A 288,358-nucleotide genomic window follows, 5' to 3' on the forward strand; every position below is an offset into this window, starting at 1 on the left:
TGCATCAACAAGATCACTAAATAACTACTGCTTATCTTAGAAAAATAAAATATTTTTAAAAAGAAGATATTGTCCATATATACAATGGAATATTATACCTCTATCAGAAAGGATGAATACCCAATTTTTGTATCAACATGGACGGGACTGGAAGAGATTATGCTGAGTGAAATAAGTCAGGCAGAGAGTCAATTATGATATGGTTTCACTTACTTGTGGAGCATAAGGAATAACATGGAGGACATTAGGAGAAGGAAAGGAAAATTGAGTTGGGAGAAATCAGAGTGGGAGATGAACCATGAGAGACTATGGAATCTGAGAAACAAACTGAGGGTTTTGGAGGGGTTTTAGGTGAGCCTGGTGGTGGGTATTAAGGAGGGCACATATTGCATGGAGCACTGGGTATGGTGCATAAACAATGAATCTTGGAACACTGAAAAAATTAAATCAAATTAAACGCAAAAAAAAAAAAAAAAACTGTGGATAACACTACGGGTAATACTCTTTTCCAAGTTTTCAACATAATGTTTGTTAATCAATGAGTTTTCTAGAAGCTTTGATGAGTAAAATGGTGTCCCGTGTCTCCTATACTCTAAAGACATGGAGGTAAGCACCCAGCTGGCAAAGTATGGATTACATGCCTGCTCACCGAATGTACCCAGGGCAAGTAAAAGCATTTTTGGTATTATAGGAAGAGGGGAAAACTGGGAAGCATTTCACATTGAGGCCACTTATGATAGTAATGCCCCACAAGGAATTCTGGGTTCTATAAAAAGAAACACTGGGAAACCAAAGAACAAACAAATATGCATTTTTTTTTATTTTTATTTTTTTTTTTTTAGTTTGGAAAAACAATCTTTTCATTGAATGTGCCTAGATTTGGAGTAGAGGAGAATCCCAGGTTGGAGTCAGAGCCCAGGGGCTTTATCTTGGACAGTGTCAACCACCGAGCGAGATGTCTTGGCCCACCCCCAAGAGGGAGGTCTGGCCACCACTAAAACTTTGAATGCATATTCTCTCAGCCTTTCTTTAACAGTCACAAAGTGACTAGCCATTGGTTGTTACTGATGTAATATGCTCTGGCATATTGTAGCCAGATTTAATAGATTACAATCTTCCTGTTGAACCTGAGGATAAAAAGTTTGGACTGCACTGAAATACTCTTTATAAATAATTCATCATGGCCCTTTTGTTCATTGTTTCCAGACTTTGCTTATAAAATAGCTCTGTTTGGAATTTCACAATCATATTAGTATATTAAAATCTCTGTATAATTCTACATTTTTTTTTAAAAAGCTTGTTTTACCTTGTTTAATCCAAATTTCTTTATCCATAGAACAACTATTTTATTTTTATTTTACTGTACTTTTCCACAAAACATATATAATTTTAAAAGAGTTTTTAGCAGGGTACACATATCAGAATTGTTTGTGGAAATTTTTTCTAAAAATACATGTGTATGGTTCCCAACTCCAGTTGGGGAAGGGATAAAAGAAGGAAGTAAAGGATATCTATATTTTTTCAAATCACTGGAACTGACAATCACCCTGAGTTGGAAACTTTAGAGGAAGACAAGAGTCTGGTAAAACTCAGCATGAACCAGGGTCCCACCCCTGATTCATGGGAAACATTAGCAAAACCATATTCTTGCCTTTATAGATTGGAAGTTCTACCCAACTAATAATCTGTATATTACAGCAGTTTGTATTTGAAGGCATTCCAAAAGAATAGCTATTTACCAGATAAGACACACCACAAAGGAAAGAACTCTGCAGTAAAATATAGCAAAATTGTGTTTCTGTTTCTCATTTAAAAGATGATTCCTTAGACATATAAGGTGACCTACTCAGGGTGTTCCTCTCCAGATTGAGGAAGACTAAGGAGAATTCTTGGGATTTCGTGAACTCATCAGTGTGGCTCGTGGAGAATGCTGTGGGTCTTGGAGTCTTGCCATTCCAGAATCATATTTCTTTCTTGAGCTGTAGCTCTTTGAAGCACTGGGTTTTATCACTTTCTGGTTTTGATTGCTGCTGTGGACTTCTTTGGCCTCGTTTTTCCTTATTCATTATTTCAGTATAATTGGAATGGGGAGATTCTACAGGGGAGCTTCATTCCACTGTCTGATCCAGAAAATTCCTCTTAATTGTTGCTTACAAAATCATTTATGTTATTTATAAATAAAATTATTTGTAGGTATTACTTAACTTTATGTTAGCTAGTTCTTCCTAATTCAGTGGCTTTCCTCAAACCTACTTGCAAAACTTTTACACAGCTCTGAATTAGAGGCTGTAGAGCTCGCATTTTGAGAGAGAAAAAACGTGAAACCAGAAATGTGACTTTCCTTTTTAAAAGAAGTCAGCCCTAATCGAAGGAAAATTGGGAAGCCTACTTCTGAGGAAATTTTCTTTTTCATGGCAGCACTGTATCATCCATATTTTCTCTTTGCTGGTGGGAGAAGCTACATGATACAGAACACTTTGGACCCAGGGAGCTAAACAAATAGCAATATTCCACCTATGCTCTAATGTATTTGAAATTTTGTTCTGCTGTGTCTTTAAAGACCTGTTTTTAGACATCTGTTCTGAAAAATTCTAGATGCTTTTATGAATGCTAAGAATCACAAAATACATTTATGTGATTGTGGTCATTTCCAAACTAATAACAAAAGTATAACTTTTAAATTTTAGTTTTCTCCCCCAAATCTATATCGTTTCCACAAGTACCATAAACACTATGATGTTAGTTCCCACATTTGAGCAGCAGCAGTCTATCTCTGCTCTGACATATTTAAAACAAAAATTGTTTTTAAAGCCACAAATTCTGTAACACAACTCAAAGTTTTGTTTATTCTTCAACAAGGTCAACTTTTAGGAAAAAATGGGCTATTAAACTATTAATTTTAATTATTTTCTCCTCCCTTTCCTTTTCTTATCTTCTTGTCTATTAATTATTTTCTTCTCCCCTCCCATTTATCTTATCTTTTTGTCTCTTTATTTATGCTCTTTCCCTTTAATACCTATAATTTTCTGCTTCTTTTTTGGAGTAGTCAGGTCACTCTGTACCCTACCAAGGATGCCAAATAGCATATAAAACATTTTTTACTTCCAAGGTAAGTAATTTTGAGCACAATGCTACAAATTGTGTCCTTTTTTCCGTTCTCCTATTGTATTTCTACTGGTCCTCTGTAAGTTTCTTTCTGTGTACTTATCCTCAGGTAAGAATAAAGACTAGGTCCTTGACCCTGCTTATTCCCTAGTTGTGTGCTGGTCAAAATGCCAACTAAGACTTACTGAGGATGAACAGGTTAACACTGCGCAGTTTCTAATCCAGGCTCCCAGTGCCTTGGAAGATTTCATGTAGTACAACTAAACTTAGGGGAGATCTTCAAATCCTCTTCCTTGGATGCCTGATATTCCTAACAAATTCTGTATGTTTGTAATCCATAGCATCCACTAAAACTAGGAATCTTCCTGTTTCTACCCCAACCACCTTGGTTTGGAACGTCTCAGGAAACAATGATGAACATTCTCCCCGTGCTTCCAAACCCAAGAGATCTGATTCCACTCATGTCCACACAGCTTAACTATCAGAATGGAGAAATTAAGCCATCTCGGTCAACATGACTTAAATATTTTTTTCAGGACATTATTAAGGAAAATAGGAATATAAAATCAGTAAATAATTTCACTGATTGCTGCGGTAAATTCCAGAAAGCCACTTTATTTTAAAAAGAAAAAAAAATCTAGGAAAACATCTTGCTTATTAAGATTTACTCAAGACCCCCACTTCATTGTATTATGTCATAAACTTTACCCAATTTTAATATATTCCTCACCAAAAAGACCAGCTTTAAGCAACTTGAATCTGGACACTAACACATAGAAATATCCTGCATTGATCTCTCTCTTCTAAGACCTTTCTCTCTCTCTTTTTTTAAGATTTTATCTATTTGTTTTATTTGAGATAGAAAGAGAGAGAGTGGGGTAAGGGGCAGAGAGAGAGAGAGAATCTCAAGCAGACTCCATGCTGACCATTGATCCCAACATGGGACTCCTTCTCATGACCCTGAGATCATGACCTGAGCTGAAACCAAGATCTGGACTTGCTGAACCACTGAGCCACCTAAGTGCCCCATCTTCTGAGACATTTCTAAGACAATAATGGTAGTGTTCTCCCTCATTACAATAGGTTTGGTGAGTATAGTTTTGATCAGCAAATCTTCTGGCAGTCTTCTGTAGAGGGGCCGTCTTCTGAGGTTATTTGTCCTCTTAATGAGTTTGAATATTTTTTAGTAGGGAGAAAAAATGGGATTAGAACAGTATCATTCTCCTCCAAAAGCATGAGTAGTGGAATTGCTTGCCCATTTTTCTAGCTGATTTATCACCTGGACCTAACTCTGAGCCTAGTGAAAAAGGGAGATGTCTTCCATTATTTGAGGTATGTGATGGTAGTTTTGCTACATTAGATAAAATACAGCTAGGATAAATCTGTAGTTGAATTGTTATCAATCCAGACATTGGCAACCTTAATGTCATGGGATTTCTCCAAGTATCTGCAGCAGGTTGTCTCCAAGGGTTACATTTGGTCTCTGTTTTCATTTTTACTCCTTTTTTTATTTTTAAAATTATTTTAGAGGAAGTTGGAAGATATTCCATGAAGGAAGGACATTTAGACAGATGTCATTTTAAGGCATAAATTTGTGCTCCTTTTCAAAGCAAAATATCTGTGTTTATCATTTAAATTGGCCATTCATTTGTTTTTTCTTCTTTTCACTAAACTAGTATTTATGGAGTGTCTACCTGGGCCAACCATTATGAAAGGCATTGAAGATTTGTCTTCCCTACTCTCAAGAATAATCTATTAGGATAGTCCTATAAAAGGTAGCTTTTATATACCTATTATTTATGTGAACATACATTTTCTCCTTGAGAAAAAGTATTGCATAATGAAAAGTGGGGTTGAATGTTAGAAAGAAACAGAAGGTATAAAAAAAATTCCCAACTATTTAAACTAATAAAGGGGCTCTTGACTCAAAATTTTGAAAAGGCCACATTTCCAACAGATTTATTTTATCATGTTTCCTCTAGAATAGTCTTATAAATGGTCACTTATATAAATACTTGAGAAAAGTTGCAATTTGTTCCAGGCTAGAAATGGATACTGACTTCACTCCTCCTCCTCCCCATGCACCTCCATGTAGGAAGGCAGCCCATTAAAAAAATAGAGAGAACTGGTGTTTTTTAAATTTATTTGTTGATTCTGTCTGTTGGAAATTATTTTCAAATTAATTCAGTAATCATATCCTGAAATCCACTTGCACAAGGCCTATATTATGAGTACTACTGAAGTTAGAGTGACTTATGTGTTAGCTTTCCCATTGATGTAATTTATCTTTGTCCAGTTTTCAGAGTTGGTATTAGTAGTTTAAATCCACTATTAACTAACAGCCACTTAATAAGGGAACGCCATATTGGGCAGGTTTTTGACTCAGATTAATACTAAAAAAGCAAAATTTATGAAGATACAGTGAATTATCTCTCCAGTGTTTGACAATCCTTTGTGTTGATTTTTCTAGACAACCCCTCTTTCAAATATTTTGCCTGTCATCACATAAGAACAATTCCAAATAGTTAATTTCAGGTCAGAAATTATAGCCCAAGTTCCTATATTACCTAATTTCTAGGGAGTAGGACCCACCACACAGAATTCTATCTCCCATACTACTGATTGCCTGAAATTCCACAAAAAGTTTTACAATTAATTTTATTCAGTGATTTGTTTTGGTATGTATAGTCCTGGTATTGTTAACACAATTTTTCATCTTTTCCTGAGTGTGTGTGTGTGTGTTTTAAGATTTTATTTGTCAGACACAGAGAGACAGAGGTAGACAGAGGGCAAAGCAGGCTCCCTGTGAAGCAAGGAGCCTGATGTGGGACACGATCCCAGGAACATGGGATCATGATCTAAGCCAAAAGAAGACGTTTAACGGACTGAGCCACCCAGTCATCCCTGAGTGCAAGTTTTTAAAAGATAAAGTAGGAAGAACATATAAGAGTGTTGGGTACATATAGAGTATGGAAATTAGCATTAAAAAATACTAGTGAAAATGGGCTAATGCACAGATACAGAGATTAAAATATAAAAACACATTTTGTCTCCTCAGAATCTGCCTAGATGTGACTCCACATGCAATGGCTTTTCTGCTCATGAAAATAAAAGTTACATGTCTGCTATATTCTCAGTTTGAACTCTCTCTCATAGTTCTTCCCACTATATACATAAATAGTTATTAAAAGAAGAATATTGTTGGGGTGCCTGGGTGGCTCAGTCAGTTAAGTGTCTGTTTTCAACTCAGGTCATGATCCTGGAGTCCTGGACTGATCCCTGTGTTGGGCTCCCTGCTCAGTGGGGGATTGGGGAGTCTGCTTCTTCCTCTCCCTCCGCCCCTCCACCCCACTCATGTTCTATCACTCTGTCTCTCAAATAAATAAAGTCTTTTATTTATTTTTTTAATTTCTTTTCAGTGTTTCAGAATTCATTGTTTATGCACCACACCTAGTGCTCCATGCAATATGTGCCCTCCATAATACTCACCACCAGGCTCACCCAACCTCCCACTCCCTGACCCTCCAAAACCCTCAGTTTGTTTCTCAGAGTCCACAGTCTCTCGTGGTTCATCTCCCCCTCCAATTTCCCCCAAGTCATTTCTCCTCTCCATCTCCCCATGTCCTCCATATTATTCCTTATGCTCCACAAATAAGCAAAACCATGTGATAATTGACTCTCTCTGCTTGACTTATTTCACTCAGCATAATCTCTTCCAGTCCCGTCCATGTTGATACAAAAGTTGGGTATTCATCCTTTCTGATGGAGGCATAATACTCCATAGTCTATATGGAACACATCTTTCTTATCCATTCATCCATTGAAGGGACTTTCCACAGTGTGGCAACAGTGGCCATTGCTGCTATAAACATTGGGGTACAGATGGCCCTTCTTTTCACTACATTTATATCTTTGGGGTAAATACCCAGTAATGCAATAAAAAGAAGAAGAAGAATATTGTCTAGTTGTTCTCCTTTCCCTGAATATAGAGGAGAAATAAGGATTTTCATGGTAATCCAATACCAAGTGATTTTGATGAAGGGAAGGTATTTTTCTATCCCCGGAAATTTGTCAAATTCTATTCCAGTTTTAGGGATGTTTACTGAGCCCAAATTGTACAAGTGAAATCCCCAGTCTTTGTATCCAGCATCAAAACCCCTCTAGCCTAGCCAGCTTTAAGATCATCTTTGTATTAAGGTTCAGAACAGAATTTATTCAGATTAAGCCTGAGGAGTTCTTAACAACAAACCTCTGAAATTTGACCTTGAGCTGAATCTGGAATTCCCAGTCCATTTCAGTGTAAAACTATTCTCTGAAATACAGAAACAGAGGATTTTAATACTTCATCTGTTCGTGTCATCTCTGTGTGTGTGTCAACAGAAGACAGAATTTCTTTTTTTTAAGATTTTATTTATTGATTTGATTGATTGATTGATTGATTGAAGAGAGAATGAGAGAGAGTGAGTGGGAAAGAGAATTTGAACCAGACTCCACACTGAGGGCAGAGCCCAAATAGGGGGCTCAGTTGCATGACTGCAAGACCACGAACTTAGCCAAAACCAAGAGTCAGCCCTTAACGGACTGAGCCACCCAGGTGCCCCTGAGAAGGCAGAATTTCTTAAGAGGCATCATTAAGAAACTAGAGGGGAGGTTACAAAATTTCCATTGACAAAGGCTCTGTGTGAGATTAAGTAGGTGAGAGTCTGTCTGGAGGTAACAAATGGCTTTCAAATTGTCCCCTCCGAGTCAAGACATTTCATGACCTAGCAAGTGCAGTTTTCTTGCACAAGAGTCATGCGGAGATAATTGTGCTGCTCAGGGTTGTAAACACTTCCATTAAGAATCTTGTGTTTGGAGATATCTGGGTGGTTCAGTGGTTTAAGCCTCTGTCTTCAGCTCAGGTCATGATCTCAGGGTCCTGGGATAAAGCCCAGTGTCGGGCTCTCTGCTCAGCAGGGAGCCTGCTTCCACCTCTCTCTCTGCCTGCCTCTCTGCCTACTTGTGATCTCTTTCTGCCAAATAAATAAATAAAATCTTAAAAAAAAAAAAAACACTTCAGCTCTTATGAAAAATAAAAGAATTTTGTGTTTGTGCTTTTATCTAATGTAACTGTAAACACTTTAATGGACAAAGGAGAAGAAAGCTAATACACCTCCCACTATCCTGAAGAGTGACAAATGATTCAGAGGACAAAGAAAGGAAGGAAGCAGGAAACAAAGGAAGTAACTGACCAGGAAAGAAAGAGGAACTGAATAATGAGCAAGGAACTGGTAAATAAATACTACAAAACGAATGTCCAAAGGCTGATGTGATATGCAAATCCTATTAATTTCTGTATTTCACAGAAATGTGGCTATAGGATGACAAAGGGCAGGAAGGAACCAGAATCTGAGAAGAAGGCACAGATTTAATGCAGAAGCAGGAAGAGAGAATATAAGATATTGGTCTCTAAAATCTTTCAACATACAGAACCAGGCTTTCAGTATGCAGCTGTTGGTGTAAGCCAGTTTGAAACCTCTCAAAATAAGAAATTCCTGGAAGCAGAGGGAGGAGGTTGGTAATGAAAGAGGTAGAGGAATTTTATTAACCATAGAAAAGGCTTTCTACAACTCGGAACTCCCTTTGAGTTAAGCTTGCATGCCAAGAATTTACCCATGCCAATGGCTTTTCAAAGAAGCCTGAAAGTGAAATAAAAACACCTGTCATGACTGTGGGTGAACCCTTCTGGACAGTTTGGCCAGAAGAGATCCCCTTGCTCTGTGGTGGAGAGTGCAATCAGGTACACGTGGTAACTACTGAGTAATCCATTGTGTAGAAGTCTTGGTCTATATGTACCCTTTTTCCAAAAACTGAGGCTGGCCTGGCACCTAAAGCATACTATTAAATTCTGTAGCCCACAGCCTTTCTCTATCTTTAAAAGCGTGTGAACGTGTTTCCTATTTATATGAAATAGGAAATCCCCTCTTGGGGAAGGCTAACCTCAATGAACTGTGCAGCATCAGCTCCCAACCATGCCTCATTACCTCCAACCGCACTGTGCTTTCCACAAAGGGATGGTCCATGCATGAGATCTACAGAGTGCCCTGATGAAGCCTACCAAAACAGCTACCAGACTTCCCAGGGAAAACTCAAAAAGGAGACAGAATTAATCTCTTTTTACTACTTCCATGAGGTAACAGCTGCTGCAGTCTCTTAGGGGCCAAAGTGATATGGCCCCATGGACCTGAGCAGCTTCCATTATTCCAGACAATTGTCCCTCCTTACTCTAAAATCACCATGAAGTTCAAATCAACTGGCAGCAAGTCCATAAGTTAGTTAATCAGTTTTCCCAGCCTTGGGTAGCCTCACTGAAAAAAAAATGTTTATTGGTTTTATACATTCCATATTCCATGCATGCTTTCACTTGATAAAAAGGTTCTACAGTTCTATCAATTAGTATTTTTAATTACAAGCAACAGAGACCCACTACCTTATAGTTGTTGAAATCTTGTGCAAAGTACCTTAAAGCATTATGTCACTTGATATTTACCACAAAGAGATGCTATTACAATTCCGTAAGTACTATAACTTTAGAGATAAGCAAACTGAGGACTTCAAGAAACTAAATTACATGTGAAAGGTCAAAAATTTAACATGGAATAAAGCTTTCATTTGAAAGCCAGTAAAGCATATGATCTTAAGTACTTAGCCATTTTGAGGAAAAGAGCCCCTGAAGAGAGAGAGAACTGCCTATGGATCATCCAACACTTCTAGTTGGAATTTGGATAAGCAGATCTGTTTCTCAGAGAAGAGCTCAAGGAGGTAAGTATTAGGTAACTAGAATGATATCTTTGAATACTGTCATAAGCCACTTAGGAATTTTAAACCAAAACCTAGACTCTGTTTCTTTCTCTGTCATTAATTCATTGTGCGACTCATAGGTAAAATAAGAGCACATATATATATATATATATATATATATACAACACATATTATTTTTCAAGGACCTTCTCTTTGACAATTTATACTTGTAAGATTTATCAAAAATTTTTGCATTTCAAAAGTGAAAGAGATTTAATTTTCTTCAGAGAAAAATCAGAGAGAAACATAATCAAGCTTTAAGAATTCTTAGTTTTCTTAGTGAGTCACCAACATGGATTTATGCTATGCAAGGGATGGAAGTGAGAAAATCAACAGGAAGCATGAACCTTCTCTATCCCACATAAGTTCTGTTCCCAATTCAAACACATCTATTTAGTAATTTAGGAAGGTGACTACATACTATGATGTTTCATATTGTCTATAAGTGTCTATGATTCAGTCTGTCTCCTAGACAGTTTCAGAAAAAGTCACCATGTATAAGCTTGTCAGTGAGGTAAGAGGGAAAACTAGAAATAATTTTTAAAAAATTGGAAGAATCTGAAACAAAATAAGAGTTGGATACACTATCTCTTTTCAGCCATTAAAAAAGTGATTCTATGGTTCTTATGGTACATAAGATTTATTGAAGTAAAACTTGCATACTACAAAATCTATCCATTATAGCTATAGAGGTCATTGATTTTTATTTTTGGTGGATTTATAGAGTTTGTAACATTTCATCAACCTATAAATTTCCCTTAGACCATTTTCAGTAAATCCCTACCACTGGCCCCACACAACTGCTTTGGTTTCGCCTTTTCTAGAAATATCATATAAGTAGAATTATACAGTACCTAGTCTTTATGTCTGGTTTCTTCCTCTTAACATGATTTTTCGAGGTCTATGCCTGTTAAAACATACAAGTAATAATTTGTTCCTATCTGGTCACTGGCTAGCTCTGTTTCAATTTCCTATCACTCTGGAGAACCCACCACAGAGAGTGAAAGACTAGATGATGTGCAATTCCTCAGAAATATTATACTTGCTTCTCACATCATGTACACATCTTTGCACATGAAGTTGTCTCTTCTTGGTATACTTATCTCTGCCTTTACCCCATCTTCACATTGCAAACTCAACTCCAGGAAGCTTCCTCTGTATCCCCAGAACTGCTTACCTGTCCTTGCCTTGTGCTTCCAGGGCTTTTTCCTATATCTTACAATGACAATCTCCATGCTCTGTTGTAGTTTCTCTTAGTTTTGTGACTTTCCCACTCAAGTTTGAATTTGTTTAAGGCATTATCGGTATTACAGCAGAAGTACAGACTGCTTGGATTTGAATGTTGAGTGTGCCTCTTCCTAACTCCATGATCTGGGGGAGTGTTTTGAACACTTTGTGCCTCAATTTCCTCATCAGCACAATGGGAGAAATAATAGTGTCTGCCCCACAGGACTATCAGGGAAATGAAATTAGTTAATACATCTAAAACACTGTGAAAGTTGGTCTTCCTTTTCTTCTTCTCCCCCCCATGTTCCTCTTCCTCCTCTTCTTCTCCCTCTCATTCTCCCCCTCCTCCTCCTCCTTCTTCTTCTTCCTTTCTTCTTCTATCATCATCATCTGTATATACCTAGTTCCCAGCTAAGCACAGAGCATATGGGATATGTTGTTCATGGAAGAAATTAATAAACTAACAATCTTTCTAGAAGGAATAGCTAAAATAAGACAATATATTTTCATTCTCTCCCATCCCAGAGACTACAAAGACAGAAGTGCCTAGAGCCAATGAAATCTTGAAGGGTACCCATGATTAGTGGGGGTGATATAGGGTCACAAGGGTAAAGGAAGAGACTACTTCAAAGTAAAGAAGATTAAGTTTGGCATATTTTGGAGATGTCAAGGAAACAGAAAACTGAAGGCAATTTGGACGTTGGCACTGGTATATTTGAGAGTGGGCTTTTACTGAAAAAGTTCCACTTCTGGAAGTGAAGCTGTTAAATGAGTGGTGAGGAAATCAGGACATAGGTAACAGAACAGCTCAAGAGATCTGACACTGCATGGAAGGGTTGAAGAAGGTTGAGAAGAGAAAGAGAAGTCTTATGGGTTGAGTTTCCTAACCATACCAGTTCACTAGTTTTCCCTTTTGAGGGGATAAATGTTGCCTTTATGAGAGGAAAGAATTGCTTGTCACCTTGTGGCCAACTTCTCTATTTGCTAATCACCAGTGTCTTGCCAAGAATAAAAAAAGGTGACAAATCCCATGGGGAATGTCTGATTTTTTTTTTTTTTTTTTTTTTGCATTGCTCCATTTACTTGAAGAAACCCATTGTTCCACTATTCTTGCCACATTTTAAAAGTGAAGAGATAGTTGGGGAGACAGAAAAGCAAGGATGTCACCCACTTGCTAAAACTTGTAAGGAATGTATTAAATGTTTGAGTCAGAGATATTAATCAAGACATTAGTCAGTTTTACATAGCTCATCATAAGACATTGTAAGTTCAAAAATTCCAAGTAAACTTATCTCATTATTAAAGTAAATATTGAATTTTTAACTTAAAAATAATATTTTTCTGAGGGTACCTGAATGGCTCAGTCAGTTAAGTGTCCAGCTCTTAGTTTCAGCTCAAGTCATGATCTCATGGGTATGAGATTGAGCCCCACATTGTGCTCCATGCTCAGTGGGGAGTCTGCTTGAAGATTCTCTCCCGCTGCCCCTACCCCCATTCACACTTGCACTCTCTCTCTAAAAAAGTAAATCTTTTTAAAAAAATGATATTTTTCTCCTAATTAAAAAATTAAATTAAACTTCAGATAGAAATTATAAAAATTGGGGTACCTGGGTGGCTCAGTGGGTTAAGCCTCTGGCTTCGGCTCAGGTCATGATCTCAGAGTCCTGGGATGGAGCCCCACATCAGGCTCTCTGCTCAGCGGGGAGCCTGCTTCCCCCTCTCTCTGACTGCTTGGATCTCTCTCTCTGTCAAATAAATAAATAAATAAAAATCTTTTAGAAAAAGAAATTATAAAAATTATAAAGTACAAAAATCAAAAATTAAAAATTTATTCTAGTTCTATCACCTAGAAAAAAGTACTATTGACACTTTAACATATTTCCAACCAATATTTTTCCTACACATATGTATGCATACACACCAGAAATTTACAAGATTTATAACATAATCTATATAAATTTTCTATCTTGCCATATCTTAATCATATCATGTATATCTTTCCATATCCTTGAAAATTCCTTGAAAACACAATTTATAGTACTTACATAATATTCCATCTATTTTATATGATAATCTTATTTTTATGGGACATTTATGGGGAGCTTTATTCAAGTTATTTGCCACTACAAATAATGCTACAAAAAATACCCCTGTTTATCAGCATTTGACTCAAAGTCTGATGATTATTAGGAACGAATTCCTAGAATGATTACAATGTTAAAATCTTGTTTTTATATGGTTTGACCATGTAGCCTTGTTGTTTTTCTTAATCATTTCAATAAATATCCTTGTAAGAAGGATATTAACCCTTTCGTCACATTAATTTGTCTTTTGATTTTGACAGTATTTTATATACCTACATAGTCAAAAGTTTCTATGGTTAAACTTTGTTCATCTGAATGTTAAAGTAGTTTCAAGATTTGACAATTCCTCATGGTTTTTATTCTTAGAAAGATTTCCCCTAATCTAAATCAGATGAATTTTATTTGTATTTTTCTTTTAAAACATGGTTTTATATTTTATATTAACTCTTTAATCCATCTGAGTTTACTTTGGTATATACAATGAAATAAAATTTTACCGTTATATTTTCCAAATATTATCCAATCATCATAGCAGAATTTTATCAATTTATAACCCAACAGTACTTGGCAGTACTGATTTGTGAGACCACTTTTCTGGGTAATACATAAATTCTTCTGTTATCTAAATTCTACTTTCAAATTTTTTATTCTGATCATTGACGTGTTTATTGATTTTGGTACTAGTAAAGTAACATGTTGCTAACTAGATTTAGAGTATGTTTGGTACCTCATAGGACATTAATGGCATTTTATTATTTTAAGTATAGAGCTTCCTATGCTTTTACTTTCCCAGGGGCAGAATCTATCCCCATACTGAACTTTCAAAACATATGTAGGAAATGCAAGTCTTTGATTCCAGGTGCCACTGAACTTTAAAAAGCAACCTCTTGGTTCCTGGTAAACGTTCTTTCTCTGGTGACAGAGTTGTGATGGGCCCTAATAGGGGTGGTTAAAAAACAAATCCCCCTGAACTAGAAAAATATCATGTTGAGAATACTGCTTCCCAGCCTATATATTGAAACAATGTAAATGACTAATTTTCAAAAGGAGGACCCCTAAGTTTTCAATAAAATTAAACCAAACATTTTTCTCCTTAGTTTTTCAATCCTTCCATCATAAAACTTAACTGAATAAGAAAACTCTTTCTCTTCATCAAAGAGCTAATAAATATATTTTATTTATTAACTGGACCTGTTAAAATAATAAGCTGAATTGTGTTCATACTATTATTTTTAACTGGATTAATCAAGATTCCTTCTTTAGCATAAAGAATAGAAAACAGTGATTCCAATTCATTTTGCAAGTCAATACTCACAAATGAAATCTTTGTTTGGCAGGGAAAATTGTATTTAAGAGTCAGTTCCTTCCTGGAAAGAAGTAAGAACACAGTGGTGATTCACTGAAAATGTACAGCTCTCTTGGGTTGGTGATGATCCAAAGAAGAGGCCTCAAGTGCTTTCTTAAAAAGAAAGAAAAACTACACCCACAGCCATTTTGTCAAAGATGCATTTCCTGAACCACAACATAGTACTAACAAATGTTCTTCTAAATATCAGAAACCTCCATGTTTAGACCTTGCCAGGTCACTTCCTCAATATCATTGGCTAGTGCACAGTCTTTAAAATTTCTTTTTCCTTAAATTAATCCAGTCTAAACATAACCGTGCATGTGCAATCTAAATGTCAGCATTCTCCACCAACTTGTTAAAATGCTTTCTTGTAAGGAAACCAGGAATTCATATTCCAAAGAGATTGTTTCCATTGAAAAACATTAACATTGCTTAATTCTGAAAATAACCCTGTGTTTGATAGGAGGAAACAAAGATTTTGGCTTTTTTGAGAGGTTTGCAGCATTTCTTTTAAAGGTACTCTAATAAGCAATCCTGAGACTTACATATTATAAAATAAAAAAACTGATTGTATTTAATTGAATTCCTTAAGTTTCCCTTAATTGTATTTGAAAAGAATTGGGAAAAAACTATTTCTGTTTTATAAAACAAAACAAAACAAAACAAAACAAAAACAATTGCAGAAGATAAAATTCTTTCTCATGAACTCATTTGCAATTCTTCTTATATCATGAGAGACTGGGAAGCCTTATTTAATATTTCATTGTGTCCAAGATTCATGCCTTAAGTAAACCAGTCCACAATTTCAAAAAACTAAGGTCACCAATCCAAAACTTCTGAGAAATCAATAATGATTTGAAATTTGTTTGGATTGACTTTGGCTTAATAATAAACTCTCCAGGGGCTCCTAGGTGGCTCAGTGGGTTAGGCCACTGCCTTCGGCTTGGGTCATGATCTCAGGGTCCTGGGATCGAGTCCCGCGTCGGGCTCTCTGCTCAGCAGGAAGCCTGCTTCCATCTCTCTCTCTCTCTGCCTGCCTCTCCATCTGCTTGTGATCTCTCTCTATCAAATAAATAAATAAAATCTTTAAAAAATAATAATAATAATAATAATAAACTCTCCAGGGGGCACCTGGGTGGCTCAGTGGGTTAAAGCCTCTGCCTTTGGCTCAGGTCATGGTCTCAGGGTCCTGGGATAGAGCCCCACATTGGGCTCCCTGCTCAGCAGGGAACCTGCTTCGTCCTCTCTCTCTCTCTCACTCTCTCGCTCTCTCTCTCTGCCTACTTGTGATCTCTATCTGTCAAACAAATAAATAAAAAAATCTTAAAAAAAAATAAGCTCTCCAATAATTTCTTATCAAATAGCATTCAGGCTGAAGGCTTACAGAAAAACTCATAAGAGATTTATAATGACCTGGGAAAATGTCAGTATTGTATAGGATAGGACAGCTACAGTGCTGATTAATCAAATCCTAAAATTTGAAAACCACCAGTAAGAAAGAAATATTAATGGGTATCTGGTGCCCAAAACCTAAAGTAACAAAGGAACAACATAGGTACAGGCAACAACAGATGTAGTATATAGGTATGTTGGAGCTGGGAGGAGAGTGGGGAAAAAGAAGAGTATGCTAACCAATATTTTTTAAAACTAAAAATTTTCATAAGTCTACAATAAAGGTGAATGTTTTCATAGGGCACTCAGTGCTTGTTTGATCCCATAATTAGTCTTTTCAACAATTCTGTTAGATACTACTAACCTCAAAGCAAGTCCTTTAGCATCTATTCTCTGAGAAGTTATCTGCTACATACCAACTCTGTGGGGGGCAAGAAACAAAACAGATATACTCCAGTATTTAGCAGGCCATGGCTTAAAATCAATACAACATTTTTTTCTACTGATCCTTCTTACTTGAGCATTGTGCTGACTTTTGCACAGCCATAGATATTGAAATAAATTGTTAAAAATTCACTTCCTAGGTTGTATCTTCAAATTAAAAACCTAATGTATTTAAAGAAGTTCTATCTCCTAAATTCACTTTCATAATTAATGACCCAAAATCAAGAGAGCACACTCTTGAACTACATTAAGTAGGTCTGCATTTATTCTGACTGCCTGCCAGAAGATAGAGTAACTCTTCTCCTGAGGTATAAGATACTATCACCCAAACTTCTATAGTATTTATAATGGTACCTTCAACCAAAAATTACCACTGCTACCAAGAAATGGAATCAAGAGAATAAACTAAGAAAAGTTACAAGTGATCCAGATTTTTTGTTGTCAGGCGTAGACTTTAAAATTGTGACTATTATCTCTCAGAAAATAGATAATAATGGAGACTTTAATCACAAAAATGAAATCTATAAGGAAAAACTAAAATAGAAACTCTAGAACTTAAAAATAACTAAGTTAGGAACACAGTAAATGAGTTTAAAGTAAATGAGTATAAAGAAATAGTGAAAGATACAGTGAAGAGAAATAAATGAACTAGAAGACAGATCAGTAGACTATTTACCAAATTAAACACAAAAACAATAGAAAATATAGAATTTAATATGAAATGTAAAGATCTTAGTGAATATGTCTACATATGTATCATCTGAGCCCCTGAGTGGTAAGAGTGAGAGAAGGGACAGGAATAATCTTTAAATAGCAATGATTTTTATACAAACTGACTAGGAAAGAAAGATAGAAAATTGAAATTCTTAAAAACATAAAGGAAAAAGTGACATTACTATATACATTCAGAAAAAAAATTATAATGGAATCGTATGAACGACTGTGCACCAACAAATTAGATAACTTAGATGAGATGGAAGACTTTCTAGAAATAAGCACCAAAACTGACAGAATAAATAGAAAACCTAAATAGACCTATAATTAATAAGAAATTCAATTATTAGTTTTAAAACTCTCCAGAAAGAAAATCCCCAATCTTAATAGCATTTTTGGTAAATGCTACCAAACATTAAAAGAAGAATTAATACCAATCCTTCACAAACATTCATAAAACAGGAGGAACAATTCCTAACTCATATGAGGACAGTGTATTACCCTGATGCCAAAACCAGACAAAGATATAACGGAAAAAAAAAATAACTACAGACATGGGGAGATGTAGAGGAGAAGGGAGTTCAAGGTATTGGAGGGGGAGATGAACCATGAGAGACTATGGACTCTGAAAAACAATCTGAGGGTTTTGAAGGGGCGGGGGGGTGGGAGGTTGGGGGAGCCTGGTGGTGGGTATTATGGAGGGCACGTATTGCATGGAGCACTGGGTGTGGTGTATAAACAATGAATTCTGTTATACTGAAAAGAAATTAATAAAAAAATAATAATTACTACATACCAAATAGTTCTTATGGATATATATGGAAAAATCCTCACAAACTGAATCCAGAAAATTATGAAAAGGATTATACACTATAATCAAGTGGGAATTAATCCAGGAATTCAAGGTTGGTTTAATACTCAAAATCCAATTACAGTAATGCATCATATCTGTAGAATAAAATATAAAACCAATATGACCATTTCAATAGGCCCAGAAAAAGCATTTGACAAAATCCAACACCTTTCATGACAACAACACTCAACACACTAGGAATAGAAGAAAAATTCCTCAATCTGAAAAAGGCTTCTATAAAAACCTGCAACTAGTACTTAATAGTGAAAGTACTTATAGTATAATAGTGAAATTAAGTACTCATAGTACTTAATAGTGAAAGACTGAATAATTTCCCCATAAGATAAAAAACAAATCAAGGTATTAGATGTCACCACTCCTATTCAACATTGTACTAGAGGTTCTAACCAGGATAATGAGACAAGAAAAAGAAAGTCACTCAAATTGAAATGGAGAAAAATACACTACATGACATTATGTAAGAAAACTTCAAATATGTCACTAAGAGATAATGAGTGAAAATTTTCCAAAAGTTATTACAAATATAAGCCATAGATTCAAGAAGTGCAAGAAATCCCAAGCAAAATATATGCAGAGAAAACTACACCAAAGCAGTTTTCAGCATAACACAAAAACAAAACCAAAAAACTCATAATAACTATACAAAAGAGACATTTTAAATCAAGGAGAACATTAAGACTGATATCATCCCTCTGAACAGAAAGAATACAAACCATGAGAAGATGCAATCACAGCTTCAGAATGCCAAAAGAAAAAACTGGCTAGAATTCTATACTCAGTAAAAACAACTTTTTTTTTTTTAAGATTTTATTTCTTTATTTGACAGAGAGAGATTACAAGTAGGCAGAGAGGCAGGTAGAGAGAGAAGGAGGAGGAAGCAGGCTCCCCGCTGAGCAGAGAGCGCCATGCGGGACTCGATCCCAGGACCCCGAGATCATGACCTGAGCCGAAGGCAGCGGCTTAACCCACTGAGCCAACCAGGCGCCCTAAAAACAACTTTTTTAAAATGAAGATGAAAAGAGAATGCTTCCAGATAAGCAAAAATAGAAAAAAAATTATTTGCTACAAGTCTAAGAAAAAATAATTGTAGAGTTCTTTAGACAAAAAGAAAATGATCCCAAAGAAAAACATAGCAATGCAGTAAGGAATGGGGAGGCATGGGACGTAAGGTATATTTGTACTCATTGGTCATATTTACTAAAGCCAAACATATACATAACCTATGAACTAGCAATTTCATTCCTAAGTGGAATGCCCCTCAGAAATGTACACTGATGTGCACCAAAAATGTATAAAATGTGAACAGTAGCACTATCAAAAACAGGCATATACTGGGGAAAAAAATTCAAGTGTCCATCAACGGGAGAACAGATAAAGAAATTGTGGGATATCCATATGATGGATACCATTCCATACACAATAACATGGATAAATCTTGAAAACATAAAAAAGTACATAACTATATGTCTCCATTTGCATAAACCTCCAAAACAAATCAAGCCAATCAATGCTACCACGTATCAGAATAAGTTAGCTCATTGGAAGTGAGCAAAAAGGGGCTGTAATAGTCAACGTCTTGCTACAGGTAGTGGTTATAAGGGTATGTGTACTTTGTGAAAATTCTTCCAGCTATACTCTGGAAACTTGTGCACTTTTATTTACGCATGTTTTGTGTCAACCAAAAGTTTATTTTAAAAAACACCAGGATGGCACTTTTTTGCCGTAATCGATTACTCACTTCAGAATTTTACAAATAGAAGCTTGCCAATGATCCTTAAAAACGCTTTAAGTGTTTTTCCTGTTAACTCCTTGGAATCAAGCTTGCATGTGGCCTTCGGATAGCCTAAAACCATTATTAGATCTTGACCTCTATTCCGCATGCCTATTTGGCATTAAAAGGCCCAGTAAATAAAAAGATAAAAGGCCCAGTAAACTCTTCTTCTGCTGTGATCAGTTTTGGCCCTCCTCAAGGTATTCATATTTCAGAATGACCTGAAGTGTGATTTTCCTTAAATGTTTAATATAGAATCAATTACTCTTGATTATACCCTCTTTGCACGAGACAAGAAATACCATCTTTCTGATTAAAATTGTGAAATCCAGCTATGTACTTATGTAGATTGTCTTTAGAAAGAAGTAGGATGTCATGGGTGCCTGGGTGGCTCAGTCGGTTAAGCTGCTGCCTTCCGCTCAGGTCATGATCCCGGGGTCCTGGCATCGAGTCCCACATTGGGCTCCCTGCTCAGCAGAGAGCCTGCTTCTCTCTCTCTCTCCTTTTGCTGCTGTTCTACCTACTTGTGCTCTCTATCTCTCTGTCAAATAAATAAAATCTTTAAAAAAAAAAAAGAAAGAAAAAAAGATGTAGGATGTCAATGGCTATCACTAAGATTCACTGCACATGGCTGTGGCAGCTATTCAAGCCAAAATAAGTTATTGCTCACTCTGCAGGATTTGTGTTCCATCTGCAATAGACAGGGTGGTTCCCCTGCACCCCAGGGCTCTGCGTGTAAGCGCAGGCCCTAAGATCTCATTGTACGAACCCATTATTTTGGTCTTCCTTTCAGAATTACTTTGCCCACACCCAAGTTTGCAGTGGGAAGGAATACAAGTGGGGCTGGGAGGGCAGAAAAAGAGACGTCCATGGTTTGTCGGACGATCTTCGAAGTTCAGATGTGTTGTACATGCAGGAACCAGGGGCCATGTTGAAGCCATTGGTTCTGCCTCAGATAATCCCCCTCCTTTTGTGGTTGGGTGTGATATGTCTCATCATCTTCAAGCTTGTTTGTTTTGGCTGCAGAAAACAAGTTCACACTCTAGCAAGAGAGTAAGTAAGTGAAAGAAAAAAAAAATTTCCTTTTCCAATGTCAGGAGAGAGCCAAATGCTTGGCTGCATTTACTTGACATTTTCTGGCTGAGGCTCCATCTTCCAGCCCAAGCTGTGTAAGTAGAATCCGAAGCTGATAAGACTGCCACAGAGGGGACACCATGCTTTGAGTGTCCATGGGTCTTTTAGGCCCACCTCCATGGGTCCTCTAGGCCTCCCTCCACTCCTGAAATCTGGGTAAAATAACAAGACCAGCCACAAGAGTTTTTCATAAGACGTCACTGTTACATGGCTAAACACAGATGAAAACTTTCAGTTTGAAAAACTCTGGGAATCAAACATTCGGTATTATTTAACCAAACTGCCATGCCAAAAATGGGACATTAAACGTGATTTTCATTTAATAAGCCATTGATCTGCTAATTATAGCCCCTTACTCTGGCTACTCCCACCTTAGCATATTTGCACCAGACATCCTCTCTGCCTGACACACTCTCCCCAGATGCCCACACAGGCATAATGGTCTCTCCATGCCCTTGCTTTTCACCCTCTATAAGGTCTTATTCAAAGTTTCCACTCCCACCCTATCCTATACTCCTGATTCCTCCTTATCCTGTATGCTTTTATCTTTTCTTATAGCACTTGTTACCTCAATAAAATAATTTGTTTATTTATGTCTATTGTTTGTGGCTGTTCCCTCCCTCTCAAACTGTGAACCCTGTGAGAGCAGGGACTGTTCTTTTATTGAATACTTTATCCTAAGAACCAGAGCAGGGCCTAGATCATAGTAGCTGTGCAATAAATATTTCTGAATCAATTAATAACTGAAATATGAGCATTTCCTCTGAACTCAGAAGCTTGACAGTTGCTAGAGTAATAGAACCCAGATGTCAAAAACATTGTCCTCACTTTGTGGATTGACTCACATGGACTCTATGGCAAGTAGACTTAGCTTTGCAGGCTCCTGGACCCAAGCCCCAGACAAGGCACAGAAATTTTGAGAAAATGGTAGGTACTAGTGTTTGTTTGATGCCTTATAATGTGCAAAACACTTTCACAAACATCTTCTCATGAGATCCTCACAGGAGGAACCCTTTGAAGACGATTTTATTATCCATATTTTTTAGATGAAGAAATAAGAATCACGTCTTCTAATTTTTTTCCACAGTCTCCTTGTGACTAAGTAACAGAGTCAGGACATGAAAATGGGCCTTCATCCGTTCTTTTTTTTTTTTTTTTTTTTTAAGATTTTATTTATTTTATTTATTTATTTGACAGAGACCACAAGTAGACAGAGAGGCAGGTAGAGAGAGGAAGGTAAGCAGGCTCCCTGCTGAGCAGAGAGCCCGATGCGGGTGGGACTTGATCCCAGAACCCTGAGATCATGACCTGAGCCGAAGTTAGAGGCTTTAACCCACTGAGCCACCCAGGTGCCCCATCAGCTCTTGATTGATATTTTTATCATCCTTAGCTTCTCCTATAATAATAAACATCATGAATAAATGACCACAGATACATACTTTTAAAAAAAGTTATAAAAGAAATCACACAGAGTTTGGTAAAGGACAGGCAGGCACTTACGAAAAATTACATCATGAGGGGTCTCAATAAACTGAGCCTATGATAAAACTATATGACATAACTCCAGTCACCTTTCATGTCATACACCAGTGAAAGATAATGTCAATATATCTGTCAGACACATAAGGTCCCTTATGGTAAATCTGATATCTGTAATATATTTTTTTTATTTTTTTAAAGATTTTATTTATTTAAAAAAGAGAATGAGTGAGAGAGAGAAGGAATGCACCTGAACCAGGGAGGGGTAGAGAAGTAGACTCCTCGCTGACGTGGGACTTGATCCCAGGACTCGGGGATGACCTGAGCCAAAGGCAGATGCTTAACCATCTGAGCCACCCAGACACCTTGTAATATATTTTTTAAAAGCAGGTAATTTCTAGCAACCATGAGTTCTGGAAAATACCCAGAATTTAGCTGCTATAGATCATTTAAATTGGGGGGGGGATATTTTTATACATATAATAAATAATAGCTTTCATTATGCCACCATTTTACAAAAGGAAAAATTCCAGGACTGATCATCTAGGCATTGACCTGAGATTATTGAATCTAAGCAAAAAGTCATTTTTTGAAGTAACAACAGGCGAGGCCTCATCTATAAATTCAAAACATCTTTTATATTAATTCAATTCACACATATTTATTGAGTACTTCATAAAGGACAACCATGTATAGAAGAGAGAGAAAACAAAGATAAGCATTACGGTAGTGTCTGTTTTCAAGGAGCCTCAAATCTCCAGGGAGAGTAAAATAATGGCATGTGTAATTATGAAATAGAGCATCACACATTGGTGTCATAGAAAGAGATGAAGTGCTTTGAGGATTCCAAAATTAAAGAGATATTCCCTGGCTGCAATATTTAGAAAAGCTGAAAGGGACTGGACTTAGTCTCCTGCCTAAAATTAACAAAAATCCAAACAGTATTTGCAACAAGTGTTCTCATAGACCCTATCAGGCAACAAAGGAAGGTAATTCCTGAGAGACTGAAAACAAGCAAGGCAAGCCACCTGCTGAGCTGCCTTCCTTGAGAGATTCCAGGCAGCCACGCAGGCAGAGGGGACCCAAATAGAGCCCACTGGATTCCTGAGCTGAACAGATGGGATTGAAAATCCAATAGACCAAGGTGACTAGAATTTGCAGGACAGGGTGCAGACCATGAGAGAGCGGCACAAATTAAAAAACCCAAAAATCTAGAGAGAGGTCTCCCTTGAGTATTTCACAGAGTACTGACCTGCACATGCTTGTGAAGAAACCACCCTAGGCCACGGAAAGAGCCACTAAGAGTTACACGGAAAAAAGGCCTGTGTTCACGCACCACTGAGAGTAGTACCAGGCAGACGGAAAAACTACACAATTCATGGGGCCTGGGGTAGAGTGATCAGAAGGGTCTTGCCTTAGTGGTGGTGAATAATTAGCTCTAGACGGCCCCAGCTAACAAATCCAAAGAGCAAGAATAAAAGAATCCAACTGTTTCCAAGTATTTTAACTGCATCCCAGAACAAAGTTAATAACATTTACAGGCATACCAAAACATCCAATACCCAGGAAGGTAAAATTTCAAAATATTCTGAACCGAAAGAAAAGCCAGACCCCACCCCCTCCAGAAAAGCACATGCGGTATGATTCCATATATATAAAACTCAAGAATGAGAAAACTCATCCATAGTGACAGATCAGATCAGTGGTTTCTTGGAAGCACAGGGGGTGTGGGAGAGGCAGGTAGGAGAGAGCAAAAGGGAAATATTCTAAGGTGGCACAAAGAAATCTTTGGGATGATGGATATCTTCATTATTGTTATCGTAGTGATGGTTTCTCAGGTATAGACATGTGTCAAACCTTTTAAATTGTACATTTACATATCTAGAGTTTATTTTATATCAATTATAACTCAATAATGCTTTTTAAAATTATTTTCAATTAGCCAACATGTAGTATCCATTAGGTTTTGATGTAGTATTAACGATTCATCAATTGTGTCTAACACCCAGTGATTATGGCAACACGTGCCATCCCTTATACACACTTCACTAAAAAGTCCTTCCCTCCTTGGGTCCTATAGTCATGTGACTTCACAAGAGAAAGGCATATAATTTTATTTAATGGAACACAAAATATATTAAGAAAAATGGCAAAGGACAAGTGGGAAAGAAAAAGTTATAGGGAGGGTGCCTGGGTGGCTCAGTGGGTTAAAGCCTCTGCCTTCGGCTCAGGTCATGATCCCAGGGTCCAGGGTCCTGGGATCGAGCCCCGCATCGGGCTGTCTGCTCCGCGGAGAGCCTGCTTCCTCCTCTCTCTCTCTCTGCCTGCCTCTCTGCCTACTTGTGATCTCTGTCTGTCAAATAAAAATAAAATCTTTAAAGAAAAAGTTATAGGGAGATCCTTAAATGGTATAATTGGGTAAAAATGAGTAGCCTATGGAGTGCCTGGGTGGCTTAGGTTAAACATTTGACTCTTGATTTCAGCCCAGGTAATGATCTCAGGGTTATGATCTCCGGGTTGTGAGATCTCAGGGTCGCTGAACACAGATCCTGCTTAAGACTGTCTCTCTCCTTTTCCCTCACTTGCACTCATTATTTCCCTAAAGAAGAAGAAGAAGAACCTTCAAAGGGTTTTGTTTCTTGCTTTTTGCTTTTTTTTTTCCCCCAAAAGATTATATGATCAGAGTTACACTTGATGAAACTAAATTTGCTAAATCTGGTCAGTGGCATTTCAACAAGATATATAGAAGATTCCAAAAGATTATTTCATTAACTATCATAATACCTTCATTAATGAAATGAAAGTTAAACCAGAAACCAAAATGGAGGTACTATTGACAGAAATTATCCCAAGGAGTTGATTGGGGAACAGGTAGTATTAATTGGTTTATATTCATAATACTTGCACTCGTTTAGTGGTGATTTAGATGTGCACCAGCATGGTTTACCTTAGCATAGCCTAAATAGGAATTCACTGGTAGAACTGAAGAAAACACTGTTTCTAATTTCTCAGAAAGAGAATTTACTCCCAAACCATTGTTTCATATAAAATGTTCTGTACATGCATTTTTTAGGATCACCCAAGAGCTTTGTTACTCTGGATTCTCATTCTTTTCTATCCATTCCTCTTTCTAAAATCATAGCTGTCAAATATGCATGAAGTGGCTATTGAGAAGTTTAGCCTCACTGGGAGATTAAAAGGACTAAAGTACTTTCTGAGCAAAGAGATCTTATATCCTGCCAGAAGGAATCACATCCAAATCAACAGATGTCATCGATTTTTTTAATGTAAATATAGTGCTCCAAATTTTGTAACTAATTTGGAAGACAAGACAAGAATGAAGACTATGTTTGAGAAAAACTACAGTGAGAGAGACCACTGCATTGATGTATTACCCAGAAAATTCTGGGAGAAAAAAAGACTAATTCAGAGTCCATATAGCTTAATAAATGAAACCACTAACATTCTTGGAATTAATTATGTGAACGCTCCACTCTCTCAAAAAATTCACTCTGGAACATAGTAACACACAATAAGGAGTTACATACCGTATAGCAAGGTCCTAGTTTCAGCTCTGAGTCCTTAATAATGGATCAAACACATTAGTTAGAGACAGTTAACCTTAATCGGTGGCAAACCTTAATCAGTGGATCCCCAGTTCCCATCTTCACCCTAACCCCCATCTCACAACAACTGCTACCCTTTACTCTAGGATAAAGAAGTGTAGTTTTTAAAGGAATTGAACTTAAGATCTGAGATGTTCTGGACTCAGGAACATAGGCAGAAAGAAGGATTGGAATGAGGTGCTTGACTGAACACAAGGGTACTAAATGAAAATGTTACACACTAAATGGTGAAATGAAACCTGCCTTTACCTTCACAGATCCAGAATGCCACCTTTCAATCTTATACTGTCTCTGAACTTCTACCAGATTGGAGAATCTACTCTTCGCTAGAGAAAGTTAATGTAGTGGGGGGGGGGGAGCTGGATATGTAGGTTGAAACCCGAAACCTGGATGGTTGCCCATTTGCTTTACAAAGAGTCCTTCCTGCCAATGAAATGAACTATGTACAAGGGGTTTAAAAGTGATCCTTAACTCAATTTTAAGTGTGAATGAATAGCCAGAGATTACCAAGAGATATTTGAGTAAAGCCTCTTACAAGAGAAATCATGTGAGGAAATCAGAAGAAAGCAAGTCTGTGGAAATAGTAGAAGAAAATAAAATAGAGAGAAAAGAAAATAATTACATTATACGCCCTCAGGGATAGGGGCATATTCTATGCATGAAACTAAAATAAGATATTATTTTTAAGGAGCTTTTAGAAACTTAAAAAAAAATCTTAGAAATTAAAAATATGGTAGCAAAAGTAAGAATTATGAGTGCAAATAAAAGATAAGATAAGATAAATCTTCTGGGGTGTCTGGATGGCTCAGTCATTTAAGTGTGTGCCTTTGGCTCAGGTCATCATCCCAGAGCCCTGGGATCAAGCCCAGCATCATCCCCTTTTCAGCGGGGAGCCTGCTTCTCACTTTACCCTCTGCTCCTGCTTTCTCTTTCTCTCTCTCTCTCCCTCTCAAATAAATAAAATCTTTTTTTTAAAAAAATAAAGAAATCTTCCTAAAATAAAGAGGTGGACAAAATGGGAAAGAAGATACTGAGAAGAATCTAGAATAGCAAACTCTATTAGGATTTCCAAAACAGATGGAAAAAAATAAGAGATTTTCAGAACTGAAAAGCACAAGGCTCCCAACTGAACACATTCAGGACAAAGATTATAGTTATGTAACTATTCTATGACACCTCACCATGGATGTTTAGGGGGAAAGAGAAAATCCTAAAATTTCCAGTAAAAAGAAAAAAATCACAAGCAAAGAACTAAGAATAGGTATATCACTGGAGTTCTCAACAACAATGATAAAAATAAGAAAATAATGGAACAATATCTTTAAAATTCTTGTGAAAATTATTTTTTACTTAGAAGTTTATGTCTCAGCAAGCTATCAATATAAAGTAAGGATAAAATGGAAACAATTTCAGACATTCATGGTCTCTATTTCCTGTGTATCCCGTCTCAGGAAGCTATTGGACAATGTGCATCACCAAAAGTGGGAGAGTCAAGAAAAAGATATGTGCAGAAAATGAGAGTCCAATATAGAAACAAAGTACAGAGAATTCCTGAAGCTTCTGCAAAAGGGCATCCCAGGATGACAGCTAACATCCTGTATGCTAAATCTATTTTAGAGCAGGAGTATAGAACGCACTGGTACTCTCCAGGGGGAAAAAAAATAGAAATTGCAGACTACCTGACCAATTTGACCATGTAGGAAAACGTGAAGAAAGGTCATCTACAAGGCAGTTAGAAAATGTGGAAAGACTCAGTCTTAGATTCAAAGAAAGAGCAAATGAAAAAACAAAAAGAAAGACAGTTATTAACCCCAGGAAATGCAAATGACAGAAAATGAGAACATAGTCATACACGTTAATTGGCTGTGCAGTAAACAACATTTACTATCATAATCAATGAAAATACTTAATAAAAATTGTGATATTACTATACTGGAAAAAATGAGATGCAACAGAGTCAAAATCTTTATAAATACCACAGTAAGAAGTCAATAGACAATGTCTAAAAATGCCTAATCAAGAGAAAGTATTACACATATATAGTATGTAGAATTATGATGTAATTTCTTGAAGAAGCAATTAAAAGAATTAAAAGTAGCCATCTTTCGGAAATATAATAGGCTAAAAAAATCACTAAGGGTCTCCTTTTTTTAAATATAAGCTTTCTACACTGTTTAAATGGTTACCTTTGAGTATAAGAAAAAGTGAAGCCTTTGTTTCTGAAATCTACTTCTGTAAATGGCAGTAATTTTCCCTTCATATTGCATAACTATATAGATTAATACATAATTTCTTAATTTCCTTTTAAATTTTTGCCAAATAAACTCTGAAGTCTAGGTTTTCTCAATGGTCACAGAAGTCTAGCTTGTAAATTCAAAATTTTCCTTAAATGCTTTTTTTTCAGTTTTTAAATTAACATATAATGTATGATTTGTTTCAGGGGTACAGATCTGTGAATCATCAGGCTTACACATTTCACAGCACTTACCATAGCACATACCCTCCCCAATGTCCATCTTCCAGCTCCCCTATCCCTGGCCCCCCACCCCCACACATAGCAGCCCTCAGTTTATTTCCTGAGATTAAGAGCCTTTTATGTTTTATCTCCCTCTCTGGTTTTGTCCCAGTTTTTGCACAAGTATAGATTCTAATCTTTCATCAACTTCTCATTGAAATGTTTACATTTTTGCTGAGTGAAATGTATTATATTTGAAGTTACCCAGAAAACTCCATTGAACAATTTCTATGATTACATAGATCATTAAAGCATCAATAGCAAGACTTATTTAAAGTAGACAAAGTTCAATAATTAAGAAATTGCGCTATATTTAGGGACTAACTTTTCTTCATTCCACAAAGTATTTTCCATTAAGTCAGATGATCAAAAACAAACAGCAAAAACCAAGGCAGGAAAATTTTAAGTTAAAAATTCCAAAGAGATGTGAATACCAGTGCCTGACATTCTGCACTTCTTTTTCCCCAGCAGCATAAACCAAGACCTAAATGGTGTATAAGATCCTGGTAAACTCATCAGCATTTCTGATGTAAGCTATTACATTCTAAGACAAAAAGCAAACTGTAAATAGAGGAGATCTTATAAAGACTCAAACCCAACTTGAATTGGCTCTGTCTTTGTACAAAGATGATCTTCCCTGAGTCTAACTATCTGGCAGAAGTTGTAACTAATCCTCTCAGGAATAAGATAATAGTCTTCATAATTATTCCTCTGTTGCTCACATAAACACATCAGGTATTAAATTAAAACCTACCAGGAATACCTGAAAAGGGGACCAAGAAAGAAGATAAGTAGAAATCAAGCCAAAAATTAAGTATGTGTTAGATTATCAGACACTGACTTTAAAATAACTGTGATTAATTTGTTGGGGAGTAAATGATGAAATAGAAAACGTTGCCTTTAAATGAGAACTATAAAAAATGATCTGATGAAAATTCTCTAACCCAATGGCAAATTGCAAACACACTTAATTCCATCAGTTGGTTTCAGAGCAGATGGTTTTGAGCTGAGGAGAAATGGGAGATAGAGCAATTCAGGAGGAACTACGCAAACCAGCTCATAAAGAGGAAAAGAGGAGAGAAAATACATACATACATACGTGTGTGCTGTGTGACATGGTGAAAAAGCCTAGCATGTACACACTCTCCCCTATATACATAAGGGGGAAAAGAGTGAGTAGGGCAAACGCTATATTTGAAGAGATGATAGCTAGTTTTCCAAAGTTGATGAAAGTCGCTAAGCAGCAGCATAAAAAATCCCATAAATTCAAAGCAGAAAACAAAGTAAACAATGTCGAGGAACATTATAGTAAAACTGCTAGAAAAGGATCATCTTAAAAGCAGTCAGCTCAGTTAGAGGAGAAGAGACTCTTGATATCACTGTCGTTGGGTGTGGAGATTACATACATGCAGACATACATAAACTTAAAAAAAAATACAGCCATAGACTCTATCAGAAATAAACAGGGGCACCTGGGTGGCTCCGTGGGTTGAGCATTTGAATCTTGGTTTCAGCTCAGGTCATGATCTCTGGGTTGTGAGATTGAGGCCCACATGGGCTCAGACCTCAGTGCAGAGTCTGCTGGAGACTTTCTCATTCTCCCTCTCCCTCCCCTCTCCCTGCTCAGAATGCTCTCTCTCCAGATAGATAGACAGATAGATAGATAGATGGATGGATGATAGAATCTTTAAAAACAAACAAACAAAATCATCACCTTCAAAGCAGCAGTAAAACTTAAACAGACCCCTAGACAGCAATGATGGAAGCCAGATGATAATAATGGAACCGTGACTTTCAAGAGCTCAATGAAACTAGCTGCCAGATTTAAATCCAACACGTTTTGGAAGCTGCCCTATTGAATACTAACTAAACTAAGCTAGAAAAGGAAAGAAACCCTTGCAGGTAAAGGGAAAATAATTTACACCAGATGTATGGCAATTGAGAAAGAAAGAAATCTAAATCAATATGACAATATAAAATGATAATGGTAATGTTGTGTGGGGTTTAAACTCTATGTAGAATGAAAACGACAATAGCAGATAAGAATAATAAAAGGTGGCAAGCGGCCAGTGAAGTTCTAAGATCTAAACACTGTACAAAACTGGTAACAGTACTCATTCATATGAGACTTCAATAATTCAAGGAAACATGTTTTAACTCTAGGCTAACGACTGAAAGAATATTTAACTGCAAAGCCACTTAAAAGGAAATAGGAAATTTAAAATCAACCTGATTTAATAAACAATACACTTCATCAGTAAAAGAAGAAATTATAGTAGAAATTACAAAACACAACTAAATGATAGACACCAGAGTTAAACTTGGTGAGATACAGCTAAAGCCATGCTTAGAGAAAACTTCGTAATTTCTAATGCATAGATTAGCAAAGGAAGAAATGCAAATATGACTAACCTCACAGTTAATTGGGTTAGAGTTAAAAGAAGGAAAATAAACCTGAAAAAAGGTAGAAGGAAGGAAATAAAAAAGTAAGAGGAGAAATTAACGAAATGGATAATAAAATACAATAAAGAAAAATCTCCTAGAGATTGATTCTTCCATTGACTGACTATTGAATAATAAGAGATATTATGAATGACTTTGTGCCAATAAATTTGAACATTTAGCTGAAGTAGAGAAACAAGTGGAAAAACTGCTACCCAAAATTTATACAAAAAGAAAAAAAAAAATTGAGGGATGCCAGGGTGGCTCAGTCAGTTAAGTGAATGCTTTGGCTCAGGTCATGATCTCAGGGTCCTGTGATTAAGTCCACATCCAGCTCCTTGCTCAGCAGCTCCTTGCTCATCCCTCTCCCTTTGCCTGCCAATTCCCCTGCTTGTGCTCTTTCTCTCTCTCCCAAATAAATGAATAAAATCTTAAAAAAAAAAAAAAGAAATAGAAAAGATGAGCATTCATGTATCTATGAAAAAATCTGTAATTAAAAGATTTCCCACAAAGAAAATTCCCTGCTCCCACAAAGCACTTAGTGACAGCCAGGGATCAAGTGGATCCCTCAAGCAGTGACTCTCCAAGGAGCTTAGAAAAGCACAGAAAATGAAACTGATAGCAATCACATAAAATAACTTGGAGGTAAACAGAAAAAATAGTCAAAAATAAAAGTGCTTTCTGAATATGTCCTTGTATCATTGCATTTGAGAAAACATTTTTTCCTTAGATTGAATACAGAAAAAAAGTACTTTTAAAATCTTTTCTACTTCTCATCTACTGTACAAATGACCCCCTCCCCCCACCTTTTTTTTTTTTTTCTTTTTTGAGATCAGGCTTGTAGCTACCAAAACTACCATGCTTGCAGAATTTATTTTTTAACCTTTTCAAGTGTAAGGTTTTAAAAAATATTACAATAGCACATCAGATACAGCAGTGAGAGCACCATTTGCACAAATGTTTATGTTTCTAAGGAAGCATGAGAACAAGGAGAAATGTTCATATGAAAGTCAATAAGTTATATTCAACAATCTCCAGATGGATTTGCAAAAAGTAGGTCCATTTGTGTAAATTGGTCCTACAGACCTCCAGCTACCATTTTGTGAAAAGGTATGGTAAATACAGAAGCTAATTACGTCTCTGACTGAAATGAAGGAAGTCACAGTTTCTCAATATTTTCCATTCTGCCAGGCTCCATTCTCAATAGCAAGCGTGCATTTTACATTGGCAGTCACATGCTCCCTCTGGAAGTGCTGCAAACCTTACTTACAGTAAAGAACTTCGGATTAAATAGAAGCCACTCACTCTGACATGCCGTTAGTGTCTGGGAAATTAGATTCTCCTATTTTGTTTTGTTTAAGACTTTATTTATTGATTTGTCAGAGGGAGAGAGAACACAAGCACAGGCAGTAGCATCAGAGGGAGAAGCAGACTCCCCACTGAGCAGGGAGCCCAATGGGGAACTCAAATGCAGAAACCGAGATTATGACCAAGCCGAAGGCAGACCCTTAATGGACTGAGCCACCCAGGCATCCCCACATGCCCCTGTTCTTAAATTCTTGAGATTTTGTGTATTTACATATTCTTTTTGGCTAAAATACTGTTTGTTACATTTCTATAACCACACTTCTTTAAAAAATCTTTCCATTAGGGTTGCGGACTTAGGTCTTTTGTGAATTGAATATCAATAAAACTGCAACTGAGCAATAACTTCCATTATATTTATTTTAGATAATGCGAAGTTGATTAACATTTCATTGACAGCCTCACTTAAAAATTACTTTGATTTTTGTTTTTTCTAAAAGTTGTAGGATGATATATTATCATGAGAAGTCTCTGGAATTCTCTTTAAGAGAGATAGGCACCATCCCTCTGATGTACCTGATGGTTAAAAATGTCGAGTCACAAAAAAGCCAAATGGAAACTGGCATCGACATCACAAAAGTAATCAAATTAGGGAGTTGTTATCGTGTTCCCTTTATGCTTTATAAATATCTTGCTTGGGGCACCTGGGTGGCTCAGTGGGTTAAAAATATCTTGCTTGATTTTTTTTAAAATGTGATTTTTACCTACTACCTTTCTGAAATATACATAGTATACCAAGTATTTCCAGTGGCCATCATAATTAAATAGTCAAAGAAAAGCATTCATTTATCAAGTCTGAATGGTGATAAAATTTTATAACAGGTATTGTGACAATGGAGTGACAAAAGATACCCTAAAATCAGAACTATATCCAGCCCTGAGAATCAAAAGAGTAATAAAAAATGACAAGACTAAATAAAAAAAATTTACATAGTATTATGTTATCAACAAAGTATTTTTAATTACTTATATAAGAAACTGTTTTGACCAAAGTTCCATGCAGTGGTGTTAAATAAGCCTCTGTATAACTACTACCATTTTTTATAATATTGCATATTAAGATAGATTCTATTACTGTTTAATGATCTAAGACTAACACTATATATAACCTAGCATGTAATCTGTTTAGAAACCAACAAATACTTGTCTGGTGATCAATAGGAATTATAGAGAAAATAGAAATCTCTCTCTCCTTTCTAGGAGTTGCATTAATTTATGGGAGACTCAAAGTAAACACTACTGAAAACAACACCAAAAAGAGACGAAAGGTAAAATGTAAAAATAAGACCTAGTCTACATTTGCAATTTCATCTTCTGATTGATACTCCCAGCTATCTACCTGCACATCTAAATCATGCTCTTTCCTCCAGCTCACACGTTCCACGTTCTGGTGCCTTAGCAAGTTCTGTTTCCGCTTCCCAAGATGCCTTACCCATCTCCATTTGCTCTTCACCTCAAAAGCTAGCTCCCTACCACAGTCTTTACTGGCCCTTCCCCTACAGCTCCCCTAGCACCGGCACGCATCACGGTACCATCTGCTGTCTTCACATGCTTTGCATTTCTCTGCTGACAATGCTTTCAGGCAGCAGCCACCGTGTATCTCAACACCACCAGCCTCTGGCACTGGGAGCAAAAATACAAACCTGCACCCAACCACACTCAAACTCGGCATAATGTGAAAAATCGGTTTGGGCTGCCTCTGCATTAAATACTGTGATCCCCATGCCTTCCAGACGCAAGTTGGAGCTGAGCAGGTCATAAGATGACTGGGAACTGAAAAGGACACCTTGCTGGAGTAGAAGGCAAGGGGCATGTGTGGCCTTCTGCTCCAAGGACAGGCAGTACCTTCTCAAAACCAATGAGGGCTTTGCCGTGGGACCATATTGAAGACTCAGGTCATGGCAAACTTACCCAAGAATGGGTTTTAATGATAAACCCTGTTTTCAAGAATTCAGAACGACTCACTAATTTTTTTCTCTGTCTGTCTCAGTTCCACTGGCTCACAGAACAGTTTTTAGCAAAAACTTCTTGCTCTGTATTTTAGAATAGTCTTCGTTGCTTTAAACATTTGAATTTGTAGTGATTTTCTTTTAATTCAATAACATATATTAGATTATTTTTTTAAGTTCACTACCACTCACATTTCTCAAACAATCTTCAAATAACAGCAAATAGATATACTGAGATGGAATTAAGAGGTAGACAATGGTTTGAGTATTTTCTATTCTACAAAAATTTGTAACTGTTTGGGCCATTTCCCTTTCTACAAAAACATGGATTCTAACCTTGCTGAAGTTCATAGTGACATATCTCTAAGTGGGAACTTATAGAAGAGAACTAAATGAGTCTTCAAGCACTTTTCAAGTCCCGTGACTTGATTTTTAAAATAATTTTGTCATTTGATCTTCTCCTAACCACCTAGGAAAGAGGTCACCCCAATAATCAAACTAGGAAGAAATGAAGTATGACTTTAATAAGTATATATTGTTATTCTACTCCTTATGAATATATTTTGTGCTGTTTAATGTCAGTTTAAAGATCATATGCTTAGTTGTTTGCTATAATTTATAATTATAAAATTTTATTTTTAGTTGAACTTGTGAATTATTCACTTACATGAACAAACAAAGGTGATCATTTCCAATTTGTTTGGTAATTTTTAGGGCTGCAAATGGAACTCATTTCTTCACATTAGCAACTTGGGACTCATATCAAATAAACTTGAAACCCCTCCAGATGTTAAATAAAAAATACGAACCAACATACATTTGTTATGCTGTTAGAATTTCTAGCATAAAACGGTACCATTTTCAAAGATCGACATGCTCGTTAAGAAAACAACATTTGCATAAACAACATATCCAGAGTTCAGTAGGACATCTGTCCATGAACTCAATGAAACAGATGCTAAGTGTCTGGGATTTCAGAAGGGAGACCACCATGGCTGAAGCTATAAGGAAGACTATGGGGAAAAGAACAGGTGATTTGACCAGGGTCTTAGGTAAGTTGTAAAATTTAAGAAGGAAAAAGCGAATGAGTGGCACAGTGTTTAAGGAAAGGAATACATGTGTGAACAACGTGGTGTATACAAATCACTGTGAGTCTCAAAAAACTCAGGGTTTTCAAAATTTATTGAGCTATAAACTCTTCTGACATGGAACATAATTAACTTTTTGTGTAAGATTTTTGGGAATAGTGTCCTATCTAACATAAGGTGAATGTCCTTAAGTGTAGACCTACTTTCCACCCTTAGAGTCTGCAGTAGCATTACCAACAGAGGAAACAATTTGTGATTATTATTAACAACAATGACTAGTACATACTGAGCACCATATTTTTAATTATCCTGGTGCCAGAATAGTATAAAGCACACTATTATTATGACTCCTTTTTCCACTCAAGGAAACAGAGTCTCAGGAAAGTGACATTTTCAGATTCATAGACCTCCTAAGTAGAGGAGCTCAGATTCATGTCACGTTCTACGGGCTTGATCACATTCACATTGATTGACCACAGTCACTGATCTTGGAGTCTCACCTTCAACTCCCAGCTGGCTTATCAAGAACTTTCTTCCAAAAACCACAAAAAGCGGTTTGGTTGACTACAATTTTATCCATCTCCTTACAGGAATAAGGCACTTAAGAAATCACATTCCAATGCATATTCTGTAGTTTTTTGGTGAGTTCACAGTTGGCTTTAGGTCAGCCTTCACAGATCCCATGAGCCCTTAGTTACTCAGTCTATCTTGGAACTTAAGAAGTGTGTATATTTCAGAGCCAAGCATATTATATTCTTTCCATTTCTTTTTCATTATTTTTATTTTATTGATAATGTTCTGTACCACACCATGAAGAATCTCTTTTCTGGGAAACTGTAAATACTGATGGGCAAGAATGTCAGGGACAGTTCTCAAAGCATGGTCCACCATGGTCCCATGTGTCCCTTAGATCCCCCCCTTCCCATCTGTATTAGGATTAGTGCACACCTAGAGATGGGCATTTATAAACCTTTAGAGCAACTTAACAGAGTAGTCGAGTTTAAATTTAATCTTAAATTTGGGGGATTATGCTTTTGTTTTTATCTTTTTTTTTAGTTGTTTTATTGACTTTTACAAAGATACCAGTCTGCAGAGATGAGGGAAAAGCTAGTCTTCTGCCACAAATAGTTTGAGAACCACCAAAGTAGGAGGTGTGAAATGACTTTAGAAAGCAAATTCTTGCCCTGCCAGACATCTCACCCCAATATTATTCCCTAGAATGCCAGTTTCAGATCTTCTTTCTGAAATTAACTACAAAAATATCCATGTTAACTCTCAAATTCTGAACTGAAAATGGGATGTAAAAAGAAAGTAAATTTTTTTCTATGTTGTCCCTTTTCCTCTTTGCACTTCCAGTAGCTTACCTACATAATTTCTACAAAGCTATGTATATTATAATTATAGCGAGTAACATTAAACACCAAGACAGCTTAGAAAACTTTGTTTTTGATGTTAAACTTTTCACCTTAAAATGTTGATGTCACGAAGGGATGCATGACTTTCCACAAAATGGCCTTTAATGCTGCTGTCAATAATAATATGGAGAGTTGATTGAATGATAGAACTGCCAGAATGACAGAAGCAGTGTGGCATTTATTATCCTTCATATCTTACACTGATGCAGAAGGAAGGGACAGAAGAAGAATGTCAATGGCAGGTGGTGAAAGAGGGCTCTGTGAGAAGAGTAACGACGCGTCATGTTACCCACAGCTACCATCCAACAACATGCATAACAAGAACCTTGAGCCAGAGCCAGAAGATGAAACCAGTCTAGAGAAAGTAGAGCAAGAAGTAGTCATCAAGAACATTACATCACCTATCCCGGGGCGGGGGGCGGTGGGGGGAATGCAATAAGGTGTCCAGAGAAATTCCTGCAGAGTTACCTATTTACAGTGATTGTTCATTATTCTATTTCGATTGAGAAGTCAATGCCCCTCAAGAACAAAAAGATTGTGGGTCAAAATGGCTTCTCCTTTATTGTTGTAGAAAGAGATCAGAAAACTGAAAGAATTGCAAGGAGATCATTGGTTGCATTTTAGTATTAAAAAATGGAAACTGTTTTTTGTTGTTTGATTTTAAAATCTGCTCAATTTTTTTAAAATTTATTTTATTTTCAGCATAACAGTATTCATTATTTTTTCACCACACCCAGTGCTCCATGCAAGCCGTGCCCTCTATAATACCCACCACCTGGTACCCCGACCTCCCACCCCCCGCCCCTTCAAAACCCTCAGATTGTTTTTCAGAGTCCATAATCTCTCATGGACAATTTTTATTAGCCTGCAAGCAACATGGCTACTTCATTGCAGGAAAGGGCGCGCGTGCACGTGTGTGTGTGTGTGTACCTGTACACATAATATACATCTTTACACAGAATCCTGTGTATCATTTTTGTCTCTACTTTTCCTATTAGTTTATATGATGATTATATGTTACTCTGAGGTTTCATACCACATTCTAAAAATAGCATTGTTTTCCTCCCAGTCTAAAACAAAGGTCACAATAGATATCCAATTAAAAAATACTATCTAAACAATTCAAATTATGAAGGACTTACAGTTACATTGTATTCACCGGCCAAGAAAAATAAATATATATTTAACCTACATAATAGTTTTCCTTCCTATAGAGTTTTACATTATATTACTCATTCTAGGAGGTGGTTTTGCTTTGAGTTCCCCTGTTCTCTGACAGCTGTGTTTATACAGAGGATGCCTTTGCCAAATCATTTGTTGCCTTTTGCTGTTTAATGTTGCTTTCTTCTTACATAGCATGTTCTGAATTAGTCTTATTCATTCCTTTGCTTCTCCGTGTAGTCTGATTTCCCTCCCATTTCTGCTCTTTTGTTTTTGCCATTCTGGCAAGATTTCAAGGTTTGTAAAACAAACAACAACTGCAGTTTAACTCTATGTCACCGTGCTCTTTCTTTAAGTAAAGCATGTCTGCTCCATGCAAGGAGATGTGGATTGGGACATTTGAACCCTGTTGGTGCGTCTATCAGCACAACCATCTTGGCTCACGTCCATTCAATCTACCTGCAGCCTCCTAACCAAAAGTTTCTCTGGAGCACTTGCCTATTACGTCCGTTTGCTGTGGAGAAACCAGTGCTCACTGACTCTTCGCTTCCACTTCAAGTCTGAATTTCTCTGTCCTATCATATCACCTAGAACAGTCTTCTCCCCCTACCCCCACCACAAGCCCAGCACTCTGTTTACCCCATTGTCCACTGTGGGTTTTCCACTTCAGGCGAGCCTGTCTTGCAGTTCAGCAAATTTGGCAGCAGTGCTCTTGCCTCTGGGACATTATGTTGTTCTCCTGCTCTGGAATGTTCTTTGACTTCCTTATAGTTCAAGAACTGTCCTCCCCTTGAGAATCTTTTGTACTGCCTTAACACTTCATTTTTTCCTTGTTTACATATTCTCTTCATCATCAGTCATTTCAAGTACATTGCCATATCTCCTTAATTAAACTTTAACCCATCAATTTAGTAAAAGGAATTTAGAAAAAGGAAAAAGAAAGATTGCATGGTGCTCATACAATTTGATTTTTGCTGATGGAAATATAAATCACAACAATCTCAAAGGAAAGTAATTCAATGATGACTATTCAAAATGTAAAACCACCTTCAACAACCCCACTTCTGGGTGTCACCTGAAAAGAATAAAGTTCCAACCTAGAAAGATGCATGTACAAGAATATTCACTGTTGCTCTGCTTTCTGTGACAAAATCTGTAAACATCCTCAATAACTACAGTAAGAGATTGATCAAATAAACTATAGTATATTCATACTATAGTATGTACAGTCAATTACATTAAAATATTTTGACCTTAAAAAATACTGTCTAAAAAACAAAAAGAAAATATAGGACAGCCACTTTGGAAAATTGTGGAGATTCCTAAGAAATTAAAAATAGAGCTGTCCTGGGATGCCTGGGTGGCTCAGTTGGTTAAGCAGCTGCCTTCAGCTCAGGTCATGATCCCGGCATCCTGGGATCAAGTCCCGCATTGGGCTCCTTGCTCGGCAGGGAGCCTGCTTCTCCCTCTGTCTCTGCCTGCCATTCTGTCTGCCTGTGTTCGCTCTCTCTCCCTCTCTCTCTCTGACAAATAAATAAAATCTTAAAAAAAAAAAATAGAGCTGTCCCATGACCCTGCAATTGCAATACTGGGGATTTACCCCAAAGATACAGATGTAATGAAAAGAAGGGCCATCTGTACCCCAATGTTCATAGCAGCAATGGCCACAGTCACCAAACTGTGTAAAGAACCAAGATGCCCTTCAACGGACGAATGGATAAAGAAGATGTGGTCCATATATACAATAGAGTATTATGCCTCCATCAGAAAGGATGAATACCCAACTTTTGTACCAACTTGGACAGGAGTGGAGGAGATTATGCTGAGTGAAATAAGTCAAGCAAAGAGAGTCCGTTATCATATGGTTTCACTTATTCGTGGAGCATAAGGAATAACACAGAGGACACTGGGAGATGGGGAGGAGAAATGAGTTGGGGGAAATCGGAGGGAGAGACAAACCATGGGAGACTGTGGACTCTGAGAAACAAACTGAGGGTTTTGGAGGGGAGAGGGGGGTTGGGTGAGCCTGGTGGTGGGTATTAAGGAGGGCACGTATTGCATGGAGCACTGGGTGTGGTGCATAAACAGTGAATCTTGGAACACTGAAAAAATAAAAATAAAATCAACTAAATGAAAAAAAAAGAAAATCCAGTATGTTGCTAAGTAAAAAAAACAAGTTAGAGAGCATCGTATATAAACAATGGCTGCATTTTTTAAAAATATAAAAAGTAGAAAAACATTCACTTAGTTAACACTGGTTACTTGGTTTAGAAGGTAGAAGATTGAAAGGAAAGAGGGAAAAAAGACTAAATGAAATGGAAAAATGCATGTGATGGTCACTCATTCTGCTTACTGATAACCGGTTCTCCTCACCCTTTGTACACATGGAGCTCTGAACTTCCTAGTATGCTTTCTTTTCCCCCCAGAAGTACAACTCAGTGATTCATCAGTTGCATATAACACCTAGTGCTCATTACATCACGTGCCCTCCTTAATTCCCATTACCCAGTTACCCCCAACCTCCACCAACCTCCCCTCCAGCAACCCTCAGGGTGTTCCCTATAGTTAAAAGTCTCTTACAGTTTGCCTCCCTTTCTGTTTTGTCTTATTTTATTTTTCTCTCCCTTCTCCTGTGTTTTATTTCTTAAATTTGTTTTGTTTTGTTTCTTAAATTCCACATATGAGTGAGATCATATGTGTTTGCCTTTCTCTGACTGACTTACTTCACTAAGCCTAGTACTCTCTAGGTCTATCCACATCATTGCAAATGGCAATATTTCATTCTTTTTGATGGCTAAATAATATTCCTGTGTGTGTGTGCATGAGTGACATCCCCTTCATCCATTCATCTATTGATGGACATCTTAGCTCTTTCCATAGTTTGGCCATTGTGGACATTGCTGCTATAAACACTGGGATGCAGGTGCCTCTTCAAATCACTATGTTTGTATCCTTTGGATAAATACCTAGTAGTGTAATTTCTGGGTCCTAGGGTAGTTCTATTTTTACCTTTTTGAGGAACCTCCATACCGTTTTGCAGAGTGGTTGTACCAGTTTGCATTCCCACCAACAGTGTAAGAGGGTTCCCCATTCTCCCTAATCTCACCAACATCTGTTGTTTCCTGAGTTGTTAATTTAGCCATTCTGACTTGTGCGAGGTGAAATCTCACTGTGGTTTTGATTTGTGTTTCTCTAATGCTGAATGATGCTGAGCATTTCTCACGTGTCTGTCGGCCATTTGGATATCTTCTTTGAAGGAATGTCTCTTTACATCTTTTGCCCATTTCTTCACTGGATTTTTTTGGTTTTCAGGTGTGAATTTCATAATATTCTTGAGCCTGCGTGTGACCAGGTGACTAACTTTGACCAGTAATTTATGAGCAGAAATAATAATGTGTTGTATTCTGGGACAGAGCACTCAAATGCCAAATAGAAACCTCAAGAGTTTCCTGGTCATTTCTACAATGATTATGTAAACGCAGTTGACACAAAGCCTCCATCCCTGGCTTCCTGACTCACTGCAGAAGGAGAAATCTAAGACTCCCCCTAACTCATGTTGGACATGAGGCATACACATAACTTTTCCTGCACTAAGCTACTGAAATTTTGTAGTTATTTGTTACTACAGCATAACCTTAATCTATCCATATTGGTAAAATAAGAGAATATTACATGCTTTTCTATATTTTTATGTCTTTCAGGCACATAGTTTTAAAAATTCTAGTAGTACTAAAAAGCCATAAAAAAAGAAAACTTGGCTAATCCTTATCAAAACCAGGTTCATTCTCCTAGAAGCAACTAATTTCATGCTTGCAACAAATCTTACAGACTTCAACTCTATAACACTAAGTAATGTGCTTCTGCTACTGTTCCTTGACTTACTGACTTACTGATTTTAAACATTTCCTATTTTGATAAGTCAGGATTCTGCTCTCTTACCCTGCAACCCCTACTCCCAACACCACCACCAATAATAAACTAACTGCACCTTTCCCTATTTTCCTGATATGATTATATCAAATTTTTCACTAAAATAATAATCAGTGTTTACATTAATAGAACTATGTGGATAACTGTTAACAGGAATAACTCAGAATTCCTTTGGTATCTATCCTGAAAATCCTTTGTCTCATGGTTTCTGGTTCCCCTACATCTATTTATTACAACCTTCAGTACTTCTTTAAGAAAGAATTCAGGTCAGATGATTTTTTGAAAACTTGAACAATCCACTACTATAATTTCCATAATTTCCAGAGAGGATATAACTTACACTCATAATTTTGGAAGTATTGCTTCATTATTTTCTAGCTCACAGTTTCTTTGAGCAGTTTATGCCATTCTTAGCCTCAATGGGAAAGATGGCATTTTTATCACTTAGATTTTTTTAGAATCTTCTCTCTACTTCATAATAAATCCTGTTGTGGGTCTTTTTATTTTTTAATTTTATTCTGGACATTTGACAGGCCCTCTAATCTGAAAATTTGTGTCCTTACATGGACTATTTAAATTTCTTCCAATTTTCTGGTTCTCCATTCATAATTTCTCTTAAGTGAATGTTGTCTTCTAAGGACCTCTTAGAACCTAGATTAAACTTCAATTTTTTCATACCTTTTATCTTGTCTTTCGATGTGTCATTCTGCTTTGTTAGACATTTCTTCAATATTGCCTTCTGTTTACTCATAAGGTCTTGGTTTTTTGTTTTTTCTGCTTCTCAATATTACTTTTCACAGCATCCTATTCTAATACTAGTGATGCAGTGATTTTTATCTCTTTGAGGATTTTAAACTCCAGGTTGCTGGTGTTTGTTTTGTTTTGTTTTGTCTTTCCTATTCTTTTCTTTGCATTTATTTCCTTTTTCTGTTCATTTATTATGGTTTCTTTTCAATGAAAGAGACTTTTATTGAATATTTCTTGATGATCCTTGATATCAATTCATATTTAAGAGCGAGGTTAACCAAGGATAACCAGACATTCTCTATACTGGGGGAGGTGAAGGGAAGGGAATATGAGGGATAGAGGGAGGGAGTTTTCAAGGGGTGGGCTTCCTCGTAGGGTAAGTAGGCAACAGGATGGATTTCTTAGAAATTTCTCCAAATTTCAGAATGCCGGGGTCCTTTCAGTTTCTTCAGAGAAAGATTCTCCCAATGGCAGCCTGGGAAGTAAACATCTGGGAACCAGCATTCTGGGAGATAGTCAGCTGGGGCCAGTGTGGCTCACCATCTAGTATAGCCTTCACTTGATTCCCTTTTCCAGTCCAGCAGCTTACTCCTGGCCCTTATCTCCCTAGATCAAGGCCAAACTGGCATAATCAAAGAAGCAAATCTTCAGGCTTTGGTATTGGTAGAGAAGGGTTCAGCAGTGTTCCAGGATGGAACAAAGATCTTGGAGTTTGCTTCCTATACAAACTTGCATAGAGCCCTCCTGGTTTCAGCCCCATGACTTTGCAGCACTTGGTACCATCATCTTCTGACCCACTGCTAAATTCTGCAGGAGAAACTCAGCTTGCTTTCCTCATTATCCTTCCCATAGACATTTTCAGCTGCAATTTGCCTTCAAATCTGTTACAGAGCCTCTAATCTCCAGCTTCCAAAGACTTGTCATTTCTCACCTGTTGTTATCCCCTCCCTCTCTCTCTCTCTCTTCATCCTCTTGATCTTCTCTCTGTTTTATTCCCTTACCATTCCTTTAGTAGAATTTAGAAGGAGAGCCGATACAAACACTTGTGTTACTTCTGCTCTCTTTATCCAGAAGACAAATATAAAATTTTAAATAAAATGATTAAAAGGAAAATTCCAAATTCTCTGAGGACAGGACTCTCACTCCAGCGACCCACAACACCTTTTGCAGCAAGGGAGTTACTCAGTAAGTCTTCTTTTATATTGAGAGGAGCTCACAGGTTAAATATTCATGGAACGTGTACTGGTATTTCAAACCTGAGAACAAAGGATTTCTCACTTACTGTGATAGGGCCTCTTTTCCAGAGGCATTTACAGTAAACTGGACCAGCTCTTTCTGCCACTCATTTTTCTACTTGTTTTCATTTAGGATAAAAAAAGAACATTTTGTTTAGTCTTTTTCTTCTGCAGACATGTGTATGGGTGGGAAATGGAAAAGGGGTTTGGTTACCATTACTCACGTGGGTTTAAGCGGCCTGGGAATCCACGCACATGGCCTGCCAAACCACAGCCTATGACCCACGGAGCACAATGCTGACCTTTTTCCATGTATCCAATACCAGATAAGTGTATGATATGTTAAAGATGTTCAAGCTAAACTGTTCTAAAGAACAGCAGTGGAAGGACAAGGGCACATTTTTTCAAAATCTGTTGTTTGCCCCTCTCACCACAGGCTTGGCTCCTTCAGAGCCTGACATGGAGGGACTCCACTGATGGAAGAAAGCTGAGTTCGTTGTACTTTTCCCTTCTCACAGCCCTCAGATTTAGATATCAGAGATGCCTGAACCCCTCGTTTACATCAACAGATTCAGTTACTTCTAGAGAAGCATATCCAGATGATGTCTAACACATAGATCTCTCCTCCATATGCCGGTTTCACCACAAAATCATGGATAGATGATCCTCGTTTTAGAGTAATATTCACTAGGGGTTTTGCTATTTACAAGACGTGCAATCTATATTGTGTAATTCCTCATTTAAGAGATGGTAAACAATAATCTTTTCAAGAAAATGTGTAACAAAAGCCTATAAAAGAAGTGTTATTGAGCTTATAATGAAAATTCCAGAAAGAAGCAAAGATTCAACTGTTTCTGCCTCAGCCCCAATCCCACCCCATCTTACATCACCACTGAGGAGTAGCAAAAGGAAAGGAAAGAAAAGGAAAGAAAAAAAAATTAAGTTTCTATGCTTGCAGGTAACTATTTTCTGCTTGCTAACAATAATCTTAAAGAATATGGAGAATGACTAAGCCATTTGCTATTAAATGTTTTAACCAGGTTTTGTAAAGATCAAGTGGGAGGGGGAGGATTCTTTTTTTTCATAAAATATTTTTAACTCCATTGCATTAGGGAAAAGAGAAGCATTGGCCTTTGATTGCAATATCTACTTTGTGCCAGGTACTATGTTGTTTGTTTATGTAGATTATCTCATTTATTCTTAATAACAACCCAGTAGGACAGGTACTACTGTGCTTATTTTACAGGAGAGAAAACTAAGACCCAGTTTTCAGGGTTACTCAGCTGATACAAGCTCTAGCCAGGATTTGAACCCAAGTCTTGTTGAGTTTGAATTATCTGGGACATAGCATGGTATGTGGTGAAAAGCACAGATTCTAGGATAAGACTGCCTGTGTTTGAATCCTTATCATATGCATCCCTTCCAAATGACCTTAGGTGAGTGGTTTCTGTACTCTGAGCTTTAGTTTTCTCATCAATTAAAGGGAGATGATCAAATTAATAATCTCAGAAGAACATTATGGAAATTAATGAAGACCCGCAAAGTCCTTAAGAACAGTGCTTTGCAAATAGTAAGTTTTCATTATATATATATATATACTTATTTATTATTATTGCAATATCTTAACCTCTGTGAAAATATTTTTCTTAATATTTATTTTTTAATTTTTATTTATTTTTCTAAATTTCTTTTCAGTGTTCCAGAACTCATTGTTTACGCACCACACCCAGTGTTCCATGCAATACACACGCTCCTTAATACCCACCATCAGCTCACCCAAACCCTTAGCCCCCCTCCCTTCCAAAACCCTCAGTTTGTTTCTCAGAGTCCACAGTCTCTCATGGTTCGTCACCCCCTCCAATTTCCCCCAACTTATTTCTCCTCTCCATCTCCTCATGTCCTCCATGTTATTCCTTATGCTCCACAAATAAGTGAAACCATGTAATAATTGACTCTCTCTGCTTGACTTATTTCATTCAGCATAATCTCTTCTAGTCCCATCCATGTTGATACAAAAGTTGGGTATTCATCCTTTCTGATGGAGGCATAATACTCCATAGTATATATGGACTATATCTTCTTTAACCATTTGTCTGTTGAAGGATGCCTTGGCTGTTCCCACAATTAGGCAACTGTGGCCATTGCTGCTGCGAACGGCAGATGGATACAGATGGTCCTTCTTTTCATTACATCTGTATCTTTGGGGTAAATACCCAGTATTGCAATTTCATAGGGTCATAGGGTAGTTCTATATTTAATTTCTTAAGGAATCTCCACAGTTTTCCAAAGTGGCTGCACCAACTTGCATTCCCACCAACAGTGTAAGAGCCTTCCCCTTTCTCCACATTCTCTCCAACACTTGTTGTTTATTGTCTTGTTAATTTTGGCCATTCTAGCTGGTGGAAGGTGGTATCTCAATATGGTTTTGATTTGAAACTCCCTTAATCTAGTGATGATGAACATTTCTTTATGTGTCTGTTAGCCATCTGTATGTCTTCTTTAGAGACGGGTCTGTTCATGTCTTCTGCCCATTTTTTGACATGATTATCTGTTTTGTGTGTGTTGAGTTTGAGGAGTTCTTTATAGATTTTGGATATCAGCCCTTTTTCTGTATTGTCATTTGCAAATATCTTCTCCCATTCCGTGGGTTGCCTCTTTGTTTTGTTGATTGTTTCCATTGCTATGCAGAAGATTTTGATCTTGATGAAGTCCCAAAAGTTCATTTTTGCTTTTGTTTCCTTTGCCTTTGGAGACATGTCTTGAAAGAAGTTGCTGTGGCTGATGTCGAAGAGGTTACTGCCTATGTTGTCCTCTAGGATTCTGATGGATTCCTGCCTCACGTTGAGGTCTTTTATCCATTTTGAGTTTATCTTTGTGTATGGTGTAAGAGAATGGTGGAGTTTCATTCTTCTACATATAGCTGTCCAATTTTCCCAACACCATTTATTGAAGAGACTGTCTTTTTTCCACTGTATATTTTTTCCTGCTTTGTCAAAGATTATGTGACCATAAAGTTGAGGGTCCATATCCGGGCTCTCTACTCTGTTCCACTGGTTATTATTTCTTATAGCAAAAAAAGAACTAAGAAATTTCATAAATAATAGAATCGGTAAAAGGACATTTTCACGTCCCAACATTTTACTTCATACATAATAGGAATTTAATTTGCCCGGGCATCCAACCAAACTGGAAGTTACAAATAAACTTAGTCATTTTGTTCACTTATACATCCCAAAGGACTTCCAATATCTCTTTCCTAAAATTTCAAGTGTTTTTATTGGATCTTCACACACATATTTTGATATTTTAATACTTGAGGCATAAGAAGTAGTTAGGAAGCAGAGTTGGCTAACATTATCGGTAGAAAGCACTTTTGGTTATCCATATTAAGGAAAAAAAAAAGCTAAATTCTTAAGTGTTGAATCTTAGACTCAAGGAAGACTATGGCAGACAAAATAGCGCAGTGAAGTTATGCTCATGTTCTCAGATCGTCCTTTTTGCTTAGTGTTTGACACATTCAAAATGTTTTCACACATATATTTCAGGAGATCGTTATATTTCTGACATCACTATCTATTATCTGTTTGAATACTTCCAGTGAAGGGGAGCTCATTGCTTTGGGGAGGGGATAATTGAAGAAATTAATATTTGAAATTTGCCATATCAAGTTCAAGTCCACAGAAGATTTTAAAGAAGATAAGTGTTATGAATTTTGCCTCTCTCTGTGGGTGCTGGCTTCCTTAGAATTGACAGAATGACTAACCATTTATAGACTTCATGCTGCTTTTGCAATCCATAGAATGAACCTGTTCATAAAGCTCTCAGCATCCCATAACCATTCAGCACACTATATCCTGCAGTCTGCAGGTTAATTAGAATGCAGAGAATGAGACAATGCAATAGGTGACATGAAATCTGGGAAAAAAGAAAGAGAGAAAAAGTAAGAGCTAGTTTTTAAAGGATTTTGTGCCAACAAAAAAATGTGCTTACATTTGTTTTTATTTCTCTTATAAGATTAAAGTAAATAAGTTGTATTGTTACAAAACATCAGACCAGGTATGTTCTGTTCCTTTGTTAAATGGTTTATGTTTTAGGAAAACTAGACAAAACAAAATACCACTCAGTTGTTCTTTTATTTTTATAAAAATCTTTTTTGAAGTTTAGAAGAAATAAAAATAATGTGTATGGTATATGCTTATTGATACACTATGTGTGTGAGTCCAGAAATGGATGTCGACCTGGAGGAAGATAAATGTGGATCCAGGATAGAAATAATTTAGACAGCAAGTGGAAGTGAATTAGAAAGAGTCAGGGAGAAGCGCCTGGGTGTCTCATTCTTTTCAGCTTCTGACCCTTGATTTAGGCTCAGGTCATGATCTCAGGGTTGTGGAGCCAAGCCCCAAATAGGGCTCTGTGTCGATGGGAAGTCTGCTTGAGATTCTCCCCTCTACCCTCCCCCTGCACTTGCTCTCTCTCTCTCTCTCTCTCTCTCTCAAATAAATCTGGAAGGAAGGAAAGAAGGCAGGCAGGCAGGCAGGAAGGAAGGAAGGAAGGAGTAGGGATGGTGAATCCTCAAAAAAAGTATTATTGAAGCCAAATTTGTAAATGGGTCCAATATTAAACTAAAATATTATTTGCTGGAGTATCACATCTCCCAAAACAGTACCTCTGAAGAAACCCAAGCCTCAGAAAGATCCCCATGCTCTCTTGCAGTAATATATTCCAGATGCAAATGGACAACAAGCTCCAGAATTATGCTTTGTGGGGAAAAGCAGGGAAGACACCAGGCAGGTGGTCTGTTGAGCGAATGTCCCTCATTCAAATAGTTAAAAATTTGAAAATCATCATTGAAGCAATTAAATGCTAATCAGTTTAATCTAAAGTACGTGTAGCAAACCCTTTGTTACAAACATGCATAAACAAACTTTGATAATATAGACTAACTCGCTTCATAAATTAGGCATGAATGTTTCTAAGGGGAAAATTTCCCAGACTGATATCCAAAATGAATTCTTATTTATCACAAAGCTGTTATATACAACAGCTAAAGATAACCAGTCTTTAATGTACAAATTAAACAGAATTCTAAAGCCCACTCACTTCTTTGTAGTGTATAATTTTAAAATCAATAAGTATGATATTAGTGTATGTGTGCATACACATACACACGTATGTTTGTTAGTGTCCCACCTTGTTCTAAAACAGAAGTGACATTATACATAGTTGTATAGAAATATAGAAATAGAGCAAAAATTGGAAATAAATAAGAAAAAAAAATAGACTCACAAATGAAGCAAATACAAAAATTTATGTCACAAATTCCTATGCACTAGTACAAATGGATAAGAAAAAGCCCTCGACAACTTCCAGCAGACAATACAGTAGCCTCATATGTATAGCACTTCGTGTAGATGATCTCACTATTAACACCATGCCTACAATGCAGGTGAAGTAACCCTCTACTCAAATGAACATGCTAACATGCAAGACATCATGGAACATAAAGCATTAAGCCCCACAGAATATAAAGTATGTCATGAACAACCCTCGGGTTTTTCCTGAAATAGTGCTTTAGGAACCAAATGGAATATATGCAAGAACACAATGATTTGTTGAATCCCTGCCATATTCTGGGCATTTTCTCTAAATAATATATCACTGGTGATCAAGAGCCTCATTTGGACTATGAAATAACTAAAGAACTGAGAAATGAAAGAACTATTACCAGATTGCACATGTAGGAAGAGCTAGCGCTGGGGCAGATATCCCAGCCTTTGGGCCCAGTGCCAACTGTTCTTTCCACTGCTGGGTCAGCTCTGAAATCATCACCTTAATGACTGGTTTTTTGGACTCGGGGATGTTATGAAGTACAAGCAATTCAAAATATAAATTCAAAAGGGGCTATAAATTAAGTATAAATTCCATTTAGTATTGTTTTCATTATGCAGATAAAATGGGTTATTTATTCTAACTTATTTTACATGTTCGATTTAATTTTCTCATCTAATTGTTTCAGTATATTTAGTAAATGTTTGACTCACAGGCTTGAAATAAATGTTTATAATAAAAATAATAATAACTGTAGTTTAGAGTCCTTGCCAATTATGACATTCATAATTATATGGTCCTGAATATTATAGATCAGTTTACATGGATCTTAGCATGACTCTAAGGTTAGATTTTGTACATTTCATACAAAGTTTTGATATTCAGTTAAAAAAACAATTAAAGTGAGGTTCTTCTCTGATGTATTCAGTCTCCTGATGCCCGTTTGCCTGACAACAAAGGAAATATGAATTTCAAAAGTAAAGATTTTGTAATTGACATCAAAATAACTCCAAAACTAAAACATATTTCCTCTACCTTAGTAACCAAAGCCATTCAACATACAATAAACAAGCAGTCATTAACAAATATTATTATGGGCAAAATAACTAAAAAGAAGTTAAGGAAGGTTTAGGTTTTGTTGATAGGTTTTTTAAGTTCTTTCAGTAAAAAAGTTAATGAATAATCAAATGAGTCAAAAATGTAAATAAATATATTGAGGCAGATTAATGTAAATAGCATGTCAGAAACATAGAACAGACTATTCTAAGAGAAAATAATTGCTATGCAAACTACAAAGGCAAAGTCTTGATCGGATAAAAATAAGAAAATGATATATTATCAAAGAATCTGCATTTCATAATGAAGAGAAGTTAAGTTGTTAGATCAATTAATTCTGCTCTACAATCACTTTAAAATAAATAATTAATATTCTGCTAAAAATTAAACTGCAAGTTTTGGGTCCTTGATTTGGTCTACTCTCTCTCACATCTTTTTTTTTTTTAAAAGATTTTATTTATTTATTTGGCAGATAGAGATTACAAGTAGGCAGAGAGGCAGGCAGAGAGAGAAGAGGAAGCAGGCTCCCTGCTGAGCAGAGAGCCTAATGTGGGGCTTGATCCCAGGACCCCGGGACCATGATCTGAGCCGAAGGCAGAGGCTTTAACCCACTGAGCCACCCAGGCACCCCAACTCTCTCTCACATCTTAAATGGTCCTCAAATATCACTCCTTATGGAGTAATCATAAAAATTAGGATAAAACATTTCCCCTTGACAAATACTTTTAAACACCCATCCTTCACCAAACAAGCAAAACTACATTTAAAAATTAAGTATGAGACATAGTTCTGTTGGCCATGGAACTTTCCATCAAACCACTTCCTGGTGGATGGGGGCCATTTAGACAGAGTGTCCCAAAACACCCACCCCCAGCGTAAGGCAAGCACTCAGAGAAATCATCAAGGGCCAGCACTAAAATGAAATAGAGGCTATCTTACCCCAAAGCCCTTATTGTAGAGTTGAGGAAACTGGAGCAAAGTATTTAAGTGACTCGCTGTAGCTTATGTAATTACCAAGCACAGAACCTGAACTTAAACCGTGGCCCGGTCTTCTTCCCATTCTGACCTTCTGAGTTCTGGTTCAGCAGAAAGAGCTCTCGACTACAAATCACAAAAGTTGCTTACTGTACTTTGATCATCTGGAATCTAGACTGTAATTCTAGAGAAAAGGTAAACACCCCAGTGCTCATAGTCATGGAGACCATACTCGTTTTTCTATTCCTGCTGTAAGAAATTGCCACAGACGTAGTAGCTGAACGTAATCTATTATATATAGTTCTGTAGGTTAGAAGTCCAACACAGGTCTCACTGGGCTAAAATCAAGATGTAAACAGACTGCATTACTTTCAGGAAGCTCTAGGAGAGATCTATTTCCTTGACTTTTCCAGCTGGAAAGACTATGTCCGTTTCTTGGTTTGTGGTCCATTTCTCCACTTCTAGTGCCTGTGACATTGCTTCTCTCTGACCATTCTTCCAAGGTGACATCTTACCCTCGTTCTGACCATAGCATGGAAAGATTCTCTGCTTCTAAGGATTTGTGTAATTAAATTGGACCCATCTGGATAGTCCAGGATTATCTCCCTTGGAAAGAAGAGAAAATTTGTTATTAATCCATCTCCAGAGAGAATTTTAATTTTAAATTAGAAGTCTTCAGTGAGACTCTAGCATCTAGAACCCAGTGCTTACCATCACTTATGGAATTTAAGGTATAAAATCTGAGCTGGGTAGGAGAAAGGGAGGACAGGATGCAGGGAGGAGGATGAGGGGGACAAGAAGAGCAACAAGAAAACCCTCCAGCATGTCTGTAAGTATCCTTAGATCCTACTCTATATCCATAAGATGATCATATAAGTTCTCCAGTCCCCTTCCAGCTATTTTACTGAAAGGAAAAGCATTTATTGTCTATTACTGTTAGAGAACAGAAGATACTCTGAGTAGAAGTTTCTAGATCCCAGAGAAGGGGCTCCCACACTGGGTAACTGAAGCATACAGGAATTTCCATTTCTTATTCCAGTGGGTCTCTTCTCTGAGATGGTACCAATATAAAAAGTAAAGGGACACTTTTTATCTCTGTCAAATGACCGTGTATTTCGATGCCAAAATTGACTGAGGGTCCCTAGATCTACAGTCTAAGAAACCTCTACTCCTGGACCTCCATAATTGCTCCCCTTGACATTTCTCTCTGTACTCTCTAGAACTTACAGAAACCAAATATCTATGCCCACTTGAAATTAAACAAAATTAGTAGGTTCCAAGAATGTGAAAACCTAAGGGAAACTCACAGATAGTGCAATTCAATCCTCTTTCTCCTCTCCCATTTTGCAGGTAAACAATCTGTGACCCAGAAATTTAAAGTTCGTTCTAAGGGCTCCTCTGTTGTTGGCAAGAGGGCCAGGGCTTGAGTAGAAGGGACCAGTGTTCTTTCTAAAGCATGCTGCTGTTATCAGTCCAACTTCAAATCTTTGGGATTGTGTAAAATAATGATTTATCTTTGTTTCAGTGAAGACTTTTTTAGCTGCAAGAAACAGAAATTGCTCCTATTAAGTCAGGTTGAAAGGATAAGGGGCTCTCACAAACACAGGGGATCAAAGACACGTCCAGGCACCAAGAGAACTTGGGAATAAGGACCTAAAAGTCTCATGCTGCCTTAGGGGGCCAATAGTCCCTCCAACTCTAAGCCTCTCTAATACATCTCTACATCTCCTTCCCTCACTTGCTCATACTCTGGTTAAACACAATGTATCCACTCCAGTGCTTCCCCTGTGATCTCCTCAGTTCCAACTGTCTGCTTCCTTATGTGTTTCTTTTTTCTAAGTTTTACAAAATGAAATTCGATAAGATAAGGTAGAGTTGTGGGCACAATTCTTTGCTCTAGGAACACACAGGTCAAGTGTTTGATTTTTGGTCCAATCAATGACTACATCTGAATTAGATCTTTGCCTGCTTGATGAGTGATGAGTTGAGTTACAGAGGAAAAATGAATATAATAGGAATATTGACATATGTTTGGAACAACTTTTACTTGACACGTTTTCCCCTTTTAGATATGGAGAACAAATCTTCTTTAAAGATTAGCTTTGGGGGACACCTGGGTAATACAGCCAATTAAATGTCCAACTCTTGGTTTTGGTTTAGGTTATGATCTCATGGATAGTGAGATTGAGCCCCTGACCCCCCAAACTCCCCCCCATTCCCACAGGCCCCATATTCAGCAGGGAATCTACTTGGGATTCTCTCTCTCTCCTTCTCCCCCTGTCCCTCCCCCTGTGCTCTCGCCTTCTCTCAAATAAATAAAAATAACTCTTTATAAAAAGATAAAGATTAGCTTTTGCATTTGCCCAAGTTTACATCTGTATGCTGAAAGATTGAGTAGGGTTGACTCAAAACAACCTGGCAAGACCAGACTCCTGGTCAAATACTGGGAACCAATGGGTTTTATCTGGCCTTCAGAGCCAGAGAAGAAATGAGGGTGCCCTGAGAAGGTTAAAATTTAGCACCCCTTGAAAGCATTTATATATACATTCCTTTTAAACCTTTGTTTTATCCAATGAGAATTGGAGTTTTCTACTAATAAGAAATATATATTCTCTGCTTATGTTCAAAATAAGGATTCGTTACATGCGTTTACTTCATGTGCTTCTGAGCCAGATGGGATCTTGGGAAGCATACGAAAGGGTTTAACTTTAGATAATAAAACAAGTCAGTCATCTTGGGAAACAGCCTTATGTCATACATTATTTGGTTTCAGACCAGTAGCTAAATTCAGAAGAAGGAAATTCTCTTGTCTCTTGGCGAAGTGGCTTGGAATTGTCCCCTGAAGTTTGCGCAGATTCTTGACAGAGATGGAAAGGCATTGGGGGAAAGTATTGAAATTTCTTCTAGGGCACTGTCTCTATCCACAGGATCAAAGACAACTGATATTTCTTTCATCTGTTATACATGTTATTGGAAACCTGAGTTAACTGGTGCCATGTTTTTAATGTATTTTAGTGACTTTGTAAAAAAATCTCTTAATCAGGGCGCCTGGGTGGCTCAGTGGGTTAAGCTGCTGCCTTTGGCTCAGGTCATGATCTCAGGGTCCTGAGATCGAGTCCCGCATCAGGCTCTCTGCTCAGCAGGGAGCCTGCTTCCTCCTCTCTCTCTGCCTGTCTCTCTGCCTACTTGTGATCTCTGTCGAATAAAGAAATAAAATCTTAAAAAAAAAAATCTCTTAATCTAAATTTTGTTCATTGCTGATGATGTGAGCCTATGAAATCTCTAAGTTTCCTAACCATAATCAGATCCAAATACTTTCCTTAAATAGGATTTGATAAAAGACTATAAATATAAGACATACTTTTCATTAAATACTTGTCTACAAAAAACAGCCTTGGTGCTCCAATTCATGGACACTAGTAATTTTCTTTTTTTTTTTAAGGGTTTTGTTTATTTATTAGACAGAGATCACAAGTAGGTAGAGAGGCAGGTGGGGCGGGGGGGGGGGGGAGCAGGCTCCCTGCTGAGCAGAGAGCCCAATGCGGGCTCGATCCCAGGACCCTGGAATCATGACCTGAGCCGAAGGCAGAGGCCTTAACCCACTGAGCCACCCAGGCACCCCAGACACCAGTAATTTTCAAACAATAAATACTCTCTCCCAAGAAAATGGGAACGATTGTCTTGAGCTGGTTTTTGCCTTGAACAAATCTATAAAGAATCACTTAAGGACTCCAGACAGCAGTTTAAGTTCTCAGCCTCATAAAACAACTATTTTAATTAAATACAGAGATTCTCCATGAACTTCAATCCTTAATTATTTAGGCCCTTTTTTAAAGGCATTAAAATGGTCTTAATAAAGATGCTGACAAACTCACGACCATGGAGAGCAGAAATTCATTTTCAATGAAAGTGATGGTTACTGTTGCTAATATAATAGCTGGGAAGGTCTGGACACTTCCCTCACGTTGTTTAAATTAATCCATAAAGCTCTACATGTGTGGTTTGTTCCACACACATGCCCTGAAAATATGTGACTGCAAAAGGCAACAAAGGGAATAGAAATGATGTCACCAAAATGGCGATATAAGTAGTTTCTGATTTCACTCTCCTTCATAAGAACTAACAACTTTTCAAGAACAAAATGCCACTGAGAGAATCCTAGAATATGGGGTGAGTCTAAAGTACCCCTACACCACGGAGATTACAGCAGACTGTATAAGAAGGATAAAAGAAATGGCTATAGGTTGACCACATTGCTCACCCACAAAATAGTTCAACACCACACAAAGAGGTCTCCCCTGAGTCTCTGATTCCTCCAGTGAAAAAAGAGAACCTGGGGAGGACATCCAGCCCCCACAGCATTATGAGTTACTTTGCTGGAGCTCCTACTGTGATCTCACACCCCAGGGATTGCATAGGAATCTGCAGGGCTCAACCACTGGGAATCTGATTGACAGAGGAGCAGAAGGGAATTCTCACAACCAGCACAAGGATTTTGGCAGACTGAGCTCACTCTTGCAGTGCCCAAGTACTAACCCCAACCTCAGCTTTATTCATCGGCAGAACCAGAGCAGGTATTTACTCTGACCATGGACCTTGACCAATCTGTTGCTAATCTGCCTGATTCAGATTCTTAGATGAGGAACTTTGCTGGCCCTAGACCCCTGTTGCCCTATGCTCAGGCAAGGAGCTGAATCAGCCCCATCCACTGTGAAGAGTGTCTTCTGGCCCCATCTGAGCAGAGGAGTTGGCAACAATTCCCAGAAGCTCTGTGATTAAGCAATGCTCAAACCAAGAGGTAAGTGAACAGAGTTGGTGGCCCCCAGGGCAAAGCCAGTGTGAGGCATGGAGTATCTCCATGCTACACACAGAGAGGGGAATTCATTCCTAGCCAAAGTTGAAGAGAGCGCCCAACTCCTTCCAAACAAAGAAATGGGGAAATTAAGAGTAACATGGAGTGGGCCCTCCCCCTCCAGTCCAAGCAAGAGAGCTATAACATAACCCCACATATTGCAGGATCTAATTTTACATATAAATTTATAAATATATATATAAACACAGAAGATATGTGTAGACCTTCAATAGAAAGACAGAAAACCCTGAATTCCCAAAAGAGAAGTTTTGACAAATTTTACTTCATTAAAATGTAAAACATTTCTGTGAAAAAGATTGCACCTTCTCACTGGAAGAAAATATTTGTAACCCTCATAACTATCCACCCATAAATATTTATAAACAAAGAGCCCCTCAAATTGCCAATTAGAAAGGTGAAAGAGTAAGTAACTGAACACAGAAGAGAACATGAGAGTAGCTCATGAGCACATAAAAAGTGCTTAAGTTCACTGGTAGTATTGAAATTGTAAAGAAAAAAAGAAATGATGACAAGAGGCCATTTATATTCACCTAAGGAGCAAAAATTAGGAGTTGATAATCCTCAGTACTAGGTGGGGTTCTCACATAGTGGTGATGGGAATATGAGTTGCTGTATTGATGGAGAGTGATTTGACCAATCTAGAAAAACGACACATGTGTGTAACTTTTTTTTTTAAGATTTTATTTATTTATTTGACAGAGAGAGAGAGAGAGATCACAAGTAGGCAGAGGCAGGCAGAGAGGGGGGGAAGCAGGCTCCCCGCTGAGCAGAGAGCCCGATGCAGGGCTCGATCCCAGGACCCTGAGATCATGACCTGAGCTGAAGGCAGCGGCTTAAACCACTGAGCCACCCAGGCGCCCCTGTGTGTAACTTTTTATCCAGAAGTTCCATATCTGAACTTTTCTCCACAGAAGTAAAATGACCAATATGTAAAGGTGAATGTTCCTTAATGCTTTCAGCAGCATTGTTTGTACCAGTAAAAGCTACTAACCTGCCTCCCTATCAGTAGAAGAGTCGGATAAACTCATCACATCAAACTAGACAATTTATGGGATACTCTACAACTATTGGGAAGAAAACACTTAACCAATAGATAGTGAACTGAAAAGATATTTATTATATTCTTTTCACATAAAAAAGAGAACCAAGGGGCACCTGGGTGGCTCAGTGGGTTAAGCCTCTGCCTTTGGTTCAGGTCATGATCTCTGGGTTCTGGGGTTGAGCCCCACATCAGGCTATCTGCTCAGTGGGAGCCTGCTTCCCCCTCTCTCTCTGCCTGCCTCTCTGCCTACTTATGATCTCTGCCTGTCAAATAAATAAATAAAATCTTAAAAAAAAAAAGAAAGAAAAGAGTACCAAGTGATGGGTGTAGTACAATATAAAAATGAAAAAATTCTTCATGTCTGAGTATATTTGTACCTAAGCAGAAGAAAACACAGAACATACCAAATTTCATTAATTTCAAAAAGAAGGGAGAGAGGAACCGTAGATCAGAAAGGGAAAGGAGATGACTAATATTTGACTTGCTACATTATTATGTTATGAATTTAAAAATACAAATATATCCCAAAAGCAATGTAAGTGCCATTGTTTGTTGATAATATATTTTTTTAATCTAAAACTTCTCCTGTACCCTTGCCTACATATGTCCCTACCATTGTCATCTGGCCTCTCAAACCAAGTCACTCATGAAAAAAACAGACAAAGACTTTGTGTGATTCAAAGCATTTTACCTACTAAAACATTGCCCAAGTGTGGCCTGACAGAAGCTCTCTAATAATTAGTAATAAAGAGGAAATTTCAACCTAATTTTCCCAGTATTTAACAAAGAGAGGGAAAAAATGTGATACAGACTCTTGTATCCTAGCTCTCAAAAAAAAAAAAAAAAAAAAAAAAATCCATGATCTGAGTTTTATATTCATTGCAAAAACTGGGGCCTAGGAGGAAGGTTTCTCAAACCAGTACATATAGTCAGAGTTAAGCAGCCCTCCCCAAACTTACAAAACAGAATCTTGAAGCAACAAGTGTTACCTGCTTGTATTCAATTAACCTTGCAGATACACAAAACTAATTTGCCTTCTGGAAATACAAGTTTTTTTATTGCCCACAGGAATTTTCTGATGAGTTGATTTCAATCTATGGGAGCCAAGCTAAGCTTGATGGCATGACATCAGAGAAATAAAAAAGATTTAAGATTTGTTGTAATGATCCTTCTGTATCAGTCTAGATACTAGCTGGAAAAAGATGGTATGCTCTAATAAAGAAAATAAGAAAATTTTAAGGAAGGACACCTTACAGAGATATGCACAGGTATAAGGAAACCACAAGATCCTCAGGGCTAGTAATTCCAGTTAACCCTCCTGTGCCTGAAGAAGGAGAGGAGGCAGTGGTTACCAAGAGAGAGTTACAAGGGGAAGACCAGTCTCCAGGAGCTGTGACTCTCAGGGAAGGACATACTCAGAGAGTTGAGAACCTATAAAGAGGGGTCCCTCCCCACTAGCTAAATCCAACTCAAAACCAGAGGACAAGAGAGGCTATAAATGTAACCCCCTGAGTTCAGCCTATTGTCCATAAAGCAGGGTGGAGAATGGGGGGGAGTTGGCCCCGAAGAGACAAAGGAAGATAACCCAGAACAGCATCTGCCTTACTAGTCAATGTCAGGCTGATAATGCTTTAAGGAAGCACATGGTATCTTTTGGCACAGTCTATGGAACAGAAACATCTCATTCGGATGGCAAACTATATGGCACAAATATGCCTCTGACAGTGAGTTCAAGGACAGGGATTCATTGGCAGTTAAGGAATGTATCTTTCCCAAGAACAAAAAGATCAGTAAGTTTAGGGGAGGAGTCAAGATGGCCAAGAAGTAGCAGACTGAGACTACTTCAGCTAGCAGGAGATCAGCTAGATAGCTTATCTAAAGATTGCAAACACCTACAAATCCAATGGGAGATCGAAGAGAAGAAGAACAGCAATTCCAGAAACAGAAAATCAACCACTTTCTGAAAGGTAGGACTGTCGGAGAAGTGAATCCAAAGCGACAGGATGATAGACCCCGGGGGGAGGGGCCGGCTCCCGGCAAGCAGCGGAGCAATGGAGCACAAGATCAGGACTTTTAAAAGTCTGTTCTGCTGATGGACATTGCTCCAGAGGCTAAACCGGGGTGAAGCCCACACAGGGTCAGAGTGGCCTCAGGTCCCGCAGGGTCACAGAAGGATCGGGGGTGTCTGAGTGTTGCAGAGCTTACAAGTATTAGAATGGGGAAGCCAGCTACAGAGGCAGAGCCGACAGTAAGCTCACAGCTCAGGGGTACCTTGAACCGGCCACAGGCTCAGTGAGCTCAGAGTGCAGCCGGAGGCCAGGGAGACAGAAGTAAATGGGCGATGTTCTCTGAGGGCACACTGAGGAGTGGGGCCCTGAGCTCTCGGCTCCTCTGGGCCGTAGACTGGGAGACCGCCATTTTTCATTCCCATCCTCCAGAACTCTACGGAAAGCGCTTAGGGAGCAAAAGCTCCAGAAAGCAAACCCAAGTGGATTACTCAACCTGGGCCCTGGTAAGGGCGGTGCAATTCTGCCTGGGGCAAAGACACTTAAGAATCACTACAACAGGCCCCTCCCCCAGAACATCAACAAGAAATCCAGCCAGGACCAAGTTTACCTACCAAGGAGTGCAGTTTCAATACCAAGGAGAGCAGCAGAATTCCAGAGGAGGAGAAAGCAAAGCACAGAACTCATAGCTTTTTCCCCATGATTCTTTAGTCTTGCAGTTAATTTAATTTTTTTCTTTTTCAATTTTTTTCTCTCTTCTTCTGCTAATTTTTTTCACTTTCACCCTTTTCTTTTTTTTAACGTTTTTTAACTAGTTTATCTATTATATATATTTTTTCTCTTTTTCATATTTTTTCTTTATTCGTTTACAATTTTAATTTTTTTTTTCTTTCTAAACCTCTTTTTATCCCCTTTCTCCTCCCTCACGATTTGGGATCTCTTCTGATTTGGTTAAAGCATATTTTCCTGGGGTCTTTGCCACCCTTTTAGTATTTTACTTGCTCCTTAATATACTCTTATCTGGACAAAATGACAATGCGGAAAAATTCACCACAAAAAAAGGAACAAGAGGCAGTACTGAAGGCTAGGGACCTAATCAATACAGACATTGGTAATATGTAAGATCTAGAGTTCAGAATGACGATTCTCAAGGTTCTAGCTGGGCTTGAAAAAGGCATGGAAGATATTAGAGAAACCCTCTCAGGAGATATAAAAGCCCTTTCTGGAGAAATAAAAGAACTAAAATCTAACCAAGTTGAAATCAAAGAAGCTATTAATGAGGTGCAATAAAAAAATGGAGGCTCTGATTGCTAGGAAAAATGAGGCAGAAGAAAGAATTAGTGATATAGAAGACCAAATGACAGAGAATAAAGAAGCTGAGCAAAAGAAGAACAAACAGCTACTGGACCACGAGGGCAGAATTCGAGAGATAAGTGACACCATAAGATGATACAACATTAGAATAATTGGGATTCCAGAAGAAGAAGAAAGAGAGAGGGGAGCAGAAGGTATATTGGAGAGAATTTCCCCAATATTGCAAAGGGAACAAGCATCAAAATCCAGGAGGTGCAGAAAAACCCCCTCAAAATCAATAAGAATAAGTCCACACCCCATCACCTAATAGTAAAATTTACAAGTCTTAGAGACAAAGAGAAAATCCTGAAAGCAGCCCGGAAAAAGAAGTCTGTAACATACAATGGTAAAAATATTAGATTGGCGGCAGACTTATCCACAGAGACCTGGCAGGCCAGAAAGAGCTGGCAGGATATATTCAGAGCACTAAAGGAGAAAAACATGCAACCAGGAACACTATATCCAGCTAGGCTATCACTGAAAATAGAAGGAGAGATAAAAAGCTTCCAGGACAAACAAAAACTGAAAGAATTTGCAAATACCAAACAGCTCTACAGGAAATATTGAAAGGGGTCCTCTAAACAAAGAGAGAGCCTAAAAGTAGTAGATCAGAAAGAAACAGAGACAATATGCAGTAATATTCACTTACAGGCAAATCAATGACACTAAATTCATATCTCTCAATAGTTACCCTGAATGTTAATGGGCTAAATGCCCCAATCAAAAGACACAGGGTATCAGAATGGATGAAAAAACAAAACCCATCAATATGCTGCCTAAAAGAAACTCATTTTAGACCCAAAGACACCTCCAGATTTAAAGTGAGGGGGTGGAAAGTGACTTACCATGCTAATGAACATCAAAAGAAAGTTGGGTTGGCAATTGTTATGTCAGATAAATTAGATTTTAAGCCAAAGACTATAATAAGAGATGAAGAAGGACACTATATCATATTCAAAGGGTCTGTCCAACAAGATCTAACAATTTTAAATATCTGTGCCCCTAACATGGGAGCAGCCAACTATATAAACCAATTAATAACAAAATCAAAGAAACATATCGACAATAATATAATACTAGTAGAGGACTTTAACATTTCCCTCACTGAAATGGACAGATACTCCAAGCAAAAGATCAACAAGGAAATAAAGGCCTTAAATGACACACTGGACAAGATGGACATCACAGATATATTCAGAACATTCCATCCCAAAGCAAGAGAATACACATTCTTCTCTAGTGCACATGGAACATTCTCCAGAATAGATCACATCCTCAGTCCTAAATCAGATCTCAACCGGTATCAAAAGATTGGTATCATTCCCTGCATATTATCAGACCACAATGCTCTGAAGCTAGAACTCAACCACAAGAGAAAATTTGGAAAGAACCCAAATACATGGAGACTAAACAGCATCCTTCTAAAAAATGAGTGGGTCAACCAGGAAATTAAAGGAGAATTGAAAAAATTCATGGAAACAAATGATAATGAAAACACAATGGTTCAAAATCTGTGGGACACAGCAAAGACAGTCTTGAGAGGAAAATATATAGCAATACAAGCCTTTCTCAAGAAACAAGGAAGGTCTCAGGTACACAACCTAAACCTACACCTAAAGGAGCTAGAGAAAGAACAAGAAAGAAACCCTAAACCCAGCAGGAGGAGAGAAATCATAAAGATCAGATAAGAAATCAATGAAATAGAAATCAAAAAACAATAGAACAAATCAATGAAACTAGGAGCTGGTTCCTTGAAAGAATTAAGAAGATTGATAAACCCCTGGCCAGGCTTATCAAAAAGAAAAGAGAAAGGATCCAAATAAATAAAATCATGAATGAAAGAGGAGACATCACAACTAACACCAAAGAAATACAGACAATTATAAGAACATACTATGAGCAACTCTATGCCAACAGATTTGACAATCTGGAAGAAATGGAAGCATTCCTAGAGACATATAAACTACCACAACTAAACCAGGAAGAAATAGAAAACCTAACAGACCCATAACCAGTAAGGAGATTGAAACAGTCATCAAAAATCTCCAAACAAACAAAAGCCCAGAGCCAGACAGCTTCCTGGGGGAATTCTACCAAACATTTAAAGAAGAACTAATTCCTATTCTCCAGAAACTGTTCCAAAAAATAGAAATGGAAGGAAAACTTCCAAACTCATTTTATGAGGCCAGCATCACCTTGATCCCAAAACCAGACAAGGATCCCATCAAAAAAGAGAGCTATAGACCAATATCCTTGATGAACACAGATGCGAAAATTCTCACCAAACTACTAGTCAATAGGATTCAACAGTACATTAAAAGGATTATTCACCACGACCAAGTGGGATTTATACCAGGGCTGCAAAGTTGGTTCAACATCTGCAAATCAATCAATGTGATACAACACATTAATAAAAGAAAGAACAAGAACCATATGATACTCTCAATAGATGCTGAAAAATAATTTGACAAAGTGCACCATCCCTTCCTGATCAAAACTCTTCAAAGTGTAGGGATAGAGGGTACATACCTCAATATTATCAAAGCCATCTCTGAAAAACCCACCACAAATATCATTCTCAATGGAGAAAAACTGAAAGCTTTTCCGCTAAGGTAAGGAACATGGCAGGGATGTCCATTATCACCCCTGCTATTCAACATAGTACTAGAAGTCCTAGCCTCAGCAGTCAGACAACAAAAGGAAATTAAAGGCATCCAAATCAGCAAAGAAGAAGACAAACTATCATTCTTCATAGACGATATAATACTATATGTAGAAAACCCAAAGACTCCACTCCAAAACTGCTAGAACTTGTACAGGAATTCAGTAAAGTGTCAGGATATAAAATCAATGCACAGAAATCAGTTGCATTTCTCTACACCAACAACAAGACAAAAGAAATAGAAATTAAGGAGTCAATCCCATTTACAATTGCACCCAAAACTATAAGATACCTAGGAATAAACCTAACCAAAGAAGCTAAGAATCTATACTCAGAAAACTATAAAGTACTCATGAAAGAAATTGAGGAAGACACAAAGAAATGGAAAAATATTCCATGCTCCTGGATTGGAAGAGTAAATATTGTGAAAATGTCTATGCTACCTAAAGCAATCTAAACATTTAATGCAATTCCTAGCAAAATACCATCCATTTTCTTCAAAGAAATGGAACAAATAATCCTAAAATTTATATGGAACCAGAAAAGACCTCGAATAGCCAAAGGAATATTGAAAAAGAAAGCCAAAGTTGGTGGCATCACAATTCTGGACTTCAAGCTCTATTACAAAGCTGTCATCAGCAAGACAGCATGGTACTGGCACAAAAACAGACACATAGATCAATGGAACAAAATAGAAAGCCCATAAACAAACCCTCAACTCTATGGTCAACTAATCTTTGACAAAGCAGGAAAAAATGTCCAATGGAAAAAAGACAGCCTCTTCAATAAATGGTGTTGGGAAAATTGGACAGCCACATGCAGAAAAATGAAATTGGACCATTTCCTTACACCACACAAAAAAACAGACTCAAAATGGATGATGGACCTCAATGTGAGAAAGGAATCCATCAAAATCCTTGAGGAGAACATATCTTCCTAGGAACATTGCCAAAGGCAAGGGAAGCAAGGGCAAAAATGAACTATGGGGATTTTTATTAAGATCAAAAGCTTTTGCACAGCAAAGGAAACAGTTAACAAAACCAAAAGACTAACTGACAGAATGGGAGAAGATATTTGCAAATGACATATCAGATAAAGGGCTAGTGTCCAAAATCTATAAAGAACTTATCAAACTCAACACCCAAAGAACAATTAATCCAATCAAGAAATGGGCAGAAGACATGAACACATTTCTGCAATGAAGACATCCAGAAGGCCAACAGACACATGAGAAAGTGCTCTACATCACTCAGCATCAGGGAAATACAAATCAAAACCACAATGAGATATCACCTCACACCATTCAGAATGGCTAAAATTAACAAGTCAGGAAATGACAGATGCTGGAGAGGATGTGGAGAAAGGGGAACCCTCCTACACTGTCGGTGGGAATGCAAGCTGGTGCAACCACTCTGGAAGACAGCATGGAGGTTCCTCAAAATGTTGAAAATAGAACTACCCTATGACCCAGCAATTGCAGTACTGGATATTTACCCTAAAGACACAAACGTAGTGATCCGAAAGGGCACGTACACCCGAATGTTTATAGCAGCAATGTCTACAATAGCCAAACCATGGAAAGAACCTAGATGTCCATCAACAGATGAATTAATAAAGAAGATGTGGTATATATACACAATGGAATACTATGCAGCCATCAAAAGAAATGAAATCTTGCCATTTGCAATGACGTAGATGGAACTAGAGGGTATTATGCTTAGTGAAATAAATCAATCAGAGAAAGACAACTATCATATGATCTCCCTGATATGAGGAAGTGGAGATGCAACATGGGGGGTTAAGGGGGTAGGAGAAGAATAAATGAAACAAGATGGGATTGGGAGAGAGAGAAACTATAAGTGACTCCAAATCTCACAAAACAAACTGAGGATTGCTGGGGGGAGGGGGGTTGAGAGAAGGGGGTGGGGTTATGGATATTGGGGAGGGTATCTGCTCTGGTGAGTGCTGTGAAGTGTGTAAACCTGGCGATTCACAGACCTGTATCCTTGGGGGTAAAAATATATTATATGTTTATAAAAAATTTAAAAAGATAAAATAAAATAAATATAACACACACAACACTAAAAAGAAAAAAAAAATCAGTAAGTTTAGACTTGGCTTCTCCTAATCTGTTTGGAGGACCCAAATATACTACAAACATATGTATCCTTAGGGTCAATGTAGACCTGTAATCCCATCTTCTTAGCTGCTTTCATTACAACACCTGATAAAAGAGACAATTAAGTGGGAAGGGACACATAATAAGGAAAATGGAAGTTCTTAAGATTATAATAGGCCAGGTGAACAGATTGTGATCATGATTTGTTTCCAGCAGGTCAAGGTTGTGTTGCTGACTGCAGGTGAGCAAGAGTGTTGTGCTGGTCTTTACTCGTGCCAGTAATCACTCCATGTGCCTAAACACGCAATCGGCCAATGGTCAGCACTGTAAGAAAGGCCTAGACTTCCTGGCCTCTCATCAGAGTATTTCAGGAGTAGTATCACCTGACAACAGGACTTGTGGCTGTGAGATGACACGTCACTATGAGATTTCAACAGATGGTAAGTTCAGGTGCTAACCTAAGACTGTCCACGCGTCACTACCTCTATAATGAAAAGTATGCCTGAATGTCTTTTATATCGTCTACTTGCTGGGGTCTACATCTTCAGATAGGTGACAGATGAAAATAAATAGATTGATATATAGATAGATTCTTAACTCCATTCCTACATTTTCTTCAATTTAGAAAAATAAAACTTGGTTTATTTTATATTCTAAGTAGATCAAACTTTCATCTAAGAATTTCGGAGAAAAGTGGGCACTGTACACTCACCAAAAAAGTATTTTGGTAATCAGTTACTTCATTTAAAAAAAGGTGGCGGGGGGGCATTCAGAGAAGGATTTATTGCTGAGATTTCCCCAAGCACCACTCCTGCTTATTATGAAAGGATCTCCTGGCTTCCATAGCCCAGTGTGTAAAAGAAAGGAGGGTGGTGGAGAACTTGAAACCCAGATAGTTTCACTGGAGAAATTTTAAGGAAGAAATAATACCAGTTCTGCACAATCTCTTCCAGAAAATAACAGAGAAAACTTAACTCATTTCGTTAATATGCCAGCATTGCCCTGATACCAAAACTGATAGAAATAGTAAAGAAAACCAGCAACCAAAACTATGAACTTCGTGAACATAGATCAAGGGTCAACAAACTGCAGTCTGTGAGCCAGCTGTCAGTAAATACAATTGTATTGAAACATAGCCGCATTTATCCATTTGCTATGGCAGAGCCCAACCATTGAAGATGCAATGGAACATATGCGGTCCACAATCAACAACACTGATGCTATAGTCCTTTACAAAGTTTGCCAGCACCTGACATAGATGAAAAATTCCTTAACAAAGCAACCACAAAGTTGAGTCAACTAATACGTAAAAGCATAAACCACATAGTGATCAAGTCCACACAGGGGGAGATGAGGTAGGGGTGGATGCTAGAGCTGGGTGAGGAGGCATCTATGCATGGAGACAGGGGCTGCAGCCCAAGCAGACAAAGACAGTGACTGTTCAGACCTGCGGGACCCTGCAGTGGGCTGCGGGGACCAAAGGACAATGAGGAGAGCATCCTTGTTGTAAGCAACAATGGCAATGAGAGAACAGTAACCTACACAGGGGATGGAAACAATATGTAAACATACGGTGAATTATCTTCTGGTACCAAAAGGTAACTAAAAATCCTAAAAGAAAGTCTTAAAAAAATTATAAGGCTATGTCAAACGGTAATAGGTACCAACTTGAAGAGCTCCTCACTGGCCAAATTGTGGACGATGGAAGCATCAGAATAAATTGTGATGTTAAATTATAACCTATTGAATAAAAATAAGTATCAGTGAGTCCATACATACATACACATTTACACACAAATACATAAATAAACTGTTCTTTAGAGTTAAAAGACCAACTAATAAGTGTAGCAGGAACAACTGAATTATAAAAAATTACCATTTGGCAGCCATCGTAGTAATAATTAATTCATCCAAGACACATCAATGGATATTCAGACTAGAGGCATCGATATGCTGGAGTTAATCGTTAAATCTTCAGGAATTCTGTGAATCAGTTAAAATCATTAAAATTGAAGTTATATGAATGTGCAATTAAATAAATTACATTTATTCAGAGGTAAGAAGGATTCAAACCTCACCACTTGGGCTCAAAAGCCTCTTCCCAAGCTGCTGCAGTACTGAGCACACACGTATCTGCACTGGCCCTGACACCCTGGAACGCATGACTACTGCCCAGTTCCCCTCCCTGCACCGATACCCCCTTCTCCTTGCTCACCCCAGCCCACTCCCCTATTCCTATGAGGATGCTGACCTCATTTTCTTTTTTAGAGGTAAAATTGTCACCTGCAGTTATAACTAAACTTGTATTTTAAAAAAGTTAATATTGTCACACACACACACACACACACACACACACACACGCTTTCCTCCCAAGAGTTCCAGCAAATGTTCTGGGGCTGACTCTGATTGGCTCAGTTTGGGTCATACAGCCAGTCAGTAACCAATCACCACAGTAGCAAAGAGGCGAGGAATGGGATGGAACGTGCAGACTGTAGAGGCCAGGGCCAGGTGGTGAGCCCTGGTACCAAGTTGCTGCGTCAGCTCCTCTGTCACTACATGGACTGGAGATGACATCAAAGTTGATTCTCTGAAGGAAAACCAAGGTGCTAGAACCCGCAGAAGGAAAAATGGAAACAAAGCAAGTCAGAAAATCCTGCAAGTACCCACATATTCAGGAAACAAAGGGAAGAGGACCCATCAGGCAAGAGAGAGCAACCATCCAGATAACAGAAATAGAACATGCTCATATCATGGGAAACAAGGGAAGAGAGTTTCAAGAAAGAGGGGGATGCCAAAAGTGTCTTATATAGCAAACATCAAAGAGAATAGTATAAAAAGAAAAAAAACCCTTTGTATACAGTGATCTTCAGTGGCCTTGGAAGAGCCACTTGAGATGAGTCATGGGCATGCCGTCCATGTTCCATGGAATTATGGCTGAAGTTGATGGCGAGAAGATGAAAGCAACAGGCAAAGATGTTTCTCAAGAAGTTTGGCAGTGTATGGAAGGAATGAGATAAAGTGTCTAAGGCGTGATTTTCTTAAGAGGGGAAACTGAATATATTTATAGGTAGACAGGAAGGAACTCATAAATTGTGCTGCACTTAAGAACTCGAATTCTTGAAATTTATTCGGATAAAGCACTTAGATAGCTAATTGGCTACCAGCTGACCTGTCTTCCAAATGAGGTTACTTTGGTATTTTCTAAGAGATTATCCTATGCTATAAACTAAGAATTTGTGAAGGGAAGAGGGTGTCTTACTTCGTAGGTTTATCAAAAGAGGCTGACACAGTGCCTCTGAATAAATTAATTAATAATAAAAAACATATTTTAAGTGTGCTCTGTCGAAATAGAGGACTCAAGATTGACAGATTGCACTTGGAGAGCCTCAAATTTCAAATCTTCACTATCAAGCAAACAGAAGCAGGCAAAACAAAACAAAATCTGCCAAAGCTGTGAAAATCCCACAGAGGGACATGTCCAAATAGTTTAGTCTTTATACTGGAACACCATATGTTTATAAGATAGTCCTTCAATTCCCAGGAGGATACTTGCTCAATCATTTATTCAAAACATATTTGAGTGCCTACTAATAGTAACACATGTCTGTAAGATGGGTTTCCATTAGTGTGGATTAAGAAGCTCTTTTGTTTAATTGCTTTTCAGATAGCTTCTCTGATTATGAGTATAGTCTAAAAATATCAACCACTGGGACAGTAATCCAGTTTGGAAATCTTAATACATTCTCAAATGAGAACACACTGTGCCTCAGGCAGAAACTGGATCTTCTTGTCTCCTATTCTCTCCCTGTTCCTTCCTTGACGATAAGATTGGTTTAGAAGGATGATTACCCATGTGAACGGTGAACATAGCTGAATGCTCAAGAGCGTTCTCACAGTCTCCACCTACATAATCTTATAGAAAAACAAGAATGAGGAATGAGTGAAGAAAAGTCCCTTAATAACAATGTGATACCTCTGTTGGGATCTGTAGGTTTTGAGTTTCCATTTAGTCAGAATTGGCTAGGAAATTTAAATGTGTTCTCAGTCAGCAAAGGGCACAAAAACAGAAGCATGAAGAGGAGATGTTGCTCGTGTGGTCAACTGACTCTACACAAACAAATACATTGACAAGTTACCTAACAGAAACTTTATAAGCAAATTTAGGTGCCCCTTTAAAATCAGCAAAGTAGCCATCCCCTAGACAAGAAAGGAACTCTAAAAAACCAGTCTCATTCTCTCCCCTCTGGCTCATGTCTGCCTCTGTTTCCCAAAGACTGGAGGAAAGAATTCCACAGTGACACTAGGACACAGCTATGCTTGGGAGAAAGCCAGGGTTGGATAAATGAGCACTTATGATCCTGTCACACTTGGAGTAAATATCTCCCTCATCATCCCTGGACAGCACCTTCATGCTCATCCTTAAGACAGATGTTAAGTTTCTCAGACTGACTGCAAAACCCTATCTCCACCATCTTGTTCCTGTTTCCCTATCTGAACCCAGCCCTGTGCCTTCCCAGCCTTCTCTTCCCTCCTTCAAGGTCCTTCACAGATTTTTACAAGGGACTCCATCTGCCAGGAATGCCTTTCCTCTAGGAAACTCAAATCGCTTAGTTATGTTGCAGTGTTCTTATAGGAAAAAAAAAAAAAACAGTAAAATCCCAAAGGTAGTAATTCTTTGGTATATCTTGCCACCAAGAAAATGAGCCTAAGTTTAAAAGTTTTACTCTTGGTCTTCTTTAGGGAAGTCTAAACTCTACCATCAGTAACTATTTTGAACTGATAAATCATTAGAATTCTGGTGAAAACATCAATAACACCAATGAAACACCAAAAGAAATATTCAACATCATATATATATGTTGATATATTTATATATCATGATATATGATGAAATATTCAACATCATATGTATATGTTGAATATATATATATATATATATGATGCATACAATGTGACTTTCAGCCTTACTGCATTTGTCTATATTTTATATTATTATATTTGAAGATACTGTTGCTCACAGCTGAAATGCTGAAGGACTTATCAATGTCAATGGGTGTCATCAAAATTTTTAAGTGAAAAGCCCTTTGACAATCATAAAGTTCATCATTTAAAAGATCGTTGGAAACTATAAATTGAGCTTTTGAGGCACTTGGGTATTAAAGAAGTTCATTTCATTCAGCATAGGAATAACCAGAAATTATTTTTAGTCTACAGTTTTATAAAGCTATTTATTCTACTGTTTAATGGAAACAATCACAGAAAGTTTCTTATAACCCATGATAATTATCAAGAGAGAATAATATTTTAACCACACCCACAAGAAGTTAGAGAATTGGCCCACCAATTTTTTAAAAATTTTTTATTTGGCCCACCAATTTCTTCCTTTATGTTTTATCCATCAGCCATGGGGGCTTCTACGCTAACAATCAAGCTTTCTATTGCTTTTCCCAAGATATTTTCTTGGTGTTTGGAGGGAGAGGGAACAAGAGCTATGGATAAAGGAAGAAGGAAAAATAAGATGACCACAGAATTAAATGCTGAGAATAATAATAGTATACATGCCAGAAGATGACATATAATAGAATGAGATATTTAGGTCTTGCTCTGATATGCCAAAGCTGAATTGATTCAAGCTGTGCTTGAAATAAGTTTTCCTTGGAACCTAATGTGCAGAAAATGCTGGTTAAGAAAAAAAAAATCCCAAATAAAATCAAACATAACTGATGAAACCTGGAAGAACTTCAAAAAGAAATACATATAGCATTTGTGTAATAGGGAGCATTCCTTATCTTTGGAAGCTGAAGAGACTCATTCCTAGAGAAGCTATTCCAGTTACAGACATCAGTTAAATAATTGTTCTCACTTTTTTGAGAATGCCTGCGCTCATCTCAGGTGACCCTTTTCCTATCTCATGGTGAATGGACAACAATGAACAAAATCAAATGGTGGATCTTATTCCATTTGTTCATATTTTCAAAATTTACCAAATTATAGCAGAAAACAACCCTTGAGCCTTCTTATAAATGTGTTCATCCAGTGTTTATATGAATATCATATTTATTAAAGAATTTATTTATTTGACAGAGAGAGAGAAATTACAAGTAGGCAAAGAGGCAGGCTCCCTGCTGAGCAGAGAACATGATGCAGGGCTCCATCCCAGGACCCTGAGATCATGACCTGACCTGAAGGCAGAGGCTTAACGCACTGAGCCACCCAGGCACCCCAGAATATCATATTCTTATGATTCATCATTTTCAGCATCTTTTGGAGATTTTACTTCCAAATTAAATATTCAATGAAAAGTTCTTCAAGTATAATGGGGATGGTTTTCCTTTCTTTTGCAATTAGTCAACAAGCTAATATATTACAGCCATCATTCCTCTTTCCATTGTTGATCAAAATTTAACTCTCCACCTCTCTCTGTGTGTCTCTTTCCAAATACATTCTTTCTCTCCACAATGTCTTCATTTGTTTTTCTCTGCTTACTCCCCCCCCCCATACTCTCTCATTCATCCCCACATTTGACATTTGGCAGCTACCCTTCTGGAAAAGTACGAATAGCACTCTCAAGGCCTCCAGGAAAGCAGAACACTGTAAGGCTAATGAATAAATCTGGTTGTATTGAAAATTTGTCTGCATTTCAATAAAACTGAAAGTAATCATTATTTTTAAACCTTCCATTTTTGTGCTTTCTGGGGACCAGGAATGGAAAGGTAAGACTTAAAAAAGAGTTCCTTAAGAGCATGCAAGTCGAATGTGACAAAGTCTGAGAACTGAAGGAAGACTCTGGACCCAGGGTGCTCCTGGAGCCTTCTAAAACCGGAGTCCATAAGGACTCAGGGACCTTCAGGCTGGAATCCTCAGCATGTGGTGCTAAGCAATGACAGCAACCTGCTGATATCTTGCCAACGAGTTAATTCGCCTGAATTACAGCATTTGGGAATCAAGGAAAAGGCTGCCTTTTCCTACATGAACTCCTTAAAATTCCAGGTCTCCCCAGCTTGCCGCGCCAATGTATCAGTTTTCCTTATCTAAAGGAAATCCAGTCTTATGTTATGCGTGGTTTGAGACTGAATTTTCTGTTAGTATTCCTCCTTTACAAAGATAAAATTTCCCCACAGCGCCTGACTTCAGCCTGTTTGTTCTGGTGTCTGTTTCCACTACCTAAAAACAACGAGAACTGTCAGCTAATCCATTCTGCTACTTTCCCTTTCAGCCATTTATGTTGTGTTTGGTTTCGGGTCAGAGGATACTTTCCTGCTCTTTTTACACGAGGCGAAATAGAAGCTCAGAAAAGTACAGCCTTGTCCCCAAGGAACATTGAGTCAGTTCACAACCAACCTACTTCTAATTCAATCAGTGTTCTTTTCTTAAATTTTGACACCTTGTGTATCACTCAGAGTCTCAGGAAAAGAAATTTCTCCAGAAGGGTGCAAAGGACAAGGCTTTAATAAAGAGAAGGTTTATGAAGGTGTGAGAAAGTTAAGAAAATACACTAAGAATGGTGAAGCACCCAGAAACTAGCAATGGAACTTGCAAATGGGAAGGCATTACCACCCCCAGCAGTGGAGAGACCTGGGGAGAAGACATCAGTGTTATTGTCAGAGCCCAAGGAGACTTGGAGATGAGGAGAGGAAGGCTCCCAGCAGGAGGTACAGTGGGGTAGGATATAGCTACTGCCAGACATGGGACATCAAGGTAAGTGGTCTCCCCCTTCCTGTGATTTCCCAGTGGTGCTCAGCCAGGAAGAGAGCCCAAGTGGTTTCTTCCTAAGACATTAGCTTCCAGAGGCCATGAGCACAGAGTAAATCTAGGGGTTAGGGCTGAAGGGTGAGAAAAAGGAGAATAACCAGCACACTTTATGTAAGCATATTTGTGAATTAATGACTCTATTTTGGAAGGGATAATTGATTCATACCACTAGAGATATGAATCATTCCCATTAAAAAAGTCAGCTTAATACTTAACTTGATTTCATCCTTGCACAATCTCACTTATAAAAAGAGCATATGATCTCAAACACTCCTAAAAACTTTAAGACTCTTGTTTTCTGGCCAGTCGTCTAGCATCGGTAATTCAAGCTGATAAGCCATGTGCTTTCTGAAGTGCAAGCCTCCCTCGGAGAGTCTATGTGGACCACACGAAACATTCTATTGCTTTTTCCCCACAAGAGGCTCTGTAGGAAAACCTGGAGGGAGATCTGAACGTGTGATCCACACGACACATCCCCGTTGGTGAACTGACACTTTCCCTCAGCACTCAGAGTCAAATGCAGCCCTCGCTGCACTGTTCCAAGTACTAAAATCATCCTCATATCTCATCAAAAAGGAATATCCTTCGTTCCTGACTTCTTTGCATCCTGCTGGTCTAGAGCACTATTTATCAATACTCTCTATCCCATGCTATCCTGTGTCTCTAACAGCGCTTTCTCATTTCTCTCCTGCGTATTTCCCCTAACCAAAAGCACTAAGGTGCTTCCTTGTCTGTAATTTGTGTTACTAGCAGAATAAGGATCTCAAAGGTTCACGTCCAAATACCCATGAACTCTCAGATTCTGATATGATCTTCAACCATTCCCAGGAAAAATATTCCCTCCAGTAACTGAAAATCATGAAACTAGATTTCTTGGGCCAAGCAGGGGAAAGCATTCAGACTGAAGATATCTGGATTATATTTGATTACCCGATTTTCTCAAGTATTTCCAACAGCCCGGACAGAGGAGTTTCCTCCCCCCTGGCTTTCTATGAACTGATCTAGGCTGAGCCTGGTAGAGCTATTGGCCCCAAAAGTCTTCACAGTCTTTCTTGGCCAGTCCCACCCATACCTATGGGACGCTTCCCTGTGGAATTCATGACTACCAAAATGTGACAACTGAAATATAGCTCTTGGCTGAACTACGATTTTAATAAGACAGACTTCTGATTCTTCCAATGTCCTTTTTCTCAGCATTTTGCAATTTCATTCACCTTCTTTCCGTGATATCTGATGCCACCAGAGGTTCTTTCCCATTTCCCTCATTAAACCTTTTATACAAAATCGATTTGCCCTAGCATATAAATCACTAATAAAATTTCAAGTGTTGCCCACAGCACCTGCCCCACATACACACACATAGGAGCAAGCCAAGCTCCTATGGAGACTATTATGGATCCCAAAAGAAAAAAAATGTTTGACATCAGATTCCCTAAGTTTCTGAACATGACTCAGCCCTGACCCAAATATTGGTTACCATCCTAAAATTCTGAGATCCTTCTGTACCTCTATCAGATCCAGATGCCACCTCCTTCTTTTTTTTTTTCAAATAGAACAGCTTTATTGAGATACCATTAACCTATTAATGTGTTCAGTTCTGTGGTTTTTAATATAGTTAATAATACTATCTTTGCGTATGGTATGGTATGTTTTTTGGTATATGCTTTAAAAAGTTGCATCATGTTACATTCTTATCATCCAGTGTGTGATGGTTCTAATTTCTCCACATGCCTCCTAACATTTGTTATTATCACTTTTTAATTATAAATATCTTAATGAGGATGAAATGGTGTCCCACTGTGGTTTTGATTTGCATTCCCTGATGAGTAATAATGTTGAGCACCATTTCATTTACTAAATGTCGATTTTTATACCTTCTTCAGTAAAATGTCCATTGAGATTTTATGCCCATTTTTATGGGTTTATACATCTTTTCATTACTTAGATGTAAGAGTTCTTTCTATATACATCTATAAGTCACTTATCAAATATATGATCTGCAAATATTTTCTCCAGTACTGTGGGTTGTCTTCTTGCTTTCTTGATATATCCTTTAACTCACAAAGATTTAATTTTGATGAACCCCAACATATCTATTTATTTTGTTGCTTTTGTCCACTTCTAAGAAGATTTTATCTAAAGCAGCAACAAAGTGGTATAGTCCTATATTTAACTTCAAAAATGTTTATAATTTTACCACTTACATTTAGTCCCATGATCTATTTTGAGTTAATTTTTATGTATGGTGTAAGAAAGGAAAATTATTTGCAGTGGGCATCCAGGAGGCTCGACACAATTTATTGAAAAGACTGCCCTTCTGCACTGAATTGTCCAGGTACCCTTGTTGAAAATCAATTCAACATAAATATAAGACTCTTATTATCATTCTATTTTTCTATTTGTCTACTTTATGCCTGACCAGCCTGTCTTGAATATTATAGCTTAGCAATAAGTTTTGAAATCAGGAAGTTTTGGTTCTCCAACATTATGATTCTTTTTCAAGATTGTTTTAGCTGTTCTAGATTCCTTGAATTTTCATATTAATTTTAGGATCATCTTGTCAATTTCTGCAAAGAAGCCACCTGAAATTTTGGTAAAGGTTGTGTTGAATTTGTAAATAAATCTGAAAAGAATTCCCATCTTAACAATATTAAGTTATCAAATCCATGAATATGGGATGTCTCTGTACTTAATTAGGACCTATTTAATTTCTCTCAACATTTTCTTTTGTTTTCAGAGTATGTTTTGTTTTTCTTTTGTCAAACTTATTCCCATTTCATTCTTTTTGGATGCTGTTATAAATAGATTTTTTTCATCTTAAATTTCAGATTGTTCATTATTAATATACAGAAACTCAGCTGATTATTGCATATTGATCCTGTATCTTGCATACTTACTCATCTCATTTACCAGTTCTCATAGTTATTAGTAGATTTCTTAAGATTCTTTATATATAACATCATCATCTGCAAATAAGTAAAATTTCACTTCTTCCTTTCTAATTTAGAAATCTTTTATTTTTTTTTTCATTCCTAAATTCCTTGCCTAGAATCTCTAAAATAATGTGAATGAAAATGGCAAGAGTGATCATCTTTGTTTTGTTCCTGATCTTAGGGTACAGATAAATTCAGTCTACCAACATTAAGTTTGATTTTAGCACTGAGGTTTTTTAGTAAATTCCTTTGCCAAATTGAGGAAGTTTACTTCTATTCCAAGTTTATTGAATGTTTTTATCCTGAAGTAGTACTGGATTTTGTCAGATGCCTTTTCTGGGTCTATGGAAGTGATTGTGTGGCTTTGGGTTCTTTATTCTGTTGATGTGGTGTATTACATCAATTGATTTTCAACTGTTAAACCATAAACTGCATTCCTGGGATAAATCCTACTTGGTCATGGCATATAATTCTTTTTGTATGCTACTGAATTTGGTTTGCTGGTATTTTGCTATTATTTTGTTGGAGATTTTGGCTTTTATATTCATAAAAGATATTGGTTTTGTAAAAAATCATAAAAGACAGTGTTTTGTTTTCCACTGATATCTTTGTCTGGTTTTGTTATCAGCATAAAACCAGAATCATATAGTGAGTCAGGAATGTTCTCTTCTATTTTCTGGAAGAATTTGGTAAAGTTGTTATTGATTTTTTCCCTTTTTTTAAAAATATAATTTTTTCATTTTTTTCTTAACATATAATGTATTATTAGCCCAGGGATACAGGTCTGTGAATCACCAGGTTTACACACTTCACAGCACTCACCATAGCACATACCTTCCTCAGTGTCCATAACCCCACCACCCTCTCCATAACCCCATCCCCTGGCAACCCTCAGTTTGTTTTGTGAGAGTAAGAAGAGTCTCTTATGGTTTGTCTCCCTCCTGATCCCATCTTGTTTCATTTATTCTTTTCCTACCCCCCAAACCCCTCACGTTGACTCTCCACATCCTCATATCAAGGAGATCATATGATAGTTGTCTTTCTCTGATTGACTTATTTCACTCAGCATAATACCATCTAGTGCATCCACAATGTCACAAATGGCAAGATTTCATTTCTTTTGATGGCTGCATAGTATTCCAGTGTGTGTGTGTGTGTGTGTGTGTGTCTGTATCACATCTTCTTTATTCATTCATCTGTTGATGGACATCTAGGTTCTGTTCATAGTTTGGCTATTGTGGACATTGCTGCTATAAACATTCGGGTGGAGGTGCCCCTTTGGATCACTACATTTGTATCTTTAGGGTAAATACCCAGGAGTGCAATTGCTGGGTCATAGGAGAGTTCTATTTTCAACTTTTTGAGGAACCTCCATGCTGCTTTCTAGAGTGGTTGCACCAGTTTGGATTCCCCTCTCTCCACATCCTCACCAGCATCTGTCATTTCCTGACTTGTTTATTTTAGCCATTCTGAGTAGTGTGAGGTGGTATCTCATTGTGGTTTTGATTTGTACTTCCCTGATGCCAAGTGATGTGGAGCACTTTCTCATGTGTCTCTTGGCCATCTGGATGTCTTCTTCACAGAAATGTCTGTTCATGTCCTCTGCCCATTTCTTGATTGGATTATTTGTTCTTTGGGTGTTGAGTTTGATAAGTTCTTTATAGATTTTGGACACTAGCCCTTTATCTGATATTTCATTTGCAAATACCTGCTCCCATTCTGTCAGTTGTCTTTGGTTTTGTTAACTGTTTCCTTTACTGTGCAAAAGCTTTTGATCTTGATGAAGTCCCAATAGTTCCTTTTTGCACTTGCTTCCCTTGCCTTTGGCGATGTTCCTAGGAAGAAGTTACTGCAGCTGAAGTTGAAGAGGTTGCTGCCTGTGTTCACCTCAAGGATTTTGATGGATTCCTTTCTCACATTAAGGTCCTTCATCCATTTTGAGTCTATTTTCATGCGTGGTATAAGGAAATGGTCCAGTTTCATTTTTCTGCATGTGGCTGTCCAATTTTCCCAACAGCATTTGTTGAAGAGGTTGTCTTTTTTCCATTGGACATTTTTTCCTGCTTTGTCAAAGATTAGCTGACCATAGAGTTGAAGGTCTATTTCTGGGCTCTCTATTCTGTTCCACTGATCTATGTGTCTGTTTTTGTACCAGTACCATACTGTCTTGATGGTGACAGCTTTGTAATAGAGTTTGAAGTCTGGAATTGTGATGCCACCACCTTTGGATTTCTTTTTCAATATTCCTCTGGCTATTTGAGATCTTTTCTGGTTCCATATAAATTTTAGGGTTATTTGTTCCATTTCTTTGGAAAAATAATGGCTGGTATTATGATAGGAATTGTATTAAATGTGTAGGTTGCTTTAGATAGCATAGACATTTTCACAATATTTGTTCTTCCAATCCAGAAGCATAGAACATTTTTCCATTTCTTTGTGTCTTCCTCAATTTCTTTCATGAGTACTTTATAGTTTTCTGAGATTCTTTGCCTCTTTGGCTAGGTTTATTCCTAGGTATCTGATGGTTTGGGGGGGCAATTGTAAGTGGGATTGACTCCTTAATTTTGCTTTCTTCTGTCCTGTTGTTGGTGTAAAGAAATGCAAGTGATTTCTGTGCATTGATTTTATATCCTGACACTTTACTGAATTCCTAACAAGTTCTAGCAGATTTAGAGTGAAGTCTTTTGGGTTTTCCACATATAGTATCATATCATCTGCAAAGAGTGATAGTTTGACTTCTTCTTTGCCAATTTGGATGCCTTTAATTTCTTTTTGTTGTCTGATTGCTGAGACTCGGACTTCTAGTATTATGCAGTGGTGAGAGTGGGCGTCCCTGCCGTGTTCCTGACCTTAACAGTAAAGCTTAACAGTAAAGCTCTCAGTTTTTCTCCATTGAGAATGATACTCGCGGTGGGTTTTTCATAGATGGCTTTGATGATATTGAGGTATGTACCCTTTATGCCTATACTTTGAAGAGTTTTGATCAGGAAAGGATGCTGTACTTTGTCAAATGCTTTTTCAGCATCTATTGAGAGTATCATATGGTTCTTGTTCTTTCTTTTATTAATGTATTGTATCACATTGATTTGCAGATGTTGAACCAACCTTGCAGCCCTGGAATAAATCCCACTTGATCGTGGTGAATAATCTTTTTAATGTACTGTTGGATCCTATTGGCTAGTATTTTGGTGAGAATTTTCACATCTGTGTTCAGCAAGGATATTGGTCTGTAATTCTCCTTTTTGATGAGATCTTTGTCTGGTTTTGGGATCAAGGTAATGCTGGCCTCATAAAATGAGTTTGGAAGTTTTCCTTCCATTTCTATTTTTTGGAACAGTTTCAGGAGAATAGGAATGAATTCTCCTTTAAATGTTTGGTAGAATTCCCCTGGGAAGCCATCTGGCCCTGGGCTCTTGTTTGTTGGGAGATTTTTGATGACTGCTTCAATCTCCTTACTGGTTATGGGTCTGTTCAGGTTTTCTATTTCTTCCTGGTTCAGTTGTGGTAGTTTATATGTCTCTAGGAATGCACCCATTTCTTCCAGATTGTCAAATTTGCTGGCGTATAGTTGCTCATAATAGGTTCTTATAATTTTTTGTATTTCTTTGGTGTTTGTTGTAATCACTCCTCTTTCATTCATGATTTTATTTATTTAGGTCCTTTCTCTTCTTTTAGATAAGCCTGGCCAGGGGTTTATCAATCTTACTAATTCTTTCAACAAACCAGCTCCTAGTTTCATTGATTTGTTCTATTGTTTTGTCTGTCTCTATTTCATTGATTTCTGCTCTGATCTTTATTATTTCTTTTCTTCTGCTGGGTTTAGGCTTTGTTTGTTGGTCTTTCTCCAGCTTTAGGTGCAGGGTTAGGTTATGTATTTGAGACCTTTCTTGTTTCTTGAGAAAGGCTTGTATTGCTATATATTTTCCTCTCAGGACTGCCTTTGCTGTGTCCCACAGATTTTTGAACCATTGTGTTTTCATTATCACTTGTTTCCATGAATTTTTTCAATTCTTTTTTAATTTCCTGGTTGACCCACTCATTGTTTACAAGGATGCTCTTTAGTCTCCATGTATTTGGGTTCTTCCAAATTTTCTCTTGTGATTGGGTTCTAGCTTCAGAGCATTGTGGTCTGATAATATGCAGGGAATGATACCAATCTTTTGATACCGGTTGAGACCTGATTTAGGACTGAGGATGTGATCTATTCTGGAGAATGTTCCATGTGAACTAGAGAAGAATGTGTATTCTCTTGCTTTGGGATGGAATGTTCTGAATATATCTGTGATGTCCATCTGGTCCAGTGTGTCATTTAAGGCCTTTATTTCCTTGTTGATCTTTTGCTTGGAGGATCTGTCCATTTCAGTGAGGGAAGTGTTAAAGTCCTCTACTATTATTATATTATTGTTGATATGTTTCTTTGATTTTGTTATTAATTGGCTTATATAGTTGGCTGCTCCCATGTTAGGGACATAGATATTCAAAATTGTTAGATCTTCTTGTTGGACAGACACTTTGAGTATGACATACTGTCCTTCTTCATCTCCTATTATAGTCTTTGGCTATATAAATAAATAAATCTAATAATCTAAATAATTTAATCTAATAATCTAATTAGTTTAATCTAATAATCTAAATAATCTAAATAAAATCTAATTTATCTGACATAACAATTGCCAACCCAACTTTCTTTTGATGTTCATTAGCATGGTAAGTCACTTTCCACCCCCTCACTTTAAATCTGGAGGTGTCTTTGGGTCTAAAATGAGTTTCTTGTAGACAGCATATTGATGGATTTTGGTTTTTTATCCATTCTTATAATGGGGCATTTGATTGGGGCATTTAGGCTGTGTCTTTTGATTAGGGCATTTAGCCCATTTACATTCAGAGTAACTATTGAGAGATATGAATTTAGTGTCATTGAATTGCCTGTAAGTGACTGTTACTGTATATTGTCTCTGTTCCTTTCTGATCTACTACTTTTAAGGTCTTTCCTTGCTTAGAAGACCCCTTTCAATATTTCCTGTAGAGCTGGTTTGGTGTTTGCAAATTCTTTCCGTTTTTGTTTGTCCTGGAAGCTTTTTATCTCTCCTTCTGTTTTCAATGATAGCCTAGCTGGATATAGTATTCCTGGTTGCATGTTTTTCTCATTTAGTGCTCTGAATATATCATGCCAGTTTTTTCTGGCCTTCCAGGTCTCTGTGGATAAGTCTGCTGCCAGTCTAATATTTTTACCATTGTATGTTACAGACTTCCTGTCCCAGGCAGCTTTCAGGATTTTCTCTTTGTCCCTCAGATTTGTAAATTTTACTATTAGATGACGGGCTATGGACCTATTCTTATTGATTTGGAGGGGGTTTCTCTGCACCTCCTGGAGTTTGATGCTTGCTTCCTTTGCCATATTGGGGAAATTCTCTACAATAATTCTCTCCAATACACCTTCTGGTCCCCTCTCTCTTTCTTCTTCTTCTGGAATCCAAGTATTCTAATGTTGTTTTATCTTATGGTGTCACTTATCTCTCGAATTCTCCCCTCATGGTCCAGTATTTGTTTGTCTCTCTTTTGCCCAGCTGCTTTATTCTCTGTCATTTGGTCTTCTATATCACTAATTCTCTCTTCTGCCTCCTTTATCCTAGCAGTAAGAGCCTCCATTTTTTATTGCACCTCATTAATAGCTTTTTTTATTTCAACTTGGTTAGGTTTTAGTTCTTTCATTTCTCCAGAATGCGCTTTTATTTCTCCAAACAGGGTTTCTCTAATGTCTTCCATGCCTTTTTGAGCCCTGCTAGCACCTTGAGAATAGTCATTCTGAACTCTAGATCTGACATGTCTATAATTGATTAGGTCCCTAGTCTTCAGTACCACCTCTTGTTCTTTTTCCTGCGGTGAGTTTTTCTGCCTTGTCATTTTATCCGGATAAGAATATATGAAGGAAAGAATAAAATGCTAAAAGGGTGGCAAAGAACCCATGAAAATGTGCTTAATCAAATCAGAAGAGACCCCAAATTGTGGGAGGATGAAAAGGAGTAAAAAGAAGTTCAGAAAAAAAATTTTTTAAAGAAAAAAAATAAAGGGAGAAATATAAAAAAGAAAATATATATATTAGACTGGTGAATAGAACAGAGTTACCCACTTAATTTTGGGAGTATTTTGGTCTCTTAGAAGAAACTACCTCCCCAAATTTTAAAGAATGAAAAAAATACACACACACACACACACACACACACATGCACACACACAAAATAATAGTAAACACAATGAAGGGATGGAATATGAATATAAAGATGAATAATTTTTAAAAAAATTTCTGAAAAAGGAATTGATAAGATAAATTGGTTGGGAGAATAAAGAAAAAGGAAGTGGACAGAATTTGCTCAGGCTGGAGAGTAGAACAAAACCCTGTGCTAGATTTAAGGTATATTTTTATCTATTAGAAAAAGTTGTATCTCAAATTATTTTAGAAGAAAAAACCCTATGTGTATACAAAAAATGAAGTTATATACAATGAAGGATAAAATATGACTATAATAATAAAGGTTCAAAAAAAGATTTTTATGAAAGATATTGTTAAGATAAACTACTTAAAAATGTAAAAGAGGAAAGAGTAAAAGTTTAAAAAAATTAGTATAAGAAAAAAATAAAATTAAAAAAAATTAATTGACTTTGCAAGACTAAGGAATCATGGGGAGAATACCATGAATTCCATGCTTTGCTTTCTCCTCCTCTGGAATTCTGCTGTGTTCTCCTTGGTAAGTGAACTTGGTCTTGGCTGGATTTCTTGCTGATCTTCTAGGGGAGGGGCCTTCGTAATGATTCTCAAGTGTCTTTGCCCAAGGCGGAATTGCGCCACACTTTTCAGGGGCCAGGCTAAGTAATCTGCTTGGGTTCACTTTTGGGAATTTTTGTTCCCTGAACTCTTTCTGTAGAGTTCTGGAGGACAGGAATGAAAATGACAGCCTCCCAATCTCCGGCCTGGAGGAGCCGAGAGCTCGGGGCCCCACTCCTCAGTGCACCCTTGGAGAAAAGCGCTCAATCACTCCCATCTCCCTGGCCTCCAGCCACGCTCCAAGTTCACCCAACCTGTGACCAAGTGTCTCTGTCTCTGGCACACAGCCCTGCCTGTCTCCAAACCCAGAAGATCCCTGTGCTCTTCCATGGGTGTCTCCCCAGATCTTGTGGGGTCCCAACTCACAAAGTGCTGGCCTGACTGTGCCACAGATCACAGTTTAAGGTAACGCCAAATTGAGAGCTCACTCCTCAGCTCTGTCTCTGTAACCAGCTTCCCCGCTCTAATACCTGCGAGCTCTGCAACATTCAGACACCCCCAATCCTTCTGTGACCCGGCAGGACCTGAAGCCAGCTGTCCCCATGTGGGTTTCAACCCGGCTTAGCCTCTGAAGCGATGTCCCCCAGTGAAGCAGACTTAAAAGTTTTGATTTTGTGTTCCATTACTCTGCCACTTGCTGGAAGTCCGCCCCTCCCCCCCACAGTCTATCTTCCCATGGCTTTGGATTCACTTCTCCGCAGGTCCTACCTTTCAGAAAGTGGTCAATTTTCTGTTTCTAGAATTGCTGCTCTTCTTCTCTTAGATCTCCTGTTGGATTTATAGGTGTTTGGAATGGTCTGATAAATATCTAGCTGATCTCCTGCTACCTGATGTCATCTCAGCCTGCTACTCCTCTGCCATCTTGACTCCTCCTGTTATTGATTTTTCTTTAAATGTTTGGTAGTGTTTAGCAGTGAGGACATCTGTGCATGAGACTTCTTTGGGGGTAGTTTTTGATTATTAACTCAATCTCTTCACTTTCTATAGATATTCATATTCTTTCTTGAGTCAGCTTGGATAGCTTGCACACTTCTTGAAATTTAACCATTTCCTCTAAATTAATTTGTTGGCATGCAGTTTTCCATAATATTTCTCTATAATTCTTTTAATTTCTAAAAGCTAGAAGTAATATCCCTCTTTCATTCCTGATTTCTCCAATTTGAGTCTTTTTTTTTTTTTTTGGATCAGTCAAGCTAAAGATTTGTCAGTTTTGTTTATCTTCTCAAAGAATCGAGTTTTGGTTTTGTTGATTTTCTCTCCTGCTTTTTTTTTATTCATTATTTTTAAAAATAGATTTTATTTATTTATTTTAGAGAGGGAGAGAGAGAGTATGTGCATGCTGAGAGAAGGGCAGAGGGAGAGAGAAAAACCCAGGCAGACTACACATTGAGGACAGAGCCCAGCACGGGTTTCGTTTCCACAATCCTAAGCTCAGGACCTGAGTCAAAATTAAGAGTCAAAACTTTGGGTGCCTGGGTGGCTTTTTTGTTAGGTGTCTGCCTTTGGCTCAGGTCATGATCTCAGGGTACAGGGACTGAGTCCCACATCAGTGAAACTTCTTTTTCACCAGCATTATTAGATTCCTGGAATATCTGTACCCCCTGTTTATGCATATCTGCTTTATCTCCAGAGATTCTTTAACACCACTAATGAATAAATTGTTCTTTACAATATACAATGTGTTACCAGAGCTTTAAAAACTGACTGCCAATAGTGTAGGTCAAAGTAATATGTATACACTCATGTTCTCCACCATTACTTAATATGAATTTAGTTCACAGATTGTTGGAAAATAATTTCAACAAACTGAGAGTATATCACAATGATCCAGAGTTTGTGCTCTGAATTAGAGATTCCTGAATTCCAGTCCCAAATTTGTTGTTTACTAGGTCTATGACCCTGAGTATATTACTTAATATCTTCAAACTTTGTCCATATATATATTATATAATAAGCTGTATATAATAGTAGATTGTGATAACAATAATTGCTAAAAATGTTCTTGAACATTCACCATGTGGCATGAGCTGATTTAAGTGCTTTCCATGTATTAGCTCTTTTAATGACTATTGTATGTTTGGTACCATAGTGACATATGGTAAAACAATAAATGTTTGGTATTATTAATAATGTTAGTGAATTAACTTAAATGTTGACTACTCATTAAAAATCAGAACTAAAACAAAGATCTATCAATTTCTATCACAGTAAAGATACCTTAGCCCTTATGGAATGTAATCTTTCTACATACTACTTGTTTTCTACTATGTTGTAGGAACAATGAGGCCACATTTTACAAAATATATTTGAATTAGCATCATGCTTAAGAGTGATAAAGGGGAAGGCTTCTGTTCTTTTTTGACTTAGCACAAGTATAACCTTCTTCAAGAAGATTCCCTCCTACTAATCCCCCACTGCCCCTCACCCACCCTGCCAATCTGATTCAGCTGTTATCATCTTATCACACTCAATTTTAATAATTTCTTCATTAGATTTCACTGAAGAAGTAGTATACAAGTGCCTAGTCATTTTCAGTGCACTAGTGACCAAAGATCTAATGAGAAGTTGGGCCAACTTTTTAGGAAGTTTCTCCTATCCACAAGTTCCAGGAAGAGACTTTGGATTTCACATGGAAAGTACTCAGTGGTTAGGGCCGCCTGCCCACCAGACTCAAAACCCCAAACAAAGCCCATATGAAGCTTCTGTGTCCAGGATGTCTGAGTGACTCCCTCGCCCAGCTGTATGCCACAGTATATATCAAAGGGTGTTTTGACTCCTGGTTGACATATGTTATTGCTTTTCCTTCAATTCTAAAAAAGTGGAATGTTGTCAGTGTTTGAAGAGATGGCCAAGAGGCATGCATTCTGTTCACAAATAAATTATTAAGCTCTAAATTTGCTGGAGTGATTTTCTGGACATACACTTTATTCATCTGCAGATCAGAATATTTACACATCAGATATGCTGGAAGTCAGAAGAATACTTTAGTCAACAATGCATTTAGTGGCCAGCCGAATTTGAGGAAGCTCTTAAAATACTCAAGATAAAGTCACAGTAAACAATTAGATTGCATCCAGTTCAGATAGTAAATATAATTAAACTCTTGGTGTCATTGTCTGAATTGATAGGTCTTTTAAGGTATTTCCACTAGTAACAAGACCTATAATTTCTTGAACGTGTGTTTTGCCAACATGTGGTATCTAATCCTTTTATCAATTCTGAAGACACTGACAGTCCTTTAAATTCAAGATAGATCTCTGCTAAGAAATATGCCATGTTTGAAGTGGCGGGGAGGGGGGGGTGGGAGGTTGGGGTACCAGGTGGTGGGTATTATAGAGGGCACGGCTTGCATGGAGCACTGGGTGTGGTGAAAAAATAATGAATAATGTTTTTCTGAAAATAAATAAATTGGAAAAAAAAAAGAAATATGCCATGATAAAGATAATTCTGCTAAATAGCTGACTAACTCGAGGACAGAAGAGGAATTCCCAATCAATCCCAATTTAGACAGTATAAAAGAATGTTTGTGTGAAAAGCTACATTTTTTCCTGGTACATTCCCTCCCTTGTAACAGCTTGCTGGTATCCCACTCATTATAATGAATGACAGAACATCCACATGGAAATAAGCCCTGTATCAAATGTTGAAAAACCAATTCTCCCTATTTATGATTTTCCATTAGATTAAAGGTAAATTAGTACATGTCGAGTGTTTATGCACGTATTACCTCTGATACAACATGACAAGGGGAGATATATTCATTTTATAGATTAGAAAAGTAAAGTTCAGAGAAGTTGAATTACTTTTACAAAGCAGCTAATAAGTGGCAAAGCCCAGACTTGCATTGAGGGCTTCCTGGCTCCAAAGCCCTTCTTTTTCCATTCCTGCACTGCCAAGCCATGGGTGAGTTGCTTTCCCTTCCTATTTTATTCTTAAAATGTAACTCTTGGCTTCACAACCTAAGAACACAGTGTTATTTAAGAAAGACATAATTCCAATACCTTTAAAAATTATGAAACTCTCCTCATTAACAAATTCTGATAGTGGTTAAAAAAAATTATTCCCAGAGTTTCCCTGTTTCATGCAGCCCTACCGTGTTCCTCCCCCACATTCTTCCATCGGGTTAAGTCAAGGCAGGGAACGTTAAATTCCTGCCACATAAGAATTTTACTAAAACCTTTTACAATAGCTTTCACCTTGATCTCCAGGAAGCCCTGAGAAATCTAATCACATTAAAATCAATTTATTGGAGCTATTGTGGGGAGAGAGACAGCATTTATTTTTAGTGACCAATGTGCTAACACGTTCAAATAATTAACTCCTCTCACTCGATTGGGAAAAGTACTGAAAATAGGGAGTATAAGCTATCAACGCGAAAAAGCAGAAACAGGTGTTAAAACTTCACATAATGGAATGGAAATTGAAGGGAAAGTAAGAAAGCTTTGTCTGGGAAGTGAACTGAACCACCCTCGCATGAACTGGAATAGCTACTGCGGAACTCTCTAAATACCTTCTCACAGGATTTGTATCTGGCCTTTTTATTTTTTTTTAATTTTTTGAAAAATATTTATCTATTTAAGAGAGAGTGAGCGAGAGAGAGAGCATGCATGCATGCACACACATGAGGAGAGGGGCAGAGGGAGAAGCAGACTCCCCGCTGAACAGGAAGCCCAACACTGAGCTCCATCCCAGGACCCCGGGACCATGACTTGAGCCCAAGGCAGACACTCAACCAACTGAGCCACCCAGGCACCCCTTGTCTAATTTTTTAATATGGTCAGAAACATAACAGATATTGGTATTAATGTTCCTGCAACTCTAGACATAAGCATAAGGCCTGAGTTTTCAGAACTTTGGAATCAGAGAGGTAAACTAACTTCTTAAGAAATCACCCACACTATGGCTCAAATCCAGGTCTAGTGGAGAGCAAAGTTCCCATTCTTAACTGCATTATGATTGGAGACAAAACTCTGAGGACACCAGCACAGGTGAGGACAGCACAGTATAGGAGAAAGGTGTCAAGTGGAAGCTTCCTCTCTTTTCTAACTGTATGAACTTCAGTAGTCGTCCAACTTTCTGAAAGTTTTTTTTCTCGTTTGTACAATACAAATAAATAATACTTTCAAGAATCCCTGAGTGGAAGCATTTAGCATCATGCCAGGCACAAAAGAGTTTACAAACCTGTTTTATTTCCTGTATTTAAAACATCCGTGGAAAATATTTTATAACTTTATTAGAAGTTCTCTTAAAATCTAACTTAATATGTCCTTGCATCAATTACCTTTCGTGTTCTGTTCTAAGATTAATATTGTTAGATGAGAAACTAAGAAATGAGAGGTTGAGAAAAACAAAATATACATTATAAGAAAACATAAAGTTAAAGGTATATTCGAAGGAAACTGTAAATTCTGTTAGTTGGCTTCCACTCGAATGAATTGACCTTAAACAACATGTTCAGTAGCTTTTGCTTTGAAGTATATAAACAGCAGAAATTTAAATTAATAAATATTTCACATCTGCTTTGATTTGGCAACCCTGAGAAACATTCTGATTAAAGGTATTTCCCATTTTATATGCTTGGTTATCCCATTTGGGGTAACTTTAGCTACAGTCAAAAACTCCAATGACTGACAACAGTCTCTCAAAAACATCAATTTCATAGCAAACACCACTATCTAACCATCCTGTGAGGTATTGTTCTGGAGGGAGTGGTTTGGACAAAAGAGTTCTTTTCAATGAAAGAAGATAAAAACATACTTTCTTCTGTGTGGCATTGCTTGAACGCCTGAGGTTTTTTGATTTAATAACTCAGTGAGACTTTGGAACAACCTCTATGTCTCATTTTCCAGTTATCGACCTTGAAGAAGACTACATGAATTGTTTCCTATAATCTAGTCAGTTATCTACTCTTTATTGTTCATGTTGCCACGAACTCACAAGTAGAAGTGTTGGTTCAAAACATCAGGAGATTCCCAGGTAAAATCCGAAACTGACACCTATGCTCAGAGGTCGAGATAGCGAACAGAGAGGCAGATCACTCCCCACTGGTAGGGGGAAGATTTAATAAGCAAGAAAACTTGTTTATAAGGCTTGTCTCATGCATCTGCAAGACAGATTTTTGCATTTTTGCATTTGCTAATTCCAGTACCATGTGGCACACTCCTAGGACCTTGGTCGAGGTATCTAAGATGGCATCAATACTGGGTACAGATACATGGATGGAGAGTAAAACTTGCTGAATTCTTAATAGTCCTCAGTCTTTTGCCATGAGCTACCTGGCTTTTTTACCAGCAATACCAAGCTGTTGAAAGCACAATGGTCAAGGAGTGCAATACCCAATTGGTTCTGTTCTCCTACCTCCAATTTGTATTATTTGCTGGTTGCCATTCTTACTGTTCCCACTTGGCATTTATCCTTAGCACTGGTTTCATGACTATAACCTGGAGAGAGAATTCACCTTACAGGTGTTTAGCATTTGACCTTGTAAAATGTCCATTCCCAATGTTTTCCCCGGTAATGAAGAGATATGATATTCTCTTATGAAAGAAAATGTCCATATAGCATTATCAAAGGGGACTTCCTATCCATAATCCTAACCATCCATACTACTAAGAGGACCATAAAACTTCTGAGGGTGATCATGTATTAGAGTACATTCAGCTCTAGTAACAATGAGAATAGTCTTTTGTTTATATCTGGGATATTTATAGTGAGCTCAACATGAAGCCTCTGATTGCCTCCCACAGCCCTCACCTACAGGAAAGCTTGGCCTACACCCTGTACCCAGGGTGTGAGTGGCCCAAACCCTGACAGGACTAAATCCCTGAGGCCTCTACTGGAGCTAACTGGACATAAGGTATAATGGGGGCAGATGGGGTAAGTCTGAATCATTGTCCGTTTTCAAGGCTTTCCATAGGCTGGCCAACAAATTATTAGGTTTCAGCCTGTCTTTTTTTTTTTTTCACTTTAAAATAAGTTGTTTTATTGCATCCTTTAAGGAAGAAAATTTTAGTTTTTTTTTTTTAATTTTTTATTGTTTATAAACATATATTTTTATCCCCAGGGGTACAGGTCTGTGAATCGCCAGGTTTACACACTTCACAGCACTCACCAAAGCACATACCCTCCCCAATGTCCATAACCCCACCCCCCTTCTCCCAACCCCCTTCCCCCCAGCAACCCTCAGTTTGTTTTGTGATATTAAGAGTCACTTATGGTTTGTCTCCCTCCCAATCCCATCTTGTTTCATTTATTCTTCTCCTACCCACTTAAGCCCCCATGTTGCATCACCACTTCCTCATATCAGGGAGATCATATGATAGTTGTCTTTCTCCACTTGACTTATTTCGTTAAGCATGATACGCTCTAGTTCCATCCATGTTGTCGCAAATGGCAAGATTTCATTTCTTTTGATGGCTGCATAGTATTCCATTGTGTATATATACCACATCTTCTTGATCCATTCATCTGTTGATGGACATCTAGGTTCTTTCCATAGTTTGGCTATTGTGGACATTGCTGCTATAAACATTCAGGTGCACGTGCCCCTTCGGATCACTATGTTTGTATCTTTAGGGTAAATACCCAGTAGTGCAATTGCTGGGTCATAGTGCAGTTCTATTTTCAACATTTTGAGGAACCTCCATGCTGCTTTCCAGAGTGGTTGCACCAGCTTGCATTCCCACCAACAGTGTAGGAGGGTTCCCCTTTCTCCACATCCTCTCCAGCATCTGTCATTTCCTGACTTGTTGATTTTAGCCATTCTGACTGGTGTGAGGTGATATCTCATTGTGGTTTTGATTTGTGTTTCCCTGATGCCGAGTGATATGGAGCACTTTTTCATGTGCAGCCTGTCTTTTCAAGTGAGATCTTGGCATCAATAAAGTAAAACCACATTTGCTTCTGGGTTACTTTTTTACTTTATAATTGATTGAAATAAACTTTTGACTTTTCAAGCTCCCTCCCTATCTTGGGTTTTTCCCACAAGCATTCCAGTTCCCAGGATTTGTCCATTTCCCCCAGATCAGCGACAGATGACTCAATATCACAAATGTCTTGTCCACAACTAGGCTCAGCATGGACGTCAGCATCCATACCAGCAACGAGGGTAGACTGGAGTATGGCTTTCCTTCCTACAGTGAGTGTGACACAATCTGGGCCTTCAAAGACAAGGTTTATTGATGATCTGTCTCACTTCTTACTCCCTAGGAATTTTTTGTACCTCCTCCAGAGATTTCCAGGTTCACACATGCCCAGGGAGAAGAGAAACCCCTTCATTGGGCCAAGTCTCCCTGCAGATTAAAATAATCCAATCTATACAGTAGTGAGAGCCTTGAAGCCCCTAAGCACAGGTACTATTGGGGGCATGGTGTAGTAAGGTTTCTCTTTTTTTCCTTATTTCCTGTTGAGTCAGAAAAATACCACTGCTTCCCATCACACTCCCACCACCACTCCACCCCATCTCCCAACCCACCCCTACCCCTACTCCCACCTTCACTAACTACAGCTGGATACTTCCCCTTGCCTTTTGCTGAAACTTGGCAGCTATAACAATAAGCTCAGTGGGAGTATATTCTCTCATCATGAACTGGGGGCTGCCCCGCTGACTGGGTTGCAGTCACGGTGCTCTCCTTTTGTCTTAGAAATCAGATGGCATAGGATGTTCATCCATTCCACTGTCAATCACCACAGCATCCTCCGTTTTGTTCTCCTCACTTTCCCAGGGATTCCACCTCTTTGTGTCCGTGGGTCTATGTCACCAGGGTTCCACCTCCATTCATAGCGGCTTGCAACCTCTACTTTTGCAGAATGACATGCTAAGGTCTCCAACTTACTATCCTGCTCTCTCACCTCATCTGTCAGCCCCAAAGCCAACAGCGTTGCGGACAACCTCACATCCTTCTCTAATCTCAGCTCTACCTCCAGCTTTCTAGTTCAACTTCAGCTTTAATTGCTCACGGATGTGCAGCCAAACTATCCAAAGTAGAGCCCATCCCCCTGTGGCAGCCATGCGTTTCTCTTTGCTGCAGTGCCCCCCCCACCCCTACCATGCACAGTTCCTCCAACAAGTGCGTTAGACCAGCCAGCATTTTCAGGGTGTCCCTGCAGTTGCACACTGTGGGCCACAAATATTTAACATATGGGCCACCCTTCCCCAGTAGAGGTCAATGATCAACATAGGATTTCCTTCGTGGATGTCTCTCTCTCCCAACACCCATCTGTCCTAGCTGGCTTACCAACTATTGGTTCAAAACCTTGAGAGATTCCTTGAGAGAAACCTATGAAACTGGTCCCTATACAAAGAAGACAAGGGGAAAACAAAGAAAGAGGCAGACCACTCCATATTGGTAGTTGGCAGTTTTAATAAGCAAGGGAATTTATAAGGCTTGTGTTGGGCAACTACAAGATAAGTAGATAGCCCCATCCAGCCACGAGAATCTTAAAAAAGTATATACAAAGTTCTTAACTGGTTTCAGTCTTGTATATAGTCCAGATGTTCCCAACAACACCTTACTCTCTCAAGACTGTATCCTTGAAACATCTCCTAGTGTGGGGATGGGAAGGGCAGAGACGGAGAGAGAGCCTCTGATTGCCCAGGTCCATCTCATAGGTCAGCTGGTGGTCATGTTCTCTTTATGTCCTCCTCCAACAGAAGGATAGTACCATGAAAAGAAGCATAATTATAGAACAGCTCAAAGTAAGGAATAATCACGACTCTATCACTGGTGGCTCCTGCAGAAGGTGGGAGGGAAAAACACTGCTCTGCAACAAAGTGGACATGAAGAAGTTCAATTACACATGAATCACAATCTTCATACAATATTTTGATGTCTCAAATAGAATCTGGCAAATCAAGGAAAATAGTTTATTCCACCTGAAGTTATTCATTCAATAAAAATACCTTTGAATACCACCTTAATGCCAACACTTTGGTAGCTGCTAGGAACAGAAGAGTGAAAAAAAATAAATATGATTTCTGCCACTTTGCAGGAATCTTGAACTTGGGAAGTGATAAGACAGGTGTCCCAAAGAAAGTGATTATTTCAGTATCAAATTAAAGGATTAAATGGACCTGACCAAATGAAGATAGCATGTTCCAGGGAAAGGAAATAACACATCTGAATGCTCGAAACAATGGAGGGGTCAGGCAGGAAGTCCGGCGTAGTCAGAGAAAATCAAATGAGATAAGTGAGGTATCCTGATGTCAAGTGAAGTATCATACGCTCTAGGAAGAGCTCAAGTCTTTAATGACTAATGAGTATTGATAAGTCTTCTGAATTAGACACCACTAAAAATTTTTAAGAAATGTAGTGATGTGACCAGATTTACATTTTTTTTAAAGAATTTATTTACTTGACAGAGAGAGATCACAAGTAGGCAAAGAGGCAGGCAGAGAGAGAGAGGAGGAAACAGGCTCCCCACTGAGCAGAGAGCCTGATGTGGGACTCGATCCCAGCACCCTGGGATCATGACCTGAGCCAAAGGCAGTGGCTTAACCCACTGAGCCACCCAGGCTCCCCCAGATTTGCATTCTTAACAATCATTTTGGTTGCTAAGCTGTAAGGAAAATGGATTAAAGTGAAGGAAGAGTGGCTGGAAAGAGAACAGATAGATGACTTCTGAGGAATCCAGACCAGTCAATGGGGCCTAGAGGGAGAGAATGGCAGCAGGGATACAGAGAGGTGAACGGTTGAAAGATGCTTGGGAGATAGAATCAAAAGCATTCAGTGATTGATGGAATGTAGGAGGTGAGGGAAAGAAAAGTCATGTTACTTATCAGGTTTCTGAGTTAAGCATTTGAGAGAGTATCACTCACAAAGACAAGAAACTTGTCTTGTAGAAAAAAACTGGTGTGGGCAAAGGGGTGAGGCATTTCACTTTGTCTGTACTGAATTTGAAAGGCCTGGTAAAACGTCCAGCTGGAGATGTACCAAGGCAGTTGGATATACACTAAAGGATCAAAAGAAAGGACTGGCCTAGAAATATAGTTTTGGCATAAAAAATATATCCAAAGCAAAGACAGAAGGTGTAAAAGTTTCCCATTCTGGCTGATCATTATGACTCACATGAAGAATATATTTAAAATACACATTTAAATACACATTTAAAATACATATCTGGGGTCTCCATCTCCAACATGCTGACTCATTCTGGAATCTGAAGACTTATTTGAGGGGCCCCAATGCTATAGGAGAAGAGACCCTTTAAGAAACCATTTATTATAGTCATGACAAGAAATCCCGAAAGTCTAGTAGTAACAATTGTGTCATAAGGGTGATTCAGATATATGTAGGAGTTCACTTAGCTAGTCTCACTGATTAGATGTGAGAAACGAAGGAAGGAAGGGTTTAAGGTCATTCTCAAATTTCTGGCCTGAGGAAGTTATTGGTAGGAGAGTGGGGGGAATAATGGAGGAAATCAGATTTATGGAGAGATATGTTGAGGTTTGGACACTGTCTAAGACTGACGCCTTGAGTTGACCCTCAGTGTTCCTTTCCCCTCTCACATAGTAACAGAGAGCTGATTTTTGTTCAGCACATGGCTACCCAAAATAAAGGTAACATTTCACACTTTGAGCTGGATATAGCCAAATGATTAAGTTCTGGCTAATGGTATGGAATATAAATGTGTTGTTATAAGTTATGTTTGCAACTTCCAGGAAGTGTACTTAAATGGAAGGGTGGGGTTTTTTCCCATCCTTTCTCCTTTGTACAGGGGAATACAGACATCAGAGCCAGAACTCTATTAAGAATCTTGGATCCTCAGTTTAACTGGGCCATGAAAACCACAAAAGGAAGAGCACCAAGAGAGAAAGAGTGTGGGTCTTTGACTTTTTAAACATGAAAAATAAAGACATCACTACTTGTTTAGGCTACTGTTATTTTGTGACTTTCTGTTGGTCACAACTGAATTCTAATCCTAGTAAATATCAAATGTGTTCATTTTGAGTTGTCTATAGAACTTCAAGGAGGGATATACTGTTGAATGTATTGATATAGAACCAGGTAAGACATCAGCATGGGGACCACACATAGGTCATCCCCTGAAAGCAAGTCCTTGTGATTTTTCCAATAGCCTTCAGCAGCCAGATCGAAGAGTAAAAAAGTTAATAAGCATTCATTTAGACATTCACATTTAAATTCATTTTCTAACCGCAAGTATAGAGCGACTTTGGGATCAATGTTAATTTGTACTTAAAAGATTGTCTTTGAAAACAAAAAAGATTTAACACAGCTATTCTTTAGATAACCAGCTACTCTTTATAAGGCACGCAAACCATATGAGGGTAGTATAATCAAACCCCTTTTATTATGGAGAAATTATGACTAAGACCAAATGAGGACTTAACCTAATGTGCCAAATACAGTACAATATATATTAAAAATCATGAATACTTAGGAACAATTACATTCAACTTAGTTGTACAAAAATTAAATGCAAGCTTGAGCAGTCCCATAGGCAGCATAATTCTTTACAGACTCAAAACAGATGCTCACAAATCTGAGAAAATATACATGCAGCCACCTGTCAAACTTACTTTAAAAATTTGTTAATCCCACTGTACAAAATATTCTTATAAGAATATTCAGAAATTTACTATCTCTGTATGTGCTGTTATTAAATTTTGAAATATCCCCCACAGTAGACCTCATTAGAAGCTACAGTCCCTTCCCACTTTTCAAACTAGTTTCTTAAAAATAAGAGCCCTACCTTCTAATATAAATTATAGAAAATGAGTTTATAATACTTTCAAATGTAAAGGGCTAGAATAAGTGTTCCCTCAAAAGTAAGTTTGAATAAATAAACCAACATTCACATGTTGCCATTAGTTTCTAAACTGAGGCTACCTGACCACTTCTCCCTATCACGTATCTGTATTCACTCAGAGGTATTACAAAAATAATTTTAACATAAGATTCACCAAACCTAAGGAAAAAATATACTATGAAAATAAAAACCACAACACATAATCTCAGCTAAATATTAATTTTGTGCTTATCCCCTGGTTAGAACTGCCTTGACCCCTCATCTCCTCTCCTAGCACAGACTAGCAGGTAATTAATTCAGTGCATCATCAATGTCAAGACTCAAACCCACACTCAGCCAGTGAGAGAAGATGGAATTCCTTTGTGCCCCAAACTTATGTGGCCTTGGGACTCAGCTGTCAGTGACAGGGAACTGAACCTGTGTTCAATCTCCTGATACAGGGGCTCTTCATTAAGGAGCATCAGAAACGCAAATGAATCAGAAAATCCATCAGAATAAACTCATAGAACTGTAAGGCTTGAAAGCTCCTGCCCAGAAAGTAAATGTTCCTAGGAGGGCAGAGAGGGAGCATCTTGTAGTAAAACTGGGTTAAGAACCACAAGACCTAGAGTCTTGGGCTTGTTCTGATGCTAATTAGCTGAGTCTGTTTCCTTCTCCATAAAACAAAGAACTGAACTGGAATGATCCGGGTGGTCTCTTCTAACTTTAAAAATGTAGGTTACAGAAGGGACGGGGGGGGGGGGGGGGGGGGGGGGGGGGGTGTAACTGGGTGATGGGTATTAAGGAGGGCCCACTGGTTTGTTACAAACAACTAATGAATCGTTGAACACTACATCAAAAACTAATGATGTATTTACTATATGCTGGCTAACTGAACATAATAATTAAAAAATAAATGAAAGACTCCGCATATAGACACCCCCCCCAGCCAGTGATTAACTAACTGCTTCTTGGCTTTTCTGTAATCGTTTGGCTTCGCCCTTCCCCTGTTAGACCCTTCCCCCAGTTAATTGTTTAACCGCTCTCTTGCCCTTCTGTAACCGCTTGGCTTTTAGGGGGTGATACTGGTCTCCTGTTTAAACAGGATACCTTATGTGCATAGTCATGTAGGCAAGGGGGGTCGCCTAGGTACGTGGGCCTAGTCACGTAAGCAGGATGTTTCTCTGCTGAGTAATAAGGTCCAACTCCCCCTCCTCACTCCCCCTCCCCACCTTTCTCTTCGCTCGCCGGGGTCCTTCAAAGCCAATCTACAAACACCGAGTATGCCTTACATTCAAACCAGCCAATAAGAACCTTGTAACTATGTTTCTGCTTCTGTACGTATGCTTTCGCTTCCCCAAACCCCATAAAAAGGCCCTGAACAAAGGGCTGGCGCGCGAGTCTTCCTAAGACTTGATCGCCCGCAGGTACCTGTGTCAACTCAATAAACCTCGTGCTGTTTGCATCTGACCAGTGGACTCGGCTCGGTTTTTGGGTCCGGGGGTCTCCTCCTGAGAAGGGGTCCATTCCGGGGTGCTTGGAGCCCCGGGGGGATCTTTCATAAATAAATAAAATGTAGGTACTGGGGAATTACCTGTGAATGCTATGATTTTATCACTATGTGCTAGAAACTTCCTAAGCACAATATATTCTTTTAATGTCGTTTCCTTTTGATCTTGGTCTCTAGGAAGTATTTAACTCAAATGTTTTCTCTGCAGCAAATTTTTTTATTGCTACCTCTCTTCTTCTGTTGATGTTGGTTCTTTCAAACCAACACTTACGTTGTTTGCTTTGCTATTTAGAATGAAGTTACTGAATTCATTAAAGTGCAGAAGGAAATTTTTACATTTAGGACATTTTTAAAACTAAATGTAAAAATTTCCATTAAGGAATTTTCCTTTTTGCATTAAACATGTTGTTGGGTAAAATATGGTATAGGAAGGTGACTAAATCAAAATTATGTGGGTTGTTAAAGATTATTTAGTTGTTTGGGGTCTCCTAGGATACCTCGTTGTTTTTCCACCAACCCACACATCCTCTACATTCCCAATAAAGCCTTTGGAATCTGCTGAGCTTTTTAAGGCTCTCAACATTCTCTATGACTTCACCGTATCATTAAAAATCTAAAGTTATTTAGCATAATTTAATAGTATTAGCAAGATTTGTAACCGTATCCAAGGATATAAACTTGTTTGTTTTGACAACCGCCTGAACACTCCAAAAGGCCATTCAAAGAAAGAACATACCATGTCAAATTTTCAGTAGTTTTATTGAAAAATGCCTCTTTTGTTTCAGAAATAAATAATATAAGGCAGTGAAATTCACAATCTGCAGTTAAAATATAAAAGCAGCAATTCTATGTTCATAGTCTTGCAAACATTTTCCAACTGCTTTTGATAACTAAGAAACATTATGTTCTGAAAAAAAAATAGTTCATACTAAATATACAACACAAACATGCAATTCCATCTCTGCAGAATAATCTGCAATTTGGCATAAATGTTAGTGTGTCTAAAACAAGGAGGTTTAAGGCAATATGGAACTGTATCCAGTTGATACAGTAATTTCAGCTACATGGCTTAAGGTTTGTGTTTGTTAAAGGAGGTGTATAAGAGCATTCTATGCCCTAATGCATAACAGAAGATAGAAGAGGAAGATAAATAATCGCAATGGAGTTGTTTTTTTCCTCCTTTTTGGTTTGAGGAGGGGAATTACTTTAATCGTGGTGTAACTGAATTGCAAACAAGTATTGGAAAAGATGAACTGCCCTCTGGAAATATACAGTAGTTCTGGGTTCCAGGACTTACTGCTTAACCTAAGAGTTTCACTGAGGCTGCCCTTTGTGCTAACTGAAGTCACAAGGCACGTTCTCTCCTTGCAGCTTTCGCGAGCAAAGTATTTTGCAAGCATTTCAAGGGCAAAGGCAAAAATGTCTACAAGACTGCGTGCAGCGAGCTAGGTTTCCTGCAGACACAAGGTTCTCTACAGTCAGAAAGCGTACTCTTGGATGAAGCAACGCCGGAAGAAACATCGCAGATAAGACGTACACTGCTCTGTCTGACCTGTAAATGAAAATCCCAACACCTCCCCCCAGAGTGGCCGCCCGGTGCGCGGTCTCAGGTTCACTGCCGGGCGCCGCGGGGCAGGGCGCGCCGCCAGCGCCCGTGGGGAGGCTGCTCGTCGCCAGGCTCGTCGGCGCCGTAGTCCTCGTACTCGTCTGCCGTCCGCTCGGGCTCCACCGGAACGATGAAGGGCTCGCGCTCGGGCAGGTAGGCCCCGCCCTCGGGCACGTAGGGCTCTGTCCGATTCAACATTACAGTTATGGCATGATTTGGAAGGCACACACACAGCAAAAGCTAATTCATCACCCGAGGTGATGGCACTCCAGTCTTAATCTCATCACTATAAATAGATAAGTTACAATGTTCTGATTACGTCCATTTGCAGAGAGAATTTGGTGATGATCAAATAATGAAATGGCACTTTTTTTTGAACCTTCAAGGATCCAGCAGTGAATACAATCATCGCACAAGTACCTGGGAAGGGCCCGAGGCTGCGCCAAAGAACTGTAAACACGGAAACCTAGATAGGATTTTCACAAATCCCCAAGCAACTGTTCATGAGTTCAAACGCCTCCATTCAAAGAACAATTTGGAAAGATGAGGAGGCAAGGGGAAGTTTTATTGGCTCCTAGAAACCGAACTGTGGAGGCGAAAATCAGCTATGACCAGGTAATATACAGTACACGACGTTTTCCGGGGCGTCTCTCCCACAGACTGAGTTACAGTCGGGGGGCGCGGGGGAAAGGAACACCAGTGACTACAGCGAAACAGGAAGAGAAAAAGTGACTATAAAACTTTGGTTTGAAAATTGCAAGTTACAAAACCAAACGAGAGTACATGTACAAAAAATGAGTAATAAGATACATGCCCTGAATCAGACACATGGCTAACAGGCAAGAGATGAGGAGATTCCATTCGGTGTTATTTCGGCACAGAGCAAGCAGCAGGCTTTGATGCAGAAGCTTATTGTAGAATTGTTAAGTGATTTTAGTGGACAGGATCACATACAAATCATTTACAAGCCACAATTAGTTTATTATTTACATAAAACATTTCTCTGGAACCAGGTTAATTGTTTTTCTCAAAATAGCATAACCTCCGCTGGTTAGTAGTTTTATTATGCGCCTCTTTCACAGTGAGGCTCCTCGTGGTTGTGGTTCTGAACTTTTTTTTCTTTTTTTAATAATATTTTTCTACATTATTACTGAAATGCATCAGGCTTATAAACTAACACCACTGCTTTTGTCTCATTCAAGTTAGTATAAAGAGTCTCCACCCTCCTTTATGATGTCCACCCGGCTCTTTAACCATATCTGTGGTGAGATTTCCATACAGACTCATTTCCTAATAAGCACGTGCGCAAACATCTCAGAAACAGGATTTTCATGTATTCAAACTGTAAGCAGCACTGGCGACTTAGAAAATTTGTTAGCCGGAACCTGAAACAGGTCAAAGATGATAGTTTTTAAAAGTTGAATTACTATGCAAAAAATATATATACACATCCATCTAAGTATGTAATGGTTAAAATATATATATATATATCCATATATTTCCAGTTATTCATACATACCATAAGGTAGAGGGAATTAAAATTTATCTTATAAAGACTTAAACTGTAATTTTGTGAATGAGTTGCATGAGAAATTTGCATTAAAATTCATTATTATTTTTGGTCATATGTAAGTATGCACATAAATATATAGATATATAGATATTTAGATATTCAACTACTCATGCACTATTTGCTAGTAGCCAACCATATCAAACAGCGGTATCATTTTTAAAACTTGCAAGATGCTTGAGGGTGCGCTGATGAAAAGGTCTCCACTGATCAAAACATGAGTTTTTTTATTCCCAGATCAACATAATCTCTCCTGTCCCCAAAACCCCAAAAGTAGACACAAGCTCCCTGGCCTCTGTAATGGTCAAACACTAGATCTGCACTACCAACTCTTTGAAAAACTCAAGTCCCAGATTTTATGCACGTTAATACTATGGATAGCATGAGATAGTGAATTATTTTCAGTTGTCTGCACCATGTTATCAAGTGGTTTGCCTAAACATTGGAGTCCCAAAACGATTTTTTAGTATGTAACTCTTCATATTCTAAAATTATATTCAACAAATCCCTGTTCCCAATCTTTAGGTTAAAAAAAAAAAAAAAAAAAAAAGTCATTTGATAGCATTCTCTGAACTCCCAAAAGAAATAAAGGAGAGGTTTATGATGTGGTTTGGCAAATGTAGAAATATAGGAAGGAAGAGCAAATGCAAATAATTATTCAATTCCTAACAATGAAGTCATGTTTTATGCTTTGAGAGAGAACAATGTTACTACATGATCAAAATACGTAACTGAAAGAGTTGATATCTTCAAGAAATCCCCAAGTCAACCTTCCTTCAATCCTAGGGAACTTGATTTCCATAAAGTTTCTTAATTCGAGTGAATTTGGTTTCCTACGCTGGCAACAGCATACCTGGATAGCCTTGTCCGTTGTATGGAATGCTGGCACACTGCGACGAGTCACAGTATCCAGGAGGACCTGGGGGGCCTCGGATACCTGAGTTTCCAGGACGACCCGGGGGGCCCGGGGGACCTCTTGATCCTGTGGACCCTGGTGGACCTGTTCTGGATTCTCCCTGTGGACCTAGTATGGGGTTAAAACAAAGATTTCCCCTTTCGTTAAATACATTTCCTGAGGCAATCAACACTTCTCAAAACTATATGACACACAGGGTATGGTAAGAAAATATTTCCTGAAGAGATCACCGGTATGAACCAAAGTGTGGAACTTTCTTACCAATGATCCATTCAGAGTTAATGACAGAGAGGTAACTGCTTTAACAATTTTATTCAAAGAAAATTGAATTAAGCCAAACTAAAGCTATCAATGAGTTCCCCGGATGGCTCCCACTCCTACAGAGATAAAACTCTGAAGAAAATGGCTATATTAGCCACATCAGACTGCCAGGAAAACATGGGAGTGCCTGCTCCACACCTCCAGACTACGCAGAGGGATGTTATTTCTGGATCTTGTACTTATTTACAGTTAATGTAAACGTAAAGATGTAACTACTAGGGCTGACCTTATGGACCTTTCAAGGGTCTCGTGGGCCTTACAATGAAGAAAAACAAAAATTCATTTTCAGTCTAGGAAACAAAATGCATAAAACCACTGGATGGCTATTATTTCTTTCCAGAACATCAATAAAGAAACTGAGAATGAAATCTTGCAATGTGTCAGGCTTTTTAATAAGAATGTATTTTCTGTCTGCTAGCAACCTCTTGAACAATACCAGAAGAAACAGGAAATAACACCATCCTGAAAAGCCATGGGGCCAAACAAAACAAATAGGAATTCCATAAAAATGAAAACAGCAACCCTCTGTGTCACTAAAACTCATACCCTCGTATGTTAAAGTTACAGTGAAGGCTTAATGGAACCCACTCGAACAGTTTTTTGAACAAAGAGAACATAAAAATGAGAAGGTTATCCAAGCTGAACTTCCTGCTAAAATACATTCATGGTGGCAGGCCTGGCTGAAGCGAAAAGGATGAGATTGTGAATCAACCTCCTGAGGCTGTACACTCTCCCAGTGTTTCTGCTGTTTACTTATTTGATGCCCGGGCACACGTACCTGGGGGGCCAGGCAACCCTCGAGGTCCTGGAGACCCAATTCCCCTTTCGCCCTTCTCTCCCGGCAACCCTAAGCGAGGACAAAAAGAGAAAGCACAGGGAGAAGATTATCGGGAAATATGTAGTTTTCATCTTAACTGATAATGCTTAATTCAAGTAATTCACTTCTTTTAGTGAAAGCAGGACCCAATTTTTCACAGAAGTTCACTCTTGAAGCCAAATTCTTTCTAGACATTTGGGTAATTCCAGATTCATGGCCAAGAAACAAATCTGGCTACAAGTCAGGGGAAAAATTATTTGAAGAAAACAAACATGTCTAATATATTTTTTTTTAGAAACAGTAATTAAGAACAGGAATTTTGAATGAAGAGTTACAACTTATTGAGAAACATCTTAAAGGTATCTTATCTTCAGTAGCCCTACCACACAGCATCCAAACCGTCTGAATTACCAAAGTCTCTGAATCTTCTCCAGAATATTAACTGCTGCTTTAACAAAAGTGAACACCAAAGTCCTGAAACATCTGGAATCAAATAATCCTATTTTTCTTTTTTTTCTTTCAATGACACTTATCTACTATGAAATTAAAGCCAAACAAACACGTAAGACCGGTGCCAGGCCCTGAATAAAGGCACCAGAAGAGTTTGGATCTAAAACTGTAGGGCTGCTTAAGTACATTCAGTTGGAGCCCAACTCTTGGTAGTCACAATAATTAATCAGATTTTAGTGTCTGAGTGAGTTTGCCAGAATACGGTTTTTTCCACCAACAAGGACAACAACCATCAGTACATAGCATTATCTTTGCTGAGATCGCCTGACAAAATCTTCCTGTGTTCTTTGATACAGATCTCGATGGCCTGGGGCTGCCTTAATGAAAAGACAGGTTCATGGACACACAGCTCTTCCTGGGCTGTCCAAACAAGAATAGTTAAAGCAGTTTGCCAAGTTCAGTCTTCCACATGCTTTTCTTTTTTTTCTTTTTTTTTTTTAATTTATTTTTTATTTTCAGCATAACAGTATTCATTATTTTTGCACCACACCCAGTGCTCCATGCAATCCATGCCCTCTATAATACCCACCACCTGGTACCCCGACCTCCTATCCCCCGCCCCTTCAAAACCCTCAGATTATTTTTCAGGGTCCGTAGTCTCTCATGGTTCACCTCCCCTTCCAATTTCCCCCAACTCCCTTCTCCTCTCTAACTCCCCATGTCCTCCATGCTATTTGTTATGCTCCACAAATAAGTGAAACCCATATGATAATTGACTCTCTCTGCTTGACTTATTTCACTCAGCATAATCTCTTCCAGTCCCGTCCATGTTGCTACAAAAGTTGGGTATTCGTCCTTTCTGATGGAGGCTTAATACTCCATACTGTATATGGACCACATCTTCCACATGCTTTTCAACCTACCCAGATCCCACACTTGCAAACTCCTTCCTTTATCCCTGCGTAGCAGCCGGATATACCCACCTCGTTCACCCGGGGGTCCCTGCATCCCTGGTGTGCCAGGAAAGCCTGGTCGCCCCCCAGGTCCCGGTTCACCTCTGGCTCCCGCATTGCCTGGGGGGCCTGGGGGACCCGGTGGGCCCGGTTGGTTGCGACTGGAGTGATAATCATTTGGAATCTGATTCAGCATCTGATTGAATCTGCTCATCTGACCTACAAACAGAAAGAAGACTTGTTAATAAGAAACCCAGGAGGGAAGGGATTGAGATGGTGAAACTCTTTCTCTTAGAGTCTAGTGCAATCCATCTCCATTCCTTCCCCTCCAGGACACATTCTAATTAGAAGCCTAAAAATAACACTCCAGCCATCCAAAACAAAATGATCCCCGATAAACAACTGTCTCCACAAAATACTGAGCAGTAAGCCACAGCATTACTATAAACCATAAAAGAGTTGTGAAAGTTTAATACACCTCTGATATAAAGCCCTGGGTTTTGCCAAATGGTGTCACTTAAAAGAGAACCTTTCTTAAAGTAAGGAAGTATACCATTTTTGTGTGTGTCTAAGAATGATAGGCTGTGGTATCAGTTGGAATCGATTACGGGATCCTTTGAAAAATACAGATTTCTGGGCGTCGTTTCCAAGGACAGTGATTTGCTATGTTTAGGGTGGCCCAGGAGCCCTCGTTTTTAACAAGGTGATTCTAAAGCAGGTATTCCTCGGGATGAGACCTGAAGAAACACTATTAAGACTCCTGAAACAGGGCACCTTGAGTTTAAGGCCATACTAGGTTTGTGGACACTAAACTTTACTACTCGGTAAGCTTTGTAGAATAAGAAGAAAGAGTCTGAAAAATAAGGAGGCAATAAAAAGGGCCCCACCAAAATGTATTTTCTGTGATCGAATTAATCTTGATGGGTCTCCTTCCTTAAAGTCATAGAATAACTTATAGTTTATAACTTTGAAAATCCAATGTCTGTTGCTTCTACATATACCCAAATGAAGATCACTGAAAATCCTAATAAGGAAACTGAATAGCCCTTTCAAAATATGATTTTTCATCAGATCAAGTATAGGATAACAGGTGATTATTTTACTCTGGGTTCCTACTTTATCTTCATGACAATCATTAAAATATCACTAGTTTTATCTAACTAGATCCAAAACTGAGAATGTATAAAAATACGAGATCATCAAAATGAAATAGAAACATATATCTTAGAAACTTGATGACTCAACTCTGCATTTTCCTGCAATAAATTTAAAAACCATTCATACATTAAAAATGAAAAGAAATGTTACCACTTATCAATTGTTCACAGACTTGTCTTGCAACTGCTCGCATCATGTTCTGGGAAGCAATGTCTCCCTTGATAATTAAATCAATGAGAATCATTAGCATATTATTTCTATAGTTTCAGACTTCAATGTTTAACACACAAAATAAATGTAAATCAGATTTTAAGAAATACATACTCTATCGCCTTTCTCTCCTTTCAACCCAGATGGACCCTGAAATATAGTAATTTCATAGATTAGAAGTTGACAAACATGATCTAAAATGATTCATGAAGGCACATGATGAAAGACACCAAGGTCTGCTTTCTAACAGATTAGCAAAATGACACAGCAACTTTCTATCCATGTTGCCTGCAATTTGCCTGTCTGTCAATAGGAAACTTTCTGTCTTTCCCTATCTCTCTGTCTCTCTCAGAGCACATAGCCTCCAAATTAGTGCTGAGATGTGAATTTTATTTATTATTTTATCTTTTTATTTTTTTAAAAGATTGTACTTATTTATTTGACAGAGAGAGAGATCACAAGTAGGCGGAGAGACAGGAGGAAGCAGGCTCCCCTGACCAGAGACCTCAATGCAGGACTCGATCTCAGGGCCCCGAGATCATTATCTGAGCCCAAGGCAGAGGTTTAACCCACTGAACCACCCAGGTGCCCCATGAAATGGGAATTTTATGATCACACATTTAGAAGTTACATGCTCTACATACATTTATGATGCTCTTCACAGTATAAGCCTGGAACTAAAATATAGATGAGAAACTGCCTTTGGTACCATTATGCTTTCCTTTACATCACCATGGCTGGGTAGCTCAGCTTCGTATTGTAGCTCATCAGTGAGATTAATCCGGGTTCAGTTCCAGTAAGAACCAAGCGGGGCTTCTGGTCAATTTCCTAACTAAATATACATCTCTGACTTCCTCCAGTTATTGTGTGTGCCTGTGCATTGAGTATCAAAGGAACCATGCGCCTCTCTTACTAAATAACTCAATCCAATTCGAAACGCAGTTTCGGTCCCCAATCGAAACACAGGACAGAATATTTGTCCCTCCTCAGTCAAGCCTCTCACTGGCCCAGAAGAGGATCTTAAAAAAAGTTCTCTAAAGGCAAGAAGTTTTTGTCTTTCCGTAATGTGTTTCTAGGCTGCCAAACGTGATCATGGAAGGAACATCCAAACCACTGACAAACCCGATACTCCGATAACATCCCACACCAAACCACTTCTTACAACCTCCAAGTATTTTGCCTCAACAACTCCATTATCTTCCTGGTCTTCCTGTTTTCCCATTTTGCCCCTGTAGAGTCTGTTTTCCACACAGAAGCCAGAGTGATATCTTTAAAAGGGAAATAAGATTATGTCACTTCTTTGCCTCTAAGGGCTCCCATCACCTTAGCATGAAATAAGAATTCCATATCATCGACTAGATTGTCCTCATGATCACCTCACCCAGCTCTCTGACCTCGCCTGTCATCCCTCTCCCCTTCAATACGCTTCACTTAGGGTACGCAGGCGTCTCTGCTCTTCCTTCACTTGCCAGACTCGTTCCTCCCTCGGGACTTTTGTTCATAACTGGGATCTTCTTCCCACAGATCCTCAAACAGTTTCCTCCCTCACATCACTACAGTGTCACCTCCTCATAGAGGCTCCCTGACTACTATAGCTAAAATAACTACCTTCTCATTATCACAACAACTCCCTGACCCCTTCCTCCATTTCCTTTTTCTTCATATTATTCAACACCACCAGAAACTATAGTGTTTAGTTACACATTTTGGGTCTATATCCCCCACTAGAAGAATCTCCATGAAGACCAGGACTTTGTCTTGTTTACAGAGACTTTGTTTTATCTCCAGACCCTGGAACACGGACTAACACAGTTAGGTACTGAACAGGTGCTGAATAAATGACTGCAGAAATTCCACAAGCAGTTCCTTAAAACATCCTCGACACAGCATCGTGTGTTACAGGTTAGCAAAAACATACCAACTGGTGACCATAGCTAATGACATGAGCTAACAGTGATTGAACCGAGCTCTTTGCTAAGACCTTTATACACCCATCTGCTAGTTTTAGTTTTAGAAATTAAGGGAATGTCAGAAAAGAGAAGAAAAGAAAGAACAATTTTCCCCCTTTGAAGGATGAGGAAAATAAAGGGAGAAAAGAAGGTGGATAAGGTCCAAACAAATGTTACCAGATTATAATAAGAAATGGAGTTTAGTGCTCCCTTTGCCAAGAATATTAGACTCTTATGGAAACACTATTATGACTCAGTTTGGAGCCTTCTGTAAATTGCAAGGAATTTTTTCTCCTACATTTACTGCTACTTTGAGATTGTTCCTGGTGTGTGTGTGTGTGTGTGTGTGTGTGTGTGATTTACTGCCACTCTGAGATTGTTCTAGTATATATGATTTGTAGAAATCATCTTTATTGCCAGTATCTAGAGATCACATTTCAAGTAAAGGGAGCAGAAGTTTCTTTTAGGTTTCTAGCTCCAGCCATCAATTACATCAAGTAGATTCTTAAGTGAGACTCCATTTCAGTCAAACTCTAATGAAACAGAATTGTGAATGGGTAGAAAAGTTTCATGTGCCTTAAACTGCTCTTGTGAAGTTTTTTCTATGATTCATTGAGGAAAAGAGAGTAATAAATGCATCTGTTGGGGTACTCACAGATTATAAAGAGTATCAGGAGTCCTTTCATCTTTATGCTGTTTGCTTAATTTTATGTAAACAGGGAAGGCAGGTCCTGTCACATAAAGATTCTACCCTAAGTTTCTTTGACATTAAACAGTTTTTAAGCTTGGGATTTATATGACTTGGACAATACTTTAAAAAAAAAAAAAAAAAAAAGAGTTCTGTCCAGAGAACAGCCCCGATGGATTTGTGTCATTGCTAATAGTTGGACTTCATTATCTTCAACATGAACTTTTAGCTCTTAGAATTCAATTCAGACAAACCGCTAAAAAATATTTTCACACTTCATACTTATGAAGAAGAAAAAGGCTATAAAGAAGAAGATGATGCTCAACAGTGATTGCAAATACTTCTGGATTTGTAATTTTAGGCACTTCACATTCTGTTTTGGAGGGACTAACTTGAAAACACCAGATCCATGTGATGCCATCTTAACTATTATTTTAACCAAACCATCTGGCTGGAAGAAAGGGCCCCATAAAAAAGTAAAGGAGTGGATTAGAGAAATCCTTTGAAACCTGGGACTACTGTTCAAGCATCCTCAGTGAAAGGGAAACGAGGGAAGGCGTGGCTGGATGAATTTCATGAAGGGTTAACATCCGCACACTCGGTATGGGACTGAGGCGCCAAGAACCACCAGCACGTATTTTCTATCTTAAGCAGCACACCACTCCTAAATAAAAGCATCATTCTGCTGAGCCAGCTTCAAGTGTTTATACAGTGCAGAAATATGTGCCTTGGCTCAAAATCCCATTCTCCTTTTAAAGAAACCCTATGACCACAATTTTCATCCCCGAATATTATAACTCAGAGAGAAAACTTTAGAACTGGTACCAAGTGAAATCCAGGGGTTTAGCAGAGTTTCAACAAATGCTTCAAACCCATTACAGCCCGGGTAACATAAACAGGTCAAAACCTTGCAGCATCCTCGTTATTTATGGCCACAGGGAAAAGGAATCACAACATGCAATCTGTCCACTTACGGGTCTGCCATGGTCTCCGGGTTTTCCTGGTTTCCCGCTCGGTCCTGTGACGCCTGGGGAGCCTGGGCTTCCCTGCAACAAATGGGCCAGGCCGAGAAAAGGAAGGAGATGATGAAAGAAAAATCCCATCTCAAATAAATTAGCCAACATGGCTAGCTTTAAAAGCCTTCTCAGAAACTGCATGCAACAGGGAAGAGTAAAACCAAATTTCAAGATAGCATGAAGGAAAAAAAAATCTTAATAATTCTCAGTCTTATGGAGCGGATAGTTCTCAAACATACTTTAGGACCATTTGGAGAAAATCTGTAAATACACAGTTTCACAGTTCACAGACTTTGGTTCTAATAGATTGGTTACTAAATGAATTTGCAGAAAGCAATCCCTGTTTTTCAGTTTATCTCTGTTGCAAAACCAGAAAACCCATCAAAAGAGAGGAGTGAAAACTATGGTTGGGGAAGAAATCAAGAAAGTAGCTGGATTTGTGCTAAATCCCAGAAACCCTTGTTCCTGGGAGTCCTGCTCTCTGCCCAGACATTCACTTTTTTTTTGGTGCCTTCTCTACACTTCCATTTTCTTCTATCATGTCAGCACCCCTCATTCCATCCAAACCATAAGAATTTCTCCCTGTTGCTTTTAACATAGCTTTGAAAGTCTTGGCCATATTTTTCATAGAATATTTATAATATCTCCTAACTAATACTTTATGTTCTAAAGCCCCAAATTTCCTTAAAAGGGAATCATCAAACTTTGTAGGGCAGTTAATCCTTTGTCAATTATGCAAATATTAAGTCAGCTCCATAGTAAATATTTAAAATTCAAGTTTACTATACATTTACACTCTCCTCTACCTGAGAACATATATATTAAACATGAATAATAACATTATTTTAACACATAACACTCAAATCATCATCTCCTCCCATCAGACACGAAGAACATTCAGCACTTCACAGAAGTTCATTATGATCTCACCCACACACAAGTATTTAGATGATAACTTTCCAAATCATTGGCTTCAGTATTTTCCCCAAAGATCTTAAATAGAAGACCTACTTGGATGAAACTTATTTTCTCAGAATGACCAATAGTGCTCAGCAATAAATATCAATAAAATCGAAATATGACAGACCATAGATTCTCAAAATTTTAGAACAGAAAGTAATCATCAGTAAGGTCTTAAAACCCTACCACTCAACATGGGATTGGAAGGAATGGGAGTACCAACCAGCCAGTGGCCAAGTTAGTTAGGGGTATTTTTCTATTTTTCCAAATACAACTTGATTAAAAAGAAAGACTCTATATTTTAACACATCTGTTTTCAGTAGCCCATTTTGATCTAGGAAAACAAAGTCAACAGCTTCCTTGACAGTGTACCCACAGCACTGATGGAATGTGCCTCAAAGGCCAGGTTACTGGGTTTTTCCCTACCAGCTGGGGTAGGGGCTGTGAGGTGGGGAGACAAAAATATAATCCATTCAGTTCTTACCGGTGGCCCAGGGGGGCCCCTGGGTCCCATTGCACCATCTTTTCCAGTAAAGCCCTATTGTAAACATAAAATTAATAACGGATTAGTGAAATAATGACTGAGTGAAAAGGAAAGACACTAAAAAGATGACTAAGAGTGAAGTACCCAACAGCAAGGAAAATTCCAATATGAAATCAAAAAATGCTCTCAAATTTATGCTATGCCTTTAACTGAGTAATTTCCATACTTATTCAAATACACAGTATAAATAAAGTAATTTTAAGAGTCTTCTTTGAAGAAGGTAGACTCCTTTTATAAAGATCTTAGCTTTCGCTTGTGTATGAGTGTGACAAAGCCTAGTGCACGACTAACCCTTTCTACTGAAACATCAATGTCCACAAACTAGCCCAGAAAGAATCAAAGTGGGAGGAAAGGCAATGTTGCTGCCCAAAACTCATGGTATCATAAAAGACGAAGGAAAGGCCAACCACTTGAGTAAAAACTCCCTCCTTCCTAATGGCCAGACAGCCAAGGGCAGGGCCAGTGATGACTCCACCCCTAGGGCATTTCTCTCTTAGACGTTGGAAATGTGTGAAGTTGTCTTAACTGTCTTCCATTGGAAAGAAAATCCTCAGATCCTCAGCTAATCGTTTTAGTGGTTTGTCTCTCCTCATCTGGCACAGAAGTCCATATCCCCATGGGTGTCAGGTTGCCTGGGCGGAGAGATGTGCCCCTCAGGGCCCCTCCCGTCCTGCAGGCTCTCAGGATCTGCCTCCGTCCAAGTGCCAGATGACCTCTGCCCAGAATGAGTCACTCTGCTACCCAGTTAGCATTCATTCCAACAGCGAGAGCTCTGAAATTCAGCAGAGGACTTCAGAGTCAGGTCTTTTTTATAGTTCTTGCATTCCTCTGTCAAAGGAGATTTTGGTCTCATTTTCTGCAGGGAATAAGAGTGATAATTTCATCCATATTTTTGGATTCTAGCAAAAATCAAGAGCATTTGGATAACTGCCTGCATTCAGTATCCATGCTTCCATTGATTTTACACCAGAGGACGTTTCAATTATTTCTATAAAACTGTGTTAGAAATATTCCACCACCACCACCCCCTCTCAATTTTTGTTTTTTCCCCAGAAACTTAAACAGATAAAGATTTCAGACTGTTTTCAGGGAGATCCAGGGAGATCCAGGGCTGCTTAACAAAAAACAGACTCCAGGTTCATCTGATATAACATCACCATTGCTTCTGAGAGCCACTGAAGAAGAAAAAGGCTCTGGTGGGTATTGCTTAGCAGTTCACATGGCATTTCTCCCATCTAAATTTCTCCAGCATTGTGCGCCTGGGTGGCTCAGTGGGTTAAGCCGCTGCCTTCGGCTCAGGTCATGATCTCAGAGTCCTGGGATCGAGTCCCGCATCGGGCTCTCTGCTCAGCAGGGAGCCTGCTTCCCTCTCTCTCTCTCTCTGCCTGCCTCTCTGTCTACTTGTGATTTCTCTCTGTCAAATAAATAAATAAAATCTTTAAAAAAATAAAAAAAATAAATTTCTCCAGCGTCTATAGGACACTCTTTTGTTTGTTTAGTTGAGTATTATATTTCCAAATAATCCTCCTCAGTCAGCTAAAGAACTTCCTGATAAACCATTTTCTCCCCTACCCCCACAGCTTTATTGAAGTATAATTGACAAATAAAAGTTGTATGTGTTTATGGTGTATACGGCATGAAGTTCTGGTGTATGCATACACTGTGAAATGATTACCACAACGAAGATGATTGACATATAGCCACCTCACACAGTTATCATTTCTTGAGTACAAGAACATTTAAAGATCTACTCTATTAGCAAATTTCAAGCATACTATGTAGTGTTATTCACTATAGCCACCATGCTATAGACTTATAGCCTTAGCTATAGCTCTATAGTGCCTTAGCTCTCCAAAGCTTGTGCATCCTACCTATCAACTGCAACACTGTAGCTTTAGCCTACATCTCTCCATTTCCCCTCCCCCCTGCCCACAGCCACCACCATTCTACTTTTTGTTTCCGTGAGTTCTACTTTTTTTAGATCCCATACCTAAGTGAGATCATGTAGTATTTCTCTTTCTGTGCTTGGCTTATTTCACTTACCATAATGTCCTCCAAATTCGAGTTTAATCCATGTTGTTGCACATGATTTTCTTATTTTTAAGGCTGAACCATATATATATTATCCATTCATGAACACTTAGGTCTGATCAACCACTTTCTTTTAGAAGAAACATATATCTAAGTTGGGGGTGAAAAGGATCTCATTCTGACGTCCTCAGAGGTCTGCCCCCTGAGCCATCTGCAGGACTTTGTGCTATAATTTTATTTTATTCTCCACTTTCAAAGCTGCAGTAGTTTTTGCTGCTTCCCCCTATTTGAGGCTGGCTAAGAAGATCCATGGTTGTTTTCATAGATACACATGTACTAGATACCTATATATGCAGTTCTTTTGTTTCTTCCTTTTTTATTTAATTTAATTTTTTTTCCTTTTTTTCCCAAAATTGTTTACTCACCACACCCAGTGCTCCATATAATAATTGTCTTCCTTAATACCAACCACTAGGCTCACCCAACCCTCCCCCGACTCCAAAACCCTCAGTTTGTTTCTCAGAGTCCACAGTCTCTCATGGTTTTTTTCCTCCTCTGATTTCCCCCAACTCACTTCTCTTCTTTTGTTTCTTTCTAACAGTCACCCAAGCTCTGCCTCATTTTGAAAATCATCTATGCTGGAGACAACCCACATATTCAAGTCCTACCAACTCCTTCTTGGTAACAAGTCTTCTTCCTTCCTCACTGTGGTCCTTGGGCTTGCTCTCCCTAGCTTTCTTCTCTTCTCTTCCACCACAGACTTCAAGTTTTTCTATTCTTTTCTCTTTTCTTTTCTTTAACTTTTCTTTCTTTCTCTCTCTCTTTCTTTCTTCCCTTTTCTTTTTCTTTTCTCGTTTCCTTCCTTTTCTTTTCAGCCACAATGCCTATATCAAAGTCTATCTAACTTTCCAAAGTTGATTATGTTCTATCAGCTGTGCACCCTACTTTCAGTATTCATGGTAGGAAACTAAGTGGTGGGTAGGTGGCTGGGTGAGAAAAAGGGGAATGGTTTCCTGAAACGATCTCAACCTGGGAGATCTGGGGGGCCTCACTACAAAGTTGGATTCACAGATTAGAGTCTGAGAGTGAAAAAGAAAAAAGCATAGAACCTTCCCATTCCCTCAATTTTTCAGAGAGGCAGTGATGGTGGCAAAGACTGTCTGATCACCAGTTCAGGAAGAACCTGTTGATGGGACATCACTGGCGACCCACCTTATCTGTAGGCTGGACGTGATGGCTACAACAAGACTTCCTCAGTAACAGCACCAAGTGAGTCAGCCCATCATCACTTAATTGCAGTATTTTTGGTTTTGTCCTCTAATTGAATAGACCAACTTGTCACCTCTGCAATCTTACATATACTTTTATAATAAAGTAAGAATTCAAAAAAACTGAAGTACCAGTCTCAAAAGAGTCAGAAGAATGTATCATATAAGTACCTCTCCAGGTCACAGATTTCCAAAGAACACAGTTTTCTCTCTGACCTCTCTCTCTCTCAAACTCAAAAGTAGGCAAATAAAATTCACCAGTATACCATCCACCATTCAGTATTATCTGGGCGAATCTTTGCACCAACTGAATTACCTTCCTCTTCTGCCTGGTGTCTTGGAGGTATTAAGGTTAGAAAATCAGTGTGTTAGTGATAGCTATTTTAGTGTCCGCTCTCTCAGATCCTGCTGCTAATCACAAGCTTTAACTTGATTAGTCAGATTATAGACTACTCCAGGTTGTTGTCTGAACCCTAAGATACTGAAAAGTCAACAGTTCCTTGGTTCTGAGTGACACTAAAATCTCTTATTAAAGTATTCATCGTTTCCTATGAAACCAAATGATCCTGTAATGTTGAATAGAACACAGAAGATATGTCCACTGTGCTTCTTATTACTTGTCCTAGAAAAGAAGAGGTTTCCTACACTGATTCCATCACAAATCAAGAGAGACTTGAAAGCTGCCGCAAAGAATCAAAATTCCTATTAAGACAGTTTTCTGTCCCATCCTCAAGGTGTAAAGATGGAATTTGAGTTCCACATGTGTTAGAAAAGATGTCCTGACTTCATAGAAAATGCCATGAAAATTAAGACCACGCTCAGAGTTACATAAAAACTGCCTCATAAAAAGAACTTGTGATTTAAAAGCATTTGTTAGGATTCTTGAATCTCTTTCTAATAGGCTAAAACTCCTTTTATGAACTCTTTTCTGAATAGGATAAGTTTTTCTAAAATTCCCAAAATGAAAATTTCAAAGACCTGCTGAAAGTCCCACCATTTTGTTTCATTGATTGATCTGGTGTCAGGTGGTCACTGATACTAGTTTTTCAATCTTCCGCAGGATCTGTGGGTCCTGCATCTCCAGCCATGCAAACTGAATTGTGGAGAATTTTTAATTAACAGGCAACAATGTGATGTCCTATTCAACATCATCAGAGCCAGTCCAAGAAAACTTACTCTATCTCCTGGAGGTCCCATTGGTCCTGGTGGGCCAGGTAATCCTGGGGTTCCCTACATAAAAGGAAACAAACAAGTGAAGTGCTGTAAATTAGTTCCTATGTGGGAAAAGACACTTTTATTTTTCAAAATGCTTGAAAAGAATTTCATGGGGTGGTGGTGCCTGGGTCACTCAGTTGGTTAAGTGTCTACCTTCATCTCAGGTCATGTCTCAGAGTCCTGGGATGGAGAGCCCGGCATCAGGCTCCCTGCTCAGTGGGGAGTCCGCTGCTCCCTCTTCCTCCGCCCTCCTCCTGTTCTCTCTCTCAAATAAATAGATAAAATCTTTAAAAAAAAAACTTCAGGGGGCTTCAAAAAGCAACATAAAACCAGAACTAAGCACAATGCCAGCCATATAATAGATCATTGGCAAGAAGCCAACACCTGATTTGAGAGGTAGGGTGAGGGACTTATGGGGGGATAGGGAAGGAAAAAATGAAACAAGATGGGACGGGGAGGGAGACAAACCATAAGAGACTCTTAATCTCACAAAACAAACTGAGGGTTGCTGGGGGGTGGGGGGTAGGGAGAGAGTGGTGGGGTTATGGACATTGGGGAAGGTATGTGCTATGGTGAGTGCTATGAAGTGTGTAAGCCTGATGATTCACAGACCTGTACCCCTGGGACAAATAATACATTATGTATTAATAAAAATAATTTTTAAAAAAGAAGAAGCCGACACTTGAATTGAACAGCACAAACTTGACAACAAAGACCAGGGGCTGAAATGGAAATCATGGGAAGCCCACAGTCTGGCTTCTACTCTGCTGCTTCCCCTGAGTTCACCTTTTGGGGCACTACAAGGGCAACTTTCCAAACAGCACCTGACAAGTGAAAGAAAAGGCAACTTGAAGAACAACTCACTGTTCTGCCTGGAAGACCTGGCTCTCCAGCATCACCTTTCATCCCCTGGCGCCCCTACAGAAACAATGGGAAAACAGTCCTCAGGCATTTTACAGAGATTAAGTGAAAGGGGAAGAAGATATGAGTCACTTACGAAATCTCTATCACTTCATAAATCCAACATAAACACATTTCGGAAGGTAGAGTGAATAAATCATTTTGGGGATTGATGCTCACTTTTTTAAACTACAAATGCTGTGTTCTGATTTCCACTTGTTATAGGATAATTTTATATAATTATAGGATGATATACTTACTACTTTAAAAGGATGTACTTTAACATAAGGGATTTTCACATAAATAAAATTTGAAGGGAAAAAACTACTTTTTAATTTAATATATTTAATTAGGTCCTCTTTTAATAGGAAGATAGTCAATGAAAATTATGTTGTAACATAATTTGGATCTTTATAACTACATGATAGAAGACATTTGCTAAAAGGCCAAGTTGAATTAATTTAAACTAGTTAATTTAATAATAGTAGTAAGACAGGTAAAATGCCCCCGAACTCCCTTTTGAACAGAAGAAGCTAAAAGTAGAGATAGTCAACAATTTTGAGCAAAAAAGCCCTATCCCTCCACATTCTCATTTCTAGCTATATCTGATATTGATTATTTTTCCTCTAAGTGCCAAAAAAAATTATCTGGTAAGGCATCTTAACAGATAATAAATTTTATTTTATTTTATAATAAATATAAAATATTTATAAATAAATATAAAGTTTTATGTTATTTTATTTTATTTTTAAACTGTACAGTTATCATAATTCTTCTACTGTATTTTTTTGTTTAAGGCATAGAAAAAATGGTATTAGTTAAATAAAATACGAGTCTTAAAGGGTATGAACCTTTTATAACTTCAGATTCGCATTTGGAACAAAAGGTCAACATATTATCTAAAAGTTTTTGTTTTTTTTTTAAGGAAGTAATGACCTAGATAAATAATGCAAGCTTGCCTTGAGGTCATCAATATTAGCTACCTGCTGCAAAGGCTGAAAGTAATTTCAAAGCTTTCAGGATGCTGAAGAACCTATGCATCACCTTTACTTTTTAAAGGTCAAATTAGTGGCAATAATTTTATCTACACATTTATCCATTATTACACACACTATTTACATATCTGAAATTATAGACATAAAAAGTTATCTCAATGACTAACCTTATTGAATTATCAGAAAACACCTGAGGTTGGCAAAATACAGTAAAAAATATTCCACTTCAACTTAATGTTAATTCACAATCCTCACTGAAATACAGAAAGCCCTTGTGCTTACTTGTTCTCCCGGAATAGAGAGTCCATTGGGTCCCTGGGGACCTGGAGGACCCTGGGGGCCTGGAGGACCTGTGTCTCCACGAGGGCCAGGGGGCCCCTAAAATACATAAGACAGAAACAACCACAAAGTCATGTAATAACCTTCCAGAGCTAACATCCAATCAGAAGCCTATCGTCATAACTCTAAGACATTAATCATATAATGCTGGCGAACATTTTAGAAATCTACACACCTATAAAAGCATTTATTAATACTATTCCTTTCTTCCCTTTACTACTCATTAAAGACCAGCTGAAAAATGCAATAACATTTTTCATCACAAGAGCACTTAATTTCCCAAAAGTCCCATTAGAAGTAGATTTTTTTAAAAAAGTCACACTGAATATGATATAGTCATACATTTGTATTTCATGAATTCATATGAGATTGAAGCTTGAATTTCAGTGTATTTGATTTAGTTTTAGCTAGTCCTGATTTTTCTTAGACTTGGGCTTATTTCTGGGGCTAATGTATACATGAATCAAGCAAGGCAACACAGATATCCACTAAGAAGATGCTTTATGCTGGAGCCTCTTTGCAACATGTCCGGGTGGAAAACATGTGAACTTGGAGTCAGGACCCTGGGTTAGCATCCCAGTCTCATTACTAACTGGGTTAGTAATATTATGACAAAAACTTATGACAATTTTTGACAAATTATGACAAAAATTAAAAATATTATGACATTATCTTCATAATAGATTGCCCTAATAAGCTTGTGTTGGACCTGGTAGAAAGGGCCCAGTGACACTCAGTGAACACATATGTGGCCCCTCAGCTCTTCTCTGAGACAGGTGAAATAAAGGGCAGCACAACTGCTCCCAACCCTCTCTGGCTTCCCAGCGGGACTCTGTTCCCTGTGTGTCTTCCCACTGACGACGGGGTGACCAGCTCTGTGTCTCCATGTTGTAGCAGAACCCTTAGGTTCGTGGGCAGATTTCCCATGTGAAATTCTTATAGCAGTGAGATGCCTTTAACAATTCTTTCTCTGGCTAGTCTAATCCATCATCTTGAGAACCAGAGACGAGGCACAAGTATCTATATTGCCTAAAGCACACTAAACTTGACCTAACTTGCTCAAGGTCACATATCCCCTTAGTGGAAATGTGAACAATCAGACTTCAACATCTATGTGAAAATTTTAATGTGCTCTGAAAATACTTACAACTGCCCCGCTGATTCCTCTTTCACCTCTGGGACCTTTAGCACCGGGTCCTCCCTAAAATACATAGTGAGAACACCTTTTAGGGTGAAAATAAGGACAGTAGGGAGAAGCTGATAAACAGAAATTACTTCCAGCAGCAGGGTGTTCTCTAGGCAATCAATACTACCAATATTACCAATAACCAATACTGCCAATACAATCAACAGCTACCTTCTAAATACTGAAGTGAATAATACATGTCATAAATATGTGGGGAAAGAGAATTTCAACACCTCGTACATTTTAAGTGTCTCAGTTTTACATTCTGAACTTTCCTTAATCATTAGCAAGTTTTGAAGTTTATTTGAAAATTTCAAGTTTAATGGAAAAAATAAGCATTACTTAAATACAGTAAGGAGAAAATTCTATTTTGGAATTATATGTATGCATTCTTTGGAGAAGCTAATATGCAAAAAGAAGAGTATCTTGAAACTCCCAGAATCTCAGAACATGTACTTTAGTAACTGAAATTCAGAATTCACTGAACAAAGAGGAAATAAATATGATAGTGATATCCAATAATGTTATCTTATAATTAGAGGACAAAAAAAAAACCTTTATTTTTCAAACATATCTAAGTCACACCCAGATATAATTTTGTGATTACAAATATAAGTCAGGTAAGTTACTGTTAATAAAAAAATAAATAAATAAAAGGTGATAATTCCAGTGACATTTGATTCTGTATGTGAGAAGCTGGTTTGTAATTAACCTATAATCAATTTACATTATTTATTATGACCCAAGTGTGATAAAATTTGGTGTTCCGAGAATCTCAGAGTTTTTCCTACATTAATCAACCATTTTCTTAAAAGAGGCCGATAGACCTTAGAGGTATCCCTTCCATTCTACAAAACCATGCCAGGTTAGATCAAGAGGTTCCACACTGATTAGTGAAAACTATCACTGCAATCTTCAATGTTGTGCCTTGCACTTTCTTGGTCTCCCCTCACCCATGAATAGACCTGTTTATAGACTTCTTACTCAAGTTATTCTAAACCCCTCTATTTAGAGTTTATAATACCATCACATACATAAATTTCCTTCCTTGCATGTTATTCTCATTATATGCCTACTACATAAAGTATACGTATCCTAATTGTTCTAAATAAGTTGTTCTGGGTCAGTTTCTCAACATGATTCCATAACATACATACAAGAAGCTTTTAGGAGACAGAAGAAATTTTCCAAAATCATGATTGTAGATGGAAACCCAAATTCACATCTTTAAGAGCAAAGCTCTTGAATACTAGCCACTATCAGTCATTCCTGCATGACTGGAGAAATGTATGCAAATGTGTTCAAATTTTCTTCTTGATTTATTCCATTTCCGATCCCAAAACATACCATAAAAAGTCATCTGAAGTTTAGCTTGCTCTGTCCTAGAAAATACAGATGGCTAGAAGCATTTTATCCACTCTATATTGGCAAAAAGATGATCACTCCAAAGATTTAGAGGAAAAGCTAGGACTGTTACAATTCCCTTACCGCAGGCCCGGGTGGACCTGGAGGTCCAACGCTGTCCTGTGTACATGTGCAAGCATTTGGAAGAGCAGGGCATTTTGCTTCATCTCTCTGAAATTTTGAAAAGCATATTTGCCTATGAATTAAGCAAAACAACTTCCAATCCTTCCCCTCCCACTTATATACACAAGGAAATCTGTTTCTCAAGTTGAAGAAATAATTTGTATTTGGCATGACGAACAGTCTTATGTTGAATCCTGCTTTGGTCCTTTATATCTTTATTTTGTTTTACTTCAGGAAACCTTATATGACAAGTGTTTACAAAACCGCCATGGGGACCACTCGTAATTTAATATAATTTTTCCCTAATCCAGTATTAGAGAAATGCTGAGTAGCTCAGTGAGTAATACCATTTCATTTGGGGTAAAATTTAAAATCCTTTCCGAGGCCAACAAGGCCTTACATGTTCTGTAAACCAGTACCATCTTACCCATCTCACTGCCTACCACTGCCCCTCCAATCACATAGCTCCAGCACCCCCTGTTCTTACTTAATATTTCTCAGATATTCAGGGCACTTTGTGGCCATAGGGCCTTTGCACGTACAGTCTCCTCTAACTGGAATGCAGTTTCTCCCTTATCCACATTGTCCACCCCCTCGCTTCATCAGGTCTCTGATTAAACCTCACCTTATCACTAGCGGCTGATGGTACTCACCCAGCTCTCTCTATCCCTTCACCTGGATTTGCTTTGTATCATAGGACTTTCTACTTTGTAATGTAGTGTATATCTACTTGTTAATTCTTTCTCTCCCCCTTCTTTCCACCTGAATATTCATTTTTCACTGCTATAACCCAAACACATAGAATTCTGCCTGGCTTAAAATAAATAGGCATTCAATAATTATTTGATGAATAAATAACACATTCATCCTGGGGATGTATGCAGCTCACTGCTTGCCCAAAGAGTCCAATCCATCATTATGTTCAACTTTATAACCATCACTGTTTATGCAGTTACAATGAAGGAAAACCATCATCTCACAAAGTAATATAGTTATGTCGGCCATAAGCCTTAGATATCCAGAGATGATGGTTCATTCTGTAAAATGCTGATATTTTACAAGCTACAGGAGGGTTTTGTAATAAGTAGATTTATCAAACACGCTGACTCAGCAGGACTTTTCTAACTATACATAACCACACTGGCTGGGAGGGAGAATTTCCAGATGTCCTCTTGTGGTATTCCTGGCTTTGGAAGGAGGGGTTGTTGGCCTGAGCTGTGGTAGTGGGTGAGCATGCACATAATGTCTGTCCCTTAGCTCCATGCTGGAGACTCAGCTGCTGAGTGCTACTTCCTCTTCCGGACCATCTGCATCCACATCCCTTATTCCAGGAGGACTCTTAAGGCCATGACAAATTCCATTCCATTTTACTTACCCTAGAGGGAATATCACAGCATCTGTCTCTACTGGTCCACACCGGACTGCAGACAATATCAAAATTCTGGATTTGGAACTGCAAACAACCAACAGCAACATCAGCTAAAGATGCACGAAAAAACATTTTATATTAACTTTTCCACATTGTAACCTTTGTCAATTTCTCACAGAGACTCTCTCAAGGGTGCAAATCCTTGAGAGCAATGTGATCCTTACTTCCTAAGGAAAGAACATAGAAACCTATGCCTAAGAGAAAGCAATGTTAAGGCAAAATGCGTATGTGAAATTCCCACCTCTGATTCACTTCCTTAGGTAAAATAAAATGTTTGATTTTGTTTTGTTTTTTTTAAAGAGAACATTAATTTCTTCATTTGAGAATTAAAATCTTATTTAATTAAGAATTTGAAGACTCTACACATTTAAATCAACTTTGGAGAGTACACCCTTGTAGAAAAATTACATTAAAAGAATTCTTCATTTATTCTAAAACTGATGCTTTTATTTTCATAAATTCTTACCTGGGAGCTGACTGGCCAACTAGGAACTTTCATGATAAACCTCAGTTTAACTATTTCAATATAGTATATGCTTTCTATATTCACACATTTTAAAAATAAAGCTCTTTTGGTGAAAAGGTAGACTGCTTGGATATAGCCATCCTTTTATAAACCTGTTGTAATTATTTTACATGAAGAACAAATCCAAAAGTCAATAAAAAGTCTATGTGTAAGCTTGTTGAATTATTGCTGTACACCTAAAAGTAATGTAACATTATGTGTCACCTATACTTCAATAAAGAAAAATAAAAAGGTACATTCTAAGTGCTTGATAAATCTTAGTAATCATCATTATCATTGCTATTAATTTAGAGGATTAAACATATTAATTATTCTATTAATCTCTAAAACTTTTTAAAATTTAATTAAATTATAAGTCAAGATGTTAATCACAACACATTAAGTTTGCACTAATTACTTCTACATTGTGGAATAAAAACTTCACTTGTGAATCTAGGAGAAGGAAATCCTGTCCACGGAAGAAAGCAAATGCAATTAAAAAATAATAATAAAAGTCAAAGATGTTAACCTTGCTTTCAGAACAGTATTATTATTGACTGACATTTAATTTGAACTTAATTAATTAGCCTGAGACAGTGAAAACTCTAAATTTAAAATTGTATTACTAGAGAGCACTGTAAATACGGCTGGCATGCTCCCGCCTCAAACTTGAGTCAGTTTAAATTGTGAGTAATGCGGTCGGTCAGCTGGCTGCCCCCAACGCCGCTCTTCCTTCCGAGCAGATGATGACTCCTCTGTGAGAGAGGGTAGGCTCTATGACAGTGACAGTCTATGTCTGTGTCATTAAGCTATAAATGTTTAATTTCTTGATTGCAAAAATTTGTACTAACAATCGCTATCTTTGAAGAACAAAAAAAGAGTTATTTTAGATTTCACTGATTATCCTGGCAACTATTTGTGTTGTACTCTCCAACTTGATCCTGTTTCAAGATGACTACATGATGTTCTCTGGTACCTTGACATCTTACTTTGTTTCTAGCAGTCAAGCACATTACTGTGTTCTGTCAGTACCTATTTCCTCAATGTAACTTTTTCAATGTTTCAATCTAAGACATTAGACAATTTAAAAATCCCCAAGGGAGCACCTGGATGGCTCAGCTGGTTAAGCATCTGCCTTTGGCTCAGGTTATGATCCCAGGGTCCTAGGATTGAGCCCTACATCGCGGCGGGGGGGGGGGGGAGGTCCTTGCTCAGCGGGGAGTCTGCTTCTCCCTCTGCCCTCCCCCTCTGCTCATGCTCTGTCTCTCAAATAATAAATAAAATCCTAAAAATAAATAAATAAAACTCACTGAGAAAAAAAAATTCACTGATTATTTTTAAAATGTAATCTCAATCATAGCACAAGGTACCAAGAAAAAAAAAAAATGATTACTTACTGTGGCTGATTTCCTCTCCCCTTTAAGAAGTTTTCCAAGAATTTCATAACCATCGGTTGTGATATTTCCAGCTTCCTTGATATCTTTTTCTATGATTTCATAGCAGTCGATGTAAATCTTAACACTTTTTGAGGTCACTACGATATGAACCTAAAAAGATCATTTGTTTCTATTACAAAGTTTCTACCCAAAAAAACTTGGTTGACTCCTGCATTTTTCAGAGCACAAGTTAAAAAATATGTTCTTTAAGTTACTCTTAATCCAAATCAAGTCTTGGACTAAAAATCCAACAACCAGGTTGCAATGTCAATGTCATTTATTAACAACATCAAACTGAAGGAGCCCTCATCCACACATATGGCATACCCATTTCCTAGTTTACCATATGTACCACTACTGAGATGACCAGAAGTGAGTAGTAGATTAAATGATTCCATTAACTATAAAGAACTATTCAAATACAAATTAAGAAATTATTAACATATTATTATACTCAATAGAAAGGAGCCTCAAATATCTTCCACTGATTTTGCTAAATTCACTATTTAATCTGTTAACCCTTAATCTCAGTCAAAAAGAACTTGTACACCATATAGATACCAAACATAGTAAAGAATTAGCACACATCTTCTATAGAGATTCAATTCTGAAAATCAACACATACAAGATTTAATTTCCTTATAAGGAAAGAATCTTACGTTGATTTATTTCTTATTGAAGACACTCAGAATTTGAAATCTATTAGTGCAGATAATTAACAAAACTTTGGTATTTTAACAATGTAAAAAATTGTTGCAGGTGATCTTTGAGTTTATAGTTATGCTCCTAGTTTCCACTTACCACAGCACAAATACTCAAGTAAGTACTTGATTACTTTGAAAAGTTTGGCTCCAAGTTAAAAGGAACAGAAATTCTCTTAAGTGCTTTGAGTCAATAAGCATTAGGATAATCTCTGGAGATGTCTTTAAACAGGGAATATTTTTCCCATATAGAATCACCAGCAAAACACTAATATAGTGCACCAATTAGTTTTAAGTTTGAATTTCATACTGATTGCTTTTATATAAAAGTATTACATAGCCTGCTAAAAATAAATTTCATCTAATATTGAATTCAAGAAGAACATTGTATATGCATACCCATATACAATATCTTATTATCTAATAAGTTCTAATTAGTTCTTATCTAATAAGAACTAAAACTTGGGATGCCTGGGTAGTTTAGTCAGTTAAGCATTCAACTCTTGATCTCAGCTCAGGTCTTGATCTCAGGGTCTTGAGTTCAAACCCTGCACTGGGCTCCACATCCAGCTTAAAAAAAATTTTTAAAAATTTATTTGCTGGCTCTTATATGAATAACCTCAGAGCCAGAAATTCACAACATATTAAAAAAATCAGAGTACCCCAAAAAATTATTACAAAATCAAAACTTTAAATTTGTAACAAAATCATTCCAATTGTCAGCCAATACCAACCATTAAGAAATTGATTTTAAAAACATATTTTGCTATAATCTCTTCAATATGTTTCAATACATTTTAAACACATGCATAATAACATCTCATAGTAGGCTCTTCATCTGTAGACTATTCAGGGACTATTTCCTAGCTGTGAAACATTTTTTGGTCACAGAAAAGTAGAAAATAGCAAGAACACTCTTATCAACTCATCTCCCTTCCCAAGCTCAGCCATTCCCTAAATCTTTGTTTTTCATCTATTCCATTTTTTCTTCTTACCATAAATTTCTCACTTGGAACAGAGACCAAAAACTTGTCAAGAGAATCCTTAAGGAGCCATAGCTATTTGCCATTCCTTATTTAAGCTCTTTTAGGCTATTCATCATCTCTCCCAAGAGCCCTCTGCATGTCATATTCATTAATTTCCTGCTATCAGAGTACCACTCATTCTCATCCAAAAGACTGAAGAACTTTAGTTGCCAAATTAGACAGAAAATGAAAGAAAAGTGAACCTTTGGATCAGTAAAGAATGTTAACAGTGACTGAACTTGGCACTTGAATTGAGATAAGTAAGAATAGGTTAAAAAAATGGAGTGGAGAAATGGAGGAAGAAAAAGAACATGGTGAAAATAGAGAAGAAACTAAAAAAAGAAAGATCTGATGAAAAAAGAAGGTAGATATTTGAATAGAAAAGAGAGTTTGTCAGAAGGAAAAAGAAGAGGCATTACATAAAACCTAAGAACACAAATGCCTCTCTATAAAGGCGAAGAAGGAAATGTCAAAAAAATTTAGCTTGATTTATAATTAAGGACTGTCACTATAGACCTCCGCAAAATACTGCCTTTTTTTATCCTAAGTAAAATAAAGTATTTGATGAAAGTTAGAAATTTAAAAATAATAATTTTAAGTTGTTATCAGTTGTTCATAGAAGACTAAATTTCTAATAAGTTCAGTCAAATGGAAGGAAAAATAAAATAGTTCTTTTTAGCAAGTACTCAAAAGTAAGTTTAATAGGTGTATTAATGAGCCAAAAAAGTTCATAAGAACTTAGCCAAATTCAACATCTACTATCAGATAAGGAGCAGTTAAAGCTAATATTATTTGTCAAACTAGAATTTGCTTTTCTGGTGAGGCATTTATTTTACTGTACTTCATCATGGAAATCTGAAAACTGTTAAGCAGATACGACATTATACTCAGAAATCTTTGTTTTTCCTTCATTGTTTTGGTTTTTTGTGTTTATTTTTTTTTTTTTTTCCTCACTAATGTGCACATTGAAGCCACTTTGAGCTCCATGAGGAGAGTCCCTTGCCATCTTTGGCAAGAGTGATTCATCAATTAAAAAAAACATTCTGGAAAGAAATTAAGATTCTCAGGAGTAGAATCTGTAAGAAATCTTGCTAAACTATTAAAGTACAGGAAAGTTCAATTATCACTTGAGAATCAGACTGAACTGGAAGTATTTGTCTTCTGCGCACGAGGACTAATTTTCTGAGTGCCATACTGTTGCCCCAGTGGTATTCTTCCTGTTATCTCAATCCAAGATTCAGAGGAGTACCATTAAGAAGTCCATTCCTAACCTAAACAGTTCTCATTTCTAATAATCCCAACTTTAGTATTAATGTGTCAATTAATCATCCTTTAGAAATTTGATAAAAAGTCTACATTATCCTCTGATGTTGACATACAAAAGACTAATGAAGATCAACAAGAATAAACCATCCCCCAAGAATCCCTCTTAGAAATTTTAATATTTTTTAGAGAAACCATAGCGAGTTTATTGAAAAGTTAATCTTATAATTGAAAAGTTAATCTCACAAATATGTATATTAATTATTTTGGTAGATAATCATAACTTTTGGACTAGTATGTTTGTAACTTTTCAATAAATAAGCACGCAGAGCAGCTTACTATGTTCTAAAAAAGAACAATTTTATCAATTAAAATACAATCCACAAAAATTAAGCTTTTGAAATGAGATGACATTAAGGTTCACAATAAAATGGTTGGTAGAAAAATTAGGCATCCAGTACTATGTATACTATGTGACTCATACTTTGTAAAGATAATAGCATTGAAAATATATCAAAATGTTAGTATTATCTCTTTATTAGAAGAATCATTGTTTTATTTTAAATATTTTTGATTTAATCAAATCCTTGAAAATGAGATTTTGTTTTTTTTTTTTTTTTTTTTTTTTTCCCAATTTATTTATTTTCAGAAAAACAGTATTCATTATTTTTTCACCACACCCAGTGCTCCATGCAAGCTGTGCCCTCTATAATACCCACCACCTGGTACCCCAACCTCCCACCCCCCCGCCACTTCAAACCCCTCAGACTGTATGGACTCTGAGATTTTGTTCTTAAAAGACATAGCTATGTTTCTACCAAGTTAACCTGACATTTTAATAAATTATCAGTTTAAATTTTTAAGTCATATTCTTTCTATAAAAAAGGATAATTTTGTTTTTACCTTGTGAAAACTTCCATAAAATAATGTCTTCACTTCATCTGTGTCAAATGTAACAGTTTGCACCTCACCTCTTGTATCCTTGTTAAAGAATGATAATGTCTTGCTAGAAGCTGTAACCAACACATAATTGTTATTAAATCACACACGTGGCATGCTTTATGTTGAAAGTATTAACAAATAGCTCTTGCTGGAGAGATTTTTAAAATATTCAATCATTTAAGTAAAGATAAAATGTAATTAGAATATTTACTGACATATTTTTAAAACATTAAACATAAAATAATATATATAAAATGATATATATAAAATAATATATATCAAGTAAATATATATAAATATAATATATATAAATATATATTTATATATAATATATATAAATATATATTCAGAAGGTTCTTAAAGAGATGGAAAGAGAAAACATAATCAAAAATACATATGCCTGTGCCTTAGTATAAGATAAAAATCCTTACGATCTGCAATCACTCCAACTTGTGGTTTGTAGTCTCTATCTGTGATTTGCCAAATTGCAAAAGGGTCACTGGGAGTTTCTGGGAGAAGTCTGAACAATAATATGATCGTGTATGAAGAAGGGAGTCCATTTGGGTGTAGATCTCTGTTGGGTAAAACATAATTAATTAGTATTTAATAAGGATTTCTCACAAGAAATAGAAGATATTTTAAATCTTTGTATGATAATCTCATTATCAGTAGTATTAGAATCCATAATAATCTGGCTACATATTAGAAGAGGGAAAATTTAGGAAACACATCAAAAGAACACTAAAGATTCATGACATAAGCAGTTAATAGATTATTTATATTTATACATTTATAAATATATATATTTATGTATATAAATATATGTATGTGTAATTATAGATTCTTTACAATCTGCTAAAGGCACAAAAGTCTGGGAAATTGCCCTTAGTTCTTTTAGTCTACTATTAACAACTGTTAATATCCTATTAATTTTTTCTAGACACAAAGATGATTATAAATTATATAATAATTTTAGAGTGATAAACATTCTATCTATGGATGTAATTTAAAAAGAATGAATCTTATTAAATATACTTAATTTCCAATGTCAAAGGTATGAGATCATAAGTCATATGGCTTAAGGTTTTAATTTCTCCATCCCTAACTCTAATCATTTTTACACTTTTAAATTCCTCCCTTGAAATTGGAAGGGGAGATGAACCATGAGAGACTATGGACTCTGAAAAACAATCTGAGGGGTTTGAAGTGGCGGGGGGGTGGGAGGTTGGGGTACCAGGTAGTGGGTATTATAGAGGGCACAGCTTGCATGGAGCACTGGGTGTGGTGAAAAAATAATGAATACTGTTTTTCTGAAAATAAATAAATTGGAAAAAAAAAATTCCTCCCTTGAAATTAAATAAATCACATAATCTCCAGAAGCTCACATGTTCCCAAAAATAAAACCAGTAATAAATGTTAAGGCCATGTACATGTGCAAACGTTTAGTGATAATAAAGGATGTGATTCAATTAAAAGGAAGTGTTTCTTGGCTCTAAGTCTGTTAGACGAAAAATGTGGTTCCATGTGTTCTTCCAGAGTTGAGTCAGTCATTGTTCTGGGGGAAGCTTTGAAGTAGGTAGGATTGATGGGTTTCTGTCTGAGACCATTTAATACTTTCTTCCTGAAGGTAGTGAAAGGCTTTACTTATCAACTCTTGGACAGAAAAGAAGCTATTCCTCCACAAACTTTGACAGAGGGCACAGAGTATCTCTTAAGGTTTCATGTCCCAGTACTACACCACTGGTATCTCTGGGATACAATGCGACCCTGCTTCTTGAAACATATGTTCTGGGCAAGCTGACATGCTGCCTTTTGTATATGCAAAAAACCCACTACCTTCATAAAATTCCATGTTAAAAATATTACCTTCTCCATATATCTCTCACCCAATCTATTTTTCTCCTTCCTCTGTTAGTGAGCGCTTATGAAAAAACCTCTAATTGCATTTATGCTTTCTTTCAGCTTTGTTCAGCCACAAGTTCTGACTCTTGAGAACACGGTAGGCTGTCATAAGTTAAAATGTAGGAATCATATCTTGTGGTGACTGAAAGTTAAACACTGGGTATTAAGGGTTCACTGACAAAGCTAAAGCTGTGAACCAACATGGTTAACCATGAAAGAGTTAGGAACTTCCAATGTGGTCAAACTACAACAATGTGATCTGCGCTTTCTTAAAAGAAATTAGCTTTGGTTTTAGTCTGAATTTTCCATCAGCTTTCTTAGAGCATTTCAAATTTCAGACATCATTTTCTGACCCTGTCCTAAGGTTCTGAAGGCTTTATTTCTCCTTGTTCTTTTTTCTCCATAAGCTGCCAAACACATATTTTCAACATTAAAGTGTTTTAATTCTAATGAATAACAAAATACATATTTTAGTTATGATACCCAGGTGCAAACGTTCATGAAGTAAAATAACAACAGCTAGAGCTACCCAACAGATTGCCAGAGCACTGGCCAATAAAAACTAACCACTGTCTGTCTGATCTTGGACAAGCAAAACTGCCACAATATTTCATCTTCTGAAGACCTGAAACACTAGAAAGAATGCCGGCTCCCATTCTGCATTTACTCCATTCAGTCTCTCTGCACCACAGGGAGAAATGTTCAAAATAATTAGTTGCCTTCCTGTTTAAAAATAATTAGTTGCCTTCCTGTTTAGAAGAAGGCTTAAATCTATAATCCTCACCTTAAACCCTCAAAGGTCCGTAATCCATAATACTACAGAACCAGGATGAGATTCTTGGGTCTGAGAATAGAAAGGCTTGAGTCCTAGTCTCCTAGGGGACCCGATGGAGTCCTGGGACACCTGACCCAGCCATATTTAAGGAAACTAAAATGAATCTTCCATAAGGAGACTTCTGACGATTCTAAAGTTTCTAGATTCTAAGAAATCAGCACAAATTCTAAGAAACTCCATAAAGTGTCAGGCCCATGAAAAGAAAAGGAACCTCCTAGCAGTCCCACTTACGCTGTGGGCTGATTGACAAAGGCGTTCTTCTGAAGCTTGTAAGCTGAATAGCTGGGGAAAGACCCTGACTCCAGAGAGACTCCTGGTACAGAAGCAAAATTCTTTTCTGTCAGGTTGTATGCTTCGAGCATCTTAAAACCTTTACATCAAAAAAAGAAAAGCAAATATTGAAATGAGGTCATTTTAATGATTTTATTGCTTAAATCCTGAAATAAATTAGTTCAAGGGTATAAAGGCTTACCTGGGGACGTGTAGCCATCCAAATAAATGAGAGGGCAACCTGCAATGCACAGTGCTCCATAAGTACAATTCATCAACACGATATACACACATATACACACGGAAGTCAGCTGTGTACCTGTACCAAGTAACTGCTGATTCGTTTATAAAAAATAGCAACAATCTACCCCTTTTTAAGTTATTTTTGTACACCTCCTGTATGCGGTAAATTCTAGTACTGACTGGTATAATCAATGTTTTTGAAAATTTCTCCATTCCAAGTGGGAATTCTACAGTGTTCTTATGAATAGTAAAATAAAGTTAAAGGATTTTAAAAGGGAAGCCAATAACTAAAATATAATTAAAAAGAATTAAATTTTCAGATGTTCTTCAATAAAGAAGCTTCCTTCCAAGAGATTTAATTTTTTTTCATTTTATTTTATTTTATTTCTTTTCAGTGTTCGAGCATTCATTGTTTTTTTTTTTAATTTTTTATTTCTATTCAGCGTAACAGTATTCATTGTTTTTGCACCACACCCAGTGCTCCATGCAATCCTCGCCCTCTCTAATACCCACCACCTGGTTCCCCCAACCTCCCACCCACCCCACCCCCCGCGCCACTTCAAACCCCTCAGATTGTTTTTCAGAGTCCATAGTCTCTCATGGTTCACCTCCCCTTCCAATTTCCCTCAACTCCCTTCTCCTCTCTAACTCCTCTTGTCCTCCACAGCATTCATTGTTTCTGCACCACGCCCAGTGCTCCATGCAGTACGTGCCCTCCATAATACCCACCACCAGGCTCACCCAGCCCCCTACCTTCCTCCCCTCCAAAACCCTCAGTTTGTTTCTGAGAATACACAGTCTCTCATGGTTTGTCTCCCCCTCCAATTTCCCCCAACTCACTTCTCCTCTTGTGTGTATGCAAAGGCAGGAGGAGTTTGTCCCTATTTAACCATCTTTGCCATGCTACTAAGCCTCATGTTGGCTACCAAACACCACCTAACAGTGAGGAGTGTGCTGTAGTTTTCACCGTGGAGCCCCCAGAGCCAGGGCTACCTGGGGTGGCTTTCAGGACCCCCTGTTGTTCAAGGGAGACAATAGTACTTCCAGACCCACTTCCCCGAGAGCAGCTCCAGGCGGAACTTCAGGGTAAGCTTTCATAGTAAACCACTGGTATCTGTTGACTATTGCCACCTCTACGGGGAGTCTGAGTTTTTGGTAATGCTAAATAGGGGGAAATATAATACTTGTAAAGCACAGCTTTCCCTAGGACCAGTGGTCTGTACTAGCCACAAAACTATCTTCAAAATATGATATCCCAAGAATTAGCACTTATGGATGGGGAAGAGGATAAATTGAGTGAAATAATTAATCTTTGGTCCTTCACTGTATTTTAAAAGCTGAACTTGAAGTCTTGGCAAAAAGCAAAAAATCTACACCCAAAAAAACAAATGAGAACCAAGTGCATTTCTATGGAGGACACACGCAAAGGTCAGTGTTTTCATTGCTCCCTTGAATCACGGATGTTGACAGAACAAATACCAATTGATTACTAATAGGGAAAACCTTCATCTCACAGAAATGCTTCTATAAATGCATTTCTAAGCTGAAGATTAATTTACTCAAATGTCATAGCATTGGGATGGTGGGAAAAGGGTTATGTTAAAACATTTCATTTCCATACAAGGAATATTACATCGTCAAGGCTAAAAGCGGACCTGTGACAAACACACATTCAGCACAATCTCAGTAGGAACAATGACTCATCATATTCCCAAGTGATTTCCCCAGAATCTATTTATGCACAGACTTGATCCCATATATGACAGACAGTTGTCCACTAAGCTGTTATCTCCCACTAAGCTGTTATCTTCCAAAACAGGTGAGATTGTGGATCCCTTTGGACCATGACTTACTTGAAGTGGCAGTTTCACAGACAAATGTAATGAGGTTGTCCTCAATCTTCTCAAAAGATTCAAAGTCATCAACAATGAACACGTGCCGTTCACTGGGTTTGCTGGCGATGTTGGCAAGCTCGTTGTAGTCAACGTCAGCCACGCCAACTACAAAGACACTGAACCCTGCAAAGCAGTGGTTATGGAGAGAATTACATATCCCTTTCTCTGTCCTTTGTTATTTCAGCAATTCAAAATAAAATCTTTTCAGAAATGATGCTGTATTTTCTCAGTAGATGCAGCAAGTCCTTTTAGTTGACATAAACTCTCTTTAATAAACATGTACTTCTCCCAGGTCTTCCTATGTTCTGGCTTAGAAAACTCAACTAATTGGGTTTCCTAAAATAAAATCCTATCAGTTAAGAGAAGCACATTTTAACAGCAGAAAGTGGTGCACATTTCCTCACAGAGAACACAGTCCTAATATACCCACCCATTCCATAGCTCTCTTAGGCACTATTAACACTTCAAGCTTATATAATTTGGAAACCAAGAATGGGCTCATTTTAAAATTTGAATTCTTGAAACTGATATTCTCAATAAACTCAGGCACAAAGGAGGCACTCTGTCTACTTTCAAAATGGAATCGACAATTCCCACTGGCAATAAAGTTTCATTTATTTAGACGAATACAAATAAACAGAGTCCACTCCAAAAGCTTAATTTGAAAGTAGAAAAAGCAGACTATATAAGAAGTCAGTTCTCTAATGAGATACGAATAAGGTAACCTGAGCAAGTATTCATAATCCCAAATTTAAATCAGCCAAAACCCCCAAATTATAGATATCTCCTTAACATAAAGGCAAAAATTTATTTTAAAAAAGTCAGTGCAAAGAACAATATGTGTTGAAAGAAAACAGTATGATTTAGCACTAATCATGACTCATATTTTAGCCAAAGAATCATGTATATGCAGATGACAAATTCCATATAACAAATTATTTTGCAATTTACTACAACAGATCATGCACAAAATAGAATTCTCTCCAAGATATATTTACCGTGGACTCTACCTGGGGTTTGGAATTTGGGGTTGTGGAGAGTGTGAATGCTGGTAAGACCTCATTTCATCTCTACTAATTCTTATAAAAAACAATTCCAAGGGGAAGTTGTTAGCAGGAGGCTCTCAGGATATTTGATTTTCAAGGTCTACCCCAAAGATGTCTTCCTGAGGCCTCACTATACCTCCTCTCAGCAATCTGCCTTCGGTCTGCATCTCCAAGGATGTGCTAAAAGATAAAGACTTCCTTATGTTTCTCCTTGCTCAGGGACCCAGCATCAAAGTTCACATCTGCAGGAAGCCTGCTCTAAAAGCATCCTCTAATTGCATTCCACAGCCTTCCAGCCACTATGGGGAAGTTAGGTTTGCTTTTTCACACACCTCGAGTCACATCTTGAACAAAGATATACACAATGTCCCTTTTGAGCAATCACTGAACCACCCATGATTAAATATAAACTAACATTCCAAGGGTACAGAGTCCAGAGTAAAGCAGAACAGTAAAGCAAAAGTAAAGTGAAGTAAAAGCAGCAGGTTCATCTTTTGCTATCATTCCTGAACATGTAAAACACATTAAGATAATGAGTGCAATCACTAGGCATCAAATTCATGCCTGTGCTTACCTGACTGCTGGATGACCAAAGCTGCCTTTTTTACCTCATCCTGTGACCGACCATCTGTGACCACAACCAGCACCTTGGGGACATTCTTCCTCATGCCGCTCTCCCAGGTCAAGACCTTCTCCTTAATAAATGTGAGAGCCTTGCCTATAGAGTGCAACATGGAACATTTTAGTGTCAGTTCAGCAAAAACTATCCCAGTGCCATTAGTCACACTCAACTGATAAGAATCTGAATAATGAAATGTGATAGTACACCCAGTTCTACCACTCCCAAAACTTTGGAAGGTGAAGGTCCACATAAACTTTGATAAACCATACCTGTTCTTGTGTTGCCTCCTCTGTACCTAATATTCTGAAGGGCCCCCAAAGCTTGGGCCTTGTCATTGTACGTGTTCAGCTTGAACTCAGACTTGACCTCATCACTGTACTGCACGAATGAGACCTGAAAGGGAATGTGGTCCAAGGTGAGGTTAAGACACCTCTTTTTATATTTTAACTTTACAGTGGCTCCTCCTGCTGTTGAATGGGGAAGTGTCTTAGAGCTAACAGAATATTATAATCTCCTTATAGCTAATATTATAACACTGACTACTATTTCCTCGTTAAATTCTCTCATGTCTACTCTTCGATGAAATTGCCAATAACAGTAACATTGTAAATATGCTGTAGTCACATGGTAACCACATCCTTTCTCTAGGATATAGAAAGGGATAGGTAAAGCTGGGGAAGAGTGACCATCCAGGATTAGATATGGGAACACACCATCTGGAAATGTCAGCAAAGCAATTGGTTCTCAGCCAACTGCTTCTTCTTACCACAAACTTAGTAGAAGTATGATTTACTGGAAAGAATACAAGCTTCATAGAATTCAATGGGCTCAAATCCTGGCTCTGCCAATTGATAGCTATGTGACCTAGGGCAAGTTCTCTGCATCTTGGGGCTTTTGTTTTCCTATCAGTAAAATGGAGATAATTATACTTAATTTCTAGAGTTGTTTAAAGGACTGATAATCATATATAGGAAGTAGCTGGCACATAGAAGTTAATAAAATACAGTACTTATTTTAAATTTTTACTTTTTATCAGAAATCTCAGTTTCTAAAAGGATGAAAAAGGGGGCTTGGTTGCTAACACATTAAATTAGGACTATAACTAACTAGCTTGAATTTTTACTCTTCTTGGGTTGCAAAAATGTTCGAAGGATTATTTGGAGATTTGAAATTTGTACATTCCATAAAAGAAGAGTGAGTTGTTTATGAAATTATTTGTGGCTTCTGTCAAAATCTCTTATTTTCATAATCTAGAATGCCACAATGACCAAGTACAAAATACCACACACCCACTCCAGTCACTATTCATCGCTGAGTCCTCTAACTTAACAGGGCATGACAATCATAATGCATTTGGTTTCCAGAACATTAGATGACCTTTTATGGAAAAAGTATCATCATCAAAAGTCTTAAGCTGGAAGTCAGAGTAGGAATGCCCTAAAATCTCCAAAAGGAATATCATCTAGCCAAGAAAATACCTAGAGGAGGGTTTATTTTTCTATTTGCCATTTCCACCCAGCTCCTTCCCAAAAATACATGGTAACATGTGTCAAGAAAATACTAAATAACAGAAGTCAAAACATAGTTTATACTGAAAAGCCTTTTTTTTTTTTAAAGAATTATTTATTTATTTGACAGACAGAGATCACTAGTAGAGTGGCAGGCAGAGAGGTGGGGGAAGCAGGCTCCCTACTGAGCAGAGAGCCCAATGCAGGGTTTGATCCCAGGACCCTGAGAACATGACCTGACCTGAAGGCAGAGGCTTAACCCACATAACCACCCAGGTGCCCGAGCCTTTCTACGTAAAAACCAATATTAAAAAAAAAATTAAAAAACAGCAAGACATTACAAATGAATAACCACCTATGAAATAGTACCTACCTGAATTCCAGCAGGACTGATTTCATCAAAGGCTCCCACAGTATTGAAGATGAATTTTACAACTTTATTAAAATTATCATCCCCTATACTCCAGGAAGCATCAGTCAAGAATACAATATCTGCCTTGGCCCCTTTGCATACTGGGAGAAAAAAAAAAAAACAGAGAAACCCCAATTCTCGTGAAATATTTCATTCAAATGAAGTTACAAAACCAAGAAATGTAGCCTAAAACCTCATTACTCAAAGTGAAGTTCAATAGCAGCAGCATCTCCTGGGAGCTTCCTAGAAATGCAGGTCCTGGGCACTACCCCAGACCTCCTGGATCAGATTAGCAACAACAAGATGCCTGGACAAATCACATGCATAATAAAGTTTGAGAAACTCTTGTCTAACTACCCCTCAACCTCTGCTCTGGAATTCTCCATCTGTTTAGATCCATTATGCAAATATATGCTCTTCCCTCGTGGAACTATTCAAGTGGCTTCAAACAATGGATGAGGAGAAAATCAAATGAAAAGCAACAATGTCCAGAATTTAAGAACAGCCATCAGGGGGTCTGGAGATTTTGTATGTAATTATCAAAAATTTGGTACAAATAGTGTCTTTTCATTTTAAATTAAATCACTAAAATTATACAGAGGGAAGAAAGGGAAGGGATAAAATAATGTCTTTGATTTGAATTTTTAGACTTGGAGGGTTAAAAAATTGAAATTTTAGTATATAAAAACTTAACATGTACACTATACAGCACCAACAGTAAACTCTAATGTAAACTGTGGACTGTGTTGGTGTAGGCTCATGGATTGTAACAAATGCACCATTTTGGTGCTGGATGTTGATACTAGGGGAGGCTGAGTGACGGGGCTGGGGAGGAGGGCCCACAAGGTTACATATGTGACTATGTGACTCCATGTAGTTTCAACTCAGTTATGCTATGAATCTAAGACTGCTTTAAGAAGTAGAGTCTATTAAGAAAAATAAAAATTAACATTTTTAAGCCAAGTTTATTTACTGAATTTCTTTCAATAGTCTAATTTAAAGAAACCCATTATTATTTTACCTTATATAATAATACATTTGCCCTGTATATTATTTTATCCTATAAGAATACTTTTGTTTTTTAGTTTTATTTGTTTAATAGGCTTAATAAAGTTATAGCTTTCTAGAACCTTTAAAGACAAAAGAAAAATACTTTAAAAATATGAAGTTCTTTTAACTAAATGCTGAAAACAGAATGTGGGCAAAGAACAAACCAGTAGTTAATTAGCTTAATCTTAATCTGATAAAACACTGAGAATTGCCCCCAAATTACTGAGAGACCAGACTTATTAACTCAGCATGTCTTTTTGCCAGTTCACTGCAAGTGACTGAGGTGCAAACTTCAGTGAATGAGCATTTTTTAGCTTTGTGCAATCCAGGGCAGAAGCCAGGAATTCCAAAGCCAAAGGCCCCAGGGATAGATTGAAGATACAACCAAAACAGTTCACAGTGCCTACTGATGCCAGCAGCCAGGAGAAAGAAATGCCCATCATGTGACTGCGGACGCAAAGTATCACTACACATTAATCTGCAAAACTAAGGAAATGGTTCCAACTAAAGAGCTATAGTTTATGACTGATTTCATAAACACCCAAATGGGCCTGAGGGAGGAGAACAATTACTGATAAACTTTTTTTTTAATCTAAAAACTCTTCAGCAAGAATAGTAAATCAGAAATACCCTATCAATTGGAAATCATGAATAGGCTCCATAAATAAGAAGGCTATAAATCCTATCAGCCAAATGTACTGCCACTTACCATCCCGGGCAGGTGGAATTGTGGGAGGGGGAGGAGGCGTGGGTGGCTCCGTAGGGGCTTCTGTTGGTTTTACAGCTAGAATTTAAAAAAAGATTAGAAGGATAATTAGAAGAACATAGGAGGATAATTAGAAGAACATAACCTGTACAAATTCCATATCACATATCACATTTTAAGAGCAATTTAACTCCTAGATAGCAGACCAAGTCTCATTGACACTAATAGACTGGAAATTCTATTTTATCCAAATTTAGTATCATTGGTAGTCATTCCAACACTGACTACAGCTGCAGAAAGCAAAACCACAACTCAAAGGACACATGGAAGGCCTTCGAATAAGGTCAATGAGTAAAAGTCACTACTATTGGTGCATATTCTGCTTCTCACTGCCAGCTAGAACCACATTGCCCTCTTGTAGCCTTATCCTTAAAATAACACCAACTCTGTAACAGGGAAAACATGGATTTGTTGTAGAGAAAGGTCCTGAACCAGCCCCAGATTCCTTCTTCATAAATCTGCCATCTTTATAATCATTACTGTGGCCCATAGGGAAAGGTGGCTAAGCAGGAGTCACTTAAGTCTCCCTCACCTAGAACATTCTATTCGGAAGCCTTACAGAGACTTTCAGATTACTCCAAAACTTACTGGTATGTTCTTTGACAGAGACTCCCGGTCCCTCGAGATTCGGTGTCTGCACAAAAACAGTGACGCCATAATCAGCGTCTGGTGAAAGACCAGTGAAGCAGTGACTGGTTTCTGATCCACGCACTGTGATTTCTTGTCCTCTGGTTCCTGATTATGGCAAAAGGAAAAACCAGTGTCACCATCAGTTATATCTAAAGACATTTTTATATATCATTTCATCTCTTTTCCTGAAGCTTAAAATGTTGTTACTATGTGTTCTAGTTCTTTCATTATTATTATTATTATTATTATTATTTGATTTTTTATTTTTTTGGCACACGTACCATCAGCAGGGCTTAGTTTTAGCCTGTAGGAGGTGGCTGCCCGGTGAGGAGACCATCTAACACAAAATGTATCCCATCCAACCTGGTAAGTTTTCAGATCTGTCACATTTAAATACACTGCAACATAAAGAAAAAAAAAAAGAAATAAATTTACTTCACAAATAAAAACAAAAAAGCATACTCTTAATCATAACAATTTTGAAACTTCTACTGTGGCTGAAAAAAAAAAATGCCTAAATTCTTAGTATGTCTCCTTGTAAGAAACTTAGATGAAACATACTGGAAATGTGGTACAGCTAAAACAGACCTCTCTTTCTATCACTAATTTTCAAGGGAAAGACATCCCACATAGTTCCACTGGACACTATAATTGACAAAGATGTCTTATGTAAAATAATGATATGTTTCTAAAGGGCTATTTTCTAAGTCCTTAAATAGTCATTAGTTCTTGTTGACAACAAAACCTATCTTTGGGCTGAGTCTGTAAATGTGGCATTTCTGTGAAAACTTTCAACTGAATCAATGTATTTAGGTAATACAAGTTTTAACATCATATGTCAAAAAACCAAATAGCATTCCAAATCTAATTTTATGATAATTCATGGATAAATCATAATTTCTATAGTTTTTGTCTTTCAACATTCAAAATATCTTATGAGATATAAAAATACCTCATCACATACATTTTTGTGTACTTAATTATGTTCCTTATATATTTGTTTGGCTGGACAAGAAAGAACCACTCACTTAATGCTGAGGAAACATGCATATGTTAAGAAGAAATAAAACTGAAACAGGCTGGCCTTGCAAATTGTACTACATTTTTCTTACAACCATGAAAAAGTTATATGACTCACAGGTAGTGCCTTGATCCGTCAGAGGGACACTGAGCCCAGAATCATACTGAGCATAAACATCCACATCATAGGTGGTACTAGGATTGAGATTGTGTAATGTGTACGATGTCATTTCTCCAACAAAAGCTTCCATGGGCTCATTGGAACCTTGAATAACAATCACAAAAAGACAAAAATATTCCACACCTAGTCTCAAATTTTCTTTAAAATCAAGTAAGTTATACTCAAATGATAGTATGAACACCATTAATTCCACAGTCCATTATGTACTTGCTCACTGTAACACACATTCCATTACACGGTGAAAAACAAAACTATAAACAGAGACCAAATTCTTCCCCTCTTATTCTTGAAACGTATGTAGCACAGTGCCTAGAATGTAGTAGATATGTCATCAATGTTCCTTTAATGAATAAACTTAATCAGACAATTAACTACCCTAAACCTTCAAGCCTCTTCTCAAAGCCCCATTTTGGCAGCATGGTGCTTTGCACACAGTAGGTGCTCAATTAACATTTTTTTCCAATCTGTCGTAGTGGTGATTTAAGAGCTTATGTCTGGTCTTCATGCCTCAAGTTTGGTTACTAAAGGTCCCCCCAGTTACCAACACCTCCTCCTTCTTTCAGTTCTCTCTCTTAAGGCCCACATTTCCTCTCTTGTCATCTCTCCTTTATCTCTTCCTCGCTCACACCCTTTCTGGGTGCATGGAAGAGACCCTGGCGAATTTGGTAAGAAGAGAATTTTTCCTCCATTTTGCCAAGCATATGGACAGAACATAAAAACAAGGATGGGGCGCCTGGGTGGCTCAGTGGGTTAAAGCCTCTGCCTTCGGCTCAGGTCATGATCCCGGGGTCCTGGGATTGAGCCCCACATCAGGCTCCCTGCTAAGCAGGGAGCCTGTTCCCCCCTCTCTCTCTGCCTGCCTCTCTGCCTACTTGTGATTTCTGATTGTCAAATAAATAAATAAAATCTTAAAAATAAAAAAGATAATAAATCAATTAATCAAGGTGGTATCCATTTAGGTGTAAATGTCAATGGGAAGTGGAAAGCAAGCCCAGCAGGAATAAACTAAAATGCATATGCCCAAAATGGAATAACAACTTGACTCAATGGGAAAATACAGAAGTTTATATTGATTAAATGTGCATAATTTCACAATCATAATAACATCCAGAATGTCTGGACTCAGATTCCATTAGTATAATTTTATGAACCAGGCCAAACTTTTTAATCATGCAATTTGAAGGGAGTCTCATCTACACCCAGAGTAACAATGACACTTCAGACTATTGGCTTAGAACATTATTTCCAAAAATATTGCCTCTGGTGGGAGGGGATTCAATGTGACAATGGATCAAAAGACTGTAATTAGCTCCCTCATAAACAAATATCTCTCCAATGCATTTTTATGATAATAAAGATGATTCCTTACCCACTGGCTTATACACAATTTTATATCCAAGAACTGGAGAAGGTGAAGGATCCCAGGATACCCTGAATCTCGTGTACCATTCATCAGAGATGTGTATGTTTTGAGGTGGAAGCAGTCCCACTGCAAGCAAATATTGGCACACGTTATTGACCTTTCGCTGACACACAAGGAGAACACAGAACTTCATGAGCACTGATTATGAGTACTGATAGTGTGGTCCCATGAGCATAACTTAATAAAATCTTACAATACCCTCATCCAGAAAACAATCTAAAAGTGTTGAAATGTTTAACAGAAATCTTACTAGTTTTCCAAATTTGAACAGCAACTCAAATGGACTCAGGAACTGAGGAGTCCCAGAGCTGTTAGGTTATATAATGCAGAATTACAGAAACTACAAGAGATCTCACACCAATTTTAGCATGTTATAGATTATAGACTGTTAGAGCCAAAAAGCAATTTAGAAACTGTCTAGTCTGACGACCTTATCACATAAATAAGATTTGATTTGCCCAAGACCACACAGCTAGCTGTGACTAAAATGATGCTCATTCCCAGGACCCTTTTGTCCTCCCCCAGCATAAACCTAGAGCAAATCCTCAAGCCTCCAGAGGTACTGCCTCTAACCCCACACCCTTGTAAACTAATGTTAGGCAGCATGCTGACTTGTCCGTGAGTTATTATTTATAGCATCACACAAATAAAGAATTCAACTTAAGAACTTTTTTTTTTTTTCCAAGAGAAACTAGAAATGGCTTTGGCACATCCTAGAAAATTCAAGTCTGGTAAAAAAAAATTTATGTATTTTGATAAGCACAAAATTCTAAAACATGTGTTTCCCCCAGAAAAGTACCACAATATATTCTAAAACCTAAAGGAATGTGAAAAATGAAATGTTCTTCCATTTAAATAATTCTGAATCACTAAACTGGGTCTCTGTTGACTCCGTCCTGTAGACCATAAATATCAATAAATATGTAACTTCCTGGCCTTGAGAGACTAAGTTAAAATAACCCTAGTCATGCTTTTCTCTTGGGAACTTTCAAATGTCACCTCTCCCAAATTCTGTAATATCAAGATTATTTAAGCACCAAAAGAGTTAGAGCAACCAAGTATAGCAAGAATCCTGAAACCATTTTCTTAAGTGGATTTTTGCAGAGTGAAGTGGAAAGAGGAACGCCAATATTGACCAGTAACAGAACTCAGACCTATAGTCCAGCCTGCCTTTAGGCTGAACCAGTGACTTTCAATCTTGGCTGTACACTAGAAGGCAAGCGGACCCACGCTACACCTCAGGCCAGTTCCATCAGCATCTCTGGGGGTGGTACCCAGGCACAAGTATCTTTTAAAGCTCTTCAGGTGAGGGGCGCCTGGGTGGCTCAGTGGATTAAAGCCTCTGCCTTCAGCTCAGGTCATGATCCCAGGGTCCTGGAATAGAGCCCCACATCGGGCTCTCTGCTCAGCGGGGAGTCTGCTTCCTCCTCTCTGTCTGCCTCTCTGCCTACTTGTGATCTTTGTCTGTCAAATGAATAAACAAAATCTTTAAAAAAAAAAAAATAAAGCTCTTCGGATGATTTCAATGAGCAACCAACTTGGAGAGCCTTTGCTCTAAACAATTGACTCCTGTGTAAGGTAGAAAGGGGTCTAAATGCTGATAATTTTCTGTAAATTACTTGGTACCATAGAAAAAATTGTAAAGACAGAAGATGATTTTTAATCACCTTACTTCTTTATTTATGGCTTAAGATTCTATCAGGATAGTGTTTTTCTGTTGATAATACATTGGCTGAGTTAATAGCTACCTCTTTCACTGATACCACATAAATTAAAACATTATTCAGAGACTAGGCAATGGTTTTCCAAAGGAGAAATAAAACTATCTCAAGCAAAGCAGAATATGCAGATTTTTGTCTCCTCTTTCTTCTTATAGTGGACTTTTAAAAAGTTAAAATACAAATTCTGTTCCCATGTCATTTTTGCCAAAATTCAAGATTAATGTAAATGTTAATGCAGTATTAATGGCGTATAGGGGATGCATTGGTAAAGGCAAAACTTAAAAATTATAAAAGGGCTAAGACACTTACTGGTTCTTCCATTTCCTGTTAGATGGCCGCCATCCCCATCTTCATATACCGCAATAACTGTAATTTTATATGGAGTATCAGGTTGTAGCGGCTGCAGCATCACATTATTCCTTCTGCCTGGGACTGTGGTCTGTAGGGAAGTTAAATTACAAATTAATTATCAGCCAGAGGCCTTCCAGAGCAAAAGACAACACGGTTTTATGTATTTCTATAAACAGCAAGGTTTCTTCATGCTTTGCTTCTTTTGTACAATGCTCATGTCAGCAAGGTCTACACTGCCTCTGTACAGTGCATGAGAATGGTCTGAGAGTCAGAGACATCTGAGTTCAAATCCCAGGTCTGCCATTTGCCAGCCTTGGGACCTAACATCTCCGGAGGAAATGGTGAGGATGAAAGGTAAGAATGCGCACGACAGCTGGGCACACATTACCGACCACTGCAGCATGCAGCAGCACTTCGTTTGTCTCTCTCTCCCATCGGTGGGTTACATTTCCATGCATTCCTGCAACAAATATCTCCGATCTGCGGGTTACATTTCCACACATTTCTGCAATAAATATGCACCACGCAGCCACAGCAGGCCAAATGTGGTCAGAGCTATGGGAATGCACTGGTGAGCAAACACGGACTCTGAGCCTGCCCTCAGGAAGATCAGGTTGGCTGATACTAATCAAGTGGAAAGGATGAAAAACAGGAGGTGAAAGTATGTTCAATTACCTCCATGATGAGAAAGTGAACCAGATAAATCTCTCAATCTCTCTCCCAACCTTATGCTCTACTTCTACAAACAACGTGCCTCACTTAACGCCAGTGATTCCCAGCATAGAGTCGCCTGATTACAAATAGTGAATTGGGGGAAGAAACTGTATTTTTAATGTTTTCAGAAAGTGGGGGGAAGTCGAATATTCTACCCATGGCAAAGCTGAATAAACGTTAAAATACCAGCTTCTTTGCTCTGGCAAAATAAGTGTGGTGAAACTGTTTATCTCATTTTGATCAGAAACTCTAAATGACAATTACATGTGTTTCTGATGAATAAAAATGCAGGTTTGAATTAAAGCTTAATGTATCACGTTCAAATAGATGAAACATAATGTAGCGATAACAAAGTGGGGATGATCCAAGAGGGTCTGTGGCAAAACGGTTGTAAACCACAGACCTAACTGCTTTACTATCAAAATTTTGTGTAATCTTCGGCTGACCTAATAACACTTCAGTTAATCACTACACTTATTAAAGAGTGGTGAGTATTTCCATCCATAACAAATGGATATGCCTGGTAAGGCCTATGAGGAAGCTACAAGAAACCTAAATCTGGTTCTCAAGAAATAGTGTGACACACAAAAAATTTGAAACTAATATGAGCGCATGTATATTCCAAAACCAAAGTATAACAAAAAATGTTAAATTTAAAGAAAAGAGACATCAGTTAGCGCTTGAATACTTAAGGGATTATCTTGTAGTGAAAATAAATTTAAAGGAAAGATAGGATGTGGACTGTCACATCTTTTGAGCATTAAGTAGCTCAGAATTTTAGGTATCATGTCTCACTAGACCAAGTTCCTATAAATAAAATTAGGTGGCTAGAAATATGCATTTCATGCAATAAGATAATTTTTCAATCTGTCTTTCGAAAGAAATGGGCCCAAAGACATTGATTCTCTGTAACATGGAGGACCACAATAGACGCCTTTGGGTGTTCCCACTATTGTGTCAGAGGAAGTCATATAAAATGTGAGTGTCCCACAATTATTCAACTGTAATCACAATACACTCCCAAACTAAAAACCTTAATTTCACCTTCCAACCAGGTCAGAGTTTACAAAATGCTCAACTAAATGAGAAGTGGACTCACATATTCATCGATGGGATCTCCAACAGTGGGAGAATAAATGATCCTGTATTGCTGAACTGGGCCGTCGGCATGATCCCAGGTTACAGAGAGGCTGTTGGTTGTCTCCCCAAAGACTCTCATATTTCTTGGTCCACTTCGTGGTACTAAATAAATAAACATACAATCAAGTTAGTTGCCTGTCTGTGAGCACAGTGGACATCGGGGTGGCGGAAGGGATACAAAAGAATTTTCCCGGGTCAGATTAAGGAAGTTACTTGTGGGAGCTTCACATTCATTAGGATGTTTACCCGCTTTTGATAAAATATATACCTCCTCTGGTTTCAGTGGGAAACCATAAACAGAAAGTGCTACATTTCAGAGCTATGGCTACATGCTGAACTTTCAGTAACACTGAGCTAGTTTGAGCCTAAATATATAGACTGGGAGAGAAAGGGAATATTTTAAACTACTATAACCACCTCCTGTTTAATGAAACATAAAGAGGCCCAGCCCTCACATTTCTAAAGTTCCCGCTTGGTGACAAGACTCACTGCAGGGCAGAAGAGAAAAGCCCCTCCTTAGAGCTTAAGTCCCAGATGAGAAAATGGCCGACTGCAGTTCACTCAGCACCTATGGCAGTCACGGGCCCAGAGCCTCAGCCTGGAATTTGAATGTGGAGATGCCAAGCGGAACCACATGCCCAGGCTTACCCTTGCCTGTACAGAGGTGGAGAAAGCTCTCACCACCTCTCAGTCACCACCCACCTCCCACTTCTCACTCACTCAAAGAAGCCCTGCCAACCGAGTTACAAGGGAATGGGGTGGGGAAAGGATTTCTGCCTCACGCGTTCGGCCCTGGCCAGGGCTGGGATTCCCCTCTCCATCGGAGTAGAGAGCTACAATGTTCACAGAATAGGGTGTGTCAGGAATCAGCCGCTCCAGGTGCACCGTGCGCGTGTTTCCTGGCACCACAATCTGGAGGGGAGGAAATGCCAAATTCTGCTCAACAGCAACTCAAATGCTTATCAAGTCTTCTATTAGTCAACATAGTAACATTTATAATAAAAAGCTGAGCCTAGGCACGTCAGAAGCTCACTACTATGAGTCCTCATCAGATCTGACAAAGCCACACCATGAGATACAATTTCTCCTCAGAAATTCCCCCTCCCCCCCCAAAAAAGTGAGTTCATACTCACTAAGCTAATAAACATACTATGCTACCCTTAGTAGCTTCAAATATTTCCTTTTTATGTTTACTGTGAAGATTCTCAAATACAACATCCAGGGTTCATGGTAGTTACCTACAGAGCATCCCAGATGTTAGACACACATAAGAGAAAGGATTCCCCACACAGGCTAATAGGGAAGAGATTTTGTGTTAAAATAGAGAACCATTCCACAAATGGATAATGGCAATGTTGTCTGAATAAGTCCTGTCAAATACAGGGATGTGCAAATTATTTGTTTATCTTTGTTTGCCACCATTGTCCATATTTATAAAGACATAAATTAGTCTATCAATTTACTTTCCCTGAGGTGTGTTAAGTCTACTCTTATTCAAATTAGTAATTCCTGATTCCTACATTATCGATCTACTTATAAAACTGAATAGTACTGGGAAGGGAAAATAAACTGGACCATCTGTAAGGCCAGTGAAGGCAAACGTCAAGATGTTTTCATAAAGGAGACATTTCTATGTTACAATAAAAGTCCATATTGACAAGGTCAATCAGTGATTTGCATATACTCCTAGGCTTGTTAACTCATATAGCTAATTTGTATTTTCCAAAAATTCATATTTTCCAACTACCCCTATAGTTAGTACACCTGCCTTAAATCCATAGAAGCGACCATCTAAACATTACTGATTGTCATGTTTGTGACTGGCATTCTCACAGGCCAGCGAACAAGACATAAGCACAAGGCTAGGTTCATCCGGAAAGGATGCTTCCAGGAGACCACAGGCCACACTGACAACTGACTTACTGTTCTGGCCCAGTAGCCAGGGACAGAGTCACAGGGGAATCTACACAGATCTCGGACTGAACTCGAGGAGGACAAAATCACTTACAGACTCTGAGGGTCTCGTGCCAGCCACAGGAGAATATATGACGCGATACTGCTGCACGGGCCCAGGTGCAGGGTCCCAGCGGACATCGAGGCTGTTTGGCGTCGGATTGTACACGTGGACATTCCTTGCCAGCCCTCTCACCACTGGGAAAAGAGAAGCCCACAAATATTTTCTGAAATCTGTTTATATATGTCAAGTTTTCATGATCATTTCGCTAGGACCTACACTCTATAACAGGATAAAACACTGTCCTCCTTCCACTTCTAATTATCTACAAACAAAAGCAAATTAAAACTCTCCAGATCCAAACTTAGTCTAGGCTAGCCAGTTATGGCCTTTGTCTATTTAGAGGCAAAGTTGGTACCAATAAGAACAAGCTAGTAAAAGTAGTAGTGCTGGGTTGGCCATAAAAGGACAAGGGATAAGGGACAGGAAAGTGGAAAAGAAGCTTCAGTTTTCCAATACAGATAATGCAGAGATAGAGAAAAGAGATTTTACAGTGTCTGCCTTCGAAGTATGAACTGATAACAGCTATGAAGCGCATATAACACAGTCAGCTGGCTTCAGTCATTCATTCATTCATTTATTCATTCATTCTTCATTCAAGAAATAGGTACTGATATGTTCTGTGATTAAAAGAAAAGGCAGGTGGTTGGCTTATGGACAGTGGGGAAGGTATGTGCTATGGTGAATGCTGTGAAGTATGTAAACCTGGCGATTCACAGAACTGTACCCCTGGGGCTAATAATACATTATATGTCAATAAAAAATAAAAAAAAAATTTTAAAAAGGGGAAGAAAAGAGAGAAAAGCAAAACCAAAAAAAAAAAAAAAAAGACAAAAGGAGGGAGAAATAGAACACACACTCAATTCTCAATTACCTGCCCCATGTGGGACTTAGAAAAACATACAAATTAATTCCATGTATTAACCCCAAAGTCTACTTGAGCCAAAAACATCATCTTTCTAGAGTACTGATCTTTTATCTGAAGAAGCCACCCATACTTGCTTCCTTTTAGCCACCAGCAAGCATATTTTCAAAGCCAAATAAATTCTTTATTAATATGCACAAAAGCCTATAAGCAGTACTACCAAGAATGAGAAAACCGCTATAAACTGGTTACTCAAGATGTTAACAGTAAACAAAAGCACACAGAATTTTGATGACCAAAAGCACTTCATCAGCAAACTGGAGAAATGTACATCATGTAATGCAATAAACAATTCACACCCTGAAAGCCAATTGCAAAGCACTGCTTCACCCAAATGTATAAAGCACAAAAGAAAGCAAAATGAACTGTCTTCGGTGAAAGAATGATTGAAATAGCAGACTGATGATTGTATGTACATTCATAAATCCTGGTAGTATCATTTCAGAAGAAAAATACCATCATAAATCTTTATTTCAGACATCAAAGTGTTAACAGTTGGTGGTGTCTGGAAGATAAACCATGAGTATATATTTATTTTATTGTTTGTGATTTTCCAAATTTTCTTACGGGCCTATGTGGCCTTTATAATGAAAAAGCTAATTTTTTTCTTCCTTCTCAACTTACATGTCCTCCCAGTATCCGATGTGCGTCCTCCATCACCTTCAGTATAAACAGGAACTACCGTAACGGTGTATGGGGTATCTGGCTGCAGATTCCTAAGAATGGCGTAATTGGTATTCCCAGGGATTGGTACCTAAGATTTTAATAAACATAAAGCACTTGATTTGAAAAACTTATAAAAGAACTAATACCTCAACCAATATAATACTCAAAATACTAACTCAAGACCCAGTCAAGAAGCAAGTACTGTCATAGTGGGATATAAAGATGTGCCCTGTATGAACTTTTACAAGAGGTGATAAAGACTTCTCTAGAACCATACACTCACTCTCAGTTCCCCCTTTAAAATTCTGGGAAATGATTACTTCCCCCAGCTCAATTCTCCCCTCCATCACCCAGGCACTAAGGCAATAATCTATGAGCCTCTCTCAGGTTCTCGTAAATGAATACCAGCTCTTTCCGCCCTAAAGCAAATTGGTTGACCTTTTTAGCTCGCCTTTTAAATCATTCAGCTACAGTTTAAATAAACATGGAATTTTCACTCCTGGACATAATTACCAGTTCTTCTGGACCACCTGCTGTTGGTGCATAGAAGAGCTTGTACTGACGAGGGTTTCCCTCTGCATGGTCCCAGCGAACATTCAAGGTGCTGGTAGAAGGGTCATACACTCTGAGGTTCCTCACAGTATTCAGAGGTTCTGTAATGCACAGAAATCACATGACACTATGATCCTAACAGTCAAGCACACTCAAAATGCAAGTTCCTTGATATTTCCAAGACACCTCAAACATGGCAAGCACCCCACAGTGGGCCCCCTACAAATATTTGTTGAAGTAGTGAATAAATAAAAGAATGTCTGTGGTAATCTGGTAATCTGTGGTAATCTCTCCATGAGATATTTTGGTCGCAGGGTGGTTTTGGTTTTTGTTTTTAAAATCCCAGAAAGTAATAACTCTCTTTCTCCATAAACAGAGACCAGTAACTCTGAGCAAGGATATTAAAAGCAATTAATATCATTTTTTAAATGCATTAAAATTCGATCAGCAAAACCGTGTCACCCCACCTTTTCCAAGTAAAGATGGGATTCTGTGGTAGCTATTAAAGAAGCTACAGGGGCCTGGTACTTACTGGTCTTGCCTCTCCCTGTCATTCGACCTCCTTCACCATCAGGATAGAGGGAGGACACAGTGATGGTGTAAGGAGTATCAGGCTTCAGTTTCTGCAGGACCACACTGTTCTGCCGCCCCCCAATTGTGGTCTAGAGAAAGATAAGGGTAAGTGTTAGCCTTGTTCTCTTGGTCGTGCTCATCTGTTAAAGCTCTTTCTACACAGGAGCTGTTTGAGATCCTGGCCAAAATCTGGAAACACATACCACACTAAAGATTTAAAATATAACTTACGGTATAATTTTAAATGTAAAGTATGCACCTTAAATCACAAAAGGCATTCTAAGCCTTAAACTGGTGACCTCAGAAAGATATTCCGACTTGCTTGCCGCCAACACAGCAAAATTTCATCCAAAACACATTTCATGGATCTCTTCCCCCAAAAGGCATTAATCGTAAGTGAGCTAGAAAGGAGTTTTAAGATAGCAAAGAATTGCCAAATATTAGAGGCTCCACACCATTTGCTATTATTTTTACTTTTTTATAGAGGTTTATTTATTTGCTTTAGAGAACACATTAAAATGATTCAGCAGAAGATCTAAAACTTTGATGTTTCCCCCAAAAAACTGTCATTCTAACAACATTAGCTGTGCAAACTATGTGACTAGACCCTTTGCCAGACCACACTTGGGGCTGGGGTTCCCAGCCATCTCTATGATACCAGCCTTGTGGTATGAAGATTTTCAATTTCCTCCAATTACAGACTTTGAAATTTTTTATTCACTGCTTAAGGCCATCTAACTATCTTGTTGAAAGAAAATTTGTATAATTTGTTAACAGTCTACTGAATTCAAATATTTATGTGATACTAATTAAAATCATGTGAAAATGGCCCCTTGCCCACAAAGAGTGCACATCTGGACGGCTGGACATGTCAGTAACAGTCCAGATGTTTCCAACTTACCACCCATCAACTCTTTGAATGCCAGAGAAAACCTCAGTGAAACACTGTACTCATCCTCAGTATGAGGCAAACTTAACGACAGTGGCTAATTTTATTAAATTGAATATTAGATGTTATGAGAAAGAAGTATCCGTATCTGTACAAGCCCTTTGATATTTAACAAATCCAAAGGCGTCCACTTAGTAAAACTAGCCCTATGAGTAAGCAGAGGGGTATCTACTTACTTCTCCCATCCAGCTCTCCAAAATTCTGGTATCAGTAATTCAAGACTTTATTTCATGGACTAGCAGTAAAACGCAAATATCCCTAAGAGCAACAAACCTTGAGGGATTGTCAGCTAATACATATCAGAGGGTGAGTCCATGAGACTTCTTCAAGTTGTAACAAACCTCTGTTAGGCAGTAAAGAAACTGAGGACAGCAGCTGGAGGGTCACTATCACCCAGAGTAGAAATGCTGGAGACAAGCCTCACCTGCTTCATAGTTTTACCCAAATCTGGCCTGGCATAGACAAAAGAAGTTCTGTTTCTGACATGAAAATATCAGTTCATCACGTGTGTCTTATCTTATTTCCTACAAAAGTCAGTTGACTACAGTTGGTATTTAGTGTATTACTGGTAACCTATTTAATTAGACAACATTTCTATCCAAAGATACTCCCTAAGACTAATTGTGTGGAAACCTCAAAAGGTCAACTCGAAAGTCACACTAGGATGGAAGAGGGTCTGGTTCAGCTAAACCCACTTAATATGCAGTATCAGAAACCTTTAACCACTGCTAGCATCCATGCCTGCTAACATCTCTAAACTGGGAGGACGTAGAACCCATTTGCTAGAGCTCAGTAAGTCATTGACTAATTGATAATAACTCAGATCTCATATCTCTCTCTAAGACTATGTGAGGAAATAGTATAGCCCAAAGAATGTCAACAAAATACTAAACCTTACCAAAAGAGGCATTTGAAATAAATCAGGAAGCATCCCTTCCTGGTGTAAAAAATCATGATGCTTCCTATATGTGCAGTTCTAGTCACACATCTCACAAAGCAAAGCTGGAGAAGGTTCAAAAACAGACACCTAACATAAGCAAGGTGAATGAACTAGGATTCTGTAAATGGGGAAGACCAGAAAGATAAAGAAGATGAAGGCTATTGACAGAAACCTCTGTTTGGATAAATATAAAAATGATGAACAGTATGAATTAGGGGAACAGCCACCTAGATCTGGAAATTCCAGATACAAGAGATATCTTATGGCATGCAAAAACCAGAAAATTACAATAACAGAAATTTGGCAAATTTTCAGTATTTGATTAAGTTTGAGAGATACATATTAAAAATCTAAAGACCAAAAAAAACCAAAAAACCCTAGAAATCTTCATAGATAATCCAGCCCTAAGAGTTTCTAAGGGAAATGTCTATGCATGAGGCACATCCCTGATGCTGTGGGGCTACCCAACATGAAAAGCAACTTTCATCTCCCAAGAGGGTGTCCAAGTTCCCATAAGAATGGAGTCAAATAAATCCATTCATTACAGTAAATTCTGCATCTCTCAAAGTAGTACAACTAACTATACATTGGGTAGGGAGGAGTTTGAGGAGAAGAGGTAGAATTTTCCAAGTTACATATTTTTTTTTTAATTACCGTTTGCTCATTGCCTTCTCCTGTTGAAGGCTGGTAAGTGATTCTGTATTTCTGCACACGACCACTGGCGGGATCCCATTTAACAGTCAAGCTGTTAGATGTTGCATTGTACACCTGGAGGTTTCGCGGGCCACTTTTTGGAGCTGAAAAAAGGTTGTTGAGAAACATAGTAAGCTCATAGAATGAGGCCTCCTCCCAAAATAAGCACCATTCACTAAAATCAGTATACTTTTAGGTTTAAGACTAAATTTGACCTCATGATAACTGATGGCCATGGAATCCTACATGACTCCTTAACAAATGGCAGTAAAGCAATGTTTTTTAAAAATAAACTTTTTAAAAAGTTCCAAGAAATGCCTTATAATTTAAAAGCAGAAAAACCTGTTTACAATGGATTTTGTGGTATTTTTTCCATTCATTCACTTGTTCGTTCATTCATTCATTCATTCATTATTTGGTCATTTATATGGTTCAGCAAATTAAACTCTTACCTTGTGTTGTTAGGGGTATCAAACGAGCTAAAATTAAAAAAAAAACAGTATTTGGGTAAATATTACTAATAAAGTTATAGCTCTACTTTTTAAATTAACTTTAACATAATAATGTCCTATTTGAAAGCTGAACACTTACGTGTGCGCTCACTGCCAGTCAGGTCATCACTTTCTGACTCATCAGGATAAATGGCAGTAACAGAAACTTCATAGAGAGTGTTCGGGTTCAGGTTTTCAAACACCAAAGTATTTTCATCTCCATTTAAGATGGTCTTAGTGAAAGAGAAAAGAAAAACACACACACCCACAAAAAATTAAGTCACCATGTCTATCATACTCTCAATGGCAGTTTATTGACATTACTTAGCCAGACGTTCTTCCGCCTTTGATACATGCCAGGAGCTCAAATGGAAAAGGATGCTATTCAGGCAACAGAGGTAATACCTATTTCAAACACGATTCCTTGTCATGAAATTTTAAAAGTTTAAAAAAAAAAAACTTTTAAAAAGGAGGGAAGGGAGGAAAGGAAGAGAAGATAAGGGAAGAGAGGGGAAGTGGGGGAATGGAGGGGGGAGGAGGGGGTAGGGAGGAAGGAAGAGAATTAACATTACCTCCATCCTATCTGAGCTTCCAAAAGGTGCCCAGGTTATCCTGTAAAGGGACACATCTGAAGCCCCATGATCCCAAGTCCCTCGGAAGCTCTCCGGTGTCACATCAGTAATCCTTAGGTTTGTTGGGGCTGGCACCGTGCCTATCATGAGGTAAAGCAGGACAAAGTTTCTGAACAAACAATATAATACACAAATGATATAGTAAAGCCTCCTCGTTTTATCTTCATGGACATGAGGAAACAAGCTGAAATCATCATTTAGAACCAAGTATCTTACCAATTCAGTTCATCTGAAAGGGAAGTATAAGAGAAAGCTTCAAAAACTTCAAGCACCATATGGATATAATAGGATATAATAGGTTACTATTTGTATTAAATTAAAATGGTGCATGGAGCCCTGGGTGTTATGCACAGTGAATCATGGAACACTACATCAAAAACTAATGATGTATTGAACAGTGAGTAACATAACACAATAATTTTAAAATGGTAATTTTTTTTCTAAATACCTCTTAGTAGATGTGGTGTGTATACACACACACACACACACACACACACACACACACACACAGGAATACTATGCAGCCATCAAAAATATGAAATCTTGCCATTTGCAACGACATGGATGGAACTAGAGGGTATTATGCTTAGCGAAATAAGTCAATTGGAGAAAGACAACTATCATATGATCTCCCTGATATGAGGAAGTGGAGATGTAATGTGGGGAGTTTGGGGGATGGGAACAGAATAAATGAAACAAGATGGGATCGGGAGGGAGACAAACCATAAGAGACTCTTCATCTCACAACACAAACTGAGAGTTGCTTGGGGGAAGGGGGTAGGGAGAGGGTGGTGGGGTTATAGACATTGGGTAGGGTATGTGCTATGGTGAGTGCTGTGAAGTGTGTAAACCTGACGATTCACAGACCTGTGAATCGGGGGCTAATAATACATTATATGTTTATTTTAAAATTTTTTAATTTAAATAAATAAATAAATACCTCTTAGTAAGACTCTTCTAACCCAGTTAATCATTCTGCATCTCACACATTTTTTTCAATGTCATATTTGAAAGCTGAACATTTATATGTCAAAACTATGAACTTGTTCGCAGAGCAGTACACATAAGCACAAACTTTGGTATTGATTATCAAAGAGTGCATAGTCTATCATGGTCTATGAAATATTATGATCTAAGTAAGCCATGTGTGAGGTTTTCCTGTAGAATGCTAATGTTAAACACAACTGAGGAAGACTGTACTGACTGTGTCCAGAGATAGGAATAACCCTACAGGGTTGATGACTGCTGAAACCCCAATTAAAAGCCCCTCCATTGACCAGGCACCCTAGTTAGTTCACAGCACATGGAATCTGGAATGTCTGCCCCTGGTTCTGAGCTGTCATTGTCAATTACTTCTCTATCTACTATTGACCAGTTCTGACTTCACAAAATCCAGGGCCATCAAAAATATATTTCTAATAATTACAATGAAAAGGCTCATTGAGAGAAAATGAGTGGTACCATGTCCAGAAGCACAACTGCAAAACAAACCAACTGTTAAGAATACACTTATTTGTGGAGCATAACAAATAGCATGGAGGACATGGGGAGTTAGAGAGGAGAAGGGAGTTCGGGGAAATTGGAAGGGAGGTGAATTATGAGAGACTATGGACTCTGAAAAACAATCTGAGGAGTTTGAAATGGTGGGGGGGCGGGTGGGAGGTTGGGGTACCAGGTGGTGGGTATTATAGAGGGCACGGATTGCACGGAGCACTGGGTGTAGTGAAAAAATAATGAATACTGTTATGCTGAAAATAAATAAAAAATAAATTTTAAAAAAAAGAATACACTTTGGCAACACCTAAAGTTATTAGGACATCTCAAGGATTTTTTTTTAATTTAATTTAATTTTTTTTTCAGTGTTCCAAGATTCATTGTTTATGCACCGCATCCAGTGTTCCATGTAATATGTGCCCTCCTTAATACTCACCAGGGCTCACCCAACCCCCCACCCCCATCCCTTCCAAAACCAACCACATATTGAAAGTATTGATTTAGTATACTAACTTACCTGCTTTCACTAGACTTTTTTCCTGACTTTTTTCCTCTACTTCACCTGTTATGCATGTGCAAAGCTATCAGTTTACTCATATGCACCAATTTTCACTTCCAGACACTACACTTACCAAGTAAGAACCAATGCCAGGAAGGCAATTGAGACTGCTAAGAGGGATCACGGGTAAGAAAGGAGCAGAAGTAGATAATGTCGGTTGTTAAGACATAGGCTGTGCCATTTGACAAGAGGCCTGATCAGGTACAGACAGCTGGGTATGAAAGGAGAAGTTTTTGAACCTCTAGTGAGGGAGTGACAGGACAGCAAATAAAAGTTCAGATTTGTATTGATCCCACCAGCAGCTAACTAGATGAGGCAGGGCAAGTCATTTAAATTCTCTAGACCTGTGCTGTCTACTCTCAGAGTCACCAGCCATATACAGCTACTGAGTACTTGAAATGTGATTAGTCCAAATTGAGATCTAATGTAAGTATAAAATTAACACACACTGGATTTTAAAGAATTTTATGGAAAAAATTATGTGAAATATTTTAATACTTATTCTACTGATACATGTTGAAATGACAATATTTTTGATATATTGGGTTGAATATAATACATTATCAAAATTAGTTTCTCTTCTTTCTACTTTTTCAAATGTGGCTACTAGAAAATTTTGAATTATAGATGTAGATCTCATTATATTTCTTCAGAACACTGAGGGCTCTAGACCTCAAGTTCTTAGCCCCTATTCGAGCAGGAATTATGGGACACATAATTATGTGCTGAGCATGGTGCCAGGCACTGGAGATGTAAAGTTGTACAAAGTAAGTGTGTCTCTGGCTTCACTTGGGGGGAAGAAAGGGAAAACAAAATAGATAGGAAAAAACAAACAGGTAGTCATAATTGGGTTAAATACTATGGAAGTACCCTGAGAGGGAAAGAAACAGACAGCTCTGGAAGCAGCACCAAAATGGAGCTGGTGAGGAGAAGCCTAGGAAGGCTGCCCGGTATCTCCCCTGATTCTCCATTATGCAGTCCTCCCCTTCACCTGACATCCAACAGCATGCAATCTGAGCTCCACTTACCTCACCATCCCTACACCATCCCATGTGTTCTTAATCAATTTTTTCTTATCTCCACAATGAAATCATGAACTGGTAAGGGCAAAGATACTTATATTTTGTTACCCTGATAACACTTTACATATAGTAAGATCTCAAAAAATATGTGATAACTAACACAACCTTCCCAGAGAAAATGTCCAATGTGCGTCAAGAACTTACTTCCTCCCCATTAACCCCCCTCACCCACAAGCACGTGCACACCCACACACACAAAACACGCACACACACCAGTTAAATATCTGGAAGATGAAATAATGACAGTGGTTGATAGAATAATAGGAGGATAAAAATTATCATAAAAGGAGTGGACATGTTCAATCACTCTATTATATACCTAAAACTAATGTAACTCCATATATTATAGGGGAATTAAAATTAAATTAAGTTAAATTAAAATTAAAAACTTAATTGAAAATAAAAATAAATAAGAAGAATAGACATGAAGGTAGAAGATAAGAAGAAAATAAGTAAAAAGCAATCTGTGAATTCAAACATTAAATACTCAAAAAACTGGAACCAAGAAACAAAAGGACCCAGTAAGTTCAGTTACACAATCATGTCATTTCTCAAGTATCAGTGTAGCACGATTATAACTTACGGGTAGTTTCTTGAGCAGTCATGGGGGGAGACTCCCCTTCATCATACACTGCAGAGACGCCTACTGTGTACAGGGTTTGTGAGAAGAGGTCTTTGAGAGGGGTGCTGGTCCGTGACCTGTCTACCTCTACCTGTAATAGAGCAGTGGAACTATTTTTAGGAAGGGTCTAGTTTTAACATCTCTGTTGTTTATTGTACTTCTTAGCCCAAGAGCATAAGAATTGTGCTACAAAAAACAGCAATGTTTTTCAATATGCATGAGCCCAGGAACTGGAGACAGTTTAAATGCTTATAAAGTGGGAAAATGTATGTACTAGAGCTCTATTTGAATGCCAGGGTTTGGTAAATAAGACTGCCAACAGATTCAAACAACCTAATCATTTTTCACTGACAGTTTCTCTGTTTCCCTTTGCATCACTGCTTTATTTCTCTCAGAAATGTTCTCCTGTGCATTATCTCATTTGCTGTGCACAGGAGTCCTGTGAGACTCTCTGGTCATGGTGTCTCTTTCGAAATTGAAACCTAGAATGAAATGAATGTGTGCATATGTATAAATTAGCTTTGATATAATCCAACTGAACAGCATGGTCAATACCTAAGGGCTTACAGAAACTATTTCTATCTTCCAAAAATGTCTCTGAGATTCTGACATTGATACGCTCCCAAGCACACATAAGTTTTAAACCCATTCTCTAGAGAAAACCCTCAATTTGCTCCCAATTTGAATTAGGTTGTCATGGAAACAAATCTCTGCCCCATCTCAAAAATGCTCATGGCCAAAAGGACTTTCCTCTAACAATCTATTTATTTACGCTTTCTCTCGGAACTTCTCCATTGTCCTATCTTCCTATTATCTGACAAACTCTCCTTTTCCTTCCCACACCCCTTACTGGCTTTTATTTTTAGACACATTATTTTTTTTTTTTTTTGGTAATTTATAGAATGTAGAGCACCAAAAAAGACATCTGGATGAGAAGGAAGTACTATCTACATTCTATGACTCTTTGTCCACTAAGGGATGGTGATTTTGAGATGAGTGTCATGGAAGAAAACATTTCTAAAATAAATGCAGCAAAATCCAATATATTATCAATATTCAAAAATTGCTCTACTAATATAACAAGCTTTCAACCCTAGATTAATAAAGTGACAAATATTCAAAACACTCTATCCTCTGCACTTTTTTGAGTTCTGTTGTTAAACCTACTAGGAAAACAAATACTTCCAAATCCATTCTAATCTTCAACCTACCTCTTTGACATCGTCTTCTGGTGTTTTGTAGCGTACAATGTATTTACGCACTTTTCCAGGCGCGGGTTCCCATAAGACATTCATGGTGCTGTGAGTCACGTCTCTGAGTCTCAGATCTCGAGGTTTGGGTAAAGGCACTGGAGATGCATGAATAATGAGCTCCAGATGTGGCTCTCAACCACAAAACTCTAAAGCATTCGCACAAGCTTTCAAGGAGTTGTTTAGAGAAAATTTAACAGTGTGCAGCAAAGTAACTTTAAACAAATAGCTCTGATGACAAAAGTACTATGATTCTACCAGGTAAAGCTCACGTCCTCTTAAGAAAATTTCTTAAAATATGAGAAGTTGAAATTTTTATTACAATTCTAATTTATCTTTTATATGTAAACTTCCACTCTATTTTCAAGCTCTCTCTTGCTGCTCAGCTATAGTAAATCATAATTCACCACAAATGCACAGCTTGTGTTTCTTTCTCAGATATTTAAATCAGTTAGGATAGAAAACAAAATCCAAAGAATTATGGTCTCCTAAGAATAGAAAATGATAGAAAAACAAATGGTTATGAGAGTGAGGGATGAAGATGGGCCAAAATTAAGCACCTGGTAAGCTTATGAGAAAATTCATAGGGGTCTAAATGGTTACGAGAAAATTCAAATGATAAATTTTTGCCAAGTCAAAGCCTTACTTAAAAAGAACAAAGACAAGGATAACTAACAAAGAAAGTTTCTTTTGTTATATGAGACAGATCTCACTTTCCAGCTGCCCGTTGACCAATTTCCTTTTGTTTCTCATTTCAACTCTGTGCATCTCTTCTAAATGTCTCCCTCCACCTACATGATTCTGCACTTTTATCCCTTCAATGTTTTTGTCTCTCGGCATCTCTCTGTGGCCTCCCTTCCTCCACTGGTGCAGTCAACTTTATATCAAATCCATGACCGCACTTGCCTTTCATCCCACTATGACTCTCGGGTCTTCTCTCCCAGCACTTTGAGAACACATGTCTCCATCCCTAGCTGGCTTCCCACCTTTCCATCTGCCACTACCTCATTTCTACAAAGCCACCAATTCCAAACAGGGTTTAATAAATAAAAAATGATTATTTGTTGTCAATGAATTTATACTGTCCCGCCCTTCAAGGGCTCTTTCTCTTTTCTGCCTTATGATTATTCTCAGTCCCCTTTCTCCCTTGAAGATTTCTTCTGTCTTCTTCATTGCCTTAAAAATGTGGACTGAGCCTAAAATTTAAGCCATGTCATCTATCTCATCATGACCTCAATAAGCAAAACAAAACCTCCAGCCAGGAAAGGCAAAGGTTCTAGGTGCAATTCTTGCCACTTTTCAAGAAGAAAACACCTAAATGCCAGTGAAACAAGCCAAAAACGCAAAAGGAATTGATCAACGCACACAAGAAAAGTGCAAACCTCAAAGGAGTTCATGCGCTCTATGTAGCCTGGTATTACCTCACGGTGCATTCCCAATATCTAGCATAGTGACTGAAGTATATGACCAATGTTTTTGGATTGAGTAAGCTAATTAACTCACTTAATTGAAACAAACTTTTCTATAAGTGCCATAAAGTACCTACTTCACCAAGAACTTGAAACATCTTAATATTAAGTCTAGTATCTTCCTCCAAAATTACACTCACCCAACATTCCCTTCTCACCAGGGCTATGTACCTTACTTCATGGATATACAACACCAACTTTTTATGCTCCATGCCCTGACACTTGGCCAAAAGTATACCATCAATTGTAAGAAACATCTCAATATCAGCTATGTTCAATGTGGAAAAAAAAAAAGTACATCCTGGAACCAATTTAAGATGCTGCTGTAAGGCTAGAGGTAATTTTAATTCTCAAATTTGATTGCCATAAGGAATAACCTTGTGACTTATGCATAAATTATCAAATTATTGATAACATTATTGGGTAAAAGAAAAGTCCTAATGAACATTATGTTTACAACAGAAAGGAAAGAAGGAACACTGGCAATATCTTACACGTGACTTCCCGAGCAGTGACAGGTTCACTAGCGAGGTCATGCAAGGCAGCCTGGACTGTGACTGCATACTCGGTGTTGGGAAAAAGATCAGTCAGTTGCACATCATTCACTGTTGGCCCCACACGCATCTGCATATGGACATGCCAAAGGGAAATAAGACATTCAAATCAAACCTTTCCACTTACCAGGGATATGCAATTACAGCCTACTTATAACTACTAGATGATAATACAACTTTTCTTTTTCACCTCTCTGAAATGAATTTCCTTCTTCATGCTAATGTTTTTTAAAATGTGTCACAGGACCCAAGTCTATTTTTCTATTTTTTTTTGCACATAATGTTATAAATTATTTATAAGCAACTGCAGTTTAATGTGGGTTCTAAAACTATAAAGTCTCAGAAAGACTCAATGAAAAAGAAACAAATGTCTCCCACCTCTTTGGGTTTTCTTGGTTCTGTGGCGTTGATGGGTTCATATGACAAGGTATAGCTGGTAGCCCCTCCCACTGGCTGCCATTGCACATGCATAGTGGTAGGGCCAACATCATAAATATTCATGCTGACCACAGGGACTGGTACTGTTGGAATGTAAAGGCAAACATCAGTCTAATGCCTGTCATTCTACTCATTATTAATTGTTGTTTCCTACTTACTAAGTGATATTTATATATGCTGAATAGATAATGAGTTACTATGAGAAGTCAGTGAGAGCCAATAGAATTCTTTCCTCTCTCCTGAAAAACCCAATCTCATTGTTCATTGCCATCTCATACTCAGGACTGCAAGTTACAACTATTTCATGGAGGAACAAAGTTTAAATTTCAACGGGCATTCCAATGAGTCTATATGGAAGCCAAAATAGATACCAACTTCCTGAGATTTCAGTCTCTTTTTCTGGAACATCTTTAAGTTGACTATTTTCAGTCTTCAATCATAGAATTTCATACATAAGTAACCAGCACAGTATTTTACATCAGCTTTCACAAAAAAATTAATTTAAGTGAAAGAGTCATACATTAATAACTGGAACTTAGGGGATTCATGAGTTTTTTGAAGATAGGTTCACGAGGCCCAGTAAAAGATTTACAGTCTCCTCTTCATTTAATGCCAATGTAGATTCACATATATTGTCCAAAGACTGAGTTTAAAGTTTTCAGAAATTATCAGATTAATCCTGCCCATTATGAAATACTTTATTTCCCACCTCCTATGGTATAATATGAAGGCTAGTGACAGAAAACATGGAGGAGGGGTTCAAGAAGGCAGCATAAGAACACTCTGAAATCATTTCCTCCCATGATATAATAAATTTATAGCTACACTTGTAATCATATCCTCTGAAAAGGACCTGAGACTAGATAAACAGTGCCTCCACAACAAAGATAAAAGAGACATATCAAGCAGGTAGGAGAAGTAGAAACTCAGCCTTGTCCAGGACCCCACCCCAAGCATGGTGACTCACAGTTGGGAAGGAATTCCCAAAATATGGAACTCTCCCTCAAAAAGCAAAAGAAGTGTGCCCCACATCAAGTACCTTGATCTTTGAGTCCAGTACCTAAAAAAAAAAGCCCCTAAAATGCCTCATTTTGAAAATGAACAGGGATGAACTCTAGGGAAACCAAGAAACTAGAGGGAATAGAGAACATGCTCTTAAAGAGCTCATGCACAGACCCACTTGCCCTGGGAGCCTGTGTAAAAGCAACAGTTTGGAAAATGCCTAGATCATAAGTGAGACAGACCTACTTACTAATTTTAAAGCAGTTGCCAGAGAGGCAGGGACCTGCATTGGCCTTCTCTACAGACAGAAGCACTGACAGTGTCATATTTGCAATCCTAGTCTAACTTGTTAGTGATAGAGCTGGAAGCACCCTTTTTGGTGCTCTCCCTCATGTCTGCTAGTATGCATGCTACATACTCCATCTGCCCCAGTAGCTGTTGCACAACAACCAGGCTGGGTGAGTGCCCCATACCCCACTGACCCTGCACCAAAGCTGTGGCCCCACCATAGCCAGCAGGTCCACATAGTCTACACAAGAGATGTCCCACCCACAAGATGGTTGCCTGGTTCTGGAGTCCAGGGGAGACTGTACTCTGGACCCCATGGATCATCTCCTACACAAGATCATTCCTTCCAGACTGGGAGAGGTATTATTTTTACCTGATAAATATACACAGAGAGTCAGGATAAATGAGGAGACAGAGGCCTATATTCCAAACCAAAGAACAGGACAAATTCCCAGAAAAAAATTTTAATGACATGAATATAGCAACCTACTCAACAAAGAGTTCAAAGTAATAGTCGTAAAGATAGTCACCAAACTCAGGAGAAGAAAGGATGAACACAGTAAGAACTTCAACAGAGATGGAAACTAGAAGAAAATACCAAACAGAATTTATAACTGAAATGAAAAATATACTAGAGGGATTCAACAGCAGAATGGATGAAGTAAAAGCCCAAATCAGTGGGCTGGAAAACAAAGCAATGGATCTCAACTGGACAGAGCAATAAACTGAGAAAGAATTTTAAAAAGTAAGGATGCCTAAAGGGACCTTTAGGACAATATCAAATGGTGTAATATTTGTATTATAGAGGTCGTAGAAGGAGAAGAGAGAGAAAGGACCAGAAAAATTATTCAAAGAAATAATAGCTGAAAAATTCCCTTATCTAGGGAAGAAAATAGACATTTGAATTCAGAAAGCCCAGAGAACTCCAAAAAAAAGAACCAAAGAGAACCACACAAAGTACATTATAATTAAAATGGTACAAGTTAAGAATAAAGACAGAATCTTAAAATAGCTAAGAAAAACAATTTAGGGATGCCTGGGTGGCTCAGTCAGTTAAGCGGCTGCCTTTGGCTTGGGTCATGATCCCAGGATCCTGGGATCGAGTCCCACATTGGGCTCCTTGCTCCACAGGGAGCCTGCTTCTCCCTCTGCCTCTGCCTGCCACTCTGCCTGCCTGTACTCCCTCTATCTCTCTGACAAATAAATAAATAAAATCTTTAAAAAATAGAAAAAAAGAAAAGAAAAACAATTTATTCCATACAAGGGAAACCCCATAAGACTATCAGAGATTTTTTTCAGCAGAAAATTTACAGGCTGGAAGTAAGGGTCATGATATATCAAAATGCTGAAAGGAAAAATTTTCCAACCAAGAATTCTCTATCCAGCAAGACTATCATTCAGAATTTAAGGAGAGATGAAGAAATTTCCAGATAAGCAAAAGCTAAAGGAGTTCATCACCTCTAAACTGACCTTATAAGAAATGTTACAGGGATTTCTCTACACTGAAAAGAAAAGATAATCATGAATAAGAAGAAAATATATGAAAGTAACAATCTCACTGGAAAAGGTAAAGAGATAGTAAAAATAGATCAATCACTAATAAGGCAAGTATGAAGATCAAAAGGTATGAAAGTCAAAACACAATAAAATCAATTAAAATTACAATAGTTACCTAAAGGATCATAAAATAAAAAGACATAAAATGTGTCAACAAAAATATAAAATATGGGGAATAAAAATGTAAAGCTTTGGAATGTGTTCCAATTTAAGTTGTTATCAATTTAAGAGACTGTTATATACATAAGATGCTATAAGTGAACCTCACAGTAACCACAAAGAAAAACTTATACTAAATACATAAAAGAAAATAAGAAAGGATCTAAGCATAATATTAAAGAAAGCCAGCAAATCACAAGGAAAGAGAGAGAGAGGAGGGAAAAAAGGTCAAAGAAGAACTTCAAACACAGCCGGAAAACAACAAAATGGAAATAAGTACATACCTATTGATAATTACTTCAAATATAAAAGAACTAAATTTACCAATCAAAAGACAAAGAGTGGCTAAATTGATTAAAAAACAAAAAAGAAATGTCTATGTGCTACCTATAAAAGACTTCAGAGCTAAGGACACATACAGACTGTGAAGGAAGGAGATAAATTATTCTATGCAAATGGAAATGAAAAGAAAGCTGGCATATACTCGTATCAGATAAAATAGACTTAAAAACAAAGACTGTACTAAAAGACAAAGAGGAGCACCACATTATGATAATGGGATGAATCCAACCAGAAGATAAAACATTTATAAATAAGTGTTTATTTATAAACACCCAACAAAAGAGCACAAAACTATATAACAAATATTTGAAAACCTAAAGGGAAGTGGGGGCTCCTGGGTGACTCATTCTTGAAGTGGCTGCCTTCGGCTCAGGTCATGATCCCAGGGTTCTGGGATCAAGCCCCACATCAGGCAGGGGACTTTAACATCTCACTTACAGCAATGAATAGATCATGAGACAGAACATCAATAAGGAAATTTTTACCATAATTGACACATTAGATCACACGGATATAACAGAAATATAATGGATATATAATCAGAATATTTCATCCAAAAGCCACAGAATGCACCTTCTTCTCAAGTGCACCTGGAACATTCTCCAAGGCAGATTACATGTTGGGCCACAAGATAAGTCTCAATAAATTCAATAAGACTGAAATCACATCAAATATCTTCTCTGACAACAAAAGTAGGAAACTAGAAATCAATTACAATAACAAAACTGGAAAAAATACAAAAACATTAAAAATCAAACAATATACAATGGAACAACCATTAGGTCATCAAAAAAAAAATCAAAGGAGAAATCAAAAAATACCTCAAGAAAATGGAAAGAAATATAACATACCAAAATTTATGAGATGCAACAAAAGAGTTCTTAGACAGAAATAGGCCTACCTTGAGAAACAAAAAAAATCTCAATTAAACAATCTAATTTTACACCTAAAGAAACTAGAAAAAGAAAAACGAAGGAAGCCTACAAGTTAGTAGAATGAAGAAAATAGTAAAATCAGAGTCAGAAATAAATTAAATAGAGAGTAAAATGAAAATAGGAAAGATTAGTGAAATGAAGAGCTGGAAATGATAAACAAAATTGACAAACCTTTAGGTAACTAACAAAAAAAAAAGTAAAAGGATTCAAATAAATAAAATCAGAAATGAAAGAAAAGTTAATGATACCACATAAATACAAAGGATTATAAGACACTAATACAATCCATAATAAGTCAACAAACCAGACAACCTGGAAGAAAAGGGCAAATTCTTAGAAATATAGTCTTCCATGACTGAATTAGAAAGAAATAGAAAACCTAAGTAGACTGATTCCTAGGAAGAAGATTGAATCAGTAATCAAAAACCTCAAAATAAACAAACGTTCAGAACCAAACAACTTCACTGGTGAACTCTTCCAAACAGCCAATAAGATTTAATACATATCCTTCTCAAACTCTTCCAAAAATTAAAGGGAAGGGAATGCTTCCAAACACATTTTACAAGGCCAACACTACCCTGATACTAAAACCAGACAAGGATGACAGAAAAAAAGAAAATCACAGGTCAATATCCCTGACAAACATAGATGTAAAAATCCTCAACAAAATATAAGCAAACAAAATTCAACAGTACATTAAAAGCATCATACGTTATGATCAAGTGGGATTTATTCCAGGGGTGCAAGAATGACTCAAATTCACAAATCAATCAATGTGATACATAATATTAACAAAATGAAAGATAAAATCACATGATCATCTCCATAGATGGAGAAAAAATACTCAATAAAATTCAACATCCATTTGTGATAAAACTCAAAAAATGGCTATAGAGGAAGTATACCTCATATAAAGAGACCATATCTATCTATAATGGAGTGCTGTAATGTATGTAATGGAGTATATAATGGAGTACTTCTCAGCCATAAAAAAGAACGAAATCTTGCTCTTTGTGATGGGCCTTGAGGTGATGCTAAGTGAAATCAGAAGACAAATAGCATCTGATTCACTCATATGTAGAGTCTAAAAACAAATAAAAGCCAAAGAAACAATGAAACAAAACCAAATTCATGGATACAAAGAACAAATCAGTGGTTGCCAGAGGGGACTGGGGATAGAGGGTGGGTGAAAGAGCTAGAGGATCAAGTGTAGAGTGATGGACGGCAATACCTTTGAGGGGGGATCCCTTGTAGTATATACAGATGTTGACTTACAATGTTCTACACCTAAAACTTATATTATATAGTAAAGAGAGAGAGAGAAGATAAAGATTTAACAGAACTGAAGATTAAATAGAACCAATCCTTGCCTTGGAGAGAGTGATGCCCAATTCTTTGTCTTATAAGAGGCCTCCCTTCCCCTGGAGTCTAGCCAAGAAGATGGGAGAAGGAAAGAGTATTTTTATGTGGCTTCAAAAACCCTACCAGGCCTCAGAAATCTTGCCAGGTGCAGGAGCAAGGAACACCTCTGTCAAAAGTTCTACTCAAAGTCAAAGCCATTAGAGCCTCTCAAGCAAAGGCCAGGAGGCAACGGCCCGAAGACAAGGGTGATCTCATTGATAGGAGGAAAATCTGACCACATGCAAAACTGAAATAGGTCACCTCTGCACAGCTTCCCTTCCTAATCTGAGTCCCACTCCCCACATGATATCTTTCTTAAGACGTGAATAACTCTATGAAAGGTAAGTTATCCCTCTAAGTTATCTATGGCTATGATTACCCATTCCACCAGTGGGGTCCCGTTATGACAAGAACAAACAGTAAGAGCAATTGAGTATTTATTGAGTACCTAGACAAAGAACACACTCAGTAAATATTTGTTGGATGGATATTGAATAAAGGAATGATTTGGAGGGCTGCCAAAAATCCCATATGGAATGCCTCCTGTTTATCTTAAAAAAGATAATGAGGAGAAGATTTTTTTTTTTTAAATCAGACTTACAGGTTTTTTCTGTGCCCTTCAGAGGTTCACTATATTCATCTTCCACTACAGAATACACATTAACAACATACTCAGTTTCAGGCTTCAGATCTTTCAGCACTGTGCTACTTTCCAGTCGGCTGACATAAAACTAGGGGAAAAAAATAAAATAATAATAACTTTTGTTGTAATTGCTTCCCTCTTTTCTACTATAATTAAAAAGTAGTTAACTGCAATGAACTTAGAAATTATATTTCAATGAGGCCATTGTTTTTCATTTTTGGAAATTACCAGATTACAATGAGATCTTAGACAATTCATGTCATTTATTCTCCCAGCTCTTGTTTCCTTATTTGTAAAATGAGTGGGTAAACTAGATCATATTTAATGTTTCCTTCCAACTCCATAACTCTAATATAAATTCAAAATTAATCAAGCATCCTTTAATTTAAAACCATATTGATATTCTGCAATTCGTAGAAACTGTAAGAATTTAAGCAAAGATCTTTCCCTTTAATTAAGCCCAAATGAAAGCACCATTGCTGACTCAGTTCTGCCCCTCTTGACATCTTTCTTGCTCCACACCCAACATTTTTCTGAGCGCTCATGTGAAGAAGTCAATCTCGCTATCAGGAGGGAATGGGTTGTAGGTGTTGCCTACTCACTTCTTGACGCTTCCCTCCAGAAACTGGGTAGTATTCCACCTTATACCTATCCACACTGTCAGAAGGAGGTGTCCAGCTCACTCTAAGAGAACGATGGGTTCGCTCAGAAATAACTAGATTAGAAGGTGCTTCCAAGTCACCTACACGTGGAAACAAAATCCATACGCTTATTTCATTATTATAGCAAGGTGATGAAATTTGAAATTAGATTATAATAGCACTACTTCCCATATTTCAAACTTGTACACACATATACAGTGTATCAGTCTAGAGTCCCATTGCTCATAAGACTTCTCTGAATGGGTAGGCAAAGGATTCTTCAGTCCCAGAAGATTCAAGGCTGGGCTCATTGTCTTTCATTAAAACTTGGTCCCACCCTTCCTTTACAAAACCACCAGTTTACCAGTCACCTAACTCAAAAACCTCTGAATCAACCTTGAATATGCCCTCCTTCCTCTAATCTTACACAATTGGCAATTCTATTGTCTCTATCACCTTTGGTACCACCCAAGTTCACCACATTTAAATTCATAATGTCTTACCTCCTTAACTATAGGTTATACTCTGTGAGAATGGAATTGGTTTCTTATTTGTGTTTAGTTCCCCTACAGGACCTAGATCAGTGGTAAGAGAAGTTAACCACTTTCTTAGCCAAGAAAGAAGAAAAAAACAACCAAGTCTTTTAAAGTTTGGGAATACCCTACTGCCTGTGATTATGCTCTCTGTGGATTAAGTGAAATGACCAATGAACATCAGAATGACTACAGAACAATATCCAGAATTAACATCAATGAAAATAGAAATACTAAATTCACTATGACCATTAGAAAGATGTCCCCAATAATAATTTAAAGAGACTTAATACAATGACTTCATTAGCATGTCGATCAGTCTCATAAAAACTCTTTAACTGTCTTTGTAAAGCTGGGGAAAGAATTTCCATTCTTAGTACTCTAACCTTTATTATAGTTGGGTCATAATCAAGCCTACAAAATTATCAAGCAATTTTACTGTCTGAGAAACTAGAATGAATGCAACTATTACATAGTTGATAAAAAAAAAATAAAGGAAAACAGATAAAAGATATTTTCATCCCCTCTCAAAGTCCTCTCCAACTAAATAAAACTACAGCTCTCTCAGCTAATCCAGAGCCAGAAGCCTACAAATTCTGGCTTCTTGGCTGGTTTATTTCTCCAGGGAAAAGGTCAGTCTGTTGTTCAAAATCCAAAAAGAAAATCTGTAAATGTTTGGAGAGAAAAACTCAAAAAGAAAAAGGCAAATAAATGCATCCTCAATACCCAAAGCATATGAACCATTTCTACCAAATTATTTATCTTCAAATATGTTACAAGCCATTTCTAGTTTGCTGCCATCAGAAACAAATCAGAGAAAAAAAATCAGGGACTAAACTAATGATTTTCAGGGCACCTGGTTGGCTCAGTGGGATAAGCCTCTGCCTTCGGCTCAGGTCATGATCTCAGGGTCCTGGGATAGAGGCCCACATCCAGCTCTCTGTTCATCAGGGAGACTGCTTCCCCCCACTCCCTCTCTGCCTGCCTCTCTGTTTACTTGTGATCTCTGTCTGTCAAATAAATAAATAAAATATAAATAAATAAATAAATAAACAAACAAACTAATGATTCTTAACTGAGGACATAATTTCCCCAGCAGTCATTTGGCAATATTTGAAGATATTTTTATTAGTCACAACTCAGGGGATGCCACCAACATCCAGTGGGCAGAGCCAAGAGATGCTGCTAAACATCTCCCAATACACTAAAGGGCTCCCTTCCCCCATCCCAAAAATAATTATCTGCTCCAAATATGAACAGTGCTAAGGGTGAGAAACCCTGGGATAATCTTACCTGGACCTTTGACACTGTTACACAAGTTAATGGTGAGGTCATCTACAATCTTAGAGAGTGACTCAAAATCTGCCACATTGTATGCGTGGGTATCATCAGGATCTGTTGCAATCATCTTTAATTCATCTTCATCAGCATTTTTAATACCTTAGGGGAAAAAGGACGTATTCAAATTCAAGAGCATTTGAATTTTCAATGTTAAGTAGAACATATATGTGATTCTCCTCAATAATGATTATCTATAGTTACAAAATAGAAACAAAGGAAAAAATAATATAAATTAAAAGTTATTCTGAATTAGATTCTTCTAGATGCTTCTAGCACCAATTTCCCACCAAAAAGTGTCTCTTGAGTGTTTTTTCTGGAAAGTAAAATAATGGCTATCAAAAATAAACATGGTGCCACGGAAAACCAAACAGGAATTTTCCTGGATCCTATTACTAGTACATTTGTCCTCTTGATCCATTACTTTCTTCCAAGAAGCCATTGTAGTTCTGTCCCATTTCAAGGGGAAAAAAGAAAATAAGTTAACTTCTTGGCATATAATTTTGATAAATTATGTGATAGGGAAAATATGTTTGTTTGTTTTTTGTGCTTCAAAAAAAATTTTTAACTACAAAAATATCCTCAGCTTTTGTAACCCCAGGGGCACTGCTAGACTTTTGAGTGCTTACCAACAGCAAACAGCTCTACGCCTTCATCCTTGAGTTTCTTTGAAGGTGCCTCAACATCATCCTGTGACTTTCCATCGGTGATGAGAACACCAATTTTTCGAGCTCGAGGCCTCATGCCAGCTTGGGTCCTGAAGCTCTGTTGACGAATGAAATTCAAAGCCATGCCTAGTGGGATTTTTAAAAGAGCACCAGTCACATCATTATTCAGCCACAAGTTCTGACCAAAAGCAAGAGCTAAAAGTATCACCCTTACTCACCTGTGAGAGTATTGCCTCCTTTGTATGGCAAGTTTGCCACAGCTTGCAACAAGCTCTTCTTATCTCTGTGAGCATTTAGCTGCCACTCTGTTCTGGGGTCCCCACTATACTGAGCAAGGGCTAAAATAACATCATTGGCATTAGTGTATATAAAAGAGCATGATGAAAATGTCTAAAGGTCTTCAGCATTGCCAGACCTACCAATCTGTACTCTTTTGGGACCAATCTCAAAGACTTCCACAATGCGAGAGATGAAACTCCTCACAGTTCGAAAATTTGCCCGGCCAATGCTCCATGATCCATCCACCAGCAACACAATGTCTGCTTCTGCTCTGGTAATACACTCCATCCCTAATGTGGTAATCATGATACAGGACAGGGTCAGGAGCAAATTCTTCACAGGGTTACTTCCTAGCCATGCCTCTGCCATCCCTGGATGCTTGCCTAGCTGCTTCAGTTCTGTAGCTTAGCTTTGTGATTTGGAGGTCAAGACTTTCAACATACGTCCATATGATTTATTAACCTCAAATAACATTCAAGAAAATCACCAATTCTCCAGTGATTATTTCCATGGCAAATCTTTCCTTCATCTTTGACCATATTTCCTGGCCACTATCATAGACCCTGGAGACTTAAATTAAACCATCGTTGTAAATATGAATGGGCTCACAAACCCAAGAGCTGAAATAAATGAGTAAAAATGTATGGCTATCTTACTATAAGGCATCAATAACTTAAATAAAATTTTAATGTGATCTAAAGATTACATGCTGTATTTTTCCATTAGATGTATTGGTCATCAGCAGACTAATATGAAATGAGCTGATAAAATGTGTGAGCTAAGAAGGGTCTTAGTGAGCTAAAAACATCTTCTAAAATAATTAAGCTTCTGGGTAATTATTTCATATATCACGAAGGATTAGACACCTGACTCTTAAAATTAGACCTTTTTGAAATAAAGATATGTTGTTTTAAAACCTGATAGCTATTATATTATTAAGTTGTTAGCTGTTTAACTTTATCATTGACTATGTATAACAATCAAGTAAATATAGGTGGTGAAGTCCGCACATTTAAAAAAACAAGAAAGAAGGAAGACAATTTAGAGGAAGTATGCAAACAAATATACAAATTGAGAGCTGTAGAGACAACAAGCACAAACACTGATACAAAGCTAGGGTGCTTTGGAAAGAGAGAAAAATCCAAATATCCTCAGTGCACAAGCTACAAAATAAAAATATAAGTCAGTTAATATCATCATAACAGAAACAATAGAACATTCATGCAAAACAGCAGGATTTGACACTTTTATATTTTATCTACATCGTATTTTTTTAAATACCTTCTCTTCTGATAGTTTACATTCCAGCTATGACTTTTCCAACTTCTTGCCATTTTAGCATTTCATCTTTATATTGTTTTTAAAAAAACTCTTTGAGAAAATTAAACGGTGCTCATCACACTACGAAGGTGTCCTTTGCGTACAGTACACTGCACCAGGATTGAGGACCCCCAGATACTACTCCAAACACCTAAACCTTTGCAAGCCTTTCCCTACCCTGCCCGGATCTACTCTTTCTTTATCAAATGCTGGATAATGTTGGGAAGTAAATCCTATCCACTACTTCCCCCTCTAAGAACATTCAAAACTAGGTTCATGCACATCAAAACTATAATTGTGGCAGGAGCAGGAAAATCCGAAGGGTTTATGTTACCATGTTGCTTCAGAAGTCATGGTTATCCACCTACTCATAGAACACAACTCTGCTTGCTTCAGCTGAAATAAATCATTTCTGCAACTACATTTACAAAATAAAACTGAGTTTTAGTCATCAAAAAGAGAGAAAATGTATATTACCTATCCATTGCAAAAGCTCATCTTTAAATAATACAGTACTGTGTAACCAAGGTAATGCTGACAAGACAGGCCTTAAAAAAATATTCCCAAAGATATGCTTAGATGGATGTTCGAAAATATGTGTTTAGGCATGTAAATTATTTAAATGCATTTTAGTATAAAATGTTTATAGCTGCTTTTCACCGTGTGATTAACCTAATAGTTCACATTTGAAATAGTTTCATAATATTAAGATTTCCTAGGGTAATGTGATTCGATTTCTTACCCGAAGATAAAATTGGCATTACAGTTGTGTCAGAAAGGGTTGTCATTTCTTGTCCAACAAGTGGCGAACTTTCTCCTCCATCAAACATTCCAAAAACATTTACTTTATAGGTGGTACCTGCCCTGAAATGTTAAAATATATAGTCTGAATGTATACTGGCTCAAGTGGTAGCATATGCGCTTTGTTAAAGACATTCATCTTGATTTACATTCATTTACTTAAAACAGGTTCTAACACACTGCTTCTAAGCACTGGGCTTTAAGAAAATAATTTAAATGTTGTACACTGCAAGGTAACTCAAGTCCTCGACACATAGTGGGCTCGGTAAATTTCATCTTCTCTAATCTGACAAAAGTAAATAGTGAGGGTTTATATAGATTTCAATATTGGTGAGTGAATGATTGAGACAAACAAACTTTCCAAAAGGCAATGCACAGTAGTCCATTCTTCCTACTGTAATGAATGTAGGGTGCTGTTCAAACTCAAACTTCCTTGTTTTCCACTGCACAGCCTGAAGCGAGACCTTTAATCAGCCCACCCTTCCCCAATCCGGCCAGCTGGCACCAAGCACAAAGTCCTGCTTCTCTCTCCCATGGCCCACCCTGGTAGGAGATTCATAATCAGCATCACAGCGTGAGTCACCTGGGCCTTTCCAGAAGGCACAAGAACCCCCATGCTTCCACGGACGTGGCTAAGGACAAGCTGCTTTAGGTGAAATTGTATAATATAGACATTAATTTTTAAAAAGCAGGATGTTATTGAAAAAATGCCAATCCTGCTCACTTAATAACAAAAATCATTAAAACATTACAAAAATTTCTGCTAGCCTCTGAACCTTAACCTCAACTTCAGCAAGTCCAAGAATAAGAGAGCAACTTCCGTTGATTCTATACCCTCCACTAGCAAACAGACAACCAAGTGATTATCTGTGGAAGGCCTACTAATTTTCATAAATTATTAAATCTTTTAACAAAAACAATATAGTTCATTCCTACCTAAGTTCCTCCAGAACAACTGTATTGTCGTATGGTCCAACCACTAACTCCCCCAGTCTTCTGTCATCCCCTGTGGGGTGAAACGTGACCTTATAACCCTTCACTTCCCCAGGGGCAGGCTCCCAAGTCACTCGGAAGCTTGACATGGTTGGGTCAGATGTTTTGAGATTTCTGGGTGACTTAAATCGAGAAGCTGTAAAGATAAAAGGATTTTAAAATATTATCCATAAGACTAAGCTTTGGATTTTTTATTCCCCCCGCAATAAGAAATTGAATTAGAAATACCTAAGTGATATACATGAGAATTATCACATACACCACACTTCAAATTGTATATTTATCACATGGGTTAAGTCAAGTAGCACAGGATATAATACTCAATAAAAATCCTGATAACCAAGTGCTACCCAAGTGAATACATAAATAATTCTCACAACTGAGAAGATTAGATTAGCATTAATATGTAGAATCATTTTACCAGGAACATGGGTGGTAAAAAAATAGAATGCTAATTAGGCATCCTATCTAATTATTATAATTTAATTTATTACAGAATTAATTTCAGACATTTACAAATGAATACATGTATGAAAACCTTCCTTTAAATATAACACTCTTCCCCACTCCCCAAAAATTATTATTTTATACCTGTTGTGCCTGATCCTTGCCTAAGCTTTCCTTCTCCTGTCTTATACATTGGGAGAACTGTGATGTCATATGTAGTCTGGGGTTGAAGTCGTTTTAACACTGTTGAGGTAACTGTGGGTGGCACTTTGGCAACCATTTGTCTTCCACCCCCACGGGGGCGATATACAACCCGGTAGTTGATGACTTTCCCAGGTGCTGGTTTCCAGGTAACCCTCATTGTGTTTTCCGTTTCTTCATCCACTTTTAAGATTTTTGAGTCTTGGGATACTGTGAGATAAAAGGAAGATGACAATGTATACCATGAAAGAAGATAAATATGTCTACTTTCCCATTTATGTGAAAAAAAAAAAAACTCTGGTTTCTCAAATATGTACACTGTGTTCTTGTTTAGCAGTATGATCTCTCATAAATTCATGATGGCGTGTGAGCCTAATCTCAGTGAGATCACAGTAAGATGTTTTCTCCCTACCTAGCTAATAACTAAAAAATGGAAGTTCTTATTACATGGATTTCCTTTTGCATTCTAGGGACTTTAGTAAAGAAAACATCCATTTCCGGAGATGAGCTTTTCAAATTTTTATTGTATTTCCAGTGTAAATAATTCTTGTGGTTATCATGCTGTGGGGAATACTAAAAATCATGAATTTAGGGTCAGAAATATCATTTGGGTCTTTTCAGAAAAGGGTACAGTCCATAAATGACTACCCAGAGTTGACTATTTTTAACACTATTCTTTCTGACAGCCACTGTCATATAAAACTATGAACACAAAAGAGTAGGAAACTCTAACACATAAAAATATCTCAAGAGCTCTAAAGATAAACTGGTACACATTGAATGTTTTAGGAAATGCTATATGTAAAAAAAATTTCATAAATATATATATTATTTATTATGTAATTTTTACTAATATCTCACAATTATCAATAACTGTATCAGAAACAGATCATCCCACATCCACAAATAGCCAACACACATTTCTTTCCTTTTACATAGTTAGAGTTTATAAACAAGATCATTTCACTCAGTTCAGTAATCTAATCTTAACATTCAAAGGTCATAAGCATTTTCTATACAAAGACAGTAAACTGAAGGAAATGCTGCAAAGAATCTTTCTTAACCGTATGAGAAATTTTAATGTTCAAAAAGGGAAGGACCACTTGAAGACTAAAAAATCTGAATAAACTAAATATAAACATACGTATGTATTTGTGTATATGTGTATACATATGCACATATATATCAACATTTTTAAAACATTGGACATTGGACAATATAGGACAGTGATTCCTGAGAGATCGAAAAATATGACAGTGAGATTTATAATTGTCCTGGCTTATTGCTTAGAGGGAATTTCCAGCCCCAGTTTAGGAAGAGAGAAACCAGATGGAGCCTGGTGATCTCACTCAATTGAGGAGATAGTTTTGTGAGTCAGGGGAGTCCAAGGCATCTAGAATTGCAGAGCAGATATTGGAGAGGAGATGGTGTAACAGAGGGAAGAGCTCCAAAAATCTGCAAGAGGTCTTCCTGGAGTCTTCAGCCCAATACTAATCAGTGCATATGCATGAAGAAACTATACAAAACTAGGGAAAGAACCACCCAAAAGAAGCAGAAGGAACAATTAATTCCTAGAGTTCATGCAGGTCCCCAGTAATGACCCAGTAATGAGGCAGAGTTATCCCTAAACTAAAAGATCCTCTGGTCCAGCTCTAACACAACTTAAATGAAAGTCTGAGAAAAATTAAACTACTTCCAAGTAACTGACTAAATCCCAGAGCAAAACTTAAGGACATTTATAAGAGTGTAAAAATATCTGGCACCCAGCACAGTAAAATTCACAAAGTCTGGCGTCTAATAAAAATTACCAGGCACGCAAAGAAGGAAAAAATATGACTTATGTTATAGGCTGAATGATTGAGTCTCCTCAAAATTCATTTGTTAAAGTCTTAACCTCTAATGTGATAGTCTTTGGTGATGGGTCCTCCAGGAGGTAATGAGGATTAAATAAGGTCGTAAGAGTACGATACTAATCTGATGGAATTGAAATCCTTATAAAATGAGGAGCAGACACCAGAGTGTGCTATTACCACCACCACCCCTCACGCATATGCAGAGAGGAGGAAAGGCCATGTGAGGATATAACAAGATGGCCATCGGCAAGTGAGGAGTTCTCACCAGAAGTCAAATTCTCCCAGAATTTGCATCTTGGACTTCCAGCCTTTAGAAATGTGAGAAAACAGATTTCTGTTTTTTAAGTCATCAGTTTCTGGTATTTTGTTATGGCAGCTGGAGCTAAGACAACACATAAGAAGAAGAAAAAATCAAATATATAGAACCAGGACCAGAAATAACATATAGGACATAATTATTCACAAGGGACAGGAAAACAGCTGTGACACCTATATTCCAGACATTGATGATGGCAGAAGAAATAGTAGACATGTTAAGTAAAGCCATAGAACATATAAAGGAAACTCAAACCAAACTTCTAGAGCTGGAAAGTACAATATCTGAAACGAAAGATACATAGGATGGTATTGACAGCAGACTCGAAACTGCAGAAAGAAACATTAGTAAAACTATTAACGTGGTAATGGAAACTATCTGAAATGAAATGCAAGAAAAAAAAGATTGACAAACCAAACTGTGGTTTACTGTTTGGTAATTTCAAACAGAATAACACATGCATAATTGGAGTACCTAAAGAGAGTGGGGGTGTAATAAATAAAGTATTTGGAAAAATAATGGTCTAAATAGTTTCAAATTGTATAAAACTATAAACTCACAGATCCAAGAAACTCAGTGAACTCCCTAAGCAGAAGAAGCACGAAAAAAAAAAAAACAACCTACATCAAGCACCTCAGAAGCAAACTGCTTCCAATCAGTGTTCAAAAGAAAATCTTAGCAGCTATGCAAGCATAAGGCACAACATATCTTACCCTAGTTTTAATGGAAAATTTTGGATTTTAGGGGGGCAGAAAGCCTCATTGGCATCCCCTGAGTAAAAACCAAGATTTTTCACCTCCCTGACATATGCCACACACTATAAAATGGTGCAGCATTCATACTGTAAGTTCTTTTCATGTTTTAGAAACTTTCATGAGATGCTTTCCAACACCCACTGCACCTCAGCTAAACCAGCTGCCATAAACTGGAAGTCCAATAGATAGGCTCTCATCTGCTGGCTTTCTAGCAACAATCCATGGTTTTCATTTTATCAACAGTCTGTGTACCATATTGTTGAGTTTTAGGTAAAAGCAATCCTGAAAATATTCCCAAAATGTCCCTCTGGAAGTCTATAAGAAACTCTAAGAGCGTGACCTAGTGACTCTGCCCACTTATCCATACATTAGGATTCATCTACCACCGAAATACCACATCTGACTCAGATTTCTCAAGCACTTTCTAAACTGCTATAGTTCCCAAGAAGAGAGCAAAATAAGACACAGTAAAATGGTAGCAGCACAAAGAAAGTTTCTTACCTTCTCTCTTATCTGCTTAGATGTTTGAGCAGTTTGCATAGAAACAAAACTCAAAAAAAAAAAGAAAAGAAGTTTCATTCCTGCCTAATCCACTCCAAATTTTAAAAAATGCCTTTTTCTTCACTTACTTTTAAAGGTAAATCAATCAGTTAGCCAAGAAATACAATTTCTTAGAGTTTCAGCTTCTTAGAGATGAAAATTTATTTATTTATTAGGTTTTATACTAACATATTTGCATTTGGATAAAAGAAATCCTTTGTGGAGATTTTCAGTCCCAAATATATATCTGAAGACTCGGTTTTTTGGAAGAAGACACAATAGAGGAGAATTTTTGAAAAAGCTTCCTTCTAAATATATATACTTTCATAACTGCTCAATCACATGAATTGTATCTTTACTCCTACAGATAAATTTAGCTAGTTGTGTCATATCTGGCCTATGATTTCTCTTTACAACAAATACATTTCTGCCAGATTCTTAAACTACAGCAGCCAATATATTCAGACACAAGATTTCGTTTACTACCATGGGAACCAATCATATGACTATCTGAGAAAGAGGCCTTTTCACATATTAAATTTCAAATAAGGAGTTTGATTTTTTTAATCCAGTTAATTTTGACACAGATTTTAACTTAGACACATCCCACTGAGTTTGCCAGTGATTAAAAAAAAAAAAAAAAGAAGGAGGGCGCCTGGGTGGCTCAATGGGTTAAAGCCTCTGCCTTCGGCTCAGGTCATGATCCCAGGGTTCTGGGATTAAGCCCCATATCAGGCTCTCTGCTCAGTGGGAAGCCTGCTTCCTCCTCTCTCTCTCTCTCTGCCTGCCTCTCTACCTACTTGGGATCTGACTGTCAAATAAATAAATAAAATCTTAAAAAAAAAAAAAAAAAAAAAAACAGAGAGAGAGAGAATCGTTCTTCAGACAACTCAGACCAAAAGACTTCAACTTAAGGACAACTGAAAATCAGGATGTGGGGCTTATCTGAAATTGCTCACGGCATTTCCCTCTCCCCTCCCTTACCAGAAGAATCCCTCAATCCTTCTATTTCTTTTTTTTTTTTAAGATTTTATTTATTTATTTGACAGACAGAAATCACAAGTAGGCAGAGAGGCAAGCAGAGAGAGAGAGGAGTAAGCAGGCTCCCTGCTGAGCAGAGAGCCTGATGCGGGGCTCGATACCAGGACACTGGGATCACGACCTGAGCAGAAGGCAGAGGCTTTAACCCACTGAGCCACCCAGGCACCCCTCTATTGCTTTTTAATCAAAAGAAATGCAAGAATGTTCCATCCTGTTCCCTTTTCCTAAAACCCTCCCAGAACAAAAGGAATCAACTTTCCTCCTATAAATTCTTAGAAATGCTTATATGCTCAACAAACAGCTTCTTAGGGAAGAGAATTAAGGAATGTTGGCACAGCTTTCACCAACCAGCTGATACTAAATGATTATAAATCATTCAAAATTATTCATGAGAAAGAATATTAATGACATAAAGGTAAACCTGAGCCACCAGAATATTGAGTGGACTTTTGATTTAACCTTACCAAATACAAGAGGGATGAAGTCAAGTCTCTAGGACTGGTCTTGGGTATATAATAATCACAGTCTCAGTAGCCACTCTCATGTATCAATCAACTCTAATTGGCTAGGCACTACGCTTGGTGCTTTGATCATTGTCATTTCATTTAATCCTCAAGACAACTCTGAGACTGTAAGCCACAGATAAGGAAACTGAATTTTGCCCAAAGTCATACAGCTGTAAATGGGCCTATAGTCTCTTTGTCTCCATGGCTCCTGATCTTTTCACTAGTTGAGTTTCTTATCTAGTTGACCATCCTATCAGGAAAAAAAGGCAGAGAGAGAGACAAATATAGGTAGTTGAATAGGATTCAATATTTCAAAATATGATATAATTTTTATACTAAGTGAACTAAATGAACCTGAATTTAAACCACAGTCTTTAAAGGTCTTAATTTTTCATCCCCATTTATCATAGAACAAAAACTAAAGGCAAGTGATTACGTTGTCACTTGAGCTGATAGACATTAGGTAGCACCAACACACGCCTAAACACACTCGTGATGTTACCTACATTCAGTTGTGGCTTCTCCATTTAAAGGTTCTCCTTCTCCACTGCTGTAAACTGCGAAGACTGAAACCTTGTATTTGGTCTCTGGCTGCAGATTTTCTATCACAGTATGAATTGCATCTCCAGGAAGACTTTTCTCTCCAGTCTCAATGTCATCATAAAGCGACTTCCATGAGACTCTGTAACCTCGAACCATTCCTGGAGCGGATGTCCAGTATGCCCCAATTGATGTGTCGGTGATATCCTTAGTAACAAAATCCGTAGGTGAACCACGTTCTAGAATAGAAATTAAAGGGTAATCATTTTTCAATGTCTACTAGATATGTAAATATTCCTTCATCCTAGTGGACATCCTAACTTGCTGAACTCAAACTCAGTTTGTCTAAAGTTGCCCATTTCTTCTTTCAGAGCTATCCATCCTGTTCTGTCAGTGGACCAGATTGATGGAATCAAACTCTAGAATCCTTTCTGATTCCCACCTATCACCCTGATCTCCACATGTTCATTCAGATGGGAAGGCCCTTCAGGACAAGAATGCCATCCAAACATGAAAGATTATATGACGAAAAAATTTGTTCTCCAAAGGGAAAAAAGGCATCTAATCCCAAAATTTCATCCTATGTCAGTCTACTTTATAACATACCCCATTGTTCTCAAAGATCTTTACTTCTTTACCGTCATCTTTTACTCTCTGATATAATTTAAATAAGCTCAGTGTCAATGTATGACCTATGACAATTGCAACAATTTCATATCACTTACTAAAATTAATTCCATCATTATTTTTTGGTGAAAACTCTATTTGCTCATGCAATTTAAAAGGAGTAGTACAAACCTCCAATACAGCTAAACTCTGATGAAACGAAAACCACCGATTCTTCTGGAAAACTTTAAAGCGATTAGTCACTAAAACAAAACACACCACTTGTTCTAGCTGATGAAAAATGTCTGCTACTAAATTTTGGCTCTTTCAATTCAAAAAAAAAAAAAAGAAAGAAAGAAAGAAAGAAAAAAGAAAAACTACAACCCAAATGGAAAAATATGGAAACCTCAACTTAATAGGAGGCACAGATGTCTTCCAATAAAACCCTCACTTTCCATCATTTAAATATAAGATAAATACACAGGTCACTTTATATTGGCTACCTTTACTAGGGTTCATGCCACAGCATGACATAAACATAAAACTATCTGCTTCTACAGCATATGTTTCACCAGTAATTGTTGTAAATTGAAGCAAATGATATATAAAGCTGTTACAAGATTTCTGAAGACTATTATTTTACATGAATTAAAGAGTAAAAATGAATACCTTAAAAATACACATAATTAAGCCACTAAATTTCAACATGAAGAGTAAAGATAATGATAAGTAAAAAAAAAAAAAAAAGAAAGAAAGAAAAAGAAAAAGAAAAAAGAAATCTGGGTAGACAGAAACCTATCATATTGTAGGATTTAGAGGGGAAAGATAAATAAAACAGGAGCTGGGCATCCTACCAGACCCCAAGCACAAATGGAAAATTCTAACTCCATTATAAATAACTGTAACTGCTGACAGGACATCTCATCTCTGGAGGGAAATTAGTTACATATTTCACTGAAACTGAGAATACTTATTTTCAAGAGAATACTGACTTTGCTCCCTCAGTATGTGAGTCTAATTTTCACTTGAAGGCCTTCTTTCACTGTATGGGCTACTTAAATGGTCACATATCTTTATTTTTTCTCTATATATGGGAACATAAACAAACTATTCCTTTGATTCAGTTTGGTTGTCGTCTTTTATGTCTTATTTTGTTTTGATCACTGATATCCCAGCAACTGGTCTCTAAGTTTTAAAATGGGCAGCACATGTTTTCTTTGTTTGGTGTACACCTTTTTTTTTCAATGTGCCCCTTCTAAAGAGCCTAAGTTGCAGTTAGAAATTGCAGCCATTGTAAAATCATTGTACTTGAAAGTGACTGAACTTAAATGAGCTAAAAATGGCATTGATGACATCCCAAGAAAGTCTAAGATGAATAAGTTATCGAGACTGTGGGGATTATGTTCCATATTAACAATGGAGGAGTTTACAATCATTTCCACTTCTCCTCTGCCTCAAGATTGTGTTTCTAAGCCCGTTTTCCTCCCTACTTTCTATAGCGCTGAATGTGTGACATTATTTATTTCCATGACAACAGACATCAATCTCACAAACACAGGCTAATGATTCCACTGTGAGAAAATAATAGGAAAGGAATTGTGGTTGAAGCAAAAATATATTCACAAAGATATTTCTGGGCTACAAACAAAAGGAGCCTAGTTCACCATGGATTTTAATAAACTGTTTTAACACTCTCAGAACCTGTAAAGCTGGAACAAAATACTAGTGAAATTTCAATAAAGATGTTTGCAAGGTTTATCAGTGTCCCAAAAAGAATGGGTTAAAAGCACTTTTAAAAAAAAATACAAATCAAGTATTAACTAAAAAACATTCTGAAGTTCTAATTAATGGCATGACAATGATAATTCCAGTGAGCACTGAGTAAATTTTAAATTACAGAAAACAATCCTCAAAAAATTATAGAATCTGCCTGTGACATCCAAAGGCGTTATGTACAGACACTGGCATTGCAACATTCCATGTTAGTAACAAAGAAATATGGAATCCAATGAAAGAAGAAAGTCATCTCTATACAGAAGCCAAGATTGAAAAGACAAACTGTTTCAACAAGCTTCTTATGTGTCAGTCAGTCAGTTTGATAAGAATATGACTAAATATTAAGTTTATACCATCATCAAACACATTGATAAACATTTTTTCTCAAAAAAGCTAGAGGGTTGGGTATTCTACCTGCTGCATTACACCCACGAATTTTGAAAATATGATGTACTCATGACAAGTAAATTTTATCAGACCTATAAACCTTTAAGAAATATTTTTTAAATGGAATCTTGGCTTGGACAAATATTGGATTACAAAAAAATGAAGCAGTTGAATTGTACCCTGTAATACAATTGGCAGGCAGTGAGTGGCCAAGCTGGTCTTAAGACCTGGTGTATAACTAGCTGAATAGGCCACCAGCAGGAGGCTATGTCACCTCCTAAGGCCCTGGGACAAAATAAATGGACTAGATTTGAAAGGATACACAGAATAATCACCTGGGATGCCGAAAGAGTGGGCCCTGCCTAAATCAACTAAACTGAAATATCTGGACATACACCTAAGCACTGATACTTCCTAAAACATCTTTCAATCTGTGTTATTCTTGGGACACGTAGGTGGCTCAGTCTGTTAAACATGTGTCTTTGGATCAGGTCATGATCCCAGGATCCCAGCATCAAGTCACATGTCAGGCTCCCTGCAAGGAGCCTGCTTCTCCCTCTGCCTGCCACTTCTCCTGTTTGTAGGCTTTCTCTCTATCTACCTACCTATCTCTCTCTCTCTCTTTCTCTCTCTCTCTCTCTCTGACAGATAAATAAATAAATAAATAAATATCTTTTTTTTTTAAAATCTCTATTATTCTCATTCCCCTACAATTCTTTATTCTTTTCTCATCTTTCCTTTCCCTTCTTTCTGCTATTCCTCTCTGAGGCCTAAGGAGGCATTTACTTGGAAGATCTGATTGGTTGGTGCAGGAAGAAACCCTAATGCTTGCTTTCACTCTGACATGAGGCTCCTTCAAAATCAGGACAGGTGCGGTGAGGGCAAACCTGATCAACATCGTTGGGCCCAGGGTTGCTGCATGGGACTGTTTGTTGGTTTATACGTTGTGTGGATGTATGACCACACACGACTAATTGCCCTTTAGTCGAATGTCTCAAGGCTGACCTTCAGGGACCTGAGAAGTTGATCAGATCTTCTCATCACATCCTTTCCATCCCATAACACATGTGGGATGTTCACTGCTCTCTTCTCCCCTTCATCCTGTTTCAGAAGGAAATAGCTCTCAACACATTCTTCTTGTTCAAGAGTTGACCACATTTTCCTGTGAATGAGGTTCAACTCAAGTGGTATCTAGCCAAGCATTTGTTTTGGTTTAAAATACTGAATTGGGGGCGCCTGGGTGGCTCAGTGGGTTAAAGCCTCTGTCTTCAGCTCAGCTCATGATCCCAGGGTCCTGGGATCGAGCCCCGCATCAGGCTCTCTGTTCAGCAGGGAGCCTGCTTCCTCCTCTCTCTCTCTCTGCCTGTCTCTCTGCCTCCTTGTGATCTCTGTCTGTCAAATAAATAAATAAAATCTTTTAAAAAAAATAAATAAAATAAAATACTGAATTGGAGGTTCTGTCCTCAATCTAAGGAACTCTGGACATCCATAACAAAGGAAGAGATTATTTGGCTGAGTTTGGTTAGACTGAGTTTGGGAATCTCTTTTTAGAGAACCTGGGAAGGAAAAGAAAGAGAGAAGAAGAAAGGAAAGATGTCCAAAGACAAGCCTATAGCTTCTGCAAGAGGCATTACTGTGTCTCAACAGGGGAAACCATTGACAGGTCCAATGAATAGGAACCAAATCCAGTAGTCTTTGTGCCCCTTTGTCACTGTGTTTCCCAGAACCTGCATCCACTTCTGCTCTAGCAAAGGCTCCCAACTTCCTCAAGTTCCTCTTTTTGCTCTCCCCCAAGACTTATAAATATTTGTTTTATGATGTTTCAGTTTGTTCAGGACTTCACATAAGTGGCATTGTTTTCAATAAATAAAATGAATAAAATAAAATAAAATAAATAATAATAAATAAAATAAAATAAAATAATAAGACAAAATAAATTAGTACCTGTTTTCTGCTGTCCTGGGGTATATGCCTATGCTTTGTATATTATTTTAATTTCCAATAATAGAATTTCTGGCAGTCATTTCAAATAAGTTCTCTTTTATAATGATGGTGTGCCTTCAACTTTACCCTTCTCAATAGTTTCCTTAGCTATCTTATTCTCCCTGGTATAGTACCAGTATAGTTATAAGGAATAACATTCTTTTCTGTCATATATTAAAACACAAAATTTGTCAGTTTTTTAAAAATTTTGATACTCAGCCTTTCTGCCCTGATTATGAACCATATTTAGATATATTCAAAAGTCATTTTTCTCATGCCTGCTCACATGCATCTCTGAGCTACTACTGTGAGAGGTAATTTAGACAGGTGCATTTCTCATGATCTGAACATCCACAAGGGGTTGATTTCTACTTTTTTCCACATACAAGGCCAAAGAACTAATGCCTCATTTAAGTAACTTTCCTATGTTTCCTTAGCCCTTTTCCATTTGCTTTCTGAAAAGCAAATCATCATCCAATTCAAATATAATTAAAACACAAATTAGCCAATGATGATAACTGAAAAATTAATCATAATGAAATGAAACTGTGTAAATTGTTCCAGTTGGCTTTCATTGAGTTTCACATACCACTTTCAAAAATAGAAGTTAAATTGAAAATGTAATGTAAATCCTCTTCTAAATCAATTTGTCTTTTCCGTTATAGCTCAGCTCAAAAGTCATCCAACTTTCCACAGTAGAATAGAGAAAACCTGCTTCCACGTTTATGTGGAAACACACTTGATTTACAACCCCAATGAATTAGAATCACCATTCCAAAGTACAAAGTTCACTATCGATAAGCAACAACTACATGAAGCAACACATAGTTCTTGAAAACCTCTTACCTATTAAATCACCCTTCAACCTCAAAGTCTGTATGAGATTTCTTCCGTAATTGTTATGTCCCCAATGTGATTTACATATTTCTCCGATGAGCCATTAATGCACAGGAAAGGAAATATGAGTTGCTGTTTGGCAATTGTGCTAAAGCTCCCCGGAAATCTCAGCCTTGTTAAACCCAGAATGTATTATCTTTCAAATTATGAGATAGCAGTAAATCAAGGGAAACAGAGACCTTATTTAGTCCGTCTTGGAGAGGCCCCATGTTACTCAACATCCTGCAGAGGAATTCCTATGATGTGCTAAAAACCTCATTGTAACAAAATGTCAGCAGAGTGAGCTTGGTTTGATGTACAGGAAGCTGTCCGTGTCTAGGACATTGGCAGGTTGCTATAGCAACTAAAACAAAGGAAATTTTAAAGAGTCATCTTTTCCATAGCCAAGAACCAACAGTCAAAAACAAAAAGAACCGTATTATTCCCAAACTGAAATTTTCATTCATTTGTGGTAAAATCTCAGAATTAAAATGAGCATTATTCATTTCAAGGTTTATAAGAGCAGGTTTTCCTGTCTCTACACACTAACAATGACAACTAAAAGCTCTATCACGACCTCAACTACACTTACATGTACAAGTCCTTTAGTAATCACATTAAATCTATTTTAAAAACAACACGGGGGTGGGGGCAGGGGGGAGCAACATAAATCAAACCTAATAGTTTGTGCTCAGATTCCTCTAAAGTTTGGATCTGAAATAGTAATAAACACTGCCTTTGTGATTCTATTTCATACAATACTAGAGCAAACCATGAACTTCCCCAATGCCAATTCTAATAAATCTCTCTTCCAGGGACAGGGGAATTTTCTGATCATTGGCTACATTCCAACAAACTAGGAAATAGATTCAAGTTAGGGACAGTTGTAGAGCACAAGAAATATGTTGTTTTTTTCCTGTTTGTTGATTTGAATAGAATGCACTTGAGGCCATCTATAAAATTTTTAACCTACAGAATGCTCCTGCCGGCTGAGCCATGCCTCTGGATGGAAGAAACATTCCTTCAAGGTCTGCTCTTACCACCTTCTCTCCCAAGAGAAAACAGATTAGAAAAACAGCGGCCCTCAAAAGCAGTTGCCTGGCTCTGTTTCTGGCTTTCCATTCCCTGCATTTACCATCATATCCTATTCCTGTATATGGTATGTGGATTTGGCTGAGTTAATACAATAAAATGAAATGGAATAACCAGGGGCTAAAATCTTCTACTATTTTAATTTAGTCACAACTACGCTTTTACATATTTGTCAAGTTTACCACACATAATGCAATGGGATAAATATGTTCATAAAATTAGGCTGGCAGCATTTTATGTAATCCTTCACTGTAGTAAAGAGACTTGGTACAAGTGGAAAAAATGTATTATGACAACTTATTTATCAGTTAACTATAGTTAATCATCTTGCATCCCTCCTTCTTAGGAAATGGAAAAATGGTAATTTTTTAAGATTTCTTTGACTACCTATGTATCTCACTTAGAGGTAATTTCTGATCAAATAAGTGTGTGTGTGCACATGGGTACAGAGTCACACATGCATACACGTTGGTAGATTTTCTATACTACTTGCAAAGCAATAAACAGTTCAGTTCAATTATAAACAGTTTAGCTATACACCAGAAAAATCAAAGCCTGTAGAATATGTTTGCTGTTAAATTAAAATGTGTATTCTGTTTTCTAAAGATTAATATATCATTCTGAAGAAAAATGCCTAATTTTTAACCCCAAGTATGAATATATATTTTTTAAAGTAAGAAAATGCAGAAGAATATCAGAAGGTTGAAAGGTACAAGAAGAAGGAAAACTATTAAAAGCATTTCCAAGATATTCCTTACAAGAGAGAAATTTTCACAAACAAGAATTACCTACAATTATTCTGGAAAAAACAAAAGCTCAAAAGTTTATCCCTAAAACAAAATCCTGTAAACAATCTATGTTGAAAGCCTTTGGGAAGCACAAGAGAAAGAGAACTTCAAAAGGTCAGAACAGAAGAACAAACTTGTCAGAAATTCTGGATGTTGCTCTGGATACAAGGATCACATGCTTTACTGCTGGATTAGGTGTCTGTAATTAAGGCAGTTTCCACCATTACCTCTTATTATTTCCAAAACACTAGTGTAGCTGATCAATATCTCTTAAATACTTACTTACAAAAGCCATATTTTTTTTTTAAGATTTTATTTTATTTATTTGAGAGAGAGAGACAGTGAGAGAGAGCATGAGCGAGGAGAAGGTCAGAGGGAGAAGCAGACTCCCCATGGAGCTGGGAGCCTGATGTGGGACTCGATCCCGGGACTCCAGGATCACGCCCTGAGCCAGAGGCAGTCGTTCAACCAACTGCGCCACCCAGGCGTCCCACAAAAGCCATATTTTTAAATATCGATTCTAAAGTGAATGTCATTTCCTTCTGATGAACTTTATATACCTATAGCATTTTACAGTTTCCAAAAAGTTTCGCTTACAGTCTCCCATTTGAACTCCATAGCAAATCTGGGATGTAGAAGCCATGATCATCCTCTCTTTATAGATGGGTAGACTGAGGCTCAGAGGGGTTAAGGAACCGTTTCTTTTTTTTTTTTTTTTTTTAAGATTTTAATATTTATTTGACAGAGAGAGAGAGATCACAAGTAGGCAGAGAGCCAGGCGGTGGGGGGGGGGGAGCAGGCCCCCTGCTGAGCAGAGAGTAGGATGCAGAGCTCAATCCCAGGACCCTGAGATCATGACCTGAGCCGAAGGCAGCGGCTTAATCCATGAGCCACCCTGGCGCCCCTAAGGAACCATTTCAAGGTCACGTGGCTAAGTAATGAAACCAGGACTCTTCTAGTAATCAGTATTTTACACACTGGTATTTAATTTTTGATTTAAATCATCTTTTCAAAATAAATTTCATTGATTATTAAAAGTAACTCTTGATTACTATTAGAGATTGAATTGATTAGAATATGTTTGGCTATTTGTTTTTAATTCTTTTTTTTTTAAAAGATTTTATTTTTATTTATTTGACAGACAGAGATCACAAGTAGGCAGAGAGGCAGGCAGAAAGAGAGAGAGGGGGGATGCAGGCTCTGTGCAGAGCAGAGAGCCCGATGCGGGGCTCGATCCCAGGACCCTGAAATCATGACCTGAGCTGAAGGCAGAGGCTTTAACCCACTGAGCCACCCAGGCGCCCCTATTTGTTTTTAATTCTTGACTAAATCTTGTACTTTTAATGGAAACTGCCTAATGTGGGCCTTGTCCCTATGAATTACAACATCTACAAAGCTCCAAACGCCTGGATCCTCCAAATTTGACAGATATTTTACCTAAAGTCACCATGACTTCGCATCACAAAAGATACTTCAGATGCATTTTCTTCCTATAATTATGTTAAATAGGTCATATAAAAGATGGTGATAACAAGGAATCAATGCCTAATTTCCCATTTAGATCCCCAACTATGGTACTGACTCATTATCTTAACCATCCACTGATACTTCTTTTTAACATCATAACATTCTTATTGTGGCTAGGTTAAATTTACATTTTCTCCCTCTTACACAACTTATTTTGTAGTTGCGGTGAGTTAAATGCAAGCCACCACTGTATTTCAAAAGATTCTAAGAACTATGAAGCCCTCTGACAATTAAGTCTGGAAAACCAAGGACACAGCTCCAGTCTTGTTGGTGGTTCTTGCTAAATACTGCATTAACTTCAAACTTCTAACACAGAACTGAATTTCAGAGGTCAATTAGAAGATAAACAGAACAGAAATCGGGGTCCTCTTATTTTTCAAACTAAATGCTTTTATGCATGGTGAATGAGAGACTCAGAGTCAGAAAGGGTTCCTGTGTGTTCCTAGTGATGGAAGCTGCTGTGTTATTGTGGGCAACCCAAATCCTTTTCATCCACAGATGTTTCCCAAGGTGGCTTCTCACTCTGAATGTCACACACCTATTCTCCACTTAACCAGCCCGTGGCATTGAGAACATAATTTCTAGGGCCTTCTAATGCACTCAGCTCCTCAGTACACCTCTCCCTGATCAAATTTAATTTTTCACAACAGCTTACATTCTACATCTCTGAATAAGAGGCAGTTTTGTAGTTACTTACTTTTCAATACAAATTCCTTTTAAGAGAAAGGATAGCACATTTCTAGATTTGATTTTCCGCAAACGTTTTCAACTTCCTAAATGCCATCACAAACTCAGGGATTTCTATAAAACATGACAGTTATTACCTTCCAGGGTTGTTCCTTCGCCATGAAGGGTATCTCCAGCCCCGGATGCGTATAAGGCCGTCACAGATAAGGAGTATTGCGTCCCTTCGTTTAATCCTCTCAGCACAGTACTGGTCGTATGTCCTCTCACAGTGACCTCTTGAGTCTCACCGCCTGCCGCTGGGACGTATGTGACGAGATACTGTTTCACTTTCCCTGGTGCCCCAGTCCAAGATAATTTCATAGTTGATGTTGTAGGGTCAGACACTCTTAAGTCTCTTGGGTTCCCTCTAACTTCATTAAAGAAACAACAACATCAAAATTCATTATTTAATAAAATGACTTAAAAAATACTTGGTTGCTTTAAGTGTGTGTGCACGCGCGCAAGTGTGCATGGGTGTGCGTGCATGTGTGCGTGGGTGTACACGCACGGGCATGGGCATGGGCGTGCGCGCTGCATCAAATTTATATCCTGAGGAGTATGACAGCAATTTCAACTGTTGACAAGCAACAGAGCTTCAGTATTTCTAAACTGGGCCTTGAGTGTTGGGAGAAACAAAGCAAAAGGCATCCAATTGCTCTTCTGTATTTATGCAGGTTAGTATCTTTTGCATATCTTTGTCATTAAAAAGGACAAGGGGCGTTAGAGAGTAATAGGGAATTTGGGTAAATTGGAAGGGGAGGTGAACCATGAGAGACTATGGACTCTGAAAAACAGTCTGAGGGGTTTGAAGTGGCGGGGGGGGGGGTGGGAGGTTGGGGTACCAGGTGGTGGGTATTATAGAGGGCACAGCTTGCATGGAGCACTGGGTGTGGTGAAAAAATAATGAATACTGTTTTTCTGAAAATAAATAAATTGGGAAAAAAAAAAAATTTCAGAATTGAATTGTTGATTGTTTCCATTGTCTTGTGAAGCAATTAATTATTCATAAATTCAATAAATATTTCCTAAAAAAAAAAACTACAGTCTTTTCCCTGAAAGTGAAACGAAGACCTACAGATTGTAAATACATTGATTAGTATCACAATGTAGGTTTTTTACCACCTCCAAGAAAGCCTAGAAATACACTGATGTGATAAAAATAGTTAATGATCAAATGCTATCCCTAGAAAAAAACTTAAGAAAGGAAACAGCCCAAGTGAGGTCTTGCCTCGAGTAAAATTCAGGGGCTACCTATCCCTTTGCAACTATGATTTTTTGCATTTCATGACTTTTCTGGTAGAGTGGTCATGTCATCTCTGAAGGGTCTGAAGTCACCCAACCCTGTGACACTCTCCACTGGGCACGGAACAGCTAGCCACTTTTACTCTGGAAAACAGAAAGATGAAGAGTCACTGGGTCTTTTTATGGTCCCCACACAATGGGCCCTAAATCCCCAACTAGAAAGAGAAAAAAGAAATGTAGTGATTTCCTGCAGGACAGAGAGGAGGAAGAAAGCAGATGGAAAGAGAAAGGGTCTCTGCAGGAAAGGCTATTTAGCTAGGTTCCCCTGGGAGGGAAGCAGGAAGCAGTGATGGAGGACAAGTGGGGAATGGATATTCCTTAAGAGTGTCAGCCTCAGATGCACTGCTTATCAGCAGCATGACTCAGTTACTATTTAGTATCTTTAGCCTTGATTTCCTTATAAAAAAAGGATAATATTAATAATATTAACAATATTAACAATTAATAATATTAACAATTCTGTGCATGGATCAGATGAGATAATATATGAAAAGCTCTTTGCACAGAACCTGACACAAGTAAGTACTCAATAACTGTTCACTGTTGCTAATATGTTGTTGTTGTTGTTGTTGTTGTTATTATTATTTTTAACTTTAAAGATAGGGAATAAAATGAAAATTAGAAATGCCTTAATTTTTCTCAATGAAATAAATATTAAACATTAATAATTTGCAACATATATCAGAATTTATCCTAGGAGTCTGACTATCCCATTTAAATAAAAACAGGCTACTATTTTAAAATCTTCCTGAAGAAGTAATATCTAATCTGTTTCAACAGTACATAGCAGTTTGATTTTTAACCCCTAATAATCCTTCAATTTATATTAGAATATTTAATAATATTATTTTTAAAATAATATTTAGGCCATATGATAGCATTTGAGTCCTACTGACACAAAAAATTGCTGTCATAGGTAAGTCAAAAATTTGAGTAACCCACTTCTAAAAGGACTACCATCCAAGATACTCAGATAATTGAGACAGTATCTCATGGCCTGTAGTGTCTGGATAGCAGCCTACAGGACCCCTTAAGGTCCAAGATCTGGGTTGTTACCATAGAGTCAGCATATTTCATCTACCTTCTTCTGTGGCTGCATTTCCAGTCAACGAAGAACCAGGTCCCGAGAAATATTCAGGAATTACAGATACTTCATATTTTGTGTCTGGAGTCAGGTTCTCAAGTGTTATCCTCCTCTGATTGGCAGGGGTGGTAACTTCTTTGCTTTCTCCACCAGCAACTGGTTTATACATAATTCGGTACCTTAAAACTCTCCCTGGAGCTTGAGTCCAGGTGATCTTAAAACTGTCTGTAGTTTCATCTGTCACCTTTAGGTTTCGAGGCGCTCCTTTTACTGAAATTGGTTTTTAAAAAAAAAAAGTTTATTTTACATAAAAAATGCAAAACTAAGCCTTTGATCACTAAATTATAACATTTCTCTAAACAAATCCGAAGGCAGTTTTTTTGTTAAACATCCTAGTTACAGCATTCATTTAGCCAGATATTAACTAGATGCTGAAACAACAAATACTCTATAATATACGGAAAGAAACTAAGTATTGTTAATTTTTTTAAACAGATAAAGAGGTACCTAATAGTAAACTTTTAAAATCACAGGTACTCTAATAAGTAGTAAATACATATTGACATAGAATTCAGGAATAAAAATACTTCATTTCTTGAAATATAGGTAGACAAAGCTTTCCTTCTAACTCAATTTTTTCCCAGAAAAGTAGGAAAATAATACCTAATACCCAGTTCTACCATATTTACCCACTTGAATCTGTCCAGTCAGTTCCACAGCTAACTTTTTAATTTATATACTCATTTGACTTGGAGAATAGTTAGACCATACCCAATAATTGGGCCAAACACACTGTACTTAGTGAATGCTAGCAGAATCTAAATCTTGAAGTTAAACTGCAATGGGGGTAATGTACATTGACTCACAATCTTAAATGAGCCTAAAGGAGAACATCATTTGGCTTTATAGATAGTAAACATGCTTAAATTGTTTATTCATTTAAGGGAAAAACTGTCCATTTGAACCACACGTTCAGAAAAGATGAAATAAAGGTTATTGTCTTCTCAATCCACTGGAGTGAAAGCACAGTGCAATACATCGGCATTTACCTCACATATAATTAGAAATTTATCTAAATAGCCAACACATCAGTAGACCACTTCAGGGAGAAAGAAAGTGAATCCCTTAAGAAAACCAATGGCAGTTGGCAGACTTACACCCATGACTCATTTTAGATGGCAAGGAAAAAGACTAAATTAGCCAGAACAAATGAGGCAAATAAACTGTTGAATTTGAATATAGTAATTCCCCACCCCTGCTTATCTGCAGGGGTTATATTCCAAGATTTCCAGAGGATGCCTGCATTCACGAATAGTACTGAACCTTATTTATAATATGTTTTTCTTATACATAACTATGATGAAATTTAATTTATAAATGAGGCACATTAAGATATTAACAACAATACCTAATAATAAAATAGAATAATTACAACATACTGTAACAAAAATTATGTGAAGATGGTCTCTCTCTCAAAATATATTACTATACCCCTTCTTGTGAAAATGCCTACATGATGAGAAAAAGTGAGGTGAATGATATAGGCATCATGACATAATGTTAGGCTACTATTGACCTTCTAACAATAGTCAGAAGGACAATCATCTGCTTCTGGACTGTTGTTGACTATAGGCAACTGTAATCACAGAAAGTGAAGCTGAGGATCAAGAGGAACTACTTTACTAGTTTTGAAGCTGAATGTGTAATTTTGAGCCTTAGATTAACTAATAGTTTAAAAAAAAAAAAAGACTGTGTATAGGATTATTGAATTGGTTAAATGAAATAATCCATGGAAAGCAATTATCATAATAACTGACACATAAGCCAGAGCTCAGTAATTGTTAGCTTAAGAAAGGTACTGAAATCAGAAGCTTCCTTATTTATTAAAGAAAGTATAAATCTCATATTTCACTCAGACAGTAGAACTGGAAACGCATTACCAAATGCTATTGTTGAAGCCCAATGAACAACAACTAGAGCATATATGAATGTAGTTGGCTTTACTCAAAAACCTCCTGGACTTAAATTTTTTTCTTGAGATACATTCCCATCCCCCTCCCAAAGTGATGAAGGAAAAGGGGCAAGCTCATCAAGTAACAATAAGCACATTACAGAGAAATCATCAGGAAATCAGAAATATGAGGGTGCCTGGGTTTCTCAGTCAGTTAAACGTCCAGCTCTTGATTTCAGCTCAGGTCATGATCTCATGGGTCTTGAGATCAAGTCCCACATTGGGCTCTGCACTCAATGGGGTGTCTGCTTGAAGATTCTCTACCTCTGCCCTACCCTCCAGTCATGCATGCATTTTCTCTTTCTCAAATAAATAAATCTTAAAAAAAAAAAAAAGGAAAATAAAATATCTAAATATGGACTTCCACATTATTCAACACAAATATCATAAGGAAAAAAGTCAACCTAGGTCATTATTTTATTGGTGGGCCTTCAGATAGAAATATACTTAAACCATGCACAAAAAGAATAGATCTTTTTGATCAAATAGATCAATAGATCTATTGATCAAATAGATCAATCTTATTTTAAAAATCTTTCAGAGAAAAAAGGTTCTCTAGCTTTCACCAGCAAGATATGCCAATATATGACTTTCCTGTTAGCAAACTCTTCTTTGTAACTATCTTAATTTCCTCATGCATCTGTTTCAGCTTCTTCACCTATCTCCAGTAAAAACAGAGAAAAATTGACATGCCTTTTTTTATTTGTGGTATTTATCTTGAAGAGTAATTACCTAGTCTTAGTCTTCTTGTAACCATATTCCTTGGTATCCTTTAGATATCAAATGTAATGAAACGTATCAGAAAGTATTCAATTCTATCAGTAAAGAGGACATATCTAAACAAATAATGCTTAAAACATTTGGTAAAATTTGTACATTCATGTTCTCAGCAGCATTATTTACAATAGCTAAAAGGTGGAAGCAACTTAAGTGTCCGTGGTTGAGTGGATAATCAAAATGTGATATATACATATAATGGCATTCTCTTTTGGCTGTAAGAAGAAAGGAAATTCTGACTCAAGTTATATGGATGAACCTTGAGGACATTATGCTAAGTGAAATAAGCCAGATACAAAAGGCTGAATACTGTGCAATTCCACTCTTATGAGGTACATAGAGTAGTCAAATTCATAGAAACAGAAAATATAATGGTTGTTGCCAGGGGCAATGGGGTGGAGGGAGGGAGGGTTGGGGAATGAAGAGTTATTTTTTTAATGAGTACAGAGATTCAGTTTTGCAAGATGAGAAAAGTTGTGGAGATGGATGATGATAATGGTAGCATAAGAATATGAATGTACTAAATGCCACTGAAATGTAAACTTAAAATGGTTAAAATGATAACTTTATGTTATGTATATTTTACCACAATTTTTAAAAAGAAAAAACATGTGGTAATGTATTTGCCATCACATCCATCGATAAAGTAAACAAAATTCAGAAGTGTTTGAACATAACACTCTTGAAATATGGGGCAGAAAAATCTGGCCTTAAGCAGTATTTCAAGAGTTAGTGTCATAGTTATTAACAGTTCTCTACACCTCTTAACCTCAAATTCATCAAAATAAACCTAGGGCTTTTTTATATAAAAGTTTTTTCACTTTTTAAAGAGACGTACGAATAGCTGTACTTTATAGATTCTGAATCTTGCAAAGGCATTCACCATCTCTATAAAGGAGATAGTTATTTCAAATTGTAACTTGGTTCTATAATAAATTGCTAGTTTTTGGAAAACAAGGTCCAAAACCCCATCTCACCTTCCACGGTGGTCTCCTCACCACTTAAGGGAACACTAAAGCCATCCTCATACTCTGCAGTCACATTGACTAAGTAGAGGGTCTCTGGCTTCAGGTTGCTGAGAATGACGCTGGTGCTAGACGCCGGCTCCACCACTGTAACCTCATCATCCCCAGTAGCTTCCTTGTAGGTGATGTGGTACGAAAACACATTTTCTCCAGCAGGAGACCAGTTAGTTTTGAAACTGTGAGAAGTTGTCTCAGAAAAACTAAGATCCTTTGGAGGCACATAAGCTATTTAAAAAAAAAAAAAAAAAAAGGACACAGTTAAAAATGTTTAAATCTATAAAGCAAAAATGGACCTGATGACTATGTTTCTGAAATGGCTTATGTTCATTGGGGGAATAGTCATGGAGAAAAATGTACTGAGTAAATATTCCACATAAGACCACTGAGAGAAGGTCTCTCATTTACAACCCTACCAGGAGGTTTTGATCATTTGTCTTGACCATTAACAATACTAAGTTACACTGTTTAAATGATTAATTAAAATTTAATTTGAATTGGGTTTCTAAACACAAAGCAGTAATGGAATGGTCCTGCCTGCAACTAGAATATTTAAATAGTAACAGACCTAAAATGAACCAGCAATACTTTCCCATTAATCTTTGGCAATCAGATATTAACTTTTAGTGGTAGACAGTATTTCAAAGTAATGATTAAGGAATTCTTCCTAACAAAAGAATAGTCATGAGACAAAATCATAGAAGAGCCGCTGTTTAAGGCACACTGCTCTGTTGAATTGGAAAGACAGGAGAGTGTGACATTATCAACAAATCAGAACGGTACCTATGAACCCTGGGTGACTGGAAGTGATAGTAAGTGTTACAGCACTAGAACAGTTAAGGAAGACTTAATGAAAGAGATGGGACTGTTCACTGAAGTTTGACAAATAGAACTTGAACAAATGAAGAAATGAGATTAAGGAATTCCAGCTGTGAGGAACGATGCCCACAATTGGTCCAGGAAAGGAAATGCATAAGAAGAATTCAAAGTTCTAGGACTATGTTCTCATCACCTTTATTTCAAAGGACTTGGGTCACCATCCACTACATAGAGGACACTCAGCTAGGGGTTGTTGTATTGAATATGACAAATAGGTGTGATCAAGCTGGTGCCCAGCCCTACTTAAGGGTCTAGGATCAAAAACATCTAATGACTCCTGGTAAATAACTTTTTCACTAATACATGATCCATACCCAGGAAAAAGTCATATTTCAGAGCTAAATAAACTAAGCTCAATAGATTTATAAATATAGGAAAGTTACTTCTTCCTGTATCTGAAAGGAAATGGAGAAGCATATTATCCAACAATTTTAGAACCAAAAATGCTTTGTTCATGAAGAGATCATTTTGGCTCTACAAAGTCTACTAACCTTTTTTCTTTATAGCTGCCAATTCTTGCTCAATTCTAAGGCAGATAGACTGTGTGAGTTCAAAAGATATTCTCTGAAAAGCATCGAAATCTTCCACTGTGAACACATGTGTCTCAGCAGGAGGAGAGGCAATAGCTTCCAACTCTGAGCGAACAGCATCCTTGACACCAACTGCAAAGATTTCCACATCTGAATTCCTTAGTTTTATAGCAGGATCTCTGAAAGCATCTGAAGATTTCCCATCAGTGATAAGAATCATGACCTTTGGTACGTTGCCTCTTGAACCCTTGCTAGGCACAAATATTTTCTCTCTGACATAAGTCATTGCTTTCCCAGTGTTTGTAGATCCTCCTCTGTAGGGGAAGGTGTTTATTGCTTCAATTATATCTTCAACTCTGGTGAATTTTTTCAAAGTGAACTCAGTATGAGGATCCCGGCTGTACTGGACAAGACTTATCTGTACCCTATTTGGTGAAATCTCAAAACTTTTTACGAGAACTTCCAGAAAGGCTCTAACTTTAACAAAGTTTGCAATCCCAATGCTATAGGAGCCATCAACCAAAAACACAATATCGGCTTTTATATCCACACCACGTGAGCATTCTGTGAAAAGAAAAAAGTCCAACAAATTCAACAAATATAAATTATAAGTTCAACAAATATAAATTAATCATTAAATATAGATACCTGGTTTTCTTAATAAGCACACTTATTTAAAAGAAAACTATTAAAAATATTTTAAAACTAAACCTGAACCAGTAAGACATACTGTCCAATGGACCATCACATATACTAAACCCAATGATAGACCTATTCACTTACCCACTTGAACTTTCATTGGCTGAGTCTTCTCCATTATTGAAATGGGTTCACTGGATGTCAGTCCCTTCATGGCAGAAACACTGATATGGTATTCTGTGTCTGCTGAAAGGTCACGAACACTGAGCGTGGTAGTCTGAGGACCCACACTGAGAGCGTGCTGTCGGCTTCCAGCCGTCATTGGTGTAAGAAGGACTTTATAGCCAGTCACTGGACTAGGAGATGGACTCCAACCTAGCTTAATGTATTTTGATGAGACTTCTGTGGCAACCAAATTTGAAGGAGGTTCAATAACTGCAAAGTAACAAGCCGAACAGTGACTAAAAACAGTGAGATGCAGGGGCACCTGGCCTATAGAACTGGAGGAGCATATGTCTCTTGATCTAGGGGTCATAGGTTCAAGCCCATGTTGTCTGTAGAGAATAAATAAATAAATAAATAAATAACTACAGTGAGATGCAACCCTTAGGTTTGGACAATCAATTCTCCTTATCCAAATTAATCATGAATTAGTCTAGAAGAGCTGCCTAGTTCCAACTCTCTACTTCCACCTATACCTATCCACAACCAAAAGAAACTCAGTGCCTGATTTTTAGTCAGGGCACTGAGAAAATTAGGGGAAAAGAAAGTTGTTGGAAGACATTAATAATAAGATGTCTGATGTCTAATTCTGTAGAACCAAGATTTCCATTTTGGTTTTGATATTTTATTCATTGTCTTTATTCTTAGTTATCAAAGTAGGCACTTGATAAATATTTGTTAAATCAATGACTTACTCAATTCTTTTTCTCTTTTAATGATACTATAAAGGCTAAAATATAATCTTTAAAAGACACTTCATAGTACAGTAAGAAAGATAAAGGATTCAGCAGCTCTTAAACAAGTTCTTCTAATTTTAGAAAATTTTATTCTCACTTATTTCAAGCCAAGAAAAAAATGTTCATAATGCCACCAAGAGTGTCTCAATGTTTTATAACATGTACACTAACAAGGAAATATTGATCATCTAAAACATTTCTATCCTTATGCAATGTAGAATATAGTGAGGTACTTAACAGATAATATGACAGTGAGATACTTAACAGGTAATATGAAGTATTTTAAGATACTTCAGATCAAATTTTCACACTTTTACATTTGTCAATGGAATCAACTTCCCAGAATATACAGTTCCTTTTTTTAAAATTTCATCCTGCAAGAAGTGGATGATCAAACAGGCACAAATTTCCTCATGGCCTCTTCAAAAAGGTAATCATATGGAGTGCATAAAAATGATTTCTAAAAAGAGACAAGTGGTGGGGAGCAGGGAGAAACAACAGATGTGCCAACTGGATATTTGGCCAAAACTTTTGAGTGACACAGAGATAAAGCTGCGGACCAAACCAGGAAGGAAGAGAGGCCCCGAGGAGCACAGTGAACACCTGCAAAGCAGCCCCATGCCCTATGCAAGCCAAGTTCAAACAGTGGCAGGATGGACATTTGGTCTATCCCACACATGCACCCCAGGGAAGACAGGGCAGTGTTAGAATGTTTAAAAGACTAAGTAAAGAGAGGTTAATCGGGAGAAAGTAGGGTGAGTGGATCAATTTTGTAATCACATAAAGCAAAAGAATCAGACATTAGGCAGTAAAACAAAAGAAAGAGGCTTGGAGCCCATGAAGTAATGAGAAGGGGTTCTGAAACAGAACTACAGCCCTCGAATGTTGCCAAAATACTTGGTGTTTGGAGATTAAAGAGTTTATAAGACTGAAGAAGTAGCTATTTAGAACTTATCTTTAATCCCTTGTCAATTCTCAGGCTAAGAGGAGAACAATCATGGAAATTGTGACTTTTTAATGGCCAAAAGGATGTTTATAAAATGTCTTTTCTTTCTCCCATGTATTTAGAAGCAATAACTGATAAAAATGGGAAGATTTTCCAGATGTGGAAGGATCAAACTGACTGATCCCTTGAAGTATTTTTTTAAAACTTTGAAAACATGCAGAGAATGATGATAGAAAACCCTTTTGTTTCACCAGTGAGAGAACACTGTTTCTCACTAGTTGATGTTGCTGAATGTTAAGATACGTGTCCGCCCAGCCTGTCATTGCTTACTTCAGAGTGTAAGGCCATTAAAGCAAGTACATGGAGAGCATAATTATGGACATTCAACGTGCACAAAATCATCGCAGAGAAAAAGAACAAGTCAAACGTGTCCAAAAAAGATTTTTAAGAACTTTATAATGATATAAATGTTTTACTTCATGTTCTACCAAGGGAGGGGGAACAATGCAAATGATGAGTTGAGTTACTAAAAAGCCATATGATGGAGTATACACCTGGAGAATCACCAGATATGTTTGAGTAAATGTGCCTACTTTTAGAATACCTGTAAAGCTATAAATGCTACCAAATAATGGAAAAGGCGAACACAGGGGAACACTAAACCATTCACTCACCTTCTTCTCCACTAACCAATTCACCAAGTTGTTCGTCAACACCAGAGCACACCTGGGAGATGATCTCATTCTGAATATCCACAATTGCATCAAAGTTGGCCACGTTGAAAACATGGTTTAATGAAGGCGTGGAGGCGATTTGTTTGAGTTCTTTTGCATCTGCAGCTTTAATGCCTTCAAAAACAAAAGGACAAAGATATATATTGGAAAGAAAAATGTGCTGAATTAGGGAAGTTCTTTGCCTTCTCAGTCTGTCAAAAGTAAAGCCATTTGTAAATCCTTATGTAGTCATAAATCAGAATTGCTTGGCTTCATAACGAACGTGCGATTGTTCAAATGACAAAGGCATTTTATAATTTCATAGAAAGTGGCTGGCCAGAAAGGAAAATGAATGGTTAATAAAACAGAGCAGGCTCTCATCTCAACCCTGCCATCATTTGCCCCTGCCATCTGTAAAGATAATACTTTTTTTCTTCCAGAGTCCTGAATGACCTGGAACCCTCCAAATTCTTCAAGTATTACATAATACAGGAAACACATCTAAAAAAGCACTTAATGATAATACAAGGAGGATCTTTATTAGAATCATTGGGCCAGCATTCTTTGAAAAGGAGAGGGCTGGCAAAAATATGAATACCACCTCACAATGCATAGGCTAAGGGAGTTATGTATTAAGAGAAATACATAAGCAGAATTTTTACTCAAAAGATGAGATGGTTTAACACTACACTATGAAATGCACTAAGCACTTCTAATACATTCTTTCTTTAAGGAATGTACCTTTCTTCTTCATAAGCATTAATTATTGAGGTACGTTGAGAGCAAAAATACTTAACCAAACGTGACCTACCCAAAGAGAAAACTTCAACCCCAATATTTCGAAGCTCTCTTGCTGGGATTTCCACTTCATCCTGGGATTTGCCATCCGTAATAATAATTGCCACTTTAGGAAAGCCAACTCTTGCTCCAGCAGATTCCGTGAAAGTATTTTTAATTAAGTAATCAATGGCATCCCCTGAAGTGAAAAAGAAACATGTTCGTTCACTCCTTACTACAATATTTTGCCAAAGTCAAAAACCATGTGATTATTTTCAAAATTATTTAACATGTTAAAATTGTGCAATGCTCAATTTCTTTCCCGTACAGCTATTTCATTTATTTTCAACAATAACAAAATTTGTAAAATCATACCTGTCATTGTGTTGCCACCTTTGTATGGAATTCTTTTAATTGCAGCCAGAAGCTCATCCCTTTGGTAGTACTGATTTAAGTTAAATTCAGTCCTGGTATCAGAGCTGTACTGAACAACTCCAACCCTTGTCTTCTCTTCCCCAATGTCAAAAGCAGACACAAGAGCACCAATAAAGTCTAAAATGTATTTAAAATTATTTCTTCCCACACTCCATGAGCCATCCACGAGGAACACTAGATCAGTCCAGGCACTGACAGAGCATTCTGAAATACATTTGATATCTTTTTAAATGATGTATTCTTAACTCTATCCATCCTTAACAAATACAAACTAACATTGAAAAACTATTGTCTCCTTAAGTCATTTTGTTCATTAGAACATATTCACATTGTTCTTCACCAACAACTGATATGCACAAAAGAATACATCATTTTATTAACAAACACAGAAGCATTTTCAGTGCCTTCACTAAGATGGATTTATGGAACTATATGGCTCATAATTAGTATATAAGACTTTGTGCAAGAAGAGATAAATAGATACATGACCTACTCTCCAAGAACATGTGACTGAAGTATTCATGCTATCAACCTATTTTTATAAACGACATCCTTTTCCTTTTCTCTCCAAGTACAAATTACACAAAACATCTGGGAGACATACAAAATAAGCAGTGTCTTCATTCCTTGGTATTTAGCAATAAATACAAAACAATTGCTGTCTTATTCAAGCAGATGTAGTTAAGCAGAAGGAAAGGGAAAATCTTTTAAAATTCTCCGGCATTTTAGAACACAATTGTCTAAAGTTTGCAGTGACTTAGTCTAGAGGGTTAATAGAATCTACAGAAGTAGGGGCGCCTGGGTGGCTCAGTGGGTTAAGCCGCTGCCTTCGGCTCAGGTCATGATCTCAGGGTCCTGGGATCGAGTCCCACATCGGGCTCTCTGCTCAGCAGGGGGCCTGCTTTCCTCTCTCTCTGCCTGCCTCTCCATCTACTTGTGATTTCTCTCTGTCAAATAAATAAATCAAACCTTTAAAAAAAAAAAAAAAAAAAAAAGAATCTAACAGAAGTAAAAAGAAGCATAGGGGCACGTGGGCACCTCAGTCATTTAACCCTCTACCTTCAGCTCTGGTCATGATCCCAGAGTCCTGGGACCCAGAATGGAGCATTGGGCTCCCTGCTCAATAAGGAGTCTGCTTCTCCCTCTCTCTCTGCTTCCCCCAACCCCTCCCACCAGATCCTGCTCTCTCACTCTCTCTCTCTCAAATAAATAAATAAAATCTTAAAAAAAAAAAAAAAAAGATGTGGGGCGCCTGGGTGGCTCAGTGGTTAAGCCGCTGCCTTCGGCTTGGGTCATGATCCCAGGGTCCTGGGATCGAGCCCCTCATCAGGCTCTCTGCTCGGCGGGGAGCCTGCTTCCTCCTCTCTCTCTCTGCCTGCCTCTCTGCCTACTTGTGATCTCTGTCTGTCAAAAAAATAAATAAAATCTTTAAAAAAAAAAGATGTAAAAAGAAGTATAAATATGATACAAGATAGTCAAAATATCTTATTGTCCTAATTATCAGTGTATTTAAATTTGACACCTAAAACCTACTTTTACAAAACAAAGAATAGAAAAACATTTCTGTTCAAAAGTAAAAAAGGCACATTATATCTTTAAATTACTTAAATGCAATGACTGGCTTTTATAAATGAACACCTGTGTCTTTCCTTTTCTCTGCAGTCAGAATGAAAACAGGCTGATTTTCATGAAAATCTGTATTTGAAAGGCAACACAAAGTGAATTTTCTGAAGATGTTTTCATCCTTGTGAGTCAGCTGGTGAATAACAAAAGAAATACTTGGCTACAAAAAGAAGGAAAGGGTCTTGGAAAATTTTGGAGCTAAATACAAGTTGTGTGCTTAAATAATTTTTGCATACCATTTAATGGGCCCATTTAAGTCTATTGATTGGTCAATATTTGTTATGATGCTTTGATTTAGAATAAATATTGATGGTTCAGGAAAAATATTAGCATTATAACTACTACAAAGTTCATTGTAGATTATTAGATATCGGAAAGAATGATGAACAGGCATTTGTAAGGAAAATTTCTAGGTAAAGGGGACTTTGTATTCAAATCCTTTTGCTGTCCTCCTGGTCATAAATCCAACTTTTATAAGTAGCAAATTAGAAGTCCAAGAAACCCCTTAAGGGTTTCCCAGTAAGTCAGACAAAACAAGAGAACACAAAGGAGTCTAGAAATTGCCAAACCTAGACTGAATAAAATTCCTTTTGTTTGGTTAGGAGTGCACCAAGGATCATTGGGTATCTTATTTTGTTTGGGGTTGGGCTCCCAATTGTATATTACAAAGAACACTGTGAACAGCGTTGTTTTTCGTGACTTTTTCTTTTCTAATTTGTTGTTTTTCATGACTTTTTCTTTTCTAATTTGTCTCCATGATTCTTTGTGGGGGTGAAATAACAATAGAGGTGATGGTGCAAGAACGTATCAGAATGACCCGGGAGTTGTTTTAAACTGGATAAGGCTCCACTCCCATCTCTCACCCCACTGAGTCCCAGACACCAGCTCCCCAACATCCTCTCTGAAAAATGTATATATCCTTTAGATATGTGAAGACCCACATGTTACTAGAGCTGTCTTACACAGACACTGGAAGTGGTGACACTGACATCAATGAAAGGCATGCAAATACTCTAGAGGTGAGCATAACACAGCCAGAGATTTGGGAATATATTTCCATGGCCAGAAATTCTTCAAACACAAGGAGGGCATCTCTCTGGTATTCTAGCTTTATATTCCTCATATAGCCCTATGTCTATTAGTTTGTCTTTGAGAAATGAGGGAAGTCTAGTAGTGAGCTTGTTTTTCACCTACTGCCAAAATCCTACCAAAACAAACAAATAAACAAACAAACACAAAAATGATGGATACACACCAATATACAGTTTACTCCCAGTATAATGAATACTTACTAAATGGAATGAAAAACTGACTAGAAACTCAAAATGTAGGTAGTACAACTGTTTTGTCAGATATTACTATTATATTGCCCATATTACTTCTAGATAACACCTATAGAAGTTAATATAGGAATAAAATCAAAGTATGCATATACTTGGAACATCTCCTTTATGTTACATTTATGACTTCTATAAATCCAAGCAAAAATATTAAGGGAAATACTTACTTTGTATCTCTGGTTTTCCAGGTTTCTTCTCACCTGGCTTTGTCGGACCACCTGTTTGAACTGAGTCAAAACTTGATTATTACAAAAAGAAATGAACCTGTACAAATACTTCCTAAAAATATAAATATGTTGTTTTCCCACTACTGTCTTTCAAAGGTATGATCCATGCCCAGCTGCTCAGAGAATACTGCCACATAAGCTATGCCTTACAAATTACTTTTGGCGAGGTTTTAGCTGTATTTCAAAAAGTGATATTGTAGGCCTGCAAAGTTTAATGTTTTTAATAGTTTTCACTCATAATGTTCCTGCTGCTTCCAAAGACTAGGGTTGTAAATCAAGAATGAATTATTAACATCCACAAATACCTAGGTTCATAGGAAGAATATTTAATACTGATACAAAGCAACTCTGCATAATAGATTAAATCTGAAAACTGGAGATGTCTCCAGCAAAATTAAAAGCATAAAGGTACTTTATATGTGTGCTTACTTGTTAGTTGTCCTATAACAGGTACACTTTCCTCTACTTCATCATATGAAGTAATTGTCACCACATACTCTATTTCAGGTATAAGGTCTGATAATAAAGTTTCAGTGGTACTAGCTGCAAGGGTAAATTCTTTAGTGGGCCCATCTGGAAATACAGAAAGGAAAATATGAATGGAATAAACTATCTTTCACATATAACATGACACGATATAATATCATTCCCAGATATACTCAAAATCTAAAAAATTAAATATATATATACATTTTTTTCAGAACATCCAAACACTATCTTCATTATCTTCTTCTCTCTTCTGAAACCAAAACTTTGAAATTCTATAAATAGACTGGATAAATGTCCATAAATGGACTTTACTTAATGATAATCATATTCAATATTTGTTTGAGGACTCAAGGATTTCTCTGGGATAAAGATACACCAGAATATCAAACCAAAATGTCCCATTGTTTCTGAAGGTGAATGGTAGATAACAAAATTATCTCATAAATGAGCCAAAAAAAAACCCAGAAATAATTTTAAATTATTTAAGAGCGAGGAAAGGTTATTAGGGGATGAAAATCAACTCAAGAACAACAAACACCATAAGCTGAAATTAAGCTGTAGTGGGAAGCAGTCTGGACAATGCATTTTCCACCCTCAAAAGGTTGTATATATTAATAGTAGCCACAGTCCTCTCAGTTGACTTAACTAGATATCAAACATTTCAAAATACCATGTACTGGGTATGTACTTATATACTGACAGTTATGTACTCCCCTCTAGATTATGTTCATTCTTAATTCAATCAGGAAACAGTATTTCCTAGGGACTAAGAACCTTCTAGGATTTTTAATTTTATTATATTTTCAGCAAAACAGAAATAATCAAAAAAAGTAACAGGTAGTATAATAGAACCCCAAGAAACAGTCCTGGTTTAAGCGTGGAGCATGCAGAACCAACCAGGGCCCCCAAAGGACAAGATACCAGGGCTCTGCTGGGCTGGGTGGTCTTGGTGCCAGTTTGCAGAGTACAGAAGTCAGGAATTCCCATTACGTGGAAACCGACAGAACTGTTTTTCAACAGCTTTATTGCTTTGGAATAAATGAATGAATTAACTGCAAGTACATTTGGGGAGAAAAGATTCAAAGAAGAAAAAGTAAATTGTTGACCCCTTAAGTTCCCAGATCCTATTAAAAAAAATTTTCCCAGTTCTGTGAGAAATTATCATTTAAAATCATTAGTATTTTTAGAGGCCATAGTGATAAATTATACTGACATCATCCCTCTCTATTATCGGCCAGATAAGACTTCTTCCTACCATCTGACCAGTGTAAGTGGAAATGGTTATTTTCCCTTTCCATGTTAAAACTGAAAGTTAATCAACAGAGATTAGTTTTCCACACTTGGGCAACATCATAAACACTTAAAGATAACTCCTGAGAACAATCAAAACAAGGTGTTTTGTTGTTGTTTTTCAAAGACTCTTAGCCCAGGATCTGTGGAATCCACCTTGCCAAAGTAAATTCCTGTCTTCCATCATGGCAGCTAACCGTTATTCCATATTCCAGAATGTTTCCTGAATACTGAAATGTGCAGGAGACTGGATAAGGAATTAAACCCACATCATCACTTGACACTTTAAATATTGAAAAGACTAATTCAAGAAGAATATCAAGAAGTGAGAATCCTATTTTATAAAATCAAATATTACAAGCAATATTTTGACCAGGCCAAAAAAAAAAAAAAAAAAGAAGTCCACTTTTAACAGCAGCTTAGCACAATGAACCATTTTAGTAAAACTCAATACTACAAAAATATAATAATGAGTACTAGGCTGGAAATCTGGAGACCTGAGTTTACCAAATATTTGGTGACATTGGTTGAATTCCTAAGGTTTTCTAAATTTCAGCTTTCTCATAATGAAATGGAAGGAGGAGAGAAGACTGGATTATATTATCTTTGATGTCTCTGTTTTAAAACCCCAACATCTCAAAACTTACCTGTTGTAGGGTCCACTGTTATTCTGTAACCCACAATTGGATCAGCTGGTCTTGCCCATGACATATGAACAGTATTTTCATCTATTATTTTAAAATTCAAGTCTGAAGGTGGGTCAACTGCAAAAGAGAGAGTTGAGATCAAATATATTTTCCAATTCACAAATTTTCAATTTAATCAATAAAGAATTGTGTTGAGCAAAGCTTACTAAAATTGTCTTTGCATAAATTTGTTTCCAACAAATATAGAAGATATCTTGTTGGATAAGAATAAAATTAAAAGCTGACAAGATATGACAAAACATCAGAGAGTATACATATTATAGAAGACAGCACAAAACACTTTTGATTCTTGAGTTGCTAGGTCATCCAAGAATGGCCAGCAAAATCAAGCATAATAGAAACATATTTGGATACAAGTACATACAAATACAATGAGATCACAGATAATAACCACATATGCAAACAATTCACATAACAATTAAAGGGATCTCAATACATGCGGAGAGCATTTTGAACAAGCATGCCAAATCACAACCTGCTTATAACCATAGAAGTTAATTTAGAACATTGACATAGTAGTATTTTTCCCAAAATATGGAAAAGAATCACTGATGTTTTTGATTCTCTGCATCATTGTTGTGCATAATTTTTGTTTGATAGATCTCAATCTGTGCAGAGATGAAATTTAATGAAAGAGAGAAGTCATGGGAAATTTAGCACTGTTATGTTGCACAAGAAAATATAAATTTAAATATATATTACATGGACAAATGTTCACATGGACAAATATTCAAAAATAGTAATAAGGGCTGTTAATTTATAAATATATAAAAAGTATATGTAAACAGTTGTTTATAAAACAAATATTCTGCCTGTTTACACCAATATGCTTGCTGTATGTTTGCCAGGTGTAAACCCACACTGTTATTTTCCTTTGCAGCAGGTATACTCCATACTAGAAATGGCATTTTAGATTAAAATGCCAGTATGGTCCTTTACAAAACAATGGTTAATTATGAAAAGACAACATCAAACCATATGTTTATGGACATTTATTTACAGAACTTAAAGAAAACAGTGAAGAAGGATCAGTGATCTAAAGACATGACTGTGCATAAAAACTTGGAAAAGTCAATGACAGGAATACTTGAAAAGTACAGAAAGAAATAGTTTACATACAAAACTATACAGCTTCATGCATGTGTCAATGAAATGTTGACTTGTTTTTAGTTTCCCACAATGAACGAAAGCCTCCATGTACAATAGTCATTACACAAAGACGTTTCAGAGATATTTTATAATGATATTCTCTCTGCAATGTTCATGCCTCTTCATGCAGCATTGTACTGACTCACTGTCAGTGCATGGTCAATGTGTTATAAATGATTACCCTTGAAGTAGGTCAACAAAGTAAGATGACTAGCAGCCATCCTCTTCTTAAAGTATTTAAGTCTGAAAGTATTCCTTGTGAGTCAGATTCTTTGCATCTCTTTTGAGGGATTACAATCTCCTTTTAGGTTTTCATAGATGTCAATTGAAATACAGTGGTAGCGTTGAGACGCGAGTCACAGAATTTAACTGGGGTTAGAGATCTATGTAATATTAATAGCACATTTTAATGGAAATAAAACAAATTAAGTAAGCAAACATTTGCTTTGAAGAACTGATGCTTCCGACTGTCGGAGATGGCTTCTTATTTTCGTTGGATATACTAGCCACGGAATGAATGTTATTTTCTTACTATCCATACACAGGCAGTGAGATTAGACTATTAATCTACATGCATAGCTTAATTATTCAACATTCTGTTGTCTGTAATCATATTGCAAGGTTTAGCTGGAGTCATCACTTAGTATAACAAGCATGCAACAAATGTTAATAGAACAAAAGGTATTAAGAATATCATTATAAAATATTGTTCCAGTAGCAATGGCTCAGGACAAATTTAATGCAAAGGCAGACACAACTGGCCTGAGCATGCTTTTAAAAAAAAATCAGTACATGGAAAAACAGTACCACCAACCTTGCAAGGAAATTGACCTGAAGCAGCGGACATTAGGTTAAAACTGCTGAAGGGCAGCAGCGGCCCACCTTGTTGGTGTCCAAATGACCAGGATTCCAGAAAAACTGAAAAATTGACTGTTGGGAAAAGTCTTTAACATTTCAGAGGATTTTAAGGTGTTCATAGAAACTCAGATGTGGTACTTGGGAATCAAAAGCAGGAAAGAATGGCCAAGTAGCATGTGTACAACTGAGAGCCCACTCCACTTTTCTTCCTGCCCCTTGTATCACATGCAAAACCTTCCAGGCTTGCCACTCCGTTTGTATGTTTTTTGCTTGTTCATTTCACAAGAAAAGATAACAAGGCAGGTGTGAGTAGGGTCCCGTGTCAACTTCATCAATGAGAAATATTTCTTTATTAATTTTGAAAACCTTTTTTTGCATAAAAATAATTCACAACTGCCAACGCATTGTCACAAGCAGTGTCTACCCTGAGACAATGCAGATGCCAGAATATTTCAAATATGAGCTGAGCTATCTATGATGGATTATGATTGCAGAGAGCCACAGTTGCATAGAATGAGAATCTGAACCAAGAGAACTAGAACTCAAATTATAAATAAATAACATACCTGAAGACCCATAACGAAAAGACTAAAATTTTAAAGTACTCCTAACTCTAGTAGTTTTAACTCCCATTTAGGAATAATGCTTTCCCTTATCAACAAGCTATGCTATGAAAACTGCATTCTGGTGATATTTTTGTTACGTAAATTGGCAGGATGTGGGGCTTTTTAGGAATGATAATTAGAGCCAGCCATTTTCCGAGTGTCTACTACACAACAGGCAGAGTACAAGTCACCTTTATTGTCTCTTTTTCTTCTCATAATAATCCAGCATAATGTGCCCTGTTATCCTTTTCACAGATGAGTCAGTGAAATTCAGAGAGATTAATACAGCTAATAAGCAACAAAACTTTGATCCCATAGTCGGACTCCAGAGCATCCAATGTAAAAAAGAAGAAATATTTGAGTGAATGGCTAACTTTACAAAGTAATATTTGTACATATGTGCCTATTAATACATACCTATGCATTTTTTTATTCTATTAAAAAACATTCTTTGATGTCTGTTCAGTAAGAAATATGTGGTATTCAGTTATTTCCAGTTCAGATATGGATAGAATTTGAGAAATTAACTTTGCCCATTTTCTTTAAAACTAAAGTATCTATCCTGATATGTATTTTATAAAACAATTTTTTTTCATTATGGTAAGCAAAAGGAAGTTTACCAACAGAGATGAATGGATGGATGGAAAGATGGACAGAGAGGAGAATGGTCTAGTAAGTTTTGGTAACATATACGTTAAAGATAAAGCAAAGCATACTACCAAAATATCATCTTGATGAACTAACAAGATCTTCTAGTCTGATCTTTGTGATAACCTTGAAAAGGATATTACTCTACCTTCAGAAACCTTTAGTAGTATGCAAAAGTGGTTTCACTTTATGCAACTGGCATTAATTTATATCTTCCATCCAAAGCTAGTCTAAGTTTAATGATCTTTGCCATGATATAGTCATTTCATTTGTGTTTATAAGATAAAAAATGAACAGTTGACATTTTAAACAAGTGAAGGATTATTCTGTACACATTACAAGACATGTTCTTTTTCAGGGCTGAGCAGTTTTCAAGCAAGAAGCAACCTAGTACTAAAGCAGGACAAGAACACCTGAAGTAACCACATTAGTTGACTGAGTTATTCAGCCTCTCTTCCTCATCTTCCCATTTGCAAATGAGAAAATCAGAACAGATGATCTGTAAGTTCCCCTATAGTCCAAAATTTCTGTTATGGCACAGTATTATCAGATAAACATAAACACAGGGGCATTTGGGTGGCTCAGTTAGTTAAGCATCTGCCTTCAGCTCAGGTCATGATCCCAGAGTCCCAGGATTGAGCCTCACATTGGGCTCCCAGTTCAGCGGGGAGTCTCCTTCTCCCATGTCCCATGCCCGACTCCCCCACCTCTGACTTCTGCTCTGTCTCGCTACCTCTCTCTTTCAAATAAATAAAATCTCAAAAAAAAAAGACAAACATAGACACAGATTATAAAAATACATACTAATTAGCCTCTAACCTAGACACAAGACAATTACAACTTGTCTTTAACAGCCTCAACTCACTGGTCAATTGATAATAACCTCATTAATTATAAATACAAGTCAAACTTACTAAACTTAAAACCCTGTTTTTCGTAAGACATGTTCAACTTAAATTCCAGGTTAATTAGAAAGATGTCTAATTCTCAGGGAATGCTGGCCATTAATCTTTTAAATGCTAAGTATTAAGTTTCCTAAAAGGCAATTAACATACTATATGATACATGAACCAAAAATGATTCATACATTCTAGGTCATACAGAACACTGGCCAAGTTACAAGGCCAATAAAGTCTACTAAAGAAAAAAAAAAAATCATTTCGCCCTCATTTCCATAAGACAAAATACTGTATTATGAAAAATAAAGTTCCTTGTATAAGCAGATAGAAGGAAAACAACAGGACAAGAGTGGCACCACTATAAAAAAAGGAGATACAAAAAGTGTATGCTAAAACCTTTTAATTAATTTCAAAAAAGGTATTGTTTTTAACATAGACAAAGTTAAGGAAATAGAAATTGGTTGGAAAATAGTATGAATTCAAGAGTTCAAGCATGGCATTGTACAAGGGAAAGAAAAGTAACTATGGCCATTTTACATTACAGCTCAGTTCAAAATGACATAGCAGGGGTGCCAGTTGAAATTTTGAAATGCCCCCCAATGTTTCCAAGAAATTTTCTTTCCAGTCATTATCCCCAGAAAGACCTTGCCCACAAATTGTGGGAGCCCTTCACAAGCTCGTGGGACCACTTAGCTGGTAGTGAACATGCAAGCCTTGCTGTCCAATAAAGGAGCCACCAGCCAATTGGGGCAATTAAGCACTTGAAATGCGGACAGTTCAAAATAAAACACACTCCAAGTGGAAAATACATGTCTGATTGCAAATACTTAGTACAAAATTGTAAAATATCACACTAAAAAATTTTATATTGATTACATGTTGAAGTGATAACATGGTGGACATAGTGGGGTAAGTTAGATGTAATATAAAGAATAATGTCTCCTGTTTCTTCTTCCTTTTTTAATGTGACAATCAGAAAATGTTAAGTCACACATGTGGCGTGTGTGGCTTACAATATATATATTTTTGACAGTAGTAAACTAGAAAACAAGGCAAAAAAAATGAATCCCAATAAAACATAATTACTAAATGCTGACCCTAAGGAGGTGGGAGACAAAAAGACACAGCTGAAGCAAAAGTAAGAGCTACACCAGATTGGAAAGTTAAAATGTGAGAAATACGGAAATAATCAGTAACATAGATAGTAAAATGTTCTCTTCTTTTCATTACTGCTGTATAGTTGACACACAATAGCAAAATGTTCTCTTTAACTGCACTTTGCTAAGCAGCCATTATCCAATTGAGAATTGATTTTTTCCACTTACATCATTTCCAACCTAATTCTTTTCCTAATAATTCTCAAATCTTTCTGATTTTCAAATAACTATTCTCTTAATGGGCAATAAATAGGCCACTTCAGTGAATTATCTAAAAATATCTTTAGTAGGGCTTCCAGAAGCTCCTCAAATAAAATTCCTTCCTAAAAACGACATAGAGAGGAACATTAAAGGCAACCTCATCTGAGTATTCCTTCACAGAGACCACTCTGCAAAGCCTCTACAGTCACACAGGAGGGGTCAGATAAGAGGAGCAAGTTTCTGTCACTTTTCTAAGCAGGTCACAAATTTTGGAGCCTCTCTGTTTTTCCTAATTTTTTTTTTTTTTTTTTTTGCACCTACCATCCTGAAGTGGAAAATCAAACACAATAGAAAGTTTTTTTTTTTTAAATCTCAGTGTTGCTATGAAAGGGCTCTCCTTTCCCACAGCCTCTAAAAAAAGTACCACCCACCCTAGAATTCCCACAGCTGCCCCATGCATTTCTTTCCTCCCTTAACTCCATCTGGGGCATTTTTATTGGGGAAAAAAACAAATTAAGGTGTCTGTTATGGTATTTATCTGATTTACCTTGCAGAACAAACAATAACTCTAGTTTGTGGGGTCTCGGATGATTCTTGAAGGAACACAGAAGCTCTCACTAGGTTAATACACAGAAATAACTTTTTAAATAAATACTGAGAAATTAGGACATCAAGTGCACACAATAAAAAGCATAAAGTGAGGTTGAAAATCTAGCAAACGTCCTTCATTTTCAGGACTTAGTCGTTTTGCAGACCTCGGGACCAGGACACCCAGGTCCCAGCCCCTGACGGAACCCACTCAGGTCAGGGAAGACGGGAAGGATGGAGAGCCTGGCCTTCCTGGCGCCCACTTGCTTTCTGGATTGGAAACCTTGGCGCAGACCCGAACTGTCCTCGCCGGACTGGGCCTGAGCCACGTTCCTCTGAGCTCCACAAACCAAACAGGGAAGCAGTGACCCTGGGTCAGGAGAACCCATTCTGGGTCCGGATCTCCGCTTGCCACCCATCCCCTAGGCGGTTTAGCTGCCACCTGGTTCGCCTGCACCGTCCGCCTAAACGGCTGAGCTCCCCACAAAACACACAGAGGCGCAGAGCCGGCACTGTTGGAGTCCTTTATTTCATGCTGTCCCCGAGGTCACAGCCCGGAACCAGGTGGTGAACAGCCACGCGAGCGAGCCTGCCCGCGCTCTGGGGCTCCCGGGAAGCACCAGGAGGCGTCCAGTTCGTAGAGCTGGGTGCAGCTGTCGCCCCCTCCCGGATGGCTGATCCTCTCGGAAGGCAGCAGTGTAGGTGGCAGTGTGGACAGCACACCGCAGGGACAAGCGCAAGGAGACCACACAGCACTGTACGGAATGGTTTAAGCAGAATACGAAAGAGCTTGACCTGAGAGCTGGAAAATAGACAGACCTCAGGAGAAGGGGGTGTTTCTCTTAGAGGAGAGAAACATCCGGAGAAAACACGAAGTACAGGGAAAACGGAGCAAGCAATAGTGGCAAGATCCTTTGTCTTTTCCTTTCTAGAGTTCTGCATTGTCACTGAGGGAGGGGAAAGGAAGAACATTTTACCTTCTGCCTCAATGGAAGACAGGAGCAGGGCCGCGCCCAGGGCGGCGAGCGCTGGGGGAAGCCTGGTTCGCATGCTCAGCGTCCAAGCTCACAGCCACATGAAGGGATCTGCGGGAAGAAGCAGTGACCGTATCAGAACCGGGTCCGGGCAGGCCTGGCACCAGGTTAGAACTGGAGCCTGGAGCCGGGCCAGGACCCGACCAGATCTGCCTTAATAACCTCAGGGCCCAGCCTGGCGTATAATGGGCCTATTGTGGAGCAGTGGAAGTCAAGTTCATCTGCTGCAGTTTAATCATGGCACTAAGAGGGATTTCAAGTTTAAAGAAGGTCCTGTTTTCCTGGAGGTTGGTCCTGCTTAGCATCCCTGGGTGATGGCCTTACCAGGCCCCACATGACTTCATCCTGCCTTGGTGATGGCTAATTCAGAGGTCACTTTATCCCTGACTCAACTAAATGTCTCTTCCAGCTGGGGATTTTATTTGGCCGGCAGCTTTTTCCTAGCTGCTGAACTCTTTAGGTAACTGTACTTTAGTGGTCTCAGGGTAGTTTGGAAAAGTATAATAAACCTCTTTTATTCTCTTTTTTTCTTCATTTTGTTCTGCCTACAAATATGCAGCTCTTTAAGGTCTGAAATGGATTATACAGAAATATGTAAGTCCCAGCCGAAACCTGACCGGACAGCTAGCTGCTTTGTCTTCACATCTGATAAATCTTTTACCCAAGATGAGGGGAAAACAACCCTAAGATACATAATTTAAAAAAAAAAAAAAAAGGACAAGCCATAGAACAGACAAAAAAACACTCTTGTGTGTTTTCCCAAGATATTTTTTATTCCTTTAACTTATTTTCACTTCACTTATTCCAGAAGATTCCAAATTCCAGAAGATTGCAGGTATATATGCTCCACAGGAGAATATGTTCTATTCTGATTTTTCTGGATTCTGTACCTAGATTATTAATTCCTTAAAGACAAAGAGTCTAATTCATCTTTGGTGACTCCCAGCACACAGTAGGTGTTTAGTCTATGTTGGCAGAAGAGAATCTTCTTAAATATTCTAAGGTCCAACCCAGAAACAAAAGCTACTAGCAATGAACTGAACTGGGAAACTGCCAGAGGCAAAACATAAAAAGAGAGTTGACTGTGAAGTACATAAATTATTGTAAAGCAACAGATGAGCCCCCTTGAAAAACGAAGTCCTGTTTGGGAATCCAAAAAGGAACCAAAGGTCGAACTCTCTTTGAGAAAAGAAACTGACAAGCTCCAACCATGCCCTTCCAAATTATTGGCACAATGTATTAGAGCATCTCTCCTCTGCCTGAGTGTAAATTGCATTTTAAACGTCTGATGAGCAGGCGTGCCAAATTGCCCAGAGGTCCTTTTTATGAAGCCAAGATTAAAATGTTGGCGCTGCTCTGAAGATTCAAGGGCTCCAGCGATTTCTTTCTTCCTAATTAACAGCTGTTTGACATTTCTAACCCTCTTCTTCCATCAGTGAAAAGCAGGAGGTGAGACTGGCCCATTGTTCCCATCAGCTGGCCTTAACTTTGCTACAGTAATTTCCAACTCAGTTGGCAGCGTGCTCGCGAAAAGTTAAAGGCTGACAATCGACCCATCAAAAAGCTCTGTGCAACCTTTTTTTATTAAATCTTGAACTCTTCACAAAAACCTTAATAGTGAAAGGAAGCTCTTTTGTCTGGGTCTAGAGCGCCACCTATTGGCTGTCTGACTCAGCGGCAAGAATGAATCATGTTGCGCTGGGGTATCCGAACCTACCCGCAGGCCAGTCATCCCGTCCATACATTAAAAAAAGAAGAAGGAAAAAAAAAAAAAAAAAAAAAAAAAACACTCTCCTTTTAGCCAAAACCTTTATGTGAATGCTTAGCTCAGTGCTTCACTGAACATTCTCAGACATAAATGTCTGAAAGAGGCCGCCCCTACGTGTCAGAGAGGATTCCCTCATTTCACCCTCATGAATGAAAATGAATCATTTGCGGAGGAGCGCGTGCGGAGGGAGGTCTTAAGGGATTGGTCTCCTTCCACCAACTTGCCCCCTCTCCCACCCCGCCAGAAAAGACCCATTCTTTAACTCCTGATTCCAGTTAAAAAAGAAACTTAATACGTACCCTTACCCCGTGGGGTTTCTCCAGATCCCTTCCGAGTCACCTACCTCCTCTTACCCACTGCGACCTTGACATTAGCCAAGGGCGGGTTTAGTGCCCATTCCCTTCCTTGCTCCATCCTCCCCCAGTGCTCCAGCATACTTTAGATCACATAGTCCAGGCTTGGGGGTGGGGGTGGGGGATAGGGGTTTTGGAACGCCCCTGTGGGTCCCCTTTCCCTAAGGACACTCGAGTCAGGGTACCTCTTTTCCTCCCTCACTTCGAATCTCCGCTCCATAAATGAACCCGGCGCCTCCAAGCTCTCTGATCTTTACACTGTGTAGAATTTGGGATGGAAACTATTTCAAAGGTTCCACGGAGCCCTAGTATGGCCTCAGCCAATGCACTCGGGAAGAGGTCGGGAAGGGGAGCTTCCTCCAGAAGTTGAGAAGGCCAAGGCTGAGTTCACTAGAGCTGGATTAACCCACCATCTCAGATGCTTTGAAAAGCAAAAGAGCCAGAACACTCGACTAGGAATCTATCTCAAGATGCCACACACACCCGCGCAGCTTCGACGAGCTGCAGAGCACTCAGCCAGCCCTCCAAAGAATTCCGCACCATGCGTCACTAAAATACCTTCCCAGCGCCGGGGCTGCACCACCGCACCCCCCGGGGAAAGCTATTGCCAAGAGATAACGCGGTGGCCACAGAATCTGGGGCACGCTTCATTGAAATCGACAGCATCTATACATGAAATTCCTCTGCAAACAGAAACAATGAGCAGGGTGCTTTACGCACACAGCCGCCCTGTACAGCCCTTAAGAAAAACTACAGTTCTCTCTCCCACAAAGATAAAAGGAATCGCAGAACCCCAGGATACCCGGCAAATCTCGGGCAGAGCTCCACTCTTACGAGTGCAAACCGTTCTTGCCTGCGACCCTTAAGGGCTTGGGCAACAGGCTAGAAACAAGTTCCCCTAATTATCTTTGCGAGGTATGGGGTAAGGGTAAATGGCTAGAAGCCGGACCAACCTGAGGCGGTGGTGACCGAGGTAGCGGCGGCGACAGCGGCTTCCCGGAGTCGTGGAAGCCGGGGTCCGGTGTGACCCCCGCACGCCCAGGCAATTGGCGCTGCGCTGGAGGAACACCTGGTGGCTGCCGGGAGGTCGGCAGCTGCAGGGCCACCGAGGAGGCAAAGAGGCTGAGGATCTCAAGAGGTGCGGAACCCGTGGAGACTGCCCGGGACCGCAGCTGCCCGCGCGCGGACGCGTCTGCTACGGTTCGCCTTAGTCGAGTGGGAAGAGGCTCCGCGCCACCGGCTACTTAATAGAGGGCTGTTCCCAGCTCTCAGTTTACTCGGTTACGAAACGCCTGAGAAGGTGGACGGCTGCCACGGGGTGATGTATGCTCCTCCGGCGGTGAAGGAGGTCTACTTTTGGGAACGTGTGCATACTTCCAGCATTCCTTCAGCGTGAGGTGGCGATCTCCGTAGTAGCAATACCCCGCCGGGGAGGGGGGAGGATGTAGGGAGGGGGAGGAGGAAGCCAGGAGGGGGACAGCCGCAGTCGGGTTCACTGCCAAGGGAAGCCGCTCACTCCTCCGCTTGGGGCGGGCTGGAGAGCTCGGGTTTCCCTATCCTTGCGATTTTCTTTAATGAATTTATTTTTTTCTAAATTAAGAACAATAGGAGGGAGGGAAGCGACTCTTTTACATTCAGAACTGCAAGACCGTGTGACCGACCCCAAACCACCCTCGCCGCATCCCCCATCATCACCACCTACACTTTCCTCCCCCTCTGTCCTGGGTGCACTTAAAACCGATTTACAGGGTTTCCATTAACTAACTGTCTGTGCACGCGGCGCGCCTTCTGTCTTTTCCAATCTTCGAGCTGCGATTGGGAACCCGTACAGCAGCCCGCAGGGCTCGGCGACGGGATGGATGGCTTTCCCAGTCCTGTCTTGCTTCCCTGATGCTTTGCGACGGAACTGAGAGGCTTAATTTGAGCCAAGATTGAGGTCGAGGGACGCAATGAAACCTAGGGATCCTCAGAACAAGAAGCCGCTAGAGAACAAGTTGTAATCACGGCAGAGACCGTGAGCATAGGCTGACCCCGACGGAGGCTTTAGACCAAAAATTTGCCCTTAAAACCCCTTGGGGTCAAGGAGACGAATGAAATTAAGTTTCCCCTAGCTGCCAAAGAGATGGAGGCCAAATGGGGGCTTACATTCTGAGAGCATCTTCTTCTTTCTACCAACCCCTCCCCCTCGGCTCCACCCTCCTTGGCCTGAGCTGCGAGCCTGGCACTCAAGATTGCCAAACGGTGCTAGGCGCACGGGAGGAAGTGCGAGGCTCCTACACTGTGGCATCAGAAAAGGCTCCAGGAGAAGTTCAGATTACCCACGTCTGTGCCCTCAGCACAAGCTCTGTACCTTTGGCCTCCTGACGTCCAGAGGTTAACCCTGGGAGACTGAGCCACCCAAACAGAGGAGGGGGCTCGGAGGCGAACGCGGGAGCTATTCTCCTGGAACTGACCGCCCCCAATAGTAAAAGCGGAGGTTTTTGTCGCTAATGTAAATTTCTCTTCCCTGTTTGATCTGACGTCTGCAAATTGGGCCTTCCCTCCAACAGGCGCGATATCCTCTGAACTTGGCTTTAGAATGACAAGAACTTGCTGAGCGCCCTCCCCCCCCCAACTCTGCCCCACTCACAGCTGCCTCCAGCGAAAGCCAGAGGAAGCCAGAGAGAAGACTGGACGGAAGGAACGAGAAAAAATGGGAATCTCCACCTCTGCACATTCCCTGAGTACACAGGGCCCACTCGAAGTCCAGCTGGGCAGCTCTCCCAAAGAGCCCACACACGCGCATAGTCTTCCCCCTTCAAACTCTCACAACCCCGGGTGTCCAGCACAAACCTCCACCCGCACCCTCACTCAAATTCCTGCTTACAGACGCACGTGGGCTGGTAGCGGGCTCGTTGACAGAGCCGAGAGGCAGCTAAGTCCCGGCAGCCGCCGGCCGGACAGCGGGTCGCGCTGCGCTGCACCCTGCAGACGCCCTGGCCCCCACAGCGGCCTGGAACGGCCTGGGATACCCCTTGGGAAACCGACACCCACTGTCTAGAAAAGGAAAACCGTCACCTTGCACGCCAGCCCAGGCTGGCTGGGGTTTGCATTTCACCCAGGTGTTTGTGTGTGTGTGTGTGTGTGTGTGTGTGTGCGCGCGCGCGCGTGCGTTTTACTTTTTGTTTTTAATTTGTGATGGCAAAGTTGTTGACTGGGGAGCAGTGTAACTCTGTGTGTTGATATTACTGGTTTTTTTTTTAAGATTTTTATCTGTTTATTTGACAGAGAGAGATCACAAGCAGGCAGAGAGGCAGGCAGAGAGAAAGAGAGAGAGAGGAGGAAGCAGGCTCCCCGCCGAGCAGAGAGCCCGACGCGGGACTCGATCCCAGGATCCCAGGACCCTGAGATCATGACCCGAGCCGAAGGCAGCGGCTTAACCAGGCGCCCAATATTACTGGTTTTAAAAGAGTTCTCTCTCCTGTTGCGTTGACTCAGAGCTGCACATGTTGAGCTCAAGACCCCAAGAGCGCTCACCTGGTGCAGCTCTCGGACCCAGACTGGCGTCCTGGGGACCCCCGTGGCCATCCTCTATTAAGGCATTGTCGCTCACAGACATATTTAATGCATTTGAAATAATTGCTACAAAGGTCTGTAACAAAGTCACCGGCCTCAAAACACCCTCTGTCCAAAAAAAAAAAAAAAAAAACTCTACGCAGTGCTTCCAAAGTAGAATAAGAGGAAAGAAGGGGGACACTGGTTCCAGAAAAAATACACACATATGTATTCACAAGCTAATCCAAGCATACCCATTCCCAGGGGACATGCGTGCAACTCAAGGGTATCCAAAAGAGATCTTCAGGGGCTTTCCACCAGGACATCTGCACGGTTTGACCTCCGGGGCTCTTAGGCACGCTAGACTTCTAGCACCCTAAGGGAATATGTGGGTTTAAAAACAAAACAAAACACCAAAACCTTGTAATCCCTCCTCCGATCTGTCCCCTTTTGTAGTGCGTCCAGTCCTTACCCACTTGGAATTCATCAGTATTTGCAACGAATTGATATTTACCGACTGAAGCAGAGCTGATTGAAATTTGATTGCTTTCTGTCTTCAGGTTATACCCGGGGATCTCCCTCTCCTCATTCTCCCTGCCTTCCGCTCGCACCTCTTCTCCCTCCGGCTCTGGGGTTCCCGGCGGTTCGGGAGCTTCGGATTCCTTGTCCGACAGCGCAATCTACTGGTCAGCGCGAGCGCTGGCGCCCGAGGTTAAAGTACACAGTGTAGACCCAGAAGTTGAGAGTTTATTTAAGGGAGTTTTTGGAAAAGAAAGAAAGAAAGAAAGAAAGAAAGAAAGAAAGAAAGAAAGAAAGAAAGAAAGAAAGAAAGAAAGAAAGAAAGAAAGAAAGAAAGAAAGAAAGAAAGAAAGAAAGAAAGAAAGAAAGAAAGAAAGAAAGAAAAGAAAAGAAAGAAAAGGAAGGAAAGGAGGGAGGGAGGGAGGAAGGAAGGAAGAAGGAAGGAGGGAGGGAGGAAGAAGGAAGGAAGGAAGGAAGGAAGAAAGAGGGAGGGAGGGAGGGAGGGAGGAAGAAAGAAAGAAAGAACCTGTCATTCATCTGCCTGGTTCCCAGAAATGGCTGACAGCCAGTAAGATGGCAGAACAAGTGAGGAGGTAGCACAGACTTTCTCTGTGTCCCTCAGCTAACAGCCTATGGAAGTTCTTGCCCCAAGGCCGAGGCAAAGTTCTGGTCAAGGGTAAACAATGGAAGAGGTGCTACTTTCAGGAAGGAGTTCAGATTACAAGGTGGGGGGTGGCGGGAATCTCGTTCCTAATTTACAAAAAGGCAAAAGCAACCTCTTCATTGGTTTCCTTGGGGTTAACCTAGCCAGGGTTCCTGGTACAGGTGAAGGTGCTTGCTGAGGTACCTGATGGGGAACCTGGGAAGAGGAACCCAGGCTGAATGTGCACTGCTTGTCCCATTCTGGGAGCTCTGTGTGGGTTGTAGCCAGAGAAGACTTTAAGGGTCTTGGGCCAAGAAAGCCCTCATAAGCTCTCTGAGGTTAAGGGTGCGAAGAGAAGAAATGCCTGGATGGCTCAGTCATTAAGCAGCTGCCTTTGGTTTAGGTCATGATCCCAAGGTCCCCATATCAAGTCCAACATCAGGCTTCCTGCTCTGCAGGGAGCCTGCTTCTCCCTCTCCCACTCCTTTTGCTTGTGTTCCCTCACTCGCTGTTGCTCTCTGTCAAATAAATAAATAAAATCTTTTTTTTTTTTTTTTTAAGTGTTAAGAGAGGAAGTGGCACTCTACACTAATTTTCGGGGGCAGCGAGGCAGTGTGCCTGAAGAGTCAAGAGGTCACATATATGAGTCCTTTCATTTAGAACCCTGTGCACTTAATGACCACCTTCCGTGTGCCTGTACAGTGACAAGCTCAGAGCACTGGATATGATGATAAGATGAGGACTTGCCCTCAAAACTCTGTTAAGGAAGAGCTGAGGCACCTGAAGCAACTTCACTGGCCGCCTCACATCTCTGAAGAGTTTTATGGCTTCAAAATGTTTAATGTTACAAATGAGAAAGGGTAGAGAGCTGCACTTTCTGTACTAGCAAAGCTGAACAATCCAGAGGCCAAACCCGTCCCTAAAGGAAGGAAGAAGGAATACTGCACTCCTGCCTTCCTGACAGGCCCTGCTTCTTCACAAAGAGCTACTTCTGTGGAGTCTACAGCTTTGCGCATCCCTCACTTGTCCTGAAAAAATCTCTCTCTGTCAGAATGGGAGCAACCATGGAGCAGAAAACAGTAAGTGCTTCATACTCATCCTCCTCCCCAAGGTGGCTAGCTCAAACTTCAAGAGACTTCAAAAAGCTGTGGTTGCGTGGAAAGTTACGAAGCTTAAAACAAAACAAAACAAAAAAAAAAAAACCCCCTGCCATCCTAATCCTAATACAGTATCTTCTTAGGATGAACCATTCAAATTTAATAATGCTGGTGGGAGTTGATTATTCAGTTAGCTCTGACCTCCTTGAACAAACTGTGAAAGATACAAGGGAGTAAATTCAGTTCCAAGTTAAGAAAGCAACACTTTGCCACTTCATTTCTGTCAGATTCAATAATGGTTAAGTCATCCTTACCACCTCGGGACTTGGAATCTGTTTATTTTATAACCCTCAAAGTAGCACAAGGTCCAGAATTTCTAGTCAGACCGCTGCTCTGTGTGTGGACTGTCAGTATGTGTGCACTGACATAAACTTTCAGGTTGCAGGAAAATGTGAAAAATCACAGGAACCCATTTTTCAGGATGTGGTCTTGGCCTTCAAACTCACTACCTAGTAAATTGAAATGCAATAGTGATGAAATCATAGAATGTTTCATTGGCCCCAGTTGGAGCTCCAGTGTAGGATAAAGTGTAACCATACCAAGGCATCACTTAAGAAAGCATTTTTATATACTTACCACTTCATTCAGCTACCTTTAGGAAGCACAGACACCCAGGTATTCAAAGCAGAGGGAATCCCAGATTGTGAAATATTCCTAAATCTAAGGTGGAACGGAATGCGCCCTCTGGTGGAAAAGAGGGAAAGGATGGCCATTACCTGACTAGACTCCTTCAAACGCTTGTATCTCGAGCGTTCGTTCAGCAAACGCTGTTGCTCTAATCATGATGTTCACTAGAAACCGTGGGGGATTTTTTTTTAAAAAGGCAAATCAAAAGAGACCCTCTCCATAAGAAAACATAAATGGAATAACAAAGGCCAGAAATAAACATAAACAAATCCAAATGGCTCAAAAGAGGTCTAGAGACTGTGTAGTTGCAAGAAGCACGAAAAATAATTTGGGGGGGGGGATCATGGTATACAGAACCAAAACAAATAACAACGCAAGAAGCAATCAGCGCAACCCATGATTCAGAACGTTCTTGCAGGAAGGAAAAAAATAAAGGCGATTTCCCCACAAACCGGTTGCTCTATAAATCAGTCTCTCCACAGACCCATGACAAGAAAAAAGAGGGGAAAGAGTAGATTGTTACGAAAAAATATTTAGAAACCATAGCAACCAAATAATAACAATAACAATAATAGTTGTCAAGAACTATTCTAGGATCTGAAATGGTATTTTACTTGCAAGCTAACAAGTTAACATACTACAGATTCAGGGATGCTGGCAGAATGCACAAGGAACCAGACCCCAAGGAGTGACTGACAGGGTGAACAGCAGCCAGAGGATCATCATTTGCACTGGTCCTCCAGGCCCTGGGTCCCATAGGCTAATGCAAAGAAGGCTCAGTGACCCTTACATAGACCACGGGTTGCATTATCAGAACAGAACCGGGCTTGGGGAACCCATGTCTCTTCTGAAGGCAGTGAGCCTGCCTGACTTTTGCTCTGAAAGGAGGCATTCTCTTTGTTACACTGGACAGTAAACAAACTTGCCCTTTGCACCAGAGAGAGAAATTACCTCTGTATCTCAAGCTGCAAATATACAAACACCCTAGAAACATCCTTTGAAACGAAGGCAGCAAGTACCGCTGCTCAAAAGACCCGAGAAGCATGAGAGACCCATGGAGGCATGGCTCCCCATGCTAGGAATTGCTGCGAGTTCATGGAAGGCAGAAGGCAGCAAATGCTGAGGTGGTCCCTAAAGAATTTCTGGAGGAGGAAGACTTTAAAGCACTAACAGTTAACATTCCAAGCCCAAAATTCAAAATGAGAAGTTGAGAAAATAGCAAAGGGACAGGAAATGTCTTGGGCAATAAATAAAGCAGAGTTGTTGAGGCGAAAGTTTGTGAACACAATGGAATAGTATTAGAGCTTGGAAGTGGCTGAGATTCTAGAATCCACTCCTTTAAATATAATAATCTCTGAGCAAATAATTGACAGGGTGTGTTCCAGACACTGCATGAAGCATTTTACATATGTCAGTTCACAATATTTAATTATTATCTCTATGCTTATAGATAAGGAACTGAGGCTTGAGGGAGTCAAGTGATTTACTAGTTAATTTTCGAACTCAGACCTGAACTCTGCTCTCTGACATCTGAGTTCATGGTCTTTCCACTGTATTAAAATGAATGCTTATTACACAAAAGAATGATTAAAAAAAAGTGTTGTAAAAAATCTAATCTGGCAATGGAGCTCACAGAAACTTTCTGAGAAGAAAGCCTGCAAGCCAGGAGGCAGGGAGCGGTGCCCAGAGTCCAGGTGAGAGACTCAGAGAGTCTACCTTGTGGCGCTCACAATAGTGGCAAGCAAAGAGGAAGAAGACTGGTGTTAGGAAGTCAGAATGGGAAAATATCTTTAAATGACTGAGCAAAGTCAGATGACTGAAAGAATGATGTGCCATGGGGAAAATTAGGGAAGTGGGACAGGCAAGCCACTTTTAAGAGAACATGTCAAGGGGCACCAGGGTGGCTCAGTCAGTTAAGGGTCTGCCTTTGGCTCAGGTCATGATCTCAGGGTCCTGGGATGGAGCCCCTCCCGGGATGGAGCCTTAAGCCCTGCCCCCCACATCTTCAGGCTCCCCTCTTGGGGGGAGGGGTTGTCTGCTTCTCCCTCTCCCTCTACGACTCTCCCTGCTTATGTTCTTGCTCTCTCACATAAATAAATTAAATCTTAAAAGAGAGAGAGAGAGAACATGACAAAATAGCCTTATAAATGACCAAAATCCCTGGCAGGTTTTTTTTTCCTAACAAAAAAAAAGTTTGGAGGAACTTTCTATTACATTTTATTAATATGTTTATAAAAAATATAAATAATATCTCAGATTTCAATGCAGATTTTTTTAAGAGAGAGAAATGTTCCTTCCCTTTTTTTGCCAGAATTTTGCAAAGTGTGAAAAACTACTTAAGAATCACATTTGCACTCTGTGACGGGTGGTTAGTTATTCAAAGGGCAAACGACAGCATTGTTGTTCCTTGGCGCTCCTGCAAGTTTGCTCATGGGTGTCTGAATACATAACACTGCATGTGATACACAAAGCATCTGGGAAATGCTTAAACAATTTTCTCCATCCTACCTCTGTCTATGCTGCCCAAGTGCTGGACTTGTCAGGCTGAAAGTACATAAAGTCCCCACTCATTGTTTAAATGGAGAAAATCATTTCAAACTTTCACACATGGTCTAAGTTTTTGTTCGTTTGTTTTTTCCAAGTGTAATTTTCTTTATTGAACGGCTTCATCTCTTATATTTTTGGTTTTTTCTTAGTAGCAATAGCTTTGAACAGAACCACTAACTGCCCCCAAAATAAAAGATTCTGGCCTTTGACCTGAGGAACAGTTAAGGCCGTGCTTACAACACCGATGTAGGGAACCAAGTGTTGAGATTATGTTTTTATTAGCTCTCTTTTAGAATGAAGTCTTGTGCCTTTACTATTTCTCTTGCTACCTGCGAGGATGGAGTTGAGAGGGCTGGTCTTGCATTTTCTAGCAGTGTGTGATGCTCATTCCCATGTCTACACTGGAGCTAAGGTAAGAATTTCTGCAATTAAATAATGGGCTTCACAATATGGCTATTATGTGGGCTCTGCAACTGGCTTGGGATAGTCCTCAACCCTCAGTCTCTCCTCTGCTTATCTATGGCTTGGGATATTCCTCCCACTTCTGCCCTACTGCCCTACCACGGGGTAGGAGATCTAAGCCAATGGGTCCCAAGCCTGCCTGCACAAAATAATCACTCAAGGGGGTCTGAAAAACTGAAAAAATTGAAACACTGTACCAATACCTGAGCACACCCTCAGACCAATCAAAGTGTTCTCTGTGGCTGGGCTTGGGCATCTGTATGTTTTGGAAACTTCCTGGATAATTCTGATGGCCTGTGAGGTGTGTCACAGGCTGATCAAAGCCAAGCCCCCTTGGTTATTCATGGAGTCTGTGCTAAGGCAGGATGAGAACTCAACTACTACCTGAAGACTAAGGGGAGTCATCTAGTACTGGCAGGTCAGGAAGGCCAATCACCTGTAAGGCTAGTCCCTAAGTCAAGGTTCCAGGGGAGTGTTTAAATGTGGGTTCAGTGTTGCCAGCAGTAGTTGGGAAATTATTTTGAGGAAACCAGCAAACTACAGGAAAGTTGATTGGGCAGGGTCATAGAGCCTAGTAGTGTGGCAGCCAGAATCAAACCCATCCCCACCTTCTTCCCAAGCTTCCACAACTCCCCGCTCCGTATGACCCCTGGAAAGCATGGCTTCATGGTTGTCATTGGCTTTAAAGATGAAATCATACAAAAACATGGTTCAGTTTCATTCACCCAAGGACACTCAAAATGTTCTTTTCTTTCTTGTCCTTACTAATGTACGATCAAAGGTGAGGACAAATTTGCTTTATTTCTCCCACTTCCAATGAAAGGACTGTAAAATGCTTTACTGTATGTATATTACACAGGTGAGTTGAATACTTGCAGAGATAAAAATAAAATTGTAGGGTAAGCCCCATCTATTTAATGGTGACAGAAATAGTCAGAATGATAACAGAACTCTGATGTTCTATTCTTATGGAAGAAAGAGAAGGGACAGTGAGGGACACCCAGCAGACTGTAAAACCAAAAGGGGTCTTAGAAATCATGTAACCAGCTGCACCATTTCCCATGTTTCCAAAACCTGAGAACCAAAGCAGCTCAGGAACTTGCTCGATGCCCTGTTCTATCATTGGTGCCAGTACTAAGAATCCAGGTGCCAGCTGCCTGGTTGGTCTTCTTTCCATTATTCTGGGTACCTGATTCTTGAGCATGTCATTAATTTTGCAAAACATGTTGGAACTCATTGCCACACTCCCTCAAGAACAGGATGGGACTGGAGCGGTGGAAGCCTGCCACCTGTCGCAGGATATCTACATCTGAAATCTCTGAAAGTTAAAGCAAAACAAAATTGCCACCAACAGGCAGCGATTGAAGCATTTAAGATGTGGCTGGCCCACCCACCACTTACCAGCACCTCGGACAGAGCAGCTAATAAGAAGACCAGTTTCCTCGGAGCCATGAGTTCCGGTTCCAGAGCAGGCAAGAAGGGGGGCAGTCTCGGGGACTACTGGCTACAGATGCCAAAGCAACACCAGGGCAGTTGTTGTGTGTGCTGTGTGCACGTGGAAGGACGCACCTGTCACACTGGACTCGTGTCCTACCCCAGGCAGTGTCTGCTTCCTTTCTGAGGCCACCTTTGAGAATCCCTGAGAACATCACCACCCCCTCTAATATCTCCCCTCCTCAAAGCGTCCACAGCTGGCGCTCTGTTACATCAGAAGGGTTCTGCTGCTAGCAACAGAGGATGGAAATAACGGGGATGAAAACACTCCCCAAAGTCAAGAGGTGGACAGTCCATAGTTGAGACCATGGCTAGTCCATGAAGTCCTCAGACATGCAGGCTTCTGTCGTCTTAGTACTCCACAGAGGAGACATCTATCTCGAGGTACCACATGGTCCAAGAGGGTTGTTCTGACCTAAGGTGTGCCACATCAATTTTAGCCAAAAGGAAAAAAGCAAAGACAAAAAGAAAAGTGGGGAACAGGGGTCACACAGTAATCTTTATTGTCCTCAGAAGAAAATTCCCAAAAGCTGCTCTTGGCTGATTGGGATTATGTTGTTTTGGTCAGAACTTAGTCATGTGGCCACATCTAGCTGCAAAGGAGGCTGGACAACATAGTTTATTCTGACCCCCCAGGTGCCCATGTAAAACTCTGGTTCCAGTATTATGGAAGAAAGGGAGAAGAGAAAATAGGGAATGAGTAGCAGAATCTATCACTAATAAATACCAATGCAATGTTAACTGTCCAGCCTGTGGGGACATATGGGCTGGGCTGGCCTGGGCACTTGGTAGCTAAAAAGTAAATTCAGCCAGTCCCTATTCAAGGTGCCAAATAATCCTTGTTACTGACATCAGATTTAATAAGACCTTAATAAGGATTTTGACTCATTCCACTCGGTCTGGAGAACTAGCTGCCAAGAACAGTGGAATCTTCTTTGCACTATTGTCTTCAGAAATTCCTTAACTCCTATTAACTTCTGGCCCTCACACTTAGCGTAATTTTGAGGTTGGCTTTACTTGAAAGCAAAACCATCCTGTGAGCTAGACAGCCTATGGAAACAGCAGGTCCCCTGAGAACAAAGGGGCCATGGAATCATCAGTGATGACATCATGGCACAGACATGTGTTTTCCCTAGTGAGTCATTTACTCCACCAAAACTTCATTTCATCTTTCCTATCATGGAGGGCATTGCAAGGATTACATGACATCTTTTTTTATAAAGAAACATTATGCTGGCACACAAAAAAGGCAAAACAAATGCAGTTATAAATAGAAAGAATATAGGAAGTTTTCCAGGAAAATGTAGGCGTTTTATAAATGACTATGTCTGAACTTCTGTGAAAAGATGCTTGTATTAGAGACAGTGAAAGAGTCACAGAAGGATCTCTACACCCCCTCAGATATTAAGAAGGCTCCTAGCATCTCAGATTGATGAGATGTTCATCACAATGTAATTGAAGTTTATTTCAATGTAATTTGAGTAGTCTTTGACATGTCACACAACCTGAAACTGAAGGCACATCTCAGTCATGTCTAAAACCTTACAACTGTGTTCTCTGGGCCTGAGATGGACTGTGGTAGGAAGGAAATTTATGAAAGTATAACAGACTGCTACTCTAAAGCACACAGGATGTTCTAAAGGGGCAGGAAAAGAGATTAAATGGATCTGAGAGAGGGAACCATTGAAGTGGTAGTTATAGAGTAAAAGTCAAAAGAAGGTTCAATGGAAGAGAATTTGAGGTGGAATTGACCAATTCATAGACACTCATGGGTGTGTGTGTGGTGTGTGGCCTCTTTGGCTCAGGTCATGATCTCACGGTCCCTGAGGTCCCATAGCTCAGAGGGGAGTCAGCTTCTCCCTCTCCTTCTCCTCTGCCCCTCCTCTGCTGCTTGTATTTTTTTATTCTCTCTCACAAATGAATAAATAAAATCTTTTTTAAAAATTAAAAAAAAGACACTCATGCAGTATATATTGAACTTACCAGTACGTCTCAGTGCAATGCCCACAACAATCATTTGAGACAGATGGAGCTACTATTATTTCCTCAGCATCTCGGGTAGAGGAGAAAAAATCTGATGTTTAAATAAAAGGTTTCAGGATTTGCTTAAAGCCATGTGACTAGGAAGCGGCACAGCTGGTTCTCAAACCCCTATCTGCTGCCCCAGCTGACAGAAGAGTCCAACAGCCAGCCAACTCCGGTCTCCTTCCAGCCTAGTGGTTGGCCATTTGCTGTGTGTGTCCCTCATCCTGGAGCTCTGCTCTTCCTGTCTTTGGCTCATCCCCAGACTCAGACACTTGGTCCTCTGAATGGCTCTCCCACTCAACTCACAGAGAGGGCTTTGGAAACTGGTCCTCATAAATCTTGATGAAGTGATCCTATCAGATCAGCTTCCCAAGGACTAGGAATTCCAACAAAATATTTGGGGGACAATGACACTGCAAGGAAGGAATTTTAAGACCAAGGAAGGAATTTCAGTGACACTGCAAGATCACATAGTAGGTCACAAACCAGGGCTCAACTGATACCAAAAGGTTGAGATTATTTATTTCCTGTGTATTCTCAGACCACAATGCTTTGAAATTGGAACTCAACCACAAGAAAAAGTTTAGAAGGAATTCAAACACTTGGAAACTAAAGACCAACCTGCTCAAGAATGTTTGAATCAACCAGGAAATCAAAGAAGGACTTATACAATTCATGTAAACCAAGGAGAATGAAGACCCATTGGTCCAATCCTATGGGATATGGCAAAGTTGGTCCTAAGAGGGAAATACATAGCCATCCAAGCCTCACTAAAAAAAAAAAAAAAAAAAAAAACCTGAAAAATCCTGAATACACCAGCTCTCTTTGTACCTTAAAGAACTAGAAAATCAACAACACATTAAGCCAACATGATGCACAAGAAGGGAAATAATCAAGATTAGAGCAGAAACTAATGAGTTAGGAACTAGAGATACAGTAGAACCCATCAATGAAATTAGAAGCTGGTTCATTGAAAGAATCAATGAAATCAATAAACCACTGTCCAAAGTAATCAAAAAGAAAAGAGAGGAGGCCAAATTAACAAAATTTTAAATGAAAGGGGAGAGATCATGACTAAAACCAAGGAAATAGAAACAATCATGAGAAATTATTATCAACAGCTATATGCCAATAAGTTAAGCAACCTAGAAGAAATGGATGTATTCCTGGGAACCTATAAACTTTCAAGACTGAAACAGGAAGAAATTGACAAACTGAATAGACCAATATCTAGTAACAAGATTGAAGCAGTGATTAAAAACCTCCCAAAAAACAAGAGTCCAGGACCTGATGGATTCCCTGGGGAATTCTACCAAACATTCAAAGAAGAAATAGTACCTATACTCCTGAAACTGTTTCAAAAAGAAAAGAAAAGAAAAAGAAGAAAAACTTTCAGACTCTTTCTATGAAACCAGCTTTACCCTGATCCCCAAACCAGGCAAAGACCCCATCAAAAAGGAGAATTTCAGACCAATATCCCTGATGAGTATGGAGCCAAAATTGTCAACAAGATCCTAGCTAATAGGATCCAATAGGACATTAAAAAGTTTATCCACCATGACCAGGTGGGATTTATCCCTCAAATGCAAGGGTGGTTCAACACTTGCAAATCAATCAATGTGATAGAACAAATTGGTAAGAAAAGAGAAAAGAATCACATGGTCCTCTCAATCAATGCAGAAAAAGCATTTGACAAGATACAGCATCTGTTCCTGATTAAAACTCTTCAAATTACAGGGATAGAGGGAACATTCCTCAACTTCATAAAATCTATCTATGAAAAACCCACAGCAAATATCATTCTCAATGGGGAAGAGCTGACAGCCTTCCCTTTGAAATCAGGAACACAAGGATGCCCACTCTCTCCACTGTTGTTCAAAATAGTACCGGAAGTCCTAGCAATAACAAGCAGACAACAAAAAGAAATAAAAGGTATTCAAATTGGCAAAGAAGAAGTCAAACTCTCTCTCTTCACAGATGCCATGATACTTTATATGGAAAACCCAAAAGACTCCACCCCTAAACTACTAGAACTCATACAGTAATTCAGGAATGTGGCAGGATACAAAATCAATGCACAGAAATCAGTTGCTTTCTTATGCACTAACAATAAAAATTGTTAGTTATTATTAGTGTATAAGAGGGAAATTAGAGAATCAATTCCATTTACTATAGCACCTTGAACCATAAGATAGCTGGGAATAAACCTAACCAAAGAGGTAAAGGATCTGTACTCAAGGAACTACAGAACACTCATGAAAGAAATTGAAGAAGAAGCAAAAAGATGGAAAATCATTCCATGTGCATGGATCAGAAGAATGAACATTGTTAAAATGCCCGTATTGCCCAGAGCAATCTATACTTTCAATGCCATCCTGATCAAAATTCCACCGACATTTTTCTAAATCCTCTAACAAACAATCCTAAAATTTTTATGGAACCAGAAGAGACCCGAATTGCTAAGGAAATGTTGAAAAAAAGAAAAAAAAGCTAGGGGCATCATGTTGCCTGATTTCAAGCTTTACTACAAAGCTGTGATCACCAAGACAGCATGGTACTGGCACAAAAACAGACATATAGACCAGTGGCACAGAGTAGAGAGCCCAGATGCAGACCCACAGCTCTATGGTCAACTAATCTTCGACAAAGCAGGAAAAAATATACAGTGGAAAAAGACAGTCTCTTCAATAAATGATGTTGGGAAAATTGGACAGCTATGTATATAAGATGAAGCTTGACCATTCTCTTATACCATACACAAAGATTAACTCAAAATGGATAAAAGACCTCAATGTGAATCAGGAATCATCTCTTTGACATTGGCCACAGCAACCTCTTTCAAGACATGTCTCCAAAGGCAGAGGAAATAAAAGTGAAAATTCAACTAGGAAGTTTATCATTGGCTTTACTTCAGCCAGTATTTATAATGAATTAACCAAGGATAATTTTTTTAAATATATCTGTTAACCGATAAATTCACCATATGTATTATAACATTATTCTTCTTTCACATCAAAACCTATGAACATGTTTAGTGTTTTTAATCAATATTCATCTATTTTCTAATAAGTATTAGTGTGGTTTTAAAATGGAAGAAGGGGACACCTGGGTGGTTCAGTGGGTTAGCCTCTGCCTTCGGCTCAGGTCATGATCTCAGGGTTCTGGGATCGAATCCAGCACTGGGCTCTCTGCTTGGCAGGGAGCCTGCTTCCTCCTCTCTCTCTCTGCCTGTCTCTCTGCCTGCTTGTGATCTCTCTCTGTCAAATAAATAAATAAAATCTTTAAAAATTTGGAAGAAGGGAAAGAATTGACAAGCCATTTTGCAATCAGAAGCAATTACCAAAAAAGTACCTAAGTAGTAGTTTTCATGGGTGTGTAACTTAGGCAGACACACAGAGGAGAACCTCACACTTGGTTTCATGCTCTGTTGTGATTGTCTTATAAATGTTAGTCATTTAATGTAAAGCCCTACAATTTCATTTTCTACTGGGTCCTGCAAATTATGCAGTTGGGCCTTCAAAAAATGGTGTGCTCAGAGAAAGAACACAAGTATGCCTTTCTGGAAGAAAAATCCGAATTACTCTATTTTTATTCTCCTGAAGTCTTGACTTTTTCTCTTTTCTTTTTTTCCTACAGTTTTTACTTTTTGGATCCCTCGAGACCAAAAGCAAAATTAATATGAATAATGATTGAGTTTAATACTTAAAATACATAGTTTAGAAAAGGGAAGGTTATATAGGGGTGAATTCTTTCTTAGAGTTTTAAATATTTTTTTCTCTTTTATTTTAATAAATCATTATGCAACATTTTCTTTAGCCCGGATATGGGTGTGAAGTCTAGAAGGTATATACATACAAATAGTTTTCTCTGATGTTAAAAATTAGACTTTTTTGTGTCTGTGTCATGTTTTAGCTCCATTAAGAAGACTTTTGAAAAACAATTTAAAATTTAAACATAGATTTATTATGTCATAACTCTGACCATATAGGCTTTAGAAATAATGTATTAAAGTTAAATTTCTATATTATTCCTTTGCTCTTAGAAAAGAAGAATCTTGGCTTTATCTAGACTACAGTTTTTTTATAATTATTTTTCTAAACTAATTTAGTCCTAGTGTTATAAGATCAAAGGCCAGTGTATGTACATGAGCTAATTTGCTATCTGTCCCAATGGGTAGGTGAGAGAAAATTACCCACCTGTGGCCTCAGTCTTTTAAGAATGCTGGTTAAGTTAGAATGGCCAAAATTAACAAGACAGGAAACATGTGTTGGAGGGGATGTGGAGAAAGGGGAACCCTCTTACACTGTTGGTGGGAATGCAGGTTGGTGCAGCCTCTTTGGAGAACAGTGTGGAGATTCCTCAAGAAATTAAAAACAGATGTCGTGAAAAGAAGGGCCATCTGTACCCCAATGTTTATAGTAGCAATGGCCACAGTCGCCAAACTATGGAAAGAACCAAGATGCCCTTCAACGGATGAATGGATAAGGAAGATGTGGTCCATATACACTATGGAGTATTATGCCTCCATCAGAAAGGATGAACACCCAACTTTTGTAGCAACATGGACGGAACTGGAAGAGATTATGCTGAGTGAAATAAGTCAAGCAGAGAGAGTCAATTATCATATGGTTTCACTTATTTGTGGAGCATAACAAATAGCATGGAGGACAAGGGGCGTTAGAGAGGAGTAGGGAATTTGGGTAAATTGGAAGGGGAGGTGAACCATGAGAGACTATGGACTCTGAAAAACAATCTGAGGGGTTTGAAGTGGCGGGGGGTGGAAGGTTGGGGTACCAGGTGGTGGGTATTATAGAGGGCACGGCTTGATTGAGCCCTGGGTGTGGTGAAAAAATAATGAATAATGTTTTTCTGAAAATAAATAAATTGAAAAAAAAAGTAAAAAAAAAAAAAGAAATTAAAAATAGAACTTCCCTATGACTCTGCCATTGCACTACTGGGTATTTACCTCAAAGATACAGATGTAGTGAAAAGAAGGGCCATCTGTACCCCAATGTTTATAGCAGCAATGGCCATGGTCGCCAAACTATGGAAAGAACCAAGAAGCCCTTCAACGGACGAATGGATAAGGAAAATGTGGTCCATAAACACTATGGAGTATTATGCCTCCATCAGAAAGGATTAATACCCAACTTTTGTAGCAACATGGACAAGACTGGAAGAGATTATGCTGAGTGAAATAAGTCAAGCAGAGAGCGTCAATTATCATATGGTTTCACTTATTTGTGGAGCATAACAAATAGCATGGAGGACATGGGGAGTTAGAGAGGAGAAGGGAGTTGGGGGAAATTGGAAGGGGAGGTGAATCATGAGAGACTATGGACTCTGAAAAACAATCTGAGGGATTTGAAGTGGCGGAGGGGGGTAGAAGGTTGGGGTACCAGGTGGTGGGTTATAGAGGGCATGGACTGCATGGAGCACTGGGTGTGGTGAAAAAATAATGAATACTGTTATGCTGAAAATAAATAAATTTAATTTTTAAAAAATTAAAAAAAATAAAAATGAAAGAGAAGTTTTAAAAAATGCTGGTTTTAAAAAAAAGCAGATTAGTTAACAAAGTATGAGAGACTGTGGACTCTGAGAAACAAACTGAGGGTTTTGGAGGGGAGAGGGTGGGGAGTTGGGTGATCCTCGTGGTGATATTAAGGAGGGCACATATTGCATGGAGCACTGGGTGTGGCACATAAACAATGAATCTTGGAACACTGAAAAAAATAGAATAAAATGAAGTGAGAAAAAAAAGAATACTTCACTGTGTAAAAAAAAAAAAAAGAAAGAAAACAGAAAGCAGTTATAACAGTTTCAATAAACTTTTGCTATTTAATGGGGGGGGGGAGTAGCTGATTAGTTGATCATGGTATCCGCTGAAAAATTGCCAACACCAAAGCTCACATTTTAATTATATTCAGTAATTAGGATTTGAGGACTTTCAGGTTATCTCACCTAAGTTTCTCTTAAAATCAGAACTCTGATTACTCTTGAAACACATACAGGGAACATAAGTTCCAAACATGGTGGCCTGTGCTATATATGGGCTATCTTATTTTACCTAAGAGTAAGAATTTTTTTCCCTTAAATTGGAGAGCTATGAATAGAAGAATGAAGCTTGACCATTCTCTTACACCATACACAAAGATAAACTCAAAATGGATAAAAGACCTCAATGTGAGGCAGGAGTCTATCAAAATCCTAGAGGAGAGCATAGGCAGTAACCTCTTCAACATAGGCCACAGAAACTTCTTTCAAGACATGTCTCCAAAGGCAAAGGAAACAAAAGTGAAAATGAACTTTTGGGACTTCATCAAGATCAAAAGCTTCTGCACAGCAAAACAAACAGTCAATAAAACAAAGAGGCAACGCACGGAATGGGAGAAGATATTCACAAATGGCAATACAGACAAAGAGCTGATATCCTTGATCTATAAAGAGTTCATCAAATTCAACACACACAAAACAGATAATCACGTCCAAAAATGGGCAGAAGGCATGAACAGACACGTCTCCAAAGAAAACATACAAATGGCTAACAGACACATGAAAAAATGTTCATCATCATTAGCCATCAGGGAGATTCAAATCAAAACAACACTGAGATACCACCTTATACCAGTTAGAATGGCCAATATCAACAACACAGTAAACAACAAGTGTTGGAGAGGATGCAGAGAAAGGGAAACCCTCGTACAGTGTTGGTAGGAATGCAAGTTGGTGCAGCCACTTTGGAAAACAGTGTGGAGATTCCTTAAAAAAAAAAAAAAAAAATAGAGCTTCCCGGGGCACCTGGGTGGCTCAGTGGGTTAAAGCCTCTGCCTTCGGTTCAGGTCGTGATCCCAGGGTCCTGGGGTCGAGCCCCGCATCGGGCTCTCTGCTCAGCAGGGAGCCTGCTTCCTCCTCTCTCTCTGCCTGCCTCTCTGTCTACTTGTGATCTCTGTCTGTCAAATAAACAAATAAAATCTTAAAAAAAAAAAAAATAGAGCTTCCCTATGACCCTGCAATTGCACTACTGGGTATTTACCCCAAAGATGCAGACATAGTGAACAGAGGGGCCATCTGTACCCCAATGTTCATAGCAGCAGTGACCACAGTTGCCAAACTGTGGAAAGAGCCAAGAAGCCCTTCAACAGACAAATGGATAAAGAAGATATGGTCCATATATACAATGGAGTGTTATGTTTCTATCAGAAAGGATAAATACCCAACTTTTCTATCAACATGGATGGGACTGGAGGAGATTATGCTGAGTGAAGTAAGTTGAACAAGAGAGTCAGTTGTCATATAGTTCACTTAAGGAATAACATGAAGGACATTAGGAGAAGTAAAGGAAAAGTGATTGGGGAAAATCGGAGTGGGAGAAAAACCATGAGAGACTGTGGACTCTGAGAAATAAACTGAGGGTTTTGGAGGGGAGGGGACGGGGGGTTAGGTGAGTCTAGTGGTAGATATTAAGGAGGGCATGTATTGCACGGAGCACTGGGTGTGGTGTATAAACAACAAATCTTGGAACAGTGAAAAATAAAATTAAACTAAAAAAAAGAATTTTTCCCATGTTTTTGGAAAAACTTTGCTTCTTTATCATGTATGACTACTTAGCAGATTTTTACTTAAAGGTTAAACGTGCACAGGGTGTTTTTCAAGATATTCTACCTGAATATGGTAAACCTGTCCCCTAAGGTTACTTCAACAGCAGTTTCCCCTAACATAACAGAGGTTAAACTACTAAAATCATTTATGTTAAGAAACATGTGCTTGGGAAACATAAGGAATAGTGTGTGTAGGAGTGTAGGAGTGTAGGTGACCAAAAGAGTTTCTCATTTAGCATGTCCTCCAAGGCTCTATTCACTCTTTAAGTCAAACACAGTTTTTAGTCAAAGCCAAAACTGTTCATTTTACAAATAAAGATGACAATAAAGTTAATGATATTTTAATATAAATTATGTGCTAGTGATATAAACCAAGAAGTTATCGTCTGTGTTAGGAAAGTCAGACCTGAAGGGAAAATAATTCAGCTTATGTATGAGTAGTCTCTAGAGGAAGCATAAAGGAAGATCATCAGATGGACCAGGTGATCTTGGAGTCCTTTTCATTTATACTTGATGTGTTACTACTTGACATCACATTTGAATAATCAAGTTCCATAACAAAGCTTTTAAGTGACTAAATTTTTGATGTTGTTATCATTTTACCTACATCTTCAAACAAGAGAATTAACACCAAAATAGTATGTTGCCCATTTATGTGACACGTGATTTCATTTTTCATATCTGTTATATTACTAAATATTTTAATATTATCAAAGAACAAATAAAGAGTAAATATTAAAATAGAAAGGCATAAATTTAAGGGCTGTCATAGATTTCTGAAAATGACACTGAGGTATTATGATTTTTGTAGAAATCTATTTTCTTTATTCCTTCTGTTGGAGGCAGGCGATATTAATCCTGTGCTGACTTGGTGCCAGTAAATGGGAGGTGTGGGCAAGGTAACTCACAAGGAGGCCAGGGAGTGTCAATAAGGGAATGTGGTTGGAATTAGGAAAATGCAAAACCTAAGTATCTAAATCATGCTTTTAAAATACCAGTCCCTTATCTCTTTGCCTCAGGGTTCATATGAATACAAAGGCAGTCCGAAAATCTGAAATAAGTAAGTGGGGGGTGATACCATTATCTAGTAACAAAGAGAAAATAGACTTAATGAGGTTGGTTGCCTGCACAATCTTTCTGATTATTTGAAATTCTAATACTAAATACATCACTTGAGAAACTCCATTTTAAGCTAAGTAATTTGGGGGTCCTAAGATCCATTTACATGCCCTGAGCACTCTTTACTCTCCTTATAGTGATGATCACAGTATTTCTTTTTCATTTCTAATTTTTATTGCTAGTATTTTAAGTTCTCTAAGGGCAGTGGCAAATCTTTCTGATAAGTAGCATATGTCTGTTGTGCAAAAAATACTGGGCACTCAAGAAATGTTTGATGAGTGAAATTAGGAACACAGGGGGCGCCTGGGTGGCTCAGTGGGGTAAAGCCTCTGCCTTCGGCTCAGATCATGATCCCAGGGTCCTTGGATCGAGCCCCACATGGGGCTCTCTCCTTGGCAAGGAGCCTGCTTCCTCCTCTCCCTCTCTCTCTGCCTGCCTCCCCGCCTACTCGTGATCTCTCTCTCTGTCAAATAAATAAATAAAATCTTAAAAAAAAAAAAGAAATTAGGAACAAAATTGTCTTAGTTGACTAAAGTTTAGTCAAATAGTTGTTTGCTGAGCACCTGAGAAAGGTTGAGATAACAAAGATCAATCAAGCAGGGCACTGCCATAAAAAGCACACACATTGAGAGTCTATGCTGCTCTGTACCTAAAGGTCCATTAGGCTCCAAGTCTGTATAAGATGTTATGGGAAGCAAATAATCCATTATATACATTTAAAAAAAAAAAAAAGATGCTACAGGAGCACAGAGTCAGTCAGAACTCGGCCAGCAAACTCCAAGACTTTTGTCTAAACTGAATCCTAAAATTAAACCAAGGTTTGCCAGTGAAATCAGGATGATAAAAGCATTTTTGACCAAAGGAACAGAATATGAAATTTCAAAAGCATGAGAAAACATGATGTATGGGGAAAAATTAAGCCATTGATTAATTTTTTAATCAAACAATAGTTCAAAGTCACTTTTGTTAAATGTTTCTAATTAGAAGTGTTATAAGACTATGGTATCCAATTTTACATGTAAGTTAATTTTTATCAAGAAAAAGTATCAGAACATGAAATAGAAGTTGTACTATTTGTGGCTATTTGGACTCAGCATAATGTAGCAGAATGCAAACAATGGCTCTAAGTATAAAATAGGCAGTCTCAGAGAAGGTCTCAAGAAGAAAATATACATTATGGTTAATATAGGGTGGCTCAGTGGGTTAAAGCCTCTGCCTTTGGCTCAGGTCATGGTCCCAGGGTCCTGGGATTGAGCCCCGCATCGGGCTCTCTGATCAGCAGGGAGCCTGCTTCCTCCTCTCTCTCTGCCTGCCTCTCTGCCTGCTTGTCATCTCTCTCTGTCAAATAAATAAAATCTTTAAAAAATATATATATATAAATTTTTGTATTTTTTCTAACTATGATCAAAGAGGAATAAGTTACTTTCCTATGTAGCTCATCTACATTCCTTCAAAAAAAAGTCCTTAAATATATTCTTATTATATGGAATTTTTTCCCTAGTAGATTATATATTACTGTGTACATATCATATTGGGCACTGAACAACTCATCATTAGAGAAATATTTGGACCATTACGATGAGGGGAATTTTTAGAGTTGCTTCTACCCTAGCCTCTTTATAAACTTTAGAAATAAAGAAAGAACAGTTGTTATTCTAAAATCTACTTAATGTTCTGCTTTAGATATCATGAAATTGTTCATTTTTAAATAAGGGCCCTGCATTTTCATGTTACATTCTGTCAAATTATGACAGACAATTTATGTAGTCAGTCTTGCTTACTTATCTTTTTTGCTTAATACAGAGAATTGTTATTTGTTTTTGTTTTGTGATTAGGAAGATTCAATGGCTTTCACAATAGAAAAATATCTCTCCCAACTCTCTCTCTCTCCACAAGATATAGATAGCTTTCCACTGACCACCATGGCACAACTAGAAATTATCATGACAATTCAAAGTTATCAATAGATTCCCTGATATTGAAATTAAAAGCCTGACTTGAAAGAAAAGTGTTAGAGTTTAATATGTATTTGTCTAAAAATGAGAGAAGGATTTTTTTTTCTTTCCTGAAACCTCAGTCAACACAACTGGCTCTCATTGGAAATAGTTACACATTTAAATCCCAAATATATTTTTAGAGACAATTCCACATTTATGTAGCTTGATAGAAGCTGTAATAGGTTAACTCTTCTAGCAGAAGAGTCTTCTTTAGTTTCTTGCAGAAACTAAAACAAGTAAGTTTTTTTTTTTTTAAAGATGTTTAAATCTATCAAAAAAAAAAGGCAGCTGGGATTTAAGGAGTGTCACGATCATGGAAATAAAATTAAATGAACTGCAAAGTCCTTACATAATCTCATCTTGAAATAAATACTACTTGCATTGGAGGAGATCCTGAGAATGTTAAAACAGACACCAAAGAGGCTATCGCACTAATCAGGGTTTCCAGAATATACACAGTGAAGACAAAAATTGGCTTCACAGCTGACAAGACTGAGGGGTTAAGTTTAAAATTCAGGCTTTTATGTGAGACCTTGAAAGAGGTAAACGCTAGAAGGGGAAAAAAACAGGCAGACAAACCTAAACTGGAGTAAGATGATCTGACTATTCTCCATTTTCTATAGGAAGAAAATTAAATGCAGTGTGGAGAAACAAAACAACATCTCGAGCCTTTGCTATTGTTCATGTACATTGCATTCAGTAAAAACTGTCCTAGGAAGAAATAAGACCAAGTTACAAAAATCAAGATGAACAAAGATAAACCAATAAAGCTGCAAGTGATCCAAACATGGAGTTTTGAAAAATGAACTTCAACTACATTTTTATTAAAATAGATTTTAAAAAGATGGATAATTTCACCAAGGAAATAACATTTATTTGCTTAAAAAAAGCAAATACTCCTAAACATTAAAAATGTTTTATCTACAAATAGATGTTGAAGATATAAAGATTTTTTTTTTAATTTGACAGAGAGAGATGACAAGCAGGCAGAGAGGCAGGCAGAGAGAGAGCCCAACGCAGGGCTCCATCCCAGGACCCTGAGACCATGATCTGAGCCAAAGGCAGCGGTTTAACCCACTGAGCCACCCAGGTGCCCCAGATGTTGAAGATATAATGGAAGAGAGGATTAGGGAATTCAAAGCCTGATAATCAGAAGACAGCCAGGTAGAAATATAAAGAAAACAGAGATTACAGTAAAGTCTAAAAGACTTTACAGTAAAGTAATTACAGTAAAGTCTGAAAGAAACACTTGGACATGGTATAGAGATTCAAAAAGTATATAACTACAGTTCCAAAATAGAGAAGATGAGAGAATGGATGTCTTAAGAAATGCAAGCTGAAAACTTTCCAAAATGTATGAAACATCAATCCACAATTTCAAAAATGAGTATGAGCACACAGTAGTATAAATATAAAGACAAAGCACAGACAGGCATATACAATTAAAACTCTGAAACCCATGAAAGAAATACTGAAAGCAATAAAGAAAATTAAGCCAATTTCCTTCAAACAAGTAACTCTAAGTTTAAAAATGTACTTTGAATATAAATTTCCATGTTATATTAATTAGTTAATTTTTCTTGCTCTCCCCCCATTAAACTTTTGTTCCAATGGGTCTCAGAAATCTGTCACAGATTTTTGATTGGGTTGTTTCCATTTAAAAGTACTGATTTTAAAAACTAGTGACCTGAAACTGCTACACACACACAAAACAAATGGTCCGCAAAAATTCCTCTCTTTCCCAAGGTTTTATGATGCACTGTTATCATTAACCAGCCTTTTACTATTAAATGGCCAACTGACACAGCAGTTCTAAGCTGTTCTCTCACTACTGATTAAAACTAGGGTGGTGGGTATTGGGGATAATACTCATCTAGTTTCTCAACCTCTGGACAGACCTGGGGACCTTGCCAGCTCCAGCTACCTTCTTGTCCACAGCTATGACGACACCCACAAGCAACTGTCTCATGTCGCCAACAACAAAACGGCCCAGAGGAGGATAGTCCCACAAACTGTCAACACACATGGGCTTGCCAGGAATCCTATCAACAATGGCAGCATCACCAGATTTCAAGAACGTGGGGCCATCTTCAGCCTTTTTTCTAGAACACTGAACAATCTTCTTCAGCTCAGCAAACTCGCCAGCAATGTGAGCCATGTGACAATCCAGTGCAGGTGCTTATCTGGCACTGATTTAGCTTGGAGAGTTCAGGATAATCCAATGAGCCATGAATCCCACTGCTTCCAAAACTATCGCCACAAGGAACACCTTTGACAAGTATGTTCTTGCCATTGAAGCCCACGCTACCCCCAAGTAGAGCCTCACTCAGAGCTTCATGGTGCATTTCAACAGACTTTACTTCAGTTGTAACACTGACTGGAGCAAAGGTGACCAGGTTTAAGAACACCAGTCTCCCTTCAGGGACACTACTAATATCACCAATCGCATAGACGTCCTAAAGAACTAGATGCAAGTGTTCGTCAGCTGGATGAGTCGGTAGTAAAGTACAATCCAGAGTTTCTGACAGTACGGTTCCACTGGCATTGCCATTCTTCTGGGTGACTCCATCCTTGGAAACAAGTCACGTTAGCACTGAGCTGCACTATGTTGTCACCATTCCAACCAGAAACTGGCACAAATGCTACTATGTCAAGGATGTAGCCAATTTTCTTAACGTAGGTGCTGACTTCCTTAATGATTTTATCATACCTCTTCTGGCTTTTGGGTTGTTCAGTGAAATCCATTTTGTTAACACCAACAATTAGTTGTTTCACACCTGGTCTGTAAGCCAGAAGGGCATGCTCAGAGTCTGCATATTCTTGGAGATACCTGCTTCAAACATATAGTTGCCGGGGCCTGGGAAATTAAGTGCGGGGGTTTTGGAGCAGCTGGCTCCTAGCACGCCAAGGTTCTGCCTCCCAACTCCCACTTCCTCCACAGGTACTTCTTCCACAAGGAGCGCCTCAGCTCCTCCTGTCCCTCCCCACCCGTCGTGGTATGGAATATGGAAACATAACGATTGCAGCAGAGGCCAAGTGTCTCCCCCGGGGCTGGCCCTTAGCAAGGCCCTGCGGTGTGGGCAGGAGCCCTCGGGCGGCCGCTGGGAGACTCAGGAGCTGGGAACAGCAATGCTGTAAAGAAAGGAGGGGAGCGAGCCTAGGTGAGCAGGGGTCCAAACAAGGCCACCGGGCTGACCACAGAGTACTTCAAGAGAGCCGAGGACAACTGGCTAGCCCAGTGAGGGCGGAGCCTGCAGCCACCATCTACTTACTTCTCGGATTTAAACCCAGTTTGCGGAAGCCAGGATGTCATCCCTGGAACAACAGATGGAGGGGGGTCTTTGAATCCCCTGTCTTAAAGCAAGGGAAACAACTCTGGTTCTGATGAACTAGTGCTTCTCCCTCACTGCTGGAGAGAAATCTAGGTGCTGTTTTATGGGAAACTGTGGAATGTGCCCCTGGGTGCAAATTGAACAAAAGGGAAATGCTCAGACCAGTAACTATAGCCTGGTGTTCTCCCTTCAGTTCCTGCTGCTGTCCTATGGTCTGTTAATTCCTTCGTGGAACTACTCTGAATGGCTCCTGTCATCCTGGTGATTGTTGCTATCCAGGATACTGTGATTCTCTGCAACATCAGCACCATTTTCCTCCTGTTCTTCAACAGCTTCCTCTTCCAGGCTGGCCTGGGCAACCCTGTATTCCAGAAGTTCAAAGGGACCGCCCTCCTCACAGTTGTGTTATTTGCCCCCAGCATCTTTCTTCATGCCTGGGTCATGACTTAACACTGGAAAAACTCCCAACTGCTTTGTCAGGAGAGAGGGACTTCAAACTCCGTTTGTATTCCGGAGACTAGCACAGCAGTGTTACAGTGTTATTTCTGCAAACCGGCAGCTGTGAGACTGGGCCGAGGGGGTCCTCGCTTCTACCAGGACTCTTTATGCCTGCATAAGTTCACCAAGGCCAAAGGTAACCAATTCTTGCCGCATTGGTGGATGCCCTTCCATCTTCACAGAGGCTACATTTGTGTCTCTGTGGGATGGGGGTTGGCTCTAAGCACACAAAACAGTTTAACTTACCTAGGACAGGTTCAGGCCACTCGTGTTGAGCAGTTAAGACAATAGATCCTCTCTCTTGCACATTAAAGTGTTTCCCAGCATAGATTTCTGTAGATAAGGGTCCCTAGCCTCCACCTCAGTTCTTCCCCCTTTCCTTCCTGTTCTCCACCCCTTTCCTCACACAAAGGTGGTAAAGAGTGACATTTAAAGCTCCTGACTGATCACACCGAAGACATTTAGAATTTATACCCGATGCCTTTTTTCTTTATTTTTACATTTTAAAAATGGGAAATAAATTGAATTATTTTTCCATAAAAAATTTTCTTATTTGAAAAATCAATATTAGAACTCTGAAGCCTAAGGGCTCATGTATAAACTAATGTTAGAGTCATCAGTCCCATCTTTTTAAAGTGGTTTATTTTTGATTATGTTAACATTTAGTGATTGTAAAATTATTACAGTTCAGACTAGAATAGTAATAGACTAGATGTATATACTGATAAGTATATACAAAAGTATATCCCTTGTTGAATTTAACTGGCCTACATCTTATACATTTGTATAAAATTTGAAGATTTTAAGAAATATCAAAAGTATGTGTACATACACATAAGCACACATGTGAACATATGCATGCATGTGTGTGTGCTGTACAGACAGAAGGTATACCCTAGTGTGTTCATCCTGTTTCTCAAAACAAAGCTTGGGTATAAATCTCAGCTCCTGAGAGACACTTCTTTGCAGTCCTTTTTTTCTTATCAGTATAACATTTCTTCTGTGATCATGACCTTGGTACATTTATCAGATACTCTTTCTTACAGAGTATACCGTTCACCCATCAAGCACTTGCTAAATAAAACTAGATTAAAGTAAATTAATCCATGGTAATGTTCATTGTTTATTAATATATTACTATGTTGGGGATCCTGGGTAACAGAGTAAATTGGTTTTGGCAAAAGTTTTGGAAAATGCACTTTAACCCAAATGAAAAATATTTTACTGCTGAAATTTCAAATATGTGGCCTGTCAAATCAACAAGTATTTTATATGTAGGAGCCTTCTCATTTTTTATCTCCCAGTAAAGTTAACCATGATATTTAGGTATCATGCATATTATATACATATAATTTTACATACATATTATGTAGCAGCAGGTATTTTTGTATGATTTTAATTTACATCACACACACACTTTAGACGCACATGAAGTAACAGCACTAAAAATGTAAGAATAGCTTTCAGGTTTTCCTAAACTGAGATTTATGTCCTTGAATTTTTAGGCATCACGAGACTGCCTCACAGAAGGTATTGGCTTATGTTTTTCTTTTTTTAATTTTTTTTTAAGGATTTATTTGTGTATTTGAGAGACAGAGAGCAAGCAAGCAAGCACACAGAAGGAGAAGGAGAGGCAGACTCCTCACTGAACAAGGAGCCCAATGCAGGGCTGGATCCTAGGTCCTTGAGATCATGACCTGAGAGGAAAGCAGCCGCTTCACTGACTGATCTTGAGTTCAACCAGATTTGTGTTTGAAAGTAAAAGTCTAAGCGCTGCTACATCCAGATAATAATTTCAAATAAACCTAACAATTGTAAGTTTTTAAGCGTCACTACCATTGGACCAAATAGACTGAAGTGTAAGTTTCTAGGAATATTCCTACCAAAAATATATTGCTACAAAGATGGGTAGAAAATATTTAATATAATTTCTCTAATACTTTATGAAAAAAAAAAACAAATGAAAGTCACTTCTCTGGTACACACATTTTTTCATTAATTTAGATAAAATACTGTGTGCCCCTCTACACTTTTTTTTTTAAACAAAATTTTAGATGGTGCATATACTCAGGAAATAGCCCAAATCATTCTTTGTTGATGGAGAAAAGTTCAAAGTTACTACCTACTATTGAACTAGGTTTAAATTTGAAATACCACTACATTACTTCTTTCTCCATGAGCACCCTAGAAGATTTATTTCACATGCTTATGTTTTATAGATACAGGTTAAATACTTCTTTCCAAATTCAGCTATAAACAATATTGAAATTGGTGTTTATAATTCTCATTCAAATGGTTTATACTTTTCCATGTTTCTCCATTAAAATATCTATTGTTCTGAGCATGCTCAAAATCTGTATTAGTGGAACTTGATGCGTTCCCAACTCGATCTTTTGTTCACTCTCTTACTGTAGAGATGCACAAAGAATGATACATGTTGGTGCTGACTGTATTCTATTGCATGCATTCATCAGTTTAATTACCTATGATTAAACAAATCCACACTGAGATAAATTACATATAAAACCATTCCAGTACTTCCTGCAATATATTTTTCCATCACCTTGAGAGACAATATGGTGAGGAAAGAGCTGAAATGATTACCACTTCCTTTTACTTCCTGCTTTGATTTACACTTACATAAGAAACATTTTTTTACTACTACCAGTATGGCTATTTTTATTTAAGCAGACTTAAGATATGAATCCTCTAACTATAAAACATAGACTGGTAGATCAAGGATTTAGTATGTCTACTGGCCTCAGACTGCAATACAGTTTGTAGTTAACCCGTCAGCGATCCACATGTTAGATCATAACGCTGCGATTCAAACTAGATTAAATCGGGCACTATGTCATCATCAGATGTTTTACATATTATATGGCTTGGGAGCTTAAGAATCATTTTTTAGCATAAAGAATGTTTAGTATAACATTTTATGAGCGCTACACACAGATCATTTCACTAGGAGAGCAGTAAAACAGATCTGAGCCCAAGGAAGCTGCATATGCCATCTCAGAAGGATTCTTTCTTGGAACTGATAATCATTATTCTAAAATGAACTACATTCTAATGTATTTTCAAAGAGGACATTTTACCATATTCTTCTACATGTTTCTAAAATAGGCAAGGTAAATACTGCTATTCAAAAAAAAGTGAGTTTTCCTTTTCTTTAATTTTGTTAAGATTATTTATTTATTTATTTGACAGAGAGAGAGATCACAAGTAGGTAGAGAGGCAGGCAGAGAAAGAGGAGGAAGCAGGCTTCCCACTAAGCAGAGAGCCTGATGTGGGGCTCAATCCCAGGACCCTGAGATCATGACCTGAGCTGAAGGCAAAGACTTAACCCACTAAGCCACTCAGGTGCCCCAAAAGTGACACTAGATGGGGTAAATAGAAAGCAAAGCATTTTTCAAAGAAATAAACTTTGAAAGAAAGTAAATAAAAGAAAGAAAGAAAATAAACATTTTTATATGTAAAAAAAAGTTGCTGGAGGACACTCATGTTAATGTTTTCCCTTAGGGGGAAAACGATTTGATGTTAGTGAAACAACAGATTTCATTTTCAAGCATGAGGAAGATGGGGAAGCCCATTCAAGGGTTTTCGTTTAGCTCCTCAAAAACTTTGACTCTGGGGCGCCTGGGTGGCTCAGTGGGTTAAAGCCTCTGCCTTTGGATCAGGTCATGATCCCAGGGTCCTGGGATCCAGCCCAGAGTCTGGTTCTCTGCTCAGCAGGGAGCCTGCTTCCTCCTCTCTCTCTCTCCCTGCCTGCCTCTCTGCCTACTTGTGATCAAATAAATAAATAAAAAATCTTAAAAAAAAAAAAAAAAGAAATTTGACTCCACCACAGTTTGGAGCTAAACAACCCCTCTTTCAACCCAGCATGGGCTTTGAGAATCTCTGAAATATTGTGCTAAGGAGGATTGATGAATACATTCAAATCATATTAAATATGAATTTTAGTGTAGATATAGTACCATTGTAAATATACATACACATTTATGATGAACAGAAATCTGGGAAGATATAGATAAAAAATTAACACAGTATAGCTGCAGTGTGATTACAGATGTGTTTTCTTTTTTGCTTTTATAAATGACAGTCCTTTAAACAAAACCTTTATTCATTTATAAATGTTTAATAACAACTACTATACCAAAACTATTGTTTTAGGTTCTGAATAGTGAACAAAAATTATTATGTTGATTATAAAATTAGAGTAATTTCTATTTGAAAATATAAATTTGATATGGTGAAAATTTTGTAGAATTTTATACTTGAAAACCATGATTATTTCTGCATGATAAGAATAATTCTTTCTTGATTCTTTCTGTGGTTGTTAAAAATATTCTAAAATACAGTAAGACTATTATTACAAAAAAAAATCAAAAACTGTCTTAAAACCTTACATTCATCTCAAAATTATGATTTACATTTTCTGTCCCAATTGTTCTATTATCTATCATTGAAAAAACACTCATTCTGGAAATATCACCACCTTGACGACCATGTTTTTCTTCTTCACTATTTTCAATGGTTGGTGTCTTTTTGCTCTTTTAAAGCTCAATTTCTGCCTCATTAACAATAACTATGTAAATACATCATTTTATTACTAAATAATTTAAATTTTGCCTTATTCACTCACTTCCTTTTTATCTTACATTATTTTCCTCTCATCTCTGTTCTTATTAATTTTTGCTTGAATTTCATGGATTTGTGTTCTATTATGAACTTTAAAAAGTAACTTAAAAATGAATTTAAGTTTTTATTTAAATTCCAGCTAGTTAACATACAGTGTAATATTAGTTGCAGGTGTACACTATAGTGATTCAACACTTCTGTAAGATACCCTGTGCTCATCATCATAAATGCTCTTCTTAATCCTCATCACCTATTTTACCCATCCCCACTCGTAACCATCCATTTTTCTCTATAATTAAGAGTCTGTCTCTTGGTCTTTCTCTCTCTTTTTTCTTTTGCTCACTTGATTTTTTAAATTCTACACATGACTGAAATCATATGGTATTTGTCTTATTCTGACTGGCTTATTTCATTTAGCAATATGTATTCTAGCTCCATCCACATCATTGCAAATGGCAAGATTTCATTCTTTTTATGGCTGAGTAATATCTCACTGTATATTACGCAGCCATAAAAAGAATGAAATCACACACACACCCTTCATCCACTCTTCAGTTGACAGATAGTTGGACTGTTTCTGTAATTTGGCTATTGTAGATAATGTCCCATGTATCCCTTTGAATTGGTATTTTTGGATTCTTTGGGTAAATACTTAGTAGAAAAATTGCTGAGTTGTATGGTAGTTCTATTTTTACCTTTTTGACCAAACTCCATACTGTTTTCCAGAGTGGCTTCACCATTTTACACTCCCACCAACAATGCAAAAGGGTTTCCCTTTCTCCACATCCTTGACAACACCTGTTAGTTCATCTGTTCTTGATTTTATTCATTCTGACAGGTTTGAGTAGATAGCTGATCACAGTTTTTTATATCCCTAATGACCAGTGATGTTGAGTATCTCTTCATGTGCCTGTTGACTATTTGTATGTCTTCTTTGGAAGAAGGGCTATTCATGTTTCCTGCCCATTTTTTAATTAGATTATTCATTTTGGGGGTTTTGAGTTTCTTAAGTTCTTTATATATTTTGGATACTAACCTTTTATTAAATATGTCACTCGCAAATATCTTATCTTATTCTGTAATTTGCCTTTAGTTTGTTGTTTCCTTCACTGTACAGCTTTTATTTTGACAAAGTACTTCATAACAACATGGAAAAGAATGAAAGTGGACCATTTTCTTATGCCATACACAAAAATTAATTCAAAATGGGTTGAAAACCTAAATGTGAGTCATAAAACCATAGGAGAACTATGGAAGTACTATAGGAGATCTCAGAAAGTAAACTCTGACATTGGCTATAGCAACTTCTTTCTAGATATGTCTCCTGAAGCAAGGGGAACAAAAATAAAAATAAAACAATGAGACTTCACCAAAATAAGTGGTCTTCTGATTATTAATCAGCTATCTTTTCTAAAGTATGGCCTAGTTCCCTCTTTTCAGATTGACAGGTCTTTTTACTGGTCAAGCAGATACACCCCGACAACATTTATATGTTTGTTGTTGTTTTTTGGTGATTGTCCCTTTTTCATTTGCATAGTATATAATCAGATAATTCAATTAATATGTATTTGGCAAGATATAAGAATTGTCCATGCAATGACCTCCTATAAGAGGACTCATTCTCATTTTTATTCTAAGAGCAGGAAGGAATGTTTATATGGAGTGGCCCTAAACTTATCTACTGGGTATTTTTCTCAGTATCTATTAGACTCAGTTGGGAAGACTTATTGCCTGATTCCTTAGAAAACATAAACCTTTTTATGCTTTTATGTTAACTATAAAACATAAACCTATTTCTCAGTATACATGTTACATGGTCTTTTCTTGTTTCTTCTTCCATTTCCAACAGTTTTCTCAAGGAAACTGCAATTTGGGGGGAGACAGTTAGGGATGACTAAAATACCCGCAGTGGGTATTTTAGCACAAGCACTGATATACTGATTTTCACAGTAGTTTCAAGTACAACTAATTTTTAAGACCAGATCTCCAAGTGCCATTTTGAAGTAGTACCAGGCCAATAATCACTAAAGAATGCCACTTAAGACCCAGTAATTATTTTAAGACAAATAATACTCAAAATCATAGTTATTTTACACCATTAGAAAATAGACATGGGAATATGAACCCTATGAATACAAAAAAGTAACAAGTCTCCTGCTAGGTGAGATCCATGGTGGATTTAACCTTTAATAGAGAAGTGAGAGGAGGAAGAAACCTCCTTAAATGCTGTTAAGACAGCTGAAATTTAAACATGGGAAATGACCGTCTGTCCCTAGAGTTGAGGCAGAAGTAAGGGTCACTTGTTGTCAAGGGACAGCAAGGAGCCTGGTAGAGTAAGGATGTATGTAGAGGAATAGGAGAAAATTAACAGGTGGCTGGACCTTACACAATGCATCAGGAACTCTATCCTTCAATCCCAGGTGAATAACTTGGAAGATGAAACAGTCTCATTTTTATGGGAAACCATTTTTATCAATTTTTTATACAAAGTATCTCACATTTAATAAAATATTAAGAAATGTAAAAACATATTACTATCATAATAATGCTATCAGACACAGAAATGTCCAGATGTTGGAATTACAGAAACGGATTAGGGTAATTATGATTAATATGTAAAATAATTTTGAGAAGTAAGCAACATAAGGGAATAAATAATGTTTTTCAATGAAGAGATGGAAATTTTCAAAATCAGTGAATGGAAATGTTATGATTAAAAAAAACTCATATTAGGCATTAAGATTTGGGGGGGGCCTTTGAGTGAACTGTAAATAACAGATAAAGATCAATAAATACATACATTTCAGACAAAATATGGAAATAGTTATCTCCAGCAGACCTGCTAAATAAAGTCTGTTAAAAGAATTTCTTTAGACTGAAGAGAAAAGATACCATATAGAAAAGTAATTCTGAATAGATAGCACTGCCTGGAAGAATAAATAGATGGTAAATACAACAATCTAAAAAAAACCCCAAAACTAAATAACCTCTTCATAAATTAGTAGTTGGCCTCATTAATATCCTTCATCCAGTCTTTAATTAGGCAAAGAAAGACAGTAAATATATAGCAGATTGGAAGAGCTGTGTCATTCTGACTTAACTGATATTATATAACATCACACTGAATATTGGTAAAATCACACTGAATATTGGTAAAAGACACATTTCTCTCAAATGTACTTTGATCAGTAATCAAAGCCATATGCTGAGCCACAAAATAGGTCACATTTTGTTAGAAGAGAATTTGTACAGAATTTGTTCTGTACTACAGTAGTATCCAATTCTAAGTCACTAAGTAGTATAAATCTAGAAAAATCTCCACATGCTGAAGATTACACAATCTATTTCTAATAGATCATGAGTCTAAAAATAAAACCTCAAAAATAATTGATGAAAACACAACTTATTAAAAGTTGTCTCATAAACTAATCAGTGCTTAGATTTATAGCATTAAATGCAATAAAGAAAAAGGAAAAAGGAATCCAATCTAGGACATAAACTTTCACATTAGTGGAGGGACACCAAGGTGGCTCAGTGGGTGGAGCATGTGACTCGATGTGAGTCAAACCCCATACTGGGTACTGAGATTACTTAAAAAAAAATCCTAAAGAAGCTAGTTGAACAAAGTAATCCCAGAGTAAGTCAAAGTTGTCAACATAAAAAAAAAAAAACCCTTCTACATACTTAATTTATTCCATTAAAATTAAAGGAGAAATATCATATGCTAACTGCAAAAGATGTGAATACACTTGAGAAAATACAACATACATTCATGAGATAAAATTGATCAGTAAACGAAGAATACTAGTAAATTTTCTCAACTTCATAAATTAAGTCTCAAAAACAAATTTAAAACCAACAACATGGCTGATACCATAATTAATGCTGAAATACAGACCACCTTACCCATGCTCAGGAACAAGACAACATGTTTCAGTCCAAGATCATACAGCTAGTTCAGTAATCAATAGTCCTAAAGTCAAATTATACCTCAAAATAATATTTTAATAGCTAAGAAAACAAGAACCAGAATGGTATTTTGAAAATATTACAAAGACTGCACAACAACCACAATAAACCACATAAAGAATAATCATTTAAGGCTCTCATTCTCATGTTTTCAATATATTTATAGATAAAAACACACAAATACGCACACACATACATATGTATCTCTAACTCTTGTCAATATCAATATTATCTGAGGCTTTCCAAAATTAAATGTAGCAGGTGATCTCTGCTTTCAGTGTGATCTCTCAACTATCAGGAAACTATGGTATGTGGGGTTTCTAATTCATCTGTAATGCTTTCTCAGAACTTTGAGAGTCACTGAAAAGAAGAGATTTCACAGTCTTGGCTTCAAACAGGACCATAAAAATAGTTCTTGACCTATTTATTCAAGTATGTTGTACTCTTAGGTATCACTTAAAAAATTAGATGATGTATTTCAAACTGTAATGCTTGGAGAAGATAAGGAAACAATTTAACTCATAATGAAATTAAGTTCAGAGATTTTATATAAATTTATAGATTATGGCTTTATATAAGACAATCGGATGGTTATTGGTAGCACATAAACATGAAACCTTTCTTATGTACAGTTAGAGATGTAACAGAGTGAGGAAAATATTTCCTTTATGTGCTAGTAGTACTGTCACATAAAGGAAATATTTTCTTAACCCTGTTACATCTCTAACTTATAATAATTATTTGTTTCCATGCCTCCTTTCATATTATTTTATCCACTCCCGAAGGAAACTCATAGAGAATAGTTATCCTACTCGGCCTCAAACCTGAACACAGGTCCTAACTCAATATAGGAGTTTTGAATTTAATTAAATTGGATTTTAAGGATAAAGCAGACATCCCTAAATTCTAGAGAAAGCAGAACAAGACTCTTGGGATAAAAACATGAACCAACTAGAAAAGCCAACACACAAGGAGAATTTGGACATGATAGTGTTTAAAAAAAAAAAATACTCTGAAAAACACTGTAGTAGCCAATTACAGAAAACAAAACAAAACAAAATTTGTTCACCACAATGGAATATTTTGTAGTTAAAACATAATGTTAACCTTTCATGGGACAACTATTTATATAAACATAAATCCATTATGCATTCTGAAGAAAAACTTGGGAAAAAATGACTTGAATATCTATATAGATGTCTCCTTCTGCTGTTGAAAGCATGATCATTTTGAGATTGCATGGAGTAAACCATCAGGGGTTACTCAACAATCTTCAGGTGAACTATTAGGGAGAAATTACCTCCTCTTAGAACAGAGCAATGGTATAGTAACTTGTAAGTGGATTTAAGTAACAATGGCACAGCACTGATGACTTACATAAAAGTTTGAAGTATGGATCAATATTTTTTAAAACTAATGGGTAATACACTGCCTCTTAAATTCTACCAAGTCTTACTTTTGTTATTCTTAACCCGAAATATCAGTATTCAAAGCATAGACTGTACATTTCCAAAATTTGACATTAGTTAGGCTGAAGACATTTTTTCACTGGCAGGTTTGAACTTTTTGGATAACCATGGAATTAAATTTCATGAATATAAAGCAGAGTGAAATTATTTCCTTTTTGGAGAATTAATGAATTTTATCAATTTCCTTTAAAAGTTTTTATAAATAATACCAAATATCCACATGCCCACCTTTTACTAAAATCATTCTACAATGTAAGAACTCTGAAGTCAGAACTGTGTTTTTATTTTTGTCTGACAGACACATACATTTAATAGTAATAGGTAATCTCCAAAAAAGTTAATATAGAACACAAGAAGGGCTATTTTCTTAGTACTTAGTACTTAGGTACTTAGTACTTAATCAGAAGAAAAATTCTCATGCATAGAAATAAGTACGGTCTGGGCATCTGGGTGGCTCAGTGGGTTAAAGCCTCTGCCTTCCGCTCAGGTCATGATCCCAGGGTTCTGGAATTGAGCCCCGCATTGAACTCTCTGCTTAGCAGGGAGCTTGCTTCCTCCTCTCTCTCTCTCTCTCTCTCTGCCTGCCTCTCTGCCTACTTGTGATCTCTGTCTGTCAAATAAATAAATCTTTAAAAAAAAAAAAGAAAGAAAGAAAAATACAATTTAAGTTTAGCCTCTGCGTATGCTAATACCATACTAACAAAATTAAACACAAATTTTGGTGAGAAAAGTGAAAGTTACATTTATTTGGACATTTAATGAATTAAAAATTTTACACATCTACCATTTGTTCTTAAAGTCATGGTGAATGTGTTAAAAGACAAAGTTTAGTTTTTGTCCTCAAGGACGTCAGAGCATATGAAAATCTTGGAGGAGAAAACAAATGAAAATAAAATCAAGTGTCAGAATCTGTGGTGCAGAACCAAAGGAAACACTAGTATTTCCTTTGTTATCTTAAATGTCACTTACAATAGAAATCAGGAAGCCAGAGCAGTGATATTTTCTAAAAATCAAGGTGATCTATGTGCTTTTTAAGACCACACGTAGTCTGGTTTCTGAATGATTTATGGTCTTCTCAAACTAATGAAAAAGTTAATAACAAGAGTATTTCTTTGATGAATGTTTTAATTTCTAGTATTGCTATTTAAGTGACTGATGTAAGTATAAAACAGGTAAAGTTACATAGTTAACCATAATACATTTCAAAATAAGTTAGTGTAATAAAAACAAATCATAGCTGTATTATCAAAAGAACTAAGTCTTTACTCATCTTTCCTAGGAACTAGAAAATTACCTCTATTACTTTTCTAGACTCTAAAATTTTGAGTCTAGAAATTTGGTCTAACTCACAACATTAAGAAGATCAGATGTGCCCAGTGTGATAGCATTTTTTAATGACAAAAAATGACGTAAAGTGTTGGGAAAGTTAGAATTTCTGTAGACAAGTAATAGTTTTAATGGTTCTTTGTCCCTCATCCTGTACTACACTACTTCTTTTTTGCTGCAGAAATCAACCAAATTCTCCATGAATTACAAAAATAACATTTATTTTTAACTCAAGTGAAGTCTGCTGGATGTTTATAGCTCAGATAGTTGGTTCAATTTTTCTAGGCTCTGTTAATTTGAACCAGTTTATAGGAAATTTGAAATGGAATGTCCATATGAAAATATCAGTAACACTTCATGGCTAAAAAACGACAGGACACATGGCAAATAAATCAACTGTCCCCAACATTGGAGAGACAAACACAGGGAGACACAGGAGTTATGACTTAACCGCAGTAGAGATTCCACCAGAAATCACCACTGAAGGAAATCACCACTAGGGTAGGAAAACCCGAAGTATAGTTGCTGAATTCCTAGAGGCTCCACACAAACAACTCTGAAAGTTAAAACTCCCGGGGAAGAGAGTCATAAAATGGCCCCCACCAGATTTACCTCCAGGAGCTTGACCAGGTTTCCTCACTAAGTAATGGAGAAAACATCCCCCACTTGTGTTTTGGACAAGGGCCAGGGAAAATTTGAAGTTGGTAAATGTAGATAATTATCGAGGATGAAATGCTTGGTATTTTGGAAATTATTAGACTGTTCCTTCTAATTTAGTGAATGTTTGAAATATTCCACAGTAATAAAAACAATGATAGAAAGCTTTAAAGGGGCGCCTGGGTGGCTCAGTGGGTTAAGCCGCTGCCTTCAGCTCAGGTCATGATCTCGGGGTTCTGGGATCGAGTCCCGCATTGGGCTCCCTGCTTGGCGGGGAGCCTGCTTCCTCTTCTCTCTCTCTCTGCCTGCCTCTCTGCCTACTTGTGATCTCTGTCTGTCAAATAAATGAATAAAATATTAAAAAAAAAAAAGAAAGCTTTAAAATAATTTGAAAAGAAAAAAGAACCAACCAGAGCAAACTGCTTTCCCCTTAAAGCCTGCCCTCAAAGGGAAGATATTTAACCGGAGTCTAACCTGCTGGGGTGTTAGGAGATCCAGCTCACCTGCTGAAAGAAAAATTACCAAGTCCAGCCAGTCTAATTTCCCACGGGAAAGAAGGGAAATATTCAAGTATAGACCACTCTAGCCATCCTGTACCACCTAGTATTCCTAGAACACTGAAAAAGTAAAATAAAATTAAGATGTTAAATAAATAAATAAAATTTAAAAGATTCAAAATAAATAAATAAATAAATGACAAAGCAATTCAAAAGAAAACAAAACATGGAAGCCATTATTTTCCTTTTCTATTATTTGCTTACCAGCAGTCTTATTCTTGCCTTTAATACTATGTTGAACAACAGTGGTGAGAGTGGGCATCCTTGTTGTGTCCCTAATCTCAAAGGGAAGGCTGTCCGCTTTTCCCCATTGAGGATGATATTCACTATGGGTTTTTTATAGATAGATTTTATGAAGTTGAGGAATGCCAGAGTTGCCAATCTGTGGAAAGAATCAAGATGCCCTTCAATGGACAAATGGATAAAGAAGATATTGTCCATGTACACTGTGGAGTATTATGTCTCCATCAGAAAGGATGAATACCCAACTTTTGTATCAGCATGAATGGGACTGGAAGAGATTATGCTGAGTGAAATAAGTCAAGCAGAGAGAGTCATTTATCACATGGTTTCACTTATTTGTGGAGCATAAGGAATAACATGAAGGACATGGGGAACTATAGAGGAGAAGAGAGTTGGGGGTAAACTGGAGGGGAAGACAAGCTATGAGAGACTGTGGACTCAGAAACAAGCTGAGGGTTTTGGAAGGGAAATGGGTGGGGGATTTGGTGGGTCTGGTTGTCGTTTTATGGAGGGCATGTATCACCTGGAACACTGGCTATTGTGCATAAACAATAAATTCTGGAACACGGAAAAGAAATTTAAAAGAAGGCAGTGAGTACTTCCTTGCTACCATCTGAGCAAAACAGCCTGTAACATTAGCCTTTAGTGGCAGTGATAGTCCCTTTACCCTGACAATGTTCAAATGCTTCACAGAATTCAAAACAGGAGATTAGAGCTTGCATGTCTGGTTGACTTATCTGCATGTTTGTCTATAAATCATCTCATAGAAATAGCAAAACCTATGTGTTTGGAGAAAACTTTGATTTTTGCAGTGGGTGCTCTGATATAAGGATCAAAAAGAAGTTTAAATAATTTCTGTTTTTATCATCTTTATAATTTATATAAAAAGGTTCAAGATATTGATGCAAGGATTGGGGGGTAATATATAAGCAGAGGACTCAGTGCTGGTCCAAAGAGAAGAATTAGATTCTTTTGTCTGATCTCTTCAAATGCTTCCTGTACCCAAAAATGATAGAACCTTTTTTTTTCTCCAGTTAACTCCATTTTATTTTTTATTTTTAAATTTTATTTTAATTCTAATATCGTTAACATACAGTGTTATATTAGTTTCAGGTATACAATATAGAGTGATTCAATAGTTCTTTTTTTTTTTTAATTTATTTTCAGCGTAACAGTATTCATTGTTTTTGCACCACACCCAGTGCTCCATGCAATCCGTGCCCTCTCCAATACCCACCACCTGGTTCCCCCAACTTCCCCCCCGCCCGCCACTTCAAACCCCTCAGATTGTTTTTCAGAGTCCGTAGTCTCTCATGATTCACCTCCCCTTCCAATTTCCCCCAACTCCCTTCTCCTATCTCCCCATGTCCTCCATGCTATTTGTTATGCTCCACAAATAAGTGAAACCATATGATAATTGACTCTCTCTGCTTGACTTATTTTAGATTATGCTGAGTGAAAATGATACAATCTTATGTTTCACCATTAATGAGAATCACAAATACTACTATCCCGTAATCTTTTTCAACTTCCACGGACTGAGATGAAAACTGTTCCTTTTAAAACCTTGGTTTAACAGAGAGGAGAGGAGAATACAATAAAATTACACCTCCCTGCCAGCTCCTGGCACTTCATCCCACTTACCTCACTTTAATTTTTCCAGAGCAGCAATCACTACTTGGTACATCATGTGATTGTTTCTCTACTGTCTCTTTTTCTTTCCTAGAATGAAAGTGCCAAATGGGCACACATTTTTTTTTCACTTTTGTATCTCCAGTAAAACTAGCATGTAATATACCCTCAATAAACATCAGCTGAGTGAATGAATAAAGGCAGAAAAGGTTTTTGAGTGTCAAGAAATGGTGGAGATAAATACCAAACAATGATGGCTAGAATTTATAAAGAGAAAAAATAGATGATGGTGATTTTGTTTTACACCTTAGACTTCTTTCAGTTTGGAGGATAATATACATATTATATAAATATAATCTTGGAAATGTTTATATTGTGAGAATAAATATACATCTAAGGAGAGGAAAAGGAAGATATAGAAATACAAGTGACATAAAAAGTAAATAAAAAGCTATCTGCATCCAAATCCATTTTCTGTCTAACTCTTTTGCTTTCCAAGACACTATGTTTTACTAACCATCTCCTTAACTTCTTGTGGTTTGAGACCCTTGCTTATCTTTCTGATATGTAGGTCACTATAGTAATTGTGGTCCCTTGGCTTCTTGAAGTTATAAACTCCCACCTCTTCACTATTGTTTTGGTGTTCCATCTTTTCTATTGCTATGAAGCCAAACTCTTGTGATTGTTTTTCTTACTATCAACTCTGGCCTACAAAAGAAATATCTACAGTACAAAATGGTACCAGTATCCCTTTCACCAGTAGTGTTCCTGATGACTTTGATAAATAGATGTGCCCACTGGGCATTCTTACAGAATATAATCCCCCATTGAGTGGTATGGTCTCATACAATATAGTCCCTCCTGCAAAGCCACTTTTCTGAGCCATTTGGACCCCTTCTAGAACTGTATCCCAGGGAAATTCAGGCATTCTCACTTTTTTTTGGTGTGGGCAATCACTCTCCAGGCTTTTAAGGGCCACTCTAGCAGTGAACCTGTCCTATTTTCTGGGTCTACACTGGTTGTTACATTCTATATTGGGAAAGTGCTCCAAGTCTATGAATTCTTGTTTACCCAGCCTCAAGTTCTGTACCTCTCTGCCTGGCACCCTTAAGCAAGCACCATCGTATTCCGGCGGGTACATATTAGCTCATTCCTGAATCTCCCTTGGAATGCACATAACCAATTACTAAGGTTTTGATTAGTTTCAAAACATACTCATTCTTGTTTGTGCAGTCCTTGTTTCCCACTTATATTACACTCTTCTGATCTGATCTGACTATAAAAGCGTTGTAAAGTAGAACAAAGAGGTGGAAGAAAATCATGCTCTATTTTTTTTCTTTTTTTTTAACATTTTATTTTATTTATTTTTTTATAATATATATTTTTTTCAACTTATTTATTTTCAGAAAAACAGTATTCATTATTTTTTCACCACCCCCAGTGCTCCATGCAAGCCGTGCCCTCTATAATACCCACCACCTGGTACCCCAACCTCCCACCCCCCCCGCCCCTTCAAACCCCTCAGATTGTTTTTCAGAGTCCATAGTCTCTCATGGTTCACCTCCCCTTCCAATTTACCCAAATTCCCTACTCCTTTCTATTTTTAATAACCACTTGACAAGGGAGACTCACTGAGACATTTTCATACTTACAAAGAAAAACATAATGCATGCATTAATACAGGGAGATAACTTTCTTAAAATGGATAGAATTACTATTTGTTTTATTTTAAAAGGGAGGCTTCATCAAATGAAAAGATAGAAAGCTGATGTTTTTTTTTAATATATTCACTTTAATTACATCCATTTATCTGGGAGGAAAACCCTTACCCTTTTAGATTGAAGGTGAAATGAAATATCATCTTTATGAAGAAATAAAATATTTAGAGGTAACATAACTATGAACTAGAGGAGTCGAGTAAATGGAGATTTTCTGTTGATAGTATTTCAACAAAAATACTACTGAATGTTGACTTTTAAATTTTCCCTTCAGTATTGCTTTGAATTTGAGTTGCTAGCACTCTTTACTTGCAATATTATTTGAGATGTATATAAATTTCGGAAAGTTAAAAGAGGACCCTGCACCTGTTGAAACACTCATGCTTTCCTTTCTCACTTAGAAACAGTAAATTCCAAAATGCATTTAAATAGCTAATTTCCTGCTTGAAAATACTAAATTACTTCTGATTTCCCTCTTGTGTTTTGCTAAGAGGAAACTTTAATCTTGTGCCCTAGTAATGATAAGGTGGATACTTTCTGTATTTCTGTTAGGTGCCCTCATTAACATCACTTATAACCTTATATAACAAAGACCATCACCTACAAGACAAAACAGAGATTGGAAAAATGAAAAACAAATGAGATTTTAAAAATACATACATGCATACATCCAAAAACTTATTGTCATCCAGCCCTGAGTGATGGTACCAATTACCCAATGCAAACTGTGTACATTCATGCTTTGGTTTTTAAAGCAATCTTGTCAAAATTTTGTTATTGTTTCATAAAAGTCTTTTTTTTTAATTCTATGTGTGCTACTTGTTTTATGTAGCCTACTGGTTTTATATAATAAGGTTTAAGTACTTTATATTAAATATTTTTGGTCTATATATAAATACTCAAATATATTGAGGAGTCAAATTAAAAATATATATAATTTATTCTAATCACCATGCTCTAGGAATGAGAGATTTATTTTATTATTTAATTCATGCCCCATAAGATACTCCCCAAAGGTTTTTCTACCTTTTTTCTTGGGGATAGGAGGGGCTGATAAGGTTGTTCAGTTGATATAACAATAGATTTAGGGCAGCTATAATCCACTTAAATAGTGTCATACCAAAAAGCATCTGAAGTTTTCCATGTCACATCTTCCTATAGTTTGGAATTTTGGAGAATAATGATGGTGAATTTAAAAATATTTTAAATTAATACAATGTATTTTTCTCAAGCTGGAAGCACAATCTGTTCTTTTAGCTTTAGGTATCTTTCATAGCTTATCAATATGAGGTAAGATTGAAAACCACAGGGGACAAACTGAAATGCATCACTAAATAAAAAACAGGAAGGAAGCCAATGATGACCTTCCTTGTTTATAAATATATGAAGAAACATTTAGCACACATCAGTTCCATCAACAATATCATTGAGTAAACTCTACCTGTATGTTTACCCCAAATATTTTATATATTTAACTTCCCATACTTTGATTTAACTTGAAATACAATTACCTACCCTCCCCCAAAGAATAAGAGAGTCTGTGATAACCTTAATTTCAACATGTCAAGTCCTGTTTATTGATAACTTTGAAATGTTAGCTTATGTTCTAATAGCACAAATGCATTACTCATAGGATGAATTTGTAATCAATTTCCCAAACAATGAAAATTTGAGAATAAAAGAGGTACTATTAATTATAAGAAATGAAGAGCGGGAATAACCCAGGATTGTCCCAGGCAAATATGCATTCATAATGACTTCAATTATTAAACATTGTTGACAGTTTACCAATCCATTTCTAAATTCAACAGTCCCAATTTGCCTTCTTTTTCCATTCATGGTATCTACTACAGAGTCTAATTTAGACAAAACAGAATGAAGTTGAACAGCAAGGAATCTGTACCCAGACTGCATTGGTTCAAATCTCAGTTCTTCCACTTACTATTTGTGATGTTTTGGGAAATTTACCTCAACTCTCAATACTTATTTCTTTTATCTTTAAGGAGGACTGAAGATTTCAGTAAATATTTCATATATTTGTGAAGATTGATTAAGATATAAAATATTTAAAACTGTGCCTAGCACATAGTAGATGATTAATAAATATAAATTACTATTGTGGGCTGAAATATACTACAGTAAGTTCTCTACATAAAAATAAGGGGGTCACCTGGGTGGCTCAGTGGGTTAAGCCTCTGCCTTTAGCTCAGGTCATGATCTCAGGGTCCTGGGATCAAGACCCGCATTGGGCTCTCTGCTTGGTAGGGAGCCTGCTTCCCGCTCTCTCTGCCTGCCTCTCTGCCTACTTGTGATCTCTGCCTGTCAAATAAATGAATAAAATCTTTAGAAAAAAAAAACAGAGGGGAGGAAGCCTAAATTGTATTTTCTTATTAGATTATATTACTTTTTCATAAACAGAAGAATTAATGGTAAACTAAGTATATACAATGAAGTTTTGGTGACTAGATATGAGGAAATATCTCAATTTTGCTTCAGCTTACAACCCTGCAGATTTGTGTGTGCACATTGTAAGAGAAGTTTATTTATTTCCAAAGACATTTTTATTGCTTTTTTTCTTAAGTTAACATATAATGTTAACTTATTTGTCCCAGGGATATCTGTCTGTGAATCATCAGGCTTATACATTTCATGTCACTCACCATAGCACATACCCTCCCCAATATCCATAACCCAACCACCCGAGCCCTAGCCCCCTAACCCCAGCAACCCTCAGTTTGTTTCGTGAGATTAAGAGTCTCTTAGGTTTGTCTCCCTCCAGATCCCATCTTATTTTATTTTTTCCTCCTTACCCCCTATGAGCCTTGCTCATAGGGCCTCTCAAATTCCTTGTATCAGAAAGATCATATGATAATTATGTTTCTCTTATTGACTTATTGTGCTTAGCATAATACCCTCTAGTTCCAGCCACATCATTGCAAATGGCAAGATTTCAAGGGATTTAGACGGCTGCATAGTATCCCATTATACACATCTTCTTTTTTTTATTTCTTTTCAGCATAAAAGTATTCATTGTTTTTGCACCATGCCCAGTGCTCCATGCAATATGTGCCCTCCCCAATACCCACCACCTGGTTCCCCCAACCTCCCACCCCCTGCCCCTTCAAAACCCTCAGGTTGTTTTTCAGTGTCCACAGTCTCTCATGGTTCACCTCCCCTTCCAATTTCCCTCAACTCCCCTCTCCTTTCCATCTCCCCATGTCCTCCATGTTATTCCTTATGCTCCACAAATAAGTAAAAGCATATGATAATTGGCTCTCTCTGCCTGACTTATTTCACTCAGCCTAATCTCTTCCAGTCTCATCCATGTTGCTACAAAAGTTGGGTATTCTTCCATAATACTCCATAGTGTATATGGACCACATCTTCCTTAACCATTCATCTATCGAAGGGCATCTTGGTTCTTTCCACAGTTTGGCGACTGTGGCCATTGCTGCTATAAACATTGGGGTACAGATGGCCCTTCTTTTCACTACATCTGTATCTTTTGGGTAAATGCCCAGTAGTGCAATTGCAGGGTCATAGGAAAGCTCTATTTTTAATGTCTTGAGGAATCTCCACACTGTTCTCCAAAGTGGCTGCACCAACTTGCATTCCCACCAACAGTGTAAGAGGTTTCCCCTTTCTCTGCATCCTCTTCAACACACGTTGTTTCCTGTCTTGCTAACTTTGGCCACTCTAACTGGTGTAAGGTGGTATCTCAATGTGGTTTTAATTTGAGTCTCCCTGAGGGCTAGTGATGATGAACATTTTTTCATGTGTCTGATAGCCATTTGTATGTCTTCTTTGGAGAAGTGTCTGCAGAAGTGTCTGTTCATATCTTCTGCCCATTTTTTGATATGATTATCAGTTTTGTGTGTGTTGAGAAGTTCATTATAGATCCTGGATATCAACCTTTTGTCTGTACTGTCATTTGCAAATATCTTCTCCCATTCCGTGGGTTGCCTCTTTGTTTTGTTGACTGTTTCCTTTGCTGTGCAGAAGCTTTTGATCTTGATGAAGTCCCAAAAGTTCATTTTCGCTTTTATTTTCCTTTGTCTTTGGAGACATATCTTGAAAGAAGTTGCTGTGGCTGATATCGAAGAGATTACTGCCTATGTTCTCCTCTAGGATTCTGATGGAATCCGATTCTGATGGAATCGGATTCTGATGGATTCCTGTCCTACATTGAGGTCTTTTATCCATTTTTAGTTTATCTTTGTGTATGATGTAAGAGAATGGTCGAGTTTCATTCTTCTACATATAGCTGTCCAACTTTCCCACCACCATTTATTGAAGAGACTGTTTTTTTATCACTGTATATTTTTTCCTGCTTTGTCGAAGATGATTTGACCATAGAGTTGAGGGTCCATATCTGGGCTCTCTAATCTGTTCCACTGGACTATGTGTCTGTTTTTATGCCAGTACCATGTTGTCTTGGTGATCACAATTTGTAGTAAAGCTTGAAATCAGGTAACGTGATGCCACCAGTTTTATTTTTGTTTTTCAACATTTCCTTAGCTATTTGGGGTCTCTTCTGATTCCATACAAATTTTAGGATTATTTGCTCCAGCTCTTTAAAAAATACCGGTGGAATTTTGATCAGAATGGCATTAAAAGTATAGATTGCTCTAGGCAGTATAGACATTTTAACAATGTTTATTCTTCCGATCCAAGAGCATGGAATGGTCTTCCATCTTTTTGTGTCTCCTTCAATTTCTTCCATGAGTGTTCTGTAGTTCCTCGAGTACAGATCCTTTACCTCTTTGGTTAGGTTTATTCCCAGGTATCTTATGGTTCTTGGTGCTATACTAAATGGAATCAATTCTCTAATTTCCCTTTCTGTATTTTCATTGCAAGTATAAGAAAGCCACTGATTTCTGTACATTGACTTTGTATCCTGCCATGTTACTGAACTGCTTTATGAGTTCTAGTAGTTTGGGGGTGGAGTCTTTTGGGTTTTCCATATAAAGAATCATGTCATCTGCGAAGAGAGAGAGTTTGACTTCTTCATTGCCAATTTGGATACCTTTTATTTCTCTTTGTTGTCTGATTGCTGTTGCTAGGACCTCTAATACTATGTTGAACAAGAGTGGTGAGAGTGGGCATCCTTGTCGTGGTCCTGATCTCAGCAGGAAGGCTGCAAGCTTTTTCCCATTGTGGATGATATTTGCTGTGGGTCTTTCATAGATAGATTTTATGAAGTTTAGGAATATTTCCTCTATCCCTATACTTTGAAGCGTTTTAATCAGGAACGGATGCTGGATTTTGTCAAATGCTTTTTCTGCATCAATTGAGAGGACCATGTGGTTCTTCTCTCTTCTCATATTAATTTGTTCTATCACATTTATTGATTTGTAAATGTTGAACCATCCTTGTAACCCAAGGATGAATCCCACCTGGTCATGGTGGATAATCTTTTTAATGTGTTGTTGGATCCTGTTGGCTAGGATCTTGTTGAGAATCTTAGCATCCATATTCATCAGGGATATTGGTCTGAAATTCTCCTTTTTGGTGGGGTCTTTGCCTGGTTTGGGGATCAGGGTAATGCTGGCTTCATAAAAAGAGCCTGGAAGTTTTCTTTCTGCCTCAATTTTTTGAAACAGCTTCAGGAGAATAGGTGTTATTTCTTCTTTGAAATTTTGGTAGAATTCCCCAGGGAATCCATCAGGTCCTGGGCTCTTGTTTTTGGGGAGGTTTTTGGTCACTGCTTCAATCTTCGTTACTAGATATCAGTCTATACAGGTTGTCAATTTCTTCCTGGTTCAGTTTTGGGAGTTTATAATTTTCCAGGAATGCATCCATTTCATCTAGGTTGCTTAGCTTATTAGCGTATAACTGTTGATAATAACTTCTGATTATTGTTTCTACTTCCTTGGTGTTCATTGTGATCTCTCCCTTTTCATTCATAATTTTATTAATTTGAGCTTTCTCTCTTTTCCTTTGGATTAGTGTGGCCAGTGGTTTATCAATCTTATTGATTCTTTCAAAAAACCAGCTTCTAGTTTCATTGATATGTTCTACTGTATATCTGGTTTCTAACTCATTGATCTCTGCTCTAGTCTTGATTATTCCCCTTCTTATGTGTGGAGTTGGTTTGATTTGTTGTTGATTCTCCAGTTCTTTAAGGTGTAGAGACAGCTGGTATTCTGGATTTTTCAATTTTTTTGAGGGAGGATTGGATGGCTATGTATTTCCCCCTTAGGACTGCCTTTGCTGTATCCCATAGGTTTTGGACTGAAGTATCTTCATTCTCATTGGTTTCCATGAATTGTTTCAGTTCTTCTTTGATCTCCTGGTTGATCCAAGCATTCTTAAGCAAGATGGTCTTTAGCTTCCAGGTGTTTGAGTTCCTTCCAAATTTTTCCTTTTGATTGAGCTCCAGTTTCAAAGCATTGTGATCTGAAAATATGCAGGGAATAATCTGTCTTTTGGTATTGGTTGAGTCCTGATTTGTAACCCAGTATGTGGTCCATTCTGGAGAAGGTTTCCTGTGCACTTGAGAAGAATGTGTATTCTGTTATTTTAGGGTGGAATGTTCTGTATATATCTATGGGGTCCATCTGGTCCAATGTGTCATTCAATACTCTTGTTTCTTTGTTGATTTTCTGCTTGGATGATCTGTCTATTTCTGAGAGAGGCATGTTAAAATCTCCTACTATTAATGTATTCATATCACTATGACTCTTTATCCTGATTAATAGTTTTCTTATGTAATTGGCTGTTCCCATATTGGGGCCATAGATATTTACAATTTTTAGATCATCTTGGTGGGTAGTTCCTTTAAGAATTATGTAGTGTCCTTCTGTATCTCTGACTACAGTCTTTAGTTTAAAATCTAATTTTTCTGATATGAGAACTACTATCCCGGCCTTTTTTTGAGGTCCATTGGCATGAAAGATGCTTCTCTATCCCTTCACTTTCAGTCTGGGTGTATCCTTAGGTTTGTAATGGGTCTCTTATAGACAACATATGGATGGGTCCTGTCGTTTTATTCAATCTGCAACCCTGTGTCATTTTATGGGCACATTTAGGCCATTCACATTGAGAGTGATTATTGATAGATACGTTTTTATTGACATTGTGTTAGCTTTGAAGTATTTCTTTCTGTAGATTGTCTCTGTATTTCAGTTCAATGCTATTCTTAGGATTTTTCCTCTTTTATAGAACCCCCCCTTAATATTTCCTGCAGTGTCGCCTTGGTGGTCGCATACTCTTCTAAGCCTTGCTGGTCTTGGAAACTCTTTATATCTCTATCCATTTTGATGGCAGTCTTGCTGGATAAAGTATTCTTGGCTGCATGTTCTTCTCATTTAGTACCCTGAATATATCTTGCCAGCCCTTTCTGGCTTGTCAGGTTTCTGTGGACAGGTCTGATGTTATTCTTATGGGCTTTCCTCTGTACGTAAGGAGCCTCTTTGCCCTAGTGGCTTTCAAGAGATTGTATCTACAGTTATAGTCACAACTCAATTTTACTATCAGGTGCCTTGATGGTTTTTTTAGAATCTATAATCTTGGGGGGAAACCATTCTGCCTCTAGTACATGAACACTGGTTCCATTCACGAGATTGGGAAAATTTTCATGAAGAACTTGTTCCACTATATCTTCTAGACTTCTTTCTTTCTCCTCCCCTTCAGAGATTCCAATAATTCTGACATTGGAATGTTACATGGCATCATTTATTTCCCTGATTCTGTTTTCGTGGCTTCTAAGCTGTTTGTTCCTGGCTTCCTCCTGATCCTTTGTCTCTATCTGTTTGTCTTCCAGATCACTAATTCTATCTTCTGTCTCAGATACCCTAGCTTTTAGAGAATTTAGATTAGATTGGATCTCATTGAGAGCATTGTGAACATCATCCCTGGTGGCTTTCAGTTCTGCCCTAATCAATTCTGTTTGGTCATCCATGGCTTTCTCCAACCTAGCTATTGCCTGGATAATTGTTAGCCTGAATTTCCTTTCTGACATATTCTTTATATTGATAGCCATTAGCTCTGTTGCAGAAGGCCCATCCTCTGTATTTTTCTTCTGTTGGGCATTCCTCCTCCTAGTCATTTTGGTGAGAGATGGCTGAACGGATTTAGGTGGATGTATCTACGTGGTGCAGTCAAGGTGCACCCTGGAACGCTTCTGAGCAATCAGGATTCCCCACCCAAATGAGAGAAAAAAGAAAATAAAAAGAAAAAAAGAGAGAGAGACAGGGAAAAAAGGGAAGATAAAAGAGAAGGCTCAGCAAATGGGCCCCAAGATAAGATTTATGAAGTATACAAACAAAAAAAGACAAATAAAAAGACTGATAACAGTATATGACAAGAGAATATATATATATATATATATATATATATATATATATATATAAAAGCAAAAAAAAAAAAAAAAGAAGAAGAAGAAGAAGAAGAACCTTGTCAAAAAGAACCCCAAGTATAAGATTTATATACTATCAGGACAAACACAAATACATGGAAACACTGGTGGAAGAAAAAGTTGGAAGAGTGGTTATAAATTCTCAGTGTGGGCGAGGAAGGTTATTTTGATTCTTCCTGGATGTATCTTGATATCTTTGTTAAAGGACTCAACTTTCCTAAGATAAAGGGGGATTAGAAATTGGTTTACCTACAGGGGTAGCATTGGTTGGGGAAAGGGAATTACCTTGAAGTTTAGCTCTATATGAATACTAAAAAATAAAAATAAAAAAAGAATAAACCTAACTAAACTAAACTAAAATTTAAAAAATATATAAAAAATAGAAAAGCAAAAGAAAAACACGGGTATATGTATCAAAAAGTTCAGGTTGAAAGGTTATTATGGAATTTGATGTACTAGACATCTCACTGTGATGTTAAATAGGTTAAAAAATTATCTATATAAAAAAAATGAACCAGAATAGTGGGAATGACTCAAAAACAAAAGTTGTATCTATGAAGTAGTGGTGGTTGTTCTCTTGTCATCTTCCCCTCCCCCCTTTTTTTTTCCTGGTTGGTTTTCTGGGGGAGGGGCCTGCCACATGGGTTTTCAGACAATGTTCCCTGAGTTAAGTCCTCCGGCCCTCCTCAAGGGGGTCAGCTCTGAGGAAACCCGTTTTTCAGGCTTTTGTTCTCTGGAGGTTTTTATGTTTGTTCTTTTCTTTTCTCTCGCCTTGACAGCTTTTGATGGTTATTGGAGGTTTAAAGGAAAGCAAACTGCACCCCGACCTCCCTCTCAGAGAGAAGCCTCAGTCTGTTCCCCTCTGGGTCTCCAGAGCACATTAAGTTCCCCTGAGGCCACTGGCAGAGCAGGTTCCGAGTCATGGTCCCTGGGAACACAGGAACTCCTACTTGTACCCCAAACCACGACATTGGTGGCTGTCTGGGCAGCTCCGGACCGCCAGAGAGGTTCCAAACAGTGATAACATGCTGAGATTTTCCCACTGGCCCGGGCTAGGAGTGCTGGGTCCGAGAGCACCGGGTTGGCGCCTGCATGCACCTCTCTCACAGGAGGGTGTGGGGCACACATGTCTCAGGCTCTGATAGCAGGGCACAGCATTCTGCTGACTGGCGAGGCTCCCAGCCCCTCACGGGAGCCAGACCCCATGGTTCTCGGGTGCACTGGCGGCTCAGGGACCAAAACCTGGTTTCTCTGCCACACTCTATGGCTCAGCGCCAGGGATGGCTGTCCTGGGTCTGGGGACTTAAGCCGATGTCCCTAACCACCCCGATTCCCACAATTTCCCCCCATAATCCTTTGCTCTTTTTGAGTGCCTTCAACCAAACTTCAAGTTAATGTTGGTCCCCAGAAGCAGGGCACACTCATATTGGGGTATTACTTTCCAATATGTCACCTCTGGTGGCTCCCTCCCCCTTTTGTTTATCTTCCGATATCAGTCTGATGTTCCCACTCCACTTTACCTGCCCACTAGAGTCTTCTGCCCCCATAGAGATACAGACGTGTATAATTCTGATCTCAGACTGATTTTCATGGGTGATCGAAGTTCTTTAGTAGGTAATCAGCTCACTTCAGGGTACAGGTTGAAACAGCGCCTCCTTCTACTTCCCCACCATCTTGTCTCCCCCTGTACACATCTTCTTTATCCATTCATCTGTTGACGGACATCTAGGTTCCTTCCATAGTTTGGCTATTGAGGACATTGCTGCTATAAACATTCAGGGGCAGTGCCCCTTCAGATCCCTACCTTTGTATCTTTAGGGTAAATACCTAGTGGTGTGATTGCTGGGCCATAGGGTAGCTCTACTTTCAACTTTTTGAGAAACCTCCATACTGTTTTCCAGACTGGTTGCACCAGCTTGCATTCCCACCAACAGTGTAGATAGGTTTCCCTTTCTCTACATCCTCGCCAACATCTGTCATTTCCTGACTTGTTAATTTCAGCCATTCTGACCGTTGTGGGGTAGCATCTCATTGTGGTTTTGATTTGTATTTCCCTGATGCCAAATAATGTTAAGCACCTTTTCATGTGTCTGTTGGCCATTTGGATGTCTTCCTTGCCGAAATGTCTGTTCATGTCTTCTGCCCATTTCTTAATTGGATTATTTGTTCTTTGGGTGTTGAGTTTGATAAGTTCTTTCTAGATTTTGGGTACTAGCCCTTTATCTGATATGTAATTTGCAAATATCTTCTCCCATTCTGTCAGTTGTCTTTTGGTTTTGTTGACTGTTTCTTTGCTGTGCAGAAGCTTTTGATCCTGATGAAGTCCCAAAAGTTCATTTTTGCCCTTGATTCCCTTGCCTTTGGCGATGTTTTTAGGAAAAATTTGCTGTGGCTGAGGTGGAAGAGGTTGCTGCCTGTGTTATCCTTAAGGGTTTTCATGGATTCCTGTCTCACATTGAGGTCTTTCATCCATTTTGAGTCTATTTTCATGTGTGGTGTAAGGAAATGGTCCGGTTTAATTCTGCCTGTGGTTGTCCACTTTTCCTAATACCACTTGTTAAAGAGACTGTCTTTTTGACTGGACATTCTTTCCTCCTTTGTCAAAGATTAGTTGACCATAGAGTAGAGGGTCTATTTCTGGGCTGTCTATTCTGTTCCACTGATCTATGTGTCTGTTTTTGTGCTAGTACCATACTGTCTTGATGATTACATATTTGTAATAGAGCTTGAAGTCTGGAACTGTGATGTCACTAACTTTGGTTTTCTTTTTCAACATTCCTCTGGCTATTTGGATATTTTCTGGTTCCTTATAAATTTTAGGATTATTTGTTCCATTTCTTTGAAAAAATTGATGATATTTTGATAGGGGTTGCATTTAATGTGTAGATTGTTTTAAAATTTACATTACATTTAATTACATCACATTACATTTAATGTGTAGATTGTGTCTTCCTCAATTTCTTTCATGAGTACTTTGTAGTTTTCTGAGTACAGATTCTTTGCCTCTTTGGTTAGGTTTATTCCTAGGTATTGCATGGTTTTGTGTAGTGTAAATGTAACTGGGATCAGCCCCTTAATTTCTCTTTCTTCTGTCTTATTGTTTGTGTATAGGAATGCAACTGATTTCTATGCATTGATTTTATATCCTGACACTTTACTAAATTCCTGTATGAGCTCTAGCAGTTTTGCAGTAGTCTTTTGGGTTTTACACAGGAAGTATCATATCGTCTGCAAAGAGTGAGAGTTTGACTTCTTCTTTGCCAACTTGGATGCCTTTAATTTCTTTTTGTTTTCTGATTGCTGAGGCTAGAACTTCTAGTACTATGTTGAATAGAGGCAGTAATAGTGGACAACCCTGCCATGTTTCTGACCTTAGGAATCTTAGCCCTCAGTTTTTCCCCATTAAGAATGATACTCACTGTGGGTTTTTCATAGATGGCTTTGATGATATTGAGGTATGTATTCTGTACCCCTACACTGTGAAGAGTTTTGATCAAGTTTGAGTTTGATCTTTGATCAAGAAAGGTGCTGCACTTTGTCAAATTCTTTTTCAGCATCTATTAAGAGTATCATATGGTTCTTGTTCTTTTATTAATGTACTGTATCATATTGATTGATTTGTGGGTGTTGAACCAAACTTGCAGCCCAAAAATAAATCCCACTTGGTCTTGGTGAATAATCCTTTTGCTGTACTGCTGGATCCTATTGGCTAGTATAATGGTGAGAATTTTTGCATCTGTGTTCATTGAGGATACTGGTCTGTAATTCTCCTTTTTGATGGGGTCTTTGTCTGGTTTTGGGATCAAGGTAATGCTGGCCTCATAAAATGAGTTTAGAAGTTTTTCTTTCATTTCAGTTTTTTGGAACAGTTTCAGGAGAATAGGCATTAATTCTTCTTTAAATGTTTGGTAGAATTCCCCTGGGAAGCCATATGGCCCTGGGCTCTTGTTTGTTGGGAGATTTTTGATGACGGTTTCAATCTCCTTACTGGTTATGGGTCTGTTCAGGTTTCTACTTCATGCTGGTTCAGTTTTGGTAGTTTATATGTCTCCAGGAATGCATCCATTTCTCCCAATTGTCAAATTTGCTAGTGTATAGTTGCTTATAATATGTTCTTATAATTGTTTGTATTTCTTTGGTGTTGGTTGTGATCTCTCCTCTTTCATTCGTGATTTTATTAATTTGGGTCCTTTCCCTTTTCTTTTTGATAAATCTGGCCAGAAGTGTATCAATCTTAGTAATTTTTTCAAAGAACCAGTGCCTAGTTTTGTTGATCTGTTCCACTGTTCTTTTGGTTTCTACTTCATTGATTTTTTTGTTCTAATCTTTATTAGTTCTGTTCTTCTTCTGGGTGTAAGCTGTCTGTGCTGCTCTTTCTCCAGCTCCTTTAGGTGTAGGGTTAGGTTGTGCACTTGAGACCTTTCTTGGTTCCTGAGAAAGGTTGGCATTGCTGTATATTTTCCCCTTGGGACCATGTTTGCTGTGTCCTAAAGATTTTGAACAGTTGTGGTTTTTTTTAATTGAATTTATTTATTTTCAGCATAACAGCATTCATTATTTTTTCACCACACCCAGTGCTCCATGCAATCCATGCCTTCTATAATACCCACAACCTGGTACCCCAACCTTCCACCCCCCCGCCACTTCAAACCCCTCAGATTGTTTTTCAGAGTCCATAGTCTCTCATGGTTCACCTCCCCTTCCAATTTCCCCCAACTCCCTTCTCCTCTCTAACTCCCCATGTCCTCCATGCTATTTGTTATGCTCCACAAATAAGTGAAACCATATGATAATTGACTCTCTCTGCTTGACTGATTTCACTCAGCATAATCTCTTCCAGTCCCGTCCATGTTGCTACTAAAGTTGGGTATTCATCCTTTCTGATGGAGGCATAATACTCCATAGTGTATTTGGACCACATCTTCCTTATCCATTCGTCCGTTGAAGGGCATCTTGGTTCTTTCCACAGTTTGGCGACCATGGCCATTGCTGCTATAAACATTGGGGTACAGATGGCCCTTCTTTTCACTACATCTGTATCTTTGGGGTAAATACCCAGTAGTGCAATGGCAGGGTCATAGGGAAGCTCTATTTTTAATTTCTTGAGGAATCTCCACACTGTTCTCCAAAGAGGCTGCACCAACTTGCATTCCCACCAACAGTGTAAGAGGGTTCCCCTTTCTCCACATCCCCTCCAACACATGTTGTTTCCTGTCTTGTTAATTTTGGTCATTCTAACTGGTGTAAGGTGATATCTCAATGTGGTTTTAACTTGAATCTCCCTGAGGGCTAGTGATGATGAACATTTTTTCATGTGTCTGATAGCCATTTGTATGTCTTCATTGGAGAAGTCTCTGTTCATATCTTCTGCCCATTTTTTATATGATTGCCTGTTTTGTGTGTGTTGAGTTTGAGGAGTTCATTATAGATCCTGGATATCAACCTTTGTGTTTTCATTTTCATTTGTTTCCATGATTTTTCAAAATTCTTCTTTAATTTCCAGTTGACCCATTCATTCTTTAGTAGGATACTCTTTAGTCTCCATGTATTTGAGTTCTTGCCAACTTCCCTCTGGTGATTGAGTTCTGGTTTCAAAGCACTGTGATCTGAAAATATGCAGGGAATGATCCCCAATCTTTTAGTACTGGTTGAGACCTGAATTGTGACCCAGGATGTGATCTATTCTGGAGAATGTTCCCTGTGCACTAGAGGACAATGTATATTCTGTTGCTTTGGGGTGAAATATTCTAAATATATCTGTGATGTCCATGTGGTCCAGTGTATCATTTAAAGCCTTTATTTCCTTGTTGATCTTTTGGTTAGATTATCTGTCTATTTCAGTGAGTGGGGTGTTAAAGTCCCCCACTATTATTGTATTATTATTGATGCATTCCTTTGATTTTGTTATTAATTGGTTTATATAATTGATATAATTGTCTGTTCCCATGTTAGGGGTATAGATATTTAAAACTGTTGGATCTTCTTGTTGGACAGACCCTGTAAGTATGATATAATGTCCTTCCTCAATTCTTATTATAGTCTTTGGCTTAAAATCTAATTTATCTGATATAAGAATTGTCACCTGAGCTTCCTTTTAATGTCAATTAGCATGGTAAATTGTTTTTCATTCCCTCACTTTAAATCTAGAGGTGTTTGTGGTTTAAAATGAGTTTCCTAAAAAAAAAATAAAATAAAATAAAATAAAATAAAATAAAATGAGTTTCCTGTAAACAGCATATTGATGGCTCTTGGTTTGTTTTTTGTTTTTTGTTTTTTTTTTTTTTAAATCCATTCTGATACCCTGTGTCTTCTGACTGAAACAGTTTAGGCTCTCTCTTTGCTTAGAGGACCCCTATCAATATTTCCTATAGGGCTGGTTTGGTGTTTGCAAATTCTTTTAGTTTTTGTTTGTCCTGGAAATTTTTTATTTCTCCTATTTTCAATAACAGTCTAGCTCAATAAAGTATTTTTGGCTGTATATTTTTCTCATTTAGTGCTCTGAATATATCATGTCTTTCTGGCTTGCCAGGTCTCTGTGGATAGGTCTGCTGCCAATCTAATATTTCTATCATTGTATGTTACTGACCTCTTGCCCTGAGCTGCTTTCAGGATTTCTCTTTGTCACTGAGACTTGTATCTTTTACTATTAAATGATGGGGCATAGACCTACTTTTATTGATTTTGAGAGGGATTCTCTGTGCCTCCTGGATTTTGATGCTTGTTCCTTTCACCAAATTAGGGATATTCTCTGCTATAATTTGCTCCAATATACCATCTGCCCCCTCTCTCTTTCTTCTTCTTCTGGGATTCCAACTATTCTAATATTGTTTCATCTTACAGTATCACTTATCTCTCAAATTCTCCCCTCATGGTCCAGTAGTTGTTTGTCTCTCTTTTGCCCAGCTTTGTTATTCTCCATCATTTGGTGTTCTATATCACTAATTCTCTCCTTTGCTTCATTTATCCTAGCATTAAGAGCTTATGTTTCTTTTGCACCTCATTAATAGCTTTTTTTTATTTCAACTTGATTAGATTTTAGGTTTTTTTTTCTCCAGAAAGGGATTTTATTTCTCCAGAAATAAGAGATAAGAATGTGGTCAGGCTGGAGACTAGAACAAAGGCATGCAAAATATTTAGGGTATATTTTAATCTATTAGAAGAAATTTTATCCCAACATTTTAAAGAAAAAAAAAATATATATATACACAAAAAATAAGGTTAAATACAGTGAAGGGTTAGAACATGACTGTAATAATGAAAATTTTAAAAGATTTTTTTAAATATACTTATAAAATTGTTAGAAAATATTAAAATAGGAAAGAGTAAAAACTTTTAAAAATAGAATAAGAAAAAAATAAAATTAAAAAATTTTAACTTTGAAAGACTGAAAAATCATGGGAAAAAATCCATGAATTCTATGTGTTGCATTTCCCTAGCTCTGCAGTTCCACATTCTCATTGATCGGTGAAGTTGGTCTTGGCTGGATGTTCTTGCTGATCTTCTGAGATGGGGCCCTTGCTTAGCCTCTGGAGTGATGTTGCTCAGTTGATCAGACTTCTAAAAATTCCAATTTTGTAATCTGCTGCTCCACAGCTTGATGGAAGCCAGCCCCTCTCCCAACAGTCTATCTTCCCTTCGGTTGCCTTGGGATTCACTTCTATGCACATTCCACCTTTCAGAAAGGGTCAGTCTTCTGTTTCTAGAATTGCTGCTCTTCTTCTTTCCTATCTCCTTAGATTTTGTAGATGTTCAGAATGGTTTGATAACTATCTAGCTGAACTCCTGGAACATGATGATATTTAGGTCTCCAACTTCTCCACCATCTTGCTCATCCCTCCACATGTAGTGTTTTATTCTGTCCTTCTCCTTACTTCTCTGAAGGGAAAGTATAATGGTGAGTGGAGCTTTATTTCTATTTTAAGGAATGGGAGACAAGAGATTTGAAAGAGCAGAGTTTATGCTGACATTGTGCTCTGTGCCCAGGGAGTGAGGGTTTGAAGCTTGGACTTGGAAGCATTGGTGTTCAGGAAGGATGTTTTCCAAGTTTCCTGCACACAGAGTTGCTTGGCTGGTCTGCCTAAATGGACCCATTCCTGCCTTTTGAAGGGGAGCTTGAAGGTGGCTTGAAACCCTAGGACACTGGAGGAAAGGACACCTGGGTGGGCCAGGGTAGACAAACCCAGGGAATTCCAGAGCTAACAATTAACATGTTTCTGAGATTGGAGTTTGCTTTTCTGAGTAGCATTGAGTGGGGGTGGAAAGCAGTCTCTAGGTCTTAGGAATCACTGTGTCAGCAGGTGTGAGCCTGGCAGGGGAGTCATATCAGATAGCTGGGAGATTGGGAGGCTGTGGCAGTAGGCCTTCTGCCTTGATGCACAGGCCAGCTTGCTCCAGGGACGGGGCTCTGCTCTCTAGCCAGCCCTCCTACTGCAGATGTGATAAGAAACTTGCTTCCTATTGGGTTCTCTAACCCTTGTCTCAGCAGGGGGCTTGGTGGGAAGTAACTCACAGCAGCATTCTGGATTCTTGCCCAGTGTGCCCCTTGCTTCCTCAGACAAGGCACCGCAGGTATCCTCTCCTGGCATCTATGAATTCAGCTGGCAGAGGCACTTCTTCCAGAGCCACACCCCTGAGAAATCCTCCACTTTCCTGTGTTATGTGGAAGAGGCCAGTTTTCACTCAGAACTGAAATCTCAGCTCCTGTTATTAGGTTCCAAGGCCATATGGCATACCAGTCTCCTTAAAGCTCTAGTTCCACATGGGACCTCACGTGGGAGACTGAGATCAAACCTGGGCAGCCTGTTGTTGCTGCTGCAGCTGCTGCTGCTGCTGCATCTGCTGCTGCAAGTTCCTTCCTGAAAAATGTGCAGCAAATCCTGGTTTGTGGTGATGTTTCAGGAAAGAGGGACAGGTGCACCATTCTGCCCCAGCACAGGAGGATGGCGGACGTCAATCACAGGTGGCTGGTGCAGGGAGGAGAGATGTCTGTTTCCCAGGACCTTGGACAGAGCGATATTTGGACCCTGGGATGCTTCTCTACTCAGCTTTCTCAGGTGAGCACATCAGACAAGGGGAGGAAGTGTATGTGCTCACCTCGAATCGAGGAAGGTGTCTGGTTTCAGGTTTCATGTGCAACTGGATTCCTCTTATGACTCATTCTTCTGATGGAGTGTGGTGACTCCAGGTCGCTTAGTCTCTTGTTTGCTTGCTTGCTTCATATCTGTGAGATATTTTTTATTTATTTATTTATTTTTACCTAGGTTACGTTTGTATTCTAAATGTTTTTCTTTCACTTTTTTTTTTTAAAAATTATGATCATATAATATGTCATTTGTTTCAAGGGTACAGGTTTGTGATCCTTCTGTTTCACACAACTACTGTGCTCACTTCAGCACACACCCTCCCCAGGCCTATCATCCAGCCATTCCATTCCCCCACCCCCTTCCCTTTCAGAAACCCTGTTTGTTTCCTGAGTTAAGTGTCTCTTATGTTTTGTCTCCCTCCCTGGTTTCATCTTCCTTCATTTTTTCCTCTCTTACCCTATGATCCTCTGTCTTATTTCTTAAATTCCATATATCATCCATGAAATAAGGGGGGCTGCCGATGGTGGTGGAGGCCTTAAGGAGACGTGCATGTTTTTCTAGCTCTGAGGGTTTTACACAGCTCCAAATGGCACGGATTCCTTCTGGGGGGCAACGGGAGTCTTGTGGAGTGGCTCACGCATCCCCAATCTGGAGGACTTGTGGACCAGGACTCTGGATTAGAATTAGGGCCAAGGGGCATGGCTGGCCTGATCTGCCAGAGTTGAGGTGATCTTCCCCAGTAGCTGAGAAGAGGGCAAGGGTCAGGATGAGTGTAAGTCTGTGGGTTTGTGTCCAGAGGTCCGCCAAATGTGGGGGTGGCCTCAGGTGCGCACTCAGGTTTCTTCTGATCTGTGGGTTTTGTGCAGCTCCAGATGGCACAGCTTCCTTCAAGGCTGGGGGGGCCAGGCAGAGTAATATGATGTGATTCAGGGATGGCAAATATTGGAGAGCTTGGGGCCAGGACTCTGGGGCAGAAGCCTGAAAACCCATCCTAGGGTTAGGGTTAGGTCTGAGGGTAATGGCATCCCAATCTCCTGGTGCTGAGGCAAGCTCCCTGGGGGGCTGAGTTGAGAACGGGGCTCAGGATCAGTGTTAGTCTGCAGGTTTGTGTACAAGGGGCCACAAATGTGGGGGTGGCCTCAGGTTCCTGCAGGTTTTTCCCACTCTGAAGACTTTGTGCAGCTCCAAATGGCACAGTTTCCTTCTGGGGGGCAGACGGAGTCCTATGGTGTGGCTCAGGGTTATCATACTTGAACACTGGGGCACAAGATATGGAGTCGGAAGCCTGAATACCCAAACTAGTGTTAAGTTTATGACCTGGGGACATGGCAGGACTGATCTGCTGGCACTGAGGCGAGCTCTCCATGGGGGCTGATTTGATGAGGGTTGTCAGACTGAGTTTCAGGCTGCAAATTTGTGCCCAGGCCTACAAAAGATGGGGATGGCCTCAGGGGGGGCATGCAGGTTTCTTTTGCTCTGAGGGTTCTATGCAGCTCCAAATGGCACAGTTTCCTTCTGTGGGGCAGGTGAAATCTCGCAGTATGGCTCCAGGGTCCCCAGTCAAGGGCTTGGGTGTCAGGCCTCTAGGACTGGATGCCTGAAAACCACACCTAGGGTTAGGGTTGAGGACTAGGGGCATGGTAGGCTGGATCTGCCAGTGCTGAGGCAAGCTCCTTATGGGAGTGAGTTGAGGGCAGGTGTCAAGCTGAGTGTCAGGCTGCGGGTTTGTGTCTAGGGGGGCCACCAATGCTGGGGGGTAGCCTCAGGGGATCATGCAGGTTTCTCCTGTTCTGAGGGTTTTGCACAGTTACAAATGGCACGGTTTTCTCCTAGGCAGCAAGCAGAGTCCTCTGGTGTGGCTCAGGGTCCTCAAAATTGAAGGCTGCAGAGCCAGCTATGGAGTCAGAAACCTGAAAACCCAACCTAGGTTTAGGGTTCAGAACTATAGGCACTGCAGATCTGCTGGTGCTGAGGGGAGGTGCCCAGGAAGCAGAGTTGAGAGGAGGTCAAGCTGAGTTTCAGGCTTCAGGTTTGTGTCTAGGGGGCTGTTTAAGGTGGGAGTGGTATCAGGGGGGCATGCTGGTTTCTCCTGCTCTTAGGGATTTGTGCAGATCCAAATGGCACAGTTTCATCCTGATGGGCAGGTGGAGTAATGTGGTGTGGCTCAAGGGTCATCAATCTGCAGGGATTTGGGGCCAGGCCTCTGGGGATGGAAGCCTGAAAAGCCAACCTAGGGTTATGGTCAGGGCCTAGGGGCATGGCAGGCCTGATATGCCACTGCTGAGGTGAAGTTCCCAGGGGCTTAGTTGAGATCAGGCGTCATGCTGTGTGTCGGGATGTAGATTTGTGTCCAGGGGACCTTCTGAAATGGGTTGTAGTAGCCCAAGTGCCCATGTAGGTTTCTCTCACTCTGAGGGTTTGCAACAGCTCCAAGTGGCACGGTTTCCTTCTGGGGGACAGTCAGAGTCCTGGGGTGTGGCTCAGTGGTTGCCAATCTGGTGGGCTTCGGGGCCAGGCCTCTGGGGATAAAGTCTGAAAACCGAGCCACGGGTTAGTGTTAGGGTCTGGGACATAGTAGGCCTGATCTGTGGGCACTGAGGCGAGCCGTCACAGGGGATAAGGTTTAGTTTCAGGCTGCTGGTTTGTGTCTCCGGGGGGGCTGCTGAAGGTGAGGGTAGCCTCAGGAAGGAATGCTGGTTTTGCCTGCGCTGAGGGTTTTGCACAGCTCAAATGACATGGTTTCCTTCTGGGGGACAAGCAGAGTCCTGTGGTGTAGCTCAAGGTCCTAATACTTGAAGGCTGGAGTGCCAGTTATGGAGTCTGAAGCCTGAAAACCCAACCGAGGTACAGGGTTAGGGCCTAGTGGCATGGTAGGCTCGATCAGCCAGCGCTGAGGTGAGCTCCCAGGGCCGCTGAATTGAGGACATGGGTAAGGCTGATTGTCAAGCTATGGATTTCTGTCCAAGGGGCTGCTGAAGGTGCGATGGCCTCAGGGGGCATGCAGGTTTCTCCCACTCTATGTTTTCCTAAGTTCCAAACAGAATGGGTGGCAGGCCGAGTCCTAGGGTATGGCTCAGGGGTCCCCAATTGGGAGGGCTTGGAGACCAGGTATCTGGGGAAGGAAGCCTAAAAACCCAACCGAGGGTTAGGTTTAAGGCTCAGGGGCATGGCAGGCCTTATATGCCAGCCCTGAGGCAGGATCCCAGGGGGACTGAGTTGAGGACAGGAGTCAGATGGCATGTCAGGCTCTGGGTTTTGTGACCAGGGGAGCCGCCAGAGTTGGAGATGGCCTTGGGCAGTCATGTGGGTTTCTCCCGGTCTGAGGTTTCAGCGCAACTGAATGGCACAGTTTCCTCCTGGGTGGCAGGCAGATTCGTGGGGTTTGGCTCTGAGGTCCCCAATTTGGAGGTCTTGGGGGACAGAACACTGTGGATGGAAGCATGAAAACCCAAACGAGGGTGTGGGTGAGGGCCTTAAGTCATGGCAGGCCATATCCGCCAGCGCTGGGGCAGGCACCCCAGGTGGTTGTGTGGAGGGGGTTGTTGGTGCATGCACCTGGCTCACAGAGGGCTTTCTCACATTGTTCTGGCTGTGACCATTCAGGACACTGGGCCAGGCCCAGGCGGCAGCCCTACGAACCCCCACTGCCGGAAGCGAGTTTGGGGTGGAGAGGGGGGTTTCCGGCAAATTCTAATGAGCTTTCTGCCCAAATCGATATTGATTTGGGCAGGAAGTTCATGAGCATTGGCTGGCTTTGGGCAGCAATTCAGGCCTTGCTGGGGCCCGCAGTATAGAGTGCATCTTCACTAGGTGCACATCATGGCCATCCGGGAACACAGGCCAGGACCATGTGGGTCTTCCGAGAGCCCCCACCCAGAGGAACTTTCCGGGGCAGAGTTTTAGGAGAGGGTTTGGCTGAACCTCAGGCCCTGTATTTGCACCCAGTGGGGCATCAAAGGAGGGGGTGGCCTCAGGGCGGTCATGTAGGTTTCACCTGCTCTGAGGGTTTTATGCAGTTTTGTGCCAAAGGGCACATTTTCCTCCTGGGTTGCATGCATAGTCCTGGGGTATGGCTCAGGAGTCCCCAGTCTAGAGGACCTGGGGACAGGTCTCTGGGGACGGAACCTGGAAACACAACTTAGGATTAGGGTTAGGGCCTAGGGGCAAAGGAGGTCCTATTTCCCGGCACTGAGGCAGTATCCCTGGGGGGCTGAGTCGAGGACGGGGGTCAGGTGGTGTGTCAGGTTCTGGTATTTGTGGCCAGAGGGCCCGCCAGAGGTGGTGGTGGCCCCAAGATGCATGTAGGTTTCTCCTGATCTGAAGGTTCTGTGCAGCTCCAAATGGCAGTCTCCTCCTGGTTGGCAGGTGGACTCCTGCTATTTGCCTGTAGGGTGTCCAATCTGGAGGGCTTGGGGGAAAGCCACTGGGCATGGAAGTCTGAAAACCCAAAAAAGGTTTTAGGGCGAGGGCCTACAGGCATGGCAGGACCAATCCGCCAGCGCCAGGGCAGAAACCCCACAGGGCTGAGTAGAGGGGGTTGATGGTGGTGTGTGCGCCTGGCTTGTGGAGGGCTTCTCACAGTGCTCAAATGTGACCACTAGGGACCCCTGGCCAGGCCTAGGCAGCAGTCCTGTGGGACCAAGCTGCCAGAAGTGAGTTGGCCAGGGGTTTTCAGGCCAATTCTCAGGAGCTTTCTGCCGAAATCAATATCATGGCCGCATTGGGCAGCGATTCAGGCCACTCTGATGTCTGCAGTCTAGAGTGCTTTCTCTCTAGGTACATGTCACAGTCATCCGGGAATCCAGGAATACGGGCCAAGACCACAGGCTCCCAGGAGGGCCCCGGTGCAGGGGAGCTTTCTGGGGGAAGAGTGATGGAGGTGGACCAGCTGAACATCAGCCTCTGGGATTGTGGCCTGGTGGGGCACAAAATGTGTGGGTGGCCTTGAGGGGTGCCTGCAGGTTTCTCCCACTCTAAGGGTTTTGTGCAGTCTGAGTGGCACAGTTTCCTCCTGGGTGGTATGCAGAGCCCAGGTTTGTGACTCAGGGGTCCCCAATCTGGAGGACTTGGGGGCCAGGTCTCTGAGGAAGGAAACCTGAAAACCCAACCTAGGTTTAGGTTTAAGGCCTAGGGCATTACAGGCCCATTCTGCCAGTGCTGAGGTGTGATCCCCATGGTGGAGGTGGAGATGGGGTCAGGCAGCGTATCAGGCCCTGGGTTTTGTGACCGGAAAATGTGGGGGTGGCCTCAGGGAGGCATGCGGATTGCTCCTGATCTGAGGTTTCAGCACAGCTCTGAATAGCATGGTTTTTTCTTGGGTGGCAGGCAGACTCCTGGGGTGTGCCTCCGGGGTCCCCAATCTGGAGGGCTCAGGGGACAGGCCCCTGGGAACGGAAGTCTGAAAACCCAACTGAGGGTTAGTGCGAGGGCTTTGGTGCTTGGCAGATCATATCCACCAGCTCTGGGGCAGGTACCCCAGGGGACTGAGTAGAGGGGTTGTTCTCAGCACATGGTCCTGGCTCACAGAGGACTTCCTTGCAGGGTTTGGGCTGCAACTACTTGGGAGGCAGGGCCAGGCCCAGGCAGTGCCCCTGCAGGTTCCTGCTGCTGGAAGCGAGTTTGTGGGGGCAGGTTTCTCCAGGTTGAGAGTTCTGCACAGCTCCAAATGGCATGATTTCCTCCTGGGTGGCTGGCAGACTACAGAGGTATGGCTCCAGGGTCCCCATTCTGGAGGGTTGCAGGGAGAGACACCTGGGAACGGAAGCCTAAAATCCCAACTGAGGGTTAGGGCCATGGCCTAAGGGCATGGCAGGCCTGATCTGCTGGCACTGGAGCAGGATCCCCAGGGGACTGAGTTGTGGACGGGAGTCAGGTGGCATGTAAGTCTCCCGGTTTTGTGGCAAGGGGTGGCCCCTGGAGGTGGGGGTGGCCTCAGGGAGGCATGTGATTTCTCCCGGTCTGAGAGTTCTGCGCAACTTTGAATGGCTCGGTGTCCTCCTGTGTGCCAGGCAGACTCGTGGTGGGTGTCTCTGGGGTCCCCAATCTGGAGGGCTCAGGGCACAGGCTTTGGGGATGGACACCTGAAAACCCAACCAAAGGTTAGGGTGAGGGCCTTGGGACACAGCAGGCCATATCTGCCAGCACTGGGACAGGCACCCCTGAGGTTTGAGTAGAGGGGGTTGTTGGCGGCGAGTGTGCCTGTCTCGCACAGGGCTTTCTCACAGGGTTTGGGCCACGACCACTCAGGATCCCAGACCAGATCCAGGCAGTGGCCCTATAGGCCCGCATCACCAGAAGCGACTTTGCTGGGGGTTTTTGGGCCAATTCTCCTGAGCTTTCTGCCCAAATTGATATTGATTTGGGAAGAAAGCTCAGGAGAATTGGCTGGCATTGGGCGGCAATTCGGGCTATGCTGTCACCCGTGATCTAAAGTGCTTTCTCCTTCAGTGGGAGTCTCGGCCATCCAGGAACATGGGCCGGGCCCATGTGGCTCCTGCGAGGGACCCTGCACAGGGGAGCTTTCTGGAGGCAGAGTTGAGGGACGGTGTTCAGCTGAGCCTCAACCACCGTGTTTGCAGCCCAGTGGGGCTCTGAATGTGCAGGTTGCCTGGGTGTGTTTGCATTCAGGTTTCTGTCGCTCTGAGGGTTTTGCACGGCTCTGATCAGTATGTTTCCTCCTGGGTGGCAGGCAGAGTCTGGGGGGTGTGGCTCAGGTGTCCCCAACCTGGAGGGCTTGGGGGCCAGGTCTCGGGATAGAAGCCTGAAAACCCAGAATGGGGTTAGGGTTAGCGCCTAAAGGTATGGTAGGCCCTATCTGCCGGGCACTGAGGTGGGATTCCTGATAGATTGTGACAAGGACGGGGGTCAGGAAGCATGTCAGGCTGTGAGTTTATGACAAGGGGGCCGTTGATGGTAGGGATTGCCTCAGGGAGGCATGCGGATTTCTTCTGTTCTGAGGGTTCTGTGCACTCTGAATGGGATGGCTTCCTCCTGGGTAGCAGGCCGAAACCATGGGGTGTGGCTCAGAGGTCCCCAATCTGGAGGAACAGTGTCAGTGTGGCTTTAGACCTGTGGAGGCATTGTGAGCTGTATTAGATGCTGTATTAGATGCTGCAGTGCCAGTTCATGCCACAGGAGGGAGAGGTGAGCTGTGGTGCGGAAGTCCCTGGACGGCATGGTAATGCTGCTTGCCACCGCTGGAGGCAGTGCCGAGTTGCAGTGGGAAATGCCTGAAGAGGAGTCCGTGCAGCCTGTTGGCTCTGAGGGCAATAGTGGGGTGGTGGGTGAGAGACCCTGGAAGTGAGTCACTGCAGCTTGTTTTTACAGGAGGGAGTGGTGAGCTGAAAAGTCTCTGTTTCCCCAGGCTCTAGAGTGGTGGTAACAAACCCTGGAACCAGGCCCCCACTCAGAATTGTGCCTTTTCCCAGGTTTGCTGGTAATGAGCTGTCAGGATGGTTCAGGAGGGTCCTCCCGGTGGGGGTCTGGAGCGGAGTGGGGGGGGAACCAAACCCGACTCATGGTGCATTTGAAACCAAGGAGTTGAGTGTTTGCTTCCCCAAAAAGGACAAGGGCATTGCTTGGCTTTCAAAGGAAGTTAATTACCACTTAAGAAACAAGCATGTGGGGCGCCTGGGTGGCTCAATGGATTAAGCCTCTGCCTTCAGCTCAGGTCATAGTCTCAGGGTCCTAAGATCGAGCCCCACATGGGGCTCTCTATTAGGTGGGGAGCCTTCTTCTCCCTTTCCCTCTGCCTGCCTCTCTGCCTACTTGTGATCTCTCTCTCCCTCTCTCTGTCAAATAAATAAATAAATCTTAAAAAAAAAATAAAAAAATTTAAAAACAAGCATGTGTCTCTCCTTCACCCAGGAATTGGAGCAGGTGTGCCGGCTTTAGGTGAGAGGTGCCTGCTTATCTCCACCTGACAAGGCTTCTTGACTCTGGGCTCCACGAGACCTGAAGTTTTGGAATCAGCGTCTGAGTCAGGCATGCAGCTTGTCCCAGGGCATGAGCGTTCAGAGAAAACAGCAGGCCCACTGAGTGCAATGTCACATCCATGCCAGGATGGGAGGTAAAACTTCTCTTTCACCCCAAACCTCCTGGGCTTTTCTCTTGTCTCCAGTGGAGCCACAAAGTCAAACTGAAGAGGCTGTCAGCAATCCAGAGTGGGTGCCCAAGTTCTTGAGTTTCCCTACAGGGAGCACATGGTAGGGGATACCATTTTCTCTGTTTATTTCTGGCTTACAAATGTATTTGGAACATCTCTTTCCTAGGCAATCCCTTGGATTTGAAAGGGAAGATGAGATTGACTCGGTGTGTGTTTTGAACATAGAATGTGTTCCTTCATATAATAGTGTTTATTCCACTGGGCCTAGGCTGTGGTGGAATGGCAGGCATCTAGAATTAGGTGGCTATTTGTGTAGAGACTTGGATGATGTCTTCTCCTTTGTCAAAGGTGATGTATCCTAATGGATTTGTCTTTTCATCCAAAGAGTTCCCGTGAGGGCAGAGGGAAAATTCAAAATGATTCCAAAGAGCCTTGGACAATTTAAAAGGGAAGCTTGACTTTCTAGTTTTACTCAAGGTACCATCTAGATAGTTGGGCATGCTGTATTTTCTCTGCAGTTTCATGGGTGGTAAAATCAGAAGAAGAGGCTTTGGGAATTCCCCTGAATAGAGGCATTCTGGTGGCTTCAAGGGGCTTGGTGTCAGGAACCCATGGGTGAATTTCTGTGACTGCTCTCCTGAAGCTGGGTGAGTCATGCTATCTCACAGGGTTTTCATTCCCTCCTTAGGAAGTCACTGGCGGGGACTGTTCTGCTTAAAGTGGAGCCCTCCTGCACTGTTGGTGGGCATGTGGGTCGTTGCAGCCACTCTGAAAAAGAGTATGATTGTTTCTCCAAAAGCTAAAAACTGAACAACCCTAGGATCCAGCAATTGCCCTCCTAGGTACTTCCCTAAAGGGCACAAAAATTCACATTCAATGGGGTACAAGCACTTTGATATTTACAGCAGCGTTAACAACCATAGGGAAACTATGGAGGGAGTCCCAATGTCCATTCACCGATGAGTGGAGAAAAATGGGGGGGGGGTAATGTCTCCCTCATCTTCTTAATTGAATCAGAGCCAGCTTCAAAAAGAATGAAATCTTACCATCTGCAAGGATGTGGATGGATCTAGAGTGGATTCAGCTCAGCAGAATCAGTAGGACAAGACCAATAGCCTATGACTTGACTCCAGTGGAATTTCAGAAAGAAAACAGAGGTACATAGTGAGGGGAGAGAGATAGGCCAATGAGGAAACAGACTCAACCTTAAAGCACAACCGAGGGTTGCTAGAGGGGAGGGGTGTGCGGTAAGGGTTAAATGGGTGACGGTTATTAGGGAGGCACTTGTTGTGATGAGCTCTGGGTGTTCCATGCAGGTGAGGAATGGTAAAATCCTACCCCTGAAGCAAAGGAATTAACATTACATGGAAACGAATTGGAATTGAAGTTAATGAAGAAAAGAAGACCATGTTCTGCTTCATGAAGAGCGAGGTAAAAATGGAATGGTTTTCGCTCTCCTATTCTGTAGATGGTCATTTTCAAACACACCATGGTAGGATATGCTAGTTTCTGATTGCATAAGGAGTCCTCAGGAAGCTGCTGTGAAAGATTCAGATCTCAGAGCAAGTACATGTTCCATCCATATGTTACTTACAGTTTGCCCCCGTATAAATCTAAGTGGAGAGAAATATGGCAGAAGAAGAAAAGAGGTTTTAAGTATTCAGGAGGTAGCCTTCTCCCTTTCTCATGAAAGCCCTGGGCCAGTGTAAATTTAGAAGGAGGGGGCATCCCAGAGCTTTGCAGCAGACGGGGGAGTTCCAGGTGGGCCTAGAGCTGACAGGGGTCACTGAGGAGAGCTGAGCTAGGGGCATGGCAGTGCCGAATTGCTGGTGCTGAGGTAGATTCCTAAGGGGGTTGCGTTGAGGATGGGGGGGGGGGTGTCAGGCGGTGCATTAGTCTACAGGTTTGTAGCCGGGAGACTGAGAACATGGGGGAGTCCTCAGGGGGGCATGCAGGTTTGTCTGGTTCTGAAGGGTTCTGTGCAGCTCCAGAGGGACTGGTTTCCTGCTGGGTGGCAGGCAGACTCCTACAGTGTGGCTCCAGAGTCCCCAATCTAGAGGTCTTGGGGGACAGGCCCCTGGGGAAGGAAGCCTGAATATGCAATTTAGGATTAGGGTTAGGACTTAGGGGCATGGCAGATCCAATCTGCCAGCGCTGAGGCGGTCTCCCCTGGGAGTTGAGTTGAGGGAATGCATCTGGCGGTGTGGCAGAATTGGGGTTTGTGGCCAAGGGGGCCACTGATGGTGGGGGTGGCTTTAGGGGGGCATACAGGTTTCTCCCTCTCTGAGGGATCTGCAGAGCTCCAAATGTCATGGTTTCCTCCTGTGTGGCAGTTGGATTCCTGGGGTGTCACTCAGGGGTCCTTAATCTGGGGAGCTTGGGGGCCAAGCCTCTTGGAATGGAAGCCTGAAACAGAAACTAGGGTTAGGGTTAGGGCCTAGGGGCATGGCATGCTCGATCTGCCGGTGCTGAGGTGGACTCCCCAGTAGGCTGATCTGGGGTGTGCATCAGGCAGCTAATTAGACTCCGAGTTTGTGTCCAGGGGGGCCATAGAAACTGGGG

At 38.6% G+C, this 288,358-nt stretch overlaps 1 protein-coding gene and 2 pseudogenes across 3 annotated transcripts; 1 reads left to right on the forward strand and 2 right to left on the reverse strand.

The window, feature by feature from the left end:
- Positions 1 to 98,606: 98,606 nt before the first annotated feature.
- On the reverse strand, positions 98,607 to 217,799 carry COL12A1 (collagen type XII alpha 1 chain). 3 transcript variants are annotated; one of them, XM_044254733.1, is made up of 66 exons: positions 217,440 to 217,799; positions 214,309 to 214,416; positions 207,167 to 207,283; positions 205,170 to 205,313; positions 204,681 to 204,740; positions 201,491 to 201,754; positions 201,150 to 201,314; positions 200,300 to 200,473; positions 197,865 to 198,155; positions 197,043 to 197,645; positions 195,628 to 195,900; positions 191,860 to 192,132; positions 189,575 to 189,847; positions 179,682 to 179,954; positions 174,108 to 174,374; positions 173,460 to 173,652; positions 172,465 to 172,586; positions 170,543 to 170,692; positions 170,342 to 170,461; positions 170,085 to 170,249; positions 169,411 to 169,557; positions 167,546 to 167,685; positions 166,902 to 167,031; positions 160,557 to 160,699; positions 160,119 to 160,248; positions 158,117 to 158,253; positions 156,867 to 156,996; positions 153,089 to 153,228; positions 152,617 to 152,749; positions 152,478 to 152,504; positions 151,987 to 152,129; positions 149,403 to 149,532; positions 148,832 to 148,971; positions 148,277 to 148,406; positions 146,722 to 146,864; positions 145,496 to 145,625; positions 144,673 to 144,815; positions 142,818 to 142,947; positions 140,734 to 140,853; positions 139,302 to 139,448; positions 138,445 to 138,561; positions 138,122 to 138,268; positions 137,477 to 137,551; positions 135,679 to 135,818; positions 134,067 to 134,190; positions 133,750 to 133,893; positions 132,088 to 132,252; positions 130,194 to 130,232; positions 129,953 to 130,091; positions 127,416 to 127,558; positions 126,946 to 127,055; positions 123,015 to 123,164; positions 121,059 to 121,136; positions 119,645 to 119,731; positions 118,118 to 118,171; positions 116,914 to 117,009; positions 115,601 to 115,654; positions 114,698 to 114,751; positions 110,163 to 110,216; positions 108,677 to 108,748; positions 105,180 to 105,215; positions 105,006 to 105,072; positions 103,728 to 103,916; positions 102,256 to 102,324; positions 101,094 to 101,264; positions 98,607 to 98,852 (listed from the first exon to the last, which is right to left on the reverse strand). In XM_044254733.1, the coding sequence occupies exons 2-66, from the start codon at positions 214,379 to 214,381 to the stop codon at positions 98,677 to 98,679; spliced, it is 9,363 nt and encodes a 3,120-aa protein (XP_044110668.1). In that variant the 5' UTR covers positions 214,382 to 214,416; positions 217,440 to 217,799; the 3' UTR covers positions 98,607 to 98,676. The 3 variants fall into 3 exon arrangements, with proteins under 3 accessions (XP_044110668.1, XP_044110685.1, XP_044110677.1); XM_044254742.1 differs by lacking the exon at positions 98,607 to 98,852 and adding an exon at positions 99,628 to 100,055 and having other exon boundaries at positions 217,440 to 217,798; XM_044254750.1 differs by lacking the exons at positions 172,465 to 172,586; positions 173,460 to 173,652; positions 174,108 to 174,374; ... (10 more) ...; positions 205,170 to 205,313; positions 207,167 to 207,283 and having other exon boundaries at positions 217,440 to 217,789.
- A 24,282-nt stretch (positions 217,800 to 242,081) lies between these two features.
- On the reverse strand, positions 242,082 to 243,051 carry LOC122903618 (annotated as a pseudogene).
- A 607-nt stretch (positions 243,052 to 243,658) lies between these two features.
- Positions 243,659 to 277,468, forward strand: LOC122903725 (annotated as a pseudogene).
- Positions 277,469 to 288,358: the final 10,890 nt, after the last annotated feature.

This window comes from Neovison vison, chromosome 1, assembly GCF_020171115.1.
Source record: "Neovison vison isolate M4711 chromosome 1, ASM_NN_V1, whole genome shotgun sequence".
In the NCBI taxonomy this organism is placed as follows: domain Eukaryota; kingdom Metazoa; phylum Chordata; class Mammalia; order Carnivora; family Mustelidae; genus Neogale; species Neogale vison.

Bases quoted from the DNA above. Each gene is read 5' to 3' on its own strand.
- COL12A1 (XM_044254733.1), bottom strand. From the start codon at position 214,381: ATGCGAACCAGGCTTCCCCCAGCGCTCGCCGCCCTGGGCGCGGCCCTG. The intron at 192,133-195,627 runs GTGAGATGGGGT...AACCAATTTCAG, and splicing joins TGAGGAGACCACCGTGGAAG to TAAAAGGAGCGCCTCGAAAC. The intron at 158,254-160,118 runs GTAAGATATTGC...ATGCATCTCCAG, and splicing joins CACTGCTCGGGAAGTCACGT to TGCCTTTACCCAAACCTCGA.